Source organism: Excalfactoria chinensis, chromosome 2 (assembly GCF_039878825.1).
Source record: "Excalfactoria chinensis isolate bCotChi1 chromosome 2, bCotChi1.hap2, whole genome shotgun sequence".
NCBI lineage: Eukaryota > Metazoa > Chordata > Aves > Galliformes > Phasianidae > Excalfactoria > Excalfactoria chinensis.
The window spans coordinates 122,732,480-122,976,280 of NC_092826.1; the positions used below are offsets into that span (position 1 = coordinate 122,732,480).

Below are 243,801 nucleotides of genomic sequence, written 5' to 3' on the forward strand. Positions count from 1 at the left end.
AACTTGCATGCAGAACTGGGTGCTCTGCATTATTTCTCATAGCAGCCTGCGCCCTGACTGAGCCCATCTCTGGCTCTGAGGCTGTGCTGGGTGGCCCGGCCTTCCTAATATTAGCTTTCCTAATATCCAACGTGAACCTCCCCTGGCACAACCTAGAGCCATCACCTGTCATCCCTTTGGTGTTACCTGGGAGAAGAGGCCAACCCCTCCTCACTACAACCTAACAAGAAGATAGGATGGGACAGCTTGTGGGTTGAGGTGAGGACAGGGAGACTCCTCACTAATTACTGTCACAGGCAAAACAAACCCTTCTTGGGAAAATTAATTTAATTCATTGCCCATTAATTACAGAACAGGACAGTGAGAACTACAAGAACAAACTGAGAACACTTTCCTCCCACTGCTTGGTTAAAAAAGCGAAGCTGCAGCCTGGCAGCAGGTGCATTGAATCACTTGGATCTCCAAGGTGGATGCCTTGGTCACTATGGCGTGACCCTAACCCAAATCCACCATCAGGGAGCAGCCAGCAGCCTCCTGCCCTCCCCATCTCCTGCTCCTGGGGTTTCCCAATGGCAATGAGGCCTCAGGCCCAGTTTGGGGGCACAGCGAGGTCCCAGGTTGAGGTGAGCAGTGCCACGGTCCCCTTGCCTTCACTGCAGTGGGGATCTGCTCTCTCTGAGCCCAGGAGCTGGTTGATTTCCCGAGCACTGGGGGCTATTTTTAGTTTGGTGCTGCATGGCTGCCTCAAATTATTTGGTTTCTTAATTGGAGGCGTTGATGCACAAGCAGAACGAGGGGAGAGGAAATACTGGCGGCCTCCCTGGGGACATCCTGCCAAGTCAGGGGTGACAGCAGGGCCGGGCGGGAGCTGCCTCAGCACGTGTCTGTACCACCAACACGAGGAGATGAAAGAACTGCAGGCCTTAATTTCTACTCTGTAGGTTTTGGGGTGGGATTTTTTTTTCTTTTTTCTTCTTTTTTTTCTCTTCGTGTTCTAATTGTATTATTGCACCCACTGCTGGCAAAGGCTGAAAATTGCATCTGTAGATGCTGCTGGTCAGTCTTCCTATTTGCACTAGGAGAACGGCTCCGAGCCTGTGTGTTACCTGAAGGTAACTGAATTTAAATCAAAGCTCTGCTTTGTTTGTTTGCCCTCGGAATGGATTAGTATTGAATTCTTGATCTACAAGGCGTTTAATGGAAATCACCCCTGGAGCAGAAATCTTCAGATAGCTGCAGTTGGCCAGAAATTAACCCAGGCAAACCAGTTTGTATGGTCTGGATGGGAAACTCATGTCCCAGTAAGTGCTCGTGTGCTCCATTCTCTGGATCAGAGCCCGCTTCTGCTCCAACACAGCTGCTCATTTCTGTGTGACCACGTGTGCCAGGCATGCTTGAGGAGCAGCTTAACTAAAGAATCCACATCAATATGAGCACAAAAGCGAGGTGACTGAGGTTGCACAGATCAGCTGAAAGCCAGGGGCCGTCTGTATGGTTTCTCAAAAGGAAATACCTGACCAACAAGTGGAACATCTCCTGGGGGAGGGAGGGCATTTCCCCAGCTCAGATGGAGCTACCGCTGTACAAAAAATCAGGGATATGCTGACGGAGCAATATTTCCACACATTTGCTTTTTAAAATTTGTTTAATTACGCATAAGAATGGGTATTATATCCAGGATGGGTTCATGGAGCAGATGATCTTGGTAGCCTTGCTGTCCCACTGAGAGGATGAGCTGCCTGTGTCCCAACACATCACATCCAACTGTACCCTGCAATTTGGTGCTCAGCAGTGCTGCTGATGGAGTTGGTGTAGGCCCAGGGCTTGGGGTGGAAGCCTGCTGACATATGAGGCTCTGTGGGGCCATCAGCAGGACTGGAGATGCTCCTGCTCCTCAGGCTTTGTGAGTGTTTGAGCTGGGAATAGCTCCATGCTCCAGGGCCACCAGCTTGCCATTACACTGGCAAAATGATGATCAGTAAACCAAGAGGAGCAACGCATGCCACTCTCTTGCCCAGGCACAGCAGGAGCCTGATTTCCATTAAAATCCCATTAAAACCATTATTGAAATGAGGCGGTCTGTGGACATGCATTATTGTCTGGCTGACTCCAGTGCTTTGCCTGACCTGAACCTTGTCCAAGGGCGTTTGCTAAAGGTGGTACCAAACTGATTAAGCTGCAAGGGTGACACCGCAGCTCCTAGGTCTAAAAACATGGAGAAAAGCTTGCTCCTGATACACAGCATAAAAATGACACTTCTAAGGGCTTTTTGAAGCAAATTGAGCTCCTGATGCAGAGGGATAGGAGCTGGAAGGGGAAATGGCAGTCTTGGGCAGAAACCAGGCCCAGGTATCCACAGACCGTTGTGCTTCACAGGCATGTGGCTTCTCAGATCAGAGGAAACAAAGCACCCAACAGAAGAAGGAATCTAACTTCTGGGAGGTTATAATAGCTCCTTCCCAGCACATCTGCCAGCCCTGGTGTCAGTGAAAGGCAACAAACACACGGCACCAATCCTGGCTTGGAAGGGATGTGTCACTGCAAGAGGAGTAGGAGGGAAATAAAGCGAGCTGACAGCTCACATCCTGTGCCATAATCCTAGAAATTGTTAATATTTACAAAATTAACAACTGATATAAGCGACGACAGTCTCACTCCTCCTGGTTGTCATGAGAATATTAACAGTTACCACCCGCTCTGAACAGGAAGAATTACCCATCTCCAAGGCGCCTGCTGCTCACACCAGCAGGAGGACATGAACCTCTTCCACCTGCAGAGTGGCACCGAGCAGCCCAGAGCACCCAGCGTAGGGGCTGGGAGAGCTCTGGGGCAAAAAGGAGACAGTGGGAAGGATCCTCCCTGCAGCTGTCCATGGGAGCCCAGCACCCAGCCCAGCACAGTGGGACGAGCCTGAGGGGTGCAACATCCAGCAGTGCTGGCTTGGATTGCCTCTCCAGGCAAGCTGCAGTCTTGTGTGAAGATGCCCCCGGTGCTGGTGTGATTTGATGAACAGATTGATGAGATGCTATGGTGTTGTTTCCTTAATAGGAAAAGACCAGGCTAAAAAGAGAAGAAAGATGCTTGTATTCCAGTGACTCCATGGGAAGCATACTTCCAAACTAACGATCAGCAAAATAGGAAACTTCAGGATCGTGTTGTTGCTTATCTCTGTTTTAAGTAAGAAACACAGTGCCAGTGGTGCCTCAGAGCTGGGACAGCTTCAACCCTGTCCATCAGGAGGGCGGTGTGAGGCAGCACAGGGTTAACAGACACTGTGAGCACAAGAGCACTGCAGATGCAGATGCTCCTTAGGGTTTCAGGCGTCATTTTGCCCTGTCATTAGTAGGAACACTCATCCCCCCTGGGCCACTCTTTGCACAGACACAGTGGGCCAGTCTTTCAGTAATCCAGTAAAAGATGTGTTTGTTAGGGTGCACTGTATGCAAAAAGATTGCCAAATCCTTTCCAGTTCACCGCATGCAAAATCTAAATAGAGAATTACCTGCGCTGTTGTTTTCAAAGAGCTCCCCAGTGCTGGAAAGCTATGAAAAGCAAATTTCCTTCCATAGGAGCAATTTTCTCTCCTTGAAGTGGCATGTTCTTGGCTGTAGGAGAGGCTTGCCCACAGAGGCAGCCTGAATGAGTGCCTGTGGAGGACTGGATGGCAAAAAAAGTTACTTCCAAAGACCGTGAGCCAGCTACTGTCAATTAGGGCAATAACATACTGAAATATAGTGACCGGAGTAGGAAAGAGCTGCCTTAACAGAGCTCTGTGCTCATAACATGACTTCTCACAACACCCCAGGGTTCACGGGCAGAAGCCTCAATGTGATGGAGCTTCTGGAGCAGTGGCTGCAGGGACCATCTGAGGGACCTTCACAAGTGGTGGTGCTCCTTATTGGCTCACTGCAGTTAAGAGGCAGCATCTTTGGAAGAGTGGCCATGCACTGGAGCGGGCTGCCCAGGGAGGTGGTGGAGCCACCGTTACTGGAGCTGTTCAAGAAATATGTAGATGTGGTACTAATGGACATGGTTTAGTGCGCTATATGTATAGTGGGCAGGTGGGCGGCTGGAGTGCAGCATCCTAGAGGTCTTTTCCAACCCTAACATGATTCTGTCTCCTTTCCTTAAAGTACAGCAGGGAAGGAAACGTGACCCAGTAAAATGAAACAAGTGGTTTTTAAATATTAAAAAAGCAACAACTCCAGAGAACAGATATATCACACCATCAAACTCGCCTGAAAACCATTGTGCGGTTTGCTCTAAGAAGCCGGCTGTCTTTTAAAGCCACCAAAACATTATTAGCATGTTACATCCCAGATGATTTTCCTTTCTTCCCCGCTCCTTTTATTCTGCCCTGAACCGCTGCAGAGCGCCCATTTTGTTTTCTGTTTGTAAAGCTTTCCGCATTTCAGTTTTACGTCTTCTTCTCAGATCATTATCTTATTTTTTCATCTTCCTTTTCAAGAACCTTCTCTTTTCCCCATCTGCCACCATCTTCCGTATAATATTTCTCCCTTTAGGGTTTCTTTTATCCTTCTCATCTTTACGCTTTTCACTTACTCTTCCCCAGACCCCTCATTCTTGCTTTTGCTTGTCAAAACCGCGTTCCTTCATGGGGGAAGAAGTGGGAAGGCTGGGTGGATTATGTTTTTGACTGTGAAAACCCATGAATGCTCCGATCGATACTTGAGAAATACTGCAGGGGAGAGCCTGCACGATGCTTTCCACATTCGTGAAATTTGCAACAGCAGTTAATGAAAGTCTGACTAATCCTTCAAAATCAGAAGTGTATTTAAAGCGGTGCGATTACTTCCCACAAACAACATTATCAGGCCTTCCTGAGCAAGCTTTCATTTCTATGTTAGAAACCCTACTCCGTGCTCTGAAGCCATTGTAGGTTCTAAGCAGCTCCTCTCCCTCTATGCTCCAGAATCTCCAGGCGATGGCATCAGCCTCGGTAACACCCGTGGTTGGCTCCAGCTGGATTTCCACTCCGGTGCTACCAAGCTGATGGCAGTAAGCAACCAATCATCCCCTGGGGAGATGCCAGCAGAGCACTGGGCCCATTTAGGTTGGCCTACAGAGCTGCTGAGGGCTCAGCTGCACCCCTTGCTGCTGTGCAGTGCCCTACCCTCGGCCACAGAAGCAGACAAAGTTTATCCCAGATGGAGTCCAACAGGTTAGCTTAAATCCCAGCAAAGGGGTTCAGAGATGGCAGGAGCACGCTGGTCTTCAGGGACCTGTAATCAGCATACATAAAATGTCCTTGTGAAAGCAGAGATCTAGGCATGGCTGCAGGCGTCTGCCAAGATAACAGAGGCTCAGCCCTGTGGCCATCATCACTCCAAGGGCAAGGATTGTGCATGGTGTCAGAAAAGGATACCGCAGGAATGATCCAGAGCCACTTCAGCCCTTCCCAGTAGGTGTGCCCTTGGCATTTGTTTTGTTCCAAAAGCAACATGCAACAGTAGTTTTGGGATCTTCTGACATTTCACTGACATTTCTTCAAGGCTTTTTGTAGCACCAGTATTACTGTCATTAGATACCCTCATGTTTTAATGCCTACATCTAGATTTCATTGTGTGCACTCTAGCAGGTGGCCAACCCAGCCCCTCAATGGCTCTGTTTCACTTGGAACTGTTTCCCGAGACAGATCACTTAGGAGGTTTGGAAATCCTCTGCAGAGCTTGCAATAGATAAAATTGACTATTCCTGACAAGTCTATTATTTTCAACCGTTTTCCATCTGCCTATCAAGGCTGCCTCGCTCTTCTAAGTACCAAAGACCACTTAAAATGTCTCTAAAGCTTGAAGCCAACTTCCTATCCCTCCTTGCCAATTCAAAAAATCTGTTGCAAAATATATGTATGTCAATACACTCATTCCAGCCTAAGACAACCATTTATTACTTAAATGCCAGGGTAGCCTTGAACACCATCAAGAGGTTGGTGGTTGTAAGAGTCTTTAGATGCAAAATGTATCATTTCTAGCACGAGATATTTATAACCTTTTCTACTCTTATTTAATACAACAGTATTCTGGGCATGTTTCCTGGCTTGCTGGCCAGACAGCGTCAGAAATTCAGCAGTGGATTGCTCAAGTATGAAATCCATGGAAATCGGGAGCAGGAAGGTCCTGACTGGAGCAACCCAGTTCCTGCTCCTTGAGATGCTTGGTTAGATTTTGCTCTTGCAAGACTAAAACCATTCGAAAACCGCTGTCTGTATTATTATTTTTCCCTCCCACCGATAAGACCTGAAGCTGTTTCAGATGTTAAACAATTTGTTGTTTAATCGCTTCACAACTGTAGCCTCTGGGCTTGGTTGTGATGCAGTCTTTGTGCGGATAAATATAGCACCTGTGGCATTTTCAACAGCCATTTGGAACAGCTCTTCAGTACAGCGTTTTCATGGCAGAGATTAAACACATTATTTGGGTCTTCTGCTTTAAAAAAAAATTGCTTTAGAAAATTGGCAGAAGTACCATCTTCTTCAAATGAGAAAGCTCACTTTCCCCAAACTGAGGCTGGCAATTGGCAGCTCCTTACAAAGATAAGGTTTTTTTTTTTTTCCTTTCCTCTTTCTCTTCCCTTACTCTACTCTCTGGTTTCAAAATAACCTTCAAGGCAAAAATGCAGGGCACAGCAATGGGAAAAAATAAATTGACACTGATTAAAAATGTTAACTCCTCGAACAGAAGGCTTTAAATTTTAACTAACTCACATCAGACAAAATGTCATTACATTCCTATGAAAGAAAGGAACACATCGCAGGAAACGGGACATGTGCATTCTTCATGAACGTTGCCGTTCCGAAGTCCTACTGAAGAAATCAAAGCGCAGTACAAATAGAGACCTTTATTAAAATCGTTTGGAATATGATATGAAATTTAATATCGTATAATATAGGTGCAAAACCCTGATATTAACAGGATGTGATACATGTGAACGGAGGGCATTAACATGTGTATAAATAGAAAAGCTAAAATGTGTTTGACAGTGATATATTAAATGGCTACATAAATGTGACCGTAATTAGGAGAGTATGTAATTTGGTATTCCTTAAGCAGTATCCTCTAAAGCAGCACACACGGTAAATTGCTTTTACCTCTAGTCTCTGCTTCCTTACAATATGAGTAATAGGAGATGTGCTGGAATATTATAGGCACATGCAAAAGAAACGTAAAAAATATATATAAAACCAGAGGCACAAGCTGGAGATTCATTTGTTCCTGGCTGCCAGAGGCTTACGGCTGATCTTCTTTGACTTGTCATTGTTCTTCTTCGGAGGTTCAGGGTTCGCCTGCATGTGTCTGCCATAAAGACTGCAAGGAAACGAGACAAAGAACATTTGTTATCAAACCATTAAATATAAGCTTTTGATCTGCAGCGTGTTTAATGAGACATATGGTAACTAGAAATAAAAAACCACGGAAGGTCATTACATTTATTTTGTCTCAATACATCGATTCCTCTGTAAGATCTCATGCTGCAGTCCGTATTACCAGTTTGTTTGTGACTTACCAGAGTAACACCAGGAGGAGCAGGCCTTTGGAGCAATCAGCTCTGCCTTCAGAAACTAGCAGCCTTTCCTTGGCAGTTATGGAACTGAGGCACAGAGCACTGTGACGACGCATATTCAAGTCGACAATGACAAAAATTGGGTTGAGCTGGAGAGATAGAGTGCTCTCTTAAAGCAAAGTGAGCATCATCCCTAACCAGAAAACCCAAGGGCTTGATAATGTGACAGAGAGCAATAGTGTCACAGCCTTCTTTGCTGCTCACACATGATTGATAGTACTGGGACAGCTACCAACACATCACTGCCATATTAGTAAGTACCACTGATTAAATGTTGACAAAGTATCCTACAATTAAGACAGCAAGCATTCATAGCAATGCTAAATAGACTACATGGCTGAGAGGATCTTGCTAAATATCACATAGTAATTAATAGATAATTTATGAGTAATCCTAACGAAACTAAATTAAAAACACCAAAAATAAGCACAGCTCAAACCTAACCTCCCTTCTTTGCACAGAGTGCTTTCTGAAGATGCACTTTGTGGGGGTGTCAGTGTACCCCAAAGGGAGCCAGGACAGGCTTTGTTTCTGCTCATTCAGCTGTACAAACACCTGGAATGGTGACACAAACACTGACATCCCCCTGGAAGGTGTCCCCCTGCTAACAGCTCACCTTCATGCCAGTGGGTGTCTGCTCCGATCCCACATTCTGCTGCTGCCAACAAGGTTGGGCACTGACTTCTACAACCTGAGAGGATTGCTGCTGCTGAAAAAGGTGAAGGTCCCTCGTGTCGCTGCGCTTTTGGCACTCAGCTTCATAGTTCTGTTGTGGCTAATGGCCCGAGTGCGTAACTCAGAGATAAAGCAACTCTTCAGAAGCAGAGGAATTGCCCGGCTTCTTAGACAGGGCCTGGTGGACTACGTGGCCAACTTCATGCAAGAGACGTTGAACAAGGATCCAAAGAGACAGAGATACCCTTGAGTTACCATGCTACACAGTGTGGCTCTGGTGAAGCTATTTATGGCAGGCACGGAGGTTATAGCTGCTGGAGCTGGGAGGTTAAAACCTCGCACCTGCTCTGAGCTTTATTGTGCAGCACCTGGAGGATACTTCAGCCCCCGGGTTCCTGGATTGCAAAATGGGATTAGAGCTTCTGGCAGAGCACTGAGGAGAGGCAGTGCTCGTTTTCACCTTCTCAGCAACTGCAGCTGTACATCATGCTGCTGAGCAGGCTGCTGTCAAGGCGCACTGTGCCCAAAACAGCCCTGCTCAAGGAAAATACAGCTGTAAACTAAGACATTGCTTCACCTTACTGAACTGTTATGTATGCCATCACCTGCTGTCAGTGAGAAATCAGATCCCGTTTCCTGAGGAACACACAGAGAGCCCTGAACCTCTGTGATAACCGCATGCTGTCTGTTAGCTAGAATACACGTATTTTCCTTAGCCCCAATAGCACAAGGCTGTACTTCAGCCCAGTACAGCACATGTACCAATCAAATATCTGTCCTAAATACCCATCCCATTTTGCAAGACATTAAGTGAACTGGGGGAGGGAAGACAGGGGAGGAGATGTTTTTGTATCAGGAAATACTGTCGTAGACGAGCACAGAACTATTTCAGCTGTCACTCACAGAGGTTGTCTCATCAGAAACTGATCCAGAGTAGAAAGAGTCCAGGGACAAGAAGGGTCTTTTTCTCAACAATATGCAGCACAGCATTTGAGCCGCTGTCAGCAATGATTTCCTGACTGTGAGAAGTTAGCAATAGAGAAGTGGAAATAGACACTGCTCCAATCTGTGAACCAAGAGTTAGTTAAAAACTAAATTAACATTCAAGCTGGTTTCTGGCTCTGGAGAAATAACAGTACATTGGAGTGTAATGTGAAGTTTTTCATATAATAAGAAGGTCCCCGTGAGGGACTTCAATAACTGAATTAACAGAGAATCCACTCATCCACTGCATGTGAGCACAACCTCCTCCCCCAGCAGACTGGAGCAGAAGTCCGCTGTTGCTGTTCCACATCTTCAGCCTACTGCTGCTCACAGCTCCTTCGTCCCATTAGTGCCAATCCAGAAAGGACCAGAAAGACTTTAGTGTTGTTTCCCACTCAGGAACCCTTTGGGCATCCATTATGTCTCTCATTTTCTGCTTTCTCAGTGCAAATTTCCAAGCTCGTGGACTGGCAGGGCTCAGATTAGCAAGCTATTTCTGAAAATAGAAGGTCTGGTGGGCCTTGTACTGACCTCATGAATGCTTTAGAACTGGAAGAACTGACTATGGACAGTTCTGAATCATCTCTGAAGTTCCAGTAAAGTCTCCTTGGACAACATCTCTTGACTGTGAAGTGAGGCCCAGTAGCTGCTGCACGTGTTAGGTGATAAAACCCCCAATTTTCCTGTCAGTACTTCTGGTTGCAGTTTTGCTCTGGCACTTGCTCCCTATGATAGTTAGCACTAGGGGTGCTGCAGTGATTCCCTCTCCATCCCCACGCAAACAGTACATTCGCACTAGTAGATCAGCATGAGTTGCAGCACTTTAATGTTCTTTTTGCTTATTCTCAAGGCGTGGGCACCCAAACTTCATCCAGGAGAGTAATTATTTGGTTTGAAATAAACAAATCAAAGACATCTACTTAGGTTTCTCTGGCAAAATTTCAAGTAAGTTTCAGCTGCATGATGCTGTCTCAGCTGAAGATAAATGCTTTACAATCTATCACAGCAGTCTGCTACGCAAAGAGCAAGGATCAGACGTATTTAGATTGTATAAGCCTGCACAGACAGGGACTCTCTCTCTTGTGTTTGCACACATCAAATACAAGGAGACATATGGTGTCACAACAACATTTAAATACAATAATGACTGTGATAATGCTGCTGGGACAGAACTTGCCTTCTGTCACACTAGGGAAAAGAGAATTCTGGATTTCCAGTGAACTTCTAGTAGAATGACAGACACCACTTTTATAGCTCCCGACGAGAAAAAAACAACAGAAAAAGCCAACAACAAAAAGCCCTAATTGAACTGATCCATGCAGAGAAGCAGCTAACCGAACTGCATGAGAACCTAAAACCCTTTGGCTGTAATAGGTATGGAGTTCATGATTTTGATACCTTCTGGAAGTGAACAGAAACAGAAACCGCAGCATATGTAAGTCACTGCCTGTCAGCCAAACTGTAACGGCGTATAATTCTGCTCTGCCATTGCTGAGGAGTCAAATATGGGCTGACACACTTGCACACTGCCCTTGGCTCAGCAGGTTGGCCCAAAACATGCCTGTAGACAGCCCTGCAGCCTGGCTGATGGGCAGCAAGCTGCTGAGAGCTGGCACCTTGATGAGTCTCTTTGCATGTTGAGGCCCTCAGCATTGGCAGATTAGCTCAATAAACAGAGAGCAACACTGAGGATGACTTTGCCTACTGTTTTCAGGCAGATCAGTGAGGTAAAGGCTGTTAATATCTACATGGCACCTTCATACTTGGTATTTTGGAACATCACAGGTTGATGAGGCTGATACAGCTCCAGGAAGCACACAGTGCACACCTCGCAACCCAAAGCCTGGGCTGAAGAATAAAATGTGGAGCGCAAGCAAATGCTTGAGATATTTGCAGTTTGCTGCAGCAGCAATTGGGAGCTGGTTAGCAGAACCACAGCTCGCAAAATATTGAACCGCTGTACAATTAGCAGCTACAGCTGCATTGCATGTTGCCTTGTCATTGTGCTGACGTGAAAGGGGAGATTCAATGCAAGTCAGAAAATGCAGAATGTCCCCAGATAGAGATTTCTGGTTGCTTTCTTTCCTTGTATTATTTTCAAAGCAAACATCTCTCACAAACATAAATGTTTCTTTCTATGCAAATATAAACAAAATCTCCCTGCATTCTCTGCCTGCTCCGTTAACAAATGCAAGCACTAAGGCTGCTGCAGCAAAACTAACAATATCAAGTGGGAAAGACACTCATTAAACTTCATCATTCTGTCTACTTTAATGATGCTTTTACTTAATAAAAATTCCCTGAGCAGTTGCAAGGATATTAGGCAAGGCCTTTGGTTATGTATCAGGGGTCTAAGCTGTCACTAGCAAGCATGCAGTTCAGGAGGGGCATTCCCAAGGGGAAAGAGTGAATACAGCTTTCTTGTAATAAATTTAGAGAGAATCAATAACCACAGCCTGCCACATTACTTAAGCACTTAGGAAAGTGGGTGATCCTTCTAAATTAAACTACAAATTGCTAAATGTTGCAGTTTACAGTATAAACTCAGCCATGGAGCCTCGCAACTCAAAAGCTGCAGCCTTACTACCAAACCTCTGGATTTAAAACCCACAGAGTTCCAAAAGTGTCATTTCCAAAAGCTCCCTTCAGCACAATTTTCTCCAGTATTTCTCCCTTGTACGAGACAACACACACCAGCTGAAGGCTGCATATGATGAGTGAACTAGTGCGGATGAGTAAACTAGTGTCAAGTGTTGGATGCACACGTTGCTTGAGCTTAAGCAGTTTGAAATGGGATTACAAGGCCAGCCATAAAAATACATTGCTCGTTCTGTCTGTAAGAGAGCTTACAGGGTGAGCATGAAGAATAAAAAGGACAGGTACAGTCAGATAAGATTTTGGAGGGATACTATCTATCTTCACCTACATTCTGTAAGCTGAGAAACACACAGAAAAGATCCCAGTGCTGCTCAATTTTCTAAAATTGGGTATCTTTTCAACCTCGGTTATTTACAGTGAGCTCAGTAGTACAGACCCCAAGCTCACCTGCTGAACCAGGAGAGGGGAAAGGCTACACCAGCCACAGCATCACAAGAGACCACAATCGGAAAGTACTGCAAGACTGACAGACTTAGCTGCTTAGCCTCATTAGTTTCAACTCTCCAGCACTCACTGCAAGAGGCCTTTGCCCAGGCAGCCTTTGCCCAGCTCACTGCTCCCATGGTGTGCTCTCCCTGTGACTGAGCCTGGCCTTCTCTCTGCTGGGAGCTGCTAACACATCACCTCCTCAAAAACGTCTTCTCCCAGGGTGGAGACAGATGCAGGAGTTTAATGTGCCACTGATGTGCCCACGAGGGAAAACAGTTGTGTGTATGTGTGAAAATTACTTTGCGAGTATTGGGTAATTCTGGTAGCTTATTTTTATTCTGACTTATTTTTGTAAGTAAGTAACTCATAGAACTTGGTGACTTATTTTTATTCTGTAACGTAAGTCAATGATTTAAATGAAGAGAATCATTTCATGGGTAAGTGAAACAAAGATCTGGCTACCTTGAACACTCGGATGGCAAGCTGCTGTTTTAGGATTCTTCATAAAGAACCACAGACAAGAATGACTTGTTTTATTCAGCTAATTTTTTACCCCTTGTTTGCGAGTGCTTTGAGAGCAGATGGCAGCAGTGTCAGAGATGTTCATCATCTGAAGCTTTCTGTGAGTTCCTTCAAAACAAAAATCAGACTTGGCCTGTCATCTGTTTGTATGCCAGCTCACTCTTCATGCCCAGACACTCTGGCGGCACTCACTGTGAGCGGGGCAGGCACTGGTGCTTCCACTTGCCTGCTGCTGGCTCAGAGAGCCTGGGCCGTTCAGCCTCAACACGCTGTACGGCTGCTCCAGTGCTGCCACGTCTTCCTCTGCTCCCTGCTCTCACTCCCTAATACTTTAAACTGTCTCAAACCTCCAGAACCCCAAGTAATTTTTATAACCCAAAGCCTCTGAAAAGGTTACCCTGGCATCACCCTCCCCTGCACCCCCAAATCCTGCACAGTGCCTTTCAATGAGACTTTCTGCATCAGCAGACAGAGCTGGGGATCCCTGTGCTCTCTGTGGTCTTCCTCGGCTGCCTTCACCACAGAAATCCCTCAGGGTGCTCAGCCACCTCTCCCCAGTGTGGGCTGTTCTGTCCTACCAGGCAGCCCGAGCTCTTCAGGGGAGAGAACAGTGTTGTTCATGATGCTGCTGGGTCGCAGGTTGGCCTGGGCCACATAGACGAACAATGAGGAAGCAGCCTGTGCTCAGTGGGAGCATATCTCTCCCAGTATGCGAATCACGGCATTAGGGCACAGGCTAAAACACAGGCCATGCTGAAACAGCCCACTTTCAGCCCTTGTCTGTAGCAAGTTTCATGTCTAAGAGTATGATTCGGAGAGATCAGAATGGGTGCAGAGCTGGCTGTCCAAGCCCATGGGACGCTCTATGGAGATCTTGCTGACAAAGCCAGGGGAGCAGAGAGCTTTCCAGCTTACCAAATGCAAAGGCCTGCTGCGAGACACTCAGTTGCTATGTGCTGCTACAGCTTTCCACTGACTAGGGTGGACAGTGGGCAGCTAGCTGACACACAAACGCTCGCATTTAGGTATTTCAAAATGCTAGAGAAACCACTCCCTCTCTGCTCCCACTTTGCACACAAGCTGTTAGCTGCGTTACTTTATAGACTCAGCTGAGTCACACAGCTCAACATTGACTTATTGTGAATTCCTGCCTAAAAAACACTCCAAAGCTCAATAAGCAAAGTACTCCACCAGAACCGTCCTGTGGCTCACTGTCTTAATCACCCTAGAACGTGCACCCTTGAGACAAGCCCATCCATCCCGTGTCTCCCACCAACCAGACCTGACATCTTTTCACTTCACTATTCAGTCCCACAGCACAACCTTCTGCCAGCTTGCTCAGCCCCCATCTCCACTTTACAACTGCTGTGCTGTACACCTTCAGAAGAGATTCAGTCTCTACTTGCCATGATTCTGATGCTGTTTATCTACAAATTACTGACAGAGATGGACCCTGACTACCTGGACCTCTGGCTTAGCTCTGAAGATCAGCCCCATGTTGCCCCTCACAACAGCACTGTCAGTTCTGCCGTGACTGTGCAGCAGCCCAAACTGCAATCACAAAGGGAACACAATCTAAAAGATACATTAGGCAGTTACTTTGGAGACATGCTACATGCAGGGAGATCTGAGCTGAAATAACAGACATCTGCTTTCCTATAGGGCTAGCTGTTGCAGAACGATCTTAATTCTGCCAGACATGTCAGCTTTTAAAATGGTGAATTTAATCCCTACCTACTTCTTTGAACTCTTGCACATTAAGGAGAACTACATTTTTCCCCAAAAGGAATTCCAAGTAGGTGTTAGGCACCTCTTTAATTAATATATAGTAATTATATGTAAAAAAAGGAACTCCTTACTCTCTCTGAGGCCATCAGCCTTTTGAAACAAGTACTTCACATGAGAGTCGTGTTACAGGAGCACAGCTGGAAGCTCACCAATACCTCTCGTACACAAAAAGTCTTTTTTCAGGGAAAATGTACAGGCCAAGATTTGCACAACCGGATAAAGACCTTGTACATCCAACTTGAAAGACCTTATACAAGACCCAGCTTTTGGCAGAGTGGTTTTTGAATGCACATAGATTGCTGGTATCTGTCTTCTGAAAATTGGACCGACCCAACCACAATGAACTGAGCAACAAACACTTCAGCCATCTCACAAAGGTACACTGACATAGCAAGGGGCTCTCTATGGAACTGTCCTTAGGTTTCAATGGAGAATTCCCCACCTACCTATGACCAGAAAAAAAACCAAACACAACAATTTAGTGCTAGATAAAGGTGTTGGCTGCAAATTCTGAGAGTTGTGGCACCCACTGGAACCAACAACATCCTCCATCTGATGAATGAAAAGGAATTAAGAGCTGCAAAATCTGCGTGGCCAGGATCAGCCTCTTTGGCAAAAGAATGCAACAAGGAAGAAGACTATTCAAGTGAGAAAGAAGTTCGTACCGTTTACCAAAGTCATCTGTAGCATCACAGCCCTTGTCTTTATGTAACACCATAAGTATGCAGTAGATAAATTAACGCATTTCTCCATTTCACCACATCACATCACTGGGTCTATAGTCAGGGTCACCTGCCCGCTTGCAAATCAGCCCCACTGAGGCAGTGAACACGGTGCAGGAAGCATACTGGCTTGCAGCAGTCACCTTGCTTGAGCCAACTGAACACAGTCTCCCTCACTCTTCTGTTACTTGAATGTTGCTGTTCAGTGGCATTCTTTGCGCTTAAACAAACCAGTGCTCATTTTCCTTTTTGAATGCTACACTAAGGGGATTGCTGCTCAGTTAGATCTCCTTATATAATCTTTATTATTGATTTACTACGTATATTTTACTGTGCATCTAATTGACATTAAAGAAAAGGAAAACAGAGAGTAAAAATAGCTAAGTGCAAACCAAGGAACTTTCCTTAAGTTACTCTGTGTCTGGCAGGTATGTGTTTTTTTTCTTAGTAACTAGACAAAGTGTACCAATAAGAGGTAGAGAACAGGCACTCTGGGGAAATACTGATGCATGATCTTTTTTTTTTTTTCTCTTCTTCTTCTTTAAGCAAATATTGAAGTTCCTGAGTTAATCTAAGCCTGCTCAGCAGCACACCAAGGATGGCTGATTTCATTGGCAGAAGCAGAGAGAAGATTGAGAAGACCACAATTCTCCATACATAGGGTTTATATTGCTGCCCTGCTTCACTGGGCTGGCTCATGCATCTACTTTCATCACCCCTTCTAGCTGCAGGGCCTGCTGCCTCATTACTGCTCAAAATAGACAAAAAGTCTGAACAGTGATGAACTCCATCAACGTAATCCACACGAACCACCACTCCAGAGGGCTTCAAAGGCAAAGGACTAGGCCCTGGTCCTATTTCACAACACACTTGAGTGACTCAATGCAAGAAACTCAAGCTCCAGGGAACCATGGCATAAAGGTGGCATAGGATTTGTTATGGGAGTCTGGGGGATTGAGCAAAAGTATTTAAGGATAATATGGGACTCATGAGATGTTTAAGAGAAGGGCCAAGAGAGCAGGAATCAATCTAGATGGTAGAGAGCAAGTTCAGGGAAATGAAGGGGGTTCCAGGTGGGGAATAAATGAGGCCAGTCATGTGTGAGCAGCAGGCTGGTCAGCCCACTTGTTCAGCCAAGCCCTGTGGCAAATCGCCTCCATTTTGCCCTATCTAAACTCTAACTATTTTCTGCTCTGAGAGCATGCATGCATAATCCATCAGAAAACTCCAGGCTCGATTAGCTTGTCTCTAAGTTGAGCCCTGTGCTGGATACTGGAGTGACAAAGGGCCTGGGATGTGCTCCTAGAGAATCTGAGGGGCTGGATGCTGGAGGCAGTGGGTCTGGAGACTTGATAACTCAGAAGACCAAGTCTGATGGAGCCAGATACTAAAGAGATCTGGAAATAGGGTCTTCCTTGAGTATTTATTCCTGTGTCAGGCTATTGCCTGCCATTTCTGAGTTTGTGTGGGTGTCTGTTTGTGGTTGGCCATGTCTATACATTATCTGTGGATATAAATACTCCAGATTTGAGGTTAGTTTTGATACTGTCAGGACAAGAGAAGATGTAAGAGAAGCAGATACTCGCTGCTACTGATACAGTACAACACTGTACTGATACAGAATGGCTCCTCCAGCCCACTGGGTTGAGCTGTTCAAAAGCACTACTGGAAAAAAAGGTGAAGAAATGAGAAAACTCCCTCTTTTTAAAAAGACCATCATAAAGAGAGAAGAGTAAAGAGTGGAACTACAAAAGACCATTTTATTCCCACACCTGAAATGCTGCACATCACAGACAATTCAATTGCACTCAGTCACCTCAGATGACTTTATTCAACTCATGTTGAATATACCTTCTGGAAAGACTGTTCCAGGGGAAACCCCTTAGATTTAGTTTTTGAACACATGAAACAGGCCATCATGGATTGAATTTTACCACCTTCCTTGTGAAATCTATTTCCAAAATACAGACCTTCACAAACCCCTGTCCAACACTGGCACAAACACATGAATGGCAGTGACCTTCCAGATGCTCTGACAAGCGCTCAGACAGGTCCACATACATGCAAAGGAGCAAGAGGATTTAAAGCCAATTTAAACATAGTTTTTGCTACTCATGTTATATGTTGGAAAGCCAGAGATCACAAGTTCCCGTTATGAAAGCAAAAATAACCAACATGTTGGTTTCCCAGTTAAATACTTCTACTGCAGAAGACCAAAGATGGTCATACAGATACCACAGAATAAAGCGATACAGAACATTCAATTATTTTCCAGCCAATTTTGAAGAAAGCATCCCACTATTTGTATCTGGCAATCAATGACTAGGTCTTACGCAACTCTTTGGTGTTTTTCCATGGCTATAACTGTGCAGACAAAGCTATTCCAGAATCTTTTCAGGTGGGACCTATGTTATGAGGCAGCCAATAATCTTGATGGTAACACTGCAATGAAAATGTCGCTTAGTGTAATGAGCAGAAATCATAAGTTAAGCCCCCAGCTGCCTTTCTATTATTTTTCATTACAATCTTTCTGGGTATGCTATGTTTCAAGAGTACTCAGGGAATTACACCTAACTAGGTGCACTAGTCAGCTCTTCATTACTCAGACCATACAGAAACTGAGCCATCAGCAAACGGAACCACAAGAGGTACCACAAGACACTAACATTTGTTTTGAATATTTACCTTTCTATTTTGTTTTAAAATCTTGTCCTCTTTCTTTAAGATCTCTTCAGTGAAACAAACTTATCTGCAGTTGAAGGGAGTTCTGAAACAACAGGGAAATCATGTAATATGTTTTCAAGCCACCAGCACCTTGAGAGCAGGACTGGGCTTCCTAGGAACCAAATGAAACCAACTTAGCTACCAGAAATCAATTGTAATATACTCCTCGTTTCCTGATGGCAATATTTTTCATTTATTTAATCTCCACAGTGCTAGATGAGCTAGTTGAGACAAGAAGTGAATTCTTATCCCTGCTCCACTGCAGGCTTTTCCAGTGGCTTCCTTCCCTCTTGCAAAGTAAGAAGTTGGCCATGCCTTTGGAAAGCAACAGTTACATCTCTTTAAAAAAGCTCCTTGCAAAGGAAAGTCATGGTCATAAAAGACTGAGTTCTGATGCCATTAAGTCTATCTGGTTTCATGAGCTGCCTTCAGGCTGTTTCGAGACACACAGAGGGAAGCCCTCTGACAGGTTTTGTTCTTCCTTGATGCCTAATTAAATGAAATAGCAACATTCAGTCAATCTGATTTTGGTCTCAAGAGAAACAGAACAAATTTTGCTTCTGATTTCAGTGGGTGCAAGGTTTGGCCCTTAGTGCCATGTTAATTATGTGCATGACAACTGAAGATCCACTACTAGTGAGTAGTAGTGGATCTCACCAGCCTTCTTGAAAATCACCTAACTTTCCTACTTCAGCACTCTGCTGAGCTTAGAAAATGTAAAGATCTTCTGGCTAGGAATTACGATAGAGATTTCATCATAATCTGTACTGTTATTACTGCTAGCAACTTGGAAAATCTTGGAAACTGTGCAAAACTCTTACTGTGATGCTAGTCAAACAGCACGTTCTTGATCATTTGAATCATCTGCTCATGGCCATTACTGTGAAGCTTTTCAGTGCAAGCAAATAGTCATAGTGCACTTGCAGTACTGCTCACAAACCCCAGTCTTCACAGCAATACATGAAGAACATCGACTATGGCTATGAGCACTGGAATGAAAACGATGTCTTTTCATCAAGTGTTTGTAATAGCTAGGGGCAATGAGTCACTCTGTAAATTCCTTAATGCACGCAATAACCAAAATAGTTTCTCTTACAAGGAAGGTAGGCTTATGCATACCAGTATGATGTAGTTTTGCTGAACGTCTTTTTGCTGTAGGTAGGCAGCACTCATACTAAATTGTTGGTGCTTACGCATGGTCATGAGTTAAAGGAACAAATATGGAACTTAAAAAAGGTCAGGAGCTACTTTGCTTGGTCATCAGACATTTGCAAAAGGCACCCACAGGAGACTTGAAAAGCAGTGCAAAATAAAGCGAGGGCTCCATCTGCTTCTGGGCAAGAGAAAAAGGAAAACAGTGCTGAAACTGTCTGTACTGTTACTCAGAGGGTGGTGAGGCACTGGCACAGCTGCCCAGATTGCCAAGGATGCCCCATCCCTGGAGATGCACCAAGTCAAGATGGATGAGGTCCTGGGCAGCCTAATATGGTGGGTGGCATGTTGCATCTGGTTCTTCAAGCCTGGACCATGTTGGAAAGCACAATGCAGAGAGATCAGATTTGACTGACTACTGTCCTTACCTCTTAGTTTCTCAACATTCAGGCTACTAACTTGCTTGCAAAATCTCATTCCAAACATGTAAGGTAGCAAACAGGTGCCCCCTTACTTGGGAAAGCATCCTGGCATGTGGCATGGAGCTGATTTACGAGAAATGCTGGTTCAGAAATGGGAAAAGCAAAGCAGAAAAAAAGATTTGTCAACATCTCTCTGTCACTGAGAAAGTACTTCATTAGCTTGTCAATTGCACAGTGTCTAAGAGATACATTTATTGACAACTCACTGCCGATCGATCCAACATCTATATAAAGCTCTTCTTATGCAATGAGCATGCTGACTGACATGGTTGTGAGATCTACAGAGAACTAATAGCTTTAGTAAGCCTCAAATTGCTCTAATTCTGAAACAAAATGAAATCAGAAGTGGTGAAACCCCACCAACATCTCAGCAGCCATACCATATTCACTGCTCACAGCATAACATTTTAAAGCAAGATTCATTTTTGATACAATTCATAGGTGGAGTACGAATCTATGGTGGATAAATGTCCTTATGTAAAACATTGTTCTCCACTTCTGTAACTGTTTGTGCTTACTGGATTACTTATGAAATAGAGCTGGCATTTTCTGCTCCCTCTGTGCAGTAGGAAAGTTCTCAGGATGTGAAACACTGTGCACCAACCAGCAGCTTGGCATGGCCAGTCCCCCAGTCCTTGATCAGGTTCTGATAACGCTGCAAATGGCTAATTGATCCTGCAGTGGCTGTGATGACTGACAGTTGCTTCACACAGACATCAGCACACACTCCCCTAACCTTTACTTGCTCTGCTTTGTCTACCTGTTTTATCACTTCATGATAAGGCAGCATCAAAGGCAGCAGGAATAACCTATTCTGGCATCTCCATCTGGCACTATATATCAGAACTGTACTGCTCTGGTGGATTAGTTTCAGATCCCTGTTGGCAGATCAAAGGCAGCAATAATAACCACAAATCAATTCCTCTTTATGGCCTAAAACATCTTCTCTCTTACATGGGATGCCTAATTTCTTCACCACCCTAGAGCCCTTATAAATACTGACTTTGCCTAGACACAACAGTTCTGTGCAGATCTTCAGGCACTAGAGAATTTGGCAATGGTGCTTTTGGAAGCTTTCACCTGTTCACTGACAAACAAAATGAGCATCATCAGTATCAAGAGGCTCATCGAGATTGAACACTTGAGTCTCTGAGAGTCACAGAGCTGTTTGGTGCCAAAGAGAGGGCATATAAAAAGATGGCTTGCTTCCTTCAGTCTCATCCTGTGTAATTTATTGCACAGCACCCACTTCTGAGGTATCGCTGTACTCTCACTGAAGCACCTTGGCTGCTGTCAGCTCGCTGTTCAGCACTCTGAGCTGCCCACAGGATGCTTCCAGTGCATGCTCCTCTGCTGAACCACCAAACCTTGGCTCCTAATGGTGCTGCCAGACAATTTACCCACTTGATCAGCCCCTGCACTAGGAAACACGTCATTCAAGAAAGAGGATTAATAGGGTTCACGATCTATATAGCTGCTGTAATATATGGTGGACATATGATTCCTTTTGCAATGTCTACACTTGCATTCCTGAGACTGCGCTTGAATTCTGGGTGCTCACATGTTAGGTCTCAGTTAAGGGTGCTGAGGGTTAAAATATAACTCCTTGGGTAGGATTTAGCTCTCTGCCTGGCTATGCTTTACTGTCAAAATGAGATTTCTGTTGCAAAAAAAGCAGCTTTTGGTTGCTCCCTCTCCATAACATCTTCACATTGATAAAGACAAAGCCGTATTTACCATGATGTGGTCAGGCAGTTCCCTCAGACTGAACTCACACAAAGATATTGTGGCAAAAACTATCTGTACCTTGGATTTGACAGCAAAACAGCTATTATGCTGTGAGAGATATGCCTGCATGGGCAGTGAAGATAAACTCTTGCCTTTATCTTTCTTTACGTCTTCCAGGCTGGTACCTTACAGTTTGAACTATGTCTCGAAAGAGACTGCAATATCATCTAGGGATTTCAACAGTTCAACACTCCTACATTTTTCCTAAAATGAAACCTGGAGATGGACAGTGAAAATCATAGCTGCTTAAAGATCACTGCTTCAAATGCTTCAAATGCTCAAGAAAAAGAAATCAATTAAAGCAAACAGTCAGAAATTCTTTGCTGCTAATACAGTCTGCGAAGTCCAGAAAGGCCTAGCATTTCAGGGCTCCCACACAAGGCCCCAAAGCACATTTCAAGCTAGAATTCTATGGAATACAAATGTAAAGGAACTCGATATTAACTTTTTTTTTCATTACTCAGTTATTAAGATGCAGTTCCACTTGATTGACTGTTTATTGCTGGCTTTTTTTTTTTTTTTTTTGCTGTACACATAAAACTAGAACATTGTCTCAACATATGGAAAATGCGGATAGTACATATTGCTCATAGCTGCATATAATTTTAAGAACTGTAACTGTACTATTTCTAGATAATTTTAAAACTATGACAAAGATGCATGCTATTGAAGAAAAATGGCAAGACTATAAAAAGTAACATGGGTTTGAGTCAATAACGTACTGAGAGTATCATTTTTTCCTTAGAGTATGATTCTTTTTTACATGCCAGGGTAACTAGGAAGTCATAAAGATTAAGCAAAGATCAAGAAAAAAAGACCATCCTCTTCCTCCCCCTCCTACAGTGAGCTTAGGAAAGGTCCTAAAAGAAAAAAAAATAACACAGGCAGTTTCTAAGACCTCAATAAACCTCGGGGAAGGCCTAAGTGTCAAATTTGCCTTCCTGGTAGCACCTAAAGCACCGCTACTAAAGCAATACAATAAAGTTTATGAACTTGTCTTTACTGCTACGTAATTTATCTTTGAGAAATGGTTCTATGGCAAACAACTGCTCTCTATGAATCTCTCTGGGGTTTCAGTGGGCCGCAGTTTTTATCACAGCAAGTAAACCGGATCAAGATTGAACACCAAGCTGAAATATATATCACCACGTTATTTTTATTTAATGTAAGATACTTAATTCAGAAGTTAAGCGCTACTACACTCAAATAAGTGTTTTCTTATGATCTATGCCAACCTTCCAGCTAACGCCTTTTTGAAATACTTCACTGAAGATCAGAAGAAATGATCCAGAATCATTCATGTTTTCCCGTTTAAGAAAGTTCCCGTTTTCTTATTGTTTTATTAGCTCTCCATATTAAAACAAAGCAAAAGAAGCCATTGCAATTTCAAAATAAACTTAGCAAAAACCTAACCACCACAAGCAAAGGTATGCTAACTTCACTTCTTTACTTGTTCTAATGGTTATAGTATAGATTGCTCAGACCTCTTTCCAGCAGAATATACACAATCAAGTGGAAAAAGTGTCTTTCTGGAGTGCGTACTTTTCTTCATATCCGCAAATTAACATGGTATGAGTCAAAAGGTGTAGTTACACAGAGGAACATGCATGCATGTTGTAAACTCTCCATTACCACTCAAGGCCCAGGATTACACGCAAAGCTGACAAAAAGAACGGTGAGGAATCAGCATGATGGAAGAGAGCCACAGAAAAATGGTCAGCCTGGTCTAATACCTGCCAAAGAGGTATTAGAGCAGTGTGTCTAACAGCTGTGAAAGAAAACCTCAGTGCATCCCGGAAAAAGAGAACATGGGAATTGACAGCCTAAGAGTACAGGAGGGTTAGTTTTCATCCCTGGTTGTTGTGATTCTTGGCCAACTGGCATTTCTCAGTGTTTGTCTGTAACAAGGTAATTTCAGAATGCTGGATTACGTGATGAATTCCCACATTTCAGGGAATGTTCTTGGCAACTGGCAGTGTCATATTGATTTTGGTGAAAACAAGAAAATGAAAGGGGAAAGGTATATATATACACACGGCCCGTGAGTTTGTGACCTCTTGCATTTAGTTAGCAGATGCAGCTGCCTCAGACATCCAAGTCTGTGGTTAATGGTCTACAGATCAAAAAGCCAAGGGATGGCTGCCAACCTTCTTATCAGCATTAACAATTCCTATCTTTCCTCCTGTATCCTTGCAGCTCTTGTTCCCAGTACACTTTATAAATGCTCATACTTGGAACAAATTGCCTCAGGGAGAGGCAGAAAGTAAGAGCTAGGCAGATGATGGAAGAGAGGAAGGAGGAGCAATGAGGACAAAAGAGGAGTGAAGGGACACATAGAGCTTCACGCACAGAAAAGCAGTTGAACTTGGAATGGGAAAAAGAAGATGATGGTGGTATTCTGTAAGAAACATACAGGCAACTCTTGGTGAAGAAAAGAAGTATGGAGTGAGTGAAAGAACAGATGAGAGTTCAAATTGTATTAACTGAGGGAGTCCTTTATAGTGCAGGACAGAAGAACACGGGGGCCCTTGACTGGCACGAGGAACAAATTCCCCAGACACTGTGGAAGTTCTCCTTACTCTATGGTTTTCAGTATCGTGACTTCAAGACCAAGAACATCCAGTATGAGCACAGACTTCAGGAGACCCTTTCCTGTTTAAACGTACATGGTGCTTGTCACTTCTACACATTCATCTTTTGGTCACATTAGCACCATTAATGAAAAAATAAATGTTGCAAAAGGAAAGTATTAGCACAGTCCACGCAAAGGACATTAATTTAAAAAATGCTTTTTACTTTGTATCAGAGCAGTCATATATCTTGGTCTTGAGCAGTTCTTAGCCCTGTCCAGATTCTGATTCCACATTACAGAGACAAACTCTGTCCTGACTCTCCTTCCATGATTAATTGACTTGACATCTTTAGTGCTGGACCAGACCCACTTGATGGGTTTCACGTATTAAATAAAAGACAGTAATTCTTATTAAAGCAAAATGAGCTTTTTGGTGCAAATCATGGATAGTGACTTCAATCTGAAGTATAGACACAAGACAGAAAGAAGTGAGACCACAGTTACTCCTCACAGTTTCCCTGGCATTTTCAGAACAGGAGAGGAAACAAGCAACCACCCAGACAGGAGAGGTGCCAAGGGACACCTTGGGGATGAGCTGCACAGGCAAACACACTGTAGGTCATTTCCAGGCAGAGGGCACTTCTCCACCCACCTGAGTGGTGATGCCCATCCCTTATGGCATGCACTGTGCTACACAAGAAGTCCCTGCCTGCCTGGCGGGATTCTTGCACAGACATCAGATGCTAACTGAGCATTACTGAAGCCTGAGCTGATATTCTCTTCAAAATTCCTCCGTTCTCCACTTTCTTGGTCACTATGGCAACGACCATCATCCTGTGAACAGCACCATCCAACTTCTCATGCACTTATTAATCTCAGCCATTTTCAGAATTGCCTCTTTTTCCTGTACAACGTTTCTAAAAACTGAGTTTTACTCCACACTGATGTCACCAAAGCTGTGGCACGGTTCCTCCACCTCCTGCTGCAAACCCACGGCCACCCCCAGTGCAGTGCACGGTTATGGAAAAGAGACAAAATCACAAACAACCATGGAGCATATTTTGTAGTATTTCCAGGTAGACCAGACACAGGCGATGCCCTCTGCAGGAAAACGTTGGTTCCTATGAGCAACTTTCCCTTTTAAAAGCTCTCCCTGCCTACTAAAGATGCTGAAGATCAGCTGCAGACAGTCAAAATAAAGGCAGCAAGGCAAGGACAAAATAGTAAAGCTTTACTCTGAGCTAGATCTTTTGCAAGAAACATCTCCCTTACTTTCTGTTTTGTTTAACCAGGCCCCAGCCTGGGAGAGACACAGGATTTCATTTAACTTGACTCTCTTCTTAATATGTTCTTCAGATACTATTTCAGTGAAGGAACCGGTAATTTCAGATCAGATATTCACACACCCTTTCTCAACGATTGCTTTGGAAATTATTTTTAGTAAGGAGGAGAGTACGGCTGTGAGTGCATTGCTTAATTCAGGAAGAACAAAGAAGCAGAGGCCATGGGCTCACAGCTCCACGATAAAATAAAGATGCTTTTTTTAAAGGAGTCCATTAATTTCTGCAAACATTAGTTTAACAGCACTTACGCATTTACGTACGAAAACTCCACATGCTACAGTGGGAGATCTGTAACATCTCTCAATACATGGGAGAAAACATTTAATTTCAAAAGGAGAAAGTCCTTTTGGTTGAGGCAGTATATAATTTTCCACAGACAAATGTGTTCATCTAAGCTCAACCTACATGTCTCCGTACCTTATGCTCACATTTTCTCTCACTGCATTCAATACATTAAGTGCTGCCTAACTCCCACCTCCTAAATTCAGGGAAAAAAAGAAAAAAAATCATTTCTCCTTAAAAGAAAACATCCTTTGAAATAGAATGTACTCTTGTTGCTATAGCCTATGGATTAGAGGCTGAAACTGGCCATTTGTTAACACCTGTAAAGTGTCAACAATGTGTGGAAAGCTGCTGTAAGGAAACTTTCCCAATCAGAGGGCAGGGCATGCACCTTGATCCTCTAGAAAAGGCTCCAGAGAGCACAGCTGTGTGAGAACCTCGTGCAACACTCAGAACAGGCTGGGCTTTTATCCTGCGCTGGCTCACCTTTGTTAAGTGGCAAATAGAAGGCCGGCCTACAGTGCTGCCAAGGGCTTGGCAGCCCTGCACACTTTCATCCATCTACATAAAGGCAAGATCCTGCAAATGCTACACCTTGGAAAAAATATTATTCCAGTGTTTTGAAGGAGGTGCACATCTCAGCAACACAGCAGTATTAAAAGAAGTGCAGTTCACCCAGAACAGATTTGGTGAATGCAAAATCAAATCAAGGAAATGTAGAGTCCTAAGAAAAGAACAAATAAGAAAACATAATTTGGGTTGTGAATTTGACTTTTGCCCATCATCCCTCTCTCCCAAATACAAACTGGGTAAGGAAGGAACAGGCAGCTAATAGCTTTTTATATCCCATTTTTTCATTATTTGGTGCTTTTTCTAAATCCTTTGCTTTTCTGCTTTTGCTGCACTTCTTCCCTACCTCTCCTCTTTGCCTAATCAGCTGATTCTCCTCATTTATCTTCCCTGTCGAGAAGTGGAGCTGTTCCTATTTCTCTTGCCTTTCCAGTTTGTAAGCCTTTCCTTTCTTACTGGTCTTCCTTCTTTACTACTTTTCTGCTTTCTTTCTTCCCTCCCGTGTTTTTCATCACTTCATTTATTTATTTATTTTAAATATAGGACGCTCATCTTTTCACCTGAGCTCTTTTTGCCTCGCAGGTGGTTGGATCTCAATAGGAGGGACTCAGTTTTGAGACATTTAATAGAAAACTGGATGGTCTTGTTCCTTAGTATTTTCCTTAGCAGATGGACAATCTTCACACAGAGGGGATCTGCTACAGCGTATCTTAAGATGTTTCCTGGAATCTCATAAAATTGTTCCAAAAAAATAAAATAAAATAAAATAAAATAAAATAAAATAAAATAAATCAAATTTAGGGATTTAAAAGGATTTCATGTTAAACATTTCATACACGACTTTATGGGAACTGCAGTAAGCTCCCATTTTTTCCTTAAAAAGTAAGCATGGAGTAACAGTTATTACTGACATCTGTCATATTTTTATAGGTATTGAATACCTTTATAAAATTCAGCAGCGGCAGCAACAGATGTAGCATAAAACACTGTGAAACAATCTCCTTAATCGAGCATCCGCTAAGCAATGCAGCTTCATCACTGATAGTCGTTGAGTAACACAGAAGGCAGCTTCCCAGAAGGTACTTGCTGCTGTTATATCAGAGGTAATTAAACTGTAAGGTGATTTATTTCTTTTCAGCCACGTACCTGAACTTCCTAAAGTCATTAATGATACTTCATGAAAGGATCGGCAGCTACAGAACATAATTATCCTCAACTAAATTATGTTTACAATACAGACACAGTCACAAAAATTCCAGAAAATGACATTTGTTGGCAAAACATTCATAAGTTAAGCACAAAGGATGTGCACCTTCAGTGCACTAAGGGTAGAAGCACTGCCATCATGTGCACTGGGCTCTTCCTTCCCTGTGACCGACAGTGGCTTTCTGACAGCAGGCAATATCTCTAGGTAAGAAAATCTGCTTACATAAAAAATAGTTTTGCATTAGTCCTATTGTAGCATTATTGATTACTAAAGGAAGCTGCAGACAAGAAAATAGGTATTCTTAAATAAATAAGGTGCCTTAAAGAGTGGAAAAATCCTTATGTATAGAAATTCAAAGGAATATCAGTGTCTGACATGTTTTCCCCACCATATTAGCTAATCCAGCAGAAAAGATCCTTGGTATGTCATTTGCTGATTGATGAGCACAGAGAGCTGAGACCCGAGCATGGAATTTTATTGCTGAAGACATTTTCATCTGCAGCCAAATCACCAGGGAAACACTTTGTCAAACAACTTCATTCTGCTGGGAGATTTTGTGACAATATTGGCAACTTACGAATTTGTTCTGGTTTTTCCGATAGCATCTACCTGCCCTTGCTGAGAAATATTTACAGTAGCATCGCAATTCATGCAGATGTCCAGCTTGAGACCTGGGAACAAGCGCTTTACATTTCTTTGTGATATCTGAGAAACAGGTAACTTGAAAACTCTATTTATACATATACACATACACACACACATATATATATATGATCCAATATATTTTTGGCAGTGTTTAATACCAATCCCTGTACTGTCATAATAGCAATTGATCTTACATTGAACATCTGCAGAGCTACAAATTGTTACTTGTTTTCAAGAGCTCAATCATGGTTTAGTACTCTCCCCCCACACTTTCCTGCACCTAGGGGGACTGAATCAGACAAAATGGTGCTTTTATACCATCAGGTTAGGCAAGATGATAAGCTTCCACAGAGATACAGAGGGTTAATACATCCAAACTTATATCCTCTGTTTGCTCCTGAAATTGCTAAGGAATTTGAGTCCTGCTGATTGTCTGGAAGCTTCTAATTATTTTCTGTGTTGAAGGAAATTCCCAGGTTTCACAGTTTTCTACTGTGATGGCAGCAAAAGTGACCTCTGTGAAATTTTCTTGGCCAAGTAACAGGCACTCAGTGTTCTCAGTGCCTCTGTGATGCTGCCCACAGTGGGCTGAATCTGAACACCTAGAAACACGATGCCTAAGTAAGGGTGTATGCAGAAATGGTGCATGTTTCCTTTCTTCATAGGAAAGCATCAGAAAACAAAGGAATGGCCAAACAAGATAGTTAAGACTACCCGGCATATGACAGAGCAGGGGAAGGAAGAAATGTTGCTATTTCTTTACAGGTGCGGGTGGAAGCATGCAGGTGAATTCCCAGCTTCAAATCAAGGTATGGATAAATCTCCATCCTTTGCATTCAATGGGTCTCCTTGCAGTTCTTGGGTTAAGCCTTATAACTGTGCATCTGAAAACAGAGGTTAGCCTGAATAACAATCATTTTTCCTAGAGAAATTTCCTTAGCTACTATGATGCCATTTTGTCTGGGCAATCTGCCAAAGGCATCCTTACACTGGCTAATATAAGGGACAGGAGTTCAACTGTTTAATAGTAGCTGTCAGTCAGCTTGCAAATAAAAAGGCTTTCATCTAGCACCTGAGCATCCATTGCCACCAATTGCCACTGCGGGATCCACTCAAACCCCTGCTGCTGCCCATCTTCTGATGCTGTCCTTGTGTCATGCACAGAGATGCGTGCTTCAAAAAATAAAAAGCAGTGCGTGCCACTGAGCAAAGATGACGAGCTGAAATATCCTCTGAAGAGTTTACCACCAACTGCAACCCTTTCTTTTCTTTTTCCTCTAAAGAGCTAATAGTTAGCTCTTCTGAGACATTTCCTTGTCACTTATTTCCCTGCATCACCTACCAGTGTACAGGAAATCCTCGGGTCAAGTCCAACATCAGACAAATCATTCCATTTGTTTCTAGATACGTTTTGGCAGGGATGAAGGCTGAAAGATTTGATGTAAGATTTTAAAATTGCAACTTGTCATACCTGCTGTTTCGTTTGCTCTTTTTTTTTTTTTTTTTTTTTGGTCATGAAAGCTGCATAAAGAAAAGACACACACACAAAAAAAGCCCAACACAAATACGTTTGCTTTTATCCTTTTATCCCTTGAAGAGTTTCATATAAACAAGTGGCTGGGTCTTTTCTTGGCTAAATGACGATGAGCAGAGTCAAGTGCCTACCGCTGCTACCTGTGACCACCATGCCTTCCTGCAGGACAGCTGGGCTCCTTCTAGCAGGGGACAAGCGCCCAGCTCTCCACTCCTGCCATGGCTGTTAAGCAATTCTGCCTCCTGTTTGGCTGCACACTATCTTGCCGCAGGGAATTTGACTGATTATCCCTAAACATGAAAATGCAGTTATTTTAACACGTACAACTAAAACCATCTGTTAAAGAAACGTGCTCAAAACTTCACTCCAACAAATGATGTGAACATCCTCTCCAGCATGCATGAGTTCTGCATGCATGGAAGGGCTCCAGGCTGACCAGCAGCAGAGGTTCTTGGCAGCCTGGAGAGCAGGAATCTTCAAGAACTGCACAACAGACTTCTCAAGGAGCAAGGATTATGTGGAGCATCACCCAGCAACAACAACTACAGCACTGGTGTGAAATACCTTTCTTCACTTAAGTTAAAGACACACCTGTAAGTACCTGATGTGAAAGGAGATGCTGCTGGGCTGTACTATGGGCTGTTAGTGGGCAAACGACTGAGGAACAGATTGTCCCCGTCACTGGTAGAAATAATTCTTCTCCTTCAGGGATCCTCAGTCTAACACTGCCAGTCTTCTCCCAGAAGACCATTCTTAAACATTATTTTCTTGCATCTTTGCTGTGTGCTCTTTGTTGTTGACACCCAGCTGGTTACCGCAGGTTGAAAGTTCAAATGGCACACAAATATAACTCGGGTGGCAGTGAAGTAGTTCCAACACTCAGAATTCAAGGCTGCAGAGAAGCAGGAGCCTGTTTGCAAAGCCCTTAGATTCAGCACACTGAAAGGAGGCATCTCTGGCCCCACACACGTCACACTGCTGTACAGCTTTCCCTTGTATCATCATATGGAGGGTTTTTTGAATGATCCAGATTTGTTACTATCCCTTCCCCAAAAACAGGCTTAACTTTCGGTAAAGCTCTCACCTCACCTGGGTCTTTGTCACTGGCAATCAGAAGGCAGCAGGAGGCAACTAAGGCATTGTCCTGAATGTGTTTTGACAAACTTCACATGGAAAGCACATCTGAAATACCTCATTAACAACATAAAACCTGCTGGTTTTTACTCTCCCTTAAACACAGACATAGCTACATGTGGCTTGACTACAAAGACCTGATAGGAAAAACCAGAAACCAAACAAAACACTCAAGTAAGGACAGCTAAGCTGTTACTATTGGGTAACAAGTCACTCCTTGCAGAGCCCATAGAACACTGTCCTTTCAGACAAAAAGGCACTGAGCAAAGGGGCAGAAGAGAAGGGGTTTGGTCTCTCTTTCAGTCAAACCTGAAACATAATTTTAGTAACTACTTATGTGGTCCTTTTCTTTAATACTTATAAGTTTCAATCCTCTTGCTCTACTCAAAAGTAAGAGCTGTGAATAGCAGAAGGTAATTATTCACATCACCTTGATCAAAGGCACAGGCTATATAAATAAGAAATCATGTCTATTTTTAAAGTATTATTCTTTGGACACACAATTTGGAAGTCACTTCTCAAGGATCTTCAGTTTCACAGCTCAGAATTATTGATTTGGAAACACCTTCTTCCAAACGTCAAACACAAGTCACTACCATCAGTCCCAAGTACAGCTTCACTGAATTGACACTGACTCTTTCAAGCCTGTCTTCTCAAAAATGAAAAGACATGACACCTTACAAAGCAAAAGGAACACTGCTCCACCTCAGGAGGCTGAGACTCAGCTTCTCCAAGAAATGTCAGGAAGCCTCAATAGAACTGCTGCTACAGACTTACTATCTAAAAACAATGTTTATAGGGCACAAATGATAGTGTCAACTAAAATGCTTTGGTTTAGTTTTAAAATAAGGCAGCTTTACAGTTACTCAAGAGGAATGCATAAAATCTTGCAACAGCAATCTATCTTTTAGACCTGCTTCAAAAGAACGCAACTACCGGAGCTCTGGAAGGCATCCTAAGCAAACATGAGAACCTAGGGATGAAAAGGAGCTGCTCCCCAGGGTCCTATTGCTGAGGGCATTAACACAGTTAAAGTCATAATGCAGCAAATGCAAAGTCTGCATGTTCAATCCTACTTCAGAACTATTACTTGAGCCTCAATATATTGCTGTCTCCATCTGAACACCAGAAATAGTACGAAACTAGAACTTTGTACTTATTCATGAGCTCAAATTTAAGCAATTCTTCTTTTCAGGATTACAGGCTTGATTCTTCTCATTTGCTCGCACACAAAAAATGAGTAATCTTGCTACAGTCAATGACAGTGTAAGACAAGGAAAAGTTGTTTTTAACCACAGGTCTGCATGACAAGAAAGGTGTGATTCCCAGCCAAGGCAGCACAGACAGTGCTTCACAAGCAATGAAGAAGCTGAGTTACAAGTTTCAGCTGCACAAGACTGCAGAACCTTATGTTGTTGCATCTTTACTGTTATTCTTACTCATTAAAGCTGGCTCGAAAACATGCTGGCAGGCTGAAGATCAAACTTTTCTCTGAAGCAATGACACAGCCAGTTTGAAATTAGCTCTATTGAGTTGCCATAGGGCTCACCCTTGCTGGGTGCAAACTGGAATGGCACCGTGGAACTGTGACCACTCAGACCAGTCTCTCTACAACTTTAAGAGGTTAAAAGGCAGTGGATTTACAGCATATATGTTTTTATGTCTCACTTTTTTTCTTTTAATATTCTATGGTAAAAGATCTAGCCTTTGACATCAACTGTCAAGACTACAGTCAATAATTTGATGGATGAAGTGGCTACAGTGATAAACAATCGAGTCCACAGATGATTCAGAACTATTACCCGCAGAATCAAGTCACATCAGTGATACACACTGTACACAAAGACACCAGAAGATTATATTAAAATTCACTGAAATGTCTACAATGAAGTTTAATTCTAATTAGCAGGATACAAGGTTCAGATGTACAGATATAGCAAAGTTAGACAAAATAAAGACACTCTGAAGCTCTCCCCTTTCTACCACAGAAAAGACCAGTAAAAAGCCATGGATATTTTGCAGCTACGAGTATCAATAATGGTTTCCCTATTCCTATCACTTTCCTCTGAGGGAATGTTTTTTTCTCTTCTGACAGTGATAATTTCATCAACAGGCAGGAATTCTCTAACCGCAAAAGGCACCACCAACAAAAGGAAGGCTCAGACACCAGTGGGTACCAAAGAGTCTGGGGAGCACCAAGTTGGAAAACTCCTGTCAAAATCTTGACAATGAACACCATAACTTCACACCTATTTGAAATACGACAGACTAAGAAACTACTGTGTTTGCAAGAAATTTTATCCAGAACTACAAAGCCAAGATGATAGCGCAGTGACACCTGTCAAACTGGATAGGCGATATATTTCAGAAACTGAAGACTGACATAGCAGACATGACGTGCAGAACAATAGAGCAAACAGCAGCAGCCCAAAAGCCAGGATTGTGGCTGGGATCTACAAGTGGATATGGAGGTAACAATCTGCCCTACAGTTGTTCACACTCTATTCTTGGAATGCCTAATTATTGACTTGATGGGATCTGAATAAATCCCACCAGAACAGAAGAAATTTGTTCTGCAATGTTCAAAACCCATTACAGCTTTGCAGAAAGGAAAGCATGGGGAAGCCTACTAGAATAACACAATAAAGAATGGTTGGAGAACTTGGTTTTACCAATCCCTATTCAAGAATCGTAATGGCTCAAGTTGAAAGGGACCTCAAAGATCAAGGAAGAATTAGCAACTGTGTCTTATAAGGCAAAATGGTAAAACGAGCTCTGACCTCAGAGCGCAGGGCTGACCTGGAGCATAAGATCTATCATTAATACTCTTTGATGTCACTGGCAATTACTTTTCTTAGCCATGCATCTTCAGAACACAAGAACTCCCTTACCAGCTGTTAGCAGGATAAAAGTGGGATACAGAAGGCTGCACTGAGCCAGATGTTTAATCACTGGAGAGGTCCCTTTGTGATCTGACCTGGGCAGTATGAAGATGTGTGCTGGAGCACCAATAGGTCTATCAAATTTAAGCAGCCTGTGAGTGCTGAAGAACCTGTAGAGGTCCCTTCACATTATACCTGCTTGCCAACTCAATACCCCACACCTCTGTGCTCCAACACCACTCTTTGGGAACTGCATCAGGGAATTCCTCTGATGCTTTTCGTTACTTCTGTAGTTCTCATCTTATCTAATTTGGCAAGGTTGTGGTGTTACATGAAAGGACTTGGAAAGCTTAAAGTGCAGCTTCTAAATGAACTGTATCATGCCTCTAATGCTTGAAAACGTGCATTCTGTCTTACATAAAATTGACTTTTCTCTTTTGCTTGGCTGCTATCAGTTATGGAAACTAGCCATGGCCCCTCAAAAATGTGGTGAAATTATTTCACTTTTCTGCCAAGAGGACTTTCCAAAAGCCGGCTATTTAGGAAGCTTCTAATCTGCAATAAACTTCTCCAGCAGTAAATGCAAGAATTTTTCTGTATCAGGATTTCATCTGTTACTCTGAAATTCCCCAATCAGTACTTAAGAATGAGGTAATTTTTTAATCAAAAGCCTATTCTGTGAGCTGTCTGCCCCGAGGTCCACCTCATTCATCTCTCCAGACAAGGGTTTCAGCTTTCTCCTACAAAGAGGTTAGCAGATTGCTGTAATTGGATGGCCCCAAGTGCTTCAAGCACTGTAACAGCAAGAAACAGAATCTAGCTCGTGCTCAGAGCAATGAAAGACTTTTGCCCTTAATAAATATTGCTAACAATGTGTTTTAAGTCATTCAGAGAAAAATACGTTCTAAAGAGTTAATTCACTCAGGCTATGACGAGGTCTTCCCCAGCATTCAGGCTAAAACTGTTCATATCCCACCTGTAATAAGCTACAATATAGTACGCTGACCAGCATGTCCGTCTTTCAAACATCTGTAAACTGCTATGAATCTGTAATTAATTTTCTTCCCCTTATTGCATTACCAGCAACTACTTCTGCAACAGAAGCATGGCCCCCAACATTTCCTCCTGTTTTATTTGCAAGCCTATCTGCTCAATTATTTTCTAAAATTACATCCTCAGCATTTATCAATGAGAAAAGATCTCTCTACTGACCCTGACCTTGTGAAACGTGTTCTGTACTTTTCATCCCCAAAAGCCCACATCTGGTTCTCTGTTCTTTCTGTGGGTCTTCTTGCCTTATTTTTAATTGTAATGAAGTTAAAAGGTATTCTATTATAATTACTATAATTATAACCTGAAAACAACTTTCACCTGATCATTCACATTAAAACAGACATGTCCAAGCTACATGCAAAGTGGTGTGAAGGGTCATCTTTCCAAAAGTATATCTGTGTATGTGGAAACATCATCAGTGGTCACATATCCCTGCAAAATGGAGACTTCTTGATCAAAAGTTTCAATCTGACTTTGTCTTAGGCTTTTTAAATTCTAAAAAGAGTTGAAATATCTGCAGATGCTTTTGAGATTTAACACTGAATAACCAAACAAGGGTAAATATGATCTTGAAAATGGCTGTGGTAGAGAAATAAATTATGTGAAAATCTGTAACTAGCAATTCAGATGAGACCTTTCAGTATTACAAGCTAAACTGAAGCCTTCCTTATTTTAACAGAACTGAATATATCAATTCAGCACTGACAAACACTCCTTTGTTATCTGTTGATACCACTCACAGATAAGAATGGTCTCTTGTATGGCCCAGCACAACACAGCAGCATCCCAGGGTATGTGGAGTATGGGGAGTTAGTCCCACAACACCCAACACTCTGCATCAAAGACACATCTAGACAATGTCAGCTAAACCCATAAATACAGTGACTCGCTGAAGGGATAACAAGATATCATCTCTTATTGAATCAGGATGTGCCGTGATGGATACTCTAAAGAATGATGGATACGTTTCAGTTAGAGTGAGAATTTCTGCTAGACATACAAATATCTGAGGTTGAAAAAATATTTATAGCCTTCAAATGAAACACAAGTATTGTATCAAAAGCATTTGCTATATAGCTTAACCCAGCAAAGATATAAAAACACTTTAATGTGTCATATTTTAAAAGCAGATCTTCCAGAAAAATCCAGTTATCCAAAATGTTTATATTTCCTGATTCTAGAATTCTGAAGCAATGCATTAATCAAAACTGTTGCCAACAAGTGAGGTTGTTCTGTTGTGTTTTTTTTTGTTAAGGGTTGGGTCAAATATTGATGTAAAACGGACAGCAGATTCCATTCATTAAGTGATACAATTATACACACTTTTTTTTACGTAAGTGTTGACAAGAGAAGTAAAATAAAATCACTGTTACCCAAGTGTGAATAAAAAATGTAACTATTTAGAAAGTTCCTGAACCAGAATTACCTGTCACAGCAGAACGTTATTCTGTAGGTCTAAGGGACAACTTTGAGAGGCATTTGTCACTGAGCTGATTCACTGGAGTTACTGAACCAATTCATACAGGAAAACTGTTTAAATCACCCACAGCTAAAATACAACTGGACTGAAAGAAAGATTTGCTTGAAGTTTAAAGTGTAAGGCATAGGGACAGAAGAGGGGGAAAAGGGTTTCTTAAAGGAATTAGAACAATCAGATGGGACTTCTTTATCAAGTACAAGACAGAGCTTTCATGGAACAAAGGCACACAAATACCAACAAAACAAATTTTCCTACACAAAGCCCTAATCCAACTAACATTTATGTCCACTGTTATTTAGGTGATGAGGAACTTTACAATGGATTCAACAAAGGATGCCTTGTTAGGAGGAAAGACTAAATGACAAATATCAATTTTGCAATACTGCATCCTTCTAAGACCACCGTCTTTAAATCTAACTGCAGGTCTAATATATTTACTAGAGACTCTGCCTGAAAACCTGTGATTTTCCAAAGCCTTTCTTTATGATTGCTCCTTTGCTCAGACAATGTTTTTCAGCAGGTTCTAAAATAGGTTGGCAGTTTTGAACATAAAAACTAAACATATCTCCCACAGCATCAAAAAATATAACCAGTAGATAAAAGCACTTTATCTGACTTTTAAAAATACTGTGTGGAGTTACAAACTGGGAAATGTAAATAAGAACTGGGGCCACTATGTGTTGTTAAAAGTAAACTATTTCACACCTTTATACAGCAGCTCTGAAGCTTCTATAATTCTGCCAGAAAGGAGAGAGGTTTTATGGATACAAGAGAAATATTTTTTAAGTTCTAGGTGTTTCCAAACTTGCATAAAAAGACATAAGTATACTGAACATGTGCAAAAATGAAACAGATGAAGGTCCCTATGCTATGCAAGATGCAGAACATAGTTGCAGTAAGTATATGATTCCATAAGCTTATCACCACAGGTAAACTAAGCTAGGAATGCTCATGTGCTTCTCCCTTGGGAAGTGCCTGTGCATGTCTTCCAGCCATGCAGGAAATGGAAGATGGCTTCAGCTGGAGGTGCACAGCATCTCTGGATGTGAGGGTACATTTTTTGCAGGGCTTGTGGAGCAGCTGGCATGTTGCAGGTTCACATGATGGTGTCTCACCCTCGCTCTGAACCTTACTACTCAAGTTTAAGGACATGGAAGCAAACTTGAATCAGCTGAGGTCTTAAAAACAGCTTCCAGCACCAAAAGCGAACTGGCCCTGAATTAATCATACCCTTTCAGGCTATGTAGTGGTTACAGAGTGGCTCTGTGTAGACTACGGGTCAGCAACCTTGCACAAGGGGCATGTCAGGCTGCTTGTATAAATCCCAAGTCAGTACAAACTTACAAGGTACCACTGTGACTCAGAGAAAAACAGGGCTCTCCTTCTAACAGCAGTATCTAACAGCCACAGAAGAACCAGCTCTTCTCAGAAAAGCACCTGGTGAGCAGCAAGTGCCTGTAGTAGTTCTGTTCTCTCACATTCTCTATGTCAATGAATAAAAAGTTTTTCTTTCTGTAGAACTTGAGGTGAACCCAAAAACATTAATATTACTCCTTTACCCAGAACATGAGCACTCTGGCTGCATGCAAGGCACCTCCAGAAACACAGCTTCTTCCCAAAGGTAAAAATTATGCCTGAGGGGGAGTGGTGAAGCCACTCATCCACTTTCGGCTGCATCACACAAAGTATCACTAGCAGGTCAGGAAAGGTGATCTTTCCTCTCTAACTAACTCAGCACTGGTGAGGCCGTACCCAGTTCTAGGCCCCTCAAGGCAAGAGACAGCTTGATATAGTAAAAGGAGTCCAATGGAGGGCTACGAAAAAGGACTGCAGCACCTCTCCCTGCTTAAGTCTCCATACCTTAATGCTGTGTAAAAACAAGTAAACACACATCTCCCTTTTTACTTCTGTTCTAAATCTGGATGAGATTATTTCTCAAAATCCAAAAATAGCAAGAAAGACTGAATTAAGTCCTCTTTTCATCTGCATCACTGTCATTACTTTATAGGTCTCTGACATCAAATGATCATTTCTTTGCCCGGATAGAGCATTGAAGCCCAATTTTTTTTTTACATGTCTTGCCTTATGTTTCTCTGCTGAATACAGTTTTTCAACATTTGCTATCTTGGTGAACCCAAGCACTTTTCCTTTCTAACTAAGGTCACTCAAAGCCTGTAAGCACTGAATCTAGAGCTTTCCTGCTCTAACACTGATCCAAAACTGTTCTGTTTTTTGCCACCTACTAGACCACTCATTCACTGTTCATATTCCATATGATTCCAGGATGAAGAGGATGTTACAGGATGTAACAACTTTACAAATCTGTAATACACAAATCACCTTTAGATACAGGCATGGATGAGCTTAACCTAATAAATATTTTGAATACAGTATAAGAGAAAATATTATATTGGTTTCAATTGGGAAAATAAACTCCAAGACAAAAGCGCTATTGTTGTCATGACTATTGACCTAGAACGCTATCTACTCAATGAAATCCAACAGAATATAGAAAGAATACCAAATTCTTCTTTATTTTTTTCCTTATTTTTCTAAATTAAATAAATCCTCCATTGTCACAGGCTCTCTGTTGGGCTGTTCTGGGTCATGCTGCCCCTTCACTCAGGGACAGCCCTAAATCTTTTGCTCTGAAATAAACAAACAAAAAGTATCTCCCAGAGGAATCACTCTCTACATAAGTCTCCCCCTCCCTTTACGTGTCTGTATTACTTCTGAAAGACAATGACAGCAGTCTGAAGGCTCTGACATGCAAAAATTACATCTGCAGAGGACAGGAATTTAATCTTGTAAGACTTGTTTCTGACTGGATAAAATTTTTGTACGTGCCCCCCCAGCATCGTGTTTTTCTCTTTCTAATCTGTTTCATCCTTCAGCAAAATGAGTCTTAACATTTCAAAGGAGGACTGTGATTTATCTGAAAGGACAATAATCCCTACTTGATTTCTGACTGCCACAAAATGGGACCACAGTTAAGACAATAGCTAACCCCCACTGAACAGAAGGGCCACAGGAAGGAAACAGATGTTTTCCAGAACACCTGCTGAGACTAAAATTATAACTCTACCTTGTTAGAAAATTTACAAGGAAAATGAAATAAAAGTGAGTTTGAAAGGGAAATTGTGTTAGGTGGAAAAGAATCTTTTAGGCTGGATCCAATGCACATCGAATCACAGAGTCATGTTGATGTTGAGTCATGTTGACAGAGCAAACTCCGGATTCTAGAGCTGAACTGGTTCCATTGCAAGCAGAGCACTTCAGTTATGGACAAGCAGAAATCCTGCCAATGATACTGCAAAATATGCCTTTTCTGTAACAAGAGAGATCCACCCCTAGGTAAACATTTACACTTACAAGTTTAGTCCGTTATTTGGAACAGTCATCACAAAAAAAATAAAACCACAGAAAAAAAGGTTCATAAATAGCTTTTTTCTTTTCTTAAGGGAAAAAAAAAATGTTAGTAAGCAATAAAGCAAACGCAAAATAAAATAAAATAATAATAATAATAAAAATACCATTTCAGATGATTTCCAAAAGAATATCTCCTTCAGCAATGCTGGAAGAAGAGCAACAAAATAGGCCATTTTTTTTCCTAAGGACAGCATACATAAACCTTTTATTTCATTCTTTTCCTTAAACTGTTACTCAAGCACATTTCAGGTTAAACAAAATAATGCTATTTGAAATGGTTGACATTTAATTTGTATTATTATTATTAGTTTAACTTTTAAGACACCCTGGCATGATGCTAAAACACCTCTATGACTGAGCAGGCCTACCCTTCAAAGCACTTCCATTACTGCATTGCTACATCCAACAGTGCACTGAATGCAGCAATCCGACCAACAATACCTATTCAGTCAACTTCTACCATTTCAGTAGTTCAGTAGTATTTTGTTCAGATCAGTACCTGACATACATATAATTTGCCATTTATTTTGGCAGCAACATATATAGAGCTTACTGTTAGCCACAGCAAATGCAAATTTAACTTTTTTAAAGGAAACTACAAATGCTTGTTCTTGAAGCCAGTATTTTACACCTTATAGAGCATAAGCAGAAAAAACTTCAGTGTCACTGTTGCTGAGATTTCCTGCTATTTTTATTTTCTTCTGACAGAATATTCAAAGCTGACAAATGTTGTAGAACAGACACAGTTATTAAAAGCTTCAATTTACAGCAAATAGTGACAGTTTGCTTTTGCTGCTCATAAACCAAAATGTAGAGGTGTAAATAGAGGGAAGGTGGCAGCAAAACACTTACGGTCTTTTGCACAATTCTAAGTAGCGTAACACCCTAGTTTTCATTGTGTGCATCTAAACAATAGCATGTTTATGGATCTTGTGACAGCCCTTTTAAACCTGGCTTGTACAAAAAATCCTACTGGTATCATACACTTGAGAAAACAAAAAGAGCAAAGAGATAAATGATACCACATGATGTGGCACATTTCTGTACTTCAAACATATACTTTTTGCCTGCTAAGAAACTTGAAAGTTTTCCATTCCCATTCCTTCTTGATAAAACTGTGCTTTCAGCTATATGAGGTTAACGCAAAAACTCTTAAGTTTTGCTTTAAATAATCTTTCCTCCCCCTTTCCATGTAAGGGAGTCTTCACGGCTGGGATACAAAATTATTCAAGAAGAATATCAGAAAATCAGAAGGTCTTCTGTGCACTTCATATTCCCCCTCCAGGAAAACATAGGCTATAGTATATCACAATGGGTCTAAAATAAGAGGACTAGAGTTTTGTAACAGAGGGTAAAATAATGGAAGTACTGACTTACTATGAATCCTGCCACTGAAAAAACTGAAAGCAAAATGAACTTGTTTTCCAGATTTTGTGTGGCCTTTAGAAACAGTTACTCACCAAAATGATATCTCTGCTGAATACATTTATTGTTTTTCACTAAAAATAAATACAGTGACAAATCTCTCTTTCCTCCTTTGGGATCTGATGTAGACATTTCATTTTTTTGTTGATTTAAATATTGTGTATTTGAGTCATATTTATGCATTAAAGCACCATGGACAGATCTGCAGTTCATCCAATATTATTTAGCAACAAGGAGGCTTCTAATTATTTACCACATCTGTAGCAGAAGGTACTTCCCATCCTTAAGCTTTCTATTTTTTAGGGGTGGGCAAGGGGAGAGGCAGGGGAAAGGAAGGATGAATTAAAGCTGTACTTTCACAATTACGATAAGAAATACAGTCAGAAAATTAAGGCTAAGTGGAGAGTGAGAGTTCATCCGGTTCACTCTTCTGCCTCATGACTTGACAAGCACTGGTTTGGCTTTAAAAAGAGCTCAATGATGGTGGAAGTCAATTTGAGTTCAATATTTTTGTATTATTCAAATTTATTCCTTACACAAACTAACTTCATAACCAAACAGCAAGTATGCAAGTAGAAAAATAAGTAGAAGAAATAATATCTGACACAAATACTGATACAACTTGCCTCGATATTCATTATATCATGGAACTTCATTTTCTTTTTCCTTAATTCTTAGCTAGCAACTAGTCCTATTTTGCAAGTAGAAGATGTGCTTTAAGCTTTCATGCAGTAGAGAGACAACTTCTGCCACAAGCAGCAGTAGAGGAAGGAAGATTTGACCTGCTGTATGAGGTCTGATTGAAGAATACTGCTAGAAAACTCTAGTCTTCTGCTGAAATATCTGATCTTGCCTAGAGCAATACTAACTGTACTAGGAAAAACAGCCACTGTCTTCCTTTGAGTTTTCTTTACGCAGATTCACAATGAGGAATAGGCCTAAGACTCAAAAATGTTCTCAATCATTAATGCTCATTCTGAAGGGTCATTTCCTACATGGAGATACAAATTCTCCTATCTAGTAAAGTGATAAAACTAATGCCCTACAGTGTAGGCATTTTTAAGGAAATATATGGCTATTAAGCAAATTACATAACACTTCTGGTTCAAGCGCCCAGTGCAATAAGCATAGTAATGACAGAGAGGGAGTCAGAGCTCTAGGGGGCTGAAAGCCTTAATTAAATAAACACAGGTTGGTTAATGCGATAAAGTCTTGTGTGTATTAAGTCTTGTTGTAATGCCCTGAAAATAACATTATTCCATGAAAAATTAAACTAATTTAGTAGCAAATAGATGTTGAATTTGGTTGTTTTCTCCACAAAGCTGAAGATCTGTTCACTGTCAACTGCCCAGATAGCAAAGAGCATCACTTCCCTTCGAAGATATAACCCCTTTCTGATCTATTCTAGAAGCTACCAAAAATAGTTTACCTTCCTTCACTGCATTGTGTTCAAGTTTCCTTTTGTCTCTCCAGTCGCCCAACTCCAAACTGACACAAAAAGATCATCTATTTTCCTGCCATTTCATCTGCCCTATCGATGATGTTAGCTTTATTGTCCCATCTACCAAGCTGCAAACTCCTGATGTTCTTTCAGTGATCCATGGACAAACCTCTTCTATCATGGCATGGAAAGCAACTACTCCCTTATACTTCAACATTTTCAGTGTAGTCCCGTTTATACCATGAAAACACTGAAGTAGCTATTGAACAATAGTCACAAGACTACTTGGGAAACATTTTTTGTTTGACATTATTTTGTCTTTCAGAATCCTTGTTCTTAAGATCAGAACTGTCTTATATTTGAATATCATCCAGGATATTTTGGTAGCATCCAAAATCTAGTAATCATAACAGCAATAAAAGCAATAATGCATTTCAAACGTTGTCCTTAGAGATTTGGCTTAGAAAAGGCCCAGCCAATTAATGGAAAAAATCAGTGTTGCCAGTAATTGCTTTTAGAGTTGGTTGGTTCAGCTTTGACTATGATGGTTGTATTACCACCCACTGGGGAAACAACCATGATAGCAAGCTCATTTGCACGATTTTAGAACACAACAGCACAAACTTAACTGATCTGCATGATTTGCAAGACCTACAACATGACATTTTTTTTCAGTGTATGTAACAACATTAAAAACGACCCACAAACCTGTCTTGCACTCTCTATGGAAGCAAGGTATTAAGAAAAAAGAACTTAATAGAAACCCATCTTTTTAGCTGTAACACATTTTGATCCTCTTGCACCACTTAGTCACAAAATTAGCAATCAGTAGAAATCCTAAGGCGAGACGGATGGTTTAGTTACTGTCAGTAACATATTTCAGAGGTCTGTAACAAATAGCAGCATCAAATGAATAAATAATGTTCAAAGTCTAACAGCCGGCTTCCCTAACAGTGTGAAAATATGTAAATGCTACATCACTTACTCTTCAAACTGGCTCTCCTTTCATTCCTCAGAGACTTTTCTGTCAGAATAACAAGCTAAAAGCAAAATACGAATGACAAGTGCACATACTTAGCTGATTGAGAACATAGAGTCAAACAGTAACCATATTAATCTCGTCTCTCAAAGAGTCTGTGTGAATTCCAGGCAGAAATATTGATCTTGATCTAGTTTACTGCAGTGTAGATTGATAATTGGTGTTCAAAATCTATGCAGGAGTGCCCTCCTCCAAAATGGCAATCTTCAGCACTTCTCCTACATTAGGACACCCAGAATTTTGCACTTAGAAGCCATTAGCACTGTCAGAATTCTTTGCTACCCCTGTGCATCCCTGAAAAACATCTGAGTTCTGAGCTTCCAGAATATACACAATAATAGCCAAGAGGTGAAAGAAAACTGTAAATATTATCAGTTGCTTTACTCTTGATCTGGTTTTTAGTAAAGCAAGTATTCATCAAACTCAAGCAAATTCCTTTGGCACATACTGTCACACAGGATTAACTGACTGTAATACTGCAGAGCTATTTCCTCCGCTCATAGGTTCCCAGTGCAGCTCAACACGGCCATACCATCCTCACTGCTCCCTTCACCTGCCATCACATCACAGGATCCTGAGCTCATGCCACGTAATTCTTCATTCCCTTCCCTGTACAGATCCCTGCCCCCTCACAAACCACCTTTCCAGCCAAACATTCAACACACACATGGGTAAGATGCAGTGATTCATCTGATACACAGCAGATTATTTTTGTATGAAACAGTGGCTCTTAGCTTCCACCTGTGTTCATTACCTCACCTGAAGTTATAGCTGGTTCAGTTATGACACACACTGTCACAATGACAGTTCTTTGCCACTGTCTCTGTGTATTAGCAGAACAATTCAACCTTAAATACAATCAACTCATTGCCATGTTTGGCCCGCAATGGGTCAAGATCACTTCAAACTGAAAAAAAAGCAGAACATTCCACAGCAGCCTGTGAACTTCCAGGACTCACTACTACAAGGGACCACAATGGCAACCAGTCTCAGAAGTTCCAAAGAAGAATGAGATAAATTCCTGAGAAATCCGTTCACAGACAACAGAAGAAACAGACAAAGAAGTGCTTTGCATCACCCTTCATACAGCTCTAGATACTGGGAGAGAAGAGCAGACAAACAGACTGGTGCCTTCCCCTGCCATGTCCTATGTGGGGACACTGGGCTTCCTGGATCCTCACTTTCATTCTATCTCATGTCTGTGAGACACCTCTTGCAGAAACCAGGAGTGGAAACAGGCAAACCACAGGTAAGACTAACCACAAATGAATGATGTTGTCAAGGTTTTATTTAGGAAAAAAAGGAGCTATATATTTGTCCTGAAAGGTCAAGAATCATTATTTTATATCTAGCTATGAAAACCTTTCAAACTAATAAATAAAAACTGCAATGTTCTGTTCAGAAGTTTCACTGTGAGAGATTAGGGAAGCAGTTGCCTAAACTCCAATTAGTGCTGTATCCCGTGATTTTCATACACTAATTCAGATAGGTTTATTTTAATTAAAGGAAAACCGACGGGTCACTTTTGTTGGCACCATTAGGTGGGAAAAAAGCAACACAAAAACCAACCACCCAACAAACTAACAGCAACAAAAGCCCCAGCAGGCACATGAAGCTGTTTACCGCTCTGTAATTCCATAAATAACAATTACATTAAATTAGACCTTAGGAACAAGACCCAAAGTTTGATCAAGTGCTATTCTTGACTGACTCAAAAAGTTACTCAGGCTGCAATAGCATTAAACATTTCCCCTCAATGGAGTAGGTTCACAGTACAGCAAAAGTTATAATAAAATTGATTACAGTAGCTCATTGGCTGCTGTTTACAGGACTGACCAGAGCTGGTTATTGACAAAAATTGTCTATTATGTTGGTTTCAAATAAAAAGGCAAAGGCTGGAAGTTTTTCAGGCTCTCCTGGTAAAACTGATGTCCTGTTGTTATGGGAAGGAAAAGGGCTGTGTGCTCTCCAAAGGAGAAAAGAAAGGTTAAGCTTTCCAAATGATCCATCTTTCAACCCCAAAACAACTGTACTGACAGAAAGCCTCCAGCCTGTCACAACCCCAAACCTCATAGGCACTAGGAAGCATCACTGTTTGCTCACTCTGCAAAGCAATTAATGCATTGGCTCACTCTCAGCCTTAATGCACAAACCCATACTAGTCTTGCAGTAGCTTACAGCCAACCTACCTTTTCTTGTGTTGGATTCCCAAAGGGAACCTCCTTCCAATTAGAAAACTATCAGGAAGTCCCTAGTCTATCTTTTATCTACACTGTTTGTGCTGGTAGAATAGATGGTTGAGGCCCATTGGACTGTATAAAGAGAAAAACCCCTTTGCAATTGGTAGTGTAAATCCATTCTGACATGGGACTCGAGGTAGTTCTCCACACACTGCTCAGCTACGTTGCTGGATGACTCTCTCTCAAATCATTTGCTGTTACCAGGCTCTAAGGTACTGGAATCCAGTCACTTCATATAACTGCCTAGTCTATATGATCTCAGTAAACTTACAGAAAACACAATCTGAGAACTTATATTTATTATCACAACATTGTAGAGAAGTACACATGGACCACCGTGAGGTGCTAATCTTAGGCTGGCAAGAAGCACAGTGCTAATTAGTGAGAGGAGTTTTTGTTCTGCACAAGAAGAAACTAAGTCCAATAGCACACACTTTCATTGCTGACCTACTGACACGAACTTGTATCATTCTTTCTCACATTATGACGCTAAGAAGTTAACACAGGGGAGGCAGTCCCCAAAAACTTGGTACAACAGTCGCAAGTACCGAAGCAGAGAAATTGAACAGCATGATATGAAGTAACCGTGTATAAAAAGGGACTGCACCTTTATACCGCACCTTTATTCCCCACCAAAATGTATTTAGTCAAATGCAAAGTGTCCATTTGACAGTTTTCATAAAATTTCATGGGCCTCTAACAGCTTTTGACTTATTTTGGAAATGATGCTGCTTTTTTACTTATTTTGGACATAATGCTGCATTACCATTACCATGCAAATAGCAATACAGTCCATTTCTAAGTACTCACCATAAAGGAAAACATTTCAACTACAATGTTAGGCTCCTATGATTTTACATGAGAAGCCCCAGCCACCACGTAACTGTTCCATGTTCCTAACATGGAAATATTTAATGGTAAATACCTGCATTCTGAAAACCAGGTTTTTTCCTTTGTTGCTCCTCAAAATTACTTTAAAAAAGCCCACCGTGGTAACAAAATAAAATATGCAAGATGCTTTTTTCCCCCTGGATATTGTTACAGGCAGACTTTTTGTTTTGAATTCCACTGTAAGTGAAGATGTCACACCTGCGTACACAAACTAGTCAATAGATTTGCAGAACAGCCATCTGATAAGGTAACTGTAGCTGTCCTAAAATTTCTAACTTCACATCAGCTTGGTGGAAAGCCTTCTCGTGTGGTTTTTATTTGTTTGTTTCAGAAAAGAGTCTTGTTACCCTGAAAAACCCAGGAGAAACAACTGTGAGGCATCACTCCCACGCTATGTAAATAATTGATTTTTATAACTTTGCTGGGACATCTCTGTGGAAGTTTATGAAACTGCAGTAAGAATACGTCTTGCCATCCTATGATACCTTTAAAAGAAGAAGTTTATAGTTGGAAGCTGGAAAACAGGCCCAAAAAATTGAATTAAATGCATATTCAAACTGCATAAAATTTTCTTTAAGAAAATGGAACAAACAACTATGTGTAGAAAATACGTATTGCTACTAAATCCTCTGAAAGCATGCTTAAATGAAAACTGTAACTACATGTTCTGAAAAGATGCTGTTATGGTTTTTGGAAAATGCCCCATGGATCCTTGTAAAACTTAGACAAACTTCCATTATAGCACCATGATGAAATGGTTACAATAGTGTATTGAAGCAAGACATAAGCATAGAGCGGTTCACCCAGGTGGCAACCAGTTATGAATAATTTTAATAAATATGCAAAGACTACATTCTGCCACATTGAATAGCTAGCCTGTTGTAAACCTGCAATACATTCCTAGGCTAAGATGTGTATATCAAGAATTAAATAATTAATTATGTCTTCATGAATGTGACAACTTGGATTCTGCAATATCTGCAGTTTTCATCAGTTCTTCCCATCGCTCATTTAGATCATCTCTCTATTTTAACTATGAATGTTATTTTTTTTTTACAAACGTTAACTCAATTTGTATTTTTTCATGCCAATGGAATTATACAGCCTACACTGCAATGCCTGCTGTTTTCTAAATCTTTCTTCCCAGTAGAGAAAAAAAACCTGAGTTAACGGATGCAGCTACTGAACAATACATACCTTACTTTCTCCCTGGGGCACTCAGCATGTGAAGGACGTGGAGCTGTTGGAATGGGTCTAGAGAAGGGCCACAAAGATGATCAGAGGGTTGGAGCAACTCTGTTCTAATGACAGGCTGAGGGAGCTGGGATTGTTCAGTCTGGAGAAGAGAAGGCTCTGGGGAGACCTCACTGGGGCCTTCTGACTTTTTACATGGTCTGATAATGTAAGGACAAGAGGGAATGGCTTTAAGCTAAAAGAGAGGAGATCTAGATTAGATGTTACAAAGACATTTTTTACTGAGAGAGCAGTGAGGCACAGGCATTGCTGCCCAGAGCTGTGGGTGCCCCATCTCTGGAGGTGCTCAAGGCTGGGTTGAGCAGGTGGGGGGCAGCCCTGCCCATGGCAGGGGGTTTGGAATGGGCAGGTTTTAAGTTCCCCTCCAACCCAAGCCATTCTGTGATTCTATAATTGTGCAAAACCCCTTTTTGAACCAACTCTTCCAGCATCACAGTAAACACCATCTCAGATGCATTAGATCAAGTATAAGGATCCTAATACATCAAATCAAACAGAACGCAGCCTCATTAGCCTCTAACAAAATGCAGGGTAAAGGAGACAACAGCAAAAAAAAAAAAGAAAATATCATCTGTTCCCATTTGCATTCTACTCATAAGAGCAGCTCTGAGAACTGCACGAACAGAAACCGTGTGCTCTAACACTGGTTTGTGTCTGGCCAATTTGGTACCAGCCATCTGAACTGCAGAATCTCTGCTGTAAAATGCCTATACATTTTCGTTTAATATAAATATGTATTCAGTAATACACTGAGGTATGACTTCTGGGAGCCTATAACCCCTTAAGCTGTAGTTGCGTTGAGAAACTTCGGAACTCACTGTGTGGAAGTTATTAAAGCCACATATGAAATGTGTGACAGATGTACAACCGGGATGCTAGCTTATACCTCATCACCTTACTGATTCTGTTCCGATTTACAGAAAGACTTGGATCTCAAATCCCCAGTTCACTATTCATCCAGTGGAAACTTCCAAATTTACCTCAGGAGCACTCTGATGTACGTATGTATTTTATGCAAGCTTCCTGGGCTGCTATCCAAATCACAGCCTTTAATTCTCAGTAACAAATCCATTAACAATAGTTTTACATATTTGACCACAGAGCTGTTCTGAACATGAACAATTTCAAACCCCATTTCAACTTCAAATCAAGACCAGAGAAGACTAGGCCTCTCAGGATGCAAATGCTGCAAGGCTAAAGCCATACAAGACACACAGAGAGATGGATAGTTACTTTGACATATTAAATATATGTACCTTAGAAAATACATGTTTCAAAGATTTGTCTCAAAGAGAAGATAAAAATCTACTCCTGAAAGTAAGATTCACACACACTTAGCAAGCTTCCAGGTAGACTAGTTAAGAGAATTAAAGAAAATGTGCAGCTGCAGTCAGATGTTAGCATTAGATGTTATTATCAGTTTTGAAACCACCACACCTTTACAGTACAAAAAAAAAAAAAAGCACCCATTTTACTCAGTTGCTTATTTGTGATATAACAAGTTGTTAACTGTCTCTTAAAGTACTCTCTCACACTTTACATAAATGCTACACAATAACCCACAGCAATCATTTCCAGCCATAACTCACTTGAATTGGAATCAGATGAGGGAGATAAACATTAAGAGTTACAAGACAACAGCATTTCCGTAAGCTGTTCAATCCATACACAGACCTATTTGCAGTCTTATTTAAGACTACAAACACAGAAAAAGATGTCTGTGAAGTTAGATATGTTTCTCCTGTAAAAGCACGCATTGGGTAGAAGAGGGAACAATGGGGTTCCTTTTCTGTATTATTCACTGTTCTGAATTGCTTAGTAGCCCTCTAGAAACATCCTTTCTAGTTATTAACGCAGAATAAATTCAATCTCCTTTCAGTTATTTTCTTATTAGGCAAAACGTGTGAAAGCTAGCTGCAAGAACCCCACTAATGAATCTTGTGTATTTTCAACACCAGCAGATTCATGTGAAACGTACTGAGTGCAATATGAGGCTTTTCCTTCCCTGTAATTGCAGCACATGGAGAAATCCAGTCTTCCCGTGAGTTTGTTAGTGTTGGTGAGTTTTTAAACACCAAGTTCTTAAAAGTACTCACTTTCTCCTCAGAGGAAATTTGCTTTGTTTGGTGTAAAGTGGAAAATGCACACAAGAACCCAGGTTCTCCTCCACCTCGGACTGACCCCAGCTAGGGCTGCCTTCTCCTGGGTCATGCATTTCTGCCCACTGGTTTCAGTTGCTGAGACCTGAAGACCTAAGACCTTGCTAAGTTCAAGGAGGTGATTCAAACTAAAAGTATACTTGCCAAGAAAAGTGGTTAGTTTCCAGCCATTTTGGCTCCATGAAGCTCCCTGCTAAGTGGTTAAAAGAGGAGCAGAGCTAGCTGGAGCACAGGAGTGGGAGCTCCAGACAGGTATCACTCCACTACTCCAGCAACCTACTGCTGGTGGAGTGGTGGCCATGGGCCCTCTCTGGGTCTCCAGGCCAAGATTCATTTTTTTTGGGAAACTGCTTTGGTCCCCAAGTTGCCCCCTGCCTACAGGGACAACTTCAGATGAACATTTGGTTCACTTTGCATCTGCTTCAAGTGTCAATGTTTGTGTCTTGAGACAAAGCCAAGCCTCATTTAACAACTCAATTTTCTGTTTTCATTGTTCTCCAGAATATTCACGCTCCTCTGAAGCCTGGCCTTCCAGCTCGCACAAAGATTTTTCCACCAACACATTCACATACAGTGATGTGTGAGTGGTTCTAAGCAGTGGCAAGGGGAAGGGACCACCTACACCCTGTGGTGTCACCAGCATGTCCTATCACCAGCACATTCTACTCCATCACAGTGCCTCAGGCGCATCATCTGCCAGGCCTGCTGAGCCAGGGAATCCAGAGCAGGATACTGAACCAGTACAGTTCTGCACCAGTACGAACTTTAAATGCAGAAGTTGCTCAGCAAAATGAATATTTACCTTTAATCTAGAGGCAGATTTGGGAAGTGCACAGTTCTGGTTTTACTAGGCTACCAGTGGCATCCACAACAAGCATGACCAGAAAATTCTTACTTCTCTAAATACTAAACAAAAAGTGTGCAATATTTTCATAAAGTAGAAACATTACTGTATCAAATATGACAGGTTGAGCTGGAACAAACATAAGAATTCCTTACACAACCAGAAGATGATGTTGCTCTCAGTAATACTCCACCCCGCCTTACTCCTAAAGTGCAAAGCATTAATTACAACTAATCCCAAAAGTTTTAGAGTTTATGTTCTTCATTATGTTTGACACAGCAGTTCCATGCTTATCAGAATGGAGCAAACATGAAATACACATATCTAGACATGAAAAATTAAAGGAAGACCTAGCACAAAAGGAAGTAATTTTGTCCCTGTGATGATTATTCTAATGAAAGTACAAACAAAACATTTGACCCGTAAGTAAATGCAATATACAAGTGTCAAAATCATGTAGTCTTGAATGATTTTTTACATGCTACTTTGCTCACCTTATTAAGATGCTAGTTGTTTCTTTGATTTATCTGGTAATAAATTTTTGATGACTATTGAGTCTCATAAAAATTGCTCTGGTGCTGACTACATTGATTAATAAGCCAGAAGAATCGAAACTGTCAGAAATTCATGTGCAAGAGTAAATTACTGCCAAACATACATTAAGTATTCCATAAAATATAGAATAAAAAAGGTTGATTTGGTAATTTTATCTTGTATCACTTTGCTTGATATAATTTATATTCAGGATCATCACTGTCAATCCTTGCACACCTTGCCTTTTATAAAGTCAACATTAGAGTAAATCTAATGTTGGGACAGCTAGGAAACGAGCCGCAGACAACATGTAATAATCAAAACTCAAATCCAGAATTTCACTTGGAAATTGCATCCAGTTGAAAGGTAACTAAAAACCGTTAAATCACTGTTTCAGCTTTAGTAATTAAAACTCACCTGTATTTTATAAGCCAGAACTTGTGTGCACAGCCATGCCAAAAATTATATTCTTCCACAGCTATAGGTTCTCCTTTAAGTACTTACATGTAATAGGCTCTTGCAACGTATCTGAACTAACACCTCTGAAGAGTCCTGAACACCGTGGCCCCAGATACTTTTCCTGAATAACTCCCAAATACATGTTTAACATGCAAAAAATCCCACTGAACTATACACTGGAGCAAAACGGAGGAAGAGATCTGAGTGTACATACATGAATAGGCAACAAGTATTCTCTTTTTCATTTCAAGGGAAATCATACAGATAGCACTGGGTTTAGGATTTGCTCCCTCTTTCCTTCTGCATCTATTTGCCATGACAGAGCAGTAGTTTATTGCAAGACAGATTGTAAGGTTGAAATACCCATTTGATTATAAATTCAGAAGTGGACTTTATGGATAACAAAAAGAATTCTGGGATCACTGCCCTCTATTCAATGCAATAAACGCTATGGTTTACACCTAGCACTGGAGTAGAGCTTCTTAAACAATCTAGCAAAACTGTGAAGAAGGTTACTACCCTTGTTTCTTTTTTGTTACTGCTTTGATGAAGTTGTAACAACTGAAATGGTCACTATCCTAGGTAATTCTATTTACTGTTCATGCTCCCAGGCACTTCACTTTAGATGGCATTTTTTCCCCCTATTTCTCCAACCAAGAATAATAAGGAAGAAAAAATACAGGACCTTTTTTTCCTGGGATATTTGATTCTAACTGATTTCCAGTGCATCAGATTTGCAGAGTCAAAACGCTAATGCAGTTGGGTACAGAAAAAAAGCCATCACAAAACTGTTTTCATAAGGACTTGCAGAAAATATGAGTTACATCTTACTCCAGTGTTAACAGCACGATATTTCTCGTATGGATAGAAGTAAGAGTTGAAATGCAGGACTGAGAAATCTTGGGTCATACATAGAAGAATCTTCTGATTTTCAGCTTATATTTTCCAAGAAAAAGTTAATTTTAGTGAGAAGAATTTCAAATGAAATCTCATCACAACCGTTTTCAAAACTGCCCCACAGGTAGGTATAAAGGGCTGTAAAAGTGCATGTAAACTGGATAGTAGTAATACCAGCTGAAATAAAGTCATGACTTTTAAAAAGTTTTATCAGAGGCACCAGTAAATTACACCAACATAATTTCCACTTAAGCCTTCCATTGGATAAACAGCTGATAAAAGCAATCATAAAACTAGGGAAACTTCTCTAACTAACTGATAGCCCTCGCCAGAAAAGTAAAAACAAAATTGCTGAGAATCACACACACACACAAAAATAAGTAATGTGAGAATGAAATAAAAAACTGTAGTTCAATAAAAGCCAGCACGTAATAAAACAGATATGACTGCATAGAGAATAGAAATTTCAGACAGTTCTGCTTGATTATAAAAGCGTCACTTTTTAATTTATCTCTCAAATAAAAACAGCAAATGCATGCAGTAACTCTTCTTTTTTGGTTGTAAAGAACCAATCTGAAGAAGAAAACAAGCAAGCAAGCAAATCAATAGAGTTGTGAAGAGTACAAAGAGTTAACCAGCTTACCACCACTTACTGTTACCCATAGGTTACCAGAAATCTTTTATCCCCTACCAATGTGTTTTCCACATTAAATGTCACTTAGCATTCCACTGTCAGCTGGTTCCTATTTATTTCTCACCCAGTCTTCAGGATTTGTTTTAAAATTGCTCCAGTGTTTTTGTTACCTATTTTAAAGACCTAATTGTGAACATGTGAACATCCTCACAGAAAAGATTAGGTAAGGTACCTTCAGAAAACATCTGCCCAGTTTCTTAATAGTCTGTATTTTAGACATGCTGTGCTTAACAAGATGACCCAGAAATGCTGCAGGGTTGGGTAAGAGCAGCCCCTGAATTCACTGAGGACAAGAAGTTGGACTTCTCACACATACAGCATCTGGAACTCTGGAGCTAACCCCATGTTAGATAAGAGGCCTTAAATTACAATAGTTCTGGTGAAGGCTAAAATAGATTGCCACTGTTATATACTGGCCATAACATATTAAAAGCCAGGATGTAAACACTACACAGAAACTTATAGCAGTGTGTTGATTTAAAACACATTTTCTCAAGAAGCACCCAGATACAATCAGAGGACAATAAGAGAAACGTGAATCTGCTACTTCCTCTGGCAGTTTGTCCCATAAGCATCTTTTTACAACAGTATACCTTGCTTTTTCCCATTCTGCCTGACTTCTGCTCTCAAATCATTTTGAGGTGTGTAATCCACATTCATTTTTAATATCTCTTTAAAACTACCAACCCCCAAACTACATGCAGTTGAAGTTTTAAGAAGTGAGCTCTTATTCTTGTACATATAAGCTCAAGACTTCTTCTAAGCCTTTTAAATACAGCACTGAAACTGACAGTGCACTTCATTTGTATTATGTCAGGCATTTTTCAGAGCAGATTGCTGTCTGGAAAAAAACATTTGTTCCTTTCTAAATCCCCCCATAGCCCTAACCACAAAGCAGAGAGAGGTGGTGAATGGAGTTAAATCCAGCTGGCAACCAGACAAAAGAAGTCAGTGTTGGGGCCCACCCTTGTTAATATCCTCATTGATGATTTGGACGTGGGAACTGAGCACACCTTCATTAAGCTTGCAGGTAACACCAACTTGGCAGGAAGTGTCTACCTAGTGATAGGTCCAGAACAAAAGTCTTATGGAGAGTGACAGAAGTAACTGGGATTGTTCAGTATGGAGGAGGCTTGGAGGGATCTTAACACTATGACCATCGGAAAGGAGGTTGTGGTGAAGTAGGGGTTTGCTTCTTCTCCCAGGTAGCAGTAACAGGACAAGATGGAATGGCCTGGAGTTGTGTCAGGGGAGGTTCAAGTTGGATATTAGGAAAAATTTCTTCTCTAAAAGAGCAGTTAGGTGTTGGAACAAAATGCCCAGAGTGGTGGTGGAGTCACTGATCCTAGAGGTGTTTAGGGAAAGGGTAGATGCAGTACTCAGGGATGTGGCTTAATGGGCAACATTAGTGGTAAGTAGATAATTGGACTAGATGATCTTAGAGGTCTTTTTCAATCTTAATCATTCTGTGATTTGGCAAGCCTTACTCACAGATGTGTAACTCTGCTTCAAGTTGCTGTCAGATACATTGTGCAAGGGCACAGTTTATTTAGAGATCCAGGACAGCCATGTTTTCACTGCCTTCCCACCAGCTTCCAGGTCAGCTAACAAAGTTTACTCAGAAATGATTGTGTATTTGCTCCCAAATAACTGAGGAAAACACTGAGTGGTTTTAGGTCAGATCTCTGCAGAGCTCACAGAAATGCCCTTGTTGACAATTACTGCCCAAGACCTACCAGGCAGTTGTTCTTAAGTGTTTGCTTTATTGAAACTCATTTTCTAATGAGAATGCTGTTCAGCTTTACAAGCTAAATCCTTTATAAGAACCTGCTGTAGTCAAAGAGTTGCACTGACCAACCAAATTTCTAATCTCTCTTTAGGACAGTTTTCCAAACTGCATTAATGTGTTAACTGCATTAACTAGATTCACACTGCAGTTATATTCTTTAAGTCTTGAAATTCCATGTCTGCTTCACTAACCCAAAACTGATGTCAAAGTACATTAGTTCACAATAATCCAGTTTAGTCTATCTGCCTTCCTTAGTGTTGGAATGATAACAGCACTGCTATCACTTTTGGCAGACTCTTTCAGTCAGCCCTCCTAAACCTCATGAATGCACATCCACAGGCTTGGAGGTTTAAAACTGTTTCTCACAACAGAACAAAACTAAGCTTCTACTTAGTGGACTGAGAATACTTCATTTTCACCAAAAGAATCAATCATCATCCTGCTTACATGGAACACAGAAACATAGCAGGATATGATTTTCTTTATTATTTCCTTTATTTATTATTCCTTTATGTTACCTTTTCCATTATTAAGAATTTGAATATTACAGTTCAGAAAAGGGCACATTTTAGTTCAGACAGACAGAACTCGTCTCTCCAACAACTAAGAGCTTAACAAAGCAGACCGAAGACTGGGTTGACCCTTCCTCCCTCCGCACACATTTCATTTAATCTCACGTGTTTTTTTTCCTTACTCAGGATGCCGTTTACCTGCAGTTGCACATTATATCTTCGCTTGTTTGCTTATGACCCTATTTGTCCTCAAGGCTAGGCCCTCAATTCTGTTCCTTAGCAGTTCCTTTCAGACATTCCTACCTGTTCCTCAATTTGGATTTTGCTATAATTACAATAGGTTTTTAGCTCATCTTCTGATCTTGCCTTGCCTAATGATCAGCTACAACTCTGTCTTCTATCCTCATTCAAATCCTGTATCCCACTGTCACTCTTTTCCCACTTTTGGTTTCATCAAATCCCATTTCCATACTTTCTTCAGTTCTTTATTCAGATTCTGATTTAAGCCAGCCCTAGACATCAGCACCAACAACTCAAACCCTGGGTTATCATCCCTGACATGGTAAATGGATTACTGCATAATATTCTAAACTTTATATTAAAGTTCACATCAGAGGGAATAGTAATATCAGTAGTTAGAACAGAATTTATATGTGCAGTATCTGTATCTGTCATATACATCAGTGATAGCTTCGTTTTTATTACATATCCATCTTAGCAATATATAAACACAAATTTATACAGATACTGTTTTTCTTGTTTGTCTTTCAACATGGGTTCCACTTTGCCTCGGGGAAGAGTTACAGATTTGCATGTAAATGTTGTCCAGAGATGTCAGGACTCTTAGTCATCTACTGTCTCCGCTGGAAATAATGTACTAATATATTTATCGATTTTAAAAATACAGCCAATAAATACATTTGGTTAGAATACAAATCAGTATTTTCATATCAAGTATATAGTACCATGACTCTGATACAACAAAACCAAATGTAAATTACATTTTTATGTTCTTTTTCCCCCCATCAACCTGATAAAATACTTTTTATTGGTTAATTACAATTTTTTTACTGGTACGTGACAGAAATGCGTGAATTAGGTTTGTAAACTCTTGTTTACTTCTTAGCTATATTGGATTTTGCTTCCTGCCTTCTTTGGGAGGAAGTTTAATGTGCCATGACATCATCTGGGCAGGAGAGGTAACATCTCAGAGAATCTCACCTATGGTGAATCACGGAGTTCGTCTTGTTATCAGTACTGCTACAGTAGTGATATCACATTGAAATAACACAAAAACACAGATCACGGCCACCACTGGTGCAAATCAGTGTTAGGGACAAGTGGTAAAGATGCCAGGCTAGAAATTCACTGAAATATGAAAGTGAGTTCCAGGAATAGGTTACTGGGCTACACGATGCCTCTCTGATTTATTTATTTATTTTAACAGGACTTGGAACAACCACAGTGTAAAACAAGAAAGAAAAAGAAGTAGGTACAAAAGGTTAGTGCTAAGTGCATAAGCACAAGAACAAGCCCTCCAGGAACAAGAATGTCTGCTCTAGAATACAAGTATTTGCAGAGCTGAACCTAAGAGAAAACTAGCGCACGAGAAACTCTATTCCACAAACTCCCAAATAATACACAAGTTATTTTCAGGTACTATTTGTAAACCAGTGCATTACTTTTGAGTATCTTGCCAGTCTCTTCTAGCTGTTAAAAACAAATGATGAAAAACTCTTTATTATTAGAACCCAGAAGAAGAATCTCTTTTTCCATGACCTGTGACTGCTGACCTGGAAGCAGAGGGATTTGCTGCCATGTAGCAGTGGGGTTCAGTGGAGCAATTTCTTCTAAATAACAAAGCCAGAAAGCAGATTGCCTCTAGGTAGAGGACTGGATCAAGAGTGGATTCTTGCAGACTGTCACTGACAATAAAATGAGGTTTTCAATTACAATGCTCAGCACAGAGCTGTGTACCCGTGTTGCCAAGTGATACATGCTCAGCACAGCATTTGTCAAACCATTTCCACTGCTAAGAGTGAATGCGTCAGTCTTTGAAATGCCTTGCTCTTCTACCACCTTTTCTGATGGAAATGTGAAAAGTGCAGCTTACTTCTTTTCACAAAACATCTTGTTGAGAGTCCTGACTCCACCCTGACTGCCTCATAGGGAAAGCTTGCTTTCTAGAAACTTAACTACTGGGGACTGTTCTATCATAATTCTGCCTCACTGAGATAAGAAAGTCAAACGGGGAGACAGCCATTGCTAAATAAAGTGTTAAAAGGTAAGTGCCAGGTTCAACAGCAGCTTAGACGCGCTAAAAGTCTGAATGTTATTCTACACACAATCAGCATCAAGTACATTATTTTGTTTTAGCTGAAGCTATGTCACCAGCTGATCACTGCAACAGACCACTGTGACAAATTCAACATCCCTACCCTTCCTTTTATGAGAACAAACAAGCTAAGAGCAAGTTCCACATGAAGACTGATCAAGAACACGTGATTAATCCCAGAAGCACACCCAGAAGGCAGCTTTCTGGATTAGTGTAGCTGTCAATATCAGCAGCCAAACCAAAACCACCACCCCAAGTACCAATTGCACATCTGAACTTTAAATTGCTATCTTACACCATAGAGTTTCAGTTGTTCATAGGAATTTAAATCACCATTTTCATTCCAACATTAACGTCCGTTTGCACTTGTCTAAGTACATTCTAGCCACCAAATCAAACAACCCATCCTCTCTTTGGTGGTACCCCAGATAGTGAAGATCCTCTGAGAATACGCTTATAACAAAAAGGTCACTTCGAAAGTTGACTAGACACATGAATAAAAAATAAAACATTTAGTTAAGCCCTTTGAGGAGATGAGGTTGTCATTACCCTTTACTGTTGGAACAAGTTTTTCAACTGCTTCTCAATCCTACCATGAGCCACATGGGGCGCTTAATGGCACCGCCTGGGGACACACAGAATCAAGGCCAAGATTCAGCTTATTATCTAAACTTTCAGGAAGCGAGCATGGCAGTCAGAGATTAAGAATCATTATATTCTTGGCAAACTGACCTGTTTCCAAATGATGCTGTCACAGGATGATATGTACAGCGGGTGTATTTTAGCCAACAAAAGCCAGTGAAGTGCCACACGCTTCTGAGTTTCCTGTTCAGAATTAAAAGCCCCTCCACACACGTTTTCTAACACAATATATAGCCCATCTTCTTGTCAGCACATGTCCTTCTTGAAAAATGAGAGCTGAAAAATCACTTGGCATCATTTCTCATGAAAGGTGAGGAAATTAAAGGAAATGAAAGCGCCTACCAAGTAGGAACAGCTGATATGAGGGGCCTAGTGGCTAACACGCTTCTGAAGTAAAGTGCAATTCCAATTTAATTCTCGGTGCTTAAGTACCATGTAAAACAGAAGTGTGAAAATGTAAAAGTATGTGAGACAATGACATTTTATCTTTAGAAATGTTCATACCTCCTGGGTGTCATCCCTACTTACCAATTAATCACTGGAGCAGGAATATCCTAATACGAAGCCAAAAATGGGGTGAAATTTTTCACCGAGGATGCTTGAAACAGCCATTTTATTTCACAAGGGAAAGCAGATCTATTTTGATCTATTTGCTAGGAGTTCCACAAAAGCAGCCTCGCAGAATCTGAATGGGAAACTCTGATGGTGACTGTAGCACAGCGATGGCTTGTGCCAGCCATCAAGAGAAACCTCAAGGTTTAGTGAGTAAATCTGGCATTATAGTCATTGCAAACGCAAAATAAAATACATTAACATAAACCACTTAGTGAAACATAACTTGGCATTTCTGATTGTGTGAGCGTAGCCTCTCTGTCTTAGCTAGTACAGACAATGTTAGATTTTAAACAAAGCAAAATCAATATTTCCAATCAGCCAGCAAAAGGAATGAACATAGGGAAACAATTACCATCCCTGGAGCTCAAAATCCATCTACACCATATAGATGCATAGTTCCCAGTTTATGAAAGCCCGCATCTCCCAGTACCTGAAAGTAAACTTTCTGATCTGAGATAAAAAGAATGATTCTAAGCTGTTAGTATATAAGAATTGTTCTCTTTTCTCAGTATTGGTAGTGAGGTTATCCGATAATCTGTTTAAGTATGCTACTTTGTCTCACAGTAAAAGATAAGCTGACTGCTTCTATCAAATGTAGGTTAGTTTAAAATATTTTTTCTTGTCTGAATGATCTGCAGAAATCCAAGTGCACAAACCTGCATAAATGTAGGTACCTACAGAGAAAATTACCATATTCACACCTCATCTTAGTGATCTCTGGACAGAGACTAAGAATGAAAAAGGAATCTGAATACGTTAGAGGGAAAAGATCAAGATTTCAAAAGGAGTCTTAATTTCTTTCATGTTTGCAGCTCTTTTGCTTTTGTGCACAATTATGCCACTAGACCCGCTAACCAGATTATGCCATTGTTTATGAGTATTAAGACCTAAAATCGGCTTTCCGCAAATTGAAAAACGTCTGTAGCAGGTGGTATCCGAGTAATTTTCAGATTACATATTTAATGGAAACTGGAGATAAAAAGGACAACTTTCCATTAGGGAAATCCACGAACTCTCTTCTTAGAATTATAGAATTACTCAGGTTGGAAAAGCCCTCAAAGATCATCTATTCCAACCACAGCCTAACCATAGTACCCTAACTCTAACAACCCTCTGCTAAATCATCTCTCTGAGCACCACAAATAAACGGCTCTTAAACACATCCAGGGACAGTGACTCAACCACCTCCCTGGAGAGCCTACTCCAGTGTTCTATCCTATCTGTAAAGAAGTGTTTCCTAACGTCCAACCTAAGCTTACCTTGGCGCAACTTGAAGTTATTTCCCCTCGTCCTGTCACTTGTCACCAGTGAGAAGAGACTTGCCCCACTCTCACTGTAAGCACCTTTCAGGTACTGGAAGAGAGTGATAAGGTCTCCCCTCAGCCTCCTTTTCCCCAGACTAAACAGCCCCAGCTCTCTCAGCCTCCCCTCATAGGGCTGAGCACATGTGGAACACCAGCAGTCAAGAACCAGAAGATGTTAGTACTGAGATTCTAATAAAATTACATTGAGATTTTAAAATTATTTACATATAAAACAGGTGTGCTGAAAATAATAAAATGTCTTTTCAAATGAGTAACATCTGCACGCCTGTGTTCTCTCATCACTAATCTTAGACAGCAATGAAGTATATGTATATAAATTCTAACTGCTAATATCTAACAAAAATTCTGAATGAAGCATGGAATGACGCTTCGATTCCATTTTTCCTCCTACTGACGGCTAGAGTCTGATTTTGCTTGCACTGTTAACTACAGAGGCTCCAAATATTTACTGTGGACAAAATGAAAATCAGCCCATTAGACAACAAGACACCATTACACCTCTGCAGCAATAGGGACAACAAACATAACAGGGCTTATTTAAAACAAAGAGCAACAGTTACAAAAACTGATGAATTACAGAAGATTCTGGTTGCAAAAGAAGAATTGCCCGAACAGTTTATTACTCCACAGCCATAAAGCCACCACTTATTATCTTTTATTTTTATTTATTTATACGTACATTTATTTATAATTACCTAACAAGAGCTCCCCCAAAAGCTCAGTGTGTCAAATACTAATTTCAGTCCTTGAAACTCTGCTATCTGCTTGAGAACTGCATGACAGACCCTAATTTCTACTGCTCAAAGATAAATATAAAATCGATCCTAAGAAATTACAACATGAGTTATCAGAAAACTTAGATGCAGGTGTACAATGGACTGTGCGGATACTCTAAGGTGACAGATAGCTGCCTCCTTGTACCATGTTTGCAGTAAAAAACACTACCAGAAGAAAGGTATCACAGCCTACTTAAATGCATGAATAATCTTGAGAACTATGTATCACCAGACAAAGATCAGTACATTTCTGAGACACAGATTTGTAGTCACATTCCCAGCTGTGATTCTTATCACTTAAATTCTCTTAATGAAGAACAGCATACAAAAGCCACTGCTGGATCATTTACAGTTTCATACGAAAAATCACATCTCATTTACTTAATTGGAACTCCAAAACTTTCCTCTACTTATGCTTTTTGGATAATTGAGTTGGCAGCTACCATATAAGATCTGTCATAAATACCTCTAAATTACTATCATACATTTTTAAGTAAAGGGGAAATACCAAAAATTGACTTTCCATTCTAGCAGTTGTACTGTCTGTTAAATTACCTACTGGTTCTAGGAAGATAGCATCAAAGTAGTTGTCAGACATAAAAGTAACTTCCCACCTGACGTTTTACTGTGGACTGGTAACAAATATTTTCAGTGCAAATAAATACTTTAATTTGGTGAATTATTAAACACATTATTTCCCAAACAAATATTCTACATTTGTACAGACTTCAGAATTAAAATGAGAAGCCCAGCACAAGGTCTATTTCATCCAATTACACTGTTGAAGGAAGCACTAGTATCTATATTTGAATTAGTGAAGTTAGGGACTTAAGTAAACCAGTCCAGATTAAAAGATCTGAATTCTGAACATCTGTTTCAACATACAGCAACTCGCAGCCAAAGCCATCAATGAACACTTATTTCAATCTATAAAACCTTACTGCACTTACTTAAGATCTCAAAGCTTGCAATTCTTGCTCTTTTACCTTCCTCACATTACCTAACAGCTCTTAGAAAGAAACAACAAACATAGGACAATATTGAGCAATCTCTGTACTTTCTTAAAATGTCTACATCACATTTATTTACTCTTCTGTTAGCAAAACTCTTCAGTGTAAGTTTACAGTTTGCATATTTGCCCCAAATCCCTAGCTAATGCATGGATTATGAAAGATGGGTGCAGCTGATAACACTTTGCTAAGCACACTACAGGAAAAAAAGCCATCACTGATCACACGTAACAGTGTCACACGATACTTACTATTTGTATGTTTCCGATCGAATGTACTCAAAAACATGAGACACTCCCAGCTGGAACTGGTCAGCGATTGGAGTCACCCAAGGATTGTTCTCTGCTTTGAAGACTTGCTTTTGACCAGTCAAATCCAAATTACCTGAAAGAGATTTAAGAAATGGCATAGGAATAAAAAAAAGTGAAATACAAAAAAGTTTATAGAAATGTCTTGCTGCGAATAAAACACCCTTCAGTCATTTTGGAGAGTACAAACATAATCAAAGGAAACATTTCAGGTTTAACGGAGTGGAAAAGGAGGACAGAGCAGTTCCCACCATGATGGATGCAGTTACACACTATTCATTTCAGCGGTACTACATGTTGCACAGCAGGATTTTATTTGGCCCACTGTAAGTAATATTTATTCACTGAGTTAGTTTGAAGTAGAGCTTTATCAGTGGATAGGTTTTGGGGTGTCCTGCACAGGAATATATTCAGTCAGCACTGCCAGAACAAGTGAATAAGAACCTGGGGCTTTCTGATGCCTCTCTCCCTGAACTTCCCAGCTCTATCTCGACATCAGAAGTTTCACATTATCATATCATTAAACACACCCATTGGGCCTACAGGACAAGTCAGCAAGACATCCCTGTCTGCCATGGCTTGCTGGAATGAATGGTGAATGACATTATAGTAAGATTTAGCTCTGCTGAAGCTTAACATTGCAAAGCATTTCTCAGTGACGACTCCAAGCACCATGCCAACACACGATGCCCAATGGGCTTCTTGCCTTGTCAGTGCCCAGTGAGCTGGTTGCACCAAGATCCCATGATGAGAATCTCCTGTGTCGAGAAACACAAAGATGTTCTTGTTACAGGTCAGCTTTACCTGTTTTGTTGACAAGAAGCCTTAAAAACTTTCAGGAAGTTTTTATTGTTTATTTTTGTTTGTTTGTTTTGTGACAATTTACCATCAGAAACCACAAGAGCAGATGCTCTACCAAAACTTCTCATGGCCATGGTTACAAGAAGCTAAGTTCCAGGAAGGCTTGGCCATTGAAATAAGTGTTCTCTGAATTAAAGAAAGAAATACATCAATAAATCTCTGCTACCATTTCAAATCTTTATTTTGCAAATGTTGTGACTAATGGACTCCCAGCACTACTGTTAGAAATCCACGAGGAAAATCACAAATACAAAAAGAAAAAGAAAAAGAAACAAACAAACAAACAAACAAAACCCACACAGAAAACCACGGGAAATTTAACAGAAAAAAATGTACAAGGTTTTGAAGAACTACCAAGCCAAGCCACGCTGTCACAGAAGAGTAGAAGCAATCTGATCTGCTCATTCTACAAAACAAAAGGCACTGGTGTAAGTCACATGAGCGCTCATGTATGCTACAGGCTCCTGCAGGCTCTCTGCATTTCCCTGTGCTCTGCACTCCTGCTAATCATTACTGGGCTTCTGTCTATACAAAGGGTTAACGCAATTAGAGTAAAGGAAGACCATTATACTGTGTGAAAAGATGTCATGCATCTCATATCGCCTATCAACAAGTTACCATTACCTTGCCCAGCTCATCTGTCAGCTGTCTGAGGCCTGTTCTTTTTAAATAATGACATGCAGGAAGCATCTCACCCTGTCAGTCAGCAGCAATTGCCCTAACTGCCTCATGCTCCAGTGCACCCAGTGAGGGGCCTCGCACCCATCTCCTTTATTATGGGATGAGCAGCCCTGGTGCTGTAACAAGGATCAGGAAGCAGGATTAAGCACTGTGACAACGAGGACCTAATAAGCTAAAAGGTGGGGTGTGGGAATCTGTATAGGCTGTCTGAAGACAGCCTCACTGCTCTCTACTCAGTTGTAAGGCACAGGCCTCCAGGGAGAGAGGCCGCGCTGCAATGAGCAGCAGCCCTCTGACCGGCACTGCTATGAAGATCATGCATCACTCAGAGGCGTACTTTGCAACAGCAAATTGGATTTTCCATTTTATTACCTGCAAAAAAATCACACGCGTTTCTCTCCAACACTACCAACACTGTAAGCACTCACTTATAATTAGAGCTCAGTAAGTACTTCGTCAAGATGAAATGATGCATCTGTGTACAGCTAACAAAAGTAGTTAAAATCATGGAGAAAAATCTGACCTCCTTATGCGTCAAATTTAATGTAGCCTCCAAGAATAAGCAACACACTCCCCAAACCTCAGTAGCAAGCTTCTTAACTGAATTCTGAAGCCCCAAGCTGTTTCAGAAATGTACAGTCCAAGGAATGCTGCCGTATGTTTCCCATCTCCATGGGAAGCTCGCCCACTTCCAATCCTAAATACCACATGCCCGTTTAAATGTAATTAATTGAAATAAATACTATTTTACTAAAGTCGAGGAAACCCTACAGCAAAAAGAGATCTGCTCAAGCAAAATGAACTGTCGACCTCCACGTCAAAGCAATCTCTTCATTTCTCTCTACCTTCTGTTTGCCCCAGAAGATAGCGGGGGCAGCTGGAGATACTATACCTTTCACAAGGATAAAATTAATCAGACTATGGAGAAAACTGGAGCACTCTCAACACTGGACTCAGACCCAGTTCTCCCAGCTCAGGAGGTAGCCCTGCACCACCACCAGGAGCAGTTGCTTAGGGTCAAGCAACCCCACAGGGCTTGTCAAATAATGTAATGTATTGTGAAAGTAACCATGCTTCTGTCTCTGGGGCAAGCCACCACCAGAGAACTGGTGCTCTTCCACAGGAGGAGTAAAGGAGGGCTGTCCAGAAGAAAGAAGGAAGAATGTGGCACAGAATATTTTGAACTCTCCCCATACAACACCAAAATTTCCATCTGGAAATCCCTGTAGGTAATGAAGAACAGAAAATTAGGTGTGGCAGAGAGAGCCTGTCCCCACCTTAGCAACACTGGGGGAGGAATGAAGCCTATCACTGCTCCTACAAATCAAGCAAATTGAGAACAAAGAAGCCTTACAATTAAAAAGTAAAACACAGGATAAGAACGAGCCACTCATCACAGCATCTCACAAAGGGTGATGTCCTGGCATCCTTTCTGTGTATCCAGCCAAACCACCTGTGAGCTGCCCCGGTGCCCATCCGACCCTGCCTGCATGGGGCAAAGGCTCAAACCTGCCTGCAGCAATGGCTCCAACATGGGCACGGCCAAGCCATGCTGTGCAGCTGGACACCTCACAGACATGTTCCTTCCAAAGCACTTGCCTAAGAATGTTTTTTTGTTGTTGTTGTTGTTGTTGATTTATGGTGGCACTGTGCTAAGAAATACCCTTATTCTATCCCTGTAGCATCAGATCCATAGGCCAGGGAAAGAGACGTGGCAGATGTGCCTTTATGCACAGTGTCCAGCAGCAGCAGCACTCCGCCTCGAGGCTTTAAGGAACTTTATATACTGTTCTGCCGCTCAGATCACATCAAATCCCTCTGATATTTTTAGTAAGCAAAAGACAGGATTGCCTCTAGTAAAAATCCAGCACTGAAGATTCAATCACAAAGTACTTTAGAGTTGGAGTCTGCATTGGTCATTATTGGTGTGTTTTTTCCATGCACATCACCTTATCAAAAACAACCCATTTATCATTAATAAAATTTAGTATAACTAGTAGACTACAACTGTATTTCTTTATAATGGACTCAAGCACACCCCATCCAGGGTGACGTTTCAGAGTAAAGGCAGTTATGCTTCCCCTGCTCCTCCCCCAGTAAATCTATCCTGCATGTGATCTCAAGCATGTTAGTTAATGTTTGTTGTTATTTTCCTCACTGCTGTTGAAATTAAAGCATTTTGCACGAACACTCCTATTTTGTTCTACTGCCTGCAAAGTCCAGAAGAGCTCATAAAAGCAGATAAAATGTTGCCTCCCCCAGTCTTGTTTGCAGAAAATAAGCATCAGACCCAGCGATAATGCAACGTATCACCCTGACTAAGGGTGTCTCCAGACTTACCATGCTCCTCCTGTCCATTAGATCTAGCTTTCTAGCCTGCAAGCACTCCTTATATTCAACTGTAAGTCCCACACCCTCTTGTGATATATGGTATATATGATGTATAACATTTACCTAATTGATGTATATTTAAAGTACGGTAAGGTATGATTAGTATACACAGGCATTGTTTCAGTATAAACAACGTGGAACAGAGCGAACACAAAACTGACTTGTCCTTTCCACTCCAACGCCCCTTGGCAACACTTTAAATACTTTCAAAAATTAAAAGGTGAAATAAAGTAATTAAACAACTCTGACATTTGAAAAGTGAGCATTGGCATTCAGCATAAGAAGCATGATCCTAGCTGTAAAATGCCAGATCAACGCTTCTTTGTAGTGGTTTAAATTCATCCCTAGTGGAGTTTCATTAAAATCAATAGAATTCCAGCTGAAATAATTTGGGGTCTGTATACTGCTACATTTCCCTTCTGGTTCCTACTGATATTCTGCCCCACTTCCAGCTTAGACTTTACAGTACCAACCTCCAGGAGAGTCCTCGAGCAGAAACACATTCATTTCAATTATTCCTCTTAAAATTGCAATTTAAAAGTTCTTTCCCTTTACAACACAGAGATCTTACTCTTTCAGTGTCATACATCAGACAGGAGGAATGAAATAAAATTAATTTCTTTATTTAGATATAAATACCCTTGAATCCTGTTTTATTAAAGGCTAAGCAAGGGTTCAGTCTACTACAATAATTTTAAACTTAGGTTGTATGTAAAAATATGTCTGTCCTGGATTGTTTTATATTTGCTTTACACTACAGAGCTTATAATTTTATTACTTTTGTGGCATGCGCTTTCCCTCCATAGAGGAAGAGAGATTGGTTCAAGCGTGGGGGTGGAAGAAATGTCCTGACTATTATTTTGTAAAAATGATACCAAAGCAATTAATTGTGAAGACAGCCTTAAATTCTATGTTAAAAGAAAGAGAGAAAAAAAAAAGAAACAGAAAAAAAAGAAGAAAATATATAGACTTTTATGCCATAGAATGAATGTTATCAAAAGCAAATGATTCTTACATAAGACTTAAGTGCATGTAAGCTGTGGATCATTAACTCATTTCATCCCTATAAAAGGGAAGATCATCTCTGCTCTGAAGACCTCTGTCACTTTTGAAGGAGTAACAGAAAAGAGGAGACTTAAATGGCTCTTATAAAGGAGCAGTAGGGAGACCCAGAGCACAGTAAGGACTTGTACATAAGCAAGTCTTCTTTGGCATCAGATAAAATGATTATGGAAATAGTACAATAACATCTACAGCTCCACGACACTGTTAAGAATACACATTTGCTTATTAATGAAATACTGTGGACTAAAAGAAAACAACCAGTCAAGCTAAACTTAGACTGAAGCCTCCAGAAAATCAATCCCAGCAACAATTCTGTCCTCTGGCTTTTAAGCTATTTTACCAAAGTAACAGTATCACGTGGAGTCATCAGTACATCAGATAACCCCGAAACAGTCTTGGTTTTGTTTAGAGAGAAGTTGTCTATTTTACTTAACAGGGAAAACAGGTTCAAGTCTCAAATAACAAGTCAGATCAAGTACATGCTAATAAGCTAAACATATTCTCCACAGCATCTGTCAGATAGAAGCAGGATGGAAGTTTTCCTCTGGCTGCGTTTCTGACCACTCAGATGGGAAGCCTTGCCTGCGAGTGTAAGATGGGAAGCCCCAGGAGAAGTCTGAATGAGTGATACAAAAGGCAGACATTGAAGCCTAAGCCCATCCTCAGTTCTACAATTACTTTCAGGGGCAGGAAACAAGAGTACAGACACGATCACATCACGTTAGTCTGAGTTCTGAGACTTAAGTGAAAATTTCCAATAATGAGTTCAGAGATTAGAGCCCGTCTTGAATTTTCTCTTGAATACATCTAACAGCGGAGCTTTGCCCAGCTATCCCTGTGTCAGTTCAGGAACTGAAGCGTTTAACAAAGACAGTTCAAAAAGAACAATATATGGTCTGAAAAACATTAGGACATGGAGATTCTGCCACTGGTGCTTTGTTCAAACTGCTCATCGCTTCCTTAAAACACATTCTTCATTTCTGTTCTGGACTGCCTCGATTCCCCAGTACTGTTGCTTAGAACTTGAATTCTTTACCCTTGAAGTCAAGGTGAGGTGAAATGAGGCCAAATGGTACAGCTTCAGACACTGCTTTCATAATTCTAAGGGAAGAGGATTTTACTCTCAAGCATCTCAACCTTTCATAGCACTGAATTCACACTGTTTTAAGCCCTCTTCTGAGATATTTACATGAAATTCCAACAAAATAACAAAGGTCAGCCAGAATCATTATAGCAAAGCATAACGGAGAAGGTAACAGTAGGAGACTTTCACTCAAGAATGTGTCAGAACTGAAGATGAAGCCTAGGAAAACAAGAGAATGCATGAAATACCAAACTTCTCCCTTAATCAACATATCAGGTATTAAGTATAGGAGGAATATAGACCTAACCTGACAAATCCACAATTCCATATCCATATCAGAGGAAGACCGGTTAACTCACCTGGATGAAGTCCTGGCAATTTCTACCATCGCTCCCCACAACAAACCTGACATTAGCAGGATGACAAGTACAAAATATAAGCAATATTAACATTCACAGATGACAGCTACCATGCAGGACCTCATTCAGCCCAGCGCACAAGGCTCTCCCCTCAGCCCACAGCCCTGCACTAACACCTCGAACCCTTGCACAACAAACCTCGCCGCATCGGCAGCCAAAGCCCCACCACATGCAGCCTGCAGGCACAGGTACCAAGGCAACCAGGCTCATGGCACTGTGTGGGTAGCTACAGGGAAGCGGAGAAGAAGCAGCATTCTGACAAAAATCCAAGAAATTATTTCCAAATGTTTTCTATGTTCTATCTAACATCATTCCAAATGACTTCTGGCCAGACTAGATTCATTTCTCCAACATTCCTAATACAAATAAAAGAGACCCCTGGCTAGACAACCTATAAGAATTTGGAGGCTCCAGTTTTCTTTCTTTGAAAGGTGAAACTGCTGGAAATACCATTTACTTCATTGCTCCTTGTAACAAACACACAGTGCTGATGGGGCTCTCTAGGAGCACACCAGCAGTCACTGCAATAAGCTCCCGAAGTGTCAGCTGAGAATCCAAGTGACACAACGCACCGCAGACAGGGTCTGGAACAAAGAGAATCAACATGATGTTGAAGCAGTTAAACATCAGAGATATTTCAATGGAACAGGAAGCTTAGAAGATCAGCATCCCAATTTATTTTGAATATGTTGCATATTTTACCAACTTCAGAGTCCCAGGGGATTCGCAATTACACAATAATTCAGCAAAGCATTCTCTCATTGAAGGGTCTCTTTCAGACCAAAATCTAGTTAACGTAAGTTCAAAAAGGATTGACTGTACCTGCAAAACTTCCCTTTAAGCACAGCTTGCACAGTATTCGGCAGAATGAGCCCAATTTTAGGGGCTATAAGAATCATAAGAAGAATGTTTAACAACAACAAACATAGCTCTGATTGGCTCTAGCTACAGTACTATTAACTACAGTCCCCTCAGAAAAGATACAATTATTTGCTGACAGAAACATCATTTTATGCCGATGATAAGTGGAATCACAATGCAATCAACATGAGCAAAGGCTGCACACACACTGTAGTCATCTGAGAAGTGACAGCAGGATTTGCCTATTTTTAAAACTAATACAAGATGAAATTTGGAATTTTAGAACTTGGGCAAGAATTACAGCAGTGTAAGGCAATGAATACCTGCGGTGTAAGCCTAACAGATGGGCTACAGAAAACATCTTTCTGGGTATAGTGGAGTTTTGCAGAGTTCTCATTTCTTCCCATATGCCTTAATACTCATCAAGCGAGACATGGAACCAGTCAATGACATGAAAATCTATTTATGTTTATTTTTAAGCTTAAACTAAGCCTGAAACAAGAAATACAACAACAGCATTCACAAATTCTGTAAAACACTTTCCTTATATAAATAATTTGACTACAACCTATCTTGTTAAGTCCATTTTTCTATTATTCCTTAGCTAGTAATAACTGCCCGATTGACCATCCTGGAAAACAAGTTCTTTTGTTTATCCACTGCTAAGTTTATTAAAGCTTCTTATCTTCTCACACCACTTTAGTCTGGGTTCTCAAAGTAGAAGCAGGGCTGTTCTTTTTTAATTGGCAATGTATCAATTAAGTGTTCCAGCGCTCAGGGCCAGTGTCCAGAGCATCTCAGGATACTCAGCTTCCAGCAAGTGTCACAGCCTGCTACGTGCAGATGTGAACTGTGCTGTGCTGTGACACAGGTAGAGCGCAGCGGTCATTGATACTGGGAGAAGTAAAGTTTGGTGCTTACCTGAAGAATATTTAGAAAAGAAATCTTTTGTGAAGCGATTCTTATGCTTGCACATGCCTGTTATAATTACCTAAGTAAACTGCTATTTCAATTAATATTAACTCGAGCAAATAACTGCAGCAACTACTTCGTGTAATTCACAAATTCCGGTCATTGCAAAAGCCTAAGGATTCCTTGAACTTTCTATTTAAAGCCAGTCCTTTATTCAAAGAAGATAATTCAGCCCTTTGAAATTAAAGAAATGAGGAAAGAATTACTCTAAGACACAGATTTAATTTATAGATATGTTTTACCCTCCATAAAAGGAAACATGACTACTGACCCCATCAAGTTAGTTTGGCTGTTTTAAAGGGATGAGTTTTCTATGTTTCAAGCATACCTTTCAATTAACTGTTCCTACCAGTGCGACTCATCACCTGAGGAAATCATATCATCAACTAGAATCGTAATGAAGTCTATACTTACAAGCCATCGATTCCAACGTTCAGTAGATACTTAAACATGGATGCTTAGAAAACACTGTACTTCCCCCATGTCAAAATAAGAGAGGACTCTGCACATGTGCGCACACGTGTTGGCGGCATGCTGATCAATGCAACCAGCACTGGAATATGTGTTTCAAAAATCACACCATTTGTTTTCACATCAAAAACACAAACCTAGGGATAAGTAAGTCGCACGCTCAGGGCAGCTATTTAGATTTGGCTACAACTTTGTGAATGATCGCGCATCACACACTTAATCTTACACTGCTGACTCTGCTAAGAAACTCTTTTAAAAGGCACATACAGGTCCACCCAGATGACAATACAATGAACTTAAAATGCTCTCATTGATCTTACTAATTGCATCTGCCACTGTATGTGCTTCTTCTCTCTACTCAGCTTTCTTTCTAAACACCATTCCAATTGTTAAACGGTCAGAATACACAAAGTGACAGATTTAGTGCTTCCTTGGCAATTTATATAACTGACTGCAACTCTGTTGTTGCAGTGAATCATGATTTATTTGTCTCACAATGCAGCACATAACCTTTTAAATGCTAGGGAAAAAAATGCCAGCGCCTCTTTAAAGTTTATATATGACTGCCCACCACCGTTCCTCATGAACGGGGTTTTGAGAGACAAATGATAAAAACAAGCTGTGAATTCCACCTACCTACTCCCGGCCATTTCCTGCATTCATCATGCACACATACTGTATTTACAGACAAGCATCCTCACCACGAGCACCAATACACCGTTCAGTCTCCTCACTTCCTCCTGGACAAGAATCCCTTCCTCAAGCTAAAGGCAGTAGCGCTGCTATGTGCAGACCAGAGCAATGCAGACAGGCCCCAGCCCTGATTAACTGATGACACACTCAGCCATCTCAGGTGGAATTAGCACAGACAACACGAGTTTATTTACTGCTTTCTCAGTTCCAAAATGTTGACCCCACTGCCTGCATACGGTCTTTTCTCATACCTGCCTTACCATCCATGCCTTCCTCTGCACTCACTTCCATTACCTTTTAGATTCAGTTCACTGTTTTCCCTCACCTTCTTGTTAGATAAGCCGGTTTACTTGGCTGTTTATATTGCACCCATCTCCCAGGTAAATGAACAGCTAACGAGTCACTGTTGTCCACCACTGCCTGAGCTACTAAGGCTCATAAGGCAGTCACAAGCCTTCAGCACCTTTAATTAAGAAAGCAATAATGGGAGAGGAAAGATTGTTTACTTTAAACGGACCAGCAGTGCCTCCAATTAATGAAATAGGACCTGCTCATTGAAAAGCTATTTATCCAACATGCAGTGCACAAAGCATTAGGATAATTCTTACATTATAATTCAATTTAAAAAACGTAGGAGGGAGAACTCAGGAAGTAGATAGGAGGGAGAACTCAGGAAGTAGATTTTTTTCCACAAATGGCACCTATGAAATTACTAGTCCATTCATTAGGTCCATCTGCAATGGAATGCTTCTCTAAATTGAACCTATTTGCAAAAGGGCAAACACAGCAGCAAACCTAAGGTGACTTCCAGCCATTCAGCCAACCCATTAACTCCTACCTCAGCTCAAAGACCAGCTGCAAAGCCCACTTGGTGTCCTATTTACTGAACTCCATTCCCTAAATGTTTTTTTAACGTCTAACAAACAAGCAGAACAGTTCTTCTTGACTTCAGAGCAATGTTCTCTGGAAATATATCACAAAAAATTTGAGTTAGTTTAGTTATTTGATATAACTCTAGTAATAGGTGTGCTATAAACTGCAATACAAATTAGGCCAGACAATCAAAAATGAGGATCCTGAGACCATAAGATGAAACACTGTGAAATTCACACATAGTAGAGAAGTATTGCCTATAGAAGAGCAGCTGAATAATAAAGAGCAGAGAGGACAAGGCAGTGCACCTTGCCTGGATCAGGTAGGTCAAAATTACAAGCCCTTTTCCTTCCAAATTGTAGTAGTGTTCTACAATGCAAACAAATGCTAACTAGGGAGGAAAAATGCTTCCCTTATCTATCTGAAATTGTGCAGATCAGTGCAAACAAGTGTCAGAAACTTTAAGTGTTTCCATTTAGTTTGGATAATGACAGTAAAACTATTTAAAACGAATTTGCTGTTCTGCTTATAAAGCAGCAGCATGTTGAGAGCATTCAGTTAGCCACAGAAGGTGGTTAGACTCAGTTCAGAGTTTAATTTCCACTTTCTGGAAACAAAAGCAAGGCTGTAACTTAGGAATCTACAGAAATGTACAAATACTGCACATATTTTTCCTCAGCATAAGAAAGATATGGAAGTACTGGAGCAGGTCCAGAGAAGGGCAACGAGGCTCGTGAAGGGCTTGGAGAATCAGCCCTACGAGGAGAGGCTAAGGAAGCTGGGGCTGTTTAGTCTGAGGAAGAGGAGGCTGAGGGGAGACCTTATTGCCGTCTTCCAGTACCTGAAAGGTTCTTACAGTGAGAGTGGGGCAGGTCTCTTCTCACTAGTGACAAGTGACAGGATGAGGGGAAATGGCCTTAAGTTGCGCCAGGGCAAGTTCAGGTTGGATATTAGGAAGAACTTCTTTACAGAAAGGGTGGTTAGGTACTGGAATAGGCTCCCCAGGGAGGTGGTTGAATCGCCATCCCTGGATGTGTTTAAGAGTCGTTTGGATGTGGTACTCAGGGATATGATTTAGCAGAGGTTTTTTAGAGATGGGGTACTGGTTAGGCTGCGGTTGGACTTGATGAAAGACTCTTCAAGGTCTTTTCCAACCTGGGTAATTCTATGATTCTATGATTCTATGTCTAAAACATTACTGCAGTTGAAGGAGACATTATAAATAGGACTAAGCAAAAGCTATAGGAACTATACCACAGTGTCATGGAAAAAACATCTGAATCTAAAAAAACAAGCAGCTTTCATCCACCAAGAGAAAAAAACAAGGATAGATCACGTCTGCTACATTGGTAAAGGCACAAAATTATGGTAGGTAAATTATCAGAGTCACAGTAAATGTCCATTTTGCCTTTGTCACTCACATAAAAGGGAATACTGCAATGCAAAATCATCAAAATCAATACTTAAGTTTCAAAGAAAAACTCTACCTTCTAGGTTGAAAGGAGTTATTATATATGAAATAATCATAACTACAAATGGCCAATAACACAAATTCAAAGTGCATCATCAACCAGCCCCACAGCTTTAAAAGCTTTTAACTCACTACTACAAGAACTACTACAAGACCACTGAAAGAGATAACTGAAAATATCCTCTGATTTAGCTAATAACTTTATAAGAACAGTCACAAATAAGTCACTCATACTTTTTAATTTTGGCTGATCCAATAGTGTTTTCAAAATCAAGACAGAGATAGTAACAGTTTAACAGATCCTGTATTTATGGTATAGAAAGCAGAACTGGCAGTCAGGTCTACTAATACACAAGGAATACAGATAAAAATCTAATAAAATGAGACAAGCAACATCTTCTGGCCCTTCCTGAATATCCAGTAGATGTGTAAAGAGAGAGTGGGCATTTCTTGGGGGAAAGCAAGTATTTAACAGCTAGTTTATAATTTAACAATTATGACTTTAGCACAATAATTTCTTAAGGGTTTAACAACAGGCTTTGTTCAGAGGGAATACACTGCATTGTCATTGCTACTATTCAAATAAATAATCATCCATGATCTTACCTAGTTCTGGGGGCAGCACAGTAAGACGATTTCCCTGGATATGAAGTTCCTTAAGCTGAGTGAGCTCCCCAATTTCTTTAGGCAGTGATATCAAGTCATTGTCTCTAAGACTCAGCTAAGAGGGAACACAAAGTAGTCAGAACAACTTCTGGTTACCCTAGAGCAGCCTAAAACTGAATTATACTCTATCTTGCCTCCCCCCACTCCTGAACACTCGATTCTTTCAATTTATTTACAAGTGTCTGCTGATGAACAAGAAACAGTTCCAGGTTTAGTGGTCTATTCCTGCAAAAATACTCTACTACTTCTCAAATTGACTAGATTCTATTCCTACAAGCATTGCAAAAGTGAATTGATTTTCCAAGAATTTAGATAAATTACTTACTATCTGCAACTTTGTGAGCTTCCCAATATCTGGCGGCAGGATTTCAAAATCGTTGTCACTTAGATAGAGTGCACGCAGGGTGGCTGCAAATTAAATAGCAATATATAAACAGGGTGGCATATAACCCAACCGTTTGAGGTCTAATCAATAAAAGGGAGTCAGGTTTGATTAATAACCCTGACTTGGTGAAAAGCCTTTGACATACTCAGGGCTCACGATAATAACAAGCAGGTCAAACTTAGATTTACTGGCTTATTACATTGTTGGTGAGTTCAGGAAAACATCTATATTCAAAAGGACTGACACAATTAACAATTTCTACAATAGTGGACTGTGGCAGGTTCTGGCATATAGTCTCAATGCTCAGCTGTCAGAATGGAGTCATTACTCTTGATTATTCCCTGATTCTTATTTATCACACCAATCTGCACCCTAAACAAACATAAAAAAATCAGCTGAGTTTATGGACAAATACACATCTATATTGAACTCTATAGAAAGCACAGCATAAGGCTGGGAAAGAGTTCTTAAAAGGGAGTAATATGGCAGGCTCAAATGGTATAATTTGTAATCTACACAGCGCCCATGAAATACACAAGAGAAAAAACAAAATGACCCAGCACAAGTTTGTAGCTCGCTATTACTGAATAAGCATACTTGACAGTTTCCAGTAAAATGGAAACTCATGAAGAGAGAGAAGATTCTGATTCTCGCATGCACTTTACTACTTCTCCTTTCACTTCATTATATGTGACCGTTTTTAATAAAGCTTACTTATAAATTTCCTCCTGTCAGGTTACAACCACAAAATCTGCCTCAGACTGCAGCATCCCTTCCTCTCCCCTCATTTATCACTCTTGCTAGTTAATGCACTGATTCTGGAGCCACTTCAGCTTAGTATCCGGAAAAGACTGGTAAGGTAGCAGCAGAATCACTGAAAGCCAGAAAGTGCCAGAATTCAAGTTGCTTAGGCAACCATAATGCAACTCTTTTGCATGTATGCATTACAATATCTTTAGCTATGTGAGTATATTTTCTAACATGAGCAAAGATCAGCTTAGTTCTGCTATCTATCTGCCAAACCTTGTAACCTTAGCAATTTTTTTTGTGTGTTTTTAACATATTGATCAGTTCAACACCCCCAAGCTGTTAAAACTGTTTCCATAATTAACCGTCACAAACACAATTGTTTCCAGAGTCAACATGCAACAGTTGCTTTGCAAAATAGTATATTCTCCTCTGGAGCTTGTGAGACTACAGAATGCTTGAACCGAGCATGGGGACAAAGGAAATATTACTCAGAAGAAAACTAAGCAAGTCTTCTCATGTCCAAAGATGTCAGGTAACTGTATATCAGTGACAAATATCGTTGAGCTGTGTAGAAATATTCAAGAGGTATTCAAAGACGAAAAACATAAATAACAGAAAAATTCTGTTCGAGTTTGGTCTCCATCAAATAAATTTCAACTGCAGAAAGCAAAGCGCCACATCGCAAAGATTTGTAGAGTTTTTTAAAAAGTTCCTTACTCAGATAGAAGAAGTTTCCAGGTAGCGAATTTTCATTTAAGTTGTTGTAAGTCAAGTCAAGAACCTCCAGTGCTGGTAAAGATCCAAACCCCCTTGGCAAGGTATTTAATCTGTTCATGCTGTACACAAGAGAAAAAAGCAAAACATGACATCAGTGTGCTTTTCATCTGGCAGGGATAACGAACAACGTTCTCATTGCTAAAAATCCTAACCTATACCAGACTTCATTTTTCTTTTGTTTAGTTCACTATAAGATACTGAGCAAGTCTTCTGTGATGCGGACTTTTCTCACCTCTCACTTTGATAAGTATTTCCAAAATCTATGTCTTCACTGTATCACAGCCTGCTATGCTGATCAAAGAGCCACACCTGAAAAAGGGAGCAAAAGGGAAAGTGGTGCTGTGCTCAGCTTCAGCAGTGCGTCATGGAGCAAACCGGTCCTTGGCAGGTGACCCAGCTACTAGCTAAACCATGAATCACCATTTTGTACCTCACAGCATCTTGACCATCTGCTATCCCCCACATAGGGTATTTCTTCACCACAGTACCAGACGCAAGGAGGAATACTTCAGCTCAACGACATTTACACACATTAGAAGCTGCTGTTCTTAAGACCATCGCATGTATGCCATAACTATGGGCGTACAGGCAGCACAATGCAAAAAGTAGTTGCCCCACTAATTGATAAGGCTTGAGTCTAAATACAGCTCATCCAACCAGTCTTGCGGGGTTCAGGACAGTAGTTCCCATTGGCAACAGCCAGAACTACAAGGGGAAAACTGACAGAATGAAAAGGTTTGCCTGATGACCTGGAACAGACAGGCTATGGAAGACAGAAACTTCCACCTAAACTCAAATGGCTGGAATTAAAAAACTCAGGTAATATCTGGAGTGGCTGCAATGATGAAGGAAGGCAAGCAAGCCTTGAGATGATATTAAAATACCCTCACTGTTTGTAGATGAAGTAGAGCTCTGGCTGAACCACTGAACTACCAGTTTGTTATTTATATTGTCTTCAGGACACGCACGCTGGATACAAAGTGGGATCTTGCTTCATTTGTTACCAGGGTTTGAAAACAGAACAGAGAAGATAAACATCTTCAGGAACAGTGTGCAAGATTATGGGTAGTTATTTTAAGGAATAAAGAAATTTGTTCTTGCATGATTTGGGGAAACAAACATGACTTCCACATTATCTTTTAACATTGCCTTAATTTAACTCTTTCTGACAAGAACTGATAAACAGCAACAGCCACAACTGAAGTCAATAGGAGATGTCATACGAATGTATTAAGCGTAACGTAGCACAAAGAACTAAGAAAAATCAGGTCAAAGTGTTGACAGATTTTAGCACCCAATGAAGATCTGGACACTAACCACCAGAGCCTTTCCTCTTCCACGCAGTGCTTGTTAAACACTTCATCATACTTTGTGACAAATACTATGGAAGACATCATAAGGACAGTTAATCAGTCTACTTGTTCTACACTTGGGCTCAGGAAGCTGTAGACACCCAGGCTTCAGAGGATAGCTACAGGGCTGAGCATGTATGTTCAGGATGGTAGCAATGGCAGGAGCAGCAGCAGTAGACTAAGCATGCTCTGGAATAGTTTGCATAGTCACTGTCATAAATGCAGTAACTTGAGGACCACTACATCAAGCTGCTTAAAAAATAAAGAAAAAACAGAAAATCCTTTCTTTGGACATCTATAAAAGCTTTTAAGCATTGAATACATATGTACCTTATACTTTTTTTTTTTTTTTTTTTTTTTTTTTTTTTTTTTTTTTAATTTCTACCATCAGTAGGTGGGTCTGCAATGCTGAGTCCATGCCTTTAAAGTCCCTAGTGCAGATAGCCCAGATATGGACTGAAGATATATCTGCACCTTTGCTTTTGGCACTGTTGATTGGAACCATCTCATTCATTTGTCTGCACATGTAGAAAAGCACATTCTCAGTGAGTGCAGCAGTACTTAATATCATGAGATGAAGATTAACAAATGCCAAAGTTACTTTTGCATGCTGTTAACAGACCCAGATTTAATAAACCATTTGTATTACACAACAAGACAGGCTCCATTTGATATGCGATGTGTAGAAGACATACAGCTGGCATTACCATTAGTAAATCAGCTGGACCCCAATTTAACAGACTCATTAATGTAACTAAAAAAGATCAGGTAGTAAGAGTCAAACATTTGTAAAGGACTTTGTCCCAGAAGAATTCTGCAGAATTAAAATCCTAATCTTCCTGTCACGGAACTCATGTGAAGAACTTTGCCCATATTAATTGCATATTCATGCTCGTAGGATGTCTTACCATACAGCAGGCGGTAAGTGGGAAAACAGATTCCCCTGTCCTACAAAGGACATGCACCTGGTATTACTGCTGAAGTGGTAGCTACTAAGACACAGAAGAACAATCTCCACTGTTACTCCTGGAGATTTGCCACTGCTTTAGAAACAGTTTTTATTTGGTAAGACTAAAAGCAGCTGCTTTTTCAGCTGTAAGAGATAAAGGCCCTGATGGTCTTCCCTTTTGTAGGCAAAGAACAAGAGGAGAATGAGTCTCCTGTTTGTAACAGACAGAAGACTTGTTCTTTGGTATAGAAAAAGAATTAGCTGAAAGGCCCAGCCAAGTACTATGCAAACAAAATTTCCCATTCCAGTTTCAGCGTAGCAGTACATATACCTTCTACTTCCTACCAAACCACTTGACCCTTTTGCGCTGAAATCCTCCCAGAAATATTACTCAAGCTATCCCTCTTCTCTAGCAGGCTGCTTTGATGCCTTGTGTGTACAACACGTGCTCTGCAGATGACAAGAGGGTTCCCACCCAGACAAACTACTTGGGCAGGGCAGTTTGTCCTTAAATTGACACTTCTGAACCCATTTTTTACATTGCTATACTCCAGGCTGTAAATCTCTAGCCCAGAAGATGGTGGACCTTCAGAAAGAGCATTTAAATTACAAAATCCTTGTAGGTCTCTTCCAACTCAGGATACTTCCTGACTCTATAATTGAGGACGTTGCAGTTCCAGACCTAAACCACCAGTTCATAACTAACAAACAGATCCCAAATGCCTCCTGTTCTTAATCCCAACAAGACTTGCAAGAGGCATTAATGAAGAAAAAAAATAGGAAAAGTTTTGAAGACCCATATTTGAATTACACTTGTCACTTCTTTAATTCATGAATTAAATTCTTCCCCCCTCCACACAATGCAGCACTTCTGTATACTATTCTAAACTGGCCAAACCCTAAGCGGCATAAAGTTCCACTTCTCAGAGCAAACATTAATTCACGATCAGTTCCAAGTTCAGACAGCTATTAGGGCACACTAGAGATCTAAAGAGATCAAACAAAGACCAGAGAAGACACATCATCTTGAAAATGTTTATTTGCATGCCAACAGTTCAGGAAGCAATTCAATTATCAGCACTTTACAAAAGTACCTGAAGCTGGATACTTAGAGCCTAGCCAAAGTTATTAGACATTTCAAATAGTAAAACAAACTCAGTTAAATTAAGGTTTCCAAAAGTTGAATTTATAATACAAACATTCTTTCCATGAGAAGCCTACAAAATTAAAGCTTCCTCTCACCAAGGCTTTCCTAAGTAGTTATACTTTAATGTGTCCAATTAGTTTCAAGGAAGTTCATTTCAGGTTCATTTTAATAATTCAAGAAAGTCTTCTGCTACGGTAGTTTTAATGGAATGCCACCAACTCTACTTGAATATGGTACCTGAACACTTAACAGGAGTTTCTCTGATTCTAATTCAGCCAGTACCACTTTGTTGAATGAAATGCATACCGTATTCAATAAGGACTCGCAGCTGCCTTTACAGATTTAATTAAAATTGAGATTTCTTTAATCACAAATTTGGGTCTTTGGAATTAAAGTCCCAAATTAACACAGAAAATTTAACATTTATTTTAGCTTTTTACAAAACAGAGCATAAAAATTAAGGCTGGCTCTTGCTACAGAATTAAGTGACAGTTGTTAGGAAAGTAAAATTCATTACTTGTTGGGTCTGTCTTCAGCATTAGATGAATGCAAGTTGCTTTTGCCCTTCAATAGTTATCAGTGTATCAGAGTGAATGCTTGATCGTTCTTACGTATCTGATTACCCAGACCACTAGCTAAGGACTCTGGATGAGATAGTTAAGAGTTGCAAATATGGTTACATCCAAGTTCTCATCACATTTTCAAAAAGAAACTTAAATAGCAAAAATAAGAAGATTTAAGTTCAGTTGTGATGGTCTTTGACAGCATCTCCATTACAGCAAGTTTGAGCATTAAGATACGCACCCAAGATTCAGGTGTTTGAGCTTCTGAAGGCTGCTAATCTGTGTAGGCAGCTCCTCAATCTGGTTGTTGAAGAAGTTGAGCACTTCTATGTTTCTCAGGTCTGCGATGTTTGCTGGCACAGCTGTGAGAAAGTTTTTACAGTAAGAGACTGCAGTTAGGGCAAGCTACACAGACTACAGGCACTTTTGCTAGCACCTGTCATTTGCTGTTTGTATAGATGCGGTTTCTACTCAGCTGCTAACAGCTACCTGCAATAAAAGCAATGCCTGTATTAAAGAAGCTTCCTATGTAACACCAGCTCTCCTTACCGACAGGAATCACCTGGTACTCTTCAGAAAATTACAACTATTGCTGGCCAGAGTACTTTACAGGCAAGCCATGGCAGAGAAACAAGCACAACAAACTCACTCACAGATCTGCTGAGTGCTCAAATTATCTCACATCCAAGTTTCTATCTGCTAATATTGAACAGTGACTACAGAAATTTAACTTCAACCTTAAAAGGTGAACTATTTGGCCAAGCTAGTTATTGACTGCCTCCCATGAGTGAGTATCTACATACACGGTTACATTCAAATGCACACAAATCAATATCTGGTTATCTGGAAACATGAACAGTAAGGTAGAAGCACTATCTGGATGTGCCTGTGCAGATGAGGTTAAAACACTCTTCAGATTTGCATCTTCTCCCCCTGTAACTGAAGTTTACACAGAAGGAGGCTGACAGGCAGCCTGCACTGAAACTTCCACTGGTGTTCAATATTCAGCTCGGCTCAGTCTTAATTTCAACTGCAGCAGGAACCCATAGGGCACATATCTAAATAATCAGAAGGTTTTATTACATTTATTTGGTGGCATGAGACAATCTCAGTCTTAAAATGGAATCAATAATGTTTACAAAGCAGAACATTATAGCATGTCACATTTAGTACATTATAAGCATAATTACCTTGTTCACAATAATGGGATTCCCTAACAAGCACTTTGATTATACTACATAAATACTACTGTTGAGGGTCATATTCATCCCAGGACATTTTTAACATAGTTTTCATTAAATCATTAAGCAAATACTAATATTTAAAAGCCTTCACTTTTTGGTATATTTCAGCTGGTCTGTGTGTACCCATAACTCAATAATGGCAAGAATTAAGCATCTTCAGAAAGGCAAGGGTAATATACTGCTACCATTGTTTTAAATTATTCCCTAACAGAAGTTAACTAAGGATTTTAATTGACATAATTCAGCTGCTTCCAGCCTCAATATTTCACCAGAACAGTAATTACCACTATTAAAATGTTTTCCTTTCAGAAATTAGACTTTATAATTTGACTTTGATGAGACGTAATGGACTGGCAAACCACGTTTCTGCTCTTTTCAAAGAGATGCTACATTCATGCAAGATTAGGGAACACAAACATTAACAAATACAGGTTTTAAGTTTAGTTGCAAAGCCTAAGCAACTCAGAGGTCAAGTGCAGTTGTCCTTCAGTTATGCTGTTGATACAATTAATAACAACTTTGACCTTTTTGACAGCATAGAAGATTTCACTCTCCTAGAGAATTCTGTTCAATCTGACACCACAAGTTATGCCAAGTGTAATACAGGGCTAGGCCGCAGGAACACTGAAACAACCACTTTGCATTCAGCAGACAAGCCTTACCAAACCTAACTTCACATCGATGGCAAGTCAGTTCTGCACAGCTATTCAGGCTAAAAAGCATCATAATCAATGAATTGAAATTATCTCAAAGTCAACTGAAAGCATATTTTGCATCAAGGACAGTAATATTATTACAAACACAGGGACGTGTACCCTCCCTGGGGCCTGACAGAGTTATGGATTACCTCAAAATAATGATGCTGATTTAGTGGATTTGTCTCATCAAATACCTGTTCAAAATAGTTTGTTTCCCCCTCATGAACAAATTGAGCTTGCCTCTCATTTCTGACTTTGGTTATGAGATTGCATAGAGGAAGAATCACTTCAAGGAAGAAGGTGAACAGCCCTCAAATGCAGAAGTCTTCATTTAACCAGTAAGATCACCACATGAAACTACTTGTGAAAAAGACAACACCTAGGTACTGACACATGAAGAAAATGGCTTCCCAAGTAGCTTGTGAAGTCTGCGCTTGTACTGAAGGAACCAGTGTAAGTGGGTTACACAGTGAAGAGTTTCAAATTCTATCCACTCATCCCACTTGCAAACACAGGGGAAAACTTAACATCTAGTGGCTAGTTTATCAGAGATTTTTAATTTGGTTTTCTTTTGTCAGGGACTGGGTGTGAGTAAGTGTCCCCTGTGAACAACAGCAGCTGTACCCTTGTCCAGTGGCTGCTAGGTATCCAATATATCCGTATAATTTCCACACACTGCTGTGAATCACTCTTAGGATACTGCTGTATTATACTTCCTTTTATTATTTCCTTCAAGCCATACTAAAATCTGCACGACTAAGCAGGTTATAGAAAAAGACTATAATTTTAGCAAAGGATTTGGATGAAATACTTTGTGTCAGCCTTTTAAATCAAAACAAACCCCTCATCCACATCTGCATTTATTTTTTTTAAACTGTGTGGAGGGGGTAGAGGTGCTTTGTGAAATGGAAAACAGAGTGCTTGCTTGAGAGTAGTGGCAAGGGAGAAAGGACCTTTTTCCTGTCATGGCTTATTTTCTGATTCAACAATTTAGATTCATTTGTATTTGAAGGAACACTCTGTGGATTCTAAGAAGCAGAAGACTGAAATTAACTCCAGTGTTGCTCTCATAACCAAACCACACACATTCAGTACCTCCATGTCTAGAGATAAGCAACGGTCAAGAAAAGTTGATGAGGCATCGTGTTCTTTCATCTCAGCTTTGCACGTCTAAATATCCTTACTACCAACACACCGCTAAGCTGCAGAGTTCTTCACAGATTTACAGCAGACTGCCAAATACCAAGAAATTCATGTTCTGGCAATACTGAATTCCACTCGAGTCACCTTCTCATGATGAGCTGTGAGAATGAACTGTCAGCATCCTGGTTCCATTCACCCACATATTTACAGTAAGATCCGCAGTCTTAACAACTCTTCTAAGACCATCTGCTGCCCAATGCCATTAACAACCAAACTCCTCCCCAGCAAATGCTAGTAAAAGTTGGCAGCCCGGTGCCTTTGCATTCTCCCGTGAAGCTTCAGTCACATCACAAAGCCCCATTCATATTAAGCTTCACATTGCAAGACCAGACAAAGCTTCCCTCCCCTTGATCAGCACTGGGAATTGCATACAGAGATTCACCGTGACAGCTATAGACTTCATCTTGATTTCAAGAGCTTGGCTGAGAGGGAAAGAGTCTATAAGCTGCACATGAAGCAGCAAGAGATCTTTGTTCGTGCTCCTACAAATCAGTATTGGCAACTTGTTATACTTCAAAGGGTTTAAGAACAAACAGGCTCTTTTTCACCCTGACATTAGTGGCAATTCTTTAGGAATGAAAATAGCTCTTAAGGGCAGCCTTTCACTCAAAGCACAACTTTATTCCTATGTTCAATAGTTCTGCTGTGATTTCGGAAACATTTATATGGAAGATTAAACACCACTGTTCAGAACCTCTACAGCTCCACATCTAAGTGTCCTGGACCCAAACCTCAGTTCACTCCACACAGCGAGTCAGGAGCCATCACAAGACTACTTACTTGAAGTCTAATGTTGCCCTCTGTTGGAGAATAAATACTGGGTTAGATCAATCTTTTAGCTAAGCCAGCTATTGTGCTAGGAACATTTATATCAGTTAAAGCACCCTGGAGTAAAATTTATCTCAGATGTAACCCTTTCCAGTAAAGCAGGGTGTCAGAGGTTCTCTTCAGTCTTTGACCTGGGGTTTCCATACAGTTCCTCCATAGTGGCAGAGCCCTTCACAGCTGAAAATGAGCCGGTTTTCTGGTAAGTCTCAAATTGTACAAATGATCTCCAGGATCATTCTACAGAGCACTGGAAAACAGTTAGGGAAAAAAAAGAAAAAAAAAGAAAAGAAAAAATTTGTGTACATCACAATTTTAGCTGTACACAAACTCAGGTGTTTGCAGGATAAAGTCTCCCCCTGCCTTTCATCTATGAGATGAAGCATAGCCTGTTTGGTTTTTTTTTTTTGCATTTAGTCTGTACTGACATTAATACAAACATTTCTGAGAACTGTATTAGAAGACTCCAATCCAAATTTATATTTTACTTCTACCTTTTCAAGGAAAACAGCTCATACTGTTGATAAACCACCAATTGGAGGAGGGAAACATTAGTGAAAAATACAAGCCTTCACGAGTAGAGCGCATGATATGTAAACTGACAGAAACACTTCATTTATATCTCGACACTGAATGTTCAAAATAAACATTTTTTCTCACTGCTGCTTGGAAAAGCAGCATCTATAACACCTGCCTATTCATAAAACTGTGAACCAAATAATCTCTTCAATAAATGTTATTCAAAGGTTACAGAAGCCTCCCATTTCATCCAATGGGTTCTGAATCAGACATCAACTGAAATAAGGATTTTAATTACTTAAGATTACTTTGACTATCATCCTTAGAAACTTCAAGCTGCAGAATCCATTTTTTTTTTCCAGAATGCTTCTCCATTTAATGAACTAATTAGGCAGCACCTAGGAACATGACATTAAGTAGAACCTTTAAAGGTTCTAAGGGAATATTTATCCAGAAGAGCTATTAAAATATAAATCTCTTTTCTGACAAGTAGTACTGAGTCTATGCCAGTTTCTCATTAAACCGTTCCATTTATAAGCAGGTCAAGAGTAACAGAGAGTAAAGAGAACTCGGTACAGAACTTTGGGAGTGCCATAGTCTGGTGCAGATCTCAAGCAACATTTTCTTGCCAAAAGCAAGAATCTGCTTAAACCTACAAGGAAACCTGCGGGCCGCAGCGTAACAAACCCAGTTCTGCAGACTGTTGCTAATCCAGTTAGCTCAACAGGAACTTTGCATGAGTAAGGATCCCTCAGAGTAAAGGTCACAGCCACATGAAATGTTACTCACATTTCACGGGGGAGGAAGAACTCTGAATATGAAATCTATAATGCATACTGTGCATCCAGTGCAACTGTACTCCTAGAGCTGGAGTCAGGTTTAGATTAATTTAACAAGATTTCTGTTGTACTGAGAGAAGCAATCAGCTTCACCAAAATGAAAGGGGAATTAACAGAGGGAGAACACAACAGTTTCCATTTTAAATATTCATGGGCATGCTGATATCATACTTGGCAGTTAACCAGAGGGAATCTTCATCCCATGTGAAGCACTCGGTACTTAATTTACACATCATGTAGCTCTAGTTTTCCCCTTTTGCCCTTCCTCCACACTCTTCCAAAGACGTATACCAACCTTCCACACACTGAAAACATTAAAAATGGACTGCTCTCCTTAATCTTCAGTTTTCCCAGAAACCAGCACACTTCTTTGCAATTATCCACAGAAGCACTGCTGTTATGAAAACGCACTTATGAGTATGTGCCACCAATGTGCTATGGTGCTAGCAAAGCAATTTATCAATAAATGGCTTTAATTTAGAAGGCAGAGACTAAGGAGAAGTGATGCAAGCACAACAGAAGCTGAAAAGACACTGGGAAATAAGTCACATGTAGCAAAACCACTACAGTCTTGTCAGAAAATAACACTTAACGTTATATTGTACTTAAAAGTTTTAAGAAAAATCCTCAAAGTCAGGTTAGGAAGGTTAGGAAGGGATTGCTAAATTGAAAACAAGTCATCTATTGGTAAAGAACTAAAGCCACAAAACCTGACTTTGCTGGCTGATTTTAGAGCACTAAGGGGTACTATAAGCTCAGTGTACATGGGTATAAAAGTATGGATTTAACTATGGCCCCTCATTTCTACACATTATCTTGAAGAACGAAAGATCAGCAAAGCTTTCTGAATTAGTTTGACATGCAAGTACTCCGGAGGACTGTGGCATTCCAGCTTTAAGCAGCTGTTTTATGAGCAGTTCAGACAAAATGCTCTGCCAGGTGTAAAAAACAAATAATGGCTGCATCACCTTGTTACAGGTCAGATCATCCTTACATGCTGATAACAAGGAACAGCTAAGAATGAACTGTAAGACAAGTATATAGAACTACATCAAGTTTCCCCTCAATCCACACTGCCTCTCCACACCTCCCTCCTTCACTATTACCAACAACAACAACAAAATTCCATTCAACTTCTGAGATAGTAAATTCCTTAGGATGGTACAAAAATAAGCTCTTCAATGAAATCAGGTCATCTGTGCCAATTTCACTAGCTTTGGAGATGGCAATTTCAAAATAGCCTATTTTGACCAAAAGATCTCTAATAATTTTACATTACTACTTGTACAAATACATGAAGAAATGCTGATGGTAAAAGCTGTATTGGTTTTAAATGTACAGATGGAAACAAAATGTACAGAAGGTATATAAGTGAATGAGTAAAGGGAAAACTCACCAACGGTGGTGCCTTGACTGAAGCAGCTGAGGCAGTCCTCCCTGGTGAGCGATCTCCAAGAGATACTGCTCCAGTGGGAGTCAGCCCTTAAATGAGGTCTCAGAGGGGATGGAGTCAAGCTCCACCCCTTCCGGGAGCACAGCTACATCACTCTCACCTGTGCTCCCACAGCTGACCCCATACTTGCCTCAGCTGATTAATCAGAGGTTCAGGCTGTGATTACCAATCTCCCATACAAAGCCATTACAGATATTTTAAGCCATTGGGGGAGATAAGACATAGACTTTGTACTTGATACATCAGAAAACACTGAGACCTATGAAAAATGAGCTAATATGTTTGCAGGTGCCTTTTAAAGAGAGGAATGCGCAACAGCTTCAGAAGAGTTATGCTGGAGGTAAACACTGAATGCAGCCCTGGGCAAATATTATGTACACTAACTCAGGATGCAAAGCTGCTTCCATACATCACAAAATTTAACTATTTATGCTAAAACTGGGGACATTTCATGAGGCATTCCTACAGAACACTGTAGAACAATAATCCTTCAGAAATTCTTCTGCTTCATCCCCCAAAGCTACTTAAAAACCCAAGCTTCTATTATTTAAAGCTGAACTACTCTGCCATCTGTACTTTCTCTGAACCAAAGCTTTTTTCAGGGGAAAGCAAAAAGCTACAAGGTACTTAATCTAAACATTTGAGCAGAACTCAGATGTCACAAATGCAATTCAGCATATGCAGAGATCTCCTTTGCTGTCCTTCTCATCTCCTCCTGTGCGCCGCATTCATAAAGACATCTCCCTTCAGAGATCTTTGTCCCAGAAATAGGAGGTATACCCAAACTGCATCTACAACTGGAACAAAAGGCATATTAACTTCAAGCACATTCCAAAACAGGGCTGAGAGCCCACTGTAACAGGCAGAAATATGATGCTTTGGACACAGCTTTGGCCTTGCTTCCACTGTACTAATAACACACTTGCATTTGGGGTGTATCATGTTCGCACAACAACATGGCACATTTCTCAAAAGGGAGCAAGGAAAATAAGTGACAAAGAGTACATGGGCATTTGGGAGATCCCACAGCACATTTCAGCAGTCTGGAGAAGAAAACAGCAGGAGCATTTCAGTGCTGAGAGATGTGCAGTTGGTACCTGCCTCTATACAACCTCCAACACACCTGGGCACACAGCACAGCCAGAAAGGTGACTTCTAAAAGAAACGGCCTAACCTAAGAGTGACAGTAAAGGAATTCAGCAGCAGTTCAAATTAGATTAAGGACACAGTCAAGAGGGTTAATAGCAATAAAGGGACAAGCTTTGTGCCGATCAAACACTGAGCAAGACAATTTAGAAAGAGGTGGTAGAGCAAAGCAGCAGTAAGCAGTATGAACAGCAAGAAAACCCTGCAAGCTCTGCTGGAAGGAAAAATGCACAAGAATGGTAACGCGTAACTATTAGGCTGACTAAGGAACACTGTTAATGAGAAAAAGCTGCTCTGGCAGGATCAGAAAGTTGATTTGGGAATAAAATTCAGGTACGGAAATGGAAACCAGCAGCAAAAAGGTAATAGGCTATCTCACAGAAAGGAAATCACTAGGAGTTGAGCATTACACTCGAGTACAAAGGAAGAAGCAGTGGTTAGGAAGCACCAAAGAATGGTAGCAGACAGCAGCACAGAGGAAAGAGACAGGAGGACAGCAAATGTGACTAAAGGCAATACATGCATGGGAGGTTTCCAAAGCAAAACATTCATTACTAATCTTTCATAATTTGGTCACTTGATAATACTGGGCGAAGAATTGGAGAGCAAAAGGATAAAAAAAGAGTCAGGAGGAAGCTATGAACAGCTGACGACTTCTGAGAATGCTTAAATGCAGCAGAAGCGTATGGTAAAGCTGGGAAGCACAGGATCATATGAGGTCAAGGAGACTGAGGACAGCAAACCTGAGCTGCTGTTCAGTGCTACCTGTGAGTCAGACTGAATTGATAGCAGGGCAGAAGCTTTTTTCAGGAAAGAAAGAAGCTAAAAATATTTAAACAGCGACCTCTAATGGACAAACCATACATTACTGGTATTTCCACAGCAGAAATACTCACCGGCTCCAAGTACATACCCAGATAACAATTAAAACACTAGAACCTTTGAATGGATTTCTCCTAATGACTACAGTATCAATTAATCTATTATGCAGGTAGATCAAATAATTGTTAGTCACTACCATAAAGAGAACTTAGAGCATATTCCTAAAGTAAGTGAAAGTAAACCATGTCATGTTATGTTGGCCTACAGCCTAATAGCTATACAGGTACTGATGGTCAGCACTCCCCTATCATCAGTGCTAAAATAACCTTTGACATCCCACTCTGCTTCCAAGCATGTTTTTCTTTGTTCTGCTGGCTTGGACTGTGGTTAACCTGAGCTTCTGAAAGCACTTCAAGCACAGTTCCCATACTGCTTACCTTAATCAGCATTCCAATTAGAGATAATAAATGCAACTATGCTAGAATGTGAAGTAATCAAACAGTTCTTCACATTGGGCTATCTGTCTGAAGTCTAGAAGTTCCAGTACCATTTCATACTTAATGCCTAAATAGTTCAGATTCACATCTCTGCCAGAATAAACAAACTCAGGGAATGCTTAAGCCACAGCACGTATGCTGAGATGTTCCCTATAGAAAAGGAAGTTCTTCATTGCTTTACTTCTTGTTTACAATCCCACTGGCACAAAGAGAACAACCAGCAAAGTCTAATCTGTCCTGCTGACTTTAGCTCCCTTCTGCCCAAGCACCTTTCCTTTCTCCCATAGGCAGCCATTCTGTGTCCTGCTATTTTAACCCTATAATCAAAGTTACACAAACTTTATTTCCAGATTCTGTGACTACTTAGTCACATTTACCCAAATTAATCCATCACACTGAAGGGCTGTTGTTCAGCCCCCAGTTTCCACAGATGCAAGGAACACTTTTAGGACCCATATTCCATTTTACTTTGATGTCAGCCAGTGAGTTCAGGGGATGCCTGGTTAGATTAGACAATCTATGCAGACTAATAGCATGAACATGACTGTCTTTAATTTTGCTTCTCAGCTTTTCTACCTATATGGTGGATAGATGGCTTGGCTTGAGAAATCACCGGATGATAGAACAGAAAAGTCTACTACAGCATATGGGAACACTGGCCCATATGTCTAAGTTTAAAAAAAAAGTACTTGATTCTCCCTCTGCTTTCAACTGATTCATTGCAGAGACCTCAAAATGGAATCATCCCAGCGTTGTCGCTTACACAGCAACTGGTCCAACATGACTGCAGAAACACTACTTGGCTTCCCCTACAATTTTGCTTCTGATCTGGAAGCTGATCTGCCAAAAAAAGGTTCTCACGAAGCAGCAGAAGCATGAATTTGACTCATTTATGGGTTACCTGGAACAGAGGCAGCCAGTTCAAGGCTCCTCCATAAGCACAGCACCAAACAGGTGACAAAATCCAAGGCTCACAACCTCCAGAAAAATCCACGTGGATTTGAATACTTCTAGTAAAAAGTGATTGACAGACAGGTAAACGCAGAAGCACCAGCAGAATGAATGGCATACTAATAACATTACTAAAGAAAGCCACCTGCATGATGGACTTAATAGCATAATTCTCATACTCGTTAATGAAACTTTACTTACTTTTAATAGCTTGCTAGCAAAAATATGAAGTGCCGTTACATAAAATATGCATATTCAATTTTTACATATATTTATTCTTCTAGATAGACATATTTACTCTAAACAGCAGGAAAAAACAGCAAGCAGAACACTCATTTAAATGGCAGAAAACTAGTAGAAGATGCTAATATGACCTTAGTGTAGCATGTCAAGTGTCAGTGCCACCTGCTTCCTAGTCATTTTAAGAGCAATCCGCTAAGACAATTAATTACTTTGCTTAAAAGATTAGGTCAACAGTGTCAAATATGAAAATATGAACTTCAAATTTAGCCTTTTTAAAATGTGTGCTGCCTATTTAAGTGTCTATATCACTCTGTGAAAGAGTGCGGAGTTTCAGACACAGTGAGTTACTTCTCAGGGGAAGTCCCCTGAACTAAATCCAAACACAGATAGGTGGACAGCATCTCTAGACTGAGAGAACAGATATTTTCTTGCAGCCTGCTGAACTAAGGGCTACTTAAGAACAAAGGAGAAATTAAAGAAACCCTGAGATTTAACATAAAGCAGTTGCAGAATATGGCAGCCCCTAAACCAGTATTTTGAAAACCAGAACTAATTCCAAAGATGTGGTCTAGTTTGGCTTTTTCTTGAATAAAAAACAAAACCCAAAAGCATTATTCTTGGACACCTCTTACTAACAAAGCTCCTTCTTCCTTCAGTCAGATCTTCAGCCAAGATTTCTAACTAGGATAAAGGATAGTTACACGGCTTGCAGTTCTGGCACTTAAGCTGATGGATGTCACTCTCTCCTGGCTCAATTCTCAGACATGCAAGTTTACCCTGATTGGAGTCTCACTGCAGGAGTTTCAGCCTGCCTTCTCTCCCTCAGAATCACAGTTAACTGCTATATAAGTCCAACCAGCTCTGTACATTCAGCTGAACTCACCCATCAACTACATATAAGATTTGTAAGGTGTCATATAGAAGAGACAATCAAGTCCTCAAAAGTTCATTAGCATTCAGAAGATTTAGAATTAAACAACAAAAAAGGGAAAGAATAGTCACATTTACCAACACTAACATTCACAACTCATTTCACCCCTATGCCAGGCAGTGCTCATTCAGAAGACATCAGAGCAGACAGCAGATGAGAACCAATTTCTGCCCAGCAGCACTAGGTGCAATTCACTTAACCCTACTTCAGATGTGTCATCTGACCTTCTCTCACATAGGTTTGGACAAAGGTGAGCAGAACAAAAATGCTGTCTCAAGGTGCCCACAGCCCTCCAAAAGCTGCAGAGCTAAAGTGGCTGAGCTGAGTACAGCTACCTGCCTAACTTTACACAGCTCGAGTTCAGAGACACGCACCTCCCTGCAGTGACCTGAGGCAACACAATAAGAGAAACTCACAGCCAAAGGTTAACACAATGTTTTTTGCACAATGGTTCAAAAGGCAGAGAACGGATTTTTGACTAATGGGCACTACTATGACAAGCTGACTAACTTGACTCTAGTACGTGGAAAATCTGCTTTGAAGTCAGAAAGAAATGTTGAATATAACTTCTAGTTTATAACCTCAATGCTTTTTAAGTGTTTCACCAAGACCACCCTCCAAGCACCGACACCCACTCCATAAACAACAAACCAGTAGCAGCAGCTTGTATGTATTGCTCTGCAGCTGCAATGAAGTAGGAAGTAGAAAACTTACTTGTAAGCTTGTTGTGACTCAAAACCAGCTGTGTGATGTGAGACAAGGTAACTGTAAATGAAGAGAGAAAAAGAAGTTAGTTCACGAACAGACACGGCAACTGAAAGTTTGCATTCCTTTCAGCTGAACAAACCATTGAGTTACTCTCCCCAGTTAAGTAATGACAGTTCACATGCACAAATACAAAAACCAAGACGGGCTCAAGACTTAGGGATGCACTGCTTCTTCATTCCTTTACTCCCATCACTGTTACTGTTAACACAAGCAGTATCCTGACATCCTGAAGAAGCCTGACTCCACACACACTACTACGGGATGTGTACAGGAACAGCTTTTTTGTTCTGTCTTTTGAATCCTACCCAATAAAGAAGCACTAGATTAATATTCACCCAAACAGCAACAAGACACACATCACATCTCCCCACCTTCCCTACTCATTATCTTCAAGTCCCAAGTAAAGCTGCTTCAGCCAACCCTTAAACTTGTAATACAGGCAGAGGTAATTTGACAGCAGAACAAGTGCAATCACCCAAAGGCAGAAACAGAACAGAAAGTTTGCGGAGAAATCAAAATGGGTTGTCACAGTTCCCCCTGCAGCTGCAGGCTGGGGAGGAAGGAAAGGCCAGGAGCACAAAGGAAGAAACAGCACACCCACCCCAAACGTCTCTTAAAGAGCAAGCACACGAGTGCTGCCGCAACAGCTCACGGGGAGAAGGAGGCCAGAAGGCAACCCAGCCCATGGGCAGCCTGCAAGAGCACCATGTAAGAACCAACACCATAGGACAGAAGGGTAGCGCAGCCTCAAAGATCATAACCAAACGTAGGGAATCAGTGTCCCCAGGTTTAAGGCAGGTGCTGACACAGGCTGTCCAGAGCTGTGCATGCCCCTTGCCTGGAGGTATTCAGGGCCAGGCTGGATGGGGTCCTGGGCAGCCTGATAAGGTGCCTGATGTAGGAGCTGTCAACCCAACCACTAAGCCCACAGCGGGGGGCTGAAAACAGACAGTCTCTGAGGTCCAACCTGAGCCGTTCTGAGATTCTATGATCTGCATCCTCCAGACTTCACTGTAGGAAGAAACAGGGCACAAGCACAGACACAAAGTAACAGAGCAGGGAAAAGGGTCTCATTTCCACGTAGCACTAAGTCTCAACAACCCTAATTTGTGCCCCCCTGGACTTCTGCTTGTCCCAGCAGTTCTCTTTCCCTTTTAGAAGCTTCTACATCTGTTAGATGCAGCCTTGATATTCTCATTTCCTAATATCGAGCCTTTCACACACAGCAGTGCATTCCACACATCACTCTCTGAACTCTGCACTTAAGTTCAGGGAAAGAAAAAACAACCATCTTGTTCTGCAATTAACTTAAGGAACCAACTCACAGTAGAGCTTTGAGGCTTTGTCTACATCCAGCAGCATCACAAAGACATCAGCTTTGTTCCACTGCATTTCATGGGCCAAAGGCTTTCAGGCAGAGTCCAGCTGCACAAGGAGAATGATACAGATTTTCTATATTACAGCTTAAACATTTGTGTGTCTATACACATAATGTTCTCCTCTCCATAAAGCTCCCTTACACCCCCACATTAGCTAACGTAGGAAGGGTCCAGTTAGACAAGTAATGCTGTCCCCAAGCTGCAAATGTTCCCAAACCAGGTGTTAGGAAAAATAAAATTAAGAACAGAAAACAAAGCCTGGAGCTGCCACAGCACTTCTGTAACCCTGGCCACCTCATTCACTTTGCACAAAGCTTTGCCAGCTTTAGAACAGAATGTGAAAGTCAGGTAATCTGCTCACTGAAGTCACTTTGTGAAGCCCATAATGAAACTCATTATGTTAAATCATCAGTCCCCATGACAGGTCTTTTAATAGCAGCATAGACCAACCCAAAGCCCTCAAGGAAAGGCTCAAACTCGGGCAGCAACACCACACACTTCTCTTAACTCTTCTCTGTGAGCCACTTCTTCTATGGGGATAATGCAACCTCAGTGATAGCTTGTTAACACTGTGGCCAGCTGAAACTCTTAAGCAGAGCATACTTTAAGTACACAGATCAGAACAACCCAAATGGGCTAAAAGCCACCCGTGTGCATAAGATGTAATTCAATATTCAAAATACAAATAATTAGTTAGTATGGCTTTTAATTCGTGCAAGAAGAGGAGAGGTCACTGCACAGAGGCCACTGAAGGAGGAAGTCCCCAGACTCTATTTGGTGCTGGACAGCAGCAAGCAAGCCTCTGCTGAAAGCTGCTAAAGACTGAACTAAGGAACAAAGCAGTAAGAAAGGAAGCGTTTTAATCACTGTGACAGACCCTGCACTAATACACACGCTAATGCATTTGATGTTCCTTCCCTGCCACTACAAAATTTTTACCCATTGAAAGTGAATGTGCTTGTACTGGGTCAGTTAAGTTCTCAGTGCAGATTCAGATCAGATTCTGAGCGTTACACTCCTGAACTTATGCATCTTAAGAAGTTCTTTGCACGTTCTGATTTAAAGCTAAGACTGCTGACAAACTCCTCAAGGCACACGTACTGCTGGCCTTTAACAACACAAGCATGCAGGCATCACTCACTGCTCCCTCTCCCGTTTGTCACACCTCTGTCTTCCTCAACCAAGTCAGTTTTCACAAGCATTTTCTTCCTAACATGTCTCTACAGAACAGAACAAAGTCCCAACATTAAGGATTTCAAGGCTGAAATCCATCGATCAAAGACTTCTCAATCTGGACCTTACTGTGCACATTCAGCCAAACTAAGACACCTTGCCTGAAAAGCCCCAGCATCCCAGTCAGTCCTGGGGCTTGACAAAGAAACCCATTGTATCTTTGACCGTAAACATTCCTACATCCCATGAAGGGAAAAAAAGCTTTAGGGAGTTGTGTGCTGGACTACCTGCAGCAGCATGGCAGCCATGTCCAGACAGCAAGAAGGTCCAAAGCTACTACCAGTTCAGAGATCAAACAGCACGCATTTGAAGAGCAGGAGATGAGGCATAAAGCAGTGCTTGGCCATCCTGTAGAAGAGGTGAACTTCCTCCCTTACATTAAGGTGACCTTTGGTGAGATTAAGGTGAAACAAGGAGTCCCTGGAAACACTAAGTTTTTCAGTCTCACACACTTCCTTCCATGGACTTCCTTCCATGACTGTGCTGTAGGATCAGCTGGTTGTGGTCTTCCTCATCCTACAAATACACATCAAAAGCCCTTTTCACACTACTGACTCTATCAGCAGGCATATGTTGTCAGCAACATTAACACCCCCCCAGTAACACCAGAAAGCTGAAGGAGGTGCAGCTGGAACCATCTCTCCCTTTGTCTCCTCTGAGATGCAAAGGGCACAGGGAATCCCACAGGGCAATAACTGTAAGCTCTGTACAATAACACAGGAGACACAAAGAAAGGAGGCTGTAGGGACAGCAAACCTCAGAGCCCCTGTTGGCAGGACACTGATTCATACACAGCAGATAACTTACTTGGATTTCAAGAATACACCATATGTGCACATGGAGGTTAAGAGGGTCAGGATGCCAACAGCTGCCTGAGTAATTTACACACCTGGTAACCACAAACTCTCTTGATGGTCCCAGCCCCACCACTACTGCCTCAAAGCAGAGTGGGTGGGGAAGAGAATTTAAGCTCTTCTCTTTTCACCCTAGGATCAAGAGCTGCTTCCACCCACTGCCAGTTAGCCCTACACAGTATATCTGGATGACCAGTCTTGTCTTACTCTTCTCTAAAAAAAAGGAGAAAAAAAAACAACCAAAACCACCATAACAGGAAGACTGCAGAGTTCTTGCAGGACCAAGATAGGATGCTGCCACTCCTGATGCAGGAAGTTCCCATAGAACGAGCCCTGCAGCAGCACACAACACAACCTGTAAGCAGCCTGACGCGCCATTCTCCGTGCTGTGGTTATTCTAAGAGTGAACAAAAATTATGGCATATTAATTCCTACCACATCAGCATGTGCTTTGTATAAAATATGAGTAGCTCACAGATGGAATGATAACGAGAACAAATTAACACTTAGAGTAAATAGCGTTTCATCCAATATTCCTTTCCCCAACAAGAAGACTACAGAGCAGCAGATGTCCCGAGTTATTTGGGCAAAATAATTCATAGCTTCCCCACATCTATCACCTCAAGTTAAGTAAATCACAGATCAGGGATGTTCCTTGCTCTAACAACTCTCTCATTCAAGATGACTGCTTAGATTCCTGCTTAGATTCCCACAAATAGAAAATGCCTTAGCCAGGCAAAAGGCACCACACCTCACTTGCTTAAGGAGATAATCCACTTTACAGGATATCATCTGATTCTCTTTACCTCCACCTGTCAATATTTAGGTGCTTTGTAAACAAATGTCATCTATTCCTTCCAGAATATTGAATAAAAATCAACCAAAACAACAAACCAAAACCTAACAAGCAGAACTCGAAACATTTCCATAAGACACCTGCTGAAACCATTCATATATGGGAGCACAAATAGCACACAAATGTTTTAACCACAGGTACAACATTTACTTTGCATATCGGAATAATAAGAAAATATTTTAAAGCTTAAAATTGTTTCACCTGGTGTTTGTGTGATACACTGAATTACAGAACACTGAGACCAAGGGACATTTCAAATCTCAAATGAAATGGTTTGCATTAGAAGGGACCTTAAAGCCCCCTGGTTCCACCCCATGCAGTGGGCAGGGCTGCCCCCCACCAGCTCAGCTGTCCGGAGCCCACCCAAGCCAGCCTTGAGAGCTCCAGGGATGGTGCACCCACAGCTCTGGGCAGCAATGCCAGTGCCTCACCACCCTCTGAGCAAAGAATTCCCTCCTAACATCTCACCTACACCTTTTCTATTCTATTTTAAAGCCATCACTCCTTGACCTATCAGTACACTCCTTAATAAAGTGTCCTTCTCTGGCTTCTCTCTTAGCAATTTAGGTATTGGAAGGCCACAGTGAGGTCTCCCTGCAGCCTTCTCTTCATCAGACTGAAGAAACCCAGCTCCCCCAGCCTGTCTCCACAGGAGGTGCTCCAGCCCTCACAGCAATTGCGTGGCCTACTCTGACAAACCAGCTGACAACTCAGCTTTCCCTTCAATAAAGGTGTAAGCAGGAAGAGATGGAAACGTTAACAAATTTCTAGGTTTAAGCCACTTTAGGATAATTTTAGACATTGAATCATAGAATTACCCAGGTTGAAAAAGACCTCGAAGATCATCAAGTCCAACCGCAGCCTAACCATGTTCATTCATGAACCAATGTTCATTTCCATCCATATATGAAGATCTTGGTTTTGAGACATCAACATTTGACACGGAAAAACGTTTGGTCTGTTCTACCTGTCCGACAGATTTCTTTGGGAGGGCAGGAGGCAAAAGAAAATAAAAAAGGGATCCATCCTGCATGGCAGCAAGAGAAGCCAAAGGAGAGTCCGAGCAAAGCAAAACTCTTCTTCTCTCCTTTTCTTCCCTCCCTGTTACGAGTCTTTTTTAGATGAACACAACAAGAACAGAGCCGTAGTTGAAAAAATGGGATTTGCACACACGTAGCACACTGCTTTCAAGGCAGTGCAACTGCATCTACTTAATGTGAATTCAGTTACAACAGTTTAAAGGGAAGCTCACCAGCCACCCACAGAGAGTACCCACATGTGCAGTCGGACACAGCCTGGCACGCTTCTTGAAAAACAAATGAAACTGCAGAAGGCAGCTTACCAAACAACTTCAGAGTATCCTCCAACTCAGTGAGCCTTCATATCCCCCACAAGGCTGCCCTCAACTTAGAGAAGGCCCCGCATCACTACGCTAAAGCACATGATGCAGCATACACAGGTTTCTGCATCAGCAAGCACTTGATGCAATGTAACTGGGACACCACAAGTCCGTGCCCATCACATCCCTAAGTGCCACATCTACCCTTTCCTTGAAAACATCCAGAGATAGTGAAACTCCTCCCAGAGCTGCTGCAGTCCTCAGCACTCCCTCACAGCTAAGCACGCCACTCGCAGTTAAGGGTAGGACGTGAACTTCCAGCTGATGCACCTCGATGTTATCTTTCCTCCCAACTGAAGAAGCAAAACTGACCTCGTGCCTTAGTGCTGATTATTATACTCCGTGCCTACTGAACTTAGTAACAGCTCCCAGCCCACATCTTAATGCATCAGAGGCTATGAAAGGGGTAAGCGCAGATCTAAAGAAGGGTCTGTGGTCAAGACGAGCCAGCCACTAGTTGGTCTGAAACAACCACTCATTCAGCAGAACAGCGATCACACAGCGGGCTCCACAGCGCGACGTGCCCCACACAGCTCGGGAGCAGGAAGAGAAGCGGCAGAGAAGGCAGGCCCGGAGGCACACAGCGCGGTTCCGCACAACCTCCGGGCCCGGGCAGGGGCTGCAGACACGGGCAGCGCTCACCACACCCCGCGAGCACCCCGCGCTCCCACCTGCGGTGCGGCGTAACGCGGGCCCGGCACCGCACAGGGCGGCATTCCCCGCACCGGGCGTTACTCCCCGCACCGCGGCCACTCCCGCCCTCAGCCCCGGCCCAAATAAGGCAGTGCCGGCGCTCCCGCCCGCGGCGCCCCGCTACGCACACAGGCCGGGCACGTCCAGCATGTTGGAGATGCCGCGGTCGCACATGTCCACCTCGGGCTGGTTCTTCTCCCGGCTCTCCTCCACGATCTTCTTCAGCGACTTGGACATGGCCTGGACGGGACACGAACAGACACACACACACACCGTCAGAAGGGCGGTCCCCGTTCGGTACAGCAACGCCACCCGCGGGCCCCCTACCCGCCCCGCATCCACGAGCACCACTCCGACCCACCACCGCGGGACCCCACCCCGACTCACGGCGCGGTGCAGCGGTGCAGCGGCGCTGTATTAAGGCTGTATTAAGGCAGCGTTGAGGAGGTGGCGGTGCTGGTGGCTGGGCGGAGCCCAGCCCGGCCCTCCCCCGAGCCGAGCCCTTCCCACGCGCAGGCGCACTGCCGCCCTGCCCGGGAAGCGGAGCCCTCCCCGCGCTTCCGGAGAGCGATCCGAGCGCTGGGGGCGGTTCCAATCGCGGTACGCGAGGGTTCCGAGCCAATCAGTGCGCTTTCCTAGTGCCGACTCGCTGACTATTGGCTAGGAGAGCTGAAGGATGTGGTTCGCCCGCCAATAAGCGCGAACCGTATCTGAAAGCGGGGACTTCAGGCCCCGGCTGCTGGGTTACCGGTTGTGCAGCTGAAGCTGTGGCGCTGCAAGGCTGGGCATGTCCTGCCTGCTGTCACTGCAGCATACAGAAGCTCCAAGCAGTTAACGACTCCATCTGTTAAACGACCCGAAGCCTGGACCACACTGACATCCCTAGCCTTGAGTTTTGCAATTCCACAGAAACCAAGGAAAAACGGGAAGGTGCCTCAACAGCAAATCACAGCACCATTAGGGCCGAAGAAGCCCTCCGAGATCACCTAATCCAGCCACCGACACCCCGCTGTGCCCACCAACCACAGCCCTCAGTGTTCCTCGAGCACCTCCAGGGCCGGTGCCTCCTGCAGCTGTCGGTGCAGGCCGTGCCGGCGCCTCGCCGCTCTCTGTGAGAACGTTTTCCTCACCCGCAGCCTGCAGCGTTAGCCTGGCATTGCTCTGCGTAGAACTTCAGCTTTTCCTTCCTAAGAACCGGGATGTTTTAACTCTGAGGTGCAGAACCAGGTTTATCACGAGATGGCGCCCGCCGCACGCAGTCGTTTCGTGTCCGCCCGGCAGGGCTCTGCTGTCCCGAGGGTTAAAGCAAACTGCTTTACTTGGGCCTCTATTTTTGTTATCAGCTATTATCGCTTTAAGCATCATTTATTAGCAACCCCGTGTTGTTGCTATTGTTCCTATTACGAATGACAGTCAGTGCTACTATTTTTTATCACGTTTCCCTTTAACCAGGACTGCCAAACAGTTCTGTGCTATTAGTTTGGCAGCTGGCAGAAAAATAATTACACTAAATATCTTAATTCTGGTGCCTAGGATACTCAAGTTACTGTGGGAAACTGAAGCATCTCCTCCTTTGCTTTATAAACCAGCTGAAAACAGTTTTGCAGTTGGAATGCTTTGAATATGTAACTAAAATTGGTGAATGTTTTAAACTGAACTGCTCTGTTTTTTAGCATTGTAGCTGTGTGTGTTCTCTCTCCTTTAGTTCAAGTAACTAGAGCCCAAACGACCTCATTCTGTCATTACTGCTCATTGTTTATAAAGAGTAGCCCCACCACATAGGAAGGGCAACTGAGAAGTGTTGTTATGGATGTTTTTAGCGCTTATTTTTCAAAGCTTAGCAAAACCATGACAGAAGCCCTTACTATTCATATGTAACTGTCTCCTAAAATATACTTTTCATATAAGAAGATATAATAATGCCTAGAAAATTGACACATAAGTAAAAACAAAAATCTGACTCTAGGAGGTGATAGCGTGGACATCGATTACCTGTACTGTGTTATTCAGAGTGGAGGGGTTTGTAGCCATGCAGCTATTACAAGACAGACATGCAGTATTCACCACCACGGCGTGATCTACAAAGCAGTCAGCGACGTGCAAAGACACAAAAGCAAAGATATTCCTGGCAGTATTGTGACACAGAGCCATAATCGTATTAGACAAAGATTTTGTCTTTTGAACTGTGCACTGCAAATAGCAGATCTTTTATCAACGTTGCTTTTTTAATATGTTTTGTTGTTCCAGTTCGCTTTTGTTATGCAAACATTTTAAAGTGTTTTAAATTACTCCTTACCTTCCAAGACAGCAACATGGCTCCACAACAGCTCTCTCCTTTAAAGACCTTCGCTTTAATATCTCTGCAGTGGCATTTTTCTTGTGGTTGCTCTCATAAGATGTTGGAGGACAACAGTGAGTTACTTTGTTCCTGTTGTTTTTTTTAAAAGAACGGGTTTGATAATTTACTCTAATTTTAGACCTTGACTATTTTTGGCAAGAATCAGTTGGGCCAGATCAATTGAACCTTGTACCAGCAGCTTCATTCAGCAGCCTTCGTGGGCATTAATTCTCTGCTGGACTTTCATTTTCCGAACAGAAACTCATGTGTATTATTCACACATAAATACAATTACGCACAAGTAGAGCTGTAACATTTAAAGATGTACCAAGCATTACTTATTGTTACTTTTAAAAAATACATTAATCTTACAGATTTCTCTTCCTCTCCTTCATGGTGTTCTTCACACTTTCTTCTTTCTGCAGAGATTCAGTGATTCCAGACGTTTTGTTTGACATTACCACCAAAATTCATACAAAGATCAGTATTTATCTGTATCAGAAAACTATCTGAAAGCGTTTTGGCTGCTTGAAAGTGAACTATGACTTTTCTCTTAGTGAAATCTGTCTTTATGAAGTAAAGATTTCAACACACTGCTCAGTTTAACCGAAGCCCTCCCTATGGAGCATAGGGCCAAAGGCTACATTGCCAAAACTGGCCTCCCACCAATCATAGCCAAACACTGTGGAACAGCCAACAGCCTTGGCAGGCCAACATGGGGCCATAGGTCTCCTCAGGGGAACAAACTTTGCGTCAATAAACTGTATGATGAGTGACCGAGATGAGCTGCAAAAAGCCAATAATGAACTTAATTAATTAAAACTAGGTACAGATTTCTATTCAGTGTGTCGGTCTGTCATACTCTTGGCAAGACCAAGGTTCAGCCTGTCACAGAACTCGTTGTCCACATAGGAAAGGAATGTACTGTAAAACTTGGCCGGCCTTGTAGCAGCAGAGAGTTGCCTGGGTGAGATCTGCCCTTCTGCTCCACCGATGGCTTCCAGATGAGCAGAGCTGCAGGCTGCTGAAGTACAAAAACACAATGTTCTTGCCTAAAATCTGGTGCTGGCCTGACCATCCACCCAGCAGCAAGAGCCAGCAACCACATCTGCTCCATCCCAACTGCACCAAATCCACAATGATTCATCAGAAGGTCAAAACCACGATGGATGCACATGAAGCCCCATGATACAGCCAGCCCCTAGAAAAAATAAACTCCTTCCTGATCTCTGTAGGCAACCAGCTGAAGCCACGCTTAACTGTACTTACATTGTCTTATGAGTTGTTATATTTAGAGTTTATTTTGTAGCTTTATCTCCAGGCAGTGCAGATGAATTTGTTTTCTTAGCTGCCCTTTTATAAGTTTTTAATAAGCTTTATGGACAGAGATTGCATGATTTCTTGATTTCTAATATGAAATCAGCTTGGTGTGGAATATTGAAAAAGATCTGGGACTCTTAATTTTGCTCTTTTGTGTCTTCCCTTTTCAAAGGAACTTTCTGGTCTGCCTGCAGACACAGCAGTTCCCCAGTTTGATCCAAATAAAGATATTTCTCCTTTTTCCATGTTATACTTTAGCACGTTAGCAAGTATAGCACCTGTACCTAAGCTAGATTTTTCTTCATGATTAGAAGGCTCTAAACCCATGCCTTATATCTCATTGACTTGGCCAGTAGGAGTTCACAGATATCGCTCTTTTGTATGTTAAGAGGTCGTTTAAGAATGTTGTGCATCTTGAGTTTCATATCATGTTGTCTATGTCTTTGACCTTTTTTGTCTTGCTTTCTGCTTTGTCTTTTAACTAGGATGGCTCCCCAGCCATTACAAAGTTTGTGGGTTTTTTAAATGGAATTAGGCCTTTTTTGACATTCACTGGGAAACCCTCTAAGAATTTCCAGAGTTTGTTAGAACTGCCATTAACAATTCCACTTATAATTAATTATTGCCGTGATCTCTTTGAGAAATTAATTTCCATGAGTGAACCAGTGTTCGCTGTATATCCCAGCAGCATCTGTGACATAAGATGTGTGTTGGCCAGGGGAGGGAGCAAACTGCTGTTAGTAAAAAGCCAATCAATAGTTTGATATCTGCCCTATTCTGAAGTTATGCCCATTTATAACATGTCTAGAATTGCCCACAAGTTGTTTAGGAAGGTGATACTTTCTCCAAAAGTCTCACAAGGTTCTTTATAAACTCAGTTACAATATAGATTTTGAGGTCTAAAGATCTGACATGGTAAATACAGTGACAGAGATGAGAAGTTATTCTGCAAAGTTATCTGTGTAAGTGGCTATAGGACAGGGGCCATTTTAAGCAAAGGCTGATTTTGTTCTCGTTTGAATAACATGAGCTGTGATTTAGCTAACGTAGTTGGACTTGCTGATCCTAAAGGTCTCTTCCAGCACAAATGATTCCACGGCTCTGTGATTTTCACAAATGGTTTCACAAAGACAGGAACTACAGAACTAACCGAAGATAACTTTCATAGAATCATAGAATCACCAAGGTTGGAAAAGACCTAAAAGATCATCCAGTCCAACCGTTCACCTATTACCAATAGCTCCCACTAAACCATGTCCCTCAACATAACATCCAGTCTTTCCTTAAACACCCCCATGGTCGGTGACTCCACCACCTCCCTGGGCAGTCCAATCCAGTGCTGAGCCTCCTCTTCTCCAGGCTGAACATTCCCAGCTCCTTCAGCCTCTCCTCATACGGCCTGTGCTCCAGACCCCTCACCAGCTTTGTTGCCCTCCTTTGAACACATTCCAGAGCCTCCACTTTGTATCTTAGCTCCTCTTCACAAGTTCCTGTTGAATAGTTTAAGTTCTATCCTGGCCAATCAACTTTTTGTAACACTAATTGTAAAACTTTTTGGTTTTTTTTTTTTTCTTTTTCTTGCACATTTACAAAGGCATTTGAAATGATATAGAAGGATATAATAAAGTATGTTTCAAAACGAGTTTATTTTCAGTGCGAGAGGTCACGTTTCTGACAGGACTTTGCAATTTGTAACAGCTGTACTTAAAGTAATTTTCAAAAGGCATTACTTGACTCATAATCATCATAACAGGCTTTCAAATGTGTTTTGTGATCTAAAGTCTCTTCTGCATAGCGACAGTGATGTATATCTCTCTTAAGGGACATTCTAGCTCGTCCAGCTCAACCGGAATCCTGATGGCAAAGTCACATAATCAGCATGAAATTTTACATAGACTTGATGCGATGTAGCAGTGAACGGAGCAATGTTTGTATCCTAAAATTAAAGACAAAAAGAATTGAAAAGATATTTGTAACATCAAGATCCTCTGAAAAAAGCCAGCGGCCGTGCTACAGATGGGGTACAAATTCAGTTACTGACTGGGAGGGATCTCATGTCTATGCTAGGTACTGCTGCCCATTGCTCCCATAGGGTGTTAAGAACGTTTTAATCACGAATACAGCAACTGAATCCAGAGAAATAAAATGGCTCGATGATGCCACCCGCTAGATGTCGCTGTAAGGTCTGTAATGAAAGGCCTTTAAGATGCCACAGAAGCCTTAAGCGTTCACCTCCGCTCGTTTGTATCCAGTTCATGCCAAAATTATTGAAACAATCTTAAATACGGTGCAGTAAAATTAATTTTAGCCAATTACAGTGATAAGGGAATACATACCATTCCACAGTACGGCCCAGCCTGGGGATAGCTGGTATCTGGTCCATTATAAAGGATCAGGTAGTTACTACTGCAATCCCCTGGGTCATCAATGCTGATGAAATCGAAGTTCACTGTGACAACTCGTCCCTTGGGCACAGTAATGGCCCACTCACAATCAGTGTTGTTCTGGTAAGTTGCAGGGAATCTGGGACTGGCAAATGTGCCGGTGCTGCCGTATAACATTCCTCCACATCCTGGAAATGGACATGGTTAATAAGCTTAGAAGAATTAGTTTCACAAGATACTACACAGAGTGGTACATTAATACAGTATTAGTAGCAAAAAACAACAGAGAGATGCTGTGAGCTGGAACACTGAACACAGGTAAAAGCACTTTTCGAATGAGACAAAACTGAGGCTCTATCTTCAGCAGCCTGACATTATGGAAGGATCATCATACATCACTGGATGCTGCTAATGCTAATGCTAAATCAACTAAGGTGGAATGCTAGAAATCAACTCAGAAACCATATTTTTGTAGGTGAAGTTATCATTGTCTTTTTTTTTTTTTTCTTCATCTGCTTCATCAACACTTTCCTATGCTGAATTTCATTTGCCCCTTCCTTACCAAATCACCCAGTATTGTAAGATTCTTCTGCAGTGCTTTCATGCAGAGCATAAGCTCTCTTTAGTAACCTGGTGTCAAGAGCAAATTATTATCCAGTTTTCACCCCCATTTCACACCCCATTATTGAACAGGTCGATTACACAGTCACTATACAGAATTTTAGCTAGGGTATTTTCTTGGAGAAAATGTCAGTCATCCTCAAGCTCAGCAGCCTAGGGCCTATCACAGCTGAGCTATTAATGAAGAAGACTGAGTCACCACCACCACCACCATTACCACCATCAGATCTCAAGATAGATATTTCTGTTGTTTTCTGACCTCTCAGTGGAACATGTAGATCACCAGTTTAAGTGGACCGCATCCTCTGAGGTTGCTAAAGTCAACACTAGAGAACAGGATCAGCTATGTACTTGGGAAAGCTTTAGGTCTTGATGAATCAGGGTCCCAAATGAGCAGCCTGGATTCCACCTGTGTTTTCCTTCCATACAGAGCCGGTTAATGAAATTACTTTGTTATAATAGTCTTACCGCTTGATGATGATGTCCAAGTAATTTCATATCCATCATGAGCCCCTGAAATATCACTCTTGAAACGAAGGAAAACAACATGATTTTGGGGGAAGATTGGACTGGGCACAGTGTTTCCACAGAACCTGCCAAGCAGTGGTGATTGCATATTACTCCCATTTCTGACCTGCAAGGGACACACAAAAAAACCATTGCCAACATTAAATCCCCATGCTGGTTATACACAACTACAATTATGCAGCGATTCAAACACAGCACAAATGATATATAGACTTGCTTGCACACTATAATTGTCATTTAATGCTTTTATTTTTCATACTGTATTCTTGCAGAGAAGGAAAAAGACACTGTTAATCAGTCTGTCTGAGCTTTGTGAGCAACTACACAGAACAAGTATCATCTGCAACTGGTCGCTAAATTATATGGTGTGCTGCATCACCTGACTAATAAGAGTTATTTGGTTAGTAGCTAAGATGTGCTCTTGAAATTCAAATCCATGTTTTACTTTTCATAAGAAAAAGTTAATATTCCAGATGAAAAGATTAATGCTTTACCCTCCAGAACACTCTTTTCCCTGATCACATTAAGACACAGCTCGTATTACCTACCTCGGATTTAATCTAATGCTTTTTTTTTTTGAGCTCCAATAATAGTGGAGTTCAGATCCGTTTCTTGAGATAGTAAAGAGGATATTAAAGGAGAATGAATAATGATTCTGCCACAGACACTGGATTTTTGTCATTTGACAAAATGTAGGGAAGACTTGAACAAGCGTGAAAGGACAGAGTAAGGATTGTGCAGGAGGATACGTGTTTTCCTGCTACAAAGGCCTTTTGCGAGTATCCTGTTTGTTACTAGATCTCTCTTTCTTTTTTTCCCCCAAGAAAAAGGGAAAAAATATCTCTTTTTAAGAAAAATATCAGACAGAATCTGATGCTGGAATGAAAGTACTTAGATTTATGACTTTCTGCTCATGCACAAATGCTAATATCAGGTAAAAAATACCCCAGCTTGCTCTGTAACTGCGTAACATCAACACAAGTTAATTAAAGATAAGTTTTCTGATAACAAAACTATCTATTCATTGACCTTAAAGTTTGTATAGTGTATGTTTAACCTCTTACTACAGTACTTAAGTATCTTTCACCATAAAACTTTAACAACACAGTAGTTCCTAATGTCAGTTGAGATCATACTTCATCCAACCCTGTTAATGTCCTTTGACTCCATCAGATTTTGACTCAGGCTCACACACACACAGATATATATATATATATATACTGTATATACTGTCTTAATACCTCTAGGAAGTCATGTGAACACTGGATGCTGTCCTCCAAATGGAAAGCATGGAAAAAAAGAGAAATCGTGTGATTCAGGGGAGCTTGCAGGACAATAGAACAATCCATATTATTGGGGTGAGGACCAGGCCAGCCCGGGCTCTTCAGGTAACCAAATGGCTGGTTATACTCTCTGCTGCAACCTAGAGAAAGAAAATAAAAATAATGTAGGCCTTGCCATTCCTTGTATTGCTTTTCACTGCATGGAATCAACAAAATGAACTGCAGATTCTTTTGTAATAGTAGATTTTCTTGACATTTCTTTAAGCTTACCTGCAGCTTGATATGTAAATCTGACTCCATTATTAAGCCTGTATTCGTCTGATTTGAAAGTCACGATGGCAGTGCGATCATGAGAATAAAATTCAGGGACTGGAAAAGTTTCAGTGCCACAAAATCTATGGGTTGATCCTTGGCTGTGCTAGAATTCAACACATCATAAACTTCTAAGTAATATCACAACTCAGTTTTCGACTTATCAAAGTCTAGACAAACAATTCTTTCAGCCCTTATAGATCAGTTAGGCAACCACGTTTGACAGCTCTCATGGAAATCACTTAATATCTCAATATTGTATGTTCAGTTATGATGTGAAGCAAATCCAATGGAACAAGTATTTTGACAACAAAGTGAAAAACAGGCAAAGAAAGTTTGGAATAACATAATACAATGGACATAAAGAGTTGTGTTTTTTAAGGGTCTTTTTTTATCTTTTTCCTCTAGTACTTCCCACAAACACTCTCCCTGGCATGAACAGTGATTTTATTACGATTCTTGGATGGAAGGAAGTATATTTAGTCTATGAAAGACTGTTGTTGCTCTGTAGGTTCTGGGTGTTAAATCTAGCAGCTCTGCTAGTTGGTGCAACTGTGAATAATTATATAATACTTACCAGGTTAAATTCAGTGTGTGTGTAAGTGTGCCTGCATGAAATCAGCATAAGTGGGGCATAATGCTTAAAGTTGTGGATGTATCCTTGGCATGAATCATCAACTAAACTGTTACCAAACAATGAGTTTTTCTCCTCTTTGCAAAGAGTGAGGAGAGCTGAATGCAAATGGAGCACAGTATGGACTGTAAATATCTTACCGTTGGTAAGTCCTGGAGCTGCAGGTAGTTCTGAGAACAGTCCTGGCTGGGATGGAGGTGGAAAGTCTCTACCACCACCTTGACCTGCTGCTGTGGAGGGGCATCAATGACCCAAGTACAGAGAGTAAATGGTGGGTATTCATTGGGGAAGTTAGGAGACGTTGCAGTTACGGAGGTAGAAGTTGCATTGTACGTTCCTCCACATAATCCTGTTGAAAATAATAATGCAGCTCATGATAGGGTGTTCCTGCTTTGCACTCCAGACCGACATCCACCCCACAACCAGCCAAGACCAAAGAGAGCTGCACAGGGGGACCAGCAGTGCTGCTTTCAGCTTGCTTATTAGGTGCTGTATACTGCTACACCGGGGACTATCTCTGCAATTGCCTGGGCCCTTTACCTGGAACAAATCTTAATAACTTATTATTTAAATACGTATTTTCACAAAAGAGTCACAACAACATATAGATACATAAATATATGAGTACACTTACGATCCACTGTGGTGTAGGTAATATTGAAACCGTCTCTTTGCACAGAATTGTCTGTGACAAATTTCACAGTCAAGGAATTACTGGTAGATAGAAAAGGAGCTGGCACCGTAGATCCACAGAATGTGCCAACCAAGTTGGCATTTTCACTGCCTCCATCATAAAGCTGAGAGAAGAAAAGCATACAACTCACCAATGGCTTAGGAAAAACAAGGGAATAGAAATAAAGTTTTCTGACCTCTCCTGACATTGCAGTTTCTCTTACTCGAAAGCACATTAGGCACTCTTGTGCTTTAGCAGGATGTTCCTGATGACTACAATTATTCACTGCCATATTAACTCATCCTGCAGGACAGTGAAAATCTCATTATGGAACATTCTGGTCCTGTCTTAGCAAATCCATCAAAAATGAATTCTGTTTTAATTTGGAGTACTGTGTTCTTTTCTAGATGTAATCTAAATTTAGATGTGATCTTCTTTTTCTATGAAAAAAAGGTTGATTTTATGCACCAAAATGTAGAATTCACTCCTCACATCATTGAGAATTTCTAACGCTCAACCTTCTAACACTCCTTGGCACATCTTATTTTGCAGCGCTTTACCAACTATATTATGCTTCATAAGATATGTATGCTTCATAATATATGTATGCTCCAGGAAAGCAGCTGCAAAATTTTATACATGAGTCTTTTCAAGCAATTTGGTAACGTAACAAGTTTCACTTTCAAAGTGATTCAGTTTTGTTCTTCTGTGAATTAAACACTTATTTATACAGGTAGTCTAAGAACTGAAGCTTGCATGCAACACGACATCAAAACACTTATTGGTTTCCAAAAATGCAGGATGTCATCTGTAGCCATTATCTAATCTGTCGAAGAACTATAATTATATCAAGCAAGTGAATTTCTTCATAAGGTAATTTTCTATGAATTAAGTTTCAGCCATACAGAGAGAATAATGGATTGTATCCTGCCAGTTTTTTGTTACAACCCACAGCTCTCTTACTTTGACATAATCGTAGTGGCAGGTCCGAGCAAACGGAGCTTCCAGCACGAATGAGTTGAAGGTGAGGTTGATCAGCTTGTTTTCAGGTACAGTTATGACCCACACGCAGTCCAGATTTCTCTCATATCTTCCGCTCACGTTAGAGATCGGAGAGACAAAACTATAAGCTGAATGTGTCAAGTAGCCACCGCAGCCATCTTGAAGTCCTGTTGAAGGAGCAGAAGCATTTTAAAAGCCACTCCCGGCATTCATCTAATCTTCATGTCAAGATAACTGCTTTTTCTGTGCTGCAGCACTTTGCTACCCTGTCTCGCAACTACTTATTTGAATTATTAAAAGGATTTGAACAGAAACAGCATTAGGCACCAGTACCCACTTTGAAAATATAGCTACAGACTGTTAAAAAGGGACTAGCAGAAGACAGAGGGCAGAAACCAAGTAGAACCGCGCTTAGAAGACTTTTAAATGTAATCCCTACCTGCTAGTACGATCAGTCGGACAGTAGGGGGCACTGACTGGTTGCCTTTGAATAGCTGGTTAAAAAATGAAGAAGCTTGTTTTTGTAATACAGCTTCATTGTCCTGGGATCGAATTTTGCAGTCTCACGCTGGGGCCCAGGCTCCTATTCGGGGATCCATCTAACAGTGAGTTATTTCTGGGAGTGTTTCACTTTGCAGGAGCTTAGAACCCTTCAGGAAAGCAGGCTCTTTTTGTTTCAATGCTGCATTCAGAGCTAAGTCCCTAACCTGAGCTCCTCACTGCCAACAGCTGAACCCTATAAATGATTTCAGTCACACTGTTTTTGGACAAATCCTGTTAATAGAAGATCAGAACCCTCTTAGAGCATCTAATTACAAACAAGCAAAAACATAGACTATCCAAAGGGATTCTTTTAAACAACTTCTTTTCTTTTGCAGTTTGATTTCCAGAGGCAGAGCTGGGTTAGTAACTGCTCAGTTTGTTTACTGTATGCTTCCTTCCTCAGTCTCTGTGGGGTTTCCTGGCCACTCATTTAGCTCAGGAATTCAAACGAAGCATGGCTCACAATCTTACTTGTGAGTCTGAGAAAGAGTGTTTGTAAACTTCATGGGGTGAAGGGTAACTGCAAGCAGCCTGGTGTCTCCTGCAGGGATTCCTTGTGGAAGAATTACATTATCAAGAGAAGCTACAGCTGTGGATAAGCAATATGAACATTGCTGGAGAATTTCATGTGTGTGTGTAAAATCTGCCCGCCTGGCTGACGTGCAGCAACTTAACCTTGACCCACTGATATATTTCCAGTCACATAAAACTACGATATTACAAAAGATCCCTCTGGTGCAAAATCAGCATCCAAATATCAAGATTGCATCAGTAACCATGGGCTGGAGACAGCCCTGTCTTGCAAGACTGCAATGGTTAAACCAGAGTGACTAAGGATAAACGACCTGCTCTACTAACCAAAGCCGGAAAGCCTCCACCCTAAAAAGAAGATTGCTTAAAGCAAAATCTTGATGACATGAGATTTAAGCTTTCGCTATAGCTAAAAATGAGCAGAAGAGACTGATTACATAGTGAAAAAAATGAGGAATTAATAGACTGCAGTCCAGTTTTGTGGGCTACTCCTTCAGTGCAGTTGGAAACTTGGAAAAGTGTTAGTGTTAATTCCCATGCTGCTGCAGAAGCTGAGAGCAACAGTGGGAGAATCATGACCAATAAATCATGTTCACGTTCTCACAAATATCCTTAGGAAGAAGTAAAATGTCAGACAGGAGGGTGCCTGGGCCCTATGAATGCAGTTTCATTGTATTTTTCTCTGGATTCACCCTTCTGTGTGATTTATTTAGTCCTCCCGAAGCAGCCTTGTTGGAGCCGCTTCCTGCTCAGCATTATGTATTAAGCAAACCATTAAGCATACAATCATTTGGCATAGGTCACAGTCTGTCCCTCCAGCCCTGCAATATTGAATCTTTAGTGGCATATGGGTCAGACTGTCTTACAAAGCCGCCCTTCACCCTTTGACATGTTAGATTTGCAAACATGCCAGCCAGGACATTGCAAAAGGAATCAGAATTGCCACAGAGCAGTGCAACAGGAAAGCTGTCAGTGCTGCTGGATTGTTCTTTTTTGGGGTACCAAACATCTGGACCTTTTCAACAAGCCCTTCATGGCTAGCTGTGCAACTATAAAGACAGCTCGAAAAGTAAACTTGGGGGTAAGTCATGTGTGTACAGCACATAAAAAGAACCTGGTAGAGAAACAAGCCAAGACAGAGAAACAAGCTAAAACCTCATTGCAGGAAAATTAATTCTATTTGGTACAGCCAATAAGAGTGCCTCAGGGAAGATAAATAACTAGAAGTATAATATATGGTTAAGAAAAATGAGGTTTCATCATTGGCTTTCACAATGCTTCACAATCCCCCTCAGCCAGGACTGAGTCACATGGCTACAGGACGGTACATTACGAATAATGTCTGGAGTGGAAGCTGACCAGATAGCATGTAGCCCTGCAGCCAACCAAATAAAGAGCAGCCTTTGCTGAGAATCTGTCCTGCTGTTTTTCATTACAAATCAACTATGCATCAGATTGCAACCACGAGAAGTTACAGAACAGTGAATGCGTGCATATCTGGGGAACACTGGCAAGTAAAAGGAGAACCGATTCTTACAAGAGAAACCCAATTGCACCTCATTTTAGTGCGGTTGCATCTCAGTGTTTTCAAAATCATTACCACTCCCATACAGAAGGCCAACTAATTGCCATCCAGCATCCTCGTGATCATTGATAGAATGATTTTCACTGGCTAACATAGAACAAAACATAGCTAAAATTTAGGGAAAAGACAGGACAGAAGTCTGTTAACTGTTTAGAATAACCTCTTTGTCATTAAAAGCTAAATGTGATGAAAATAATGAGAACTGTACCTTACAGAACAACTTGTGAAGGGACAGATGGACGACTGTTTCGTTTCAGTCTCTGGTTTATTATTTAAAAATCTAGGGTCATCGTAAATCAGGCTGCAGTCCTGTCCTCCTCACACACAGCTTGCCAGAGAACACAAATTATCAGAACTAGGACACATACTGTCATCATTAATTGCTTTTGGTGGCAAGCGTTAATGAAACTAAAAGGCTGAGGAGCCATTCAGGAAAGAAGGGACTGAAGGTTCCCTATGGCAAATGAAAATAATTACAGCAGAGAGCTAGCACATGTTGCTCTAGGAGTTACATCCCCTAGACACAGAATCAAGATGAAGATGAATCTTTGAAGCTGCATACCTTTGAAGCATAGCCAGGGGTGAGGTTCTTTTGCACAGGTATGGATGCAATGAAAAGGAGCCTGCTGAACAGTTTTACCTCTATCGGAAACAGCTAAACCAATAACATTCATAAAAAGCTAATGCTGTCCTTCCCTTCTTACTAAATGAACCCCACAGACATGCACCAAAGGACATCAAAATTCAAATAGCTCTCCTAGTTCTGCTGGAATAGTAAAGAAAACCTTTCCCAGATTTCTGAATCACATTTGATTTCAACTAAAAGGATGAGAATTCTGAATAGTCAGAATAAGGAAGGATTAACTCTGCCAAGACTGATGTTTCATTCCTAACAGGTTTTATTTTCGGTGCAGAGGAGTGGCTGGACTACGGCTGTAATAATCAGTTCACAGCTCACTAGGATTATGGCTTCAAACACTAAGAACTACGCAAGGCTGGAGGGAGGGCTTGTACTGCCCTTCTTCACCTCAGCTGATACTGAGGGTTGGTAAACCTGCACAAGCTGGGATTCTGAGGTCAGTTGGTGTGTTTGGCAGCCACTGCACGGGCCCCATGACTTTACGCAAGCAGCAGGCTGCCAGCAGGGCCAGCCTCACCACAGGGCTCTCACTCTTTCCAGGCCTCAGCATCACCTTCAAACAGAAAAGTTTTTCACTGATTCGATAGCATGGCAGTTCTACCTGCAGGGACATAATATTCAAGACTGCAAAGTCCCCACCTCCTGCTTCAGCAAGATTTCACATAATGCAGTCAGATTAAATTGATACTCTCAAGGTTTTAGACTTTTTAGCTCGCCCCAAACACGAGTCCAGCCACGCTCTGTGCAAGCCCACCCTTGTTCTGCAATACAGTAATGTATGTACCACCCTCACCATTTCCTCAATGTTTGCCTGGAGACCAGAAGCAGACAGGCTGTCTGGCCTCAGTCTTACATTTGCTAATATTGCATTAATGTACTTGTTGGCATCACAGCTGCCCAGACATTAGCAGATCTCCCTTGCAGTATGAACCAGAAATATCTCCCTGTTCTTTGCATGCATGACAGTACACATTTTCAGCTGAAGAAGTCACTGACTTATACCTGAGCGCCTTCATCTGGACCCCATTATCTTTTAACCTTTAGTTGCTACACATTACATTTGTTCACTGCACCCAAAATACATTTTCACCTCATTTTTCAGAAACTTCCCATTTAAACTTCCACCTTTCTTCTTGTCTGTCCACCATGAGTCTGTGAACTGCTTCTACTTATTTTGCTTTGGGAGAAGAAATGTTACAGACACTAAATAACTGATGTTTCTGAGAGGCATACGTAGTCTGTCCCTAAGTTCAACAGATGTATTTTTTGCAGAGCGATTGAAGAGACTGCAAACGCTTCCTAAATTGAGACTAATTTCAACCCGATGCATACTGATGCATATTTTTAACAGAGATTTGAGCCACAAAACACATTTAGAAACAGTCCAGGGATTGTGATTATCTTCTAAGCAGATATTCTGAGCTTGTTATGGATGTTGATATTTTCATAGACTACAATAAGATCAGAAGAAGATATTATTAGCCACAACTGAGTCACTGTTTTAATAGAATAAGCTAATCATAGTTAAGTCATGACAGTGTATTGAATCTGAAACGTGTAATACATGTGTAATATAACTGGTAGAAGAGTGTGAATCAAAAGCACAAAGAAAGCTTTCCTAGAAGACCTGCGAGTTGCACAGTTAGCTTCTCAGCTGGCCTCTGCAGCACTGGGCTCTGAGGCCAGGTTGGGTATCTCCAGATAGACCTCTGGAAACCAGTCCTAACACCAGCTGTAACACCTCTGCCAACCACCGCTTCTTTTCCAAAGGCATGAGAAAAGGCACTGAATTCAGCAGCAGCATTCACATGCCACAGTCAAGGACACATTCTTCTATGATTTTTGTTGTTGTTATCGTTGGATGGAGAATAATTCCCAATGAGGCTGAGAGTCGGCTGCGCAGCTCTTTCCCACCTGCCAGGCAGTCACTGCTGCTGTCAGTGCAGGTCACTGGTGCCACTGGCAGCAGGTGCTGCTATTTACAGACATCAGTGCAAGAAATTCCCACTGCTGGTTCAAGAATTTAGGAATTCTAAAAGGAAAGGAAGCACAAAACAGCACATAACCCCTCCCCGTGCATCAGAATCACCCACCGACATTTTGTTTGGGTTGTTTTGGTTTGTTTTCTTTCTTTTCAGCAATTCTTAACAATTCAAATGAAAACAGTGAGAACTGCGCATGCTGAGCACTGATGGAAGTCTGCACCCAGGAACAGAATACAGAGTAAGCCAAGGTTTGGGGTTGCAAGACAGAAATGGATTCAGACCTATACTAAGCAAAATCTGTTGCTGATAAAATAGCTTAAAAATGCTGTGAAAAAACCCACTGAGTCTATTCTTTTAAAAGCACGCTTTAATTTCATTAGGCAAAAGCTTAAGGGTAAACCCATTAGTGTCAGACACTCAGTGTATTGTGTTCCAAACAGGAAACAAGTAATTTAATACACAGCTAATAGCATATAAGAAGGCAGACACCTCTGAGTACCTTATCAAGTAAGTTACAGAACAGTTGCCCAGGAAGAATCTTCTACAATACTCATGCTAGATCATTTGAGTTACCTATCAATATATTTTTCTAATACATGAAATGAGAAGATTTCTTTTTACGAATATTTGTCTTCTACGCTCTACTGGCTTGTGATTTTTTTTTCCTGTATAAAATAATGAACAGTCTGAAATGCTCATCTGAATGAAAAGGACTGAGGGATCCTTGAGAGAAACACTGGGCCAAAAGAAGACAATGAGACTACGAGCAGGCTGCCAGTCTCCCTTGCAGAGGATGGGGTATTTAAGGACTTCCCTTGCATTCCAGCAGCCTGATGGTTGCCAAGGAGTTTGGAGGCATTTACTTTGCCCTAGAGAATACAACACGAGTTTTCTCATTGTTGCCACCTTATTCTTCTTGCCTGTCTATACCCATCTGGTTTTCCTTGACTTGTGTTTAAATCACAAACTCTGACAGCAGACTGTTGCTTTATTCTGTCTGTGCAGGGTCTAGTGCAGTGGAATTGTGGCTGTTAGCTGGTAAGCTCCAAGGTAATGCAAACAAGTTGTGGCATTGGCATTAACGAAGTACAACATATTGCTTTTTCACTAAAATTAGATGTGAATTCCTCCTGTACACTCAAAAGAGATAGAACAGAAAAGGGGAGAGGAGGGATCTGACCACAGCTTTTAGTTGAACAGGATCTAGGGCTGCAGAGAAAAGGAAGGGAATCTTCCTAAGCCTCCCCACACCACCTTCCCCACCATTGCCAGCACTGTTTTCCTTCTGCCTGTTTGATGAAAGCTCAGGAAGAGCTCTGTGGCCCAACTCACTTATCTAACCACGTGAAATGTTGCTTCTTGCTAATTCTTGTGGCATCCTCAAGCAACCTTAGTTAGCAGACCTGCCTTTCAGAAACCTCTTATACCCTTCTCTGATGGTTTAGAATGTGATATATTTTTTTGTTACTGACACAACGGGGCTATGTACAAAAGTACGGAGGGCTGCCAAGATGAAATGATGTGCTGTTAATAGGGCCACCAATACAATCCCTGAAAGAGGTTGCTGATTCTTTAAATTAAAAACAAGACAAAGACCTACACAGAGTCTTAGAATTCTTTGCCTTGATATCATACGCCTTCAAGGGATCACAAAGTGAGGTGATAGGGTCACCCCACTGCTGGATGGGAATAGGCAGAAGCTCTATTTATCACCAAAGCACAAATTCACAGCAGGCACGGCTGAGGTGTGTGCAGGCTCTGTCCCTGCCAGCTAGGGTCAGCTGAGAAGATCAGGTCTCCCCTTAGAGCTGTAGGGATAATCAGGAGACCTTTGGTTGAGTCACAGGCTCAGTGCATGCAGACCTCACTTTTAGGGAAGAGATTTTAGCTCTTCTTACTTCACAGAGACATCTCAAGTAACCAAATGCCTTAAGCTGGTATTGATTTATCTCTTCTTATCCTTTTATTGATTGCCTGGAGGAGCACACACTCACTGTGGAAAGGAAGCATAATTCTCATTTTACAGACTGCAAACAAAGGCAGCAAAAAGGTCAGTAAGGTGAGTCTTTCCACAGTTATAACACTTAGAGCAGGGGCTGAGATGCTCCAGTCAGCCCCAGTTCACCAGCTCAGCTTGAGAGCACATCTGGCTTGCTGGCTGTGAAATGCGCATTCAGCAATATATTACAGAGCACATGGAGTAGCACGGTGAAAGCAGATTTCTAAGAAAAGACACTTGACAGAAAAGGAGACATATTTCTGCATTGCCAAATTAATACAATTTCATTCTTTCTGTTAGATTCCCTTTTCTGACTATCAGGGGACCTTCAATATTCTAATGGTTGTGCGATCAGCAGTACAAAAAAGATTTGCTTTAATTAAAGCAGAGAATGTTTTCAAAAGCATACTTCAGGTTTAACTCCTTGAATGCCTTGTTACTATAGATCTTGTTAGACTTCTTTGAGTTTCCTATTTCATCTTCTGTCTTTCTCCCTCTCCAATGACTATAAGAATGCCTCCTTAGTCTTGAAATTTGCAAGAGACGAACAATGCTTAGCGCTGGATTTTGGATGTATCCTTGACAGAAGCCTCATCAGGGAAGAAACTGGAAGACCTTGTGAGGAAGGGAAATTGCTTGTCTTGTTACAAATTAGTTTACTGTTTCTGCTTGCTTCTTTCCAATGCATAATCAGGGTCACTCACAACACTAAGCAGAGTACAATAATTACGTTATCCTGTTGTGCTTCCCTAGGGTAACTACAGAATATTGTGCTCGTTATTTTGGTTTTATTTGCTTTCATTTGAAACAGAATCTCAGACCTCATAGTACAAAGATGTGTCACAAATTTTCCTGGATCTATATCCCAGACAAATCAAACAGCAAAAGTTTGTAGGACTGTGACTCATTTTTTCCTATTATAACATACTTTTCTACTTCTTGGCCATCCCACACTAGCATGGGTCTGTCAGAATCTTTCCTAAAGGCTGTGTGGTTTAGTTTGTGTGGCTTGCTTCCCATAGAGGAGAAAGAAGACCTACCATTAAGTATCTCACCACTACAGGCACTTCGTCACACAACCCACATCTTCAAATGGCCATTTTTTCCAGCCTGCAAATCTATTGCTCCTGAGTAAGTCTGGCAACCTCCCTTTCCTTGAGAGCCAGCAAAAATGTCCCTCTGAAAACTAGACTGCTAGGTGTCAAAATGTATTCCCAAAAACCTTCTCCTTGCTTAGGGAAATAATCAGACACGATGTTGACTGGGAGAGCCTGGCTTGTGTTCTGTTGTGTGCTTAAGTAGAATTTCTGGAAAGTTATACAAATAAATCTAAATTCAGTGGCTAAAATAACTGACTATTTGCCAACAGGAAGAGCAAGAGCCTGGGGAGTTCCTGATGATTTCACTCTGGAAGCACAAACCCAGGCTGTGGAGGCTTTCTGACAATGGATGCCTGACGGTTTAAAGGCAACAACACATGAAACAACATTATGTTACTGAAAATAAAAGTCCGTAAGTCTGGTCTTAAGGATTATTGTAGCAACTATTGCGAGATATGCAAAAGAAGAGTTAATTATAGGAATGACCATGCGGTTCTGTGGGAATATTTTTTTTGGCAAAGACTATAGATCCAGTTATTTTTCTTATCTGTACATACTTTCTCAGACTGTATGAAATGAGAAAGTCGCTGGCTAGGGGCTGGGAGGGGATTCAATGACTCAGCAGAAGACTATGTTTGTCCTGCCACAAAGGCCTTTCATTATGAACTGTCCAAGAGCCAGCTTTCTAAACCAGACAATTACTTCTTTCTAATCACAAATACATTGAGTTAATTACAGAAGAAACCAGAAGTGATGAAATGACATCAATTTACTTGTAATAATCATTCGTTGCTTATCATCCTTAAGCAATTCAGATGTTTTAAGAAGGCAAAAAAAAAAAAAAAAAAAATCCTTTTAAAATTCGACCTTGAAAATAGACCACTGAGCTTAAACATTTGTATAGGGAATTAATCAACCACAACAGAATCACAGAATCACAGGGGACCTCAAGAGATTATTGAGCCCAACCCCCTCTGCAAAAGCCAGTACCCTATAATAGGTCGCACAGGTAGGCATCCAGCCTTTGACTCATGTCCACCAAAACATTCAGCATCCAGTGCCTCCTCGTTATGATCCCATTCATGTGGGGGTCAGCTATTAATCCACCAAGTCAGCTGAGATAAGCACAGTGGTGCATGGGGAAAACCCTAATTTTAACCGATCTTAACAGTTTTGATATTAAAAAATGTATGAGGTGAACTGCAAGGAAATAGAAATAACAAACAGGTTTAGGGCGTCATCAGCCTTTCAATACTGAAAAATGAGAGTGGTCAGGCACTGCCAGATTTGCAGACTTCGGGTGCTGCTCAAGAAATGCTTGTGCCCTCAAAGAGACAGGAAAAGGTTAACAGAGAGTAAAAGGAATCAGTTCAGAAACAGGGATGGAATGCAGAATCCTATAATCTTAGTATTGCTTAGTTAATTCAATTTTGACAAGCTTAAAAGCATTTTTCTGCTTCCAGTACCATTCAGTGAGTGAGACCATAAACAGCCCTTCACCAAAGGAAGCCACTTACCTGCAGATTGCTGGGGGTCTGAGTCTGATAACATCCTTACCTAAAGTCTCCCTGAATGATGCTTTCCATCCTCTGTCTGATCCAGAGAAGTCCGTATTAAATACCAGGAACAATTGGTTACTGGAGCTTTTAATACGTGGAGGCAGTTCTGATCCACAGAATTTCCCAAGGAGAGGAGCATAGGTGTCTGAGCCATCGTATACAGCCACATAATCTTTGTAGCAGGAGGGAGATATTTCAAGCTGGAAGGCGTTGAATCTATAAAATACACTTGGAGCATTAGATAGGACATTTTCATTTCTAATCCTGTTCTGTGTGTTTTTAGGGCTTGAGGAGAAGCATAAGTAACGGCAACAACCAAAGCCAGACATAAACAGATACCACGAGGTAATTTATTCAGAAAATAGAAAAAAAGAAAAAAGCAATCAGAGTGATTACCTGCATGGCAAAACACCTCCAAATAAATAGTGGCCCTCACCCACTGAGTCCCTTGTAATACAAACACACTTCAGCTTTCTGTGAAGGAGCAGGTGTAAACGTGCCCTCTCTCACTTCTGCAAATTGCTTACCCTGCAATTTCATTGAGTATGTGAGGAACACATGAAGTGAAGGCTGATTGCCTGGGTCTACCACTTAGCAGGGAAATTACCTCCTAACGCACAGTCAGCATAGATCTGACAGAAGAATGTACCTATCCTATAATTTTTTAACGTCAACAATTTGTGGCATCCCTCTGTCCTTTCTAGGCAGGACAGCACACACTCAGGAGTACACTCTTTTGGGCTGGATGTCTTTACTTAGGCAAAAATGGGGGCACTGGCCTCCTAATAGAATTGAATTTTTTCTGACATTGACTCACAGCAGGTTTGTAACTCCCAAAGGCTGGCAGAATGTAACTAAGTGAGCTGTATTTTTACAATTTCTTTGTCCTCTTGTCAGCCAAAGTGAGAAGCTACAATTATGGTGATGTTCTGTATATCAGTTACAGAGAAAGGTGTGAGGGATTCTGATAAAAGGTGACTTCAGTAGCCAGTTCTCATCTTAGTTTTCCCCTTAGAAGTGGAAAGACAGAGGGAAAATTGCCAATGATTACTGTTTTTAATTGAAATCAGACACCACCCTGTCACCTTAATGACAAGCTGAACTGCGATTACGTACTTGAGGACCACTACTTTTCCACTCCCAACTTTGATGTAGTATGAACAGTTCATGTTGTTGTGATAATCAAAAACTGAATGGGCCGGACTGCTGATAACTCCAACAGAGCCAATGAAAGTGCCACCACAAGCTGTAGGGGAAACAGAAAGGAGCGATCAATGTCTGAATCCCAGCTGGGTCCCAAATCTCATAGTTCCAGGTGTCACTATCCCTGGAGACATCCCTGCTTTGCCTGTGCTGGGGCTCACAGCGGAGAGGGATGGCTGTGGCTCAGAGCACATGGGACTGTAGCTGGGAGTGGAGGGCACTGCTTGGCTGCTCAGGGGCTCACACCATGGATGCTAATGAGGCCAGGATGTGGGCTAATGTTTGTTCCCAGCTTCAGTGCTCGAGGGAACAAAACTGTTATAAAACCAATTGTAATCTCCATTGTTAGCCTCAGCCTTTATTTTATAATCTTAACTTGGGGGGGGGGGGGAAAGCTTCTGTGTTGATGAATAGCTCAAAGCCACACACACACATACAGTTCTTCATGTTTCAAAGGACATGCCTTTGCCTAGGCCACCACTTTCTCAAAGGCAGCCCCTCACAGGACTGATGAATGCAGTCCTCAGCTGCACACGCCTGGCATCCTGGCACACTGGCTGATAAAGGACAGCGGCCAGGAGGATAAAGAATCAGTATTATTCCACATCAGAGGGGAGAAGCCTTTCCCTTTTTTTTTTTTCTTTTTTATTTGTTTCCAGCAAACAATACAACCAGAGGGCAGAGGAATGTTAATTGCTAGAATCTGCTTTGTATACAGCAACATGCTTATAAGGCTGCAGTCATATTTCTCAAATGCCAGAAGTCACAAGTCAGATAGCAGCAATTAACTTGAGTGCGTTATGAAGGCCTTTTCCATGAATAACTGCACATTGTCATCTTTCAGTGCCATTCTCTCTTTCTTAGCTGTATCAGGCCATTCATTTTCTGCAACGTATTTAACCTAATGCTTCTTGTCGAGGCTTTAGACATGAGGAATATATTAGGGGAAATACCAAAGCTAAGAGCTCATCCTTTTCTATGCAGTTAGAAAATGAAATAACCTTCAAAAATCAAACTAGAGTCTCTGGAAATTAAACCTACAAAATACTACAATTGGTTTTGAAAATAAATTTAATCTCTTGTGAAATTTATATTCCTACAGATCTAAATACTAAACTAGTTGAAAAATTCTTTTTCTAATACACATTTCCTCTTTATTAAAAAAAAAAAAAAAAAAAAAAGGAGATCACACGTGAAAGAGAAAAGGGTCTGGTGAAAAACTTTCTTACATAAGAAAAATAGATCTAGACCCTGACTTCTGTTTATATTGATAACTGGCACTGCAAGATGATCATCAACTGGGGCACACAGCTGGTTCCACTTAACAATCCTTTTCTGGATCCTGCACTGTATAATGTAGTTATAGTAAAAACCTGCCTCCTGTATGTAAAAGACTGGATGATGGTATTTCCAAAGTGAGACACAGCATTTTCTACACTGAACCATCATTCAGCCTAAGAACAGGAAGTGGGCACTTACCAATTGTTCTATATCTTGCCTGGAACCCAAAGCCTGTGATGTGCGAGTCGGTGTAGAAGTTGAGCAGCATAGGCCCAAAGACACTGACAGGTTCGGGGACCTCACTTCCACAGAGCGTGATGACAGGGTGTGCGGTAACCCTGGTGCCCCTGAAGATGCTGACTCCATCATAAAGACAGATTCTGCTCAAGAGCACTGGAGCTACATGGACACACAACACAAAAGTATTAGCATATTTTCCTTGAGGTTTATTGATCTGCAAGTACATAGACCTTGCACAGGAGAAGAATTACATTTTTTATTACTTTCCATTCCAAGATCTCATTTTCTTGCTGAGAAAGTGAATGTCAATTTTTAAGATGCAGAAAAACTGAAGGACAAAAAGGCAAAGAGACCTCATAGATATAAAATATCAGATTGGTCTCATCCAGCACATCATATCATCTGGACAAGGCTCCAAACCCTTTTAGCTCTTGGGAGTTCCCACAGGAACATCCCCAAAGACAACTAAGCTGTGTAAGGGCTGTGAGTTTGGGGAGGAACCTGCCGAGCACCAGCCACTCACGCCTTGGGAGCTCAGGGTCACATCACCACCTCTCTGTTGTTTGGAAGCCATGGGCACGGGCAGGAGCTGGTGGTACCCAACGATTATGGGATGTATGGTGTGACCTGGAGAAACCGGTTATCATGGGAGCAAAGAAAGAGCCACATGAGTTATGTAAGGAAGCTGGATTAGTGCTATTAGTGAGACACACAGAGTGTCTACTGAAAATAAAAGTCCATCAGTTAGTAAGTTTATACAACAACGGGGTGCTTTATTACTTTTTTTCTTCATTGTCTGTGAGAATAACAGAATGTTGTATCACATGCTTACTGAAGTTGTGATATTTTGTGATCTATTAGCAGCAATGGGACGGATACTTTAATTGCTAAGGATCAACTGGAAATTAACTAAGTTTAACAGGAGATGCTGGGCCTACTGTTGCAGAAGAGTGATTCCTGCAGATTTTCCAGCCAAAACACACTGCTTCCAAGTGTGGTGGAAAACAGGATGGCTTGTATTGAACAGGATGATAAACAGGAATGGAGGGATCAGGGTTCATTCCGATTCACACAAATGACAGAGAGGGCAGTGTGATACGTTTTAGATCCTCTCTGGAGATTTAACTTTAAAATCTCTTCTGCTCTCAAGGAAGATGATGTATACTAATGTGCTTTACAATTATGCCGGAAGTGAAATATGGCACTAATCTGACTCTGAGTTACTAAGGTGGAAACAACTAGCTGCATTACATAACTGATTACATTGTTAAATAAAAGGTAAAAACATTCTTCATATCCCACTCTATTATTAAAGGGCTTGAAAATGTGATATAATTTTTAAAAAACATAATTTTTAAATGTGAAGAAATAGAAAAAATGAAGTTGAGACAACTGCAATCTAAGAATGGGAAACTTTGAGAAAGCAACTCAGACCTCCTTCTGAAAACACTTTGCAGAAGGTAATGAAGGATAAACATTCTTTCAGCAAAGCAAAGGTCTACAACATCCATCGCAAGCTGCTTTGGAGTTTTTGAACTGGAAAGACTAAGATGGTTGACACAGGGCTCAGGGCAAAAGGCTTGATTTCAGGACTTGAATTGGCCAATATCACTTATGACCTGTGACTCCTGGTAGTATTGATAATTATTTAATCTCTATCTCATTTTCTTTATTTGCTTATTTTTTTTATTTGCACATTTTTTTCTTAATTTCTCACTATGCTGAAATGCTTTATTCAGTAAATAATCCTCAACCTCAGGTTCCTCTGTCCTATCTCTTCATGTCATACTTCCAGCCTCTAAACATACCCAGCACATCATCAGCAATTCTTCTCTTGAGTTCATTTCCTCTAATTCTATCTTAGATCTTTTCTAGAGCAATTTCTGTCCTCCCTTGCACTACAATGGAACTGTTTCCACGAGTCTCCAGAGATCTTTTCTTAGCCAGATGTCAGACCCACATCCTTTTTGAGATGACAGGCATTTTTCACATAGCTGGCTCTGCTCTTCTTCATAAAAGCTTTCCTGCTAAGAGCCTTTGCGCATCCTTCTGGCATGACTGTATTCCACTCTTCTGATACATCTGCGAGAATTCAATAAGACATCTCCTCTATCAAGACATACTCCTCTACCATACCGTGCTCATACCATATCTCCACATTAGCTTTGTATAATTACATTTCCAAGGGCAGATGCAACTCCTGTTTCTATGCTGATGACTACATAGGTCTACTTCCCTCCTTCAGGCCTCTTTCTGCTCAGACTAAAATCTTATTTCTGTCTCTGAACAAAATCATTGAGTGGGAAAGCTTTTTTCCCCCCCTAGTCTTCCCTCACATCCTCTTTCTGGACCAGTCAGGTCTGCATCACTGATTTGGATCTCTCTTGGTTACTTGTCTAGTTATTTAAATTAATAAATGTAAGTTACTTTCCTAGTTATTATCTTTATACACACTTGTTCCTATCCTTCTGCATAGCTCTAACTCTCACCAAGAAATAGTAATTTTCAATCATGGTTACTGTGCATTCGTTTGCTAGCCTTGACAAAATTTCTTCTAAATACTACTGCAAAGATCAGTTACTTGGTATGAGGTGGATATGTTCCTTTCTCTAAATTTCTGTTCTTACTTGCTTTTGAGGCCTTTTGCTGTCAACCTCTCCTCTATTTGTCATCTCTTGGTACATCACAGCACTGATAGGTGCTGGTTTCCAAAGGTCACATGATAAATGATTCAGTTATTCTTACTTTTTGAAATATAGCTTTGTGTTCTCTCTATTTAGCAGGAATTTATCAGTAAAAACCTCTGACCAGTGTCACTGTACTCCATAAAATAATCTATTTGATGGGTTACCAGCACAGAAACCTTGACTGCATGTAGGCCCCTACTTGTTTTTTAAATCACTGATAGCAATGTCTTCTTCCAGTCTTTCTGACTACAGTCATAAATTCTGCTTCATTTCACACTGAGACAGGATATACCCCCCTTTGTTTAATATCCACAAAGCTTAAAATAATGAGGTCTTGACTAACAACTGTAGCACCTGGGATTTATGGTAATGCAAATACTATTGTAATGCAAATACTATTTAATGATGTAGGAGAAACATTACGCGGGTATATACTTCAGTGCAATATGTTATACCCTCTTTCAAAATATATATATACCCTCTTTGAAAGAGATACCCTCTTTCAAAATAATCTATTGCAAAATGTCTATTTTCTGAAATATCTGGTAACAACTGAGAAAGCAGATAGAGAAGACTGCAATGAAGCTGTGACCCATTCTCAGACTGCAAGATTACAGCTGCTTGTCAAAAAAAAAGGGAGGGGAATAATAGGTTATTAAAGCATTTTTCATGTTGACATGGTAACAACAGAATGCAGTTGTACTGTGAGGACATTGTATAAATATGACAGAATTCTAAAAGCAGGAGGCCCATATCCATTTCTAATTTTCCAACACTTGGAACTCATATTGGATGTTTTAACAGAGAGAGAACCACAGTCATTTAATAATATACTACCTGTACTGAAGCTGATTTTGTAGGGAAGATCATCTGAATAAAGATGATGAACAGTAGAAGGATGTGATTAATTATTTCCTAGACACAAGTAAATATAGATAAGATTTCATAGCTAATTCTAATACATGAGGTTTAAGTAGACTTTTGATCCAAGGATTAAGGACAGATTTAGGATTACTATCACTGTTGCATTTTCAGGCTGCAAGGAAATCAAAGAGTCAAACTCATTTCAAAGGGTTAATCTTGCTTATGTTTTGATGAATAAATCTTAAATGTCTTGTGTGAGCTACTCTCTACAGCTGCCTATAATGGTCAATGGGTTAAGAGAGGCATTCAGAAGGGAATTCAGTTCACCTGTACAACATATTTGTCCTTGAGTTCAAAGCATCATTTCTTGCACTTCACTATAGAAGATAAGTCTAGGTGATAAATCTAAACTAGCTGCCTATTTTCAAAATATCAAGGTTAGAAAAAAATATATTTCCTGTCTACCAAAAGTAGGCAATTTAGATCATATTTGGACCACAAAAATCAGCAAATGCAGTTTTTTCCAGTTCTCTTTTATTCTGAGTTGTTACTCGCTACATTTAGCACTTAATATATATTTAAGTACATGCATCTCACATTCATTAGGTACCTGTCTTAGTATCACTGCTGTAGGTTAGTGGCCTCATTTACAGTAATTCTTTTTAATGAGGATAGGCCTCTCATTTTAACTGAAAACATAGCCACTATACAGCAGAAATCTGTGACTAACCCATGAAGTTATTCAATGTGTCACTGCACTATGGCCAATTACCTCCTGCCTTCTAATTGTCCGAAACAATATCTCAACCAGTTAAGTCAATGAGATACGTATGCCTTACAGGCATTATTTTAGATACTCCATTTCATTACTAAACAACCATGAAAAAAAAAACAACATAAGAACAACCAATTGGATGTCTTATCAGAGGTCAAATAGGTAGTAAATTATAACAATTGGAAATGGAACTAAACTTTAATAACCCAATACAGAACATCTGTGCTAGTACAGCAGAAATTTTAAATGCCACACTCAGCAAAAATCTCAGCAGGTGCAGTGATTCCATACATACAGAATAACTGGAAATGGTTTTAACAAACACTGCTAAATGTTGTCCTGACTTTGTGAAAGAACCGAGGGAGTTCATGCTGAAAACCCTGAGGCACATGCTAAGCAGATTCAGTAGGACTGCTGGATACACATTCACTTCTGCATGATAGTTTGCAAGACGGTGGCTTCAATATTCTTTCCCATTTAAACCCACGCAATTTCTCTTTGCTTAAAAGATTCTGAAGATTAATAAGCAACACATAATGACACTGGAAAGTGTCATACTTCCTCTGTTATAACCAGCTGCCCTTTAGCCGATAACCAAAGTTCTTTCCTTTCATGTGACTTGAGACTTTTATTTTATGTGGCCTAAGGAAGCTTACAACAATAGAAGGTCAAATTGCTCCACAAGAAATAGAGTATCTTTAGTACTTTTTAGGTCCAAGCCACTTTCAAGCCCCTGCCATGAGCAGAGCTGCCACCCACCAGCTCAGGCTCCCCAGGGCCCCATCCCAGGCCTTGATGGAGCAGCAGCGCCAAGTGCCTCATCACTGAGTAAAGAATTTCCTCCTAACATTTAACCCAAATCTTCCCGCTTTTAGTTTAGAACCATTCCCCCTTCCCCTATCACTATCTGCCTATGTAAAAAGTCAGTCTTCCTTTTGCTTATAACCTCCCTGTAAGTACTGAAAGATTGCAGTGAGGTCCCTCCTGAAGTTTCGAATTAGCTTTGAACTAAAAACAATTTGACAACTTAAAAATAAAATTAAATAAACTTATTTCTTAACTGTGTGGTTTGGTCTGGAGAAAAAGATATGCATCTCAGTTCAGTAACAAGTTACACAAAATTTTCTCTGCCATCTGAATAGTTTGGACATACTCCATATTTTCATGACATTTCCATCCATGAAAACCTATTCTTATCAAAGTTTGGAACGTCTGACCACTCACACCAGTAAGGCCAGATATTATATCTAATATTTCTTGTCTAAACAGTACCAGACATGAAAAATCTCAAGATGGACTTTTGTTCATGGTCAAGTATAGGGTAACAACTTTTACAGCATTTCAGTTACTGCAGTCTTTCACTTAATTTCACTTTTATATGTTCTTACATCCTTGTATAAGATTCAGGTGTATTTATATAAACTTTATCAGTTAGGAAGACAGAAACACTGGAGAGCAAAACAGCTGGACAAAGATCAACAAGATGATAAAATGAGTGGTAAAAAAAAAAAGACAGGAACGAACATGCAAATTGTTCACAGTCCCTCATGTGCTCCAACCACCGGGCAAATTCCCAGCTTCAGTGTTGTAAAATATACCTGAGCTCTGTCTTCACTCTTCTTCAATGACACAAAACAGAAACCATGCAAACTCTCTCTGTAAATGTTCGTCTATAAATAGTTTTCAGAATGGAAATTAAACCATCAACCATTTTTCATGGTAAAGGACTTGAATGTTTTCAAGTAAGAAGTTACACTTCATGGAACATGCACACATAGCAAAGAACCAATTACCTTCTAAGTGGAACGTCTCAAACTCTAGGATTACCAGTGACTGTGGCCCCCGATCTATGATATAACTGCAGTTCAAGTTATTGTCATACTGACTAGGGTAGTTAGGAGAGATAATGCGACCTGCAGGACTGGTAAAATTTATTCCGCATCCTGCAAACAGAAATAAATAAGGCATAGTTAAAACTCTGGGTGATAATATCATTTCAGTTTTTCAGAAGCAAAACCAAGAACATATAGAACCTCATATAGGACCTCAACACTCCTTAAGAGGCTGATCAAAAAGCCAGGGAGTCATATAGACCATGATGGGAAAAGGTCTTATACAAGCAAACAGAAGTGTTTTGGGGAATCAGGGCCTTCCTGCCTACAGCCTGCCATAGTTTATTGGCAGCTTGTGGATAAGACCAGGCTGCAGCCCTCCCATTCAGTGACCATAAAACAGCACTGCTGCTCTAAAGGGCACAGAACTTGCACATTTCAAAGTCCCTTTGTACAAACAAGAGTGGCTGAATTGTCTGGGGTGGCTACTGGGGCACATCAGCAATATAGCTTCTTTTGAAACTGCCTGTGTTAGCCCAAGTGGTTGCATCCATGCTTCGTGTCTGACAGACAGGGGGATCCAGCCTGCAGTAGGGCCAGCTCTGGGTGGTTTGCAGGCAACAGAGGTTTGCTACTCAGAACTTCTCAAGCACACAGAACTGTTTATTTTCATGGAGCTCAGTCTGATCAAAATGATTTTGGAATATCACTAGGGGCTCCTCTTTATTTTAAGCTTGTAGCTTTGTTTTATTAAGTTTTTTTACTATTATCATCGCTATTTATATTAAGCCTGTAGCTACAGGCTTAAAAAAAAAGAACAGTGTGCAGCAAAATGCTGGTATAAGATTAGAAACAGGCTTGTGAAGTCTCATTTTCTCCATTAAGAGTCTGCACTTCCCCATTAGTTGATACTGACAACATTAGCTCAGACATTGCAAAAAGAAAAGCCATTTCATTTCAGAATTATTTATGCTTCAACAGTGTCTTCTTTCAAGCACTTAATTTCTCACTGTTCTAATCTGAATCCAGTGAAAGTGGTTCCCTTTGGCAGCATCCTACAAAAAAGCCGCAAACAATTGATGGTGATTGAGTACTACCTTCTACACTGCCAGTGAGTTTGGCCCCCAGGAAACACATTTGCTGAGGAAAAAAATAAATGAGAGGCCCATACAAGAACTGTCACTTTAACTATGTGAACTGCGAATATAACAAAGCAAAGCAAAAGCCAGCACAGATCTTGAGAAGTCATCTCTTCTGAGAACAGCTTACGTGAATGGCATGGGCCATTGGTGATGCTCCAAAACGGGAGCATACAGTGCTTCCATTGCATTTAGTAAGGGAGTTCTCGTGTTCAAAAGCTGGGTAGAAGCTTCTACATATCATTGGACTGAAGGCTGCCCTGATACACACACATAAACTAATCCAAAGTGGAAGTTTAGAGCAGCCATCTGGCTTAAATGCCACTTACTGCTTGTGAAAGATGCAGAGAAACCTTTCCCAGGAGCATCCTGAGACTGAAAAACTGTTGTTATGATATTGTTTGGAGCAATAACAGGGTCAGGAGCTGAAGTTCCACATCCTGTAGCTAACAAAGCTGCTTCTTCTTCACGATTTCCTTGCCATACCTGACAAGCCCAGAATAGAAGTAGTTCAGTGTTTTTGCAGTCCATATAGCAGGAATTACATACACAACTGTTCTTCCCACCGACTTAAGGTAGGATTCATCTCACACTAAAACTTAGATGCCTACATTGGAGCTAAACATCTTCATTCACTTAACAGTCAGCAAACACAAAAAGACTTAACCAAGGAGTGAATCACAGAAAAATTTTGGTTCCAGGCATTTCTGAAGGCATCTGAGGTCATCTGCTCCAATCCTTTACAAAGAGCACAGCAAATGTAGTTCATGTCCCGGGAACTGGAGAAAAACATGTTATGCACATCACCTATCACCGCGTTGTCTTGGCTAACTTACCTCCATATACTCCACCAGTGTGAATATCTGTATACACAATGTATTATTAAATGCAAAAAGTATATCATTCATAATAAAATTCACCAAAAACCTAGGGGTAATTTAGTAGCACTAATCTGGAAAATCTGGATTCTTAATATCCAGCCTTGATAATCAAAAATTCTTCCAGTTTTTGCTATGTTGCATTCTCTTGTTCAATGACTAGTATTAAATGACAGTTAATATCATTCACAAAAGTATAATAACGAAAAACATTCCTTTTCTAAAGTATTACTTTAATTGTATCATTAGCTCATTTGAGTTTGATCAAACCGTACATTCAAGAATCATACGCATGTTTAAAGAGTCATTTAAGTGACTCCATCATGTAATTATTTAAACATGTAGCTGAGTTTCGCACTTTAGGCACTAAATTTCAGCACAAATAAAATGAAACATAGGAATAAATATTTTAAGTTTCTTAGTGTTTAAATCATTTCCTGAATCAAGATGTTATTTGGCAAACATTCCTATAAGAGAAAAAAGCAACAAGGATTTACTGTAATAATTTATGTATTTACCAGTTTTTGATTGTATTTTAAACCAAAAACATAAGATAAATAAATAATTAATCAGTTTTTAATTAATGTATTTGAAATAAACCTGAGTGGATAAAGAACAGACATATAAAATTGTGCTTAGTCTAGGAAATCACCCTAGAAAGGGTTAGCCAAGGGTTAGTCTGTAAGTGTAGGTGTATGAATACATTCATCTGGCCAGGTGTTTGAGGGAATGGATGCTCAAAGGATTCATATAAATAAACCATAGCCAGTCAAGATTTCGCACAGTCACTATTGATTTTGGATTCCTCCTTTTTGGCTGCTCAGCCTAGAATGAACATGAGAAACTTACATCTGCTCAGCACTTCTTCACATTTAACTCAAATAACTTAAGGTGAACATCACCAAATTGTTCAGGTTTTTCTCTTAGGAGAATATCTCCAATTGACATGTTTTTTCCCATGTAATTTGGAACAGTTTAGTAATACAAATTTAAAGCGCTTTTACTAAGTAACATTAAGTATTTTATATTAGTTAAAATGTATTCTAATATATTACAATAATCAATCAGTAGCTAAATGCATTTTTCCACAGCCTTCAGAAATGAGTGCAAGTAAAGCTTCTAAGTTTCTAGATGTAAATCAGATGTAAAGCTGCTCAAGACTTCCTACATGTTGTCAAATAACGTTTGACCTTTATTGCAAGTGGGAGTTGTACTGCTGCAGAGAAAATGTGCACAGAAACACTGAACATAAGCCAAATGCCTGAGAAAAAAAAAGTGAAACTGTGAAAAATTCAAGGCATGTCCAGTCCCTTCTATTGCTCTGAAAACAAGTGGCTGTTGACTACCTATGAAAGATAAGAATGCTATCTTTGTAGTCTGAAATAAGAAAAAATAATGATTAGTAGGGTTTGAATGGCTCACAAGTTTTGTAGAAGCGTTGTGTCTCATTGCTGTTGTGTAACTCATTGGAATAATTCAAAAGGTCTTTTCATTTCACAAAATTTTCTCATAATTTCCTGGTTCTGAAGCCATGTGTACTTCTCTCATATTTGTCATTTCGGCAGCAGTATGGAAGGGAAGGGGACCCTTCCGGAGGTGGAGCCTCAAGTGCTGCCGAAATTAGAAAGACAGTTCTCAAAATGTATGGGAAATAGACTGCACTGGCACAAGGACTCCACCTTCAATTTCCTTTTTTTTTGTCTTGACATCTTAACCACAACGTGACTGTAAAACAAAACTCTGGAATCATGACTTCTTAAAGCGCTGGTCCGCCGAGAAATCATTTTACCTTCACAAAGCTGCTCTGGCAGCTTCCATCACTATATGGGATCTGGAAGTTATTGTGGAAGATCATCTCCAGGTGTTTGCTTTCATGCGTAATGATGGTCCACACGCATCTGGTGTTCATGGGAAAGTTTTGAGGCCAATGAGGAGATTTGATCATGCCGCTATCTGAATGAATGATCCCACCACATCCTAGAGAAATGAGAAACAAGCGAGAGAAATGTTAAAATATTTCCTGTTTGTGCTGCCTGAAAACTTTGAATGTCTGCTTGCTGCTGTGGCTGCAAGGCTGAGAGAGGAGAAACCCCAGTGCTCATCCAAACCCATCTTTTCCTTCATTTCTCCTCTCCCAGCCCTGCAGCATGGAGGTAACTTTATTCAAGAAGCTATCCCTTGTGTTTCACTTTATTTTCATTACAATTCACTCTCCTTGCCATTTTGTATCCTTTTGCTCTAGCCCATCCATGTGCCCCTGACAATGAGAAGTGAATATGTCTTACATAAAGAGTAAACACCAGAAATAAATTAATAAGGAATTCCTCCCAAGATTGCACAATTTCCCTTCTGCACACCAAGGCATGCATGTAATGACTGATAGCCATTCAGAGAAGTTCTCTGGGGAAAAAAACGCTCAATCTATGCTGATTCCTTATTTTTCTTATCCCATGTTACAGTAATATTCGAGTTCCCCACATGAATCTACTCAGGTTATATCCATTCACCCAGAGCAAAATACTGACGTCTCCTCCAGACCAGGCAGCCCTGTGCATCTCAGTAGGATTAGTGAGAGGGCTAAAATCCATGCCTTTAGAAATTGTTAACAGATTCGTTTATAAAAGGAAATAGCTGGCCATGTCTCTGCTGCATCTCATGCTCTTATACATAATAAGCTGGGTTAAAGTGAAATATACTTGTGGATACTCTGCCAAGAAGAATTTACTAGGGCTAAGTGTACAGTATAAGGAACCCATTATTATTTCATAGATCATGAAGGATGAATGAAGAGCAAAAAAAAAAAAAAAAAAAAAAAAAAAAAAAAAAAAAAAGTTTTATAACAGTCCTATTTTTCCTCAATTGACAATATATATATTAGATTTAAAAGGAAGATTTTACTATTATTTTACTGTGTTAGACAGTGGCAATTGTGTTTGGGATAGGAATATGAAGGCATGTTTTGCTCACGCATCCAGAATGCAAACCTAGAGTTTCTTGGCAGATGAATGAGAAGAAAATTGAGGAAAGGTAAGAAAGACTCTAAAAGAAAAAATAAATCTTCACAGAAAGAATGCTGAATATGCACATAGCACATGTACGCTGGTGTCTGTTGTATCAGTGAAAGCTGGCCTTCCTTGTGCATGAAATCCCAGTGACAACACTGAAAAGCATCAAAATCTGCTTAGTTGGTGTATACTCACACAAGCACAAACTACTGGTACATGTAAGAAAGCACTCCCTTTATCAGGCAGTCACTAATATTCAACTCAGGCATATTAACCGCCTGTGTGGACCATTAGATCGTTAACTGATGGAAAGCTAGTCAGCTGCAGCCAGTATTTCAGCTGAAGGTGATGGTGGAGAAAGCATTGTATGCTCTGTGGTGAGGCAGGAAGATGCCCTGAAATCTTCCCTGCCACCAATTGTCATATCTAGACTTGCAGTTAGTCACCGCCTGAAGGACAGCGTGCAGATGGTGAATCACCTTTTGTTATTTTTTATATGCAAAGAGATTATATTTTCAACAGATAGCTTCAAGAGGGGGAAGTTAGCCTCTTAAAACCTACCAATTTAGTCCTGCATGCACACCACCCTCAAAAGAGTAACAACATCTCCATTAAAGTTAGAAGTTTTAAGGCTGCTGAGTCATAAGTGCTCTTTAAGAATTTCTGCCTGCTCCTGTTTTGAAACTGACCTCTTTCCAGTTTTAAATGCTTAAAACAAATCAAACTGTGAAACAAATAATGTTTGAGAAACAAACGTCTCACAGTTGCTGACAAAAGATACCACTGCTGGAAGGATAATGAGCATGGGATCAATTTACAGGCATCAAGAAATTGCCAGTAGGAGGCTTTAAAAGTACATCTTTCCAAAATTGATTTTATTGTGTGAGATTAATAAACACTTAATACTATTTTAATGCTAGCTTCTCTCAGGAATGCTGAAGATGTTGACAGATATTTTGTTCTGTAACACAAGTGTAATTAAAGAGGAAGAATCCTGTTTCATTTTGCACTTGAAAAGTGCTGGGTAGATATGATATATTGCTGTGCTAGACCAAGAAAAAAACAGTAATTTTTCTCTTACCTAGAGATTCTGCTGTCCATGTTGCATAAAACCCACCTCCTTGAACTGAGTGGTCAGAGTTAAAGATAACCAGTAGCTTGTTGGAGCCTGACTGAATGATCCCAGGGGATGTGTTTCCGCAGTACCTTCCTATGACAGGAGACCCAGGAGAGCCACCATTCAGGATAGTAACAGAGTCCCACTTACAAAGTGAATGATTTTCAACAAGGAAGGCTGTAAAATTGAGCTGCAACAGACAAAAGCGAAGTTCAGAACTTAGCGCTGGTGGAGAGTTAAGCAATTCCAGTCAGGTCCTACAACCATCCAAGCACAACAGTTCTGGGGTATGCTCTGAGCCTGTCTTCCCCTTCATGCTTTCCTACAAGTTTTCCTTGGACTCTCACTGCTATAAGTAACAGCAGATACTTATCGTGAAAACTGGAATGAAAGAGAAACATAGGAGTTCAAAACAGGGAATATATTTGGATTTAGTCATACGTTTTAAGTTGAATACATCCTTCAGAACTGTCTCAAATATGTACAAATACTGAACTGCTCTTTGGCTCTCAAAGCTTCTGATTATGGGAGTATAAGTAGCTACGTAAGCTGAAAGATAAGGCTTTTTTTTCTCCTATTACTTTGAATCAAAACACTTAGCAGTTGCTAAAAATAATGCTAGTTGCTATTAAATCTGAGAGAAACAGTTGCATGGTTGGTTCCTATGGGTCTGAACTCATCACGTAATAAACTAGTCTGGGAAGGTAGCTGCTGCTGCTGTCTCACTCCCTCACTGATAACTATTTGCCCTTGGATTGATATGCACAGGAGGGATTTCCAGTTTAAAGGTATAGGTTGTCACTCTAGTAGATTCCTGATTTGTTGACATTGCAATACTGAGGTACACTAATGACTGTCTGGCCAATAAGGGCTGTGTTTTTTCCTGTACCACTTCCAGAATTAGAATCTTTGTGATGAAAATGTTTAGCAAATACATATCTTGAGCTGTTCTGCAAAGGATCACTCAAATAGTTCAGCCAGTGAAGTCTAACACTGCTTTGAAGGTACTTAAATTGGTGTCCCAGCAGTGTGGCCGAAGGATCTAGCACCTCAGGAGGCTATTGATAGTTATTAGGATACTAGGGTACATCATTGGTGTAAACTGTACCAGGACACATATTATCTTCTAACTAGCTATTAACACGCAGAACTAACTTTCCAGTTTTTTCTAACTTTTCTGCAGAAGTGCAAAAGCACATCTATTCTCATGACAGTGAGCATATCCATGAACATCTAACAATAGGAGTTACTTTCCTACAGATAGATAGACACTGTTTTGAAGGAGAAATCAGTGTAACGGCTTTGAGGTCAAGATAGATATGGATCTATTTTCCAGAAAGCACCATCTAAGTTAGTTCAATAAAACAGGGGGAGATTTTTCATTCCTCCACATTTCTGATTTTCCAACATCTCAAATCTCTTCTCCAAGATTCAAAGGGTGCTTTCTCCCATGCCAGTCGCGCACACAGTCATGGCATTATTACTCACAGTGATGGTTTCACCTTCAGGGGCTTCCAAGAGCCAGGAGCAGTGAATCAGGTTGCCATATGGCTCTGGATAGTTAGGACTTGAGATAAATCCCCTTTCATCTGACTGTATACCACCACAGGCTGAAGAAAAAAAAAATGTAACATTTCAATACACTGAACACTATAAGCAAGTGACTGGAATATTAATCAGCCTGAAGTATTACTAAACTATAATTAGACTGTTACAGGTGATTTTGAATGACACATGCATGGGTGAATAATTTACTGGGAAAGCCCAACTTTTAAAACCTTTGTCACTGAAATACTGAGTAAACAGATGAATGACCTTGAGAGTTCACACTTATTCTGACACTTATTGTAGCCCTGCAAAACCTTTGGCATTTAACACTTACAGCTGCCTTTTCTGCCTTATCTTCCATTTGTTTATCTCAGACTCCTGGGCAAACTGGTGCCATTCTTGGGCCAGCACAATCAAAACAAAAAGTTGTCTATGTGACTAGATAACCCCAAGGCTAAATTCAGCTGTGATAGAAAGAATAGTTGGGCTGGGCCATAAATGGTAAAGTGGTGCAATTTGCACTGAAATGGCTCTAAATTGATTTCAAAATGAGTGCAAAGGTTCAAGCAGCAGAGCACATCTCAGTCATGCTAGCAGTCTGGAGGCCTATTCGAAGTGAGTCAAACTTGGCTGGTATTACCTGCTATGTCCCTATTCCCAAGAGCAGACAGCTGTTCTGGGTGTTGCACTGCATTGCAAAAACTCAAATGTGGTTCAGGGAATGGGAACAAAGAATCAGAAAATAAATCTGAAAGCTAATTGCTAGCATATGTTTGCTTCAGATGGATATAAATAGTTGCAGAAACTGCAGAACTTCTGAGGATCTCTTTGAGAGCTGATCCCATGGTATGAGAATTCTCAGTATCACCAAATGAACGCCAACATTTTCCTTAGTCAGCAAAGGCAATAGTCTATCAACTCATTTACCTTCAAATACGTAATGGCCCAAGAATCCCTTATCTTCTGTGTTTTCATCACTTACAAAGTGCATCCAAACCCGGGGTGCAGCTATCACAAGTGGTACTGATGGTGCAGCCTGACCACAGAGTCTGGCTATTAGCTCTCCATCAGCATCCCCTGAGCAAAGAAAATAAAGAATTACACTTTCTGAATCCTAAAACAGGTACAGAAACATAAAGGAGTACATAAGAAAAACAGGTATTTTATTTGATTTTGACTAGAAAACAAAGTATATGTTACAACAGTTCAATCTGATCATTTGTTATAAGTATACTTAGGGTTCTACAGCTCATTGGCAGGATCTAAATCTCTTTGACTGTGTTCTCTTCAAAGCTGTATTAATTATTCTTTTAATATCTTGAGCTCCTTCCCTCCTCTCCCTGATATCCTGCACACTTTTGTTTAATAGGACTCATCAGGCCTGAAAACTCAGCAACAGGTCTACAGAAGCTTTGGGTCAGAGTAAAGGGAAGAGATGGCCACTAGGACACTATTGCATGGAAGGCTATTGAGCCTCTGTGCTCACGGCATCCACCATTAAAGTCAACAGGGATTTTGAGTTTTCTCCAATGTAAGGATACGATCCAAGATCAAGCCATTGCTGCTGTATTAACTGTGCAAATCTTTCCCCATATACTGTTCTGTGTACAGCAAAAAAAGAAAAGAAGAAAAAACAAAGCCAATGTTTGCTCAAAATCATCACACCCACAAAGGAAAGCATGACGCAGACAGTAGAACTTCTGCTCATGCTGCTGTCAGCTCGTATTCCAGAATAGTGGTAGAAGTGTCCATTCCTGTTTATTACTGATATATGTCCAGGAGAAGGAAAATAAATTCAATAGTGTTCCTCACAACAGCCGGGTAATGCTATTCTTAAATCTGCTTTTCTAATAATAGCAGTGTGTTGGTATTAAAACTGTCCATTCAAAAGCATCTCCTAGCTCCATGCAGAATGGCAGGCTGTTCTTGCAAAGTCAAAGGAGCAGAAAGGAGAAATAATGGGCATTCTTCAAAGCTCAAGTATGGTTATTCCAGATAACATGGCTGAGTAGCTTCATCCTTCTGTTACATGCCCATGTGACACAGCCCACTGTTGGAAATGACTGGAAGCCCAAGGATGAAAGATGATATATAATGTTTTTTTTAAAGACAACTACAAAGACTAAGTTCTCTTTTTCTTTTTCTTTTCTTTTTCGCTTTTTCCTCTTTTCTCCATACAGTATCATTAACTGTGTAGTATGGGTAACTCAAAATAATTTTATACATCTCAGCTTCATTAGGTTCTCTGGATGACTTCTTGCTGAACTGGATTATCCAGAAATTCATACTGTGTTGGAAGACTGAAAGGTCATCTACTTGAGTTTACCAATAGTCTGCACCTTCTGCATTTCATGGCTTATTAAAAGTTACTTGTCAGCATGCAAAGCAGAATTAGGGCAGTTTCCCATGTGACTGCTCTTGGGAAACTGAAGATCCTCTAGTATGGCCAGAATATGCACTGCTATTTAGGTGACAAAACTTTATAGTGCAAAAAGAGACTGACTTTTTTTTCTTCTTTCTTTTGTTTGTATTGCCTGGAGGTCTATGGTTTGCAATAAAGCAAGGCTAGTGAAAACTGATGAGTAATTGATCCGAAACATTTTGTTACGTATTTTTTTTTATTACTTCCAAATTCTGGTGCATATGTGGGAAGGAACTGTTAGACTTTGCAGCAGTGCATGCTTTGGCTCTGCACATGACAAACCGATGCAATGCAACCAAGTGATCTCATTCAAATTAATGCATATGTGCAAGTAACAGATTCCTGCTCTCAGACCCCAACCTTTCAGAAACAATTTCCTGGTAAATTAGAACCTGCTCTCACTGGGAATTACAGATTCATCCTTTTGGTGAAGAAGACAGCTGGAGCTTTCATACTACATTTAGCATTAGCTAAGTGATTTCCATATGACATTTCCAATTGCTTTTTATTGTGGATAGCTAAACATGTCCAAAGATGCAGAGATATTACTGGTGCAATAACCTTGTTACTATTCTTCTTTTAAAATGCTTTAATCAGTATTTTGTGATGAAGTATCCCAGGAAATACTAATTTGCTTTTGGAAAATCACCTTATAGTTTACAAAACTGAAGTATGTGGCCTAGAGCCTATAAATAATTAAAGGATTCTTTAATCCACTTCTGCTGTCCCTGGAGATATCTTAAGAGCAAGGAGAGAATGGGCTATGGTCAAAATGATTTTTTTAATGACTTCTCCCTGACTGCATTTTCTGTCTTGAAAGAGTGATGAGATCCATGCATCCATTGCACTAGCACTGAAATCCCACTACTGGGCTAAAAGACAAGATGGGAGGCATGCATATGAACACTCTTTCAAATGGACAGTCAGTCTCTGCAAATACATGAACAAGATTTGGTACATAGCTGCACAACCAGAATCTTGATAAGCTTAACCCATTCTCCTTCTGAACATACTAACCTATGCGTAACTCTAAATAGTCGTACTGGCAGTCCTGATGATGTTCCAAGTGGAAATCCTCAAAAGAGATATATATGGAAGTGTTGTAGTGGGAGGGATTTTCAATGGTCCATTCACAGTTCAGTTTACTTGTGTAATTCTTAACACCATCATAACCAGGAGAAGAGAAATTCCCACCTGTATATTCCATCAGAGTTCCACCACAAACTGCAGAAACAATACAATTTATTTTAAAACTGTAGTGATTCTTGTACAAACAGAACACATATCCCTGTTCATAATTCCCTGTACAAGAGGATTCTTACCTTGGAAGTTATCTGCAAATCTTTAAAAACACGTAAAAAGTGAAGAAATAATAACTGTTACTCACAGCACAAAAGCATTTCAACAGCACCATCAACACAACAAGCATTTGTGAAAAAATCTCATTACGGTTCCAACTCAGTTCTGCTCAGCTCCTAACCATTCCCAAATTCTAAATTCAAGAGAAGATTTTTCTGGAATATACCCCCAAGAGCAGCATGCCCATGCTAGAGTAGGATGCCTATGTGGGGGAAGAAACACTTAAGGCCCTAGTAGTAAAGATCTGCCAATCATCTCCCTGGAGGCTACACTTACGAAAGTAGGTTAGCAGAACTCTTTCATAAGCTACAGGAAATTAATTACCCCCATGAGTAATAAGGAAACACTTGAATTATTCAAGTCGTCTACAGCAGCATGCCTTCTAGATTGCTTCACGGAAAAGGCCCACTTTAGATCATCTCTAACATAGGACTAAATACAAAACAATAAATCAGTAGTAAGGAGTGTGATCCAGCAGAGGTTGTTCTTTTGATTCAAAGTCCATAACTCCAAGAGATCCCCCAATTTTTCCAAGTCCTTTCAACTAATTAAACCTTGATATACGCCCATCCAGAGATGTAAGGGAAAGAAAAAGGTATCAGAGAGCTGTTAGCTGCTCCAGTAATTTTTACACGCACTGGCAATTTAGTTATGAAATGAATTATTTAATTCAAACACGCAACTTACCTGAATCTTCATTGGATGTGTATGAGACACTGAAACCTCTGTTTGCATGGGACATATCTGTTACCAAAACAACTCTCATAGTGTTTCCAGAGGATTTCACCTCAGTGCCTGGGTTCACCTCACCACACAGTTTGACCAGACGAGGAGAGTTCTGTCTGAGGCCGTTGTAAACCTGTTGGGTCAAAGAAACTCTTCTGAGGTATGTTCTCATGAGCATATATGGCTAGGCTGAGGTTGGACTTGATGGTCTTTGAGGTCTTTTCCAACCTTAGTAATTCTATGATTCTTTGATCTCCTGTACCATAGAACAGTGCTTCACCTCTTTAACGCAAAGTTCCTCAATGTCTCTCACAGCAGGTTAGCTCCCAGATCTACTCAAAACCTCAGAACAAATTTCCACTGACTTGAGCAGATGAGGCTTTGAAGTAAAACACCAAAAATACCTTGCTTATTTTGTGTCATAATTTTGTAGTGCTGCTGTCAATATTCCACATCATAACATCATGTGCAGTATAGATCATCCATACTCCAGTTCCGTAGAATAGTAGCATCCCAGGTGCTCAGCTCTCGGAGAAGAACTACATATCCCAGAGGATGCCGCGGCCAGAGATAAGTCACGGGAGGAGGACATCTATAATCTCACTCTCAGGCTGGAACTTTCTCTCTCTCTCTCTCGGACTCTCAGGGAGTGAGAAGCATTCCTGCCGTGTCGCCTAGACTTCACAGTAGGCCTCTCGGTTTTCGGGGACTCTCTCTCTCTCTGTTTTTGTTCGATTTATTAGACCAAATCATTGTATTCTGATATCATATTTAGTAAAATAAGTTTTCCTCCTTAGATTGCTGCCACTGTTTTATTTTCCCTTCCTTTCCGGGGCCCCGGGAGGGGAGGCCCTACGGGGCGGCTGCCCTGTCACAGATACAGGTAAATCTAGGTAACCTGTGACAGATTATTGGTGGAGAATGCGGGCATAGGTGGGCAGAAGTGGGCAAAAGTGGGCAAAAGTGGGCAGGAGCTGCTGTTTTTCTGCTTTTTCCTTTTGGCTTTTACAGAGCTACGAGTTCTTTTTCTTTAAGGTGCTATCTAAAGTTTACGTTTCTGCGCCTGGGAGCTTGACCTTGAAATTCCAGGCGAACTGTCAACATTCAGGAGTAGCTGTACACTCTGAGCATTGCTATCTTGCTTTCGTAAAGAAAACAAAGAGATTCTCTCGCTCTCTCAGAGCACAGCTAGCTGGCTCTGACTTTCACAGTGTCTGCTAGCCACTACCAGCTATGAATCTACTCTCCATTCCAGCTGCTCTGTTTAAGGGATTGAAAGCAATTATGATCTTCTCAACGTATTGGCCATTTGTCCATCCCATGATTTTTTGTTGTGGAATTATGTATATATATAACCTAATAAGGGCACTGATGGAGACACCTGCCTGGTATCTATATGTGATATGGTATAATTTGAATGTTGGCACTTACATCCCAGATGAAATGGTTAATTTTTCAAACGCTTGCTTCCCAGATGGAATAGACAATTTTACAGACACCAAGATTCTCAATCCAGTGTACAGGCTGTACTCTCAGATTGCCGCACACTTTTCAATAGCTGAGTTAGTGCTCATACTTGTGACCATTTTGTCAAAACTCAAACAAAACAAACACAAACTGTTCCCGGAATTTGAACAGTTTGTTTAGGAAAGAAAACAGTATTTCAGGTAAATATTTAGAGCTTCAGTCTAAAGCTACCGATCATGATCATTTCATTGCAAATGATCACATTTGAATTCTTTTTAAAACAAAGATCACCTTTATCAAAAATGTCCTCCAAAATATTCAGCGCTGATCGGCATCTTTGGTTAATACAAACATTTCACTTTTTGCTGATTCAGATGTAATTTGCACTGTTTCTTTCACACAGACTTTAGCCTAGGACTTATTTTCTTTCTTTCTAATACAGTCTCAGGAATGGGATGAGATTGATGCTGACAGAGAGTAATGTGTCCATGTTAGGGGCTGCATAGTGAGAACCCTGTAGATCATTCAGCAAACATACCTGGGTGTCCATAAGAGCCTAGAGGAGCTGGTGGTACCTCTACCCACTGTTAAATTAATGACATTGAAGCCTGGTTCTTAAAGTCCTCCCCTCTGTCTGGCTCATGAATTCCAGAATGTCCATTCTTTAAAATTAGCAGATGTCACCCGGCAGGGCTAACTTTCATTTATCTGTTTCTTCTGGATGAAACTGTGATTTTTCTTAAAACCAGATGTAGACATAAATGACCTTTCAGCTGTATTATGTTCTGTATTCTGTCTCCACACACAATACTCACAGCCACATAATCTGATGAGCACCTCCAGTGTTCTTCAGTTTTCATATCATTAATGGTTAGGATGACACGCCGGCCTTCTTCCACTGTGATCCTCCATTCACATACTCGATTGTGTGGGTATAGGTTGGGATAGTTCGGTGAAGTAAACATTCCAACAGGGGCAGAAAAATCCCCACCGCATTCTGAAATACCCAGATATCGGGACATTGTTTACAGAGTTAATGGAGAAATAAATAAATAAATAAATTAAAAGTTCCCATCAATAATGCAAGAAAAAGATCCTGAAAGCTTGATTTGTTGTTCCTGTTCTGTTTATACATTTGTCTAACAGCTGAGTTCCTTGATTCCTATTCATCCGTAAAAGCAGTTGAATGTTAATAGGCCATAGTAGCTCTAATTATTAACACATCCTTCTCCAAAGGGTTTATGTCAGACTTCAGAAGCCTGAGTGACCCTCGGGCTTTGTTGCAAAGCAGTACAATCCTCTTAATGTGGCTGTATTGAGATATTACTGCCTTTCAGATGACTAGGCAGGGCCTTAGTGTAATGATGGAAGGATGTGTTTTTCCTCTGCTTGTTAACAGAGGTAGAGAAAAAGCCATGAAGGACCTTAAGCAATACTTTCTCAGTACAGTTATTTTGTTTGTTCCCATCTTTGCTATGAATATAAAATTGTACTCTGATGAAAGAATATTAAAAGTCTTGGGTATGTGCATTTTTCTTCTGTGACTAATGGTGTAAGCTTGCCAGGCTATACTTGATTTTCTCTCAAATACAGAGACATAGTCAATGGAGTACATTGAGAGAGTACATCTCTTTCTTCATCTTCACAGACTCCATTAGAATAGTCTAATCTCTGTAACCACCTGCATTTAATTTTTGCTAACACAGTTTCTCATCTGCATAACAGGGTCCTGGGAGCGAAATAACATTCCTTTGGATTCTGTTTCCTACTCTGTTATTTTATTGCAGAAGCAAAGATGAAGGATAAAGAAGCTTTCAGATGAAGCTATAAGGAATTGAAAATGGTCGGCAGGAGATTTTTTCAAGACAACTACTGCAAATAATTTCTTCAAAAGTCATCAGGTTTTTGTCTTATTTTTCACTTTAAGGGTTATTGAATATTGGAATAGGTTGTCCAAAGCGGTTTTGGAGTGTCTGCCCCAAGGACATTCAAAACTCAACTGGCCACATTCTTGGTCAGCCTGATCTATCTGATCCTGCTTGAGTGACTGGACACTCCTTACAACCTCAGTGCCTCAGCAGTTTTGTGATGCTGCTATCATGAATCACCACTGATGTTAAGACTGGAAAGATCTTTTCCTTAGAAAGGCAAAACTTCTAAGGAGAGAAATCTGGTATGCTAAACTGTGTTATGAGAGCATACTTCTGCAAGGTGGTGATTCATTTTTAATGGAAAGTTCTACACAATCAGCTCCTTTTCTTTCTCCTTTCCCAAATTAACTAATTTTAAGAACAAATAAATTATACCCTTTAAAGTGAGAAAACAAAACAAAGCATTACCTCCAAACTACTGGCTTTAGGGAGATCTAAGAATACCACTCACCGTAAAAGAAGGAAAAGAATAACATAAAGGAATATCATAGCATTTCTTTACCTTCCTCCTCATGAAGAGAAGGGTATGGCAGTGCATCCCTGGAGAGACTACTGCAGAGAAAAGGTGCAGAGAAGTGTGCTTTGCTGTTTGAAATCTAACACTGAAACACATCCCTTACAGGGACTTCCTGCCTTTCAAAGTTTTGTCCAAGCAGTAACCAGAGAGTTCTATTCATACTTTACCTAGCAATCAATTTGAAGAGCAAATATGCACCACTCCAAAAATAACTGATCTACAATGTATGCTGTACTAGACTATATATTGGGCAGTATGTTTCTGCTCTAAAAGTAACTTGCAGCCTTGCAAATCCAACCTTCTGTACTGGAATCAAAGCGCAGTCTGAATCCTCGGGCATTTATCGATCCATCAGTGACAAACTTGACATAAGCAAAACTGTCAGAGGTATCCACAGCATCAGGGAGAGTGTTACCGCAGTACCTGCCCAACAAATTTCCTGTAAAAATCAAATACAGAAATTCAATTTTTTATCAAGTATGCTATTTCTATTTCCACTGACACCAAAGGATCACATTATGCAAACTAGTAAAATCCATCTACTGCTGGGAAATTGCTGGGAAAGGTTTTGTTTGCCTTTCTTTCAGCAAGCAAGGCAGACAGGAGCAAACAGTGTACATTCAAAAGGGACACTATATGCCCAGTGGGGAATGTTTTCAGGAACCTCTGGTAAGGTTTCCCAGCATTACTAGCAAAGACAGGACAAACACTGAAAAAAATCTCAGACCAGAAGCATTGTATTCTCGGATCTCCACAAAGTCATTTGCACATTCAGAGGTGTCTTGAATATCCAAATCTTCCAGTGTGATGGTAAGATAGTGGCCTCTGGGCCCCTGCAGAAACCATTCACACAGCAGGTTGTCTGGATAGTGAAGGTCAGGATATCCCACGCTTTCAATGACACCAGTTTGTCCTGCCACTGTGCCACCACAGGGAGCTGCAAAAGCAAGAACATTGCTAAGCTGATTGAAGGAGCTCAGAGAGATGAGCTGCTTTTTAGAAGAAAGCTCAAGACCTAAAGCCAAGGTACAAGCATCCTATTCTGTAGCTGTGGTGATACATTGAGAATTGCGTTCTGACCAAAAATAGTCCACACTCTCTTTTTTAATTCAACCAGTCAAATCTGTTTTTGCCACCTGCACCACTTCCATTGAAAGCACCCATTCCTATCTGCCCATCTCTCCTTATTTTGAATAGACTCACATATTTCAAGGACCATGTCTAACTTCTACCCATATCCATATTTACTAGAAAATACAGTTCTTCTGAGAAAAATAATAAAAAACATCTTGCATTCAAAGTATGAAAATCTGTATCAAATATTCACAAAAAAACTTAGTTTCCTAAAAGTAGATCTAAATGTTTGGTTACTGGCAAAAAGTAATCGTTGTTTTTTGTCTAAAGCTATGATTCAGATTCCTCTTCTCTTTCCTGTGGCTCCTTCCTGTTTAGATACCACTTCATGTGACAGAGTGATGGAGTGGTTCGTGTGGAAAAAAACACATAATTCAGGAAGCAACTATCTATATTCAATTTTCACTCACTTATCTGTGGTACCTGCAGGAATAAATTCATCACATGGCTCACAGAAAACAATATTCCCTGATGGAATATATTGGATTTTACAGTGTAGCCTGTGTGTCTGCAAGATATCTTTTCATGACACTAAGAACGGTGTACATACTGTCTGCTTTGAGAGATTAGTGCTTTGCTCCATTATGACTGGCACGTAGTTGAGATGATTGTTTAAATCTTCTATGGATATATACATGTATAATAGCTCAGTATACTAACATTTTCTGTCTTTTTTTGCTGATTTAACACAATCAGCAAAATCCTGCGTAAAACAATAGCGTTCACTACCTTGCCTTTGAGAAACTAACAGTCCAAGACTTTCCTATATGAGTAACACTAACATAACAGTCACTGACCTATGAAGGTTATTAAATTTGCCAAAAAAAATTAAAAGGTACCATATTTCTGATCTGATCAAATACTATTTTTTATTTTAAATATTTGTTAGTGCTTTCTAATACTATTTTTGCACACTGAAAGTAAATTATTTTAAAATATTTATTTTCCCGACTGACAGATAAGTCTCGCTACCCATTTCTTTTCCACTCCATTGTTGTGCTGCCCTTGTTTGTCTAGCAGCATTATTCTACAATGATTTATATTTGCACTGAGAAGCTTCTGATTAGTTCTTCTGCTCTTTGCTAATCTGTACATTCCCTTTCACATTTCTGCTTATGAAAATTAATTTATGCTGCATGACTTTATCCACCTCACCATTATGCTACTGCCCCTTTGATAACTGTCTTTGATGAGAGGTGACCCAGCCTTTATTTTCACTACTGCAGATTTATAATCAGTTTCCTATTCATATTTCCATAATTTTCATCTCTTGCTAGATCTAGAATGTGCTGACGTTAATCCATTCGATGATTCTGATGTCATAGCACTAAAACTAATTGAAAGAAGCAAATGTCTGCCAGTCTAACTCTTACGCATGGTTTAAGTTCCATTTAAAAAGCCTGGTGATTGAGACCAAAATCTTCCCCAAAATGAGAGAAATTGATAAATGGAAGCATTACCAATTGAATATTTAGCATTAAATCCCACGTGGGTGTCGCTGTTGTCAGATCTGAATCTCAGGTACATGACAGCTCCTGAGGATCTCTGTGAGCCTGGCAACAAACTCCCACAAAGCTTGGCAAGGACAGGGGCACTTGAGTCAGCACCGTCACGAAGCTCTAGGTAACTTGAAGTGCAGCTAGAAGAAGAGAGAATTTTTTGTTCAGTAATTGTTACAACCATTCACGTAAGTGTACAAAGCCACAAATCTGTAGTAAATTAGATCAGTTTCCATGCACCGTGACCAGGACAGAATTGACAACTTAATGATCAATGATAGTCATTCAGTATTTGATTCAAAAGAAGTGCTGGAAACACCGAGATTCATTCAAACCCAGCCCATAATCAGATCTGACAAAAGTGTATTCTTGGGAGGTTATAAAGTCAGTGAAGTAGTCGTGACCATCTTTAACATGCATTTTTTTTGGCAGCATTCTGCTATTAAACCTCTTTGATGATCAGTGAGTTACAGAACAGACATAACACCACTGAAAGGAATAAAAATTCAAATCTGGGGATATACGTAGGTGGGCATAAAAAGACCTAAAACACTTTAACCAATGGCTTTGCCTTCAGAATGATGCAGCAGCCTGCAGAAGACATCCTGGGAACTCAGAAAGAATACCTTTGGGATTCTCTTTCCTGCACCTTTTTGTATTTTTTTTTGTTTTGTTTTGTTATGTTTTTTTCTTTTGAATATGGCCTCACAGGTGAGGGTTGTTTGGGGGGTATACTGGCCTATCTCCAAATCAGTTAAGTTACATCACCTGGAAACCAGGCCTTGTTTCATGCTTCAGGGAGTGCGATGCCAAACATGTTGACTCATTGAAAACCAGCAGACAGACGGTGACAATCGACTGGACTTAAAACTAGTTGATAGTCACAATAAAAATCTGAAAATGAAAAGACTCAAGGGCGAAGATTTTACAGAAAAAACACCTTTCATGTATGGATGCCTCTCTGTCTGCAATATTTATCTGTATCTTGCACTGCAGTACTAGTTACTCAATAGCTTCACTGATCTCTCTTAAATATTTCCTCATCATTTTTGATTAGAAAAATTGAAATGTTCTCTGGGAGGAATTAGAGAAAGTAACAGGGAAAGAAAAAATTAGGATGAAGTCTTGGAAGAAACGCAGGCAAAATAATGTGGATATATACTTTGGTGAAGGTTCAATGTAAAACTGATCTTCAAATTGAAGTTCTACTGCATGTCCATTAGGAGCAGTTATGGTCCAGACACAGTCAGCGTGCGAGGGGTAATTGTTCGGATAGTTGGGGGAAGATGTATATCCAGTGGGGTTGAAATCATTGATATAAATATTCCCTCCGCAAGCTGGGAAAGAAAAGATTGCCAATAAAAAAACCAAACAAAAACAACATGTTAAGGAAATGGGTGAGGCATCGAAAATATGAGTCATCGCTATATTCCAACAGTTTTCTTTCAGTGCCATACAGCTACATCAAAACTGAATGTTTTTCACTGCTTGCTGTGGGAAATCATTTTAAAGCAGTAGAATCCTATGTTCCTGTGCTACTATTTACCTAATTCTCAATTACAAATGTTCTGGTCCTTAAATTAAACCGCTCTTAGGTCTTCCTTAGTTCAGCTTTTTAGCCAAGCACAACAGGCTTCTTGCCTTGTTCCTATCCCAGTTCTCAAAGCAAGAAAAGCCAACAGATCAGAGTCATCACTGCTACTGTGAATCATTCCCTACATCTGCTTTCCAAATGCCAAAATGATTGAAATGCCTGTTTAATGTAATAATGAATGCATGAGAAATGTCACTCAGAGCAAACATGAGGATTAGTTCTGGTCCTTTATCCTACAAAAATACCTTCATTTTGGTCAGAAGCTTTCTGTCAAAAGAAAAAAAAAAAAGAAGAGAGAGAGAGAAAAAAAAAGGCCTATTCTAACAATTCTGGTAAACAGAGAGTTTTAGTTAAACAGTAGAAACACTACTGTACAGCTTCACCCACTCCATTTATGAATCCCCTACAGAAATGCTAGCAATGATTCTTTGTGGCAACATAGAAAAGTAGGCAGAAAACAAGAAAACAAGCACTTAAAAGTTTGCGTACATTGACATGTTGCCTTAGTTGTGTTTAATTACGCTGATTAACAGCAGGCCTCCTGGTGTCCCAGGTGGCACATGTCACAAATGCAGTGGAATAACTGCAAATGTCCAACCCCTGATTTACCCCTGGAACATGAGTCCTCATTTTATTTCATTCTTTGGAAAACATGAGCTCTGGCAGGGAATGTTATTTTCTCAGCTGAAAGAAATCTTGTGAGAAATGTTATCACCTTTCTAGACATACCAGAGTACATCATTCTTGACATAACTAGAAGTTGTACTGGGTAGTGAATGTTTAAAATAAAAAACAAAAAATAAAAAGCCTGGAAACAGAATATTTTCTCCCTTTTCTGCATGAATTATGAACATCTCTCCTTAATTTCAGAGGCTACTTTCCAATCAAAGGTTTCCCTACTCCAAGATAATTTTACTTTATTATCTCCAGTTTCGAAAAGCTGCATCTGGTTGTCTTTACAAAGGAGAAATTTGAGAATAGGATCAGAAGTCACACACCATAGAAAAAAAGAGGACATTTTTACAGACATCTGATTTCACTGACTTACGTTCTGTTGGGGCTGGGATTTATAACAAAAACCCTCCTTAAGAGGAGAAATTGCAATTTATATCTATTGAGTTACACAACTCGTGCTCATTTGCTAGTCTTACCTAGACTCTTAGCCTCATATTTCAGTTTGAATCCTTGACCCTCATTCCTGCTGTCAGAAAAGAAGTGGACAAATAGCTGATTGTCTGTGGTGTACATGGTGGAGATGGGGCTGCTTCCACAAAAGCGTCCATTTCCCCTTCCAGACACCAAGGGTGGGGCAGAAGCATCTAGCCCATTCTTAAGCTAGAAGAAAAAAGATTGCTAAAGTCACACAAGCCTTGAGCATACTCCATCTCAATACTTCCATACACGGAGAGAAACAATAACCTTGTGTTCAATTAATGCACAGCAATAAGTAAGACAGAAACAGAGTAATAATCTCTGGGGTTTTTCAATTTGTTATTTCTACCTCTCAAGAACCTGTGCTGTCTCACTGCTAATAAAACCTGCAAGATTCAGAAGCTTTAAAACCTTAGAGAATTTGGGACTTTGCTAATAACCTCACCTCCACGTAATCACCAGAGCTGCAGGAAGCATCCTCACTTTTAACCTGAAAAGGTTGTTCAAAATGGACGGTTATGATGAATCCAGGGGTTACCGATACACGCCAGGAACAATTCAGATTAGGAGTATAGTCCTGAGGGTAGCTGGGGGATGTGATCACACCCCTGTCTGCATGTAAATAGCCTCCGCAACCTGAGAAAAAGGAGTTGAAGCAAAGAGAAAAATATTAGTGTCAGCTTTCAAATATTGATTCAGAAGAAAAGGAAACAAGTGTCTCTTAAAGGGAAGTTGTTACAGGTAAGAGCAAATGTTGAAGCAAATATTTGATAAGTTGAGAGTGGTGCACAAAATGAAGGATGTCCCAAATACATTTTAGTAGATTGCAAGATGATGCAACCAAATATCTCGACATTGAAACTCAGACTTAACAGACAAGTAGGCAAACAGCTATGCCATGGACCTCTCATGGAGTGACTTTCATGATGTCTGAGTTCATTGCTTTTAGCACAGACTTAACCACTGTCAGCTACTCAAGCTGGTGGTAAAAAAAACTTCTCCTAGCTGTCCATTATCATAACACCTTCCTTGGTGCCTCAGCTTGTTCAGGAATCAGTTATCAGCTATGGGTGCATGTGGGAAGGGTGTCACTGCAAACCAGTGACATTCCTGCAAGAGCTTCTGTACTATCAGTATCTGTTTCTCTCTTTTTTTTTTGGTGTATGTGTGTGTGTGTGTCTGAGCTTTGAGACATTTACTTCCCTCTCTTAGTTGGATATTCTTTGTCTTTCACCCCCCAGGTAAGCTGTTATGACCTTTTGCATATACACTTTTTACTTCTGAAAAGTGACCACTCTGGTTGAATTGCGCTTTGTTGCCTTACGTTGTTGAGCAAATAGAAAATATTACCTTTGCAGAGTCAGAGATTTTTTAATGTATGTTTGCGAGAATGGATAATCGATCCCTGTGATCAATTGCATAGATCATAGACAGATGATAAAAATGCCACCATTAGTCTTTTCTTTTTATACTTAGTTGTTAACAGCAAGGCAAAAATTTATCTGGGAAAGAAGAGAAACAGATCTTACTTTTGTGATATGAGGCATTAAATCCAGCTCCAGTGACAGTTGCATCTGATACGAAGTGGATGAACATCGTCTCTCCAGTCGATCTTACTGGCCCAGGAGGTTCTCGTCCACATATAGTAGCTAGCAATGGAGAAAGACCATTGTCTCCTGAAATCAAAAGAAGAAAACGTAGTAATTAATAATTAAAATCAGTTCACTTTGCCTTTCTTGTTTGCTGTGGCTTTCCCATTTTCAGGCAGGTGTTTTAAAATTTTTTTAATCCCTCACAGAAATATTTTTATAGATGACCAAACATTTTGCTACACTTGGCTAGTTTTGTTTTAACTAGCAGAATGTCTCAGTCTAGAGAAACGATACTGATGTAGATGCTGTTTCCATTGCTACCTAGATTACTTATGTTCAAGACACAGGTCCTAAGAACTTAGGTGTTTATTTCATGCTATTAGGGTAGGGCAAGGTTGGCTTCTTACCATCTTGGATTGTAAGTCTGTCATAGTAACATGAACTGTGGGATTCTATGTCCAGGGCCAGGATGTTAAACTCCACAGTGGATCCAGGAGCTCTGATCAGCCACACACAGTCAGCAAAATTTCTGTAATTCAAAGGCCAGTCTGGCGAGTAGAGGAATGAAGGTGTTTCTTCACTTATCACGGTCCCTCCACATGCACCTACGATGTACAAGAAGACAAAAATGTAAACATCCTCTTTTTAAACTGAACATTTCACTTAATTTGACAGTCTTGTGTTAAGAACAATGGGTGTGCAATGATAGGGTGTGTATTCACAGGAAAGGGTTTCTTCAAAGCCTGAAATCCAGAACTATAAAGATTACACATACGTATATTTTACTATGAAGAATATTTACAAAAGTATATAAAAGGATCTACCACAATATAACAGAGACTGTACTTCAGGAAGGAATTTAGACCTTTTTCAACTGAAATGCTTTTCTTTCTCCACTCCTAAAGTTTCAGCTTTAGGTTTCAGGCAAGATGGAATTCTTTCAGAGATGTATGGTTGTTCAGTGCTCTCCCAGAATACAAAACATAAAAAAGCACATGCTGCCACTATGCTGTAGGGCCCCAGGGATCCCTAGAAATTTGTCTTTGGATTTAGAAAGAAGACACTGTCCTATGTCCTAGACAGTCTTAACTTTCTCTTGCTGAACTTGTACAGAGAAAACCAATGGTACAATAGACAGTTCTCCTATCCTGTCAGGAGCTATTTCTCAAAAAGATTAACGATCAGGCCAAACATACCCTCTCTGAAAGATGTAGTCTAGCATAAGGCTTCAGATCATAATGGCCAGTGATTCAAGAACAGTATTTCAAGAGAGAGACATTTTCCATGTTTAGCTTTTGTGTATTAGCAGAATTAAGAAAAATGACCTTCTATCTACTTGCTTGTTGTTAAAGTACTATAAAATAGTGTACTTGAGAGTCCCTATAAATAGCTTAAAATGTCTATTATAATGTTTAATTCAAATATCAATGAAAACTCTCCGTCAGTTAATAGTGAGAACTTCTCCTTGTGGTGAGGATTGGTTTGGAGTTGTTCATATTTTTTTGTTGTTGCAGTTCTATTTTTAAGAAAACCACAGTAAATTACTGGCAAGATCACTGTTGACCAAATAGCACAGTGAAGACCCACCTCTAGCAATTGTGCGTGTGGGAGCAGAAGGTTCCATTGAATACCACTCTAAAAGAAAGCCTCTTCCAGTCACAGATGAATCTGACTGGAACTGTATTGTCAGTGTGCTGCCAGAGGATGCAAAAGAAGCTGGATCTGCACCACAGTATGTTGCAATAGGACGAGAATGAATGCTGGGCCCATCATATACCTGCAATGAGAAAAAGACAGTGACGGTGTCATTCCTCACAGAGTAGGATTTTTATCTTCCTCCAATCCAGAAAATCTCCAAGGAGAAAACTACCCTCTTTAAATGAACAAGTAGGACTTAGATGGTTGTTCATCAAAATCCAGTTAGAGAGAAATCCCTTTTACTAAAAGGGAACAATGTCTCCCTACCTTTCTATACTGTTAGATGTAAAGTTTCATGGGCAAAAGACCTGAATGGAACCCATCAAACTAAACTCTTTCCCTATCACAGGGCTGCTCTGTGGGGATGCTGACTTGCCTCCCATGTGAAAAAAAGTCCATGAGAACAACTTTGTTTCTTGCTGAGAAAGAAAACAATATCATGTACCAGAAAAAAGATACTCTTTAGTTGGTTGTTTGTTTTGTTCTTCTTCCCAAGGAAAACTTACATTTTAAATTCTGCCAAATAAATCCATAACAACACGTTTCCATGTACCTATAAGCTAAATTCTTGGTTAGTTACAAGATGGTTCCCTTTTGTTGCTTTTCAAATCTAGTTTTATTCTTGTCCTCTTCCTCCCAATAAAAAAAAATGTTCAGTAGAGAAAGGTGAGAAATACAAAGAAACGTTAACATTAGACTGAATATCTAATCTTTAAGTCAGATCCTTGAGTAGCCCACTGGATGTCAGCTGATTTAAGAAACTCCTTTTGCTCTCACAGGGATGGACAAAGAAAGGCTGAATTAGAATAAAGAAGATGGCATTAAAATCTGGCATGAGGTGAAGGAAAAAGCTCCATTTCCCTTCTGAAGCAATTGCTCCATTTTGCTTTGCACTATGCTTACTTTGCTTTTTAGCCTGAAAAAAGTTGTCTGTACTCTAGGAGGAAGAGGTAAACAGGAAGAGGTAACTTCCTACTGCCAAAAGCAAATTACAAAGGTATTGTTCCTGGTAGGTTTTTAAAATAACCTAATTTTATAGGTATTGAGATATCCATTATGGACTTATTTTTAATATATTTCAAACTTATAGGTTGGAAATAACCATTAGAGAGTCAAAGAGTAAGTATCTCTTCCTATATCTTATTGATATTATTATAATTATTGAAGATAACATGGCAAAAACAAGGAATCCCAGTCAGATCCTTGGAAATTCTGCTTATATGTAAGTTCCTCTGTTCATCATTTTCATCAAAAATAACCAAAGCTTAAAAACTTCTTACAATGAAATCACCTTTAGCTTGTCAAAATAGCATCTGTAATGATTTTCAATATCCATCTCCAGGATACGGCCATGGATAACTTGTGAAGCATTGGTACTTATCCTCCACTGGTAATTGGAATTGTGAGGGTAACTTCTGGGCCACCGTGGTGAAGCTATTTGTCCTCTGTTTCCCACAATATCATTTCCATACACTGAAAAAACAAGAGACAACTATTGCCTCTACTTCACACAGATTAAAAGCACTAGACCCCAGCCTGCAATATAGCTTTCATGATTTCAACCCACTTGATTTGACATACTTAGGCATAGAGAGTGCCATGAGGCTCCGATTTCTGTCTAAGACCAAGGAATACACACCTACTTATTTTTTTGGCTGTAGGGATACAGTGTGCCCTTATCTCAAGAAAATCACCCATCACCAAAAATAACCAAAGCTTAAAAACTTCTTACAATGAGATCACCTTTAGCTTGTCATAATAGGAATGTGGCATAGCTAAATTCGCATTATCGGACCTAGATGATTTTGAATGGCTCTTCCAAATTGAGCCATTCTATGATTCTATGATTCTCATCCTGCCTACTTCACGTTCATTTCTTCCTAAGAAACATTAAATAACAAAATGTTGTGGGTATTTTTCCCATGGAGTTTTTGTGTCTGAAAAGGTAATATGATCAATTTTTTAAAAACATTTTCTGTTATAAAAGAGTTTCATGTCTAATTCATCTGATTATGGTTTATCTAGTATATTTACACACAAGTTTAGTAGATATTTCACAACATATTTTAAGTGAATTCATAACCCTGATGATATCAGTGAACATTGTCTAATAAGACTTTGCAAGGCCAAAAACTGGCACTTTTCTGAATCATTTTGGAAGTATTATGAAACAACAATTTTCAATTAAATGGCATTTACTTACAGTGTGAGAATGTGGCCCTGAAGCCAACATCAGTGCCTGAGCTGTCTGAGACAAATTTAACCCACAGGATATGCCCAACAGTAGATGTATAATTTGAAGGTAAGGAGTCTCCACAGAATTTTCCTGCCAGCGTGCCGGTAGCATTTCCTTCACGAATTTCCAGGTAATCTTTGGTGCAGCCGATACTAGATTCCACTTGAAATGCTCTGTTTTGATAGCAGCAGAAGAGCATTAGCAGACATATGACTGAAAAATACTTCAGAGTTTGCCCTGCCAGCCTACAAATCCCCCTGGTGCTGTTATCCTACCACATGAAGCAGAATTCTCCTGAACTCAGTCATCACCTGGTGCTGCTGCTGTCCCTTCTGCTCCCTTCTTTCATGACAGAGCTTCATTTTGCAAAGTTAAAGGTTTAAGAGTTCTCAAACCTTTCTAATATTAGTGGGTTCTCCATCAACAACCACGAAACACAGAAAGCCCTGATATATATATAAGAGATTTCTAAGATTTTATAATCCCTAGTCAGACTTCAATATCTATTGGGTGCAGAAAATACCTTTGGCCTTAAAATTAGCTTGTGGCCTCTATACGTGTGCATTATTTCAGTATATTCTCTGGAGAGAAAACAATTTCCAGAGGCCTATATTCATTTGTCATTCACATCCCAGAGCTCAAAAGTCTCTTTACTCCAGAATTCTTAAATATTACCTCTTCTCTGACATCTCTGTTCCACGTAGCTGGTTCTGAGTAAGAATTACGCTAAACTCTTCTTAATCATTTTTTACATTAGAAAAGCGATAGGATTATAAACTAATTTCTAAATTCTTAATTATTGCACTGAACTGAATGCTAAACTCATTCTAACAATCATTACCAATTATTCTAAGTGAAGTGCTTTGATTCAATCCAATACACATTGAAATATACGGCTAAGAATCTAAAACAAAGATTCCAGAGAGCACCTCTTGCAGCTCCTACTCTGAAGTATTTGTGCTTTCTGATTTTCTGGTAACAATAACTCCCCTTGAGTGCTGAATGCACCATATGCATTCTGGATGCAGATGCTGTTAAATGGCTCCAACCACTCATGTGGATCTGCTTCAGACAAATTTAATGCCAAATCTCAAACTGCAAGACAGGCGTTTCTGTTCAGACTGAGCTGAATAAAATGAATCCTTCATGCCAACAAAGCTTTATAAAACTCTGACATTAAGTTAAATAAAATAAATACTTCTTTCTAACACAATGACTCCACGCTTCAGAGTATTTTCGGTTTGTTTTTCAAGTATATGTAACTGTAGAAAAACTGTCTGTATCTATTAAATACCGCTTTATATATCTGAATATATGCTTTGCTGATAGTTTATACTTTATACTAGATTTTTGTTTTTGCTCTGAAACGTTGTTATTCATTATGTTGCAGCAAATATTTTGGAAAATGTTTTCTGGCTGCAGTGCTTATTCTCTGCTTCAGTGAGTAAAAGAGGAATACATCGTCCTTTCCATTGCATTAATGAACCAGTATGGGCTTAGCAAATTGTACTTTATGCAGTCAGCAAATTATTGGGTACATTTTCCTTTTATCCTGGTTAACTGTAAATGTGAATTTGAAAATACCTTATATTTCTGCTGATACGTGATAAGCTTTGCAAAGGATCAGTGCTCTGTTTCTTGGCATCAGCCACTCTGATGCTGGGAAACAGAATGACTCAGAAATCCATATCATGGGTAACAACTAACCTGACTCTCCCGGCAAAGCACTCCACATTGTTCTGTGGACCACACAACTCTTTCCTGTCTCAAGTCTTCAAAGGAAAGCTTTCTGAAGGAAAAAGTTCCTTTGAGATACTATTTTGCTCCCTGTTGTACTTTCACTGCTGTAATTTGTCTTACAGCTTGAGAAATTTTGAAGACTTTAATATAAATTCTTACTTTACAACCTGTGGACTATTTGGACTCTTTATGTGACATAGCTGTAAAATAAATACCACAATGAATCTGGTAGTAAGGAAACAGTAGGAATTTCCTTTCTAAAGAAAAGGTAGAATAGCACTAAATTTCCTCTTCTTGTTTTTATGTGAGTGAAAACAGGCTTCTGCAGCATCCCATGCTGCGCAAACAATAAAAAACCTATTTATATTATGCCTTAATATGGTAGGCAACGAGTAAGAGAGAATACTGAATGCAAGCTGCCCCCAGCCACTGCTGTGTTCTCTTTCCAAGTGACTGTACAAGCATGTTTCAGCTTTATCATCTGGTAATTACATTTCCTAATAAACACAGAGCATCCTTCCTTTAACTCTGTTAAAGGGGCTGAATAATAACCCCTGGCAATGCATTTACATGAAGGACAGCTGCAGCCGGTTGCCAGGGGAGCTGAGAATTGTCCAGATACACTCGGTGTTGAGTGGATACGGCTCAGGATAGCCAGGGCTGTTGAAAGTTCCTCTGTCCATGTGGAAAGTACCTCCGCATGCTGCAACAAGAGACAGCAAAGGCTTGAGAATGATGACAGTATACAAATACCTTGATAAAGGCAGAGCATTTGCTAATCAAGAAAACATTGTATCTTGTCTTGTTGTTCTTTGACTTGTTGATATCCTTCCTGAGACCTTATCCAACAAGAGGAAAGGCAACAGGGGATTGCAGCAGAGGGAATGTCAGAGAGCCAGAAAGGTAGAAGGTATAGTCCTTCTCTTCAAAAATCAGAGGTATAAACTAGCAATATCTGTCATATGGACTTACATGATGATGATGCAGCATAGGTGGCACGGAAGCCCCTGGCAGTAATATTGTTGTTGGAGATGAAGTTGACCACCAAAGCATTACCAAAAGAAGTGATAGGATGTGGTATGGTAGTACCACAGTAACGCCCTGAAAGAGAACAAGGCAGTGTGAAAAAAGCAGCATTCAGCATGCAATTACTTTTACTAATCTTACATTTAGGGCTAGTGCCTGACAGCCTCTAGGAGAAACATAGTTTGCTTGTAATTGCAGTTGTCAGTTACATCCACATAAAATTGAAATATCTCATTAGCAGAGAACACAGGCTACCGGACTGTTTTATTTTTTAAAACTGAGAAAGAATTTGAACTGGGACCTCCTGCCCTCCAGGCACCCTAATCAATGGATATCCTGTCCTTCAGCTCTTGCATTCACGCTACCCAGAAATTACAGCATAATTAAAAAATATATACTTCCAAAACTAAATAAATTTGTCAGTAGTTTCCATTTCACTGAGTTTCTAATGAAAAAAAAAAAAAAAAAAAAAAAAAAGAAGCAAAGAGCAACAGAAGAATTCTTCTGTAACAGACTGTAATGTGAGGATTAAGAATGTGAACCATGATTTAAAAGAAAGTCATCTGAGATCAAAAAGAAACGTAGCAGCCAGTGCCCTGCTCATCTTCCCAGGTGAAGTCTGAGGATAGGAGACAGGAAAAAGAATTCTGATCTCGGTTATAAGCCATTTATACTGAACGCAACCCTACTCCCGTCAAGAAATTATATACAAAAGTAGTGTAAAGCAGAACAGAATCAGTCACAGCTGTTCTGAATTTTCCAGGAAGGAAATTCGTGACAACTCTGGAGATATCTATGTCCAGGTCTGTCTCACAGCTTCCTAGCAGTGTAAGCATTGATTTTTCTTGCTCCATGCTGCTCCTGACACTTGAAAGTGATGGTTCTGGACAAACATGCATGAAGAAAGCTGTAGGTTTTGTATGGTTTCCTATATTGTTCTGATGAAGAGGAAAGAAAAGGCAGCTGGAGTCAGATCCACACTGCACATTAGCCCCTAGGAGGGCCACGTTTTTCACACTGAAGTCTTATCCCTCCAGCTATGGTCTTCTCTGAGTAGACTGGCAACGGGACATTCTTTTATCAGAAAAAAAAAAACAACATGAAGCTACAAGATGCTCATGAAGACCTACTTACCCTGAGTGTAGTCCCGTACATGAGATAAAGAAGGAAAAGGCACATTACCTTGAAGAGGAGCATCGTAGTTATTCCCATCCAAAATCTCCACAAAATCCGTTGTACAGTTCTGTCTATTGTTTTCAATATCAAAATCAGTGAAGGACAGTGTGATGTGGTTGACTGGCAACAGCAAAGAATAAAAACTTAGAAAGGAGTTTGGCATTTCAAGGATAAATAATTATACATAGACAAATGTACTCTTTTCTCCCTTGAAGTCAGTCAGTTTCCATAAAGCATAACATCTGAACTAGTTTAATCCTTGATTTGTGGAGTGAATTTCCCAGAAGTACAGCAGTGCTTACTACAAAGATCTTGGTACTTTCTACTACATTTACCATGATAAGTGTGGGATTTAACAGGCAGATGTGAAATTAAATTTCCTAACAGTTGAACAGTTTCATTACATACTGAAAAAGTCTGCATGGAAAATTTACACACTCTCAAAAACAAAACTTATTTCTACACATCTGTGACCTTCTGTCCCTTTGTGATCTATACAATAGATTTGGACAAAATGTGAACTGACGCTGCCCTGCTCCAGGCTTCGAAAGAGCTGGACCTTTCGTCGTTTTGTAACGTTCCACATACATCAATTGGACTGGTTAAAGGATCATTAACCACCCTCAGCTATATTTGTATGGAATTGGATTTTCCACACCCTCAGACTGCAGGCTACAATCCTGAAAAAGAGGATTTCTGACTCAGGGTATTTTTTACTGTCATATTGCTTTGACTTTCTGATATGAACAAAAGTGAAGTCACAAATGGAAGAATAGTGGGTTTCCTCAACACTCACTCCCTGTGAGGAGTCGGTCCTGGCCTCAGAGCATCAGTACAGTTCAAGTGGGTTGAAAAAAGAGGCTTGTGATTTGGATGATAGCTAAGCCTTCTCCAACCAAGTATGAATTTGACACAAATACTTTGCTTTTCACTGGGCTATAATTAATTAGTTAGAATAGGCTGAGGTGACAGACATGGACCCAGGCACTCATTCAGCAGGGTGCCACTGACTGATACTCAACTACATAATCCATGTGTTGGACACTCTTGTGTCCCAATCCAGCCAGTCAATTAAAGCTGTCAATGTAGGTCCTCAGGATACAAAATAAATGTAAAACTACAGCGGGAGGCAAGAGCAGGAGACTTGGTGTGCTCAGTAAAAGCAGAGCAAGAACTCTATGCTCTGGTTTGCCATTGGCTAAATCTGTTCTGTATGTCTGTGCCCTGTAACACCAGGACTGGTGTAACAACACTATGTGCGGTATGTAGTGGTCCTGGTGAAGGATGTCGCTGCATACACAGACTGTTTAACCTGGATTGTTCTGACCTCTCATACTGATGTACATCAGGTGAGAACAGTTTCAACCTAGATCCAAGAAATGATTGTCTTTAAAAATAAATGTTATATAGGCAAAGGACAGTTCTGATGATGTCCTTTTCATGGATAAACATAGCAACCTATGCCTAAAAAAGCAGTGCATATGTTCTGATTTTTTTGTTTAGTGTTTTCTTTGGCAAACTGCTCTTTGTTTCATAACTTAGCAAAATAAACTTATAAATATGGTTGGAACCTTCTATGATTTTAATAACAACGGCTGGATATCATATGAACAACTGAAATTCAGTAGTTGCTATTAAAAATAAACATCCATTTTTTAATCATGTTACCAGGACGACACAACACAGCTGTAATTATTTTTAAGAAATTTTATACCATGTGAATTTAATACTGTACATTAAAGATAATAACAGGATTTGATGGAAAATACTTGATGTCTTAGCATCAACTATACATTTATTTTAAAATAGGCAGGGACATCTGAGGGCATATTTATGTACATGAGACCAGTTTATTTATACTCTTTTTCATTTGTATTTTAAGTTGAAATTTCTCCATGACTTTTCTCATTACTTACTAAAAAACTTTTCTTTTTTTCCTTTGTTTTTGTTTGTTAACACCGTAGATCTGATGTAACACAACTCTAGTATGAAAAATCCGGACTGACATAATGCCAGATAAATACAGGTGTTTTTAGTATACATAAGACCTTAGATTTTCTCACAGAGGAATCCAACTTCACATAACATTTAACACCTCATTTATAATTCCAGCACTTGGGTCACAGTAAATCAGCTAAGATGACAAGGCTGTAATCTGTTTACCTCACAGTACCCTAAACTTTTTTACAGTAAAATCTAATTTAGGATAAATTAGGAGAGTCACACTCTCTCCAACTATCAGGATGCAGAACTTCCTAGAGAAATAAAGGAGGAATTTTGTATTGTTAAAACAGAAAAGAAGACAAGGATATTAGTCATCCAAGCTATAAAAGATGTTTTCACTTACATGGTTCCTGAGCCTGAATGATCCAGCTGCAGTTCTGATTGTTTGGGTATTTGGCAGGATACAGAGGAGAGGAAATTGCTGCCCCAACTGAATCTGACTCTATGAAACTTCCGCATGCTTTAGAATAAAACACATACATACACATGTGTACATGTAATTATTTGTATATACCAAACACACTGATTTTATAGCAAAAATAAATGAATAAGAGGTAACATTCAACAGCAGTGTTTGTAAGAACAAAATTCACGACAGCAGTTTGTATAAAAAGAGATATAAGGACTAGCTCCCAAAAACTGGTGTAGCTTCTTGATACAAGTCCATAAATGATGTTGCACCTGGTTGACCTCCTAAGAAAACAGAATGACCTGGGAGTAAATGTCATCTTTATCAGTTCCTCGTAGCCCAGAGGAACAGCCTTGGAGCCAAAACAACTTGATTTCGAGGTGGTCAAATCATACCCCCGTTTATCTAGTCATTTGCCTATACTGGCAATTAGGCAGGAAAAAAGCCCTAAGAAAGTAACCAGAAACTTCCAGTGCCTAAGAACAGCATCATATTTCATTAGCATTATCCTCTTGTGAGCTGCATCAACAAAATGGCATTTGCATGAAATGCTGCACATATGCAAGAGTGTGGCTGACTGCATCTTTGGCTAAGTGCTGAATGCTATCATGTCTAATTTCTAAGTGTACTGACTCATCGCAAACTCTCCCAGTTCTGAGTTTATAATGCAGAATGGAAAGTTAGGTACCAAAGACCGAGATCCATTCATCATGCTGTGCTGCCTGAAAAAATCCAGCAGGAGAAGGGATTTACAAGGTTTCACAGGAAAAAGGAAGCTGGTGTTTGTTAGAGTTTGCAAGCCTGAACTCATGGACTTCATCAACAGTACTACACAAAATTGAACCGTACCTATTCAATAAATGGCAATTTTTTCCCCCCAAAGAATCTAAGATGATTCTTAGATTTTAAAGTTTCAAATTCATAATTCAGAAAAATTCCATCCTGTTGAAGGTGCACAGCTGTGCTAAAAGACTGTCTGTAATGCAAACTGATCCGTGACTAGTTAAATATATACTAATGCAAATGAAGAAACTACCTTCACTAAAGCGAGCACTGAAGCCCCTGTGCTGACGGGATTGATCAGTGTGCAGCCGGACGTACATCTGATTCCTGGAGGATGTGATAGGAGGAGGACGTTGTGTCCCACAGAGTGTTCTAAGAAGGGGCGCTTCACTGCTAGGACCATCAAACACCTGTTATGAAAAGGTTAAATTAAGCACTAGGTTTTAATAGGCATTTTGAGAAGACACTTATTTCACTCTCTCTTATTTTTTATACATTTTGACCCTGACACAGCCCTGGTATGAACAGCGCAAACCACGTGCACATTGACTGTCTTAATTCTATTGCGGTTCCCAAAAAAATCAAGTATTTCAGGCTGAAGCTACTATAATCTTTGTAACAAAAATGCATAATGTAACCATTTTCTCTATGTGTATCCAGTATGGTGGCAACCCTCCAATAACAGTCTAGGTAATCCCATGCACTTCTTTTTTCAGTTGATGTCTAATGTGAGTTCCTATGTAGTTTTTGTTCAGTTAATCCCAAATCTTGCTCCAGAAAAGGCATTCAATTTGGCTCTAACATGACACTACTGCATCAGTATGAGCAATGACTGTGCAGAGAAAGTAGACACCAAGTTCATGGCTTTTAGATATTTGTACCCAGCATTAGTTACCAGAGTCCATATAATTCTGCTTTATAATGGCTTTATTATGTTGAATTACACGCATGTACATGAGATGCTACTTAGGCAGTGGGCAAAGAAGAGTTAAAAAAGAGAGGAAGACAGCAAAGATGGTTTTCTAAAACTTCACTTTTAATTTTGCCACAAATACCTTTCTTCTCTTTTTTTCCCTTACAGCTGATAATTTTGTTTCCTTCCTCTTTATTTCAAAATAAGAAGGAAAGAATAGTCGAGTTAAAACCAGTGAGTTTCTAGCTAAAGTGAAATCAAAATTACATTAAAACAAAACAAAAAACACAAAAAAACCAGGGAAAAATAGTCTCAATCTTAGAGTGTCCCACTAATCTTTTGTAGACACGATTCATTGCAAATGTGTTTAGAGTCATGGGCCACCTCCACAGCCCTTGTTCCTGGTTTCAGCAGTGGTGATCACTGGAGATGTCAGGAAAAGCCTTCAAGCTACTGGGCAGCAGCAAATGTTGACTACAGTTTCTGTTTCAGCATTAATGTCCTACACAGCAGCAAGCATGTCATTTAGTATAACCTATTACTCAGCTTCTTACAGCAAAATGGAGAAAAATATGGGATAGTGAGAGTACTGAAAGGTATTCAGATGCTAGGATGTTAAAAAGCTATATGAAACTCCACTTAGGTCAAAGTAATGCCATTCTGATAGAAGAAATCTACTTTTTATTAGTATGTTCTTTTGCTTCCAAGTGCTCAAATCCCATAAAGGGTGTGCAACACAGCACTGATAAACATGTCCAACTAGACTGTATGATATGATGTTTATGCTCCCCCTACTCAAGGACCCCTGAGCATATTAATGAAACAAATGTACAAAAACAGTAGCTGAGGAAAAGCTGACATGTTTCTAATAGACCTCAAAGCTGAGGAACAAAGGACAACACTCCTGTTTAATCCACTGGCATATCCTTCTTGGCCAGTGCAGTATACATGAATTAAACATTTGCCCTCAGGCAAATGACACTGGTTAGCTGTGTGAGACCTTGTGACTGAGTATTAAGTGTACTGAAATGTCTGTACAAATGATTACCTTGTAAAGAGAACCATGATAGCCATCCATTCAACCTTTTCTCCTCTCTCAGCATCCCACCATGGTCAACTCTTTAATACATACTTTGAAATGTTTATTCTTCTGCTGCACATACCTTCTGTATGTAAACCAGATTGCCTGCTGTTACAAACCTCAAGCCATGGAATGCAAAATAGTAATAACTAAGGAAATAACTCTTAGGAATGAAGGCACTGTCTTCCTCTGGACATTGCTGAGAAGTTTTAATCTGAATGCCAGAGCTGAGAATAAGCACTGCACTGATAGCAGAGAGAGGGCCTGACTGTAGTTCATGCAAACTGCTGGTTTTGTTGTTCTGTGCCACTGCATGAGATCTGAACAGTGACACATGGGCTATTATGAGACTGCAGTAGTTAAACTTTCTCACTAGGGAGGACATTAAGGATGAGTAATGTCAGAGACTAAGTAGACACTTCATTCCAAGAGCTTTCTGAAAGAAAGAGGTCTTTCTGTAACAATACTCAGAGAAGAGCATGAAGTTAGAGGAATGTTTTTTAAATCAAGTCTATTTGCTGTTTCTGGGCTGAGTGCTTGAATAATAGTAGAGTTTACTCAGGGAAAAAAAAAATAAAAGAAAGGAAGATTCCTAGACTTCACGCTTGCTACAAATCTGATTCCAGCAACAGCTCAGCATAAGCATTAGTGAGATACAGCAGCAGCTCTTAGGAGTTGTGACAACTACAAACTAAGCAGGAGTATTTGCACGTGGATAATTTGCACATGCTGCAACATTTTTGCTAAACTCCTATTTATTGGCCTGTAGGGGGATTACAGTCTTGAGTCTAGATCAGAAACCACAATATTCACACATCAGTTCCGGAAAGTCTCCCTGCAACTTCTTGAAGTTATTTTGAAAACATGAACAATGCCTCTCTGCTGACTGAAAAGCTAACTTTTCCTTTGTATTGTGGGCAGCTGCAATTTATTCTTCCCTTTACACAATGAACATAACTGCTTGCTAAAATGTACCCTGCAAAATCACATGACAAAATGAAGATGATCATTTTTATCTACTCAGCCATAAGGATGCCACATATCGCTGCCCTCTCTTAAAAGATCCTCTCTGTCAGCACATGAAATAACGGAAGTCATAACCTCCTCTCTAGCTTCCAGAGGTTTTCTACATTCCTGTGTGCTACTTGTTATTCTGAAACAGGAAAGAAAAATAACATTTAATAAGGCACTGAAAACAATAAACTATTTTTCCAAACCTGTTCAGTGCCTTGTGCTTATACTTCTTACAGAATACAACCAAGTTATATACAAGACCAGAATAAGTAAAAGCTATAAATGCACATTTAAGAGATGAAGAGCTATTCATCTTTTCCAAGAACAGATAAGTACAGAATTCAGGCACAGAAACAGGACCTACCTTAATTCAGGGAGTACACTGTGTAAGGAATGTGTTTTTGGTAGCTGTTCTCCCCATTCATTTGCTCCAGAGGGAGCTCAGAGCAGCTATGCTACAGGTTACAGTTATGGGCTTAAAATTAATTCATCTGAATCCAGATTTGTGATGGAATTCACATCTGAGATCACTGAGCAGAAATGAAAAATGCACCGGGCTTTTTGGAAATGCAGCATATCCAAGAAGCAGCAGACTTGAGCATTTGCCTTCCCTCCATTTAGCTCACGCAATAATGGTGCAATAGCAAATTTTAGAGAAAAAAAAATAGACCTTAGACTTAGAAAAAGATATATGGGAGAAGTATTTAAGAAGAATAAATAAGGACAAAACCCAGAGAAAGAAGCTCAACAAAGGACAGACAAACAATACTTTGCCTACACATGACACCTCAAGTAGCACAGGGAATAATGAGTGGGTCTAGAAGGGATGAGCAAAAAGGGCACTGGTATGCTTAAGGGTGGAGGTGAGCCCCAAGAGAACTCACAAAGCAAATAAAACCCATAACAATAAATAAATATGCAGAACAACAATAATCAGAAATAAAACAGGGTGGAACCACTGTGTTACTCATACACAGTAATTGTTCCTATGTTAGAGAGAGAAAAACAGCCCGCCAGCTTCCTTAGCTGCCCATATTTTCCAGTTACGCTTCTTCTGGAATGTGTTTCCTAAACCATTCACAGTCATACACCTACTTATGCATTTTTAGTCACCCTCTGTATCCTATCTCTGTTCTCTTATTATCATGCCTTGTAATGAGAAAAACACAAAGTGATTTTCAGCTCACTGTCATACTAGGAAGAGAAATTTCATCCAGTCCTTCCTTGCCCTTCTGATTCCCCTGCACTGGGGCTAAAGAACTATTTCCCACCTTATACAGAGCCCTTTATTACCTCTTGGTTTCAAATGAGCCTTCTCCCTCATCCATTTTCAAACTAGCCACCTCTTGGCAGGTGGTGATTGATACCTGCATTAAAGATGCATTTCCCTCCCTAATCATATTGCTGCTTCAGACATGCTTTCACAGCACAGGCTGACCAGCAGCGTCTTCCTCCATCATTCTCCCAGCAAAACAAAATGCAAAAGCAAATAACCCATACTGTAGAAGTAAAAATAAAGTCAGTGTGCTGCAGTGTCCTACAAACTCTGCTGCATGGGAAGTTACCTCTCCTCTGCTAGAGGAAGCGTGAGTGTTTTTTGTGGCCAAATGAGACCACCAATTCTGCTCAGCAAAATGGAGACATTTCCTTTTTTTTTCTGGTTCAGTACAAATGAACTTTACAAGGCAATCTTGTTAAAACTGATGCTGTTTTCAAAAGAGTCTCAGTCCCTGCCAAACTTCATCCCCTCAGAATGACATTTTACCAAGGAGAAGAAAGCTGGATTTTGGGTGACAGCCACTGTGCTTTATCCTACTGCTGCTGATCACACATGCTTTTGTACTGAGTGAAGTGCAATCTGACATTGAAGGTCAGGATTTCATGTCCCTGCTCTTAAGAGGCCAAGTGGAGATGCGGAAAGTTCTTCCTTGTTGTGCACTGATTGAGCAGCAACTTGAATTTCTGTGATATCAACAAAAGCTCACAAACCCATAGCAATGTGAGGCTTTTAAGAGAGCAGTGTCCTCAGTGAAGCAATTAAACAGACAGTTAAGGCATAGCTGAATACATAGGGCACAGACAAATCCCCAGCTTATGTATGTATATTGGCCTCCCTCTCTCCTGAGTTTTGCAATGGAGTGTGGTCAATCCAATATATATGTGGGCAGTCCATTTGGTGCAAACTGTGGTAAACTACACTATTAATAAAATGGGAAAAGGTGTCTTAACAGCCATCTATCTACATGTAGGGCTATTCCTTTAGAACTATATAAAGCACACTGTCTAAATGAAAAATACAGTGCCAGGATGCAGCATGCACTGCTTTCAAGAAAAGATTTTTCCAGATAAAGTGGAAACTTGGAATAATGCAAAGAAAGCTTCATTGGGGAAGAAAACGTCAATCATAAAAACCTAACTTTAAATTTAAGCCTTAGATTGTCTGTGAATAAATACAGAGTGTGACTATGCAACTTACACCCTGAAACTAATTGTAGTCTAAACTGCACTGTAAGCTTCCTCTTTTGCAAGAATTTCTTCAGATTCATGAAGCAAACTTTTGTTACTTACAGTAATGTTGTCATAGTCACATAACCGGTGATCTTCGATGACAAAATCCGTGAAGTTCAATAGGACCCTGTGGCTGTAGTCAACTTGGATAAGCCAAGAACAGTCTGTGTTGTTACTATAAGGCTCAGGATAGTTTGGAGAATGGATTTCCCCACTGGTAGCTTGAAAAATACCACCACAGCCTGAAAAAGATATCATCAGCTTTCATCACAACTGCTCTTTTATCTCTAGTGAGAATACATGTCTATTTTTAATCTGAGGGAAGAAAGTTTCCATCATTTTATTTTCTGCATTAAACTCGTGGGATATGAGTGTTCCAACTGTTACAGGGCCCTGTCTACAATGAAAATCAATGAGAAATTACTACCAGGAAAGTATAACCCTTTCATTATTGGTGAGTATGCAAAAACAATGCCTGTAATGTTCCTTTCCAGCCCTAGACTGGATAGTAGACGTCTTCGAGTCTGAAGTTAATGCTAGTATTCCTCTACCCTAAATATTGAAAAGGCAAATAAAAATACCACTCATATGAATGCCGCAGACCTTTCACACATAAAGCTCAATAGCTAACACCTCGCATACTGAGAAAGCAATGGCTAGGCCTAGCTGAGAATTATAAAACTTTTCTGAATATATCAAGAAAGCTAGGAGTTCCCCTTTCCTCATGAGCAGTAAAACATTGGCAAGCTTTAAGTTCCTACTTCTCTATCCATTCCGCTGAGGACTCCCTAAGCAATCCAGTCAAAGCCTGGATATTTCTATCTGGAACTGATCCGGTGCTTATGAATATCTGAGCAAAAAGAATGATGGATCCTGTGATAGAAGTGCCATGGCTTTCAATGGGAAAAAAACACATGGCTTTTTACATGTTGTAAAGGGCTGGAGGAGGGTGAGAGAAAGACATAGGGACTGCTGGAGACAGATACAACCTGCTGAAAGGATAAACACTATAGTGTTACTGCATCCTGGAGAGAAGGTATTTAGAGGCTATAGGGAGACTGAGAGTACAACAGGAAAAATGCTATAAAGAGATGTGAAAGCCTCGGGGGGTCTAAGAATAAAAAATAAGCCACCAGACCTTGGAAGGGGATTAATTCAAAGAACTATTGTAAACTGATCCTTTATTAAAAAAAATCTTGTGCCTTTCTCACAAAACGTGTGAGAATGGGAAAGTATAAACCTTGACAAATGAATGAATCAGTGTGCTTAATCAAGCAAAACTGCGGGAATTAAAATCTGCCTCCCTTCAATTTTCACTGCCGTTAGTTACCAGTAATTGGCCTTTTCATAAGAACTCCCATGTAGAGACGTGTGGTTGGATCTTCTAAGCATGTATCTTCTTTTACTCATTACCAGTAAGGCTTTGAACAAATAATCACATGTGGGATGGATGAACCTTACAGAGTTCAACTATTCAGTAATCGCTCCAAATATTTGTGGAGTTCACCAAGTTCTCCAAGTAAAGCCATGTTTTCAGATCTTTTCCGTTTTATGATTTAAAAACAAAAGCATTATTTGGCTAATACAGGACTAATCGTTTGTGGAAGGTGGATAGTGAAGGGCTAAAGAGGAAGTTCTTTTGTGATTACAAAAATGCCCTGACTAATTTTGTAGAGAAGAAACTCCCAACAAGGCAGTCTGTATAAATATATAGGCAGGCCTAGATTTGAGCTAATTAAATGTTTTCTTTCTCTCTTCTTCCCCTCTGGGTGTTTTTCAGTATCTCTAAGTGTTACTACATCCAGTAACACCCAAATTCACCTTCAGCTTTTAATGGTTATCTACATGCTTGCATGGCTAATCCTCAATTCTGGCTTCCTGAATTTCTCATAGAACTAATCAATACACTCACCATGCAGATTTTCTTGCCAGGAAGCACTGAAACCTTTCCCAGTCACTGCTTCATCTGTCTTGAAACGGATAACAGCCGAATTGCCAGTAGTAGAGACCAGGAGCGGGTTCTGTGCTGATCTTGAAATACACAGCTGGGCTAGTCTGGGAGAGAGGAAATCAGGGCCACCAAAGATCTAAAAATGGAAGAAAACACTGTTAATATTTTTAAAAGAGCCCATCTGCCACATAGAAAGGAGAGCAATATTTCAGAGAAGAAAAATCTCTTGTAAGTACTGAAAGTGATTGCACATTTTAAATGCAAAGTGGATATTAAGGTTATTTTCTCTACAAGTTTATTTGTATATGCACCATCTGAAACAAGTACAACAAGTACAGAATGAGAGTTCAAACCAGCCTTGCATTAAATAAGAACCTTCTGCTTTGGGGACTTTGCTACATTCTTCTTCACTGATCCCTTGACAGTTATTACCTTGTTTCTGTGGTAACATAAAAATATATTTTTGTGTGCTTGGGAAAACAAACCATATCTCTTTGTAGGAATTTGTGCTGATATTTTGCATAGGTAAGACTGATTTATTTTATTTTAATCGGGGCTAGATCTCATCACTTTCTGTTGAAACTTTCTATTGCAAATGTATTAACTTCAGTGGCAGAACCAAAATCCAAACCACATAATTTTGGTCATATAAACTACAATATAATAATCCTCTATAGAAACAAGGATATACACAAGAGCTGCTCCAAAAGTGACACCTTCTATTTGATTATGCTGGCCCACAACGTCTGAGGTGGATGTTGGTGGTATAGCAATACAGGTTGAACCTCATCACCAATATTCTGTTATATTTTGTTGCTGTGTGACTGATGGCAGCAGAGGGGCAGTCTGACAGAATGGTACCTGACATGAATGTAAATATGGAGTAAAAGCATGGAACTGAATTCCTCCATGTGGAAAAAAAATGGCACCCATGGACATTGGCTGGTGTTTACTGAATGTTTTTGGAGACCAAACAGTGGGTGTCAGCACTATTAGGTAGTGAGTGGTGTATTTCAGCAGTGGGACAGTGAAGTGGAAGACAAACCATGTTCCACGTGCCCAATGCACAGCTGTCACACCATGAAATGAAGAATATCTTGATCTGCTCATCCAAGTGAATCAGCCAATAATGGTGGCTATATTGAAAACGAGTATTTTATGGCAGAGAATTTACTCTATCAAATACCATTATCAGATCCTTTGTAGCTACTGTAGTTTCCACTGAAATAATTAGAAGTTATTACTCTCAGAGTGAACTGTATACAAACATATTTGCTACAGTTAAAAAAAAAAAAAAAAAAAAAAAAAAGAAAAAAAGAAAGAAAGAAAGAAATTGACATTCAAGAGCTGGCATTTCTTATATGGGAAAGCACACCTCGGGCAGTTACAGACCAGAAAGTCACTGCTAAATCTTATTCAGTATTGTGCACTATATATTGAAAATTATTGCACTTCAAATGAACCAGATGGCAGCCCTGGAACCTTGCTAATCCTGTTTTTTGTTTTCCAAAAAGATCCAAATGTGGGATCTTAGTTTGAGCCCATTTTTAGCTGCTGGAAGTGGCTCATCTTCCTCAGTCTTTCCTATTACAGCCATAGAAAATACACATTCTCAGCACAATTATAAAAAACAGATGCTATTTCGGTACCCAATGGCTTCATGTATGTTAATGAAACATTGTCTGATACTGCTGTGAAAGACAGCTTGACAGTAACCTCAAATGTCAAAGTTGGAGACATCAAATAAGAATGTGCCATTATCTTTCCACAACTGAACTAGCTATAGATAGAACAATAACAACTATTCTCATATCAATGTAATATCAGTAGATATTCCACAATGTATTCAAATCCTGAAATAGAGAATGGCAAGATCTAACAACAAAACTGGGAAAAAAGAAAGTTGGTCAACAGATCCCATCAAGATTTTCCCACCAGTAATGACCCAAGCCTGCTCCAGTATTTTCTTAGTCTCATAAACATAAGTTAGTAAAAAAGCAATCCATGAATCTCTATCTCTATTAGCCTTCTATAAGGCCCTTTTGCCACTGATCATTTCTAGATGAGAGCAAACTCAGTATCAGAACAAGCCCTGCCAGATACTTTCTAACCTCAGAAGTTTGTGTTCTGTCCAAGTTAAATATCTGAGTAAATCTTACAAACAGCTGAACTAGTCCCACCACCTCCAGGGATAAGTGTAGTGCACTGCTACATAACTCCATGGACTGTTTGCACACCAGCTGCTCACAGTGCCTGATGCTGCTCTGCCATTAGAGGTAGAAAGAAATATTAAAGGAAAAAACATGAAGTGACATCAGGGTAATGTGGCACTTCAGAAGCAGAAGCTTCAACCCCAGAAGAAACAAGGAATTAATTCTGTCACAGTCTCTAAGGTGTTCAGAAGATTGTATCTTGTTTTAGTGGCTGATTACACAGGCTTAATAGCTTAAATATATTAATTTTGACTGAGAATAGCAGTTTTTTGCTTTCCGCGGGGAGTCTGCTTGGTTTGAATGGATAATGGTCCCTCTGTCTAATCAATCTTCTCAAAGCATTCAGAAGCCAGAATGGATGAAGTCACAGTTCAGATTAAGACTTCGTAAGGAAGCAGTCATAGTCTGGGGAAGAAGAACATTTGTCCACTGGAACCTCAGTCTCTTCAGTAAAATGTCACTGCTTGGCTGCTTGTAAGGCCCAATGATAATTGCATTTGTCAGAAGTCCGCACAAAATGTGAATTTTAAAATGTGTTCGTGGTGTATCTCTCTGAGTCAGAGCCACAGCATGGGACGTAGCAGGAACACACGTTCTTAATCATCTAAACCTGCCTGGAGAAGATATGTGGCCAAGGAAACAGCAGGAGTTTCTAATATGCATCTAATCTGCAGCAAGGACCAACCTCTCACATGGTGCTCCCTGGGGCCATCTGTACACCAAGGGCAAGGAGACCAAACCCAGCTCTGACATAAACCCTGCTGATTTCTGCTGTGCAGTTAAAAGAAAATTAAGAATGGGTAAGAATAATGAATGGGAATCTGAGTTTTGTGGGTTTCCTTTACACTGTTAGCTGTTCAGCAACAGTTTTCTGCGCAGTTTCAAAATAAAAAGCACTAGTCTCCACAGCTAGGAGCATATTTCTTTTCTCTTTTATGCTGGTTTAATTAATCGGACGCTTTCACAAGGGCTGGAACAAAAACAAGCTAGTGTGTTTCCATGACAAAAAACAATAAAATGTTACTGTTGGCTACAAAGCAGAAAAGCAATAGTTACCACATGAAAAAAAAAAAAAAGAGAAAGAGGAAAAAAAAAAAAAGGAGGGAAAAGAGGATTGATGGAAATAATGAAATCCAGGGTGTGGCTCACAAAAAGTCACAGGATATCTCAGCTGCAATCAGATCAAAATCATAATGTTTCATCAGATCAGAGCACCTGATTCAGTAAGGCTGGATGGCACAGAAGGGATGCAGGACACTGTCATAAAGCCCGTGGTTTTAATCTGTTCTGACCATTTGCTTCTGCCCTGTTAGCTCCATTTATTGTTAACAGTCAGCATTCCAGAGTTATGAGCAACAGAAAGCTGTTTTCATGTGGTTGGTCACCCTCATGACACAGATTTTCTGGGAATAAAACTGATCCCTGCTCAGATTATAACTGCCAGCAAAGAGAGAGCCCCACTTTGTCAGAGAATCAAGACTTACAGTAATACTTGGTAGCTCTTTATGCTTAATGAGAAGACAAAAACAACTACTAAAGACCTGCAAGTGCAGTGGGTTGACAGGTTTCCCTCATTTTCAGCTCACTGCTACCTCTTGCTGTGGCAGCATATACTTAAAGCTTTCACAAATCTGATCAGCAGTCATTCTCTGTATATATTTTCAAGAGAAAAAAATAATAACTCTTTCATTATGTCCAAAATGATGGCTTCTATTTCCATAAAATATTCCAGAATACACCTTAAAGCAACTAAAAAAAAAGGTTCTGAATGTTTATGAAAGGAGCGGAATCTGACTGGGAAGAGAGACAGACTGCTACAGTGTCGTAAGAGAAACAAGAGGGAGAATTAGTGCAGGGTGTCAAACAAGTGCATGCTCAAACATCTGAGCATCCAGAGAGCATGAAGAACATAAGGGAGACAACAACTGAGGATTTCATAAACAAAATTTGTCCATAAGTTGTCTTGCTGAAACCTACTATAGGAAAGGGATACTGGATACTTGGAATTTTCCTACAGTTCTCTACCAGGTGGAAAGGGAGAGGATGCTTCTAAGCAAAAGCTACAAGCATGTAAGTAACCACATCTTGTGGTTACTGAAATATTTTTATTACAAGATAATGCATTTTGAAAGGGGAACAGAAAACACTGAATTTATTGTGATATTCTAAAAACAGAGAGTAGGGTTTCAGAGGGTAGAGAGAGTTAACTGGGCAGGGAGGGGCAGCAGGGTGCAGAGCTCCTTTAGTTCTGATTTTTACTTCCTAATAAAATTGGATAGTTCCTTGGTTAGAAAGAAAACAAGAAGTCAGTACTCATTCTCAGAGATAAGGAAAAGCAAAATCAGAAGAATAACTGTGAAAAAGTTGACTTCAAAATCCAAAGAACAGGGAAAGACAGAATGAGGGTAAAAGAAATTTGGAACCCCTGTGATCACTGAAACACAGAGTGTGTCAAAGGTATATGAGAAACCTTGCTATTCCTACCACTTATCAAACTGTTGTGTGCATGCTTCGCAGATTGGACACTGGTTAAAGCACCAAGTCTGCCAGAGCCCACAAAGCATTTGGACGATGCTCTCAGAAATATGGTTTGATTCTGGGGTTATACTGTGAATCTGGGAGTTGGACTGAATGGTCTGCGTGGGTCCCCTTCCGTCTCAGAATGTTCTATGATTCAGTGATTCCAAGATATGTGGACAACTACCAAAACAAAGATTACAAGACAGAGCAGCTCCTGAAAATAGTTAACCACACTCTTTTTTCCCCGCTAAATCTGTGTAATCATTTGTTCTGTGCAGACAATATCAATCACACTGTGAATGTGTAATTCTATAGCAAAAGCAAGAAAACACGCATGTGGCAAGTTACATAAACCTCAACCAAATGCCTCTGCAGTTTGGCAGAGAAAGCTGTTCACTGCCAGACAAAACCTTTGATCTTGCAATAAGACATGAACCAATCTTTCTCAATATTTTGATTTACATTAGTTTATCTGTTAGCTGATCAGAAACAGGTGTTGGGAACTGGTTGAAACAAGGCCAAGCAACAACCCGAAGGCATGCCAGTTCTGAGCACTGGAAAGCAGGAAGGTTCAAACAGTAAAGTGGGCACCTGTGCTGATGCATGAATGGAGTTGGAAAGAAATAAAGCATAGCAACAAAATCTGAAATGGCAAAGGAAAAAAATCCAAAACATAAGGTCAGAGACATAAAGCAGCAAACAGTCGGATCCTTTTAATCACTTCTTTAAGCAATCTGTGTAAGGCCACCCACTTATTAGACTTTTGGCCAGCACCTCCACTAGTCAGAAAGTTGTAAAGAAAGCGGTTCCCAGCCATATTTACTCTTACCTGATTCGGATTGCTGGGTGACCACCTGTATGTGTAGGCACTGCCCTTCAGGAAATGGTCAACCAGAGCAGACATAGATTTTGTGATTATGTATGTGATTATGTAACGGATTTCTCCAGACATAACTGAAACTTACAGTCAGATTAACTTTCATCTTGTCACTTTAGAAACAAACATCACTGAAGCTGCAGTGCAACACACTCCATCAGTACCCAAATCAGCCAATACAAGTCTCCCACCTGCAGTCACTGGTGTCAACAATGTGATAAAAAGTCACAGTTGCCAGTTCTTCTGAACAAGAATATAATGAAGCTTCCTCACAACCAGATCCCGCAGAAGTCCCAGACTTAGTAGGGTACACAGGTACTAACAGCAAAAGACCCAACAACTGTACCTCCATTAGTGAACTCAAATGTCTCTAGCAATACCCATCTAGAACATCCATAGTCTAAAGATTTTCTCCTTGAAATAATTCCCTTTCTTCCTATACTGAAAGTCTATTCCACTCTGTATCTAGGAACTGGTCACCTAGCTCCTTCCCAACGGGAACACAAAGATGTTATATATAAAGGTCCACCCAGTTGTCTGAGTCTCTTAAAGGTCAGTAAACTCTTACAGAAGCATTACTGAGCAAGGAGGGTTCTCCTTGTTCTACAGCCCTAAGCTGACTAGGACACTGTATCTTCTTTTATTTTTATTTATTTATTTTTCTGAGTATAAAGGTTCTTCACAGTTTTCATTATTCATATTATTATTCATAAGCATAGCAGAAAGGAGAAACTGCATTACACTGTTTCTTCTGTTCCTGCAGTCCATGGAGTGATCTGCTCCAGACAGAAAAGCTTATTACCTGTGTATTTTTGAGAACTAAATCTAATACTCTTACCTCCAAAACATCATAGTCACAGTTTGGGTGATATTCAACATTAAATTCCTGAATGGTGAGTTGGATGCTGCTACCAGGCGTCGTGTGAATGTACCAGATGCATTCTCTGTTGCTTGGATATCTGTTGGGGTAGCCAGGACTGTGAAATGAACCAGAAGGGCCAGAGAGTTCTCCTCCACAACCTGATAACACAGCAAAGCAGCCTGTCAGTGAGGGGCTCTGGAAGACATCAGACAGCTCTATAACGAGGACAGACATTAGAACCAATTTCATTCACGAGACTGTACAGCAGATTGGATGACCCTCTCTGTCAGAGGCCTATCAGAAAGGAAAAACTGAGGAACTGCAGGCTGGGCCTGCTGGCAGATCCTATACAGCAAGCACTTCACCCTCTGTTTTGCCATTCTTCTCACTAAGTATTTGCTTTGACAGCTGAACAAACTGAGATGCAGATTTAAAAACAAACAAAAAATAAACAGACAAAAAAAAAAAAACAAACCAAAAAACGACACTTTTTTTTTTTTTTTTTTTTTTTTTTAATCAACCTCTACCATTGTTTCATTGGTTCTAAAAAGCTGAATCAGTTTCAGCCCTGGTTGTTACTGACCTCAACTAACACACCAAGTAAGTCATCAAGTATGGGGAGGGCTTCCTATTGTTGCAAAAATGCCATCTCAGAGTTAATAAAATTAAAGACAATGCAACTTCTTTTAGCGCACTGAGCATGACTACAAGCTGGCAAGTCACAATGGATAAGCTGTCTGTCTGATTTTGGTGGATTTAAAGTTTTTTTTTCACTGAATTGTAACCAGGCAATTGTAAAGATGTGTCAGACTTGAAAAATTATGTCGTTTTTTTCTTTTTTTCAGATGAGAAATTACTGTCCCAGTCCCACCCTCCAGCCACTTGGGTGATTAAATTCTTGCATATTATGAGATGGTTTAAAATAAGCATGTAGATATGTTTACATATATGCAAATAAATAAATAAATATTTGACCAAATGCAGGCCCTGATCTGACAAAGTAGATGAACACCTGAAGCTGCAGCTTTATTATTACTTTATACAGATATAAATGGTTGCATTTGGCTCTTTTTGTTTGATTTTCTCACTGACCCAATCTCCAGAGAAGGGAAGCTGTGGGGTGGGAAGGCACAACATCCCTTTCCAGTTTCATGGCAAATTTAGACAGCAACATTCATCACGAAACATCATTTTCAAAGAAGCCAATGGAGTGCCTGTGTACTCATCAGATGCAAAAAGCAAAGTAATTTTGCATTTGGTCTGATTTCACATGAGTGTCACACTGTCTTGTAGTGTTTTGTTCATCTTCACATCATAAGCCCCCCAAGTGCTTCACTTAGTCACTAACTAACCTTTTACTAACATAGATTTGACAGAGTCACTTGAGTAAGAAAAGCCCACACTCCATCAATCTCTTTGGCTTGTCTCCAGAGGGCAGATTCTGTCACACAGCAAAAAAAGCCCCAAAATATTTAATAAAACCAAATAACAAACCACAAGCTGCATATTCCCAGAGGCAAATACTGTGGAATGTCAGAAGTGATAGACAGTATCTGTTCCAGAGCTTTTAGTTAGAGGAGACATTTATAACACAAAACCAATAAAATACCTTTCTGAACAAGCTCAATGAAGCCACACAGAATTTTAACACTCCTCTAATCTCTGCAAAGTCTATAAATAATTTGTTATGTATAGACTTTGCAGAGATTAGAGGAGTGTATAAAATAAAGGGTGGCTGTTAGGCCCTGGCATTATTTGCCACCATCTCTAGCATGGGGATCTTCCAGCTCCTCACTAAAAACTTGAGTTTGGCTCTTCCACAGTTGGCTCTGATGCTTTCTAGGACTGCAAAACACAAATCTATGAAAGGAAAGAAGAGCAGTACTTCTGAAAGAGTGGAACACATTAGGAGGCTGCTTTAAACTAAAGGGCCATGTAACTAACCGCAGGTATGTGGAAGATGTTTCCAGGCATGCCAGCTGCATTACACAGATCCAGTATAGATTGGAAAAAACACCTTTTAAACAGAATACTATCTGCAGTTGAGTAGCGGTTATCTACAGGTCTGTGCATGGCTGAGGATGAACCTATAGGATAGCTTTTTTTCCTCGTCTTGCTGCACACAATGCTTTATAATTCTGACTGGTTGCTTTCTTTTACAACTGGGAGGAAAAAAGTGTGTACAGGGAGAGTCCTACAAGTGAAAGTGCAGCATGAGCTACTCTCTTCCCTCAGAAGCAGGAGCAGACTGCAGAGCACTGAACAGGCCACCGTGCTCCCTGGGAAGCAGAAAGGTTTCCCAGCAGGCGGGCTGAGTGGCTGGGCTGCCCAGGGGTGGGGATGGGCAGGACTGGACTTTCAGCAAGCAAGAACAAAGCCAGTTGCTATTTATCAGCCTAAAAAAGCTGGGAACGTTTTAGAACTAAACAGGCAGTTATGACTCAGCTTCTCCTACTAAGAGTTTCCTGATAGCCACAAAGACATGTTTTTTATTTAAACCCAAAATGTCTCAGAGGAGTGGAAAACTTGTGTGCTGCCGTTTGAGGCACAGACCGTTCTTTTTCTGCAGCCTTGCAGGTAGCATTCAGATTAGTCACACTCTCTCTCCAGAGGGGTATATATTTGCTCTGAGCTCAATCGATATTCTATGGATGAAGCAAGTGAAGCACATGAATAAGAATGTCAAACTGTTGTCAATGTGCCATTTCTTTTCTTCCAACTACTAACGTTCCCAGAAAAGGTTTTCTTTTAAGTGCTCCAGGAAAGTGGAGGTCAATTGAGTCATTTCTTATAATGAACATGCAGAACTCATGTTGCCAAGCTTATTGTTAACAAACAAATAAGAAATGGCTTGAGTTCATGCCCAACTATTTGTTAAATAACACCTGAAAATTGACTCAGTGCTTTTTGCAAACATCTGAGCTTCACACCTACGCTATTCTGACTGACCTGCATACGGCAGCAAAAACCTCTGCAGCAGAGCATAAATGTAACACCAGAATAAACTCTAGCCATGTGGCAAAAAGCCTATACATTCTGTTTCTGCTCTTACATGGATGAGATAAGAGTGAGTTCTCATGTGCTTTTATTGGAAATACAGATGCTCGGCGTTGTTTACAAAATACAGAAATACGTCAAGGATTTAAAAAAAACCAACTGCTTGAAATTCAATACCTGCTTTATTCACTGTCTTCCCATTTCCACTGGCCACAAAGTTCTTGTAGCATTATCTTTTTCTTTGACTTGACCAAAGATACAAGCAACAGCAGAAATATTAACTAGCAGTACATATTATTTGTGTATTACCTATGGATTCTCTGCCTTAAGACACTTATTTTATGCTCTGAAATCTGATTTGGCTCTGAAATCAGACAGCCCAAATTAACAGATAAGGTAACAAACAAATCGTATTAATCTGAATGGTGTTCAGGCCAAACAGATATGTGTGAGGATAAGCATATGCACATACATTTACTCACATATATAAATACAAACTTATATATGCATGGATTATGCATTTAAGAGCTCATTCCATCCTTGGCATCACCAGTGATGGAACACAAACCTTCTCCCACTATTTATACCCGTCTTCAAACATCAGATTACGTTTTGCTTCTATTCAAATAAAGGGAGTTTTTGCTTTAGATGGCAACAAAAATTTAGTGCTTAACAAAAATGAGAGGGCAGAACCTCTAAATTGCTTCATAACTACAGACCGCAGTAAAACATACTTAGAAGTTTTTCACAGCACAGAAATGCGCGAGCTTGCTGTGTCTGGACAGCTACATGGACAGCTGCACTGTGGAAAACGTTCTTGCAGCTGAACTGCATGTGGCACACACCCGGTTTGTGCAGCTTTCCTTGTGGTCACTTTGGAAAATTCTGCCTTGCAGTTAAACTTTAAAAAAGTGCATGTGGGGGAATGTTTCAGCAGTGTAAAGGTCTTGGAATTCCCTTGAAAAATGCTTAAAACAGCTCCCTAACCTGGTAGTTAGTTGCTAGGACATCAGGCAACAAACAGAAAGCTCAGGAAACACATAACTTGCTGTTTTTGCTTTCCTCTGGCTAAAACCTTAGCAGTCGTTGAACATTGTGCAAGAGATAATTTATAGATGGCTTTCTGTATTACTGCCTGTTTGGTTAGCAGATGGTGTTCATTAAGCAAAGAAGAATCCCAATTCTCATAAATAATTATAGCTGAATACAGAAGTAGTAATCTGTGGAAACCTCTATTATTCACAAGGATTTCTGATTCATTCATGGCTATGTTTTAGCCACACTCTAGAACAGTCCCTCCCACAAAGCTTAAAGCAAATTGGCACCGTTCCTTTAAAATCAGTTAAGGAAATGAAAGGTTTCAGGGTTGTGCTCATACTGAAATATTTCAGTAAATGGTAACTGACTCTAGCTGCAAGGAGCATTTAGTACGAACATTCGTCTGCTCTATGCTAACACTTGCACAAAGTATAACTTGGACTCGATTCTGAAACCTTTTGCTCTCTTGAGTAGCTCTATTTTATAGAACATTATCCAATGGAGAAGCTGGGATAATGTTTTTCATGGAGGTTTATGATAGCAGGTAGAAATTCAAGTGAGAAAATGTTTTGGTTAGTTTTCTCCTAGTCTGTTAATTACATATATAGATTTCATTAGTTGCTTTTTTTTAAATCAGCCTCCTGAGTTCTGACATCTTCTACATGTTCCAATCTGAGGTCAGTAATATCTTGGATAAAGAAAAATTCCCAGAGACTTAAAAGACACTTTTAGGCATTTAAACAGGAGCTTGGAATCTCCCAAGATGCTGAATGGCCACAGTTTCTGTAGCAGCTGTCAGTGTTCAATGTCCCAAAAAGAAGCCCACTTTCTAGCTTATATTCTTAGACAGAGGGGAAGGGGTCAGCTTGCTGAAAAAAAGCAATAATTAATTCCTCATAATGTCTTATAGAGAATACGTCAGTGTTTATAATAGCCAGGCTGTGATACAAAAAGCCAGCTGAACACAGCACACCTATAATTCAAAGCAATAGTTCAAGTCATGGTAAGACCCCTTGAATCTCTTGAATCTCAGATCCAACATGATATAAAAAGACACTGAAAAGGAAGAGCCATTTCTGAAAACTGAACTATCACTGATTTTCCAAGGCTGCATAAAGAATCAAAACGAGAGTGAGAATTCAGGCTGAGGAAATCTGGGCCTCATCTCCCTTATTGATTGGCAATGCAATATTCTCTCCAGCAATCCTAATGGATGTCTGGCAAATATCTGCAGTGAACGGCTTCTGCATCTTAATCTAATATCTGTTTCTGTTGTGCTTCCCTGAAGAGCTTACAAACTATTTCACAATTTGCCTGCATATATACTGAGGAACAGTCTTTATTTATTGTATGCTTTTGAATAGCTTTCATCTTCCAAAAATATGAACCCAGTGTAACAAAAACTGCTCTCCTCATGAACCAAGTGGGTTTTCTCCATACCCTGTCCATCAGTCATGGCTCCCTAGGGAAATCCAATGGAACGAAGATGATGGCATAGGAAAAGAGCAATACTTTTGAGCTATGTTATTCATCTCTCAGCAGCGTGCTTTGTTTCTTTTTCATAGAGGGGAATTAATATGGCACAGAAAACAGAATAGCAAACACAGATTTTGACTACACTGAGAAGAGCCAACTAAATTTATAAGCTTTACTAACAATGAAGCAGACTAATAAGCAAGCTTCCAATGAAACACCCATATATATAAAGCAGCCCTCCTACACATACATTGCTTAATAAGGTAAGTGACGGGTCTAGGAAATATGTGTCTTCTCGGATAGTGACAGTTGTCACTGGTGTAATTTTGCACCCAGAGACCTTTGCCCTTTTGGCCTCCTGAACTTTTTTAAGAAAAGCAATTCAGCTGGTATGCCATCTTTGCTACAGCCAGACTGCTACCAAGAGTTTGTTCTTACACAAAGGGCCAATATGTGTCCCCAAATATATTCATCTGTATTAAGCTTCCTCATAAACAACAGAAATTGAATGAGCACCTTGCAGATTCAAGCTTTTCTCTGGTAAGTGCAGCTTAATCGCTGAAAGGCATTTAGATGAACAGTGTTATTACAGAACCAAAAACACATTTAAATCCATTTCTTTGCACTTTAACTTTTTATGCAAGTTAAAATTATACAAGACACTTTAAAGACTAACAGCATTCCCACAAGATCAATTCTCTTTCAGAAAGCCTACAGATTAGGTTTCCTTCAGCAGCCCAAGTCAGCAACTGAAAAGATGCGAATGTTTCAAATCAAAACATTTCAGATTCGTGCCAGGCATGTTAGCTGAGGCTCCTCACGCTTGTTCTTGATGCAGTCTTTCAGCTTTTTGAGATCACTTCGTAACTCCTAGCAAAGCTACCCAGAAGGAATGTCTGAAGTGAACTGTATAAGACCCTTGGTGGCAAACCCAACTGCTGCTCTTTGATCACCAAAGAATGTGAATGTCATTGATGTATTTCTCATAGATGCTTCACAGCTGCCAGTTAAGGAGCACATGAACAGCCTGAGAAATAGTTTACAGGAGCTTGAACTCTAGAGCATACATTTGTCATTTGAGCAAAAGCAAAAGTCTCCTCTTTGCATATATGTATAGACATTGTCAGGTGAGATGTTAGCAGACTGTGTTTAGCTTCCCTTGCCCTCAAAGAAGGAACATGAATGCTTTACTATGAAATTCCCAGCCGAAAGGCATCTCCTGCTGAGCTCCTCTACAGCAAGGGAAATTCTCTGCTAAGGATTTTGTACATTAAAAAGATTTTCAGAAGGGAGAAGTGAGCATTGCGCCCAGACCACAACAACATATCTAATTTTATCCAGCTCATGGCAGCAGCATATACTCTGACAACAGGCACCAAGGGTAAGAGGGCTACCCATATTTGTGCATGTCACCAATCTAGAAAAGAAGAAAAGGAAGTGCCTACAACATACAGACAGAAGATGACTGTGGTCATCTGTGGAGGAACTTGCACTCGTATTACAGGCTGTCAGGAGTCACAGCTGTGACGTTCAGAGCCAGCAATGACATTCCCTGGGAGCCAGCCCTATCTGATCCCACATATCCTGCTCTGCTGCTCATGCACAGTCCCACATTAGCAGCCTGGGCCCTGCACAGCATGCGGTTTTGTGTCCAGGAGCTCAGGAAGGGGCAGTGCTGGCTGACAGAGAAGTGAATGTATCAGTGCAGAAAGGGAATGCAGGGGGTGGGAGAGTCCGGGAAATGATTGTATGGGGGAGGTGGAGGGAAAGCAAAAGAGTGCTTACCATGCAGGCAGATTTTGGAAAACTCTAAGAGCTTTAGAAAAGCAAGTTAACCCAGAACCATGGCTACTGTATGAAGCTGATGTCATCTGGCTCTGTGCACAAAAGCCCCCACTTTTTCTTCTTTTGTGTAGTCCCAGGATGACATCAGCTCAAAGCACAAGAACGTACCTTTGTGCTGCAGCACTTCCCCTGCTGGCTCCTGACACACATCTCATTCCTCCTGCTTATGGCCCTCCTTTGCCCAGAAATGCTCCCTGACCCCCACTGAATGCCAAACAGCACTGTCTAGTCAGACAGTGCTCTGGGAGCCCAGGAGCGCCAGCACTCCACGGCAGCACAGAAGAGCTCCTATTCAAGCAATGTATAGCATGCCCTACACCTCAGCAACCCACAGTGGGGCCTCTGCAGCCGATTTCAGCTGCTTTACAATGCTGTCAAAGTTGAATGGTGTGAACTGATTAGACAGACAGGGTAACTGTGGCTATTTAATTATTTTAGAGGCTGGATCCTCTTTGATGGGATATACAGTGGCATATGATTTAATCGTGTTACAGTCCAATATTGCCATTAAATAAGCAGAGTGAAAAAATAACATCTGTAGCCTAATTTACAAAGAAATTGCAAACATAGTTTGCAGTCGTACGATCATTAACAGATTGGTTTATAATTGGCATGCATGCTTGCTATTTAACAAGGCCTGCGACACTCTGTGACATGCAAACACAAGAGGAAGAAAAAAACAACAACATCCAAAGCACATCCTGGCCAATGTTATTTCATGCAGAGAAAGGAGGGGTGCTGAATGAAGGGAGGACTGGAAGTGAACACTCTGATCAAAAAAAAAACAGCACCAATAAAGAAAACCAGAGAGAATTCTGCACTGGAAAAACAAGTCTACAGAAATCAGGCAAACAGAGTCGAGCGCTTCCCATTAGATTGGCCAAGTAGCCTGTTAACAGAGTAATATCTCTATTAATATGTCCTTTAATATTTCCTATTAATAGATTATATCTCTTTTTCAGCACTACAGTTCTGCAGATGCTCCTCATCCCTGTGCCCTTTTCCACAGATGAAAATATTCTGCTTCAAGCCTGTGATGCCATGATCTTCAAAGGTGTGCATGTGCAGAAGCATTCACTGGAAAAGTACTTAAGCAATTATAAGGAAATGCAATGTTTTCAAGGCTGTAACAGGTTATTTCTACTTAGCTGACAGTGAAGCAGCATACGATGGAACTCTCCTGCCCATGTGTGGAAGAAAACACTTCTGCAGAGGAAGCCTGGTTAACTTACCGTTAATATGCCACAGCATCTGGAAGCCACTTCTAGCTTGCCGTCCATCAGAATAAAATTCCACATGAAGACTGGTGCCCGTGGTGTTCCCTGCCAGCGGAAGAGACTGTCCACAGAAAGTACCTATCAGGTTGGACTGTACATCAGGCCCATCATAAAGCTGAAATGAAACAAAGAATACACAAGTGAGTAAAAAGCGGCTTCTCAGTTCTTAGTGTAAAGGATGGCAAAGAAAGCAATGAAGTTTCTAACACTGGCCACCCTTACACAGCAGTGCAAACTTCAGGCGGAGTGATTTGAATGTAACAGTGAACGAAGGTAACCACAATGCATATTAATACCTGGGTATGCAATGAGCAAAGTAGGAAGGTTTCTGTTTTGATATGTTGTATTGAGGTTACTGGGGAAGAAGAACAACAACAACAAAAGTGGCCAAAAAAACAACAAAAAAAGTCCTCAGTCCAATTTGACTATGCATCTAACATGCCCAGTGCCTCCAAACCCTTCAGTGATAACTCATATTATGCCTTTATCTCTTCAACACACTCAGATAATTTCCCTAGGAAATGATGGCGCATATCAAGCAGTTGACATCACCACAGCCTCATGGAGCAGTGATGAAAAACTGAAAACAAAAAGTAAAGTGAATCCTCAAAATCCTCCAAGTAAACTTTACATGTGTTTGCTTATTGTGACACGATCATATGGTAGCGTCCTGCCTTGGAGGAAAAGTGGACCGAATCATGATTTCTAAACTTTTGTACCTAGAGACGTTATATGCTTTATCTGCAAGTCATGTTCTACAGGACAACATTTTGACAGGCAGGGTGTTGGCTGATGTAGCCAGCTTAAAAATCTTTCTGTCCCCCAAATACAGATGAGAATTCCTCCATCCTACTCTTAAAACATTATTTAAAAAATAATAATAAAAAAATAAAATAAAAAAAAATTAATTTAAAAGATAATTTAAAAAAATATATCCTGTATTTACTACATTTAAATCTTGAAACCTGAAGTTAGTTATATACTCAAACTTCAACAAAAATACTTAAGACATGTTTTGATAGAGTGGGTGCTCAGAACCTCATCAGTTGTCTCCAAATGGTTTTAAAGGCTCTTTCCTACCCTATCGTTGTGACTTTTTCATGTTCAGTAAATCACACTGAATATGCATCTTAGTTCTTCACCTAATATTGTAATGCTCAGTGAGGAGGAGAGATATGGAGATTTGGTTCAGGGAGAAAGATATGTAAACCTGGTAGAAATTAGACATAACTAAATCGAATTTGACTTACGATATCAGGTCACCAGTGGTTGTCTGCCATGAGTTGCTTTACTTTTCCTTGTTATGTTACAATTGTGATAGTTTAGAATAACAGAAACTCTCATGCTTTCCTATCACTTTGCCACAATTCACCTGATCTGTCTCACAGAAGAGCACACCTTCCTAACACAGCCCAGCAAATTACCAACACAGAAACCATGTCTGAACATTCTCACTGTGAATTTTTGGCACGCTACCTTTAAGAATTTAAACAAAAAATTTTCTCTGTTCTGAAGCCATCGCCATAAAATTCTCCCCACGTGAAGAATCAAACCTGGGAGCTCAAGAAAGCAGCCAAGGGTTATTTATCATTGTTTTCTATTATTTGAACTTCTTTTCCAAATATTTCTAATTAAACTAACAATTCTCCTACACTGAATGCTGATATTACAGGAGTATGATACTACAGCAAATACTGATTAATCATGCTAGCTTCTAATTTTGCCCATTTTCTAACACTCTCACATGGTAATGAAGCCCTCAACTCTTCTGTTCACAAAGCTGTGCTCACAGAACTGTCAGAAACCTTGTTGCTGACTTAAGGCATAGTTGGGAGCCAGAAATCTACTCAAGTAGATTCAAGTCCTCGAGCTGATAGTCAAGTTTGAAAAGCTTTCTTTAATAAAAAATAAATTGGTTGCAGTTCAGCCAGAAGTTAGGGGCAAGTTGTTGGAATAATTCTACGGTAATATTCTGTGGCTTATTTTATGGCTGATGAATGTGATTTTGTTTCATTTTCAATCTTCTGAGGCCATGAAATGCCCTGAGCATGAGAAACGTATTGGAACTTGAGAACTGACACTGGGTGAAATCAGGAAAGCTTTAAAGCCTCTAGTTATAGACTGACTGCTGGTAGCTCTCACAAAGACTCGATCAGATGTGTTTGAGATCAAATACAAAATTGGCTTAAAGATTAGTAAAAAGTTGCATCCATCTGTATTCTCCCTAAATGCAAAGACTGACAAACAGACAAGCTGCCCCACACCCAGCATTACAGTTATGACCTTCTACCAAACCACGCTGAGAGTTTTGCACATTCTTTTATGGCTTAAGTTCAGCAAAATGAAATATAGTCAGATCCAATTAGCTTTTCAATAGTACTACTCCCTTCGATAGCCTTGTGGTATATACTACTCACATTTCTGTGGCTTGAAGCCACAGAAATCTTACACCAGAAAAACATGAATAGAGAAGAATGAATCAATGTGGAGATAATGAATCCTAGCTGCAAATGAGAAGCAAAAAGACACATACGCAATGATCAGACGTTAGCATTAGTGGCTCCAATGAAAAAAATACAAACAAGCCCAACAAACCGATAAAGAGCTACAGACTAAGTCATACCCAGAAACTTTCAAATCAAAACAAAAAATACAAAAAACGAGCTTTATGAGCCTCCTGTAACTTTGATTTGTCAAGGGACTGTTATTTTTATTTAAGACAGCTAACGTCACATTTCTATGTAATTTCCCCTGAAAACAGCCAGTGTTTTTTCAAGATACAAATAATGGTTTCTATGGCAATCCCTTCACACAGTGCTGCCCCGTGGCTCTGGGTTCAGAGTGGCGTTTCACAGGAAACATGAGAGCCTGCCCAGCTGTAACTCATTGAGAGGGGCAGAGCCACCACTGCTAGAATTACAACACTTTTTTCAAGCTGTCTTTCACTTATAAATGAAGGGAACAGCTGTGTGGTTTCACAAAGCATTTTGAACTTCTAAAACCACATTTTGCTCTCACAGAAATATCAGCAAGTGAAACCAAAGCTGAACACAGATCTCCCGAGCCTTGATTTCTCTCTGCATCTCAGAGGTAGTGTTTCTCATGTAAGGGCCTACCTTGTCAGCTGTGCTGCCCTGATCTGCTGCACATTGAGGACAATTCTTCCCTCATGCAACACAAGGCACAGCACTCCCTCAATCTGTGTAGGACAGCAGTGTTTCAGGGCAGTTTGCTGGCCCCTCCAGCAGCGCACTGACTCCAGAAACTGGGGAATGGGCTCCCTCCTAGCACTGCTTACTGGGAAGGAACTTGCTCCCTTTCTGTGCATATATCTGTTTTGTAATTTATTTGCTCAGACCTTCTAGACTCCATCACAAAATCCAAGGGCTTCATAAAGATCGTGGCAGATTATACAGCATGCAACATTTGCAAACATTGCAGCAATTAAGATCCTTAGCATCGCAAAATATGAAAGCTCCCCTTCAGCTGCTCCCTTCATTCAAACAGCAGCCCAGCAGTACCAGAGTGCTACATCCAAGCAGCAGCACCAGATCTAGGCAGCACTGAAGTACCTTCAGATAAGTCATTAGGGATAGGCTCAATAATTGCTGCGGGAAGCTCCTTATCAGGCTACCCAAGACCCATTGTATAGGCTGACAGTGAGTGAGCAGGGGAGGTACTAGCTCCCGAAGGGCTGAAAGCTGAGGGACTGCCCAGCAGCTGAAAGCCATCTCATGTGCCTTGAAGCTGAGCTGTGACAGCAGCTAACCAAGGCTGTAGAAAGCACTCAGTGAGGGTAGCTCCCCAAAGAGGCTCAACGGTCACCAGTGGTTTATGGCTTTCTGACTTTTAGCCTGGAAGCATGTCATCAACGCCAGCAATGATGACCTGAAGGCTACAGCTGTTCACGTCTCTTTGGAGAAGCAAAGCAAAGCAAATCAGCATGAACTACACCAGAGAAGTTCACTGACAGAACTGGAATAAGGGCTCAAAGAACAGAGCTTACTGAAAAATGGAGCTTCTGCTGCATGGAAAAAAGAAAACAAATGGAAGGACAGAAACTCTGAAGATGTTCCATTTGGGCGTACTCAAAGAGGAGATATTTTGCTAGCCAAAAGCCTTGTCCAGCTTATTTCCTCTTGCAACGTGAGTCTGGCAGGCACCTTCATAACAGGATGTGGGGCTCTACATACTCAGGGTTCCTAACAGAATACTGGCTTTGCTTAGGACAAAACTTTAATATTGTTTTATTGTTTTAGATAATCTTATTTCTGTGAAAAGGGATATTTTCTTCATTAAAAAAAAGAATTACATATATATATATATATATAAAAGAAAAGAAAACCTCCAGTGTATTATGCTTCAGTAAAAATCTACTCAGTAACATTTGTTAGGCACAATCCATCGTCTTGATCCAGAGATGGTAGGTTCATCAAAGGCAAACTTCCAGTTTCATATGAAGCTATAAGCCATCCTATTAAGACCAACAGTTCTCATTTTTATTGTCAATAATTCTATTACCAACAGATAATTCTATTATATATTGTCAATATTACTATTGCCAGATATCATTAATTTGTTATATAATTAGGAATAATTGCATCAATTATTCTTTCAGTTGGAGTCTCAATACATGTTGCTTGTAGTCTTAAAAGCTTTTGTACAAGGATTAGCTGCAAGAGGCCTGGAGTAGACTTACCAGAATTCAGGAAAGGGGCTTGCACCTGGGATCAGGCCAGCATGACTATCACTGTCCCAGTGATCACAGGAGTAGCCAGAAACATCCTCAAGGAGTTGTTCTGACACATACTAACTTCCCTTTCCTCTCAGAAGTGGGAAACCTGTCCTGGGATTGTTTCAATTGATCTAAATATTACAGGCAGTGATTACAGGTGGCAGATTTTCATGAATGGGTAAGTTTTTAAGAAGGAAGTTGTGATGACATCATATCAAATCTGTTTCCAGAAAACAAAGTGATGCAAAAAACAGACAATATAATCAACATCCAGAAAGAGATCACCACTAATTGTCAAAGCAAGAATCAGCACGGATAAAAACAGACCATTTCTACGCAGCACATGAGAAGAAACAGTGTACAGACTTGAGAACCTGCAGGCCTGTCAACCAGAGAAAAAAGGGAAACTAATGCTGCAAGATGCAGCACATTGCTCTGGCTTGGCACCACAGCAACAGTTTTCACAGACACAAAGCCAGTTTAGGACTTCCAGTGATGTAATAAGCTGAGCCTTCTTATTTCTGCACAAACAGTAGAAAGACAGAAGGCTGTGTTTGCATTTGCATGATGAAAAGTGTTCACAATTACCCACAGAAAAAAACCCTTCCTAAGAACATTTTAATACAACTATTTAAGTATGTTTATGTCCTGGATGACCCTTTATAAAACTCCTTGCTCAACTGCAGGCAACTTCATTGCCATTGAGCAGACACCTTTCCTTCACTAATCAACTATTTTTAATCTCTTAACTATTTTAATCTCTTTGGGATTGAACTAACATAGGAAAACATATAATGTCTAGCTTTGCGATCGTAAGAGTTGTATCTGAGACTGTTTTCTCCCATGACCTGAGCCTGAAATACACAGAGCCCTTTGAAATTTTTAGGTAAGGTTAAATTTCACATTGGATTACAGTGACATGTTGGAAAGAAATTGTCACCTCTTATGCTACTGTTTTCTACCTCCTCGGAGGAAACAACAATTTCTGACTGCAGGCAAATCTGCTCATTTCTGTCTTTCTAAGAAAGACTTATTTCTGCAAATGATAGAAAAATAACAACTATATTCAACAAGGCTTTGAGTTTCTTATAAGAATGGAAGAAATGCAGGGTGTTTCTTGGGATGAAATTGTAAGATTGTTCTAGATATCAGAGAAGGACGCAATATCCCTACTGCCACGCTGGTTGGATGGAGAGGCCCCAGTGACATACAGTGAGGCAGTCCTGCAGCCTCACTAAGCGCACAAGATGAAGCAGGATGAGCCAAAACATAGCAGTGTCTTGCTGACCCCAGGCTGCTCAGGATCAGTGCCCATGTTGCAGTGGGACCACACATGCCTGGTCACAAGGCTATGGCTATTTTGGTACTACGTCTGCTTTCCTCAATGCCTTGGAAGTCAGGGAGGTTCCACTGCAGTGAGAAGTCACCCATGGCAGAGGGAGCGGGACTACTGAGCCTGGGATGTTGAAAAGCCCAGATGGGTCAGGGCAGTATGATCCTCACATGCTTTGCTAACCCACATGAGCCAAACTACCAGCACAAGCAGCAGCACCACACTGACGCAGCCAGAGGGAGAGATCCTCTCTGGGAATCACCATTTCAGAAAATCTGCATCATATGTAACTACGGCAGTGGAGAATAGTTACAAATGAAGGTGCAGAAAACGAGAAATGCTCTTTCCAGTTATACTTTCAAGAAAACAAAACCACCTACTTAGGGAACAGCAGGAAGGGAAGGGAGAAGACCTTCCCCAAAGTTCAGAAGGTTTTTTCCTGGCTTGTCTGGGTGCTTCCTGAAGTGAGGCAAGCTTTGAACAGGCCAAGTGGGGCTTCTTCTGCCACTATGTCACTTTGCACCATGATGTTTGTGCTCAGTGGGATAAGCCCCTTCACTGTGCAGATAGCCTTACTCACTGGCCAGACTTTCTAGCAAAATTTGGAGGACAAAGGTTGAACAGAAGAGACAAGAATCTAACAGCAGATGGGTCCCAGGTGCCATTTTCCCAGCAAGGGGCATCAGTTGCACATGCTAGTATTTCACAGTCACTCTACAGCATTTCTTCCTGAAGGTACTGGCTATGTCACATTGCTCTGAGCTGGCAGGGCGTGGAAAGCAGAGCTCATGAGTCTGACTCATTTTGTGAGGCCCAGAGAAGGGTTTCTGCTCCTTCCTGTGCCACTCGTGCTTCTTGTCATCTGAGGCTGCATGCATCATGCAATCCTTTCACCACTGACAAATTTAGCAGCCTTGATGTCTTGGGTTTTTTGCTTTTTTTTTCCCCCCTATCTGCTTCTCAGTAACCTTTCAAGCAGTCAAGCCAAACACTACTTCAGTTCCAGCAATGCAGGCAAATAGGAAAACAGAAAAATCTTCCTCAGCCCTGAGCCAGACTTGTACATGGCAAGCAGCTTTTTGGTCCAGTATTCTCCTTTTCATGACTGTCCAGAGAAAATCAATGCAAGGGCTAGATTTCCTTGTGCATCAGTGGTAAGCCCTGCTACAGAGACCTGAAGAGTACTGTCGCTTTCACCCTTATTATCTTGCACTGACGAATGTTTGTAGAGGCTCGCAGACCCCTAAAGGAACTCAGAAAAGGGCTGGCCTGCTGCCAACTTGCATGGTTATGCATTAATGGATATCACTGCCAGCTGGCCAGCAGGCTGTAAATTGATGTCTGCATGCAGAACCTGGATGGGTATATTTAATATATCGTCTGCTTCCCCAGGGTGAGGTACTACCGGTAACATTTTGTAAATCAATTCATGGCCCTAAGCAAAGCCACTCTCTGTGCTTGGAGAATTTCTGCAGCACTTTGGAAAGTCATAAATAAAATGTAATAATGATTATCTCCTCATATGGTTTAAGTATATTTACTAATTACAAGCAAAGAAGAGAACAAAACTAGATAAGAGTAAGCTTTTTTCCCCCCTCAATCTGTGATAATAAAAATAAAAGAGGATGACCAACTAAACACAAGCAGCAATTATCTAATACATGATTCCCAGATGGAGAAAAAGGATGTTGTGGCATATCCTTGGAATGCTGCTGTAGCTTAAAGAAGAAAAAAAACCACAAGGACATATCCTGTCACCACCAGAAAGGAAATGAAGTAGTTCTCAGGAGCAGATGCCATGTTAATTACTGTACTCATTTGATAATATCTATATATAAAGAATCCAATGATATCTTCACCACCCAAGGCTAATCACTCCAGACTGGTTAAGTGGACTGGCAATAAACAAGCATGGAAGCACTTTATTCCAAAGAGAAATAATGTCCTGCCCTGCACCAGAAAAAAAGGCCACTATGGTTATCGAGCAGACAGTTGCCCCCATAATATGTGTTTTCACATTGATTCAACAATGATTCCTTTGGGTTAATGGTAATTCCATCCTCGCCACTATACTAATGTGCTGCACAAGCCAAATGGCTGAGAATTAGACATCTCTGAAACTTGTCTTGCCTCACAACATTTTACTGTCTGCTTATCAGGCTGGAGGCATATTACAAAAGAATGTGCAAAGTTTCCCCTGTGCTTATAAAAGCAGATACTTAAAAGACTGGACTTCCAGGGAAGGTTTTATGCTGTGAGAAGAAGAACTTAAAGGGAAGTTTTTACTGACGGACAGGAAGATTAGTTTCTTGAGTAAGAAGGGAGTAAATTACAATCGTACTGCAAAATTCTGATCTTCAGGCAGTAATGTTATGATCTTATTTATAAAATAGCTTTGCTTCTTTGGAGATTATGTTCTGTCATACTAAACAAGAAGGTAATTCATCACTAAAGATAGAGGGACTAAATGTGCGCTTGTTCAGTTAATAACCTGGTGAGCGTAGAAGGAGGAAGACATTTCTGTGACATTGTCTGCAGTATCTCACTGACTTCAGCTTGATGACTCCTCTAGAAAGACTAATGTTAGGTTGTTAAGCCAAGCCACAGCACGCAATATAATTTAAAGAGCATCCAATCTAATTACAGTTAGTCCAGCATCACAAGGAAACAGTCTGCTATTCAACATGCCTTGTAGCTGATCGTTGCCACTCCTGCAAAAGCCTTTATCACAAGCAATTCATCATCTATTATTGAAATTTCACTATAAGGCTCTTTGCAAAATGTTAGACATCCTGTGAGCATTACTAGCCATAAGCCAACATCTTCTGACAGGCCATGTTATATAACCCACTGCGCAGTTGTTGAGAAAGTGCTTTAAGCAACCATGACTAAAGTCTGCAGGTTGGCCTCTCTCCTCAACTTCTGGCACCTAAGCACAAGGGCAGAAAATTATCACCAAGTTGGAAGGACAGGGCTTGCTCCCTCCTACCTGGTGCAGGCATAAATCCACACAGGTGCTGCAGCAGTGGCAATGCAGGCCTGGCCCAAGATTAAACAAGGCTCCCTCCACCAAAAAGAAACACTGCTCACCATAAGTAATGCTAGACAACAGCTGCTAACAGCAGACTGGCTTGCAAGAAGCATCCCATGATCAAAGGAGTATGGGAAATAGGTAATGCAATACGCAGCTGATTTCTCATTGCACGGCTCTGACTGCATTTCAGTCTGAAACACCAGACATCTTTTGGACATCCGTCTTGTTCTTCACCTCTCATTTGAAGGTGAAGTAATTGTATGAACCGTTATTTGCTCTATGTGATGATAACATCTTTGGTAACTGCCAGCCACAAGGAATATCTGTGTGTCAGAACTTTTGGTTTTATCATTATTCTACATATTTAATTTCTGACTCATGTGTAGACTAAGCCAGGGAGCAAATACAAATGAATGTTTCCTATGTGCAAAGTGAATTAATCATGAGGCAAAACACTCTTACAGTGCACGTGGGTTTGGGTCAGAAGCATAAGCCACAACTAAACACAAAGCTGAAGAACAGGCCCTTTTCCAGTGTGGAGGCTGGGACCAACCCACAGTGTCTGGGCCAGAAGAACCAGGAGCACAGCCTTCCCTACCAATCATCATTGTTCTTGCCTTTAGAACTTAGAAAGGTTAGAAAAAGTAAAAAAATAAAAAAATAAAATAAAGTCAGAGTTCTAGTTTACACACTAACAACGTCATAAAAATACATCCACATGCACTAAATCTTTTTCTCCCACTAACTTAAAAGCAGATTTGCTCTTTGTTTTCTTTTGCAGCTGCTATTCCTTGATTGTACTCTGCTCAGGCAGGTCAGCTGCCATAACACCACTGCAGCATTTCATCTTGTCTTCCTGTATCACTCATTTCTTTCCCTTAATCCCTTTGCCACCACATCCAACACAAAAACTTGCCCCCATCCTTCCAATCACCAGCCTCCTCACAAGTATATGCAACTGTTGTCACTGCTACCTGCCATGGTTCACCAGGCTGTTACTGTTGGGGCAGTCACAGAGCAAAGAAACGAGTACGGTGCTGCTACCTATTGTGAACGACTGGAGTGGAAGGGGGGGGAAGGGAAAAGAGGTACCTAAAAGCCCTTAAGCAAAGAGAGCACCTGATCAGCACTCAGTTCTGTGAGTGGAGCAATAAGGAAACTGCCTGAGCAGAAGCTTCCAGTTTCCTCCAAGAAAAAGCTGAAAGGCTCTGGCACATGGTTCAGACATTACCCATTTGGACTGCAGGGAACAGGATTAAACCTCTGTTTCCCCAGTGTTGTAGTCAGAGCATCAGAGCTTTCCCCTCTTAGGCCTCTTTGCAATAAGCAAATTTCAAAACTAGCATGTGACAGAAAAGTAATTTTATCTCAGCCAAGCAGCCATGAGTTTAGTGGGGTTTTTAATTAACATTTTTTTCCCTCTAATTTGCAGTGCAGTTATATGGATTTCAGACAGACAAGTCCTAAATATCTGCAGACTGCCGAGAAAGTCAGCTGCACATTTATTCCAGATGATTTCCCTGTTCCCCCTATACCACAGAGCACACCACAACCTCGCCCATACACTCCCCTTTTTCAATACAGGGTGAGAGCAAACACTATTCAGTGCCCTGGCTGCTTCAACCTTGTCCTCCTCTTTTTTTTTTTTAACACTATGGCACATATTTGTCCAGCATGCAAGAACCAAATGAGAGCATTTTTCCAAGTAGTATTTCTTAATGGCATTTGGAGAAGGATTTCTGCAAATAACGCAATATGAATTGCAAATTAAAGCCCTCTTAACACTCTTCCGTGACTCTGTTTTTCCCTTGCGTTTTCCTCTTTATAACTCTTTCAGTCTGTATTTTCTTTGATTGGAAGCAATGAAGAATTGTTAGAACAAAAAACACTTCTGCTCTCCATCTCTTCCCTCCCTCTGATACGTTTTATTTCTGTTCTTTTAAGTGCTTTGGATCAGGTCCTTGCCTCTGGCACTATTCCTCCAGCCTTGACTTACATCTAGAATAGCATCTTCTGGCAAGTCTGTTGCTCTTCTCTGGCTGACTACTGTGCACAGGGCTCCTGCCTTTCACCGATCAAGGGTTTCAGCATCTGGAGTCCAGCACTGCCCTCTCCACTTGGCTCCACTTCTTCATTTTCGCTCACAAAACCGAGCCAGAGTTTAAACAACTTCTGCTAGCACTCAATACAAATACAGTGCTCCCTTGTTTATTTTCTCTGCATGTCTATTATTTCTTTCAGTTCCTGGCCAAAACCAGAATAAATCTGGAAGAACACCACTTTTTTTTCTTTTTTTTTTTCTTTTTTTCTTTTTTTTTTTTTTTTTTTTTTTTGCTAGTTCATTATTGATTTCTTTGAGCTGTGAACACTGGCATAAGGAAGCATGGGGAGTGAGGGAAGTCTAGACGAAGTATGTTAGCCCAACACTAGGCCTTTTGCTTGGCTTTCTGCAACTCCCCAGTGTACTAACCATCTCCATAAATTGGGCACTCTTCCTTTTCCTGTCCTTGGCTGTAAGTAGCCTCCTCTAACACGTCTCTACATTACAACTCTTCTTGCACAAAACCTAAGTAGAGCATAGGGATTGTGCACTGGCATCCTGTACAAAGGTAGGATCTGAATAATAGATTATTTCAGCAAACACCAAAATTATAAGCAGAATATAACCCTCTGATAATGACTACACTCCATTTCTTGTGTACAAGGTACAATACTTAGAGAGATATCTTCTCATTTGTCTTAGAAATAATTTTTTTTAGGAAATGAAAAAAAAATAATAAAATAATACTTGGCTTTAGTTTGACTGGATTGTTTCATTTAGCTAAAACTTTTCTTTTTTTTTTGTAAGTCCAATTCCTTTCAGTCCTGTTAAAGCAGAGCACCAACTATGAAAAGACAAATGTGAGCATAAGACAAAGAAACTCCCTTTTAAAAATTACAGAAATAAAATACTTTAAAACTTCTGAACATTCCCCACTACTTTTCAGATAAAGCCAAGAAAAAACAAACAAACAAACAAACAATTGGGCTCATTGTCTTTTTGTCATCAATTTACTCATCTCAGAATTTCTTCCACTTCTTTACATGAAGCTGGAGTTGTCATCTTACTTCAGCCATACAAAATGGTGCACACCTCATCTAAGGTGGTACTATTTAGACCCTCTGTGGCAAATCTAGGCAACCACATAGTGAAGCATCCTCCCTGTTGCAGACATCTGTATCAAGGCAGGATGAATTAATCCCTAGCAGTGCTTACCTTCTTGCTCAGAGGATACTGGGAGAAACCATTTGGACTAAACAATTGGATTTTAATGCCAAAGTTCAGTAGTATAAATTTACTCCAGTCTTATACATCTTTGTTGCGGTATTTTTGTATTGTTTCTAGAATCTGAGTACGTACCTTCAAGTAGTCACGGTCACAGTTAGATCCATCTTCGACATCAAAGGCTGTGAAGCTATAGCTGAGCGTATTCCCCTTTGTGGCCTGAATGGTCCAGTGGCAGTGCTCTCTCAGTGGGTAATTATTTGGATAGTTTAAACTTTCCAGTACACCGTAGCTTTGGTTAACAGTGAGCACATTATGGCAAACTAAAAAAAAATAAAAAAAAGGTGATAAATTATATTTGTGCAGTGCTTTTTAGCCCAGCATCTTAAAACAAATAACCAGTTGAAATTACTGACACTACTACAATGTGAGAAATATTTTTACTCACAGATTAGAGAGAAGATAACAGACAAAAAAAGGAGCTGTTACCCATTGAAGGACATCCTATATCTGGTCTGAAGAAAAAAACCAAAACAAAACAACTTCCTAAACTTGAACCTCCCAGCACTGCTATGGTTTTTCCTTCTGATGTTTGCAGACTCATCCACCAATTTTTGTATTATAGTAAAGATTTTGGGGGCCTGATTTCTTAAGTTCCAAATGCATAGTTCCAATGCATAGATTCTTATATTATTATTATTATTATTTTTTAACTAATGATAAAAATTTGCCCCCATCATTTTGAAACAGTTTTGAAGAATGGTGCTCAAAGTTTGCCTGATGTATTTCTAAGTAATTTATTTCAGCAAACTAGGAAAAAAGAAATAAATAATCCGATTGCTAAAACAACAAATGGAAACTGTAATGCTTATATTGGATATGCTAGCCCCAGGAATAGGAAGTGGGTATGAAAGGCTTTCAAAAGGAGCTGTGATTTTAATTTCAAGTCATACAATAGCAGCCCAGCAAAAGAACTGGGCACACACCTGGAATAATGAGTTTTCCTTGAAAGGCAGAGAAAAAATAAAAATAAAAATGAAGTTAGCTAGACAAAAAGTGAAATGACAGCTGTGGCACTAGGTCAGTGAGCCTTGTTTTCCTGAGTCTACTCTCAACTAAAGACAGAAAATGTCAATATGGGTGATTTGTCATCTGGAGATAGCATACAGCGTGCACTGGGAGCAGACCAGAGTGGTGCACAAAGAAGACCTAGGCAGGAGGCAGGGGCAGGGAGCAGGATAGGCTACTTGCCTTGCACAGCAAATCTGCAGTGTTTGAACAACAGAAATAGCTGAGGTTCAATTACAAGATTCTTCCATTGTCTGTCAAAAGGAATAATACACCTACCTTCTACACTTTTTTTTTTATTATTATTATTCTTTCCAAGTGATCTACAGAGCAGTAAGATCTGTGTTTTTGAGAGTTCAAAATGCCCAGAATACAGCTGAGGGTCAGGACCCATTAGAATGGTGCAAAGCTACTCTGAGGCATATCACTAATTTGAAAGGACAGGATGAAAAACATGAAATGGATTTTGAAGAACGTAAGATAAGCAAAAGCTGTTACCCCCTGCCATCAAGATTTTATTAGAAGTGTATCTGGCACAAAGGTGCTTTTGTATGTTAATTTGATGCAGAGTTTTCCTTCGCAATGTTTTCCACTTCATCATTGCCTTTCTTTCATTTACACACGAATGCATCTGGCGTAGAAACATCCTTATTTTACACCATTACCTCCTACATTTTAGCTTTTGGGCAAGCTATTGTAAGCTTTCTCTGGTGCATGTGCACCTTCAGGAATTAAATAAGAATGCAAAGTATGGATCACACATCTGATAGTTCAAGTTCTGTATCTGAATGCTTTGTAAGTGCTCTTTCTGTTTAATCATTTACAGAGAGAGAAAAAAACCTTTTCCAAATATGTCAATTTGATTTTGGAGTCTGAAAATTACATGATAGATTAACCTGTGTTATCTTTAAGGACTTAAGAAGACAATACTCTTTCACCCTTACAATTATTATGTGTGCCATGTAGCAAACAGCTATAGGGTGCTGTGGTGTTTTGTTTTGTTTTTTTTTTTGTAATGCATTTACTATTGCCCAAAGGGAGGACAATAATCTCTAAAAATTTACAGCAATTTCTAGTAGTTGAACATGGCATATTTAGAGTACCCAAAGATGTCTGTAACTCATTCTGTGTGAGGAGAAATTCCCTATCTTCTAAAGCATATCTAACTTTGTAACCTATAATGGGGAAAGTAAATATTGGGAAAATATCCGAAGCTATAATTGGAAATAGAAGAACTTTAATTCCTCATGTATCTCTGTATTTTTTGTTTTGACAATGTTATTATTCCAATGTTTCTGGGGTAGAACTATCCTTATACTCACTCTTCTACAAAAAAAAAGCATGACTCTTACCACACAATATAAAAAATGAAAGTTTTTGAAGTGTTCCTGTTCACCTAAAGCATCCTAAGCACCCTTAATGATCTCTGAGCACTAAAGGTAACTCCCTAAGCCTTTGACATCATAATTCACAGCAGCCCAAAGGGCAGAGAAGCCTACTCTGCCTTCTCAGTTGAAAGATCATGAGGCTGAGCAAGCAAGTGAACAAGAACAGTCCAATCTACACAGTTAGGGACTTCCTACACTAGGTATTCTGAGTGACTCCTGAAAGTACCATTGGTGCAAGTAGTAGAAGAAAGCTGATGTGGTGATCCTGATGCTATGAAATTATCTCTCTGATGGGTAGTTTTTAGTTTTCTGGGTTCTGTGTGTGGAGTGGACTAAGCAATCTGGGTCAATAATAGGCTCTATGCTTTGTTCTCTGCTCATGAATAAGTGAGATCACTGACCAGAAGACTATGTTTCAGAGAAAAGCTAAACTACAGAAACATTCTTTTCATCATCTTTTGCTTACTTACCTTGTTTGTATTTAGCTAAAAAACCTCCACCATGCACACTGCTATCTGTCCTCAGTTTTATGTACACACTGTCTCCACTTGAATTGATGAGTGGTGGTATCTGACTCCCACAGAATTTACCAAGCTGTTTAGCATTGCTGCTGTTGCCATCATATATCTTCATGGGAAGAGAAAAAGGAAGAGAGAAAGGAACATAAAATCTAGAGTTAAGCAGAATAGCATGTTAGTTCCCCCATAAAACACGCTTTTGCTGATTTTACTGTTTGTTACAGAATTTGAGAAACTAGAACTGTTTCAGCTTTGACAACACAACGCTAACTATTGAACTTTTATAAAGCTGATAGCATGACAAATCCAAGTAATTTCTCCTGCCAAATGGCTGCTTGAAAAATGGTTTCCAGGTTCACAAGTGGTTAAATATTATTTTTCCTCAGAAGAAGCCTGACAGACATTTCAAAAGCAAGCAAATCAGTGCAAAAACAGGAAGCTAGTAATCAAATACTAGTGAGTTTGAAGGGACTTACTCATTGAGAGGGTAAGAGCGCACTCCAATTCTAATAAAAATAATCCAGTAATGATAATTCAAATAATCTACTTAACAGTTTGAACATGGAATTGGGGATTAACAACAAAGTTATTGAAAGTGTTATGTCTTACGTAGTTTACTAGGAAATATTACTAAGTACTTGATCCAAAATACAGTTAATTTAATAAATATAGACATATTCTCATTTAAGTGGCCTACCTAGACACAAAAGCTTTTCTTCCCCTGGTGCACCTACAGAGACACCCCTGCCTATTCTGGGTCTGTTTGCACATGAGCATTTGAAAAACAAGACCAGGTGTTTTTTTTTATTGCCCTTGCATCCATCATATTTAGCTGACTTCTGTAGAGCAAAGTGTCATGGCATACATACCGCAAGGTAATCAAAGTTGCACTTTCGGTGATACTCTAGATGAAATTGTTCAAACTGGATTTCAAATGGGGTTCCTCTGCTTCCTCTGAGCAGCCAGTAGCACTCTGAACTGTGATAATATGGCATAGGGTAGTTGGGAGACATGAAGATGCCAGAACTTGTTGTCAAAGTCCCACCACAACCTGAAAGAAACCAAGCCAACATTTAACATTATAAAAACACCAGAGAATTAGACATGACATATGAGATTCACACTACTTTTTTTTTATAAGCCCTAAACATCTCAAGCAATAAACCAAAAACCTGCATTGAGTCAACACTGTTGAAAGTGGAAGAGAGCCCAAAGCACCTAGAAATATTAACCATCTAATGTAAGGACTGCTCTTGTTTGATAGTCACTTCACAAAAACCTCTCTGTTACATTCTTACTTAAACAGAAATGAAAGCTGATGCTACGTTAGAACTAGGGAATAGTATGTTCTTCCCTTCAAAGAACAAAGCCCATAGATTAAGAAAGTTATATTCTTGATCAGAACAACCTGAATATATGTTATGTAATTAGCAGAGACATACAAAGACGGGAGATAGAAAAGATGTGCAAAAAAAAGATGGGAAATTAAGAATATAAAAAGTAAAATATGTAAGAGGGCTTTATACTTGTTATACTCATTATACCTGCTGATGTACCATCCCATTCTGCTGAGAACCCCTTTCTTGTGCCAAATATGTCACTTACAAACTTGATCCACAGCTTGTTACCATGAGATATTATAACCGGAGGCAGCTCTGTACCACAGTATTTTCCAAGATAAGGAGAAGTTTCATAGCCTCCATCTCTAGAATGGTAGAGAAAAAAAACTTTGTGTCAGAGAGAGAAAGCATGAGAAATACTAACAAAGCAAAAGATTTGGGGATTGTTTCAGGTCTAGGAAAGACTAATCCTGGTCCTTTATCTTCCATGGAGAAACAGCTATCAAATACTGCTACCTATGTTAAAAGGTCATACCACAAGCACCTGCTTGTTGGGTATGTCCAGCGTGTTCGCTTAGTGGTCAATACACTGACAGACTCAAATATTCCAGTTGTATTCAATGCTGCTGAAATATTGTTTTAACTAAAGCTAGACTTCTAATCTAATGGGAAAACAGATTCTCATTTCGCACTCCCTAGCCCAGTACAGAAGCATCGGAGATTGCTTACTTAAAAAAAAATATTTACTTCCCATTGCACAAATGGGAATCCATCTCTCAGGCCTCTCACATTGCATATTTTGAAAGAAGCAGTCATAATTGTATCTGCAAGATTATTAAGTCCATCTAGTCTTTCAGTTAAGTACAATTTTCGGTGATATTTTACTAAAATTGGGATGCATGTCCTACGTTTTGTTGTCCTGCACATACCTTATGGAAATAAAAAAGATGGCAGCAGTCTGCTTATCAATTGTGCTCTAATCTTCCCATCAAAATAATACCATTTCATATTAAGCAATCATGTCACAGATATCCTTGTAGGTCATTAGAATAATACATATATTTATACTTATATACCAGTGTTATCTTAATATGTTTTTTTTTAATTAGACAGTAATGTTTTCAAGGTTTATATTGGCTTTTGAGATAAATTTCTTCTTAGGTCTTGCCACTCTCAAAGGCCTGATTTCTTGTCACCCTCCCAGATTAAACAGCTTGCTGCCTTCTCAGGTTGCTAGCAGCTAAACACTGTGCCAGAATCTCCTCTGGCTTGCATCTATGCCCTTGCAGCTGTAGTCAGATGAACATTTTCTTAGTTAACTGAATGCAGTTTGTTAGAGGACACCTCAGGACAAGAAACTAGAATGGTACTCAACTAAGACTGATCTAGCTACCTCATATAAGGGTGTCAGGTTTGATGAAGCGTCTTGTGGAAATCCAGTTATGACAGCAGCAATGTGCTGAGCTACACTTGGTGATGTTCTGGACATATGTGAAAGCCTAATTAATGCTGCTGAGCCCTTCCCAGTCACATCAGAGTTAGATCTCTGCAATACATGAATCTTTCTCAGTTTTTCTCCTCACAAACAGAAAAAGACAACTATCATAAATTAGGTCAACCCAAAATTAAGGCTGTAAGTGTTTAAGTTAAGTTTAGTCTCATTCTGATGCTTTAAGATAAAAGAAACACTTGGAATATATTGACAAATTCCTGAAGTTTTTTCATAACTTTCTCTACCTTGTATGTACATCTGGAAACAACTAATTCAACAGGAATTCAAAATCTTAGCCCAAACGATTCTGCAGTTTCAGAAAGCAGATTTTTGTTTTGCTCCAAAAAATAGAAGAGCTTAAAGAAGAAAAATCCATACAGAATATCTGGTGTAATGTGCAGAATTAATTTAATCATGGTGCTCACTGAGATCATGAAAACTCATGGCGCACTCTGTGTGAGCAACCAGAGAGGCTTAGGAGAAGAAAAATAGGTGTACTGGGACTTCAAAGTGCAAATCCCATACAGCAGTTTACCACTTGGTGCAGCTGCATTGTAAGCACACACCGAGCCTTCCTGCAAACATTACTTTATCCTGCTAAGTCCTCCAAAATTTGAAAGAAATCATCATGCCTGCATCCTAAGTTTGATAGTGATATCAGTAGAGCGAAATGTCACAGATTATGCACACGTTCCTACTGCTGCATCATAGAAAGATGCTCTTTAAAAACTATAAACATAAAACAAAATCTCACAAAACAGGCAATAAGACTCTCACTTCTGCTCTGAGGGACTCAACACACACACTGTATAGCAGTACAGTCCACACACTCTACTTGCTCTGAGAACTAGGATTTACAAGGTAGGAAAATGGTCAGTGGAGCAGCACAGGGAGAGAAGAAGCATTTTAAATTCTCCAATAAGTCTTTTTTCCACTTGGACAGCACAGGCCCGCAGTTAAAGCTATAGTTTCCAAAAATGTTTAAGTGGATTTGGATAACTTCTGTGGCTATTGGTAATAAGAACAACAGAAATTATTCAGCTTGCCTGATTTCTATATAATCCTCCGTACAGCGTAAGTTTCCTTCCAGAGTGAAGTTGGTGAAGCGCAGCACAATCTGTCTGTTTATTCCCACTGTGATGGTGTAGATGCACTCTGTCTGGACAGGGTAGTTATTTGGATAGTTTGGAGATGTTAGCACACCAGTTCCAGTATTGTAGTTGTGTGAGCACACTTCAAAAAGAACAGAAACGAGTATAAGTGAGTTTGTTATCTGTGCTACATTAACAGGAAATTTCTATTTCCAAAAATAGGTGTAAAGCCAACATCCTTTCCACTATAAGTCATCTCACATACATGACATTGTTGAGTGTTATCACTAGAAACTTCAAATACAATTCAGATTTTTAATGCAATTTCTTCTATTTGATTTTTATATATTTTTTTAACCAGACACTGATCCTGTTACAGGCAGGCGATGTCAGAGTTGTTCCAGCTGGGTAAATGAGCTTTGAACTAAAACTCAGGTAAGCAGAAAAGGAAACTGAAAGAAGACTCTAGCTACAGCGAGATGCTATATTCTCAGGTATTCCATACAATCGATCTGGGAGATAGGGCTTTTAATTTATTTCCCCATTTTCAGGGTCATAACAGACAACCAGCTGGAAAATAATACAATCCTTAGACTGTAGAACGAAGGACTTCTACTTAAAGCCTAAATAAATTACATCGGTTCTTCTGTAACCATTGGAGCAGCATCTTGGTATTATGAAGTGAAAAGAGGAAAGTAGAATGTACCGATACCAAGCCAGAACCTGAACAATTACGTTTGTGTGTGTGCATTTGAAAGCACAGAGTTATGAGTAAAAATATCTTCTACAAAATGGTTTATGAGACTTATTTTGGAGAGAACAATTGCATGCATTTTGGAATCTTGATGTTGACACAGCACGTGGATAAACATGAATAAGCCTGGAAATCACATGAGGTCAGGTCAGAAAGAAGTTATAGAGATAGTGAGGAATCAGAGGAGTAGGCAAGAGAGATTAGAAAATCTTTACTTATTTAGTCTAACGAGTGAAGGAGAGGAGAACAGAGAAAAACATCAAGAGGCGTGAAGTACGTAAAAACATAACACTCTTAGTGACATCACAAGCTCCAAAATTAATATCTGTTCATCAATACAGATACATAGAAATTAGGAGATAGTATATCTCAGGGACTGAGTTTAGAGCAATCATGCCTCCAACATAACACAAGCAAAACTGGGGGAAGTTCACTATTTCCTTTTATTATGATATATTTTGATTATTTTAATTAAGAATGGAATCACACCGCACAACATAGTTCTTGTGGGAAAAAAAAAAGGCTTTAAATTATAGGTTGGATTTGAAAACACTGAAGTTTCATTCTGGTTCCTGTATTCCTCTGTTTCAAACCCTACAGGTTGCAAATATAAGACATTCTATCAAGTGGTTCAGATGGAATATAAAATACAACCAAACGTGAGCAGAATATTATGATTAACTTTATTATAATTTGAATCAGTTGTCACAGAGCTCTGAAACCTGTCTTCTAACATAGCACAGTTGCACTGTAGTAATACTTTTAAGTAATGCTTCAAAATGCATTGCAGGTTGAGGGGAAGGCCTAAAGCAGAAGCAAAGGCCTTCCATGTCTAAGGTTGGTCACTTCCCCAACTGTTCTGTATCCATTCTAACTAGTAAAACACTTCTGCTTTTCCTGATGTTTAAAATGAAGTGCAGAAGGGATGGAAGAAAAAAAAAAAAAAAGGGGGGGGGGGGGGGGGGGGGAGTTGGGGGAGAGAATTCCTGGTCACCTGGAATGCTTCTGTTGGAAACACTTTCTCTAGGATAAATACCCTCAAAGCAAAATACCCAACACATGCTCCTAATCTATCACGAGATGAACAAAGAAATATGACACAGAAATAGACCAATAATTTTCTGCCATTGCTTTGGTGATTAGCAAGTCAGTAATTTGTCTTGAACTAGTCCACCTAAAATCACTACCTATTAAACTTTTTACCTGGAATTTTAGTCATTTGGGTTATTATAATATTCTGTAATATATTCATGTAACAATCACAATAGTCTTGGCCCCTTTAAAAGACTGTGCTTATAATACACATGCTGTGCTGCTAACACCCCTGGTGCTTCATGACATGTATCATCAAACCCCTGATCCTCTAGTCATGAGACTTCGTGATAATCCTGCCTGCAGGGTTAGAAAGATGGCTTAGAAATGTGACCCAAAATATTCCTAAAGGTTTGTTAGACAGAAGGCAATTAAAATTAAATTGAAAAGGTCTATTTTTTATTAGGTTATTTACTTCTAATTATTGCCTTCTATTTTTCTTTTTTAAGAATGGATGCCTGACTTTTGAATATGTAATGCATGAAGGGGCTGTAACATCTCTATTTCTTATTGACTCGGGGGCTGAGACCATGAACACCATCTTTCAGCCTGAAGAATATTAAAATTGATGTACTAGATAAGGGCCCTTTGTGTAAAATTAACTTCAAGAAAGCCAAATCATTTTTATCAGCCCTTTTAAGAACAGCCCCCACAGGACTGGGGAGAATGTCAAGGTTTCCTCCCTCACTAAAGTTTGCTTTCTTGGCAGTAATTCATTCAGAAGATCATATCCAAAGTTTGCTGCTTTAAACTACATGCTGTATTCAGTTTTCATGAATAAAGCATGAATTATGAAGATTTGTAAGTTTATTTTTAGCAATCTTCATTAAGATCATTAAATACAGATAGTGAAAAGAGACTGCCTTTGAAACATCAGACTTCTGGCTACAGTAGAATAAATCTAAATGTAAACTAAGATTAGGAAACACAAATGAACCCACATTTTGTGTCAGCCAACTCTTTTCTGGTAAATGGATCCTCGTGTTGTATTCTACATGCAAGAGAGAGCTGACACTTCTTTTTTGCTGTCACTTCACTAACACAGTATTTGGGGCTCACTAGTCACTGAAAGACCCTATGTGACTGTGCAAATGTTAGCAGGAAAAATGAACTTGGAAATTTGTGCCAAAGTTTAGAACACAATCCTAGTCCCATACCGTATGCCTGAAATAAACACAAACATTTATTGTGGCCCATGAAAATCAAAAGGCAGAAGCAATTGTCCTGGACAATTGTACATCTTGCTTTACCAGCAAGTAAGGTTTGAAAACTATTCAGTCTGCTTTCTGATTTTGGTCCTGAACATGTTTGCTTGTCTGAAGAAAAAAAAAAAAACAAACCATAAATGGCAGTAACTTGCTGTAATTGCCATCAGTGGAGAAAAATGCCAGCTTTTGTACCACTCACTCATGCAGTCACGCATAGTTCAGAAAATTATATCCATGTCTTTCCCATAAAGAGATATTCATTGCTTGCCACAATTCTAATTAGTAAATGAAATAAAACTGTAGTGTCATATATAAAAAGGCAGTTTTCTTTTGATGTCACTCTGCCAAAGGAAAACTCATATCCCTAACAATTATGCTCTTATATAACATAATGCATGTTTAGGAAAATAGAAAAGGGAGGAACTTTCACATGAAATGTGTTCCTCACCACTGGCAATGGAAAAGCACATCTGCAGCTCAGGGTCTTCAGCTACTGCTGCTAGCAGATTCCAACAGGCTTAGTTTTTAACCAGGAACACATACAAAGGTCCTTTGTAATGCTTCAACCCAAACTTCTCAGAAACACTAAGTAATTCTGTTCAAAAAGAACCCCCAGCGTTTTCCTGCTTATTTCCACATAAACACACATACTATATAGTTGTACACACATACATAGACATACCAATAACCAGATCAAACATAACCAGTGACCTAATAAGTTACTAGGTGATTGAGACTTTTCCCGTAGACTCAAAGTGAGTAGATACCAAAACGCATACATCTTTCTCTATTTGGTCTTATAATATAATATGGCCTTATTCAGCGATACTGTGCATCTGTGCACACATTTGTCAAACATTTCTTTCCATTCTTGAATTTGCTCATTCACTTAAAGAGAAAAGCCAAATAACATTCTCCTAATAATTCCTGCTTTAATCGGTGTGATGGAAATTGATAAGACAACTTTTATTTGACTATTAATAAAGATGCACAAATCTTAGAATGGGTATTAAGAACTATTTCTTCATAGAAAGAGCTGTTGGCATTGGAACAGGCTGCCCAGGAAAGTGGCAGAGATACCATCCCTGGAACTGTTTAATGAAAAAGAAGACATAACTCTGAGGGACATGGTTTGGTGGGCAATAAGGGAGGAAGGTGGTTGGCTGGACTAGATGATCTGAGATCTTTTCCAACCTTAATGATTCCATGATCACTGTCAGGTGCACATTTAAGTCCACGGGCTCAAAATACTTCATCTTTTTCTAACTCTGCCTTCTGCAGTAACTCATTCTCAACTAACACAACATACAACGAAGCTGTTCAAAGCCAAGTTATCTCTCTTGTGAAATCACATTTATAATTCAGGATGATAAGAAGTTGTATCTTTCACCAAAGCCAGAGAAAGACCAGGGCTAAAGTAAGAAAAAGGTATCAGGAAAGCAATCTGCTAAAAGCTCTGTTAAAGTTGACCATTCTTGCCAGAAAGGATAAAATGAAGCCTCCTTAATGAATAAATAATGATCATTAGTGAGAAGTCATGGATAATAAAATATGTCTGGATCTTTCAATGCCTGAGCAATATTTTCTGTAACAACTAAGGCTTTTCAGTAATTTTACTTGTTTGTTGTTTTTCATTTCCTGTGGCTTTGTCGATCATGATATGAAAAAGAAACCCAAAGCTCTACTGCAGCATTTATCTGTTGTGACATTCACCTATCTGGTACGTGGAACCACAGAATCTGGGACTCAAATGACTAACCTCAAAAGACAGATAGCCAAGAAATAAGCATCTGAGGTACTGCAGTGTAAGTAGGAAATACACACTTTAGAGAACTGAGAATTGTGTGGGTAAATCTGACAAAAGACTTCCTGCCTTTTGAGTTATTCATAGCTACTAGCTAACAGACTGCTAAAACAACTGCCTGTATTTTATGGATCATAGACATGCCCATATCTCATTGCATTCAAGCTTTCTAACAAGGAAGTACAGCTTTGCAGTTATTTTCTACAACTCTTCAAATAATAAATCACAGATAAACTGTGCTAACAAAAACATTCTTTGGTAAGGTACGTAGAGAATAAATTTAGTTTTGTTGCACATAAGGGTGTTTTGTACTCATACATATCCTCTTCCCCCCCCCCCCCCATTCTTTTTTTAATACCTTCTTTTTATAATGTTGTCCATCTCTTCAATAGTTCATTCTCTGTAAAGTGACTCCAGGAAAAGGCCAATTGAAAATTCTAATATGAACCAGAACAGCTTTGACCATTTCTGATATTGGTTACACTGTAGCTTGCTAAAAAGAAATACAGCTCAAAAAAATATGAAGGATTCCTACTGAGCAAGGTACATTATTAGAACCATATTTTCTTAGCAGAAAAAGGAAAACAGACTGCAAGCGTTAAATAAATCCATAGCTTTGGTAATTCTTTCAGATATTATTTCAGCAACTTGCTACCTTAGTGTAACTGGATATACGTAAGATGAATAGCAGGCCTAAAAGTCTCACAGTAGGAAAACTGAACTTGATATAATTTCATGAGAGCGGGAAATTACTTCTCACAGTGAAGTCCACACAAACATATTTGTCTTCTCCTAGGCCACTGCAACTTCAACACTCTATTCTTAATCAAAAATGAATGCTAATGTTCCACTATTTATGACAACTGCATTATAGTACTGCTATGCTTGTGCTGATGCCAAAGGAAAGACATTTCTGCAAAGAAGGAAATTGTGGTTTCAACCTTTTGATAACGTTATTAGTCTCAGTAGTTTTCTTGTGCTTTGCCATATAGGCAAATTACAGCTGCTAAAGTGGAAAAGAAGCACACTTCTTCTAGAGATCATAATTTTGGCTTTGAGCAAGAAGAAAGCAAGTTAGCACGTTTGCAACATTTCTTATTAAAGATCCTATTAAGACTTGCTGGAGCACATCCAGAGGAGGCCCTCAAAGATGATCCAAGGGATGGAATGCCTCTCCTAGGACAGGCTGAGCAAGCTGGAGCCGTTCAGCCTGCAGAAAAGAAAGCTTGGGGAGACCTGATAGGAGCCCTTCAGTATCTAAAGGGGAGCTACAGAAAGGAGACAGACTCTTCAGCAGGGTCTGTGGTGAGAGAACAAGGAGAAATGGCTTCAAGCTTAAAGAGGGGAGATTCAGGTTAGATACAAGGAAAAAGTCTTCTACAGGGAGGTTTGTGAGGCACCAGAACAGGCTGCCTAGATATGTAGTTGACTCCCTCTGCCTAAAGACTTTCAAAGTGAGGCTGGATCAGGGCCTGGGCAACCTACTGCATCAACTATCTGCAGTGTTGTTGGACTAGATGTCTGTCAGAGGTCCCTTCCAACTCTAAGGATTCTGTAATTCTATAGATACACCCCTCCCTGGGCTCATTTAAGGGCTAGACACCAAATTTAGCTGCACACATCCCTGTTGCAGAGAAGTTGGACTAGATGACCTTTAAAAGGGTCCCTTCCAACTCTAAGGAGTTTATGATTCTAAGCTGAAAAGTAGTATGGATACCTGTAAGTAGAAAGAATTAATTACAGGAAAAGGAAATATTAGGAGAAATTCATTAGTAAAAATAATTTCTTTTGCTTACAGTTGTTAATAATATTGAAAACACATTTAATTTTTAAGATATAATTTGAAACCATTCCATAGACAATATTGGTACAGGTTTGAATGCATACAACAGTGTTTCGGACTGGCAACAATAAAGCAAAACATGGAAGGAAGGGGGTAGAGTAGCAAAAGTAGAAATAAAACTTCGGGTACATCAGCATCAAGATAACTATTAAAATCAGAAATAGGATGACAGGCAGAAATACAGATTAATGCTAACTAGAAAGTATTCTGATCTTGATAAACTGTGAGAAGAACTACTATTAGAAAGAAATCAAATCTAGCCACTAGAGGTAAAGGAAAAAAGGAAAAACTACTGCTTTAATAAACAGTAGAATCATATTTACAGAAGCCAGGGTCAGCAGCTACAGAAAAAGGCCCTCTCTGGTTTCCATGCAAGATAACTCAACTGTGAATGACAGCAGCTCAAAAATAATAATAATAATAAAAATTTTAAAAAGTATTTCTGGTATTCATCTAACAAAACTTTTAGCCTGTACAGACTCACATATGCATAAACTGGTTGGTGAGGGATACACAAATAAGTCAGCTACAAAAGTATTCTCTTTCTTTTCTTCTGTGTCCCACTCAACATTTTCTGTGGTTCTTTTCTTCTATACAGAACCTGTCTCTCTACCCACATACATCCTCTTCTACAGCAGATCTGGGTTTAGCAGCAAGAAGTGAAACAGCAGACACACCTCTTAGATTTATGAGACTGGTACTTGATAGCCTTTCCAAGCTGCTCCTTCAAAGGCAGCTCAGTCACTGCTTGAGCAACTGCCTGCCAGGGAGACATGCAGACACTGGAAGAGGCTTATTGGGCTCAGCGTAATTTGTGAACACAGATGTGTCCACATTGGAAAACCCTCAAATCTGTTGCAATTTGAGTAATTCTTCATTTTTTCTGTTTTATACTACTAAAAGAATGAGCAGTCATTCTCTTCAACAGTCTCTTCCCCCCCGCACGTGTATCATTATTTCTTTAAAGATACTTAAATAATAGATTTGAGGTATAAGAGGAGCCTTGAGCTCTTCTGAAGACTGACAATTTGTACTCAGTCTTAGAAAAGAAGTAAAAACATCTTGCACTTTTAGGTTATTTTGCTACTTTGTAATATTTTTGTGACTTTTTTCCCACAATGAACACTGCGCCTGAATAGAAGCTAAACTACTTTGTAAGGAACCTGAGATGTTCAGGTGGCCTTCTGGTAAAGCAAATTTTCCTCAATAGCAAAGCTGCCTACATCATGCACTCAGCTTTGAGTGAACAGAGCAAGTTCAGGAAATACTTCTCCTAAATAATTCATGCATTTCTATACCACATCAGCTCTTACTGACTTTGTAAAGAAAACAGCAGCATTGCTTGCAGAAATTGTTTTCTGTGTAGGACATATCTCCAGAGAGGAAAACACTTTTTGAATCAAGTAGCTATAAATAAGAAGGGGGTAGAGAAGGAACCAAGCAGCCTTACGTTAACACAGTTTCTGTTGCTTATAGTGGTTGCTTACAGTGACAACTGAAATCATTTAATTTGCATAATGACATACTGACATGTTACCTTTTGATGCATCCAAGGAGATATAATTCACTGAAAAGCCCTCAGAAGAAATGCTGTGGCTGGTCACAAAGTACAACATCATCACATTGCCTCCACTAGTAAAAGATGGTGGAATTGATCTTCCACAGTACCTGCAGCAAAAAAAAGTAACCCAAATTGTGCAGCAGTACTTTATGAAGTAGCTGTATTACTGGAAGATTCATTTTTTATGAGACATTTGCACAACTGCACATACACAAATGTCTTTGAACTCTAGAAATCACAAACATAAACCCTGTATCAAGAGGCTAAGCAGCATTCTTCACATACAAGAATACAAATCTAATGTGTGTGGCAAAGTCAGAGGAGAAATTGTTTATCAGGTTTCCCAATTCTTATTGAAAGAAGTCCATGCTGTATCTACAACACAGTCTGTAATATAATGGTCAATTGCCCCTTATTTTCCAAAAATATCACCATGTCCAGCAACTACTTCACAGACTGTAGCTACAGTTGGGTTCTGTGCTCAAGTAGATAAAATGTTCTTGAATTATAGGTTAGCAACAAAACCCTGTATATAGCAGAGCTGCCCAAGAAGGGAAGAGAAAAGACTCATCAGCCCTTCCTGCCCTAATAATACAGCATGGATCAGGAGGAAGTGAAAATCAAATCGTATAAAACAACAACTTCAGTTTAGTTCTTGCTGAGATTGAATACACAACCTTTTAAGTAATCAATTTAAGTAATCTTTCTTTCATCTCTGCAAGCAATACAAATCATGTATTTTTCCTTAGAACAGATACATTAATGCTTTTGAACATATTTCCCATACATCAAAATGTTAATAAAGTTGGACAATGGCAGCTATTCTCCCAGCACAGCATTTATTACATGGGGTTCTCATTCTGTGGTTGAGGAACGGAAGTTGCCTTTACTACACTAGCAGAAGAATTACCGTTAATGTTTCAGCGGTGCGATTAAACTACTCGCAAAATTTAAGGAAGAAAATTAGATGGAAAGATGTACAGAACAGCACATGCTTTACAGTAATTAAGCTCCATAGGCTAATGAACATACCTTCCTAATTTTTGCATAGTACTGTTGTCATATATTTCCAGATAATCCACTCTGCATCTGTTATCAAATGGCAAGTTAAATGAAGTGAACGTCAGGCGGATAAGGTTGCCAGGTTGAATGTTGATGGTCCAAGTACATTTAATACCATGTGGGTAGACATCCGGGAAACCAGGACTTGTAATGGTTCCTTCTGATCCACTGAGAGACTCACCACATACTGTAGAGATTCAAAATAAGTTAAATAACAGATTAACTACAAAGCACTTAAAACATGTGTTACTTTTCTGATATTTCATGAACAATTTTGTCTCATGCATATTACAATGTGATACACTTAGATTTTTTTTTCTTCCATTATACCTTTGTAAAATTTGATGGGCCACTGTTTTCAGCATACAAGAAAATCTGTAAAATCCCAACACCCTATACACTAAACAAAATTCTTACCTGTATCTAATGGCCAATACTGAGCTCTGAAGCCAACACTGGTAAGAGAGGAAGCTCTGAATTTTATATAGAGATTGTTCCTTGTAGATTGCACTCTAGATGGTACGGCTGTACCACAATATTTCCCCAAAAGAGGAGATTCTGTGCTGTTGCCATCTCTGACCTGAAGAACAGTATATTCAAAATACTCCATACAAAGTTCAATTGTTTTAAAGTTGTAAAAGCAAATAACTTCATAAGAACAGTACAAAAGGCATGCTCAATAAATCAAAAAGTTCTGCTTTTGTGGAGATGAGAATGAGGAAGAGCACACAACTAAGAATTTCTGAGAGTTATTCATATTATACATGTAGTATTCTTTACCTCAACATAGTCTGAGTCGCAAGTTGTTGTATTTCGAATGTCAAAGTCGATAAAGTTAAGAATCACCACTTTGCTCACTGGCTGGGAGATGATCCACTCACAAGTCTTTGGTTGGAAAGACATCCTTGGGTAGTAAGGTGAATGGATAATACCTTCTCCAGATAGGGAGCCTCCACAGGCTGCCAAAACACACCAAGAATCAGTAGTTGTGATGTAATATCTATCAAATACCACTATATCATCATCAGAAGAAAACCATACCTAAAAACCTGTCTTCTCACAGCATCTAGTGTGGTTCAGCCAGCAAGAATTAAGAACATACTTAAATGTATGTGTACAAAAGATCAATTTAACACTGACTGTGAATACTTTGAGATTTGACTCATTCCATAAAATCATAAAGTCCTTTGAGTTGGACCAGATAGCCTCTAAGGATCCCTCCATCTCTTCGGCAGTGAACAAGGACACAAGGTGCTCACCACTTCTCCGCAACCTGTTCCACTGCCTCACCACTCTTATTGTAAAAAAACAAACAAACTAAACAACAAAAAAAACCCTCTTCCTTACATCCAATCTAATTATCCCTCTTAGTCTGAAGTCATTTCCTCTTGTCTATCACAACAGATCCCACAAAAGTTTCTGTCCCCTTCTTTCTCACAGCCCCACTTTAGATATTGAAACAGCTTTATCAGATCTCCCTGGCTCCTCTTCCCTTCGCCAGTCTGTCCTCACAGGAGAGATGTTTCATCCTTTGGAGGACTTCTGTGGTCCTCCTCTGGATGAATTCCAACAGGTCTACATCTCTCCTATACTCAGGACTCCACATCTGGATACAGTAACCCAGGTGAGGGCTCACCAGCACAGAGCATACATGCAGGATCACCTCTGACCTGCTGGCCACGCTTCTTTTGATACAGTCCAGGACGCACATTGCTGGCTCATGCCATCATGGCAACTTGCCATCCAACAATACCCTCAAGTCCTTTTCAGCAGGGCTGTGTTCTACCATCCTTACACCACCCAACAAGCACTAATAGTAGGGGTTACCACAACCTCAGACTTGCACTTGAATTTATCAAACCCCATGAGGCTCACCCAGGCCCCCTGCTCAAGCCTATCTAGGTAAAGGTTTCTTTCACATGCTTAGACAGATTAAGAACTAAAAGATAGGAATAATCAAAGTATAAATATTTAGCCAGAGTTATGTTATCTTTGGTATGTTAGTAGCAAGCAACATATTAATAATAGAAACAATAGGGAATAAGTTTCCAAATATGACTGAAGTATCTACAATAAACCTACTGCAGACACCATCTTTATGTTTCTAAAATCAGCACTGAATAAACAAACTATTTTTTTTTTTCCTTTCTTTTGAAGTTTATCTTAGATCTAGTATGTGGATAATATAGGAGCAAAATCATTAAAAGCATTCAAATTACAAACAACTTCACCATGTAAGTCAACAGTTCTTCTTACCAACTTGGTAAACAGCCCTGAAGCTAGCCCTTTGCACAGAAGCATCAGACTTGAACTTGATCCAGAGACTGTTGCTGGTAGAAGTAATCGGAGATATAACTGTACTTTGGCAGAATCTGGTAATCAGAGAAGACATCTCACTGTCACCATCACGAACCTAATCATTAATAAGAAAAAAAGAAATACATCAGATCATAAAAAAAAGAGACTTTCAAGACAAGGCTGGATCAAGCCATGGGCAACCCAATTTAGCTGTGCATGTTGCAGTAGATTTGGACTAAACAACCTTTAAAGGTCCCTTCTAACTCAAGGATTCTATGATTCTATCATAAAAGTGTTGGTACTTGATACCTAAACTTGATGATCAGCACTGAAGACAGAGACTACTATCACAAGTCACAAAAGTGCAACAAACTGTCTCAATGAGCCACAGCCTCTTCTCTCCTCCTCAGCTGTGTCATTTCATGGGCTGAGAGAGCAGGCAGGGAGGCCTTGGAGTGGAGGGTGGACAAGTGAGCAGACAATGGTTGGACTGCTTGTTTAGCAACTTCCCAGTGGAGAAATTGTTCCCTTACTAATGCACTTGAAATTTCCCTGGGACCTCAGTTCAAGGTGAGAGAGTTATATGGGATTCATGGGGAAATAAATGAAAATCAAAATTTGAGCTGGAGGACTCAGAAAAACCTTTGTAAAGAAATTTACAGAACTATAGTTTACATGAGATTACTTTTTTCTTGACCCGACTCTGCTTACATTTTTGGTTTATGAAGTCCAAATACAAGTGATAAAAATAACAGGTTCTCTAAACCAAGCGAATAATGTCTCATATTGCCAGTTAGAAGGGTGAAGGAGAAGCTGGCTTGGCTAACACCTTACCTCTGCAGCACTCTGTCACAGTCTTAAATAAGAAGTTTTATTGTGTCTAGTTTCTTACTGCAGACCCCTAGTCCCAGGCTGCTCCTTCCTTAGTAAAAGACTAAACATCCCTCCCTCAGCAAGCGTCTGCAAGCAGTGTCTGGCTGCTGTGATTTCCCGTAATCGCCAAAGATGAGAATAATATGCTACTTCTCAAAGTGACAAAATAATTGTCAGAGAATGATTTTTAAAATAGCTTAAACATCCAAAAGCAAAATCCATCTCTCCAGTTGAATTTCATCATGAAACCCAGAGAAACAGTATTTTAGAAAAGCACATGTGGAAAACAGGCTCTGAAAAAACAAGATTTGCAACCATGATTCTTGTGAGCATTGCTCTGAGCTGAGTCGGTGAGAAGGCAAAGGAGTGAAAAAGCAGACAAATAGAGAAAAACTGAACTGCTTGTGACTGATCAGCAAACAAGGTAAATGCTGAATTAATACAAACTGATTGTGTCCAACAGAACTGGTTTTGTTTCTCTGGCTGTAGCGAATTTAGCTGCTGTTCTGCCAGCAATTAGCATGAGGAGTACCAGGCCAAACAAACAAAAGCTGTCTGTGTTCATTAAACACACTTCTCCTCTCATTACAAAAATTAATTACACTTCATTCCAGGCAAAGTCTCCGAGTTAAAGGAGGAGGAACAGAAACAATGTTAGCACAATAACAAATCTTACAAAAAGAGATTAACTAAAAGGAGCTCACAGGGCCTATGCCTCACTTACTCGGAAAGAGATTAAACACAAAACCACATAACTGCACAGTCCCACTGTGCCATGAAGCTGCTGTTGTAGCTGCCTGTAAGCCTGACCCTGCTGGAGCTCAGGCTGCTTCCCCCAGCACCTCCTCACTGGCTGCAAGCTTCCCTCTTCCCTCCACCTAGCTTAGCCATGACAGCTACATCAACCAGGGGCTGGGGCTGAATGTTTTATGTCATATAGTGCAACCACAGTTTTGTATAGAGGGCACTAACAAGCAGCCATTCCACGTAGGATGAGGTTCTTCATGATTCCTTGAGTTATGGTGAGCTGGGCCATGGCACAAAGAACAGCAGTGGGTGCAGGCTGGTGCCAAAGAACCCACCAGAGCTTGCTGGGACCTGAACAATCTCCCACCTTGCCTAGGGCTGCAGTTCAGCTCTTAGGACCATCAGCCCCATCAGGGCTGCAATAGAACTAGGCTCCAGCTCCCACCCACAGCACAAGGCCTGGCCCAGCCTTGGCTTGTTAGCATTCCCCCAGGGAAAGGAATCCATTGCCTGAGGTCACCGTCACCGTGTTTCTGCCTGAGGTGGTGGGACAGTCCTGGCTGTGATGCTCAGCCCTGCTGCCTCTAGTTGAGCCCCTATCGATCCCCACCAGTACCAGCCCTACACAGCCAAACTTAATTTGTGGTTGATTAAAGACATGCAGGCCTGTATTTAGAGGCTTAGGGGAAAGAAAGAAATTGAACAAATAAATAATACCCAGCATACCTAAAAGGAGGCATTTAGTAGTAGATTTGGATGTAACATGAAGATGCAGCACAGTCTTTACTGATCTGCATGAAAGAGCGCTTTCAAGATCACAAACAACTTACCTAGAGTATACCCTGGATAACAAAAATTACTATATTTTCCACATAGAAGCATTCTGCATATACTACTTTCTCTAATTTTCAACACCTATACAAATATTAAAAGATGTAGTGTGCTTTCTCTTCTCCACAAAACAAACTTGTTTTTGAAGTTTTGTCAATGCATGTAAACAACCTTTCACATTAACTGCTAATGAAAAATCACCTCGATAAAACTCAATGAACAACCAGCGTGGCTCTCCAGCTCCAAATGAGTAAAGTTGAGGTGTATTTTTTCATCCTCTGGTTGTTTGATAACATAGATACATTGTCGATTGTTGATAAAAGGGTTAGGCCAGAAAGGAGATGCAATAACACCTTCACTTTCAGTGTAGTTTCCTCCACAACTTGGATCTGCTGTATTAAGAGAGCAAAACATTAGCTGAGATATTCACAACTACAGTAATTATTTTAGTTTAGGTTGCCCCGAGCAATGGCTGCAAATCCAAGACACGCTGTTATTAAATTGCAAGTGTTAATTACAGACATCTGTCTCCCATTGGCTGTGTCTTAGAAAGGCCACAGACTAAACTTGAAGGCTGATTTTTACTTACCAGCTGATGTTGTGTAGACAATGTGAAAGCCCTTATCCGTAACCATATTATCAGAGTGAAAGTGAATCAGTGCATATGGTCCAGTGGTTTGGAGTGGGGGTGGAGATCTAGTGCTACAGTATTTACCAAGGACAGAGTCTTGTGGAAGAAGACCATCTCGAATCTAGACAGAATGATAAATCACTGTTTAGGATTATTAGATGTGTCAACTGTGGACAGTACAAACACTCAGAGTTTTGATGAGGAGGGACAGGAGGAAAGCTCATGGTGAAAGCTCTTTATAAAGTTCCCCTCAGACACACAGGAAATAGAAACAGACCAACCAGCTTAGCTGGTGGCGCTCCTAGGAGAATCGTCGTGAGGTTGTGAAAGGGGAAACAAAACAAAACAAAAAAACCCAACCATTATCAGATCTAGTGTTGAACTGTTTTCCTGAAAACACACTCCGCAGTACTCAGTTATGGAGTACATGGCACTCTCATTTCTGAGAGAGGGCACTGGTCAAAGGTATTACTTTGCATTTGAGAATAAGGTCTAAGATCACCTAAAATGTAATAGATTGCACTATAATATGAACCCATTAATTTTAGATCCTTCCATCTAATTCTTTTATGTGGGTTGATATTCAACTAGGAAGTTGAAGACTGAACTTCACAAGGAAGTAAAGACTCCATACATTTGACTTGAATCTCATCCTCTCTAGTTGCAGGACTTCCACTGACTTCAGAGTGGAATTTCATCATCTTTTTGTTTTACCAACAATTCCTGAGTGCATTAATTGCTGTAGTAAGTACAAATGAATATTTTGACCCAAGACTTAATACCAAACAGTAAACTACTCTACATATAAAAGTTCTGAAATATCTTATTTTGCAGTAATTTGTCATGAAATGAAATCACAGCGCACAATTAATCCTTACCTCTAAATAGTCATAACTGCAGTTCTCATGGTGTTCTAGGCTTAGTGTGCCAAAGGCAAAAGTGATGAGGAGGCCAGGATTGGTTGAGATGGTCCAGAAACAATCTCTGTTTACAGGATAGTTACCAGGGTATCCTGGAGAACTTATTGACCCATAAGTACCTGTTAGCTCACCACCGCATTCTAAGAGAAATGAGACATAGAACAATATAGTCTTTAACACCGCACATCAGGTCAAAAGTTGAACTGCAGGTACCCAGAATAAATTCATAAACAAAAAACTAACCCAAGCAAACAGAACAACTAGCACCTCCCTCTCCTCATACCAGCTGGGTAATGGCAGGGGCAACTTGGGTTTATATCTAAGGAATAGCTAAGTTGGTTAAATCCATACCTCATCCTTTGCTTTTATTTCTTCCAAAAAAATAATCTGTTTTCACTTAACTGTGTCCGTATTTGCCAATTAGTAATTACTTATCTAATAATGTAAATTGCAAGGAAAAAAAAAAAAAAACAAAAACCAACCAAAAAACACTAAAAAGAGCATTTCAGTAAACATTCCTTGAAATAAAGAAATAGTTCCTCCTCCAAAACTGGATCTTCCTGCCTTTCTCCCTCCTTCCTTTGTTTCCTTCAGGACACAGACCAGTCCACATTTTTATTTCTCCTAGACAGCACACACAAGACTGAAGTGAGCTTGATGCTGCACGAGATGTTTTAGAGTTTCTTTCTTGGAATGCACTTCCTGGAAAAGCCATTTAATTGATGCTACTACAGCACTTTACTTTTCTTAATTAGAAGAAGTAAACCAGCCATTTTCCCCCACAGCTGCAAACACATTGTATTACCTGAAGTTTCATCAAGCTTACCAGGATCTCGAGAATCCCACTGAACAGTAAAACCTCCTGCAGTAATGGCGTGATTTGAGAAAAACCAAAAATAGAGGGAATTGTGGGAACTGAAAAGCTCTGCAGGAGGGTTGGAACCACAGTATTTTCCTAGCATATGTGCTGATGCTGAACCCCCATCGTGGATTTGAAGGAAGTCAGAGTCACAGTCAGAACTTTCCTCCAGATGGAAGAATGGGAAAGTAATATGCAGAGTCTAAAAGAAAGTAACATGAAATAAGTAATCTTTGTTTTTCCATGTGCTAAGGTTGTGCTGTAATCCTACACAGAGATGATACTTTCATTCCTGTGGCTTTGAGAATCTATGTGTTTGGAGTCATTATGCCAATTTCTGAAGGGTACCAGAACAGAAGATACTACAGAATCTTAGGGTCAAAATAAGGGGGAGGAGATCAAAAAGGATGTGGATAGGGAAATAGCATTATTCCTATAAACATAGGATTGATATCATTTCCTGTGTCTGCCATATACTATACTAAAAAAGGCTTGAAATCTAATCTAGAAATTTTTTTGATCTAGTCTGTGATTGAATATATTGTCATGGGAGTTTTGTGCATACAATCCAGTGCACTATAAACACACTCTATATAAAGTGACATACACAGCTTCAAGTAACTTCAGATCCCCTGCAGATGTGCTTTGATGTAGCTCTGCTGAAGATAGTAGTAGTGGCTCTTAGTCTTAAAGCTGAAGGTATGCTGCATATAGTGCCCCATAAATCACTGGCAACCACTAGTTTATAAAACTATGTACATCATTCCCATGCCATATCAAAAGCAGCTTGAAAATTTTAATCCCCAGTAAGAAGTCCAATGCTAAAGAGTGAGGTAATACATCTTTTTATAGCGAATTATAACACAAATTATTAGTTGCAAAATCAGAATACAACATTTAAAAATTAATCCTTAACATAATTGAATGTAACCATTATATAAAGCTACTGATCACATGAATTCAGCAGTTCCTATTTCTGTAACTCAGAAGCAAGAAACAGAGAATTGTTCCAATCTCTCTCCACTTATGAACTAACTGGAGCCTATCAGAGCAGGGACTTTCAAGTAGCTACAGATGGAGCCCAGTCTAAAGCAGTGGATGACAGGCACCTTTCCTAGGTGGTGGCAGATGATGCCAGTACTCACAAACTTATCAGAAATCTCTAATCATTTTATGTTTCCTTTAGTTGATTTTTTAAATATGTGATTATTGTGAGAAGTAATAAATTGTGATCCTCAGCTTTACAATAAAAACCTAGAAAATGCAGCCCACACTAAGGAGTCAAAAGGTTTGTAAGAATATAAAAACTTGTGAATATGGGACATAGAAATGACCATATCTGCTCTGATGAGCTGAGGCTCCTGCCAAGTGAGTGTTTCTTTAAATTGAACTCTACTTTACCTTGTTGGGAATAGTTCGAATAACCCAGGCACAGCTGAGCCCAGTTTCATAGCTCTGGCTGTTCGGGTTGTTAGGGTAACTGAAAGTCCCCCTGGAGCCTGAAAGATATTCTCCACAAGCTGCAGAAACAGAAAATTAAGTAGATTAACTCATGCTATCACAGTACAGACTCAAAGCTAAACTTTCTAGCATATGTTTGGCTTCCTAAACATTTAAAACAAAGATGAAAGATCTTTTATAAGATTCTTTGGAATCTCCTCTAAAGTGAAATGACAAAGAAAAAAACAAAAAACACAAAACAAAACAAAGAGAAATTACTTCCTTGAAGAAAAGTAGTTCCTGGAAAACAGATAAAGATTTTTCAGCTGGAATACATGAGTTCCACCAGAAGATGTTGGTTCTGCCCCAAGGAACCATCTATAAATCCCTGTTTCTGGAAGGCTAACTCCAGGTTGAAATCCTCAGTTTTACCATCTACACAAATAACATTTTGAAGCTAACATGATATAACTTTGCCTTTCTCAGTAGTGGTGCATCAAAGAAGGTATCCTTCAGTGCCTCATTGTCCTGTATATAACCTTGGATCAGATATCTGCTGCTGATTACACCTCTCATCATATACCATGGTCTCTTCTCTTACTGAGCCATTCAATGAGTGGGAGCTGTGGATGGGAAATCCCAAACAGCTATGGAAAAAGCATACCCATAAGGCATCCAAATACAGTTTACATGGAACTGCAGCATACAAGCAGCAGCTGTAGTTTAACAGTACACTGACATGAAGTATTTCATATGAAGGAATGGTAAAAAAAATTGTTTGAATTTCCCATTTAAAACATCTCACAATTCCTCAACCAGATCCAAAACTATCATATAATAGAATGTATTACTTTCCCCTTGATTAAGAACTAAAAGAAATGGTGCACTGCAATTTGTCACTGGGTAAGAAGTGATCGCTAAAAAACAAAAATAAACCCCTAAGTATATTCTTAATAACAACAATAAAACTGTATAGAAACATAAGGAAAATAGAAAGAGCTTGAAATAACTCTAAAATAGTGTAGATTTCACAGTGGATGAGTGAAAAGTTCACACTCCACATTCTGTGACAAGTTAATCTGCTTTCTTCACATCAACTTGCAATAAATACGAGCCATCTGACAGATGGATGCCACAGGGACACTCACTGGAATGTTATCCTGACTTTGTTCAATTAAACACTGGCAAAAAAACTCAAAGCAGAATAACAGATATTGAGAAGAAATTACACAGGCAGGAACTTGCAGTCACACTATAAAGCTCCAAGTCCATATTTTCATGAATAATATTCCTGATTTCGTTGTTGTTGCTTTCTTCAAAAGCCTTTTCCAGCTTTTTATATAAACTAAAAATGTTAATCTTGCAAGAAACAAAAGTTGTATACACAGGAGTGAAAGACTGCTATATTCTTGTAAGTCTTTCCTCCTTGTATCAGATTCTCTTTCTCACCCAGCTTACTGGACCACTGCTCAGGAACAGAAATCTGATTTTAGGATGCCTGGGGCCCAGTCAAGGTCAGTAGGCCCACTAGTCTATTATTGCACTTCCAATGGATTAACATAAAACAGCTGTAAAGAAAAATTAACTCCAAGAGACTTTGTCTTGGTGGACTACAGGTCCTGATCCAAGGCTGTTATTCTTTTTCCCCCCCCTCTCATAACTTTATTCTTAAAAACAAATCCATCACATTGAGCAAGCATTTACAAGCTGAAGCCTGGCACCCATTTCAAATGAGAAGGAGGTCCTCGACATACCTTGCTGGGCAGTCTGGCACTGTGGTCCTGTCCAGGCACTGGTGCACTCACAGGTGTAACCATTGACCCCATCAGTGCAGCTTCCACCATTTTGGCACGGGTTGCTAATGCATTCATCAATGTTCTCTGTACAATTTGAGCCTGTCCAGCCTGCATTACACAGGCAGAAATATCCAGAAGTCGTCGGCTACAGATATAAACAAACGCAATAAATCTAATGAGCATGGGTCAATGTAGTCAGTAGAAGGACTAATACTTACACTTACTTTACATGGAGATACAAGAACAAAGAAATGATTCAGAATGTAATGGCTTTCATGGTTAGTGGTGAAAACCAACAAAGCCACAGCCCAATCCAATACCTTGCTGTCTTGTTCTTTTTTTCCCCCTTCTATCCAGTTATTTATCTGCAGAGCTCTCTCTTTAGAAAGTCAAAGTCTGTATTCATTCAGTCATTCAGAAAACTGTTTGGCTTTGAAACGATCACATTAGCAACAAGTCAGTCATGTTATCTAAAACTTAGAAACAGCAAACCAAGCTGTGACAATGGTTTATAAACCATTTCTCTCAAGCCTGTTCTCTTGGAAATCTGCACTGCACGTACATTGGCTGTTACTTAATTTTAACCCCAACGGTTGCTAAATAGGAACACATTCACTGGCTTCTCTGTTTCACTTCTGTCTCTTTTCTATTCATTTTTTCCTCAACCATTACTACTTATACACATCTTTTTCCACAAATCTAATATTTTTATTTCTTATGCCCTTTTTCATCATATTTCTTGCTTTTTAAATATACCTTCTACTGGTACAGCAGAGCACAGTATATCAAGGCTAACATGCTAAGCGCCATCTTTGATGCCTCACAATATTTTATAATGGATGGAGTGGGGTAGGAAGATCATCTCCTTTAGAACAGGAAATGAGAAAAGGGAAATGCAATCACAGCATCACACAGTAATATCATATCACACAATAATATCATATGGCCTGTTTCCACCCATTTAATGACTCTGTTTCCAGAATCATTAAAAAGAAGAACCAACATGGACAAACAAGATCAGACCCCACCTGAACAACAAATGTATTATTTGGAACATTTCTACAAAATCATCACCATAAATATCTGCGGCAATAGAAGAATCAAGATTCCCAGAACCATAAAAGAGATTTCCCTGAGCAATGAGGACTTCATTAGAAACCAAACATCTTTACAAGATCCATGTGGACAAACTAAACGGTCACTGTGCATGGGAACAAATTCACACCACCAATCAGTAAAGGACAGAAACACTCAACTCTCCCCAACCAGCACCAGCATTCCCAACAACATTCTGGAGTATCAACTTCCCTTCCTCTCAGTTTCTTCCATGTGTACCTACTGATCTCTCCACTGACTTTGCCTCATTACCTGCAGCGTGTCTGCACTCAGATTCCAGCCTCAATCTTGTTTCCAGCAATGGTAATTTCATAATGTTGTCACTATGAGGAGTCCAGCACTTACCAAGCACTGACCATTTGCACAAGGGTTTTGCAGCTGACAGATATCAGCAAGAGGAGAGCACCCATTTGGCCCATATCCACTTCCAGTGTACCCAGGTTTACATGAACAAAATGGCATTAGCCCTTGGAACATAAAGGGAAAAAAAAATAAAATTAAATTCAGTCCTTGTTACAATGACTATATTAACCATGACTGTAAAGGCCCTCAACATTTTGAAGCTGAGTTTTCATATATCCTAAATTATTAGATCTGATTCAATCTCAATTTTATTCTTATCTAATTTTGGTACCTGCCCTGGACTGTATCATTTTGTCAGAGAAAGTTTCCTGGTGTTAGTACCTAAGAGTCCAAAATTAATTTCATGGGAAGTGCTGGAAATAGTCAGAGAATACTTATGGGAAGGAGAAAAATAGTTAAGGCAGCTGAAAGAGGAAAATGGTGACAACCTTAACATTTTAATGACTGAATCTGCTCTTTGATGAGGAGTGTTTGTAGGAAGGCTTGCTGGTTCTACCCAGCATGGCTGTTTACTCCCTTCAGGAGGGAAAAACTGACTGTGGAGAACGGTTTGCAGTGTAAATATGTTGCTACAAAGTGGATTCCTTGAGACACTGGTAACACAGTCCTTAAGCGAGCATCATACCTGGAGTAGAGGTACAATTAGCCAGTGGATGGCACCCTCCATTATTTATCGAGCAGCTATCAACCTGGGTACATGTTCGTCCATCCCCCTCATAACCTGCACAGACGAAAATCTTAGTTTGCAACAAGCTATGTTCTCCGTGCATCAACAGCAAAACAAGCATCTGATAAGAGACACTAACTTACGCTGTGGAAAAAATCACAGTCTAAGCTGTTAAAGAGAGAAGGCTGCGATAGCTGCTAGAATAAAGCCTGACATGCATATTACATCCCTATGTTATTAGGATGGATTCTGAACTTAAATAAATCCTTACACCATTTTAGAAAAACATTAGACTAGTGTTGCCCAAATACAGGTGGAGTCAGAATGAGGCCATCGGAGCTCAGCTCTCTCACAGTGTGCTGCTGTAACACAATGGAAAGGGCAGCAATGATAGCCAAGTAGTTAAGCCCTAGGCTGCAAGTGAGGCCTAGGCTGCATATGCTCAAATGTGGCAGCCATGGACACAGAAACAAAATTTAAAAAAAATAAAAGTCTGCTTACCCTTGGAAGGCCTCAAGTACAACAGGGACCTCCAGCAAGATACCCTTGCCTCCACAGCCTACCCTTAAATGAGGTCTAGGTCACTCAGATGCATTGCATGTACCTGAGCTCTCCTCAGTTGGCCCTGCCTTCCCACCAGGTGCTCAAGCTATGATTTAGCATTTCTGCTATGGCTACCCTACCTATGCTTCTGCACCCAGCCACCTCCAAGCAATTCAAGGCCTCCTTCTTGCCAGAGCTGTCCTTGGGTTACAAACATAATATCCATTTCCTCCTAGGAGGCTCAGCAGGACAAAAATCCTGAGGCACAACTGCATAGCTGTGGTCCACTGTACCATATCAAGACTAGCCTGAGACCAGATTTCCAGCATGGTGATAGCTCTTCAGTGCCCACAGACAGAGAGCCTTCACTATCTGCAGTCCACTGCTATTTAGATAGCTGACTGGAAGGCAAATTAGAAACACTTTCTCCTACTAGTATTTATCTTATTGATTGCATGCATCTCATAAACACATTTTAAGCCATAAGCCACAATGTTTATGGACATTGAGTCACCACTTCTACTGGTTGACCTGCACTGCAGTGGAAACATTGCCTTCTTAGACAGCATTCAGAGCATGACGAATAATTACCTAGGCTTACAACAAACAATACCACTGATTTATGGCACACAGGATACTTTTTCAATTAATATAAACAACAAAATTACTATCATAATTATGCAGTGCTAGGCTTTAAAACCATCTACTTAGTACAAAAGAAACACTGCAGACGGTGCATCAACAGACACCTGCTCAACACAACTTTAATAAATAGCTGAAGCAGTCTGAAGATTCATGGACTCTGTATTCAGTACTACAGCATTGTTCTGTGTACCTGGCCTACAGCTTTTCCAGTATATAATAAAATAAGATCAAGCATGTCGATAAAACAACAGAAAGATTTTAAATGGTGAAGATTCAACAAAATCATCCAATATTTTACCTGGTGGACAGACTCCACAGCGGAAGGATCCTATTGTGTTGATGCATTGAACCATTGGTGCCATTGAACAGCCTCCATTATCTGTTCCACATTCATCAATGTCTTGGCAACTGTAGCCATTTCCTTGCCAGCCTAAAAAGAAACAGAGGAAAGAAAAATATGATTTTTGTACCTTCCTTCACTAACACAAAAGAACCATTTCTCACATAAACAATGATAATTAAGGCTGGTCTTCAAAATAGGTTACAAATACAACAGAGTAGAGGTACATGGGTAAGTAAACTTTAATGATACTGTGAATATTCCAAAATCAAACAGTTTATTTAATCTCTAAAGAGGTAGCAATTCTGGTCCATTGCATGCGTGTAAGGTTTTCAGCAAAGCTTCATTATTGCTCGGGTTAAATACTTCACTCTTACTACATCCCTCCCATACATACAACATACCAGACTTGGGAAAACAGACAGTAAGTATTATGACTTGATGGAATGATTAGGTTTTTGTTGCCTTAGGGTAGCAGACATATTAACATGAAGCTAATCCTACACATGGTGGGTAGGATTCACCTTACCTATCCCTTCCAGTTATTCTGAGCTGTAATAACATTAGAAAGCACAGCAATGACAACAGAGAAGCAAAGTACTAGGCTACAGTAAGAGAAGACTTGTTCAAATACAACAACCACAAGGTCAAAAATACAGGAAAGACTCTGCTTACCTTCAAAAGGCCACAGGTACACAGGAATCTCTAGCAAGATAGTCTTGCCTTCACTGCCAACTCTTAAATGAGGTCTAGGAAGGGGTGGATCCTGGCTGCACCCCTTCCATCACTCAGGGGCACTGCATACACCTGAGCTCCCCAGCCTTGGACCTGCTTTCCTACCAGGTGCTCAATCACTGGTTCAAGCTGAGACTCAGCATTTCCACTACATAAACTTTCATTAAAATCAGTGAAAATAAACAGGTACTTTAAAAATGTAATTTGTCAGACTTATTTAGACATCCATTTAAGGATAAGTCATGTTTTAAAATCTACTTTCCATGTGATGCAGATAAGACATAACTTCTACACATTTATTCTGTAGGATACAGATCAAAGATCTTCAAGAAATCGCTCCTATGTGGATCTTCAGTCTGCTGATGACAGCAGGCCTACCTGCTGCCAACCTCTCCTAGCAAGAGAGCAAGGAAAGACACCATACCTGTGGGGCAAGGACCACACGAGTAGGAGCCGAGCGTGTTGTGACACTGCACAAGTGGATTCTGTGAACATGGAGGGTTAGGGAGGCTGCATTCATCTATATCAGCACTGCAGGCAGGGCTGCCAGGAGGGGACATCCAGCCAGTGTCACAGATACAGCGGTACTTGGGCTGCCACAGCAAACACATAGTGCATATTTCAGAAATGTAAACTGAGAAAAGGGTAAGAGTTGATTTTATAAGTCATCTTTTAAACCACAGCAAGAAAGTTTTCAGAGCGTTGCATGGTTTGCACATTTTGTTTCTGTAATTCCTTTGATACTGTTCTTCATTTCTTCCTCTTTCTGAATGTAACTATTTCAATAGTGGAAGGAGCAGCAGGCTCATTCATTATGTTCATTAGAGAAGCCTGTAATTTACCCCAAGTCTTCCAGAGAAAATGAACAGCAATTATGAACTGTACATAAACATAACTAAAACTCATCAACTTGCTTTGTAGGTAGGGTAAAGAGATCAGTGTAAGCAACCTGCAATCAGCTTGGCTGTCTTCTTTTAAGCAAAATTGTCAGTAACCTGTAATGTGCAGAGCTGACATTAAACTGCAAATATATATATATATATTTATAACGACAACAATTTTCTCTCTCCCAGTCTTTACTAAAGGCCAGATTTCAACATTTACCTAGCTTCAGTCCAATTAAACCTAATGGGAGCTTTATTGTTGACTGACGTAGGAGCAGACACTGTTAAGCCAACACTGAATCCTTTTGAAAAGATTTCTCCACAAAAATGGGCAGAAAGCAACTAATGGGGTGTGAAGACTTTTACAAATTGAGAAAAAATTATGTTAGCACAAAGAATACTTGGTGTGTCTGGAACAGTGCAAGGGTGTATAAGAGTGCTAAGGAGCCCAAGTCTGCCAGAGTAGTTCTGGAGGGCTACTCTGAGTGGAAAAAGCCAAAGCTGGCATATTCCATCCATCCCTTTGGAGGGAACGCCTTGTACCCAGATTTTCTCCCCAAACAATTGTCTGGCTTGTTGCAGAAGGCCATTCAAGTATATGCTTATGTTCACCCAGTGCAGACACTTGGACTGCTCAGACTTAGAGTCAAATGGATGGTGTTGAGCTCCAAGCACAGGCTGCAGCCACCAAACCACCTGTCAATGTTCCATTGGTATTACTTTTCCCGAGGAAAATAAGAACCATGTTTGTACTTCTGAAAAATTTCAGTAATAAAACACTCTAGCAACTTCATATTGCACTCCCCAAATACTGAACAACAAGAATATTATGTCTTGAATGACATTTTGGCTACCCCAAAAACACTTTGACAAGTATCTTTTACAAGACACAAGGCATTTTCAGTTCTTTCTGTTGTCCTTGGGACATCAGAGAGATTAGGTTATTTTGTACAGTGTCATTCCTTGCCATCTTCCAGCAGCAGTGTATGTTATAGAATCATAGAATCATAGAATTACTCAGGTTGGAAAAGACCTTGAAGATCATCAAGTCCAACTGCAGCCTAACCAGTAGCCTATCTCTTAAAAAACAACCATGAAACAACACCACAACAACAAACCTCTGCTAAATCATATCCCTGAGAACCACATCCAAACGGCTCTTAAACACATCCAGGGATGGCGATTCAACCACCTCCCTGGGGAGCCTATTCCAGTACCTAACCACCCTTTCTGTAAAGAAGTTCTTCCTAATATCCAACCTAAACTTGCCCTGGCGCAACTTGAGGCCATTTCCCCTCGTCCTGTCACTTGTCACTAGTGAGAAGAGACCTGCCCCACTCTCACTGTAAGAACCTTTCAGGTACTGGAAGACGGCAATAAGGTCTCCCCTCAGCCTCCTCTTCCTCAGACAATATATAGGTTTGGTTATATAGGTATAGGTTATATAGGTATATAGGTTATATAGGTTTGTGGCACTCAGCACCATTTGTTTGTGCTGTATAATGAGATGTATATTGCTCCTTACCTTGTTGGGAGTGTCTCGTTCTGCATCAACACAGGTCCCATGCCCACAGAGCATCTGAGATCCGCCCTGGCAATCATCAAACTTTGAGGCACAGTGGGGTCCATAGGTTTCTGGAGTACAGGAGCAGCTAAAGGTGAAAGCAGGCAGAAAAATCTAAATGTTGTCCATATATAGAATAGAAAGACCACATATTGCCATAGTAAGGGATAGTCTGCACTCTCTGTGTGAGGTTCCTCACAAAATCCCTGTGTATTTTGCAGTCCCACTAATAACCTTGCACACCAGCAAAGCTGTCCAGCAGGGGTTCAGGAGTCATGTAGGACTTGCACACATCCATGGTTGACCACAGCATCTCATCACAAGCACAAAACCAGGAAAAGAGATATCTAACATAACGTTGCAGCAGAACATGAGCCTGGAAGTTCACATTTCAGCTAGAGCACCTAAAATTTGCATTTCACTTATGCCCTTCATATATTGCCAGCTGCCTAAGGCTCTACCTCTAGCAATATTCAGACATGTTTTGGCACTGAGCTTGGTGCTCACCTCCTATCTACAGTGCTCAAAGTCCCTGCCCAAGGAGCATCCCTACTCACCTTCCCTGGCTGTCATTCCTTGCGCTCCCACCAAAGTAGGGGTGTGCCAACACAGCTGACACCACAGCTTTTTCACACTGCAGGTCCCACCTTGGTCACAGCATTACACAGACACGGTGAAACTGAAACCAGGAGTTTTTAAGGTAACTGTTCCCTTTTCTCCAGCCCTTAATTACAACATGGACCAAATGTGAGAATCCAAAATACCATGGAATGGGGCAACAACCTACAGAAGGCCTCCAATCAACATCTGAGACACTTATTCGGACGCAAGTGGTGTGCTGAGGTGCCTACTCCTCCCACACGCCCTTACACAACCTTGCTCACTTGCTTTTACGCTGGCCAATGAAAACCACTCTGCACAAGCATTTACCCACGGAATCACAATCAGGGTATTTCAGTGAAGCTGATCTGGACCTTGGAGTGACTTATTAATGCGCTGTGCTATCCTTGTCAGGGTGTCATGTGCTGAGCTGAAAAGGCAGTGTGATAAGCCAATTGCAGGTAACTAAACTCTGCACTCAGGACAAGTGACCCTGATGAACTCGCTTTAAAAATACCACAATACCTTCATGCTTGTCTGCAGTGTGCTGTACTGCAATCTGCATTGTAAGAAGCAGCGGCTACACACTGTGAGTGCAACAGATCAGCCCGGGCATGCAGAGAGGTGGCAGGCAGGGAACCAGAGCAGCACAGTATGTTCAAAGTGCAGAGCCTCACAGTCAGCTCCAAAGGACACGGCAGGTAATCAGAGGCTCTGAAGGAGGAGGAACACGGCACTGTCTCCTGCTCGGTCTGGCAAAGGTTAATCCGTTCCCAATTTGAAGATAGTCAGCTTTGAGAAGCAGGTCAGGCCTCAAGGAGCTTCAGCCAAACAGCAGAGCAGAGCTGTGTGGCACTGTGCTGGTCCTGTCCCTGTGATAACGGCATGCCCTGGGGAGGCCCCACTGTGCTGATTACCACACAAAGGTCCGGTGGATGTGGTGACCCTCACCCCTTTTGTCCCAATGAGGCAATGTTCCTACTGTGGTGCGGACTGGGGAAAACATCCATGAGACCTGCTTCTTCCTCATACCTCAGGGCATTAGAGCTTGAGGCCTCTAACTAAAGGACCTGTGCAAGGAGGGAAGACTGCATTACCCTCCATCAGATGGTACAGCACTGCCCTTAGCCTGTGGAAAGTTAAATATCATTATTCTTTTTACCCGCAGTGTGTGACTGCAGCAGAGCAGGAGTGGGGCTAGTAGGGTCACTGGGCCTCACAAATTTCAGCCACAGTGCACTGTCAGCTTGCATTTAGCATCCAAGGAGCACTCAGAAATGAGTAAGGTGAGATGTGGTTGGAGACTGGAAGACAGTACAGTGGAGGTGAAGAAAGGATAGAATAGTGATCCTGAGGGTGTAATGCAAAAGCAACAATATCACAGTCTGTATGACTTACAAAGTGGTCCTCATTTGTGTAAAGTAACAGTGCAATTTGTAGGAATGGCATTGGAAAACAAACTTACAGGAATCATGACAATCATACAATGAAAACACCGGACAGAAGAGCAAAGGGTTTGTCTATCAAACCTTAGTGTAATCATACACCTAAGCACAGCAAGGAGCAATAAGTAAAGGCAGGATGCTTTGTGTTGTCTCCTTGATAAACCTCTCTGTAGAGGATGGCTGCAAGGAAGCTACAAAGAACTTTAAAATCAAAGCAGAGCAGACATACAGCCCCACGTGGTTTGTAGCATCTCAGTAGGCTCTGTGCCACCATGAAGCGTGAGGAGCTGTGTGAGCATTTCCCCTTTATGAGGTTACTTCAAGAGCTGACAAAGCCGGGCTTATAAGCTTATCTTATACCAAGCAAATTTCTGTGGGTGCTAAAGCTTTCGTGCAGAAGCTGGAGACTCACTGCTTTGCAAAAGGCTGTGGCTTGCTATCCAGCCACTGCACAGAGAGCACTTTGTACTACATCTGAAAGTTGTTTATCACATTATTTTCCAGTATGGAAAACAAGATGCAGGGCATTCAGGCCACCTTTCCCTGCAAAAAGGAGCATATTTCCCAAGGAGCTGGACAAGGTCAGCCTCTGACTGGGCACAGCTGGAGGAAGGTGAGCTGTGGGGAGCTGATGTCTGCAGGGCCCAAGCACCCTCCTGGCCTGCCTGCTGCAGGCAGCACCTCTCCTCCCTTTGTCTGATGGGACCTTTGTCCACTCAGGAGCTTTCCAGCAACTCATAGCCTTGTGGGGCAGAGCTCTGCTCCTGTCCACCTCTGCCATTTCCTCAGTCCTCTCTGTCTCATGGGCAGGTGATAAAGGAGGGGTGATAATCTTCATCCCCAATGTGGCTGTGTGACAATTGCTGCCCTTTTTGTGTCAAAACAAGTAATAGAAACATCTGTGCTGCACTTGGCTATACAGTATTAGGGATTTTGTGGTCTCTGGGACCGCAATGGATTATAGTGCACTGAAAATGCATAGACATATTTCTCAAACTTGTGACTTGTGCTGCAGATGGGATAGATGTTACAAACATATCAGTGTTCTGTATGGGATTTTAGTGTATGAAAAATTACCTGTAGCTGCCTGGTGTGTTCATACAAGTGGCTCCATTCTGGCAGCCCAGTGCAGTTCCAGCATAAATCTGGCATTCATTAACATCCTCTGAGCAACGGAGGCCCTAAGGTGAAATGGAACACCAGTTTATTTTCCAAGTAACAGAGAAATGAAGCAAACCATGGAGCCAAGGTTTAATATAGTTTCCAAACATACACAAACCACAAGCTGCTATCAACACAGCTTCCCTTATGAAGCATTATAACAGAACTCTATTGTTCAGCTGAGTTCTGCAATCCTGGCTATCAGTCAGAAGAGGGATGAAATATTTCAGATGTCTGCAGACAGCATATGGACATTTTAGTACTGCCACCTCCCCCTGCTTCCCAACTTACTAGCTAAAGACTGAGAAAACTGTTTTTCAGGCTGTTTTTATCAGGAGATGCTGTTCATCAGGACAGAAAGCACATCAATTTTGACCCCAATCTCACTGGGACATCTTTAAGGCAGAGTGCCTTTGAGAAAAAATGGACCCATTCCATCTCCAAATGCATGTAGCAGCATCATAAAAGCCTTTGCCAACAAGGTATTTGGATTTTGAAAACTTGGGATGTGATTGATTACTGACATCCCAATTTGTTTTACCTCTCTGGGCTTCAATAAGCACCATTCTCTTCCCCCATTCACTCCATATGCTTGTGTCATGCCAGCAGCAGGTATGCAGTTCAGTCATTCTGCTCATGCAGGCATTCTGTGTTGGACCGCCAAGCACCACTGACTTCATGGGACATCACGTGCATGTAACAGCACAGGGTCTGGCCCCGTGGCTTGGACTTCCATCCTTTGTGAGTAGATGTCATTATTGTTAAGAATCACATGTATTGCACTTAAAGCAGATGATGTCTCCGATATGGCTATTTTGCTACTCAGTCTATATCACCCCATCCCTAACAATCTTAATACATACCCTGTCATGACTGCACTAAGCCTAGTATACCCTTGCTGTTAAAATACACATCACACACTCAAGCTGAAAACACACTCCAGGAGGCTGAAGACTCACCCTCCAGTTGCTGGGACAGAGGCAAAAGAAGCCATCCAGTGAGTTCACGCAGGTCCCCGAGTTCTCACAGGGGTTGCTGCTGCAGGCTCTCCTCTGCAGAGTCTGAAACCCAGGAGCAGGGCAGGGAATTATCTTCCTTCTTATTTAGGGTTTCTTAAGCATTTCTTTTCTTATTTATTTTTATCTTTTCTTTGGGTTCCCCTTAACTTTTTCTTTCAGCAAGATTAATTTGCAAAGCCTTGGAGCTGTTTTGAACAGATCTGTACAAAAATACGACTAACATATGACTTAGCATGACAGATCTGACACAGCATAGTGCAAGCCCTGGGACAAAAAAAGCTCTGCAAATGTAAGTACTATCAAAAACTGTTCCTCAGTGACAGACTGTTAGTGAGGCTAGGAGGGGTATCTTCATTTCACGTGTGACTCATCCAACAACTGCTTTCCTGGCAGCAGTAGCCATGGCTGCCACATGCTCATGGGGAAGCAGCTGATGGTTAAAAATCAGCTATTTCCCATGCAATACAAAGTCTGAGTTCTCTGTCTTTGTCTTCACAGATCAGTGAAGGAAGAGCGTGTTTTCCCTTGGTATCTAGTTGTTATTTTTCAGTCTACAACTGTTTTTCCTTTAAGGAATGCAGGCTCCTACACAGTTTATGTTTTGTAAGAAGGCATTTCACCTCCTTTACAAGCCTTGGCTTTTTTTAACCTCCTGTTACCAGAAAAGCTTTTCCTGAGTGATATGTGAGAGGAAAGTAATCATTTAACTTAATAAAGCTTACTTTGTTTACTTGGATGGAGCTATTTTCTGATTTTCAGTTTATTTTTCATGTACTCACCTGCTCTAAGCTTTGAAGTTTCATGTCAAGATCTGTGACCTGCAAGAGAAATGTAAATTAACTGCACTTGGCATGAGGGTCACCGCAGAGGGACGTGCTGGTCTCCCAGTGCTGGCACACTGGGTGCCAGCAGCATGGCTGAGTGTTTTCTTTGGAGACAAGAGAGGAGCTGCTCTGCAAAACCAGGTGACAATCAGGTTCAAATCAGGCCTCATTCACTGGGATTTAAGGGTTTTATGCTGTTCAAAAGCAGACAGCTTTTCATTTCATTTGCCTACAAAGACTTTGCCCTGTGAAGATGCATTAAGCTGCTTATCTTGCTTAACATGGACCTGAGGGAGCTGGGGCTGCACAGCCTGGAGAAGAGAATGCTCTGGGAAGAGCTGAGAGTGGTCTTTCAGAATCGACAGGGGGGCTTTAAGGGAGAAGGGGACTCTGATCCAGCTGTAGGTGTCCCTGTTGATTGCAGGGGATTTGGACCAGATGACCTTGAAGTGTCCCTTCCAAGGCAAAAGATTCTATGTTTCTATAAACTTTCAGAATGTAAATAAACCAACAGGACAGTTCAGGTGCTCACAAGAGCATGACAGGCTGAGGTCTGAGGTGGTGGGCACACTGAAAGCCAAGGAAAAGTTCAGCATGTCTCAGTTGGTTAAAGCCACAAACAGCAAGCAGAACAGGAATTAGGGGGTATGATGGATACGTATTAGAACAATTTCCCTTGAGGGCAGTCTCATTGGCTGTAAAATATTTTCCTATAAGGAAATAATAGCAGCACTCTAACAAAAGATATTTAAGCCAAGACAGATAAAGGATTCCCATTTTCCACCAGGGAAAAAAAATAAATAAATCTTTACTAGCTGGGAAAACTACCTCAAGGGTCTTTTGTTTCCACTGCAAACCTCTACAGCACATTTGCATCCAAGCAATGGCATGTCTATGTAAGACATATAGGAATATATATAGTCTATGGGCTGGATTTAATAAGATTTGATATCCCTAAATGTCAGAGGACTATCCTGGTAACTGAAAATTATGAGAATTACAGGGATGTTTCTAGTCTCCAGATACCGAATCAGTACCTCCAATGTCAAACATAGACTCTAAGCTGATGTTAAATATGGACTCTGCACCAGTTCCCTGAATCGAAGCCCAGAAATACTGAAATGAATCAGTAGTCACCTTATTCTGAAGAACAGAAAACTCAGATTGCTGCTGGGATACAACGCAGAGGCGCAGCTCACCTTGGAAGCCAGCAGAGAGACTTGGCGGGACACGTTCTGAGAGACTCCATTGGCTTTCTTAAGTTCTTGAATCTCTGCTTTATTTTCTCTCATCTAAATTATTAAAAAGAGTTGTGATGTGAAGTGAGTTTTGCCTCCTCAGAAGCTTGAAAGCAAGCCTTGCTTTTCTACAAGCTTAGGAAAGTTGTGTACTTTCTTCACCTTACTCTTATAAAGTCCTCCTGAATACAGAGAGCTCTGCTCCATGCACAGTTTAATCTTTTAATTACTTTATGTAATGAATTTATTACTTTACAAGTCTGCAATAGCTCAAATATTGCAGTGCTAACAGAGATAATATAAAAAAACAATTGTACCAAACACATCAAATATTTGCTGAGAAAAATTCCGAACTCAACAACCTTTAATGTGCAAAACTGGAAACGAAAACATCTCACGGATAAGTAACTACGTCACCTGACTGAACGTTTCCGCAAGGTCTTCTTCATTAAGCTTTATTTTCCCCAGTGGTCCAGTTCTAAATTCAATATTTTTGCTGGAGCCGGTGTGGAACACCAGGTTGCCCTGCTCTGAGGACAGACGAGGCCTGTTGTATTACGGGAACAAATAAAAGTTGGTTGGTTGCACATATCTGCTGCCAAAGTGTAGGTTGAAAAGACATGCGGTAAAGCCACTCCATTCCCATTAGTAGTACTTAAAGCCGATCTTATGAGCAAATCCATTTGCAATTGATAATAGCACTGGTACTTACTGTTCATCATAAACGTTTCTTTTCTGCCTCTTTTTTTCGTAGTGGTTTGATTCACAGCTCAATCCAGCAAGCAGGAGCAACACAACTAACAGCCCAGGAACAGGAGCAGCCCAAAGCATTGCTCTCCTCCAGCTGTGCTGAGTTTGAAGTGAAACCTCTTGTGCTGAATTGTACTTTTGAGAGCCGGGCTGCCCTTTGCTCTCACACAGCTCCTTATTCACAAGGTGCCCATGCTGCCGTTCTGTCCTATAAGGGTAATCTTTATCTCGGGTATCTTAAAGTTTGACAGTGTGCAAATAACCCAGACACCCAAGCACATTTTTTTTTCTCTTTTGACTGCAGGAGCTTTGAGAAGCAATTAATTGAGATCTGCGTGCGTCTGATCATTGTGCCTTTGACCTTTGGACAGCCAAGCACCCCATGCCTTAGCACTACACAGCCCAACACTGGCTGCTTGGGGACATCTCACTGACTGCACATTGAGGAAGGAAAGATAATTTGGTAGCGTTGAAAAGCCCAGAGCATTACCCCCCAAAAAATAACATATTAAAACCACAGTGTCTGGCAAGGAATGTTTGAATTGAAGGAGCAGCTTCCCGCCAGTAATTCACTGAGCAGATGACACAAACAAGTTAACAGTACCAAACAGCATCCCATGGATTGCAACAGCAAAATACACTTTTAACCAAATATGGTTGCTCTGAATTGGGAATGGTTCAGTCCCCAGATACTGAGGAGATGATCAAACACAGGGACTGCTTTTTTTGTTGTTTTTTTTCCTTTTTGGAACATGTAGGCTGCATTCATGATACACACCAGGGCTCCCAAACTCAGGGCCAGCCACAGGCAATGGAAAAGACCAAGGAAGGATTTGGGTAGGGCTCAAAAGTAATTGAGCAATGCAAACTCATCTGTTCTGAGAGGCAAAAATTGCATATTGCCCGTTTTCCTCTACCATTTCAGCAGCACCCATCTCAAAAGAAACATCGTGCCTAACTTCATACCATGGACACCGCTGTTCTTTAGGCCCCTGCAGTACCCAGCCTGGCAACACAATTCCTCACGTAACCTCTGCTTATGATGAGGTGAGTGGGTCCAAGCTGTGACCCCAGCAGCAGCTCCCATCAGTGGATACATGTTGACGAGGCGGGAGGCTGGGGGCAGCCCCATGGGTACTTGGGCCTACAGCTCCACAAGCCATGACGGAGCTCACATCCCGTTCTCCCCTGGCACTCCTGCACTTGCCTTTTGTTTTCTCCCTCCCAGGTGGTGGTTCCCACTTTCCCTCTGTACCAGGGACTCCATCTACTTGTGCCTTCTACTACCTATCAGGTTTCTGCAGTATCTCCCTCCCCCCAGATGGTTCGCTTTCTATGTGACAGCCCGTTACTCCCTCCTTTGCTTTTGCCAGTCCCCCTCTTCCCCTCACATAAGATCTCACTGTATTTTCCTCTCCCTGCTTGGAGCAGTTTAGTGTATCTTTTCCTTCCCTATCCTAGGAGCTACCCGTATCTCCGGTCCCACCACAATTCACGTGTTTTTCCCTTTTGCTTAATAGTTAACTCATTTAAGTTGCTCACATTTCAAATCTCTACTGAAGAGAGCAAAACAGCAACAGTTGTAGCTGCTATCTCCAGAGATAATAGCAGCTGCCATTCACTGGTCCTTTCCGTCTCAGACCTTCACAGAGGCCACAGAGCTCCTGCACCTCCTGACCCCATGCAGCCTTCTTTTCTGCTCCAGTCTGCACTTTCCACCCAACAGGGAGGTTGCTCCCACAGATAAGCAGGACATGCCCTAAAGGTATGGGACTGAATGAGCTCCACAGCTTTCACAGACAGAAACGATGTGAGGTCAAGGCCTTCAAGCATCTCAGGATTAGACTGGATATGATAAGCATAAATATTAATGTCACCTCTAAAATAGACAGAGGCACACTGTGAAGGTGAGCACAAATGCAGGACAGCTAAGGGTGATGGTGTTGCTACAAGTAACTTCATCTTTCTATGAGTAACTACAACATCCAAAGCTGTCAGCTGCATTCCACCACAGTCACTGCTTTCTGGTTCTGTTTTTTTTCCTTTTTGTATAAAACCTGTTATTACATTTTATTGTCTGCTTTTTTGAAAACTCATCTCAGAATTCAGTACAGTGACAGACTGCTGACCGTGTTTCCTGCGCTCACACAATACAGTGCAGGTAACAGCTGCTGGTACTGCCTTGAGATCTGGAAGAGCAGAGGTGGTGAAGCTTCCCTCCAAACATACGGGTGCTCAGGATAGCCCATCCCATCAGCCTGTACTCACTGATGAAGCTCTGGGTACCCATCTCCACAGTAGAATGTATTTATACTGTGTTGGGTGACAGCAAGAAGAAACTATTAAACCTGTGCTTCTTTCCTACCATGCTGGTTGAATGGATGCATAGTCCAAGGACTTTGTCCTCCACAAAGTGAATTACATGTTGGCAGCTTTTGGCCTAGACTTCAGCTGCTGCCCAACAAACCCTTTTCTCCATCGATTGCTTTTACATATTGAGTATGCATTGCTTCTCTCTGCTGCCTGTCAATCTTTTGATTCAAGTTTTCCTTTCCAACTAATTAACATAACAAACAGCTACTAGCAGTAAACCACAGAGGATGGGGACAATGTTGCTAATCCAAGGAGAAAGAAGAAATAACATCTCTCTTTGCATGCTTTACAGCCTAGAAAATGGTAGATCTGAAGACCAGGTGACCTTCAATGTGCCCTAATTGTAGGATGGAAAGAGAGCTCTGGACACCTATCTAAACCTTGGATGGAAAGAGCACCCTGGACATCTATCTAGACCTTGCATAACACACTACTTCCATTATATTTTAACTTACGGCTCTATTCCTAGTGAATGCCCCTTAGGCTGTCCAAGTTGAGAAATCTATAAATCATTTTAAGAAGAAAAATAGGTCCATCCTTTTAATTTTACTGAAATAGACTGGATTAAGGCAGCATTTTTGGAGGAGCATAATGGAAACCCTGCAAGTATCTGGCATAAGTATAGGGGCTGCTCATTATAGCCAAGAGAGCTGGCATGAACACCCCCTTCTGGGACAGATCATTCCATTACCTCACTGACATTATAGCTGAGAAACATCTCTAGAGAGAATAGTTTGTGCACAGATTTGGCAGGGAGTAACAGAGCATTTGTTTCTACCTAATCCAGGTTGAAGTTCACCCTGCACTAGCAGCAACACTTTACCACTGTCTTGTGCATTGGTACATAGCTGTGTGAAATGAAATGGTCATGACCATCTACTTCTCCAGTAGCGTGTGCTTGCAATGCAAAGGTCCTTCTGTAGAAGACAAGAGAGCACAACCAGAATTCAATACGCTTTAATCATGCCTAGGAAATCAGCTCAGATGCAGGGATACAACAGGAGCTTTGGCAATGCTCCCTCCTTAAGGGGGGAAATGCAGCTATGGAGGAGGATCCCAGACCTGGCTAATTGTTAAAGAAAAATGAACTCACATATTTTTAATAATTGCAGACCTAGCCACGTTGCTGCCTTAAACGCAAGTAATGCACATTCACCTGAGCTTCCCTTTAGCTGAGAGGGTGCCTTCCACTACTTTTATCTACACATCCCTTGACTCTCTTTGATCCTTCTCTTCCTAATAGTAGTCCATGCTCAAAGTGATGGAATGTCTAAAGAACACCGTTACAAAGCACCAACCCAGTATATGAGGGCTCAACAGCCACACTATGGCATCTACTGAAACAGGGGCAACTGAAGAACAGCATCAGAAGGATCAGTTCTCCGGTCAAGGGGTGGCTGCCCAAAGATATCAAAACTCAGGAGTCCCTTCTCATCGCTCCCTTCTTCCGCCACCTCCTTTTCATATATATATGTAAAGCTTTATGTAGCATTCTCCTCAGGGGCTGCAGCAGCTTCCAAACTCAATTTCCCACCTCAGTCCTTAAAGATTTCTTCTGCTTCTCAGCACGCTGCCCTCTGACACCTGCTTAAGATTTTGCTCCCTGCACACCGCTGATGAAGTTAATCAGTTACCTGCTGATGAAGTTAAACTGGCAGGCTGGAGAATCTAGGTTTTTGGGTTTTAATAGTAAATAACAAAGAGTTTTGACTTCAGCTGTAATTTATTTACTTCCCCAGTTCACCCTTGGTTCCTTTATCACAATGAAAGCAGAGATAACGTATACCTGTTTTTTCCTGTGTTACAAGAGTCACGCTGTGTCAAAGCATCGTGTTGCTTTTGCAAACCACCATGTTGTTGCTTCCTCTTTTCTATTTCATCCTCTTTTCAAAATCAGATCAGTTCCATTGGTTTTATTCTTTTCTACTGATTATTCCAGTCCTTTCAGCACACTCAAATTGCTTTAACGTATGCTGCAGTTATTTTTAGGGACTGCCATTTGCACAGGCACCCTTCACTACTAATAACCCCAAAGCCATGAATGGACCAGGCTGCACAACCTCTCTCTGATTCATTCTACTCTATACTTCTTTGAGAGG

The 243,801-nt window shown here is 40.4% G+C and overlaps 2 protein-coding genes across 5 annotated transcripts; both read right to left on the reverse strand.

The window, feature by feature from the left end:
- Positions 1-6,838: 6,838 nt before the first annotated feature.
- Positions 6,839-100,981, reverse strand: RSU1 (Ras suppressor protein 1). Of its 4 annotated transcripts, none has more exons than XM_072328853.1 (9): positions 100,859-100,981; positions 99,938-100,049; positions 93,342-93,392; positions 81,498-81,618; positions 77,186-77,304; positions 75,659-75,741; positions 75,274-75,388; positions 62,769-62,901; positions 6,839-7,325 (listed from the first exon to the last, which is right to left on the reverse strand). In XM_072328853.1, the coding sequence occupies exons 2-9, from the start codon at positions 100,044-100,046 to the stop codon at positions 7,223-7,225; spliced, it is 834 nt and encodes a 277-aa protein (XP_072184954.1). In that variant the 5' UTR covers positions 100,047-100,049; positions 100,859-100,981; the 3' UTR covers positions 6,839-7,222. The 4 variants fall into 4 exon arrangements, with proteins under 4 accessions (XP_072184954.1, XP_072184951.1, XP_072184952.1 ...); XM_072328850.1 differs by lacking the exon at positions 100,859-100,981 and adding an exon at positions 100,197-100,316; XM_072328851.1 differs by lacking the exon at positions 100,859-100,981 and adding an exon at positions 100,207-100,305.
- Positions 100,982-105,155: 4,174 nt separating this feature from the next.
- On the reverse strand, positions 105,156-239,410 carry CUBN (cubilin). The gene is given in 68 exon segments (XM_072328892.1): positions 105,156-105,403; positions 105,804-106,039; positions 106,941-107,106; positions 107,549-107,611; positions 108,242-108,423; positions 108,554-108,701; positions 109,370-109,578; positions 109,864-110,026; positions 110,866-111,071; positions 120,845-121,062; positions 121,963-122,092; positions 123,529-123,729; positions 129,690-129,839; positions 131,197-131,353; positions 133,535-133,722; positions 135,832-136,057; positions 137,356-137,477; positions 138,343-138,492; positions 140,855-141,061; positions 141,884-142,055; positions 144,205-144,386; positions 146,136-146,276; positions 146,565-146,774; positions 148,432-148,610; positions 149,633-149,807; positions 151,216-151,399; positions 151,662-151,852; positions 152,746-152,892; positions 153,216-153,413; positions 154,396-154,585; positions 155,798-155,979; positions 156,710-156,915; positions 159,053-159,185; positions 159,455-159,583; positions 160,691-160,804; positions 163,032-163,148; positions 164,134-164,290; positions 169,457-169,638; positions 171,309-171,483; positions 177,796-177,977; positions 186,408-186,567; positions 198,955-199,142; positions 201,746-201,902; positions 202,663-202,844; positions 203,338-203,498; positions 205,672-205,858; positions 213,955-214,085; positions 215,011-215,227; positions 215,458-215,620; positions 215,821-215,999; positions 217,297-217,453; positions 219,991-220,181; positions 220,379-220,541; positions 221,299-221,480; positions 222,167-222,401; positions 223,601-223,719; positions 225,394-225,580; positions 226,897-227,018; positions 227,540-227,635; positions 229,068-229,199; positions 230,269-230,437; positions 232,254-232,380; positions 235,415-235,518; positions 236,458-236,559; positions 237,297-237,335; positions 238,541-238,633; positions 238,997-239,126; positions 239,292-239,410. Coding segments are annotated over 68 exon segments (10,968 nt in total). The 3' UTR covers positions 105,156-105,295.
- Positions 239,411-243,801: the final 4,391 nt, after the last annotated feature.

Bases quoted from the DNA above. Each gene is read 5' to 3' on its own strand.
- RSU1 (XM_072328853.1), bottom strand. From the start codon at position 100,046: ATGTCCAAGTCGCTGAAGAAGATCGTGGAGGAGAGCCGGGAGAAGAAC. The intron at 62,902-75,273 runs GTAAGATCATGG...AATCTCTTTCAG, and splicing joins TGTGCTGCCCCCAGAACTAG to GTAATTTGGATTTGACTGGT. The intron at 7,326-62,768 runs GTAAGTATCGTG...GTTTCCTTGCAG, and splicing joins CGATCGGAAACATACAAATA to TCTTTATGGCAGACACATGC.